Here is a 288,358-nt window from a genome sequence, read left to right as displayed (position 1 = left end):
CTGTTATAGAAACAATAAGTTAACTCTCTTGGAAATCCAGTTCACCAAATAAATTAGAAGGTAAGTAAGTACACAGAGGATTTGTATAACAACTGATCTAATGGCTGTATAGAAAACTTTAAAAATCAGACAGTCTAGACTAGAAAAGGAATGTCAGTTCATAAATATAGATGATAGTTGAGATTAGAATAATAAATGACCACAGGCAGGACTGCTTAACCTAACCAAAGTTAAAAAAAAATTTAAGAATAAAAAATAATGTTGTGAGGTTTCAAAATAGCACTAATTGGCCATTAGGAATTAACAAAGATTTTCAAGCAGAAATATATACAGCATAACACTGCTATCTTTTTAAATTTTTTAAAGATGTTTTTATTTATTTTTGAGACAGAGAGAGACAGAGCATGAGCAGGGGAGGGGCAGAGAGAGGGGGAGACACAGAATCTGAAGTGGGCTCCAGGCTCTGAGCTGTCAGCAAAGAGCCCGACGCGGGGCTCGAACTCACAGAGTGTGAGATCATGACCTGAGCTGAAGTTGGACGCTCAACCGACTGAGCCACCCAGGCGCCCCAACACTGCTGTCTTTTGACAAAAAGACTAAAAAAATTCGAAGTTGGGGTAGAAATGATATGATTCAAGATAGAGCATCTTATATTATTTTCAGTGCCTGTGTGAGGGCCATGGCCCATAGCGCTTCTTTTTGACTAAAGAAAAATGGTACAGAGGCACCTAGGTGGCTCAATTGGTTAAGCATCTGACTTTGGCTCAGGTCATGATCTTGCAGTTCCTGAGTTCAAGACCCATGTAGGGCTCTGTACTGACAGCTCAGAGCCTGGAGCCTGCTTCAGATTCTGTGTCTCCCTCTCTTTCTTTGCCCCTCCCTCACTCACACTCTGTCTCTCTCTTTCTCTCAAAAATAAGCAAACAGTAAAAAAAAAATAAATAAAATAAAATTATATATATTATTATGAATGTACAGTTGTTAGGCTACAAATAAGGAAGACCAGGAGGAAATAACAGGTTCAGGTAAATTGGAAACTACCACAGTCTGTAAAATATAATAATCTATATAAAATTAAATTAAAACAACCCCATGTGACGTTATACAAAAACTTAATACAGAATGGGAAGACCATGTAGTTACAATGTAAATAAAGTCAAAACAAAGCAAATACGGTATCAATAACCCGATTAAACTTATGTAATGTGGTTTCCAAAGTGTTGGGGTAAAATAGTATGCCTGCCATCCTTAAACACTCGACAGACTATATTTCATTAATTCACTCATCCAATATTGTTGCTGAGCCAGACAGAATCCATCTCTCGTCTATCATTTTATAATGTCTGACTGAAAGTATATAGTAGGATATTGCATCTGCCTTTCCACAATCAAAAAGGAAACAAATGAGAAGAGGAATGCTCTCGGAAACCTCGGAAAATGCTGCACATCTAGGCCAAGTACCATCTAAGCAAAAGCACTTTTGTGGCCTCTTGTCAATGTCAATGCTTCCTTTACCTGAAAAGGAATGGGCTTTAATGAATTGCTACTAGGTTTTCTGAAGGTCTAGCTGCTGACTTTATAACATCTGAAAAATTACACATGTAGAAATTCCAACAAAGGAAGAAAACTAAAGCATGAAGTTATATATTAAATACATATAGTTTATTGAAACTATACATTTTTATGTTCTAAAATTACATAATTGTTACGTGTAAATGCTGCATATAATAATATATAACTATATTTATACACACAAACACATATATACACACAAATGTATGTTAAATTTGCTTTCTCTCTGCCATGATAAGTGTTGCATGCTGTCTACCTTGCGGTATTTCTGTTACAGCCTAAAAGAAGTTTTTCTTTCATATTTTCTTAAATTTGAGAAAGTGATTAAAATGAGATATCATCAATTGATTACAAAAGGAACCAGGCCCCTAACCCTCTAGGAAGCAATAAACAGGTCCTAGCCATGAAGTTAATGATAGCAGAACCTCTTTTTGTTTACTCCCCCTAAGAAAAAGAGGGCTTTTAAGACAAAACAAAACTGGGGTGCCTGGGTGGCTCAGTTGGTTAAGCGTCTGACTTGGGCTCAGGTCATGATCTCATGGTTTGTGAGTTAGAGCCCCGCATTGGGCTCTGTGCTGACTAACCAAAAGTTGAGCTCCAGCTCAGAGCCTGGAGCCTGCTTCTGATTCTGTGTCTCCTTCTCTCTCTGCCCCTCCCCCACTTGTACTCTGTCTCTCTGTCTCTCAAAAATAAATAGAACATTTTAAAAAATTAAAAAAATTAATAAAAACAAAACAAAATCAAAATGGATAGAACTATAAAAACTAGTTGGATAATAACTGATTATTTCTTAGCATCTTCATAAAAATAAAATTATTTTAAAACTCCAGTACCAATATATGTCTCTTAAAGTTCTGGTTATTTCACTTACTACGTTAGAAAAAGAAGCATTTAATTAAGGCCTGAAAGAAAAGGAGATTTCCTCTGATATTTTTTTTTTTTGCCTCTTATCCTTCAATTGTGTACTAAGTCAGTGTGTTTATAATTGCAGACTTTTACCTAATGTAGGTGTTTTTTTGAGATTAAGTTAAATGAAAAGAGAAGGCATGTCTGAGTCTCTTTAGCAAAGACAATCTCTCAAGAAAAGGGCTTGGCCACTAGACATGGTTTTTCTGATGGCATCTTTGACCTCCTTGTTCCTCAGGCAATAGATAATAGGGTTGAGCATGGGAGTAAAGACTGCATAAATGGCTGAGATCAATTTGTTAGAATTGAATGAAGCAATGGCTCGAGGTCGGACATACATGAAGATCACAGCTGTATAGAAGATGACCACCACTGTAAGGTGAGAGGCACAGGTGGAGAAGGTCTTCCACTGCCCAGTGGCTGACGGAATGTGCAGGATGGTAGAGACAATGAAGCCATAGGAAAGGACAGTGGCTGAGAGGGGAAACACAAGAATGAGAATGGCTAGCACAAAGTCCACCATCTCAGCCATAGAAAAATCCATGCAGGCCAGTTTGAGGATAGGAGAAACATCACAGAAAAAATGGTTCAAGATATTATTGCCACAGAAGGCAACTCGGGAGATGAAGTATACCTTTGCCATGGAGATGGTGAAGCCACTCACCCAGGAACTGATGGTCAGCTGAACGCAAAATCCTGTGGTCATCATGGCTGGATAACGAAGAGGACAACATATAGCCACGTAACGGTCATAGGCCATGGCAGCCAAGAGCACACATTCAGTACAGGCAAGTGAGATGAAGAAATAGAGTTGGATCATGCATCCCAGGAAGGAGATGGTATTGGGATGAAGTAGGAATCCAGCCAACATCTTAGGGACTGTGACAGATACATACCAAGTCTCCAGAAAGGACATGGTGCCCAGAAAATAGTACATAGGCTTGTGCAGGGACCCAGTAACCCATACAGTGAGAATGATAACCAAATTCTCCAGCAGCACAAACAGGTAGGTGATGAGGAAGAGAAGGAAAAGCAGAACCTGTAGCCAAGGGGAAGTATGGAAGCCCACCAGGATGAATTCACTAACATAGGTGGTATTTTCCTTTGACATGACTAAGACACCAAAAGACAAAGGATTTAATGAAAATAGCACAAATCAAAGAATGAGATCCACATTAGTAGCAAGGGGCCCTCAGGCTGTAGGTACTTTATCATTAAACTTAACCCTAGTGCCACAATCTGGTCCCAGGGTGTGATTTGGCAGTCCTGAAAGGCCACAAGATCCTCCCCAGAAAATCAGATGTCAGAACAGAGCCTGAAAACAAATCCACCAAAGACACGACGTTAAGAATCCAAAGAAACCAATATTGCACTGTACTTTAACTAGAATTTAAATAAAAATTTTTTAAAAAATAGTGGCAAACATAAATGAGGCTGAAGAGATACCCTCTCTATTCCTCTAATATCATTGTATATTCAAAAACGCTTGAGCTGTCATATATATATAATTCTCTCCCAGCACCATAATTTCCCACTTACAAAATTATAGCATTAGAAACTGTGGTTAGGGGCGCCTGGGTGGCTCGGTCGGTTAAGTGTCCGCCTTCGGCTCAGGTCATGATCTCATGGTCCGTGAGTTCAAGCCCCACGTCAGGCTCTGTGCTGACTTCTCAGAGCCTGGAACCTGTTTCAGATTCTGTGTCTCCCTCTCTCTCTGCCCCTCCCCTGTTCATGTTCTGTCTCTCTCTGTCTCAAAAATAAATAAACGTTAAAAAAAATTTTAAAAAAGGAACTGTGGTTAAAGGAAAATTTTAATTCTCTTTGATAAACTAATAATAATTAATGTATTTTGCTAAAGTTAATGTTTATAAAGTCCCTATACCAAGTTTAAGAGTCATTAAAACAATAATACCCTTTATTAAGATAATTTTACTCATGAGAATTTAATTCAAACTAATACCAGAAACCATATATATGAAGAGGTTCATAACATTATGATACTTAAGAGTGAGGAAATCATTACATAAGTTATGATTGTCAACTGGATGAAATAAGTGATAATTATAAGAATCTTGTAAAAATAAAAAAGGATTTAATAGTTGGTAAAAGCACAAAACAGACAAACAATGAATCTTAAAGCAGAGTCATGAGGTCAGGTTCAGGATTTAGTCCCACAGATCTAGGTGAGAAATGTCGTCAGGTAGTACTAGGAGTAAATACTTTCCTTATCAGCATATTTCCAGGTTTCACAGGCTGTTATAAGGCAAAAGACCATCATGGTTGGAACAAGTGCCAAGGGCAGGACAGGGAAGCAGCGTAGTTAAAATTCTGGAGAAAATAAAATATCAACTGGAAAACACCCTCCTGACCAGGAGAATTGCTGCCTTTGGTGCACTCTTCAGGATGGTCTTTTCAGGATGCTGGCCAAAGTAGTTAACAATTACTTGCCTATTTTTAGGGCCATGGACTTAAAAATTGAATGAAGAATGTCTGCTCTCTTGAATAATTAAGCACATTTTTATTTTTTAGATGGCTCCTAATAATAGTATTTTATATATACATATATACTATATACTATACTATTTTATATATACATGTGTACATGTATATATGTATATATAAAATGCCTTTATATATACATATATAATGGTTTTATATATACATATAAAATGGTTCACATTTGATTCCAAATTAATTTGTACAGTTCATCTATATCTTCTTCAAAGACTGGTTCAAAATTTTGATACTGTCAGAAGTGTTACTTGATTAATTCTCTCTACTCCTTGACTCTGAAAACCCTCCTCAATATGGACATTGCTGAACACAAGTTGCATTTAAGAAGTTACCTTGAGAGTGGGGACTCAGGAGATTCAACAACTCAGAAGGTTTCCTAAAGCACAATAGGATCAAAGAGAGAACTGAAATTTAAAAACACTTTCTTCACAAGTGAGGATAGAAGAAAGAGAAAAATAGAGATAGAAGTTGGCTTGAGATTATAAACAAAATTAATCTGAAAAGAGAAACATCTTTTTCGAGGAGACCAATAGAGATGACCTGGAAAGGGAAAAGCAGAATTTAGGGAACTGAAAAGCACAAGATGTGAAATTTCCGAGGTGTTTAGTAGTGATTTCTGATTTATTATGTACTGTGTGGGCCAAAACCCCCAGATCTCCAATAAAGTAGTTGGTTATATGTGTGGGAAAAATCACCACAGTAAAATATAACTCAAATTTGACTTCTTCCTCCACTAAAAAGGAGTTATCCTTTAATGAATTTTAACAACTCTCTCAGGGAGGTCATTTTTACCCCAGTTGTGAGGCAGTATAGAAGCACCTAGCCTAAACTGGAACAATTACAGTACAATGTTGTGAAGGAATTTTTACATGTAAATGCACACTCATTCATTTCTGATATTTTAGGAATCATAGAAAACAAAAGAGTAACATAACAAGAGACTTGACATGGACAAAGGGGCCCCAGTACTCAGAGTGTACTAAAGCATGAAGAAAACTACAGACCACTGGGACATATAATTTTAAGACCTGAATTTTAGTCCATGATCTATCTCTGACTAACTTTATATAATCTGAAGCAAACCTCAGATTATCTAAATTTTAATTCCCTTAAGAGTCAAAAAAGGATATAATATTAAACAATTCAACAAATCATAAACAATTTATAGTATTGTTAATAGTTAAAAGAAAGATCTATTGAATACTTAATGGGTGCCTGGTCCCACACTGCATTTTGAAAATATAAAGAAGAAAAAGTCATATTTCCCTATTCAAAGTCTTGAGAAGAAGATAAAAACAAGTGAACAAGCCATTAGAGTTTAGTGTGTTACAGCCATAAGAAAGATACATACTTGGGGCGATTGGGTGGCTCAGTCAGTTAAGCATCCAACTCTTGATTTCTGCTCAGGTCATGATCTCATGATTTGTGTGATCGAGCCCCATATAGGGCTCTGGGCTAACAGCATGGAGCTTGCTTAAGATTCTCTCTCTCTCTCTGCCCCCCACCCAAATAAATAAATAAACATTAAAACAAAAAAGATATATACTCAGGTATATAGGAGAAGTTCCTAATATTGCCTTCAGAAGAAAACTAATGGGACTTTCTTATTTGCACCTGAGCAGCTGAGCCCTGTTGGAGAAAACTCACAAAAGAAGGCAGATGAGGAGCACCTGGGTGGCTCAGTTGGGCTCCGTTAGTTAAGTGTCCAACTCTTGATTTTGGCTTAGGCCCAGCATCAGGCTCTGTGTTGGTAGCACGGAGCCTGCATGGGACTCTCTCTCTCCCTCTCTCTTTGCCTCTCCCACTCACACTGTCTCTCTCAAATAAATAAAATAAAATAAACTTAATGAAAAGAAGACAAATGATTACTGCCATAAATTTATGGTCATGGAGCTCAACTCATTCACAAACAATGGCTATCCTACACAATGTTTTAAATCAATTCACTCTCCACGTTTCTCAAAGACTCTTGCCTCTGATCTCCAATCTGCCATCCTCACTCTTTTCTCTGACACTCAGCACAATTTTACCTTCTATTTTACAAATGAAGCTCTAGGATACATATTTATTCAACTTCCCACTATCAAGTCATTATGCTCACCTTCTGACATCTTTGCTCATTCCTTCTTTACTTCTTATCTAAGACCAGTCCCTCCATCTGCTCTACACATCCCATTTTTCAGGAAAACCATCTATCAGAGACCCCATCTCTTTTATGTTAAATTCATTATTTTCACAGATATTCATTGAGCACCTACTATGTGACAGGCACTATTCTAGATGCTTGAAATATCTCCCTGACCAAAACAGACAAAAACAAGCCCTAATCTTAAGAAGTTACATCCTAGTAGAAGGATACAGGTAGTAAATACGGTACTTCTCAGGACTTTGAATATACACGATAGAGATATAAATGTAAGAACTGATATGTTCTGTGGATAAAATAAATAGAGCAAGGTAAGGAAAATCACAACTGCAGAGAATTGAGCAGGTTCATATTTCAAATAGGGTGATCAGGATAGGCCTTATTGAGCAGAATCATGAAGAATGTGACAGCCATTTGGCTGTCTGATGGAAGAGCTTTCCAGACAAAGGGAACAAGCAGTTCAAAGATCCTAAGGTGAGATACAATGTAAGGAACAGCAAGTCCAGTATGGTTGGAGTAGAATGAGTGGAAGGGAGAGATGAAGTCAGAGAAGTAAGGGATAGGAGAAGTGATGATGAGCTGATCACCACAGGCCTTTGATGTTCTTTTAATTTATTTTTTAGAGAGAGAGAGTCACCACAGGCCTTTTAAGCAGGTGTAATCGTGTTGGCCTTTACTCTCAGTATACTGGGGACACTTGGGAAGGTTTTGAGCAGTTAAATGACCTGATCTTATTGATATTTTAAGAATGCTTCTGGCATATTCTTCTTATCTGAATCATTTCCTACAACTTTTATCTGGTTAATCAATGACGTGTCTTTCTAAAAATAATCCTTCTTTACTGGTAATATTTTTGCATCTGCTTGAAAACACTGTACCATTAATTAATCCCTCTTTCCTCTCCATTGCCTATTTTCTTTTTTTAAATTTTTTTTTTTCAACGTTTTTTATTTATTTTTGGGACAGAGAGAGACAGAGCATGAACGGGGGAGGGGCAGAGAGAGAGGGAGACACAGAATTGGAAACAGGCTCCAGGCTCCGAGCCATCAGCCCAGAGCCTGACGCGGGGCTCGAACTCACGGACCGCGAGATCGTGACCTGGCTGAAGTCGGACGCTTAACCGACTGCGCCACCCAGGCGCCCCTCCATTGCCTATTTTCTATTGCTGCTACCTTTCTGGTGATATTACCATTTTAAAAATGTCAGCTTTAGTTTTCCACTCCCTGACTCCTTGCCTAACCTTAGCTCCCACACCTTCAACCCTACCATGACAGTTCCAGGCACTGAGAACACTACGACAAACATAAATTTGGCACTGTTTAGTAAAGAAGAAAGAGAAGGGAACAGAGAATTAGAATATAATGTAATAAGCATTACAATAGAATATTGAGTTTTCTAATTCTCAACCAAATACTAAGTATTAGGAACCCAGGATAGAGAGTAACTCTTTGTCAGAGGAACTCAAAAAGCCTTTACTGAGGAGGTACCATTTGAACTGAAATGAAGCTTGTAGAGTTTTGGAGTGGAGGAGAAATATCAAGGAGAAACAATAGCAAATCCAAAGGCACAAAGTAGATATAAAAAGTTAATGATGGAATGATTTGTATTTTGATTAGAAAGAATTGGCGCATGGAGGAGAGAAATGGATCAAGATAAGGCTGGAGGATGTTATATATGATCAGTCCTTTTCACATTTTTTTAACTTTTTACTAATTCCCTCCCCATTTCCAGCACAGAATCCTACAACATCTGACAAAATAACTCTTATTACACTGACCAGATGTAGAAAACAAGATGAGTCCACTTTACATATTCTCTGTTAGCTTGAATTCCCTTGATTTTTAAAATTTGTAATTTATTCTTGAAATTTTGAGGAAGTTGATATTGCTGTGTTTCCTCAGGCATGACCTAGATCTTCACATACACCCACCATTCTGAGAACATGAATGAGGGCCACCTGGGACTACTGTCCTTCACTTTCTCCCAGTTTTCCTACTTGGCCTTCATCACCTTCCCTCCTCATCTCTGCCTTCTCCAATATAATCTGTCCAATAATAAAAATATTCATCATTAACTGGGTATCTATCACACAGCAGAATTTGTACTATGTCCTTTCCATATTTTAACTCATTTAATTCTCACAGCAACCTAATAAAGGTAGATATTATTGGTCCCACATTACAGATAATCGGGTAAATAATTTGGTTAAATTCATACAAGTAAAAACTTGTGGAAATGGAATTACAAGCTAAAACTGTTAGTGCCCCAGATCTATACTCTTTCAACTAAGCAATAATCCTCCCTCTTTAGGTATTGCTTCCCACCTCTCTGTCTTCTCACTGCCATGCTCCCAGTTCACACCCAAATTGTGTATCCACAGTCTGCTCTTTCTTTATTTCTTTACCATGTCACCCATTCTCCTGATCTTCAATCTTGACCCTCATACTAAAACCAATTTCTCTTTTTATTCAAGTCTTTTATGTCCAAGCTCCTCATAGCTTTTACATCCATGTAAGCCTTTGTGATCAACCTAAAGTTCCAAAACCTGATTTATCTAGTCATTTCCCATGAGTCACCTGCCTTGTAAGTATGTCTAACATTTAAGACCTCCTAGTACTATGATACTTTTCACCTCATCCCTCGTTAGACCCTCATGTTGGTCTAAACCTACATGGCCTTTCCCACTGCACATTGATCTCTGATCCAGCTACTGACGTGTTGTGCTCCATCTAGCCACCATTTCCTAACTCTGAAGGTCTTTGTTAGGAAATGAATCTTGGCTCGGTCAGAGGAGGGGCTCCCTACCTGAGTTAAAGGAGTAGATTGATGTGTATTACTTGGAAGATGGTAGGTGGGAAGTAGAAGGAAGGGAAAGTTAGGTGAGAACTAGGGGAATAGTGCAAATAAAGGGAGGTAGTTTGTGTCATTCGGGTAGAGGGTAGGCTGGAAAGGAAAACTGAAAGTTTAAGTCTCAGCAGAGGTAGAGTGGACATGCATTGCAAGGGGCTAGAACCCATACAGAGTCTGGCAAAAAGTATATTGTCCATTTAAAACAACACATATAGGCGCTAAACAGTATTCCTGTTCCAGACTGAGTGATTTTGCTAAAATAAATATGATCATGTAACTCTCCAATTCAAGTCCTATAGTGACAACTGTACATCTGAACTCCTTACATTGCATAGCAGGTCTCTCATGATCTGACCCTCACATTTATCATATCTTAATCTTCTTTTTTTGTTAGATACTCAACCAAAGCTCAAGAATTTGTATTTTTTCAGGGCAACATCCTTCTTCAAGACTGTGCAGTTGTGCATACTCTGTCCTCTACCTGAAATTCTTTTTAGCGCTTGCCACCTGTAAAGTGCCTACTCAGATCCATCCTCTTTATAAAACCAACCCTAACCCCACCCAACTCCCACTATCACCTACCTCCTGCCCATCATCCCTAGCTATCTGGTTTTGTAACATTTTGGAACTTAGAGCATCATAATCATGATAACATGTATCACTTTGCTTACATTTCACCACTACTATATTTGTGAACTTCTTGAAAATTCCAATTTTATCCATTTTCATCTTGTTTGTCCTTTTATCTCTAGTATCTAGCACAGGTCCTGATGCATGGTTGGCACTCAATAAGTAAATAATTTATCATATTTAATTAAGAATAGATGTCTTACTTGGGATGCCTCGGTGGCTCAGTTGGTTAAGCATCTGGCTTTGGCTCAGGTCATGAGCTCATAGTGGGTTTGAGCCCCACTTCGGGCTCTGTGCTCACAGCTCAGAGCCTGGAGCCCGCTTCAGATTCTGTGTCTCCCTCTCTCTCTCTCTGCCCCTCCTCTGCTCATACTCTGTCTCTCTCTCTGTCTCTCAAAAATAAGCAAAACATTAAAAAAAATCTACATAAAAAAGATTAGATGTCTCACCATAGTGCATTGTTTACTTCTCTTTAGGACGCTGGGTGAAGTAGGTCATCTTGGTTGAGTCTGGCTTGGAGACCTTGGTTCAGTTGCCCAGTGGCCAGATCTGTGGAGAGGTACTCAAAGAATATGGCCTGTGTTGCCTCTCCACCTGAAAGGATTTGCAGATAAGTTACAGAAAGGAAAAGGGAAAGAAAGGGGAAAGCAAATAAAAAAGAGGCTGATCTAAATCCTGGAAAATTGTTTCTCTATGAAACTCAAGAGTTCCATGACTTTGTAATTCTCCTTGCCTGGGAAAGACTTTGGGGTCCAGATGGATTATAAAGAAATGAAAAATTACTCTGCTATTGGTTGAAAAAAATGCAATATAACCAAAATGCAAAGGTTACTTCTGGGACTGTTGGATGCCCCTGTTGGATGATAGTCCAAAGGAGAGCAATTTTTCAGTTTTGTATGTTTTTTCTCCATAGCTGTTTGAGGTATATCCCTTCCCATTCCTCTCTCTCTTGCTTTCATTCTGTTTCCCTGCCACTCACCTTGGGCAGGCTTTGCATGTTGACTCTTCCCACAGACCTTATTCAGGCAGAACCTATAGCTGAACAGGTCAAGGATGCAATAAGACCACTGCTCAGTAGAGACAACCATTCTTTAAAAGACACATCCTTGGAGACCTGGTTCACAAGTGCTATAGGATTTTCAAGAGCAACAGTGACAAAGAAGTTAGAGACATTTCCCTAGTGATCTCTGAGGGTCAACAAACAAAGAAGATGCTATATGATTATCAGATGGGGAAACAGAGAACAACGTCTTCCTAGCAAATCAGCCTGGTGATTCATCCTAATCCTTTTGGCAAGCCTTGATTTTCCTTCTCTCTGGTTGTTCGGGAAATAACTATTACTCATGATGTAGGACTTTAAGGCATTAATGTTACTCAGAAAGTACTAGTGAGAGGCTCAAAATACACAAAAGATGATTGAACAGTGTTAACAGTACACTAAACTCTAGGGAGAACAACTTTCTTTCTATTCCTTTCACTCAAGAGAAGAGTACTCCCAAGCATGGAAGACAAACAACTACACATAGGGCTAGGTATCAAGCTTTGGTGGGTAAAGCAAATTTAGTAGTAGCCAATTCTCTTATCTTTTAAGGAAAATTCTCTTATCTTGACTCTTTTTGAAATGTCATATAATACTCTTCTCTTTTGTGTTTCATGTGAATAGTTATTGAGAATAATCTGAGGAAGATGTTTTAGAAGGAGGAATATGCATTTCTAGAGATCCAAGAAGAAAATAAACTGGGATCCCAAGCAAAGGAGGGCGGGAGACAAGGCAAAGGGCACATAGAACAGGCAGCTGATGGCTTCTTCGCGCTAAACCTTAGATTAAAACCTCTTTGCTTGTTTAATCTTTCCATGTCTCCTTTAACTATCAAAGTTTTAAGACCTTGAGGGCCATTGTGGGTCTGGGGGGAAGTACAAAGAGGCTGTTGAGACTTGTCAGCAGAACAAGAAATGACCTTGTGTCTCAGATCTGATCCAGGCCTGCTTATCAATTAAGAGACTGAGGACACATATCTGATGTGACAGCGTGTGTCTTTGCCTGTAATATTCCCTCTGCATATGTCTCGCTTTGAAAACAGCAAGTGTGTGGTAGCAGCAGATGAAGGCTTTGTCCAATATTTGGAACTTTTCTTAGTTCTCTGTTAAATACTTTTTTTTTATTAGAGTTAACACCACCAAACGTAAGTAGAATTTTGGTGTCATCTACATAGCATTCATGTGGATGTATTTTCTTGACTAAAATTCATGAGCAAGAATAACAATAATTTTTTAATGTGTGGATTTATTTTAACACACAGTTATATAATATATCAGTTTATCCATTCAATTAATCTTTATCAAAAATAAATTTAGGTGAAATAATTATGAAATTCAATCAGAAAATAGTTATTACTATATTTATGTGGTTATTTTCACCATTCATCTAATGTGGAGCTTACATGGTATTTTTCCATTTAGGCTTATAAGGAACCCTGCTCTGTCAATTCATAAAGTTTATTGGTTTGGTTAATTTGCTTATCAATAACTGAAACACTGGAACTCTGGGATAATTCCAGATATCTTAGAAAGTAGAAGCTTTCATGCCATTGAAGTTTCATGCCAGAAACCTTTGAAGTATTCTAAACTTTAATTCCTTTGCCCCCAAATACCCTAGTCAATCAAATGAGTAAGGTCATCTCTATTTTAAAAATTCAAGGATGCTGTCAGTAGGGTGATAAGGACATCTGTGAATACATAGGAGCAAGATCAACTCTTTGCAGAAAACAGAGACTAACAATAAGTTGTGTGCCTGTTATGTGCTAAAGACTTCACATATGTGTTGTCTAATTGAATGCTTCCAATAACTCTATTAAATGCTATCATATTTCCAATTGTCAAACAAAAAAGAATATAGAGCAGTTTTTCCAGGGTGATTATATCTGTCAGTGTTCTGTTATAGGTTACAGAATTCACCTTAGCTAGTTGAAGTAGAAAGAGAATTTGGTTCTTTAAAATCATTGTGAAAGTTGGCATAGGGGACATTAGGCGAGCCCCAGGAACAATGTTCAGCCTCCAGGATCCCCTTCTCTCAGTCACAACAGAGAAAGTTGCTGCTGTTGCTGCTGCTTCCTTTGCAGGGCTGATGAACCAGAATCTACTGGCTCCCAAACTTTGGCCATACTTTATATCAGATAAGTGAATGTCCCATACTCTGCCTCCCTCTGTACGTTACTAATGTGTGAATCAAAGTCTTATATGAACACAAGACAGGAACCTAAACATGAATGAAAACCTGAAAACTTTAGTTTTAAGTTCCAGCCTCAGCATGTTAGAAAGTATTGAAATGGATATGAAGAACTAATCTATGATATTTACCTAGTCTAAAAATCAAACAATTTGAAAGAATAGGGTATTTAAAAATTGGAACTATGGCAAAAGATTTAGAAGGTATGGGCACTGTGACTATCAACTGAGAGTATGACATACATTCAGAGAGGGATTTACTCATCAAATATCTATTGACTGTTGAATAGATAATAAATAAATATTTAGTAATTGTGAATATACAGAAATATCTATGGTGTAAGAAACTTACTATCTAGTATGAGAAATAATATGTATATTTGAATTATTATCAGTATAAGACAGAGGCTAGAAGAATGCTATACCAAGATATTGTCACACCAAATAGGAGTTAAGTACAGGAAGAGATCGTTTCTTTCTTTTTTTTTTATTTTATTTTATTTTTTTATTTTTTAAAAAAATTTTTTTTTCCAACGTTTTTTATTTATTTTTGGGACAGAGAGAGACAGAGCATGAACGGGGGAGGGGCAGAGAGAGAGAGGGAGACACAGAATCGGAAACAGGCTCCAGGCTCCGAGCCATCAGCCCAGCGCCTGACGCGGGGCTCAGAGCCTGACGCGGGGCTCGAACTCACGGACCGTGAGATCGTGACCTGGCTGAAGTCGGACGCTTAACCGACTGCGCCACCCAGGCGCCCCGAGATCGTTTCTTTCTAATAGTGTGGGGATAAATAAGCAAAAGCTTGATGTTAGAAAAAAATAAGGAAAGCTTCATGGAAGACTTGGGACTCCTTCCCAAGTCTTAAAGATATTATGAGCAATACTGTTTATCTTGTATTTTGTTAAGTGTATTTTGTTAATTTAAAACAGTATGTGTCAAACACTGTGCCAGATATGCTCACATATAACCATTACAATTTTTTTGAGCATAGATTACACACAATGTTACGTTAGTTTCAGGTATACAACATAGTGATTCCAGAAGTTCATAGGTTATGCTATGCTCACAAGAATAACTAACATCTGTCACTATACAACACTATTACGTTATCCTTGACTGTGTTCTGAATACTGTGCCTTTTATTCCCATGACTTACTCATTCCGTAACTGGAAGCCTATATCTACCACACTCCTTCATCTGTTTTGCCCCTACACCCCTCCCCTCTAGCAAGTGTCAGTTGGTTCTCTGTATTTACAGGTATGATTCTGCTTTTTGTTTGTTTCTTTCTTTATTTGTTTTGTTATTTAGATTCCACATATGAGTAAAATCATATGGTATTTGTCTTTCTTTGACTGACTTATATCACTTAGCATAATACCCATCCATGTTGTTATAATTTGTATGATCTCATTCTTTTTCATAAAGCTGAGTAATATTCCATTGTGTGTGTGTGTGTGTGTGTATATATATATATATATATATGTACATATACATATATATATACATATATATATATATATATATATATATGTATATATATACCACATCTTCTTTATTCATCTATTGATGGGCATTTTGGTTTCTTCCATATGGCTATAGTGAGTAATACTACAATAAACATAGGGGTGCATATATATTTTTGAATTAGCATTTTTGTTTCCTTTGGGAAATGCCCAGTAGTGGAATTATTGGATCATGTGGTGTTGTTTTTTTTTTATTTTTTAAGGAACTTCCATAGTATTTTCCACAGTGGCTATATCAATTTTACATGGTTCCTTTTTCTCCACAACCTCACCAAATATTTGTTCACTCACATTAATCAGTAGCTTGGCTAATTATTTAATCCTCACCTCCTAGCTATAGTCCTACTATTCTACGAAGGTGAGAATCACCTGGGTGCTTGTTAAAAAGTCAGATTCCCGGTTCTACCCTAAACCTAAGGAGTCCTGCTGTTCAGAGGAAGAGACCCCAAAACTGTATTACTAACAACTGCCTCAGGGAACCCTTATCACTAACACTTGTTATTTCTTGTCTTTTTCTCTCTCTCTCTTTTTTTAAGTTTGTTTGTTTGTTTACTTATTTATTTATAGAGAATGAGCAGGGAAGGGGCAAAGAGAGGAGCCTGATGTGGGGCTTGAACTTGCACACCGTGAGATCATGATCTGAGCTGAAACCAAGAGTCAGATGTTTAACCAACTGAGCCACCCAAGCACCCTTCTTTTTTATTTTAGCCATTTAGACAAGTGTAAGGTGATATCTCATTGTGGTTTTGATTTGCGTTTCCAAATGATGAGTGATGTTGAGCATCTCTTTATGTATTTGTTGGCCATCTGTAAGTCTTCTTTGGAAAAATATCTATTCATGTTCTCTGTCCTTTTTAAAAACAAATTATTTGTTGTATGGTGTTGTGTTGTATAAGTACATCTTGGAGTCTGGTTTTGTGATGCCTCCAGTTTTGGTTTTCTTTTTTAACATTATATTGACTATACAGGGTCTTTTATGGTTCCATACAAATTTTAGAATTGTTTGTTCTGTCTCTATGAAAAACACTGGTGTTATTATTTTTTAAGTTTATTTATTTATTTTGAGAGAGAGTGCAAGAGGGGGAGGGGAAGAGAAAGAGGAAGAATCTCAAGCAGCCTCCATCTCGATCTCATAAACTACGAGATCATGACATGAGCAGTAATCAAGAGACTGTCACTTAACCTACTGAGCCACCCAGGCACCCCAATGCTGGTGTTATTTTGATAGGGATTTCATTGAATTGTAGATCGCTTTGGGTAGTATAGACATTTTAACAATATTCATTCTTCCAATCCATGAGCATGAAATATTTTTCCATTTCTTTGTGTCTTCTTCAATTTCTTTCATAAGGGTTCTATAGTTTTTAGAGCACAGATCTTTTACCTCTTTGGTTGGGTTTATTCCTAAGTACCTTATGGTTTGTGGTGATTATAAATGGGATTGATTCTTTTGTTTCCCTTTCTTCTGCTTCATTATTGGTGTATTGAAATGCAACCAATTTCTGTACATTGGTTTTATGTCCTTCAACTTTGCTGAATTCATATATTAGTTCTAGCAATTTTTTGGTGGAGTCTTTCGGGTTTTCTATGTAGACTATCATTTTGTCTGCAAAGATGAAAGTGAAAGTTTGACTTCTTCCTTGACAATTTGGATGCCTTTATTTGTTTTTGTTATCTGACTGCTGAGGCTAAGATTTCCAATACTATGATGAACAACAGTAGAGTGGACATCTCTGTTGTGTTCCTGATCTCAGGGGAAATGCTCTCAGTTTTTCCCCATCGAGGATGATATTAGCTGTGGGTCTTTCATATATGGCTTTTATGATGTTGAGGTATGTTCCTTCTATCCTGACTTTCTTGAGGGTTTTTATTAAGAAAGGTTACTATATTTTGTCAAATGCTATTTCTGCATCTACTGAAAGGATCATATGGTTCTTATCCTTTTTTTAATTATTATTAATATGGTGTATCACATTACGGTTTGCAGATATTGAACCATGCCTACAGTCCAGGAATAAATCCCACTTGATCATGATGAAGCATTCTTTTAATGTTGTTGAATTGATTTGCTGGTAGTACCTTGTTGATAATTTTTACATTCAGGTTCATCAGGGATATTGGCTTGTAATTCTGTTCTTTAGTGGGGTCTTTGTCTGTTTTTGGAATTAAGGTAATTCTGGCTTCATAGAATGAGTCCAGAAGCTTTCCTTTCATTTCTGTGTTTGGGTATAGCTATTAACTCTGCTTTAAATGTCTGGTAGAATTCCCCTTGGAAGCCATCTGGCCCAGGACTCTTATTTGTTGGGAGATTTTCGATAACTGATTTAATTTCTTCACTGTTTATGGGTCTGTTCAAATTTTCTATTTCTCCCCATTTGAGTTTTGTAGTTTATATGTTTCTAGGAATCTATCTATTTCCTCCAGGTTGCCCAATTTGCTGGCATATAATTAGTCATAATATCCTCTTATATTAGTTTGTATTTCTGTGGTGTTGGTTGTGACCTCTCCTCTTTAGATTATGATTTTATTTATTTGAGTCCTTTGTCTTTTGTTTGTTTGTTTGTTTGATAACTCTGGCTAGGGGTTTATCGCTTTTGGTGATTCTTTCAGAGAACCAGCTCCTAGTTTCATTGATCTTTTCTACTGTTTGTTTGTTTGTTTTCTGTATCATTTATTTCTGCTCTGATCTTTATTATTTCCTTTCTTCTGCTGGTTTTAGACTCCATTTACTGTCCTTTCTTTAGCTTTCTTGGGTGTAAGGTTTGGTTGTACATTGGAGACTTTCTTGCTTTTTGAGGAAGGCCTGTATTGCTCTATATTTCCCTCTTATGACCATCTTTGCTGCATTCCAGTGGTTTTGGACTGTTGTGTTTTCGTTTTCATTTGCTTCCATGCATTTTGTAAATTTCTTCTTTAATTTGCTGGTTAACCCAATCATTCTTTAATAGGATGTTCTTTAACCTCCATGTATTTGTGGTCTATCCTAATGTTATCTTGTGGTTGAATTCAAGTTTCATAGCATTATGTTCTGAAAATATGCAGGGTATGATCTCAATCTTTTTGTATTTGTTGAGGCCTGAATTGTGACCCAGTATGTGATGTATTCTGAAGAATATTCCATTTGCACTTGAGAAGAATGTGTACTCCGCTGCTTTAGGATGAAATGCTCTGAATATATCTGTTAAGTCCATCTGGTCCAGTGTGTCATTTATCATTGATCTTCTGCTTAGATGATCTGTCCATTGTTGTAAGTGGAGTGTTAAAGTCCTCTGCTATTATTGTACTATTATCAATGAGTTTCTTTAAGTGTTATTAATTGATTTTTATATTTGGGTGCTTTCAATTTGAGGACATAAATGTTTATAATTATTAGATCTTGTTGGATAGACCCCTTTTTTATGATATTGTGTCCTTCTTCATCTTTTATTACACTCCTTGGTTTAAAATCTAGTTTGTCTAGGGGCACCTGGGTGGCTCTGTCATTTGAGTGTCTGATTCTTGATTTTGGCTCATATCATGATCCCAGGGTTGTGGGATTGAGTCCCACATCAGGCTCTGTGCTGAGCATGGAGCCTGCTTAAGATACTCTCTTTCTCTCCCTCTTTCTCTTTCTCTCTGTCTCTCCCTCCTCCACCTCTCTCCTCTGCTTGTTCTCTGTCTAAAATAAAATAAAATAAAATAAAATAAAATAAAATAAAATAAAGTAAAATAAAATAAAATAAAATCTAGTTTGTCTATTATGGCTTCTCTGGCTTTCTTTTGATGTCCATTAGGATGATAACTGCTTCTCCACCCCCTCACTTTCCATCTGGATGTGTCTTTGGGTCTAAAATGAGTCTTTTGTAAATAGCATATCTATGGCTCTTGTTTTTTTTAATCCTTTGTGATTCCCTGTGTCTTTTGATTGGAGCATTTAGCCCATTTACATTCAGAGTATTTATTGATAGGTATGCACTTGGTGCCATTGTAATCCCTATAAAATTGTTGTTCCTATAGATTGTCTGTGTTCCTTTCTAGTCTTTGTTGTTTTTGGTCTTTAATATTTCTTGCAGAGCTGGTTTAGTGTTAATGAACTCCTTTAGTTTTTGCTTATCTTGGAAACTCTTTATCTCTCCTTCTATACTGAATGATAGCCTTGCTGGATAGAGTATTCTTAGCTGCATGTTTTTCCCATTTAGCATGTTGAATACATCCTGCCACTCCCTTCTGGCCTGCCAAGTTTCACAGGACAGGTCTGCTGCTAACCTTATGTGTCTACCCTTATAGTTTAAGGACCTTTTGTCCCTACCTGCTTTCAGAATTCTCTCTTTATCTTTGTATTTTGCAAGTTTCGCTGTGATACATGAAAGGTCGCTTGGCATTGACCTGTTTTTGTTGATTTTGAGGGGAATTTTCTGTGCCTCTTCAACTTCAATGCCTATATTCTTCCCCAGATTAGGGAAGTTCTCAGCGATAATTTGTTCAAATAAACCTTATGCCCCTTTCCTCCACTCTTCTTCTGGGACTCCTATGATACAGATATTATTGTGCTTTATGGAGTCACTGAATTCCCTAGGTCTACCTTTGTGATCTAATAGTTTTATTTCCGTCTTCTTTTCAGCTTCATTATTTTCCATAATTTCATCTTCTATTTCACCTATTCTTTCCTCTGCTTCTTGTGTCTTTGTTGTGATTACATTCAGTCAGTTTTGCATCTAAGTTATAGACTTTTATTTCGGCCTAACTAGTTTTTGGGTGTTTTATCTCTGCAGCAAGGGTTTCTCTGGTGTGTTCTGTGCTTTTTTCAAGCCCAGCTAGTAGTCTTATAATTTGTGTTCTAAATTCTTGTTCAGATATATTGTTTTTATGTGTTTTGAGCAAATCCCTGATTGTGATTTCTTCTTGATCTTTCTTTTGGGGAGCATTCCTCCATTTTGTTGTCATTTTGTCTAGGTTTCTGTCTTTTGAGTGTTATGAAAGTTTATTATGTTTCCTGCTCCTGAAAGTAATCTATATTAAGAAGAGGTCATACACCACCCAGGACCTGGTGCTTTAGGAAATGTTTCTGATATATACTGTGTGCACTCTGCTCTTACATTTTGGCTATTCTTTCCATGGGTCAGTCCTCTGCAGAGTTCCTCCTTGCTTGCAGTGGAGAGTGTTTGGACCTTTAGCTAGGTGTGCTTTGATGTGTTTGTTAAAATATGCCAGATTTTTAAAAAAAACCCTGATGCCCCCCAAAAAAAAGCAAAAAGGAAAAGGAAAAGGAACAACAACAACATAAACAAGCAGGAAAACAAAAACCTGTAAGCCTGATTCAAAAGAAAAAGAAGCCTGATCCAAAAATTGAGAAAAGGAAATTAAAAAATCAACAAATGAACAAAAAAACTATAAGACTGATTAAAAAGAAGAAGGCTGGCCCTATTTCCAACAGAACTGAAGCTGACACATCAGAACATCTATGATCAGTAGACATGGTGCATGCGGGGGGCCTGTGTTGATCCTCTGAGGGAGAGGCCTGTTGTGCTGGTTCACAGTCAGACCTGCCTTAGTAAAGATGCACCTGCAAGGTGCAGGAGGCCAGGGTTTGGTGTAAACAGCTTCAGCTTCCACTGGGGGCACTGTGTTGCTCACTGACTCTGCTGGGGAGGGGAAGTGGAGATGGTGTCACCCTGCTCTCTTGTTCCCAGGGAGGGTTGCTAGTGCCTGCTGCTGTTCAGGAAGCCCTCACAGAAAAGCAAACAATCTCCCCTCCTGTGTCTCAGGCTTCCATCAAACCCCTGCACTCACTCTGTGCCTGGGCAGTTGGCACACCTGGCACCACAGCTCCTGTGTTTTATCTCTAGCATGCAGCTGGGATTAAAAGCTATAAATCTTAAAGGACCTGTCAAGGCACTGACCCATCCCTTCCTCTAGAGAAGAGTCATGCAGCACTGCACCTGGCTCCATTCTGTCCTAGAAAAGCAAGTGCATGGTCACACAGATGCCTGGAGTTTATGGTAAGGCAGAGTGAAAAGCTGCAGCCAGGTTATTTGCCCAGCTCTGTCCTCCATTGGTGACTTAATGGTGCCCACCAGGTCTTTGGTCCTTGGAAAGGCAGTATACCCTCTTCCAATGGTACTTCAAGAAGGGGAATATTCTTTACCAGTGCAACCCAGGGGATACCGACACCATTTTATCCACTGTCCACTCCTGGGCCTCCACCCTCCATTTTCTCCCCAGAAGCACCACCACCCACCTGGGTTGATTCTAGCGAATGGCACAGACCTCTAAAACCTCAGAATTTATCCTCCTCTGGTTACAAAAACTTGCGATAGTCAGCTTCTCTCGACTCACCCAGTCAATGGTTTTGGGGAAGGTGTGTGTTTCTTGCACAAACCTTATATGCTGCTCTCTTCCCACCTCTCTCCTTTTCTCTTCATCTTCTCCCCTTGAAAAGTGCTCCCTCCCCTCCATGCCACTGTGGCTTTTCTCTCCCTGATTCACTTCTCTTCATCGTGTATCTGGTATAGTCTCTCCTGCTAATTGTGAAGATTGTTCTCTAATTCTCAAATGGATTTCCTAGGAGTTCAAAATGATTTGATGTTGATCTACCTGTGTTTGAGGGGCAAGACAAGCCCAGGGTCTTCCTACTACTCCACCATCTTGACACTTCCCCTGGTAATTCTTTGTTTTTAATTTTTTGAGAAACTTCTGTACTGTTTTCCACAGTGGCTATACCAATTTACTTTCCCACCAAGGGTGCCTGAAGTTTCCTTTTTCTCCACATCCTCACCTACACTTGTTATTTCTTGCCTTTTTCATTTTAGCCATTCAGACAGGTATAAAGTAGAATATCATCATGGTTTTGATTTGCATTTATTATCAAATAAATTAGTGATGTTGAGCATCTTTTCAGGTGTCTGTGGCCATCTGTATGTCTTCTTTGGAAAAATGTCTATTCTGGTCTTCTGCCATTTTTTAATCAAATTATTTGGGGTTTTGCTTTGGTGTTGAGTTGTATAAGTTCTTTATATATTTTGGACATTAGCCTCTTATTGGATATATAATTTGCAAATATCTTTTCCCATTCAGCACGTTGCCTTTTTGTTTTATTGATGGTTTCCTGCATTGTGCAAATCTTTTTATTTTGGTATAGCCCCAATAGTTTAATTTTGCTTGTTTCCCTTGTCTGAAGAGACATATACAGAAAAATGTTTCTATGGCCGATGCCAAAGAAATTACCGCCTAATGTTTTCTTTTATGAGTGTTATGGTTTCAATCCTCACATTTAGGTATTTAATCCATTTTGAGTTTATTTCTGTGTATGTTGTAAGAAAGTGGTTCAGTTTCATTCTTTTGCATGTAGATGTCCAGTTTTACCAATACCATTTGTTGAAGAGACTGTCTTTTCCCAGTTATGTATTCCTGCCTCCTTTGTCATAGATTAATTGACTATGTAAGTGTGTGTTTATTTCTGGGCCCTCTATTCTGTTCTGTTGATCAATGTGTCTATTTTTGTGCCAGTACCATATTGTTTTTATTACTACAGCTTTGTAGTCTGTTTTGAAATCTGGTATGGTGGTAACTCCAGCTTTGTTTTTCTTTCTCAAGATTGCTCTGGCCATTTGGGGTCTTTGTGGTTCCATACAAATGTTAGAATTATTTGTTCTAGTTTTATGGAACATGCTGTTGGTATTTTGTTAAGGATTTCACTGAATCTGTAGATTGCTTTGGGTAGTATGGACATTTTAACAATATTAATTCTTCCAATTCATGAGCATGGAATATCTTTCCATTTGTTTGTGTCATCTTCAATTTCTTTGCTCAGTGTTTTATAGTTTTCAGAGTACAGGTCTTCCACCTCCGTGGTTAAGTTTATTGCTAGATATTTATTCTTTCTGGTGCAATTGTAAATGGAATTGTTTTCTTAATTTCTTTTTCTGCTACTTTATTATTCATGTACAAAAATTATACTAATATCTGGATTTTAATTTTGTGTCCTGAAACTTTATTGAATTTATTTATTATTATAGTAGGTTTTTGTGGAGTCTTTAGGATTTTCTATGCATAATATGTGATCTGCAAATAGTGATGGATTAACTTCTTATTTACGCATATAAATGCCTCTTACTTCTTTCTTGGCTGATTGCTGTGGCTATGACTTGCAGTATTATGTTCAATAAAAGTGGTGAGAGTGGATATCCTTGTCTTGTTTCTGATTTTAGAGGAAAAGCTCTCAGTTTTTCACCATTGGGTATGATGTTAGCTGTGGGTTTTTCATATATGGCTTTTAATATGTTGAGTTATGTTCTCACTAAACCTACTTTGTTGAGAGTTTTTGTCATAAATGGATGTTGAATTTTGTCAAATGCTTTTTCTGCATCTTTTGAGATTGTCATATGATTTTTATCCTTCATCGCATATATTCATTTTTATATAATCTTCATGCCAACTTTTAAAGGTAGATGTTATGACCCATATTTCACAGATGAGGAAACAGAAGCTCAAAGAAATCCAAATTCTAATAACTTAACTAAAACTAGAAGCCAACAACTGGAAATGTCAGAGGCTTAAGCTAAATATTTGCCTCTCAATTATTTTCCCAGGTACCCAATTGCCAGTGAGACTGTTTTAAAAGCCCGATTATGTTATTTATTAGTAAACCTGAGTGAATGAGTTAGAAGCACCTAGAAAAACATATTGGGGAAATTCTTTTACAGACCCTAAAATATGGTTTAACTTAGTCTGAGAAGAAAAGAAGTGCAACCTAAGAAGGAAAAAGTAAGGGATTAGTTCTGCGCAGTAAGTAAACCAACTTAAGCTACTTTTGACAGGAATTAAGTGCTTCCTAATGGAGTATACAGTCTTACAATAAATGGCAGAAGAACTGGGAACAATATACTCAACATCTGAGTTTAAATTTGCTGAATGTGTTAGCTCAGATGTCTCAATCAGTTCAGTTTGGCAGTGGTATCATGTGAATGGAAGAAAAGTAGAAGGTATTTATGGAGAAATATGTGAAAAATTAAGTGTGGTACAAATGGTTTTGTTCCACAAAACAGGGGCAGTGCATGAGGGAGCGAGAGAGTTCCAAGCAGGCTTCACACTGACAGTGTAGAGCTTGAGGTGGGGCTTGAACCCATGAACCATGAGATCATGACCTGAGCCGAAGCCAGGAGTCAGATGCCTAACCTACTGAGCCACCCAGGCACCCCAATGGTTTAATTCAAGTTCTGTCATATATCATACTTAAGTAGAAAACAATGTTTGCTTATGCGATACTATTGATTTAAAATCTAAACACATACGAGTTTTTAGACTGGTATGTTTATTCCAAGCATTCCCAATGAGATTTATTTCAACTTGATTAATATTTATCAAGTGCCATATCAGTCAGAATTCCAGCAAGAAACAGAAAGAGATATCTGCTGAAATTTTTGAGTAGAATTAAATGCCATGACTATTCACTGAGGTTGGGCAAGGTGATGACAACCAACAAAGAATGTTGAGTCACGTAAGGATTAGCAGTGCAGAAACCCAGTGGTGGCTGCAGCCTTGAAGAGGTGCCCTTGTTGCAGGACCTGTAGTTATTACCAGTCACCCACCCAGGGAATCATCTCTTGCCTGGCATCCTTCAGTTTCCTACTGGTGTCTCATATTGGCCCAACCAAATTGGAAATCGGAGGCCAACAGAGCCAGAATTGTACAGTTCATGGAATCAATTCCTCCCACCCCCTGAGAGTTGGGGGGTACACAGAGGGTTAAAGGGGTGCAAAGACTAGATGACTTGGGAGAGAGGATAGAGAATAACCAGCACAGTTGCCTACAGTGTCAGGGACTGTGGCTGGCATTGTAGACTCAAGGATGAAAAAGGTTGGTTTCTGCCCTAGAGGAATTCACAATCTAGTGAGGAATCAAATGCAAACAGACATTTATCAATAAGAATGAACAGGTGCTGCAGTTGAGGACTTGTCCCTGCTTCACTCTCTCAGTGACTACCATTGACCTGATGGAAGTGATTCGCGCTGAAGATCTAGTACTTGCAGAAACTGAAAATGCCTGTATAGAACTTATTATATGCCTATATCTAGATAGTAAGAAAATCCAACAATTGGTAAGATTTGGGTAGGTAAACATGAACCTATTTCCTCATGTGGCCTTTTTCTTCCTCATGTCACTTGGTGCTAATCATCTTTCAGGTCTTTGAGTGTGCTGTTACTTCTCTTGTCCCTTGGCCTTTCCTATCTCTGCAACACTTGACCTTCACTACTGCCCACCATTTTTCATTTGTCTAATTCCTTCAAGTGTTAGCCTAAATGTTACTTCTGTTGAAAAATTTTCTCTGTACTTGCATCACCACACTTATAACACTGAAGATAATCATGCCTTTATCTTACCCACTTGTCTCTGAGCTGTTTGAAAGAAGAATCTATGTCTATTTTTGTTGTTGTTGTTGTTGCTGTTGACCAGTATATCCTCATAGGTCGTCATAGTCCAAACAATAGGGGCACAAAAAATAATGAATGAATGAAGTTAAGCAATATAAGACTTATTATATTGTAAGTATTGAGTACTTTAAGGTGACTAATGTGATCAAAATGGATGTTTCATCTTGAGGATCAGTAAAAAACAAAATTGAGTTGGTGTAGGTGGGGAAAAGATCAGATATTATTGAGGTTCATGAGTGCTAGAATGATTCTAAAATAACAATAATAAATAGAAAGAGTAGGTCCTATTTAATTCATATTGAGAATTCTTAAGTAGTAAAGTAACATTATAAGAGCAATATACATATAAGAAAAACTAACATTCAACAATCAGAAGACCAATTTTGATCCCTACTTAAAATAGGTTAAGATACAGAGAGGCAAGGTAGACCTTTCTGATTTTTTTTTCATATTTTAGTTTCAGTTTTTTCTCAATTTCAGTCTCAATTCTGTTGAAGTCTCCCTGGTACATTTCTTTTTCTAATCAACAGATCCCTCAATGGTATCTAACAATCTCATGTGTCTTAGAAAAATTTGTATGCACTTTTAAGCTTATTTATGTGTAGGTCATATTTTATATTGATGTATTGAGGCTTTCAGCACTAACATACATTGATGTAATGATATTCCATTTGTTTGCTGATAATAGTCATATTACAGTATGGAAGGCCACAAGAATTCAAGAGCCAGAAGACAGTTTCTCAAGAGACACATATCAACTGCAAAAGTTGTAGTAATACAAATCATGTCATCTGTCATAAAACTATTGATCCCATCCCTATAATGAGAAATGAGCTGTTACAGTCCTAGAAGGAGGCTAAAATTGGAAAAAAATTGTGAAATGATAAAAATATTATTAATGTGCAATAACAAATAGCATGATCACCACCAATACCACCACCACCACTACCACACTATTATCACTTATCATCACATCTACCCATATCTTACTGATTGGAATTGTATTGCTTGTTCCTTCCAGGCATCAGTGTGTGTTAACTAATGTGCCCCTAGAGCTACTATCACAGACTCTTAGATATAGAGAGAATCTAATATAGTAGATTGTGGAACTAGACTCCATTATCAAATAATGGTTTCTATATTTATTAAATATGCAAGATTGGGGGCACGTGTCAGTTGAGTGTCTGTCATTGTCAGTCATTGGTGGCTCAGTCAGTTGAGTGTCTGACTCTTAATCTCAGTTCAGGTCATGATCTCATACTTTGAGAGATCAAGCCCTGCATCGGGCTCTGTGTTGACAGTGCAGAACCTGCTTGGGATTCTCTCTCTCTCTCTCTCTCTCTCTCAGCCTGTCCCCTGCTCATTTTCCCTCTCTCTCTCTCTCCCTCTCAAAATAAATAGACTTAAAAAAAAAGTATGCAATGTTGAACAACTTATTTAACCTCTCCGTGTGTGTTTCAGTGTCCTGATCCATAAGATCAGGCAAGTAATCATACTTAACTCATAGAGCTCTTTTAGGAATAAAATGGTTTATTATATGTAAAGTGATAATAACACCAACTTATATGTCAAATAGTTATTACTCTGTCATTTCAAAGTAATTATAAAATATGTATACAGTATGTATTAAAATGAATTCAAGATTAAAGCAATATATAATGTGTCCTGTTCCTAGTTTTAATTTTTTTCCTCTCATCCCATGCTGTGATTTCTTTCAGAATGTAGATCTATAGAATAACACTAATGAGCAGAATCATGAAAAGTGTCATAGGAATGATATCCTTGCTGAAACACTGTCTCCTCCTCAAGGCAGCAGGGCTTAGCTAAGCAGGAGGCACTGCCCAGCCCCCATGGTCTTTTTGACAGCATTTTTTACTTCCTGGTTTCTAAGGCAGTAGATGAAGGGATTTAGCATGGGTGTGAGGACTGCGTACACAGCTGAGATTAGTTTGTTGGAATTAAATGATGCAATAGCTCTGGGCCGAACATACATAAAAATCATGGCTGTATAATAAATTATGACCACAGTGAGGTGGGATGCACAGGTGGAGAAGGCTTTCTTCCTTCCCTGGGTGGAGGGTATCCGCAGAATGGTGGAGACAATGTATACATAGGAAAGGACAGTGGTGATGAGTGGGAAGACAAGAATGACAATAGCCAAAGCAAAGTCCACTAGCTCAGCTGTGGACATGTCTTTGCAAGCCAGCTTAAGGATTGGTGAGATATCACAGAAAAAGTGGTTCATGACATTAGAACCACAAAAGGCAACATGTGAAATGAAATAAACTTTGATGACAGAGACCATGAAACCACTTACATAGGAGAACGCCACCAGCTGTACACAATAACCAGTGGTCATAATGACTGGGTATTGGAGAGGGTGGCAAATGGCCACATAGCGGTCATAGGCCATGGTTGCCAGAAGCACACACTCTGTGCAGGCGAGCGAGATAAAGAAGTAGAGCTGGGTCATGCAACCTGTGAAGGAGATGCGCCGTTTCTGCAAAAGGAATCCATCCAGCATCTTGGGGACTGTGACAGAGACATACCAGACCTCCAGAAAGGACAAGCTACTCAGGAAATAGTACATGGGCTTATGGAGGGAGCCAGTGATCCAAACAGTGAGCATGATGATAAGATTCTCTATTATCACCAGCAAGTAGACCACAAGGAAGAGGAAGAAGAGCAGGACTTGTAGCCATGGGGCAGTGGGGAAGCCCACCAAGATGAATTCACTGACCAGAGTGATGTTTTTCCCCAGCATGACTAAAAGCACTGAGGAGTATTGGAGTCTTGTAACAATACTACAAATAATGGAGATGCTTATGCTATCAGACAAGAGACCAACATGTTAGTAAATCAGACTTTCCTCCAAATGACTCATAAAATAACTTCTTTTAAAACAAAGTCACTTTTAAATGTGCAAGCACACATTTCCATTAAGGCTTTTTGTTGTTTTTTTATGAAAGTCTCCCAGAATCAAAATGCACTCCCATCCCTCTCACCTGATTAAATATTTGAATGTCACTATTCATGTCATTCCCAGGTCCTTTGTCAATGAATATAGATGGTCTCTCCTTTGTTCATTCCAGATCTCTGTTTAATTAGGAAGTCATTTCACAAAGATTTCTTTCCTGCCTAAAGGAAATGTGAAGTATAAGATCATGTCAGAAAAAGTTTCAAAGTTTAGTATTTGGGTGAGCCATTGGTCTTTGATCAGCACACTTTCTTCAGAATTTATTTGTGGAAATAGAAAATAGTTCTTGGAAAGTTCTTTAATGACTCTCCAGTTGCTTTCAGATAAAAATGGAAATGTTTTCAATGTCATATATAGGAGACACTTCATATATTGATCCCTATATATTTCTCTAGCCTCATCTCTTGTGACCCTGTAAATCGTTTCCATGATCCAGACATATTCAAGTAGTTTTTGCTCCCGAAACACATTACAATCAGTCTCATACTTTGCTTACACTTTTCCCTCTTACTATTGTGCCCATCCCCTAATCTTTATCAGCTGATTCAAGATTTAAGATTCCATTTAGGAGACATCTCACCAAAACTCACTCAAGTGCCTCAAAAGCATTTGCCCCCAGTGCACAACCCCCTCACACATTGAGTTTTCTCTTCATTACACTGCAGTTTTCCAAAATCCAGGGAGATATTGGTAAAAGGGGGTAAATTTCCACTTATGAGATGAGTAAGTTCTGGGGATCTGATGTACAGCAAGGTAACTATAGTTAACAATACAGTTTCATATACTTAAAAGTTACTGAGAGTAAATCTTAAGTGTTTCATATCATTGAAAGTTACTGAGAGTAAATACCACAAAAATGTGTAATTATGTGATGCGATGAAGATTTTGCCTAACCTTATTGTGATAATCATTTTACAACATATATGAGTATCAAATCCTCACATTCTACACCCTAAACTTACATGGTATATGTCCATTACATCTCAATAAAATTTGGGAAAAAAGACTCTGGCCTTCATGACTGTGAGCCCAATGCCTAGGACAGTGACTGGAAAACACATGAATATTAAATGAATATAGATTAAGAAGTGAATTAATGAATCCCTTGGAGCTTTGGGATCCACAGGAAGTAGATCAGGGGCAGAGGAATGTGAATTCAGGGTATGTTGCTGGCAGAAGGCATCTATCTATCTATCAGGATACACATCTTTTGGACATACCCTCGGCTTATATACCCAGGGTACTGTCACAGCAAACATACCCATTCGGTCTGAAAACCAGGGATATGACCCTGGTCTCAGGTAACTTGGTAGATTGGGTCTGTAAATATCAGCCATTGTTTCAGGTTCTCCTAGAGGAGTAAGGAGAAGGGAGGCAAGAGGGCATGTGAATAAAATGTAAGGACAGGCAGATCTTACAAAGCTGGAAGGAAGAATATTGTCAGGTAGCCCAACTATTTTAATCTGTGGTCACAGGATATCTTTTGAAAACACATAAATGAATGTGTCTTTCTATTAAATACCGCACTCATCCATAAAGACTGAGGTCAGATCCTGCCTTTTGAACAATGTTTACTCCTTCTGACAAACAAATTTGTCCTCCATACCCTTCTCTTGACACATAGAGAGTGGGAAGCTGATCAGGGACTCATTGGCCTAGAGATCTTCTGGCCATGGCTCAGGGCAAGGGGCAAAGAACGAGGCACTGAAATACATATTATGGACACCACTGCCTCCTTTTCACAGCAGCACACATGAGCAGAGCTCAGTACTGCTTGCTGGGTGGAAAAGGATTGTACCTTACCTCCAGGCCTCCAACCAACACTATCACCCCAAAGTAGTTCATTAGAAAGTGGTTTCTAGCCGAGTTTTTTAATGCCTTTGACATAATTCTTTTCCTCAAGAAAAGCAACTAGTTCTGGGAACAGAAAATAGTGAGATTTCCCATGTTCTAGTCTCAGCAGAAAGAATATAGAGACTTTCCTTCAGGATATGTATAACATTCCACATTCCCGCCATCAGTCACAGAATTTCCCACACATTTACCTTTGCGTACTAGTTAAGAGCATTGACTTCAGAGTCAGAACAAGCTACTAGGCATGTCATCATGAGCAGAATATTCAACAATTATGGACTTAAAGATCCATTGCTATAAAGTAGAATAATGTTAATCATGCCTACTGTACTGGTTTGCTGTGAAAATAAATGTGATAATGCACAGAAAAAGCACTTAACATAGGACTTGGCCCGTGTTTTTTCTAAGTGTTAGCTGTTATTATATTATGTCACACTAGACGCATACATGCTACTCACAGGTGTTCATATAAACATATAGATTTCCATTCTCTCTCTTTTGCTCATCTTTTTTTCTGTTGTACTCTGGGGGAATGAGGGAAGCCAAATTTCCCGAACAGGACTATAGTATCTTAGAAGACCTCTGAGTTACAGATCACTCATGCTTTCTCCCTTATCCTCTCCCTAGCATATTACTCTCATATATTCAAGTATGCCCCTGTTACGTCATAATCTCCTCTACTTTGTCTGCCATGGATGTTCCTCTCAGTAGGTTCTATTTTGTATCATGGAGAAATGAAGAATTCTTTCTTACTATTTTCCTTGTTTTTTAGAACTGAAAGCACTAAATTCTGGGGTCTCTATGGTATCTAAGGAAAGAAGTCCTTTCATTGTACTACAGAACTTTTTTCCAGTATTTTATGTGCTTATTTTCAAGACACAAGACAGACACTGGCAGACTTCTTCTGGAATAAGAAATATATCTTTTGGGCCTGGTCCAGTACCCGAAAGATCCCACAGCTGCCCACATTTCCCCAACCTTGGGTAAAGAGGTATTCAATCTTCATTTTCCCATTCATTCTCCACAATACCCATTTCCCAATAATGGTGCTTGCAGCCACTCTTCCCAGGTTCCTCCTCATCTTCCTTGGAGCTTTCTTGGATCAAGATTCGATCAACCAATAACACTTTGAATTTTCAACCACTTACCATATTCCACCTGCCTTCCCTTCAAGAGTGGAAAGTTCTGCAGATGTATGCACTAATTATGGAAAAATATACTGGTTTGCATATTTTTGTACTTCCTAGAGGTCCACATCTGGTCTCTGCTTAAACTGCATGATAGGTATTGCAGCACTAAGACAAGACTGGAGCTGAGGCAGGTGAATATATTTAACACTCACCTGCCTCTTGCCCATGTCTTCTTCCCAGGAGGCTCACTGACAGTCTCTTCTGGCTCTAAGGAAACTCTGTATGTGCTGCTAAGACTACGTCCAGGGAACCTTGATAGAAAAGCCAAATCTCCAATTACCTACTAGTTCCTGTTTACCTGGACCAAGTTTATTTATACCTGTGGGTAGAATGTGGCTTTTTTTCTCTTACTACTATATGCAAGGTAATGCAACACTAAGTTATTCAAAAGCCAGGATAAGAAACTTAAGTAGGTTAATAAGGTTACCAATGCATTCATTTGCTCATTGGTTACAGAAATTGCAACTTGCGTTTATTGAGCTCTTATTATATGCAGGGTGCTGTGCTATACATACTTTGGAATAAAAATATGTAAGTCATGGTTTCTGCCCTTCAGGAACTTGTAGTATTCCAAGTAAAATAATAATATACACTATAATGAGCATAGGATGTGACATGTACCAAAAGAGAGGCAGAAAGCACCCTAGGAACTCCAATGAGGGAGTAATGCTTTCTTTTTTTAAAATATATTTTTATAATGTTTATTTATTTTTGAGAGAGAGAGAGAACACGAGCAGGAGAGGAACAAAGAGAGAAGGGGACAGAGGATCCAAAGTGGGCTCTGGCTGATAGCAGTGAGTTTGATATGGGGCTCGAACCCATGAACCACAAGATCATGATCTGAGTCAAAGTTTGACACTCAACCAGCTGAACCACCCAGGTGCCCCAGAGATTAATGCTTTCTAATTTAGGGATTTAAGAAAAGGTTCATCAAGAGGTGTCTTTCCAGACTCATACAGAAAGATAGTGTGGAAGTACTGTGATGGGAAATAATTTTGGCTCAGCAGTCAGAGAAGATCTGATTCCTAATCTAGGATTCTACTGGTTTTAAGAACTTTTACCTTTTAAAATTGCCTTATTCCTTAGTTTATTCACTCATATAATGGGATAACAATAATTCATTTGTTAACATCATATCATTAATGTTAGTTTCAAAAATAATATGTATGTGAAAGCAATTCTAAAACAGCTTTGTGATAACTATACAAATGTAAATATTGCCTGTGTTGGAATGTGAGCCACAGCCATGATTTGATCAGAAGAAATGAGGTGAGAGGGCTTTCAAGAGACCAGCACAGGAAAGAATATAGTGAGAAGCGAGATGGTGGAATAATGAGGTCTCTGCAGTGAGGAGAGGTCACAGCCACCACCTTGGTCTCTAGGAAGCACTCAGTCATTTGATGAACGTTTTGTGAAGCAGGCACTGTGTGCTAAGAGCAGTGTGAAATGACACCTGCTGTCTGTCAGGTTATTCACAGCCAAGTTAGCCCACAGTCTCTGCTATTAATTGTGTGTCAGTAGCCCTGAAATTAAGAATCAAGGGCTGAAAGTTTTGTTAGAATGAAGGCCCAGGAAATATACTTGTATCTCTTTGAGTAACCAAAGGTAGATGAAGGGAATGATGCAGGGGCCTAAAAATATGAAAAATCCTAGAGAAACTTTAGATCCTACAAAGGATCTAAAGGTCTATATGTGACTAATTAGAATCTGATGGAGAAGGATGGACCTAGCTCTTTTCCCACTCTCCCATATTCTTTGTCTAAAGGCATATGGTGAGTTGGCACTAATTCTGGGAAGGCTGGGACCACTGGGTCCTCATGAAATGAGACTATGGAATATCAAAATCAGGGAGGGTAATTATCCCCTGAGGAAAATGGAAACACCTATGCTATAAGCCTTCTCTTCTCTGCAGTGCATGAAACTGTCCGCTCATGCTTGCCTGCACGACATGATGCTATGTGAAAGAGCTGGCACGGTTTTGTTAGAGTTGTTAAATGTGAAGCAAAAAATATTTGTCAAAAATACTTTAGCTCTCTCTTATAAATTAGCAAAATAAAACAGCATCAAGGTATGAATTGTATGAGAATTAAAAATCCAGGAAAATTTGAAAAAGAGGTTTTCAACATAGCACATAAAAGCCAAATATTTGCTGTATGTATCACCATAAGCAAACAGGGTTGGCTTACTACTATTATTATGAAGTCACTGAAATCAGAATTATGAAATAATTTGGTATAAAAAATAATAATTTATTTTATTTTTTAAATAACTTAATTTTGGGTTTAATATTATTTTAGAGAAGAGTTTCAAAGATAGTAAAAAGAGTTCTCATATTTCCCTCCCCTACTTTGTTTCCCCTAATATCATCACCTTACATTTCACTGTACACTTTTAAAAGTAAGAAGCTAAAACTACTACATTGTTGTTAACTAAACTCCAGGTTTTATTCAGAATTTACCAGTTTTTCCTTATCCATTTAATGTCACAGGATCCAATCTAAAATATCACACTCCACTTAAGTATTCTGTTTCTTAAGTCCCCTCTATCTGATAGTTTCTCAGTCTTATACTTCCTAACTATAAGGGCTGTTTAAGCAAAATAGGGTTTCCAGTACTATAGAAGAACTGTTATTTCTCAAATGCTCTTTTCCAAAAGGTTTTTAGATATTTTCTGACTCTGTTCAATGTGAAATGTTAGCAAATTATAAAAGAATTGGATTATAAAGTTCAAGCAAAAAAAATACAATCTAACATTCATTTTCACAAGATTGTAATGGGTAAGATATTAAAATAAAAACCAAAAGAAAAAAAAGGAAAACAAAACATACTGTGAAGAAACTTGAAAGGGAGACTAAGTGGAGTTTATCAAAGTTGATGGGAACAAGTAGGTATTTTTGAGCATGGAACCCTCTATGTTGATCTTCTCTTGTTCTACAGATGTGAGTTACCTCTGGCCACTCTGAGTATCTCTCCTACCTGAAAGATCCAGTCTGGATCCAGTACTCCTAGAAAGAGACTGGAGACTCCCCCAGACACTGCCCTGCAAAAGGGAATTTAAAAAAGTCACAGTATCTATGCAATATTTTTAAAGAATGGCAGCCTATAAAGATGGTTTGAAACAAACAGGATCAAATGTAACAGGAATAAAATAAAATTCTCTATCTAGGTTGGGGGCAAAATTAATTAATCAATGGAGGATGAGGAATACTTCATCTGACAGTTAATAGTTCACTTGAAAAATCTTAGGTTTTGTGCCATCAAATTCAGTATGAGCCATGAGAATCACATGACTTTGAAAATGCAGTCCAAGTCAAAAGAGAAGTTTGGATCTTGCCATATTTCACATGGACTCAAGCATCTTTTCATTCATTGTTAGTGAAAGATGAATATATGCAGGAAATGTGCTAGACACTTTTCCTATACCTGAAGTATCTGGTTTTAAATTTTGAATTCAGAATTAGAGGAATTTTTTAAAACTTGAGAAAATAATGCATTTTACTGTAAAAAGCTTGGAAAATAAACAAAAGCACAATGAAGGAAATCAACATCATGTTTTTACTTCCTATTAACTGGAGTTAACCTATAAGGAGGTTCATATAATAGCTACAACAGTGATGTCCAGAGACTGACACTCCAGTCTCAGATTTGTAAACCCATTTCAGAAATTTATTCTTGGAGACAGTTAAGAGATAGGATTTTGATGAATTTTCATCTAGTCATTATAAATGTAAGTTATAATAGATTGTAATAACACAATAAAATATAAAAACAAATTATAATAATAAAATACTTATAAGGTTATGTAACTTTTGGCACAAAAAGATACATATACTAGAATTTTTAATAGGTAGCAACTAGCAAATAATGCTTGATTTCCTTGCTAGTAGCCTTTCAGACTTTATTAAACAGCAGAAAACTATGGAAAGACAGGCTGCAACACCAGAAGTTTCCCACATCTGGAGAGAAGCGTCATGTAGGCTGTTGTCTTCAGTGTTCTGATTCTTAGGTCATTGTGAGTTTCTAAACACCATGCTGAGATACCCTGTATCCATCTGTCTTCCCAGATGAATAAAGCTGTGTATTTTATTGGGTAAGAAATGCTTGTTTAAATCAATATGTTGGTAACAATACCTTTGGCACAGAAGGCAGTTTATAAGAGTAATGGCTAAATTGCATGGTTATAGCTAACATCTCAGTTAATTTCCTTCTAGCCTAATTTAAACAAACGATAAGACTGGTAACTTTTTTTGAGATGGGCAGATTTTAGATGCATTTTTGCAGGTAGAACCAGAGTCTGCTTCAGGGTATAACATCTGTGCTATCTCACAGTATTCTTGGCTCAGAAAAGCCTATACTTGGTTTCATGCTGAGCAGTCATGATGTTTTTTAAAATTAATTTTTAAAATTTGAGTACAGCAGGCACACAATGATACATTAGTTTCAGATGTACACAGTAATTCAACTTCTCTATATGTTATGCTACACTTACCACAAGTGTAGCTACCATTTGTCTCACTACATCACTATTACAATATCATTGACTATATTCCCTATCCTGTGCTTTTTATTCCTGTGACTTATTCAGTCCATAATGGAAAGCCTGTATCTTCCACTCCTCTTCACCCATTTTGCCCATCCCATACCTTCCTCCCTTCTGACAACCGTCAGTTTGTTCTGTGTGTTAATGGGTCTGATCTTGCTTTTTGTTTGTTTATTCATTTGTTTTTTTAGATTCCACATATGAGTGAAATCATATGGTATTAGCTTTACTTATTCTGACTTATTTCACTTAGAGTAATGAATGCCCTCGAGGTCCATCCGTATTGTTGCAAATGACACATCTCATCCTTTTTTAAGGCTGAGTAATATTTCAGTGTGTGTGTGTGTGTGTGTGTGTGTGTGTGTGTGTGTGTGTGTAAATCTATATCACATTTTTCTTTTCCATTTGTAAGCCTAATACTTTTGATGCTGTTACATAACCTAATATTTTGATTTATTATACTGAGAATGTTTCTCTGTCATTAGCTCTATGTAGATCATGGTATTTTAAGATCTACATAGTATTCCACTTAATGTATGAGTATAAGCTTATAGTAAATTAGTAAAACAGATTTATTAAATAAGTGCACTTAGTCACTAGCTTGGTGTGTGCACTGACCTAGGTAAATCAGGAAATGGATATAGAAATACCTGGAGTCCACTAGGTGACATGTTGCTAACACAAAACTTCTCAGTTTCCTATCTGCTTGCCTTGTAATTCATACTAAAATAATCACCTGGACCTCCTACCTCATAAGCTATCGTCAGTGGTTTGCAGCTAGAAGAGATTAACCAGAAGTCTCCTAATTCTATTCCATAATGAAGTCTGTGCTTCCTTGAATGGCTTCCTCCTTCTGCTTTCCTTTTCTAAATGACCTTCAGCCACAGAACTAAGACAAAGAGCAAACCCAGGAAAGGCCATTTAGAGAGATATTAGTTCTGCATTTGTTTGCTTATTTAAATATTGAAGTGCAGTCAGTCTTCTGCTCAGAGCCAATCCTTCTCATCCCATCAGGATGCATGATTCATGAACCTGTTCTATGTAAATTACAATAGAGTAGATAACATGGAACATTCTAACATGTATTTACAGTGCTGTCCTGCAGAAATCCAGCTGCCAGCTTGCAATCCATCCCTCTTCTTCCTTCTGGATTAGTTCCATGGTGGTGTTTTTGAGCCCTAGTCCCTAATTTAGAGCATAAGAACTCCTCTGGACTTCATAGAAGATATAGATGCCAAGTTTAAGAGCATTTTCTACCCATCTCTGCTTGCCTTCCTGCGCTTAGCATCCTGGCCCTGGTATAGGTGTAGCGTATGGCGTAGGGCTCTCTTGACCTCTTGATTGCGTAAGCAGTAAATGATGGGGTTGAGCAAAGGTACAATGACAGCATAGAGTACAGAAACCAGCTTGTTGGTGTCAAAAGCTGAGAGTGCCTTTGGCCGGGCATAGATGAAGATACTGGCTGCATAGAAGATGATCACAACAGTGAGGTGAGAGGCACAGGTGGAAAAGGCTTTATGGCGCCCAGCAGCCGAGGGAATTCGTACCACAGCACCAGTGATGGCCATATAGGAGGCCCCAGTGACAGAGAGTGGCCCCAGCAGGATAAAAATGGCCAGAACAAAGTCTGTAAGCTCTGCTGTTGACATATCAGTACATGAAAGATTGAGTAATGGGGAGACATCACAGAAAAAGTGGTTGATGATGTTGGGTCCACAGTAGGAGAGGCGAGAAATGAGAAAAACTTTGACCATGGAGATACCAAAACCTCCAGCCCAGGAGCCAGCTGCAAGCTGCACACACTGCTGACCACTGACAATGACAGCATAGTGGAGAGGATGGCAGATGGCCACATAGCGATCATAGGCCATAACAGCAAGAAGGACACATTCAGTGCAGCCCAGTCCCAGGAAAAAATAGAGCTGTGTCATGCAGCCCTCAAAGGAGATTAGCTGTCCCTGGCTCTGTTTGGACCCAGCAAATCCAGCTAACATCTTGGGAATAGTGACAGTAACATACCAGATCTCCAAGAAGGACATATTAGCCAGAAAGAAGTACATGGGTTTGTGAAGGGTGGGGTGGTTTCTAATTGCCATAATGATGAGTGTGTTTTCAGTCAGCACCAACACATAGGCCAGCAGAGAAAGGGCGAATAAAAGTGCCCGCAGTGGCGCAGGAGCCGGGAAGCCCAACAACACAAACTCACTTACCCTCCCACTCTGATTCCTCTGCTCCATAATGTCAGTCTTGCCCACTGATCTTTAGGAGAGAGAACAGAGGGCCTTCAGGATGCAGCAACAAGAACCCAGGCTTTCTTGTGGTGGGTTTATATTGACAGAATGTTTGTATGCGTGTCATTCATCACCAAACTGAGGACGTCACTTTCTGCTGTAATCTGGAAATGAGCTAAGACAAAAGTAAACAAAAATGAACTGCTTCATACTGGGAATAGGGTAAGAGTCTGTTCTGGCCCTTGGAGAAGAATATACTGATAAACACTTGTAAAAGTGACACTAGTTGGTTACTGAAGAATATAGATCAAAACCAAATATAGTAGTAAGAGAGTCTAGGCTGCCCTAAAGTGAGAGTTTGTGAGCTAGATTGTGACTCTGTTTTGAGGAAATAAGTTACACAATGGAGGAATAACAGTACTAAACATGTAACACAATTGAGTATTTGCTATGCATTAATTGTATGGACACTGTTTTAAAATATTTGCAGATATTAATTCACTTAATCTTCAGAAGAACGCTGTGAGTTAGTACGATTTTAACGCCACTTAACATCTAAGAAAACCGAGGCATAAAGAGATTAAGTAACATGTTCCAGGTCACACAGAGTGTAAGAGATGGAACCAGGAAGTCAGGACCTCAGAGCTTCGAAAATATTCAGGCAACACAAAGGAGGGACTATAAGATCCATCCTGGATTTATATCCAGGGGAGAGGATCTTTGGGGCTCAGCTACAAGCAACTCCATACTACAAGAAAGAAGGAACATTGTAGAACCCAAGAAGTCACAGCATCTCTGGATAGAAACTTCTACAAAACCTGCACTTAGAGGAGGACTTGGGATGCACCTTGAAATTATATTAGGAAGGTATTCTGGATGGTAGAAATACTGAGAATCCCATCAGTTCTGAAAGTTGTGCTCTCTTGGAATGAGAGTAGCCCCCTTCTCGAGTATTGTCAAAAACTAAACTGAGGCATATTGAAAGTTTCAAGGGTTTATTTGAGAAACATTGATTTAAATTGGGCAGCACCAAATGGAAAGCAGTAAACTGCTCTATTGACAGAAGCTAATGGAAAGACTTTTATAGAGCAGACTCAGAAGAAAGGCAAGGGCATTATTTGATTAGCTACATTTAAGTGGTTGCCTTGCTTGGGAAAGTTTCCTTGGCTGTTTGTGATTGGTTGGTCTTAAATTTTGTTTTCTTGGATATGAACACATTTACAATTGACTCTAGCTTAAGTTTTGGTTTGCTTAATAAGTAGGCAACCAAGGCGTGAGAGCCATCTCAGTCTAATGACCTCTTTGTTTAATTATTTTGCCAGTAACAAGACCAATAAAAAAGCATACATTTAGTGGAGTACTCTCTTTGTTTACTTTGGCATCAAAAATAAAATTTGCCCTTTCAAAATTTCAAGGCTCTTCTGGATTTGATGTGGAACAGAAGCAGACATAGTCACATGGGGTTATTGTCACCCTACTGTCTCGACATGGTCATACATTGGAAGGGAGTACAGAGATTAGAAAGGAGAATAGGAGAGAGTCAGCTAAACATCAGGGTGCTATTTCCCCTAAGGAGTTTCCTTACTTTTTAGTTTCAAGCTCGTTCCTCTGAGAACAATATCAAACTTCATATATCAAACTTCAACCTGCTAATGACTTTTTTCTAGCTTTGTTGAGAGATAATTGACATATAACATTGTGTAAGCTTAAGGTATACTATGTGACAATTTGATACAGGTATATATTGTGAAATATTTACCACAATAAAGTTAGCTAACACACCCTTTACCTCATACAGACTAAAAGTTTTAGTACATAAAAGGCAAACAAGAGACTTACTAAGTCTTTAAGTGGCTTACAGTCTAGTGGTGAGGACATATCTTCCTCTTCTCATTCTTGAAAATTTAAACTGCTATGCCTACCATTATACCATGTACCAGCTTCATAAAAGGGAACCTAAAAATTACAATTGTAATTGTACAATTACATTCATATCCTTACCCTTGATCCTTTCTCCTCAATACCTGCCTGATATACTATTTGTTGTGCATTTAACCCTCTTGGCCTCAGATCTTCCCGCTTATCCTTTAATCTTCTCTATCCTCATATTTGATGCTCTGCACGCTAAAAACAAAAAGTCAGCCTCTCACATGTGGGCTCCTAATTGGTCTCACTGCCTGTAATCTTTCCCTGAAGCTCAAATCTGACCATTTCATTTCCCTACTTAAAATTCTTTCATAGTATCCCGCTGCCTACACAATAACATTCAAGCTATTTAACGAGGCACATGAGTACCTCATGATATGCACTTCTATTACCAAAACCTTATCTCTTGTCACAGACTACATTGTATTTTATACCTTGCAGCTCTTGGTATACCATATGATTATCACATCTGGGGCGGGGGGTGGGCAGTGCCTGGGTAGTTCAGTAAATTAAGTGTCCGACTTTGGCTCAGGTCATGATCTCACAGCTTGTGAGTTCTGAGCCCTGGGTCAGGCTCTATGCTGACAGCTCAGAGCCTGGAGCCTGCTTCAGATTCTGTGTCTCCATCTCTTTCTGACCCTCCCTGACTCACACTCTGTCTCTCTCTCTCCAATATAAATAAACACTAAAAAAGTTTTACAGCATGCTTATCACCTCTGTACCTTTGCTTATGCTGCAATCTGCATAAGGGTGGCCAGCTCCGAATTAACCTTCAAATCTTGGCTTTTGTGGCATCTCCACATAGAGGCATTAATTGTCCTTCTTTCCTTCTTTCACCTAACACTTGTTTGGTGAGGTTCCTCTCATTACTGTTCCCATTAGAGCCTGTGAAAGCCTAGCAATTATTTCACTAGCTATATCACTGCTGCTATTATTCAGGTGGATGTACAGGAAGAACTTTATGCCAAAGTGCCTCAGATGTCCTTAATGGTATAGCAAGGAGTGGACATAATTCTCTTAGTGTCACATGGGTCCCTCAAATAGAAAATGTCTAGAAAAATATTTCCTAAGCCTGTTATTCCTTTATCACAGTCAATAACATTAGTTTCCATGCAGTCACCTATACCAGAGATCTGAAAGTCTCCTACATATTTATTCTCCCCATCCCAAACCCACATCTCACTCACAACTAATCTAAGTTATATCTTAACTTCTTCTTTAATTATCTCTCATGTCTGTCCTTCTCTCCTGTCCTATTTCTACTGCCTTCCCCCCAGTCGCTTATGCCCATCAGGTCCTTGTTATTTCTCAGTTTAGCTATTTCAGTATCTTATTACCTGATCTTTCTTCCCCTGGTCTCAACCCTCATAAATCTAAATGCCATTTGTTTCTAGAGTGAGATTTTATGTAGAAGTATGACCATATCACTGCCCCAAGTGCATCCAATTTGGGGAAAATACATACAAAATAAGCCCCAAATATATTTCTTTTAACTGTCCTACAATAATCCAGTCATTGCCCACTATTTCCCTTTTTCTAAGTGTGACATGATGTTCTCTAACTCTGGAATTTGCACATACTCTTTTTTCTATCAAAAATACCTATCCCTAATCCTAGAAATGATTGGTTATCCCTCATGTTTCAGTTTCTTAGTTACCATGTTCCAAAACTACCCATATTTCTAGACATAGATTATTTACTGATATATCTGCCTCTCCTTTTGACAGTAGCTCCTATTATAAGCTCAGCTTTAGTAAAGGTATTATGGCCATTAGTAAAGGTAAATGGTTGTATGGATGGATGGGAAAATGGAGAAAGGTATGATACAGGCAGAACTGATGAATTGCAGATCATAGGAATGGGCTGTAAAGAAGGCATGATGTAAAAAGGAGTTGTTTGGAAATGATCAGGAGTAGAGAATTTAAACGGATTACCAGAAAACTTGACAGAATTGGAATAATATGTAAGGAAAACAAACATCAAATGTAGAAGAATGAGTAGACCTACAGGAACCAGATAAAACATAAGAAAGATTATGTGCAAAGAGGTTAGAATTTCTGTAGATAATATAGAGCATATTTGGGTAGGATAAATGTGCTATATAGACAAAAGATCCAATGAAAGAAGATTAGGCAAAGATATCTATCACATAGAAAGAGTTGACTATGAATGGAAGATTATAAAAGCTTTAAGGAGGCCAGGCACATTACAAATAAATAAAGAAACCAGCTATGAGTGGAAAACATGTAGAAAGCAATATCAGTCTGATGATTAGGATGGACCAGATGTGGAAAATACTGATAGGAGTTTGGGTTTTATTAGGCGTAGACAGTAACAGGAAGAGAAATGTATTAGACAGAAAGAAAACATGGGGAAATTGACCACTTGAAGAGGAATGAAGCAGATGATAGAATACACTCACTTTATTTGGATGTCTTTCCCTCAGAGTCCTCCTAAGATGACCAGGCTGGTGAGGAAAGGACTTAGGGAATGTGTATAAAAGAAATTTGATGCATCAGGACAAAGAAAGATAGTGTAGAGACTCCATCTTCTCTTCCTCCGATGATCAGAGAACACTGCCAAATCAGGAAAGTGCTTTTATCTTGCACCTCCCTCCTATGGTCCCCTTTTGCCCTACTCCTTCTGATGCCTTGGGATGGCTTTGATGCAGGAGCCCAAGAGACCAAAACAAACAAACAAACAAACAAAAAAAGACTGGGACAGACAAAAATATATGTTTGGGAAAGTTAGGAAAAAGAAGTTTATCAGGAAAGTTCCATGAAGAAGTGGTCACAATACCCTACAACCTCATAGTTTCTCTCCTTGCCTCCCACTTGTCAGTCTCCACTCCTTTCTATAATGCCACATTCCTGTTTAAAGGAAACCCTTTAGCTTTGGGCCAAGTCAGTCTGGCTTTATATCCTAGCTCAGTCATGAAATCTTGGGCAGTTTATTTAACATCTTTGAGCCTTAGATTCTTAATCTGTAAAATGGGATTAATGTACCTCACAGAGTTGCTGAGAGAAGTAAATGTTATGAGATGTATCAAGTGCGTAGAACATGACAGGGACTCAACAATGCCAGATTGTTTCTTCCTTTATCTCCTGATACCATGTAGGTCACATTTCTTAATTCCCTGACATCATAGGAGCACCGAGTTGAGAGTTAGGGTTTTTGGCTTTTAGTTTCATGTCTGTAGCTGATATTCTGTTTAATCTAGGGTGTGTTAAAGATCAGTTTATTAGGGCCCAAACTTAGGGGAAAATGCTCAGTTTCCAAAGCTGTTTGGATTTTGTAATTGCAGATAAGGGCTTATAGAATCTATATCTATTTAAATAATGAAAGCCATAAGATTCTCTTAAAGGCAGAGAACAAACTGAGGGTTGCTGGAGGGGGCAGGGTGAGGGGATGGGTTAAATGGGTGATGGGCATTAAGGAAGGCACTTTTGGGGATGAGCACTGGGTGTCATGTTTAAGAGATGAATCACTGGGTTCTACTCCTGAATCCAAGACTACATGGTATATTAACTAACTTGAATTTAAATTTAAAAAATAAAAACAAATAAAAACATGCATATACCAAAAGGGGAAATACTAGATATGTTCTTATTAAAACAAGATGGCAAAAATATTCTTCATACCTGTTATTTCATTGTGCTTTGGCAGTTTCTGTCAATACAGTACAACATGACAGAAATGAACAATACATATTTAAAAGACAGATGCAAAAATATTTGCATATATGATTAAGCTCATGAAAACTAAAAGTACTAAACTAAAACTGTTAGAGAGTTGTAAGAAATACTACTTAAAATCCATGTACCCTTTGCCCAGTTTCTCAAATGTAACACGTTACAAACTATAGTACATTAACAGGTTATTGACATGGATGCAGGCAGGATACAGAATAACTTCATGACAAGGATTCTCATGTTGCCCTTTTATCAGCAAACCCATTTCTCTCTTGCCCTATCTTTTCCTTAAGCTCTGGCAGCCACTGTATTTTCTCCATTTCTGTAATTTGTCATTTCATAAATGCAACGTTACTGGAATCATTAGAAATTGGCTTTTTTTCACTGAGGCTCATCCAGGTTATTCTGTGTATCAGTTGCTCCGACTTCTGTTTTTTATTGCTGAGCAGTATTCCATGCCATGGATGTTCCTCTGTTTGTTTAAGCATGCACCAGTAGAAGGACATTTGTGCTGATTCCCGTTTATGAATAAAGCTGCTATAAACACGTGTACGTAAGTATTCATTTCCTAAGGATAAAAGCACAGAAGTGCAATTGCTGAGTCATATGTTAATTTCGTGTTTCGTTTTTTAAGAAGCTACAGACTGTTTTCTAGAGTGGATATATCATTTTACTTCACCACCAGAAATGTCTGAGTGGCAGTTTCTCTGCATCCTTGCCATTATTTGGCATTGCCACTATTTTTCATTTAGTGTTTTTGATAGGTGTATAGTGATATAATTGTGATAAGATTTGAATTTCTCTAATGGTTAAAGAAATTAACCATCTTTTCATATGTGTATTTGCTACCAGTATGTGCCTCAATGAAATGTCTCTTTGTGTCTTTTGCCCATTTTCTACTTGGATTGTTACAGCTTTTTTTTTCCGTATAGAATTTAATGATTCACCACCTACATATAACACCCAGTGCTCATTCAACAACTTCCCTCCTTAATATCCACCATCCATTGAGCCCATTCGCTGCCCACCCTCGATGTCTTCTCTGTGGTAAAGAGTCTCTTATGGTTTGCCTCTTATCTTTTTCCCCTTTCCCCTATGTTCATCTGTGTTGTTTCTTAAAGTCCACATATGAGTGAAATCATATGGAATTTGTCTTTCTCTGACTGACTTGTTTCCCTTAGCATAATACATTCTAGTCCATCCACATCATTGCAAGCGGCAATATTTTATTTTTTTGACAACTGAGTAATATTTCATTATATGTATATACCATATCTTCTTTATCCTGTCATCACTCGATGGGTATTTGGGCTCTTGCAATAATTTGGCTAATGTTGATAGTGCAGCTATAAACTGGGCCTCTTAACAGCATTTCACAGAGGAAACCTTTTAATTTTGATGAAGTCTGATTTTTTAAATTTAAATTAATGTTAGTTAGCATATAGTGTAGTGTTGGTTTCAAGAACAGAATTTAGTGATTCATCACTTACATATAACTCCCAGTGCTCATTCCAACAGGTGCTCACTTTAATGCCCATCACCCATTTAGCCCATCCTGCCACCTACTTCCCCTGCAGTCCTCAGTTTCTTCTCTATATTTAAGAGTCTCTTATGGTTTGCCTCCCTTTCTGTTTTTATCTTATTTTATTTTCATTCCTTTCCTCTATGTTCATCTGTTTTGTTTCTTAAATTCCACATATGAGTGAAATCATATGATATTTGTGTCTTTCTCTGATTTATTTCTCTTAGCATAATACACTCTAGTTCCATCCATGGTGCTGCAAATGGCATGATTTCATTCCTTTTAATCATGGAGTAGTATTTCATTGTGTATATATACCACCTCTTCTTTATCCATTCGTCAGTCCATGGACATGCGGGCTCTTTCCATAACTTGGCTATTGTTGATAGTGCTGCTATAAACATTGGGTTGCATGTGCCCCTTCAATCAGCATTTTATATCCTTTGGATAAATACCTAGTAGTGCAGTTGCTGGATCATAGGATAACTCTATTTTTAATTTTTTGAAAAACCTCCATACTGTTTTCTAGAGTGGCTGTACCGGTTTGCATTCCCACCAGCAGTGCAAAAGGGCTCCCCTTTCTCTGCATCCTTGACAACATCTGTTGTTCATTGTAGCCATTCTGACAGGTGTGAGTTGGTATCTCATCATGATTTTCATTTGTATTTCCCTGATGATGAGTAATGTTGAGCATCTTTTCATGTGTCTGTTGGCATCTGGATGTCTTTTTTGGAAAAGTGTCTATTCATGTCTTTTGCCCATTTCTTCACTGGGTCATTTGTTTTTTGGGTGTTGAGTTTGATAAGATCTTTATGTATTTTGGATACTAACCCTTATCCAAAATGTCATTTACAGATATCTTCTTCCATTACGGTTGCCGTTTAGTTTTGTTGACTGTGTCCTTTGTCGTGCATAAGGAATTTTTATCTTGATGAGGTCACTGTAGTTCATATTTGCTTTTGTTTCTCTTGCCTCTGGAGATGTGTCAAGTAAGAGGTTGATGCAACCAAGGTCAAAGAGGTTGCTGCCTGTTTTCTCTTCTATGATTTTGATGGTTTCCTGTCTTACATTTAAGTCTTTTATCCATTTTGAATTTAATTTTGTGTATGGTATAAGAAAGTGGCTCAGTTTCGTTCTTCTGCATGTCGCTGTCCAATTTTCTCAACACCATTTCTTGAGACTGTCTTTTCTCCATTGGATATTCCTTCTTGCTGTGTCAAAGATTAGTGGCCAAACATTTGTGGGTCCATTTGTGGGTTCTCTATTCTGTTCCATTGATCTATGTGTTTGTTTTTCTGCCAATACCATACTGTCTTGCTGATTACAGCTTTGTAATACAGCTTAAAGCCCAGAATTGTGATGCATCCAGCTTTGGTTTTCTTTTTCAACATGACTTTGGCTATTCCGGGTCTTTTCTGGTTCCATACAAATTTTGGAATTGTTTTTCTTGTTCTTTGAAGAATCCTGGTGTTACTTTGATAGAGATTGAATTAAATGTGCAGACTGCTTTGGGTAGTATGGACATTTTAACAATATTTGTTCTTACAATCCAGGAACATGGAATGTTTTTCCATTTCTTTGTGTCTTTTCAGTTTCTTTCATAAGTGTTCTATAGTTTTCAGCATACAGATCTTTTGGATAGCATACCAAAAGCATACCTCCTTGGTTAGACTTATTCCTTAGGTATCTTATGGTTTTTGACACAATTGTAAATGGGATCGATTCCTTGGTATCTCTTTCTGTTGCTCCATTATTGGTGTATATAAATGCAACCAATTTCTGTACATTGATTTTGTATCCTGCAACTTTACTAAATTTGTATATCAGTTATAGCAGTTTTTGGGTGGAATCTTCAGGTTTTCCCCATACGGGATCATGTTGTCTGCAAAGAGTGAGAGTTTGACTTCTTCCTTGACAATTTGTGTGCCTTTTATTTCTTTTTGTTGTCTTATTGCTGAGGCCTAGGACTTCCAGTACTGTGTTGAACAACAGTGGTGAGAGTGGACATTCCTGTCATATTCCTGACCTTAGGGAAAAAGCTCTCAGTTTTTCCCCATTAAGGATGATATTAGCTGTGGTTCTTTTGTATATGGCCTTTGTGATGTTGAGATATGTTTCTTCTGTCCATACTTTCTTGAGGGCTTTTATCAAGAAAGGATGCTATATTTTGTCAAATGCTTTTTCTGCATCTCTTGAGAGGATCATATGGTTCGTATCCTTTCTTTTATTGATGTGGTGTATCACATTCATTGATTTGTAAATATTGAACCACCCCTGCAGCCCAGGAATAAATCCCCCTTGATCATGGTGAATAATTCTTTTAATGTATGTGGAATTCAATTTGCTAGTATCTTGTTGAGAATTTTTGCATCCAGGTTAATAAGGATATTGGCTTGTAATTCTCCTTTTTTGTGGGGTCTTTTCTGGTTTTGGAATCAAGGTAATGCTGGATTGACAGAATGAGTTTGGAAGCTTTCCCTCCATTTCTATTTTTTGTAAGAGTTTGAGAAGAATAGGTATTAACTCTTCTTTAAACGTCTGATAGAATTCCCTTGGGAAGCCATCTGGCCCAGGAATCTTATTGGGAGATTTTTGATAACTGATTCAATTTGCTGGATATGGGCCTGTTCAAATTTTCTATTTCTTCCTGTTTGAATTTTGGTAGTATGAGTTTTCTAGGAGTTTGCCCATTTCTTCCAGATTGTCCAGTTTGTTGGCATATAATTTTTCATAGTGTTCTCTTGTAATTGTTTGTATTTCTGTGGTGTTGGTTGTTATCTCTCCTCTTTCAGTCATGATTTTATCAATTTGGGTCCTGTCTCTTTCTTTTTGAGAAGTCTGGCTAGGGGTTTATCAATTTTGTTTATTCTTTCAAAAACCAGCTTTTTATTTCATTGATCTGTTCTACTGAGTTATTTCTACATCATTTATTTCTTCTCTAATCTTTATTATTTCCTTTCTTCTGCTGGCTTTGGGCTTTATTTGCTATTCATTTTACAGCTTCTTTAGGTGTAAGGTGAGGTTGTGTATTTGGGACCTTTCTTGCTTCTTGAGATAGGCCTGAATTGCAATGTACAGTTCTCTCAGGACTGCCTTTTCTGCATCCCAAACATTTTGGACTGTTGTGTTTCATTTTCATTTCCTTCCATGTATTTTTAAATTTCTTCTTTAATTTCCTGGTTAACCCATTCATTCTTTAATAGAATGTTCTTTAACTTCCATGTATTTGAGGGATTTCCAAACTTTTTCTTGTGGTTGATTTCAAGTTTCATAGCATTGTGATCTGAAAATATGCATGGTATGATCTTGATCTTTTTTTACCTGTGGAGGGCTGATGTGTGACCGAGTATGTAATCTATTCTGGAGAATGTTTCATATGCACTTGAGAAGAATGTGTATTCTGCTGATTTAGGATGAAATGTTCTAAATATATCTGTTAAATCCATCCAGTACAGTGTGTCATTCAAAACCATTGTTTCCTTGCTGATTTTCTGCTTAGATGATCTGTCCATTGTTATAAATGGGGTATTAAAGAGTTCTACTATTATGGTATTATTATCAATGAATTTCTTTATGTTTGTGATTAATTGATTTATATACTTGGGTGTTTCATATTGGGGGCAGAAATATTTACAATTCTCAGATCTTGATAGTTAGATCCCTTAATATTGATATAATACCCTTTTTCATCTTTTATTACAGTGTCGGTTTTAGATCTTTCATTTGTCTGATATAAGTATGGCTACTCTGGCTTTCTTTTGACCTCCATTAGCATAATAGATGGTTCTCCATCCCCTCATTTTCTATCTGCAGTTGTCTTTAGGTCTAAAATGAGTCTCTTATAGGCAGCAGATAGATGGATCTTGTTTTTTTATCCATCTGATACTCTGTGTTTTGATTGGAGAATTTAATTCATTTATATTCAGTGTGATTATTGAAAAATATGAATTTAGTGCTATTGTGTTGCCTGTAGAGTTGGGGTTTCTCGTGATGCTCTCTGGTCCTTTCTAATCTTTGTTGCTTTTGGTCTTTTGTTTTGTTTTGTTTTTCTCCACTCAAAGAGTTCCCCATAAAATTCCCTTTAGAGCTGGTATAGTGGTCACAAACTCTAGTTTTTCTTTATCTGGGAAGCTCTTTGCCTCTCCTTCTATTCTGAATGACAGCCTTGCTGGATAAAGAATTCTTGGCTTCATATTTTCCCCTTTCAGCACATTGAATATTTCCTGCCACTCCTTCTGGCCGGCCGAATTTTAGTGGACAGGTCTGCTGCTAACTTGATTAATCTTCCCTTGTAGGTTAAGGACTTTTTTCCCCTTGCTGCTTTTAGGATTCTTTCCCTGTCTGAGTATTATGTCAAGTTGACTATGATATTCCTTGGTGATAGTCAGCTTGTGTTGAATTTAATGGGAATTCTTTGTGACTCTTGGATTTTGATATGTGTGTCCTTCTCCAGGTTAGAGATGTTTTTAGCTATAATTTACTCACATAAACCGCCTGTCCCTTTTTCTTTCTCTTCATCTTCTGGGATTCCTATGATGGGAATGTTATTCCTATGTAATAAGTCACTGAGTTCTGGAAGTCTTCCTTTGTGATCTTTTGTCTTCATGTTCCTCTTCTTTTAACCTTTATTATTTTCCGTAATTTTATCTTCGGTATCACTGATTCACTGCTCTGCTTTGTCCATCCTCACCGTCATGGCATCCATTTGAGATTGCATCTCAGTTATAGCATTTTAAATTTCAGCCTGACTGGATTTTAGTTCTTTTGTCTCTGCAGAGATTCTTTGGTGTCTTCTAAGCTTTTTTCAACCCCAGCTAGTATTTTTATAATTATGGTTTTAAATTCTAATTCAGATATCTTACTTATGTCTGTGTTGATTAAATCCCTAGCCGTGAGTTCTACTGCCTGTTCTTTTTTTGGCAGGTGAATTTCTCCTTCTCATCTTGTCCAGAAAAGAAAAGAAGAAACAAACAAACAAAAAAAAAACAAGAAAACAAAGATAAAAACCTAAAAAAAACATGAAAACTGTACCCTAGGTTTGTTTTTGTCTGCTTGTTAAAAGAATCTAGATTGAAAAATAAAATAAAATAATAAAATAAAATAAACAATAAAGTAAAAATAAAATAATATGTATATATAAAAACAAAAAATAGTAATAGTAAAAAATTTAAAAAGGAATTTAAAAATAAGAAAATAAATGAAAAAATAATAATTAAAAGATAAATAATAAAAGCAAAATGGAAGTTTGATCCTATATCCTATAGAGCTGAAGTCTATGATCAGTACACATGGTGCAAGTGAGTTGTTTGTGCTTGTCTTCTGTGGGAGGGCCTGCTGTGCTGATTCTCATGCTGACTTATTTCAGCAGAAATGTGCTTCCTTGGGCAAAAGAAGGCAGGGCTTGGTGTAAGTGGCTCTGGCCTCCACTAAGTGGCACTGTTTTTCTCCCTGAAAGCTGAAAGCTTTCAGCTCTGAAGGGCAGAATGAATATGTGGCGCCCTACTCTTTTGCCCAGAGCTGAAAGTTCACACCCCCTGCTCCTCAGAGAAACCTTACTGAAGAGCAATTAATCACCCCTCTGTGTCCCTGGTTTCAGTCAAAACTCTATGTTCACCCAGCCTGTGTCCAAGCTTTTTTACCTCAGGCATGGGACTGAGTTTCAAAACTCCAAATTTTAGGGATTCCTGTGAGAGCAGACCTTTTTCCTCTGGGGGAGGGCCTCACCATGGTTTTGTCAGCCTGTGCTAAGAAAACAGTGGTGGGACTGTGAAACTGTTCAGTTTATGTCTAAACAGATCAGAAAGACAACACCCCTGCTTTCTGCCCTCAGCTGGAGCAAGTCTCTTCTCTCATGCCTGGAAACAGCACAGCATGTTGGTGTGACCCATATTTCTTGTAACCCCAAGGGATCCTCACATCATGCTGTCACTCCTGGGATTCTGCCCTGCTTCACCACTTGAGCACCTTTAAGCCAGGCACTTCCCCCATGGTGGCAGCAAACTGCTAAAAGTTCAAATTTTGCGCTCTGCTGCCTATACTCTTTTGCGGTAGCTTTTGTAAACAGGCTCCCTCCCCATGGCCTCCCCCATGTAAACAGACCAATACACAGAGCAATACCTTCCCCAGTAAATTCTCTGCACCTCCTAGCTTTCAAAAGGTGGTCACAGTTGTAGTCTTGCAGATTTGTTCTTTCAGAACTCCACTTGATTTCTTCAGTTTTCAGAATGATTTGATAACTTTCTAGCTGTGTTCAAGGGACAAGATGAACTTTGGGTCTCCCTACTCTTTCACCAATTTAATTCCCCCTCTTGATGAAATCTGATTTATCAATTTTTTCTTTTGTGAATTTTTTGGTGTGTGAATTCTAAGAATTTTTTGTCTTACCTTAGTTCCAAAGTTTTTTCTCCTGTGTCTTTCTTCAAGGTTTTATAGTTTTACATTTCATATTTAAGTCCATGTTCCATCTTTAGTTAATTTTTGTATACGGTGTAAGACTTGGGTCAAGGTTAGTTTTCTTCATCCATGGATGCTCAAATATTCCAGCACCATTTGTTGAAAGGGCTTTCTTTTCTCCATTGAATTTCTTTTTCACATTTTTCAAAAGTCAATTAGCTTATGTTTATGGGTCTATTTATAGATTGTCCATTCTGTTTCATTGATCTATATGTCTATTCCTCCATAAATTACGCACAGTATTGATTACTGTAGCTTATGTTATATGATGCAGATGTTAGCTAATGCTATGGTGGTAATCACATTGCAATATTTAAATGCTATGAAATCAACACACTGTACACCTGAAACATACAGAATGTAGTATGTCACTTATATGTCAATTTTTTTTCTAAAAAAAGGAAAACTGAAGAGCAAAAAAGTGCCTTATATTTACCCATGCTTTTGTTTCTGTATTCTTTCTTATTCCAAACTTCTTTTATCATTTCCTTTTAGTTAGAGAACTTTTTACATCCATTATTTAAAGGTATGTCTGCTGATAACATATTCTTTTAGTTTCCCTTTATTTGAGAATGTCTAGATTTCTCCCTAATTCTTGAATGACTTTCACCAGATATTGGATTCAAAGTTGACTGCTTTTCTTCAGCATTTGAAAGCTAGTATGCTCTTTCCTTCTAGCCACCATGGGTTCTGAGGAGAAATTTGCTGTCATTCAAATTGTTTTCCCTTGTAGACAAAGTATTTCTCCCTTGCTGCTTTAAAGATTTTTTTTATCTTCAGTTTTCATAAATTTGTCTCGGGTATGGCTTGTGGATTTCATTGGGCTTATTCTATTTAGGGTTCACCCAGCTTCTTGAATCTGTAGATTTGTCTTTTGCCAAATTTGTGGATTTTCAGCTACTACTTGAGTATTTATTCAGCCCCAATCTCTTGCCACTCCCCTTTCTGGACTCTGATAATCTGAATGTCAAGAACTTTTGTTATAATATCACCAGTCCCCTCCATTCTTTCCCCTGCATTCTGATGTTGAGCCCATCCACTGAGCTTTTTTATTTCCTTATTTTGTTTTTTAATTCTAAAATTTCAATTGTATCTTCTTTACATGTTCTATTTTCTTTGCTGAGATTCTATTTTTCATTTGTTTTGTGTTCATAGTTCCTCTTTATAATGGCTACTTTAAAATCTTTTTCCATAATTCTAACATTTCTATAATCCCAGAATTAGCATCCCTTGATGGTTTTTGTCATTTAGTTTGAGATCTCCCTTGTTCTTGGTATGATGAGTAATTATGTATTGAAACCAGCATATATTTGGTATTCTCTTATGAGACTTTCATCTGATTTAAACCTTCTGCTGTAACTGGTTTTCTCTGACATTTCTCCTACATGAGAAAGAGATGACCTTGTTATTGCCAGGTTTGGGTAGAATTCTTGATTCATTTTTCACCCTCCATTAAAATCCAAATGTGGAGCTTCTCACTATAGCTGGGCAAGGATGGGAGTTTTAGCTACCCATTATTCCAATGACACCTTCCCAGGAGGAGTAAGACCACTTACTTATTGCTTCCTATATGTCTTCCACTGATACCACAATGGGTGGCCTCATTACTGTCGGGTGGTGGCCAAAGTTCTGACTCACTACTAGGCATCTTCTGACATACACAAAAATAAAAAGGATTGTATGAGACTACTATGAACAATTACATGATAACAAACCTAAAAGAAATAGATAAATTCCTATAAACATACAATCTATCAAGGCTGAATCATAGAAGAAATAGAAAAACTGAAAAAATTGACTACTGGTAAGAATATTGAATCAACTATCAAAATCCTCTTAAAAATCAAAAGTTCAGGACAAGATGGTTTCACCTGTGAATTCTACCAAACATTTAAAGAAGAATTAATACCAGTCCTTTTCAAACTCTTCCATAAAAAAGAAGAGAAGAGAAGATTTCCAAATTCATTTTATGAGGCCAGCATCATCCTGATACCAAAACAAGACAAGGACACCACCAGAAAGGAAATTAGAGGCCAATATTCCTGATGAACATGGATGTTAAAATTCTCAACAAAATATTAGCAGGCTGAATTCAACAATACAGTAAAGGGATCATGGCATTATCAAGCGGGATTTATTCCAGGGAAGCAAATATGATTGACATCCACAAATCAATCAACATGATTAGCCACATTAGCAAAATAGAGAATAAAAATTACATGAATATCTTATTAGATGCTGAAGCATCTAACAGTATTCAAAACTGACAATATTCATATCCATTCTTAACAAAGTAGGCATAGAGAGAATGCATTTAACGTTAGGTCCATATATGAGAAGCCTACAGCTAATTTCATTCTCAAAGGTAAAAACTGAAAGCTCTTAAGATCAGGCAAAAGATAATGATGCCCACCCTCAGCACTTTTATTCAAGACAGTATTGGAAGCCCTAGCCAGAGCAATTAGGCAAGAAAAAGAAACAAAAGGCATCTAAGTTGGAATGGAAGAAGAAAAACTGTCACACCATATCTTATGAAAACCTACAGATGTCACCAAAAAACTATTAGAACTAATAAATGAATTCAGTGAAACTGCAGGATACAAGTCACATAAAAAATTGGTTGTGTTTCCATACACTAAAAACAAACTATTACAAAGAGAAATTAAGGAGAAAAATCCCATTTACAATTGCATTAAAAAGAATAAAATATTTAGGAATAAACTTAAACAAGAAATTTTAAGACCTGTCTACTGAAAATTATAAGACATAGATGAAATAAACTGAAGACACAAATAAACGGAAAGATATTCCATGCTCATGAATTGGAAGAATTAACATTGTTAAAATATCCATACTGCTCAAAGTGATCTACAGATTCAATGTTATCCCCATCAAAATTCCAATGGAATTTTTTCACAGAAACAGAACAAATAATCCTAAAGTTTGTATGGGACCACAAAAGAGGCCCAGCAGCCAAAGCAATCTTAAGAAAGAAGAACAGGGACACCTGAGTCACTCAGTCAGTTAAGAGTCTGGCTCTTGATATTGGCTCAGGTCATGATCTTGCTGTTGTGGGATCAAGCCCCACGTTGGGGTCCATGTGCTAAGCCTGCTTGGAATTCTCTCTCCCCCACCCCACACCCCCTCCCCTGCTTATGCTCTGTCTTTTAAAACAAACAAACAAACAAACAAACAAACAAACATTTAAAAAAGGGAAAAAAAAACTGGAGGCATCATGCTTCCTGATTTCAAACTATATTACAAAGCTACAGTAATGAAACAATATGGTATTTCCATAAAATCATACACATAGATCAATGGAAGAGAATAGAGATCCCAGGAATAAATCTATGCATATATGGTCAATTAATTTATGACAAAGTAGCCAAAATTATACAACAAGGAAAGAATAGTCTCTTCAATAAATTGTGTTGGGAAAACTGGACAACCACATGCAAAAGAATGAAACTAGACTACTATCTTACAACATATACAAAAATTAACTCAATCATGGATTAAAGACTTGAATGTAAATTCATCAGCTATAAAACTCTTAGATGAAAACTTAGGTGGTAGGTTCCTTGACATTGATCTTGGTGATGATTTTTAGGATTTTTCACCAAAAACAGAGGCAACAAAAGCAAAAATAAACAAGTGGAACAATGTCAAACTAAAAAGCTTTTGGCACAGCAAATAAAACCATCAACCAAACAAAAAGGCAACTTACAGAATGGGAGAAAATATTTTGCATAAGGGATCATTACCCAAATATAAGAAAATATTTTGCATAAGGGATCAATACCCAAAATATATAAAGAACTTATACAATTCAGTAATAAAATGAACAATGTGATTAAAAAATGGATAGAGACTTGAGTAGACCTTTTTCCAAAGAAGACATACTGATAGCCAACAGGTACATGAAAAGGTGCTTAGCATCACTAATTATCACAGAAATACAAATCAAAATCACAATGAGATACCACCTCATACCTGGTAGGGTGGCTATTATCAAAAAGACAATAAATAACAAGTGTTGGTGAGGATGTGGAGAAAAGGGAACCCATCTCCACTGTTGGTGGGAATGTAAATTGGTGCAGCCACGATGGAAGACAGTATGGAGGTTCCTGAAAATTTAAAAATAGAACTACCATATAATCCAGCAAGTCCACCTCTGGGTATTAATCCAAAAAAAAAAAAAGGAAGAAAACAATAAATTGAAGAGATATATGCACCCTTGTTTTTACTGGAACATTATTTGCAATAGCCAAGACATGGAAACAATCTAGGTGTCCATCAATGGATGAATGGATAAAAAAGATGAGATATCTATACAGAGTAGAATATTATTCAGCCTTAAAAAGAAGAAAACCTTGTCATCTGTGACAACATGAATGATCCTTGAGGGCATTATGCTAAGTTAAATAAGTCAGACAGGGAAAGGCAAATGCTGTATGACTTAACTTATATGTGGAATCTAAAAGAAAAACAAAGCCAAAACAAAAAACTGAACTCATGGATACAGGGAATAGATTGATGGTTGCCAGAGAAGGGTGAAGAGATGGGTAAAATAGGTAAAGGGGGTCAGAAGGTACAAACTTCCAGTTATAAAGTAAATAAGTCATGGGATATAATATGCAGCATAGAGACAGTAGTTAATAACATTGCATTGCATATTTGAAAGTTGCTAAGAGAGTAAATCTTAGAAATTCTCATAATAAAGAAAACATGTGCAACTATGTATGGTGATGATGTTAACTACGTTGATTTTGGTGATCATTTCAGAATATACACAAATATTGAGCCTTTATGTTGCATACCTTAAACTAATAAAATGTTCTATGTCAATTACACTGCAATAAAAAAGAAAGATCTCAAACAAATATCCTAATATTCCATCTTAAGAAACTAGAAATAGAAGAGCAAAATAAACACAAAGTGAGCAAAAGGAAGGACATAATAAAGATTTTTATAAGATACTAAAAATTTTACAGCAGAAATGAAGTATAGAATAAAAATACAGAAAACCAACATACCCAGAAGTCAGTTCTTGGAAAATACCTCTAAAATTGACCAACATTTAAGTAGACTGTTCTAGAAAAAAATAGAAGGCTGAAATTACTAAAAACAGGAATGAAAAAGAAGTCATTACCACCAACCTTCCTAGAATAAAAAGGGTTACAATGGACTCTATGAATAACTGCATGGAAACAATTTAGATGACCCAGATGAAATGGGAAAATTTCTAGAAACACACAAACCAAACCTGACTAAAATAAAACAGAAAATCTCAACAGACCAATAATAAGAACTGGAATTAATAATAAAAAAAAAACTTCCCACAAACAAAAGCCCACAGTCAGATGGCTTCATTGCTCATTTCTACCATGCTTTTAAAGATGAATTAAAACCAATCGTTCACACACTCTTCCAAAAAAATTAAAAAGGAGGGAATACTTCCCAATTTACCTGTGAGGTTAGTATTAACCATGAAATCAAAATCAGGAAAAATCCATTTGGTTGAAATGTATGAATAAGGACAGGAGAAGTAAAATTGATTATACAGGTAAAAAGAGGTCAACTATACAGAGCTTTTTGGACTATATTATAGATGTTGGATTTTTTAACGGTTTTTTTTATTCTTTTTTTTTTTATTTTTGAGAGAGAGAGCATGAGCGTAGGAGAGGCAGAGAGAGAGGGAGACACAGAATCCTTAGCAGGCTCCAGGCTCTGAGCTGTAAGCACAGAGCCTGACATGGGGCTTGAACTCACGAACTGCAAGATCATGACCTGAGCCGAAGTTGGATGCTTAATGGCCTGAGCCACTTAGGCGTCCCTATAGATGTTGGATTTAATATAAATGCAATGGGACTAGTTGGAGGGAAGATGGCAGCTTAGGAGGACGCTGGGCTCACCGCGCGTCCTGCTGATCACTTAGATTCCACCTACACCTGCCTAAAGAACCCAGAAAACCGCCAGAGGATTAGCAGAACGGAGTCTCCGGAGCCAAGCGCAGATGAGAGGCCCACGGAAGAGGGTAGGAAGGGCGGCGAGGCGGTGCGCGCTCCACGGACTGGCGGGAGGGAGCCGGGGCGGAGGGGCGGCTCCCTGGCCAAGCAGAGCCCCCGAGTCTGGCTGGCAAAAGCGGAGGGGCCAGACGGACTGTGTTCTGACAGCAAGCGCGACTTAGCGTCTGGGAGGTCATAAGTTAACAGCTCTGCTCAGAAAGCGGGAAGGTTGGAGGACAAAGGGAGGGAGAGCTGCTGAGCCCCCAGACGGCAGAGCTCAGCTTGGTGGGGAACAAAGGCGCTCGCCAGCGCCATCTCCCCCGCCCATCCCCCAGCCAAAATCCCAAAGGGAACCAGTTCCTGCCAGGGAACTTGCTTGCTCCGCGCAAACACCCAACTCTGTGCTTCTGCGGAGCCAAACCTCCGGCAGCGGATCTGACTCCCTCCCGCTGCCACAGGGCCCCTCCTGAAGTGGATCACCTAAGGAGAAGCGAGCTAAGCCTGCCCCTCCTGCCCCGTGCACCTTGCCTACCCACCCCAGCTAATACGCCAGATCCCCAGCACCACAAGCCTGGCAGTGTGCAAGTAGCCCAGACAGGCCATGCCACCCCACAGGGAATCCCACCCCTAGGAGAGGGGAAGAGAAGGCACACACCAGTCTGACTTGGCCCCAGTGGTGGGCTGGGGGCAGACATCAGGTCGGACTGCGGCCCCGCCCACCAACTCCAGTTATACACCACAGCACAGGGGAAGTGCCCTGCAGGTCCTCACCACTCCAGGGACTATCCAAAATGACCAAACGGAAGAATTCCCCTCAGAAGAATCTCCAGGAAATAACAACAGCTAATGAACTGATCAAAAAGGATTTAAATAATATAACAGAAAGTGAATTTAGAATAATAGTCATAAAATTAATCGCTGGGCTTGAAAACAGTATACAGGACAGCAGAGAATCTCTTGCCAGAGAGATCAAGGGACTAAGGAACAATCACGAGGAGCTGAAAAGCGCTTTAAACGAAATGCAAAACAAAATGGAAACGACGACAGCTCGGATTGAAGAGGCAGAGGAGAGAATAGGTGAACTAGAAGATAAAGTTAGAGGAAGCTGAGAGAAAGAGAGATAAAAAAATCGAGGAGTATGAGGGAAAAATTAGAGAACTAAGTGATACACTAAAAAGAAATAATATATGCATAATTGGTATCCCAGAGGAGGAAGAGAGAGGGAAAGGTGCTGAAGGGGTACTTGAAGAAATTATAGCTGAGAACTTCCCTGAACTGGGGAAGGAAAAAGGCATTGAAATCCAAGAGGCACAGAGAACTCCCTTCAGACACAACTTGAATCAATCTTCTGCACGACATATCATAGTGAAACTGGCAAAATACAAGGATAAAGAGACAATTCTGAAAGCAGCAAGGGATAAACGTGCCCTCACATATAAAGGGAGACCTATAAGACTCGTGACTGATCTCTCCTTTGAAACTTGGCAGGCCAGAAAGGCTTGGCACGATATCTTCAGTGTGTAAACAGAAAAAATATGCAGCCGAGAATCCTGTATCCAGCAAGTCTGTCATTTAGAATAGAAGGAGAGATAAAGGTCTTCCCAAACAAACAAAAACTGAAGGAATTTGTCACCACGAAACCAGCCCTACAAGAGATCCTAAGGGGGATCCTGTGAGACAAAGTACCAGAGACATCACTACAAGCATAAAACATACAGACATCACAATGACTCTAAACCCGTATCTTTCTATAATAACACTGACTGTAAATGGATTAAATGTGCCAACCAAAAGACATAGGGTATCAGAATGGATAAAAAAAACAAGACCCATCTATTTGCTGTCTACAAGAGACTCATTTTAGATCTGAGGACACCTTTAGATTGAGAGTGAGGGGATGAAGAACTATTTATCATGCTACTGGAAGCCAAAAGAAAGCTGGAGTAGCCATACTTATATCAGACAAACTAGACTTTAAATTAAAGGCTGTAACAAGAGATGAAGAAGGGCATTATATAATAATTACAGGGTCTATCCATCAGGAAGAGCTAACAGTTATAAATGTCTATGCGCCGAATACCGGAACCCAAAAATATATAAAACAATTACTCATAAACATAAGCAACCTTATTGATAAGAATGTGGTCATTGCAGGGGACTTTAACACTCCACTTACAGAAATGGATAGATCATCTAGACACACGGTCAATAAAGAAACAAGGGCCCTGAATGATACAGTGGATCAGATGGACTTGACAGATATATTTAGAACTCTGCATCCCAAAGCAACAGAATGTACTTTCTTCTCGAGTGCACATGGAACATTCTCCAAGATAGATCATATACTGGGTCACAAAACAGCCCTTCATAAGTTTACAAGAATTGAAATTATACCATGCATACTTTCAGACCACAATGCTATGAAGCTTGAAATCAACCACAGGAAAAAGTCTGGAAAACCTCCAAAAGCATGGAGGTTAAAGAACACCCTACTAACGAATGAGTGGGTCAACCAGGCAATTAGAGAAGAAATTAAAAAATATATGGAAACAAACAAAAATGAAAATACAACAATCCAGACGCTTTGGGATGCAGCGAAGGCAGTCCTGAGAGGAAAATACATCGCAATCCAGGCCTATCTCAAGAAACAAGAAAAATCCCAAATACAAAATCTAACAGCACACCTAAAGGAAATAGAAGCAGAACAGCAAAGGCAGCCTAAACCCAGCAGAAGAAGAGAAATAATAAAGATCAGAGCAGAAATAAACAATATAGAATCTAAAAAAACGGTAGAGCAGATCAACGAAACCAAGAGTTGGTTTTTTGAAAAAATAAACAAAATTGACAAACCTCTAGCCAGGCTTCTCAAAAAGAAAAGGGAGATGACCCAAATAGATAAAATCATGAATGAAAATGGAATGATTACAACCAATCCCTCAGAGATACAAACAATTATCAGGGAATACTATGAAAAATTATATGCCAACAAATTGGACAACCTGGAAGAAATGGACAAATTTCTGAACACCCACACGCTTCCAAAACTCAATCAGGAGGAAATAGAAAGCTTGAACAGACCCATAACCAGCGAAGAAATTGAATCGGTTATCAAAAATCTCCCAACAAATAAGAGTCCAGGGCCAGATGGCTTCCCAGGGGAGTTCTACCAGACATTTAAAGCAGAGATAATACCTATCCTTCTCAAGCTATTCCAAGAAATAGAAAGGGAAGGAAAACTTCCAGACTCATTCTATGAAGCCAGTATTACTTTGATTCCTAAACCAGACAGAGACCCAGTAAAAAAAGAGAACTACAGGCCAATATCCCTGATGAATATGGATGCAAAAATTCTCAATAAGATACTAGCAAATCGAATTCAACAGCATATAAAAAGAATTATTCACCATGATCAAGTGGGATTCATTCCTGGGATGCAGGGCTGGTTCACCATTCGCAAATCGATCAACGTGATACATCACATTAACAAAAAAAAAAAGAGAAGAACCATATGATCCTATCAATCGATGCAGAAAAGGCCTTTGACAAAAACCAGCACCCTTTCTTAATAAAAACCCTTGAGAAAGTCGGGATAGAAGGAACATACTTAAAGATCATAAAAGCTATTTATGAAAAGCCCACAGCTAACATCATCCTCAACGGGGAAAAACTGAGAGCTTTTTCCCTGAGATCAGGAACACGACAGGGATGCCCACTCTCACCACTGTTGTTTAACATAGTGCTGGAAGTTCTAGCATCAGCAATCAGACAACAAAAGGAAATCAAAGGCATCAAAATTGGCAAAGATGAAGTCAAGCTTTCGCTTTTTGCAGATGACATGATATTATACATGGAAAATCCGATAGACTCCACCAAAAGTCTGCTAGAACTGATACATGAATTCAGCAAAGTTGCAGGATACAAAATCAATGTACAGAAATCAGTTGCATTCTTATACACTAACAATGAAGCAACAGAAAGACAAATGAAGAAACTGATCCCATTCACAATTGCACCAAGAAGCATAAAATACCTAGGAATAAATCTAACCAAAGATGTAACAGATCTGTATGCCGAAAACTATAGAAAGCTTATGCAGGTAATTGAAAAAGATATAAAGAAATGGAAAGACATTCCCTGCTCATGGATTGGAAGAATACATATTGGTAAAATGTCAATACTACCCAAAGCTATCTACACATTCAATGCAATCCCAATCAAAATTGCACCAGCATTCTTCTCTAAACTAGAACAAGCAATCCTAAAATTCATATGGAACCACAAAAGGCCCCAAATAGCCAAAGTAATTTTGAAGAAGAAGACCAAAGCAGGAGGCATCACAATCCCAGACTTTAGCCTCTACTACAAAGTTGTCATCATCAAGACAGCATGGTATTGGCATAAAAACAGACACATAGACCAATGGAATAGAATAGAAACCCCAGAACTAGACCCACAAACGTATGGCCAACTCATCTTTGACAAAGCAGGAAAGAACATCCAATGGAAAAAAGACAGTCTCTTTAACAAATGGTGCTGGGAGAACTGGACAGCAACATGCAGAAGGTTGAAACTAGACCACTTTCTCACACCATTCACAAAAAGAAACTCAAAATGGATAAAGGACCTGAATGTGAGACAGGAAACCATCAAAACCTTAGAGGAGAAAGCAGGAAAAGACCTCTCTGACCTCAGCCGTAGCAATCTCTTACTCGACACATCCCCAAAGGCAAGGGAATTAGAAGCAAAAGTGAATTACTGGGACCTTATGAAGATAAAAAGCTTCTGCACAGCAAAGGAAACAACCAACAAAACTAAAAGGCAACCAACGGAATGGGAAAAGATATTTGCAAATGACATATCGGACAAAGGGCTAGTATCCAAAATCTATAAAGAGCTCATCAAACTCCACACCCGAAAAACAAATAACCCAGTGAAGAAATGGGCAGAAAACATGAATAGACACTTCTCTAAAGAAGACGTCCGGATGGCCAACAGGCACGTGAAAAGATGTTCAACGTCGCTCCTTATCAGGGAAATACAAATCAAAACCACACTCAGATATCACCTCACGACAGTCAGAGTGGCCAAAATGAAGAAATCAGGAGACTATAGATGCTGGAGAGGATGTGGAGAAACGGGAACCCTCTTGCACTGTTGGTGGGAATGCAAATTGGTGCAGCCGCTCTGGAAAGCAGTGTGGAGGTTCCTCAGAAAATTAAAAATAGACCTACCCTATGACCCAGCAATAGCACTGCTAGGAATTTGTCCAAGGGATACAGGAGTACTGATGCATAGGGGCACGTGTACCCCAATGTTTATGGCAGCACTCTCCACAATAGCCAAATTATGGAAAGAGCCTAAATGTCCATCAACTGATGAATGGATAAAGAAATTGTGGTTTATATACATAATGGAATACTATGTGGCAATGAGAAAAAATGAAATATGGCCTTTTGTAGCAACGTGGATGGAACTGGAGAGTGTGATGCTAAGTGAAATAAGCCATACAGAGAAAGACAGATACCATATGATTTCACTCTTATGTGGATCCTGAGAAACGTAACAGAAACCCATGGGGGAGGGGAAGGAAAAAAAAAAAAGAGGTTAGAGTGGGAGAGAGCCAAAGCATAAGAGACTGTTAAAAACTGAGAACAAACTGAGGGTTGATGGGGGGTGGGAGGGAGGGCAGGGTGGGTGATGGGTATTGAGGAGGGCACCTTTTGGGATGAGCACTGGGTGTTGTATGGAAACCAATTTGACAGTAAATTTCATATATTAAAAAATAAAAAATATATATATATATAAATGCAATGGAAAACAATGGAAGCATTTTCAGCAAGGGGCATTTTAAAAAAAAGATAAGTATGTCTACTGGTAGATAATTTATTGTAGGTGGCAAGAGTATAGAGAGAGACTAGCAGGAATGGCAGTAGACCAGGGGAGAGCTGATGATAGTTTACTTTTGTATAGGTACCAAAGCTACATATATATTTCTGGGATAAATAACATGTTGTTAGATGTTCCTTTTATTGAGATTGAAAAGGAGGTAGGAAGAGCACATATGGCAGTAGAGGCAGGGCAGCAAGAGAAAGGTCAAGAATTCATGTTGCAGTTTCTCAAAATGAATATAGCATTCTGTATGTTAAAACTAATATAATAAATAGTAAAAGATTCAGTAAAACCATAATAACAGTTACTGAACCCAACTCAATCTTTGGTCCACAAGAAGTTTCAGTCCAGTGGGGAGACAGACATACAAACATCAGAATTCTGCATAATAATATATGCATAATGATTGGAAGTAGTAGCAAACCAAGAAGTGTAAGAGAAGGAATGACAGCCAAGGTTTAAGATTATATGTAAAATAAGAAATTGCAAGACAAATAGGTAGTAAGCGCAAAAGGTGCAGAAGCCTAAATCTTCAAATGGGTAAGAGTGTAAACTCTGAAGCCAAAATGCCTGAGCTTGTAAGTCTGGCTCCATCTTTCTTTCTTGCTTGCTTTCTTGCTTTCTTTCTATTTTTGCAACAGAGAGAGAGAGAGACAGAGTGTGAGTGGGGGAGAAGCAGAGAGAGAGGCAGACACAGAATCCAAAGTAGGCTCCAGGCTCTGAGCTGTCAGCGCAGAGCCCAATGCAGGGCCTGAACCCACAAACCACAAGATCATGACCTGAGCCAAAGTCAGATGCTTAACCAACTGAGCCACCCAGGCCCCCCTCTTTCTTTCTTTTTAATGTTTATTTATTTTGAGAGAGAGGAAGAGAGGGAGTGGGGGAGGGAGGGAGGGATAGAGAGAGAGAGAGAGAGAGAGAGAGAGAGAATCCCAAGCAGGCTCCACCCTGTTAGTGCAGAGCCTGACATGGGGCTCAATCCCACGAACCGTGAGATCATGAACTGAGCTGAAATCAAGAGTTGGGCGCTTAACCAACTGAACCACCCAAGTGCTGCTGGCGTCATCTTTCTGAGTAAGCTGTAAGACATTGGACAAGTTATACAGTATCCCTTGACTTAGGGTCATCTATATAAAATGGAGATGATTAATAGCCTAACCTACTTTATTGAGTTGCTGTGAAGTTTAAATGATTAATATATGTAAAATGCTGCAACATATATAAGAACTATAGAAATATTAATTATAATGGTAACCATTATAATGGTGATGATGATAGTAGTGAAATGAAATGAAGTGGTGATGAAAATGAGAACATGGAAGAGAAGTCTGGAAGAGATTGGGATAGGGAGATAGACAGGAATCAAATATTCAAAGCACTTCTATGCTGAAGACTTAATTTATTTTGTGAATCATTTTTTAAATTTACTTATTTAAATTCAAATTAGTTCACATACAGTCTAGTACTTGTTTCAGGAGTAAAACCCAGTGATTTAACACTTACATATAACATCCAGTGTTCATTCCAACAAGTGCCCTCCTTAATGCCCATCACCCATTTAGCCCATCCCTGCACCCACTTCCCCTCCAGCAACTCTCAGGTTGTTCTCTGTATTTAAGAGTCTCTTATGGTTTGCCTCACTCTCTGCCTTTTACCTATTTTTACTTTTTTACTTTTACTTATTTACTTATTTACTTATTTTTCCTTCTCTTCCTCTATGTTCATCTATTCTGTTTCTTAAATTCCACATATGACTGAAGTCATATGATATTTATCTTTCTCTGACTGACTTATTTTGCTTAGCATAAACATTCAAGTTCCATCCATGTTTTTGCAAATGGCAAGATTTCATTCTTTTTCGTCACTATTTCTATTAAAAGATTTTAAGCGTGAATTAACAAAGCTATGTGTTTGGAAAGCCTGTCCTGGCAGTAGTATGGAGAATGAGTGGCCTGGGACAAAGCCTTTGGCTAGAGAATGGTCAAAAGGCTTATCTACCTGTTCATGAGCCACAAACTCAGTACAACACAAAACCATCTCTTAATCTCAGAATTTGAAGTCCTCCATCAAAATGGGTCAGCAGAGCAGGCATTCAGCAGAGCTGACAGATCAGAGTAAATTCATTCCTGGTCTGGACTGCATCTACTCCTGTAAGCATGCAGGCCAGCAGGGATTTGAGCTTCAAAGCTGGCCTGCTTTCCAAGATGAGTTCGTTAGGAGGTGTGGCTGTGCAGCCTGAGTTCATTAGCCCTCTCCCCAGATCTGATCCTACCTATTCACATAAGCTTTCCCTCTGGCCCCTGGGACAGACCAGTGGGTGCCTCAGTCAACTGCTCCCTAAACAGCAGTGTGCCTCATTAACAACTTTTTAATGAGGTCACAGGCTATGACTGCTCATTAATAGGCTGGTTAGCCTACAACCCCAGGGTGGAGGAGTCTGAGGATAGAAGCCAGTGAGAACACAGCTCAGCCTGCATTAGAGCTGCCTCAGAGCAGAGACTCCTAGGCTTTCACTCTCAGGCCTCCAGGGTCTCTTGGAGCTCTCCAAGACTGATTCTGCAGCTAGAAGTCAGGAGGGGCCAAGGCCTGAGAGGGGAGGAATTACAACAGAGTCCAGTGATCGCAGACTTGGGCCAGAGATTCTTGAGGAAATCAAATGCTTTTCAGGTTCTCTTTGATGCTTGCGTAAATGGAATATTGCCCTAGGAATTTTTGTTGTCTTGCTTTCCATAACCACGAATTTCCATGCTATTCTCCACACACACGTCCAAGTGCAGATCCTTTTGTATTATTTCTCAAGTCCTTTTGAACTCTACTTGTCCTGGGAGTTCAGAGGTTGGCCCTCTTCTTCCGTCTTCCTTGTGTACTATCTCAGAGATCCCATCCATTGCCAGGGTTTCAACAAATCCTGTGGAGATGAAGCCTCCTTGTGGAGATTAAATTTGGGTATTGGCTTCTATCTCCCACCAGGATTATTCCTAGAGCCTCCTAGCTGATCTCCCAGCCTCCAGTGATACTGCAGACTTACATATGCACCTCATTCTAATCCCTCCTCCTTACCGTCTCGTCTCTAGAGTTCTTTCTAAGTGTGCTTGTGAAAATCTGTCATTTTCGTGCTTAAAATCCTTACAATCCACCCTCATCTTCAGAATGAAATTAATGTTCTTCTATAATATGAGCCCCTTTATACATCAGCTCTGGCTTTATTTTTCCAATTTCAGTTATTACCATACTTCAACCATATCGTTGAATGAATAGTCAACTCTTGCCCTCCTGAACTATCTTTCCCTCCACACCGTGCCCTTCTACTTTCTCTAAATATAGTCCTTTTTATTCCCCTCAACAATTTACAGTCTGAAAGACAGGGGTTTAAGTCCCATATCTGGTACTTAACAGTTATGCAAATTCATAGAAATTACTCTAAATTTTTATCCTTATATTTCCCAATCTATGAGATATAATAATGTAATTCTACAACATAGTCATAACAATATTTAACCTATAATAATATAAAATGATAAAATCAAATAAGTTAACACATAATAATATAATAATGATAAAATCAAAATTACATAAGCCAACTCTTTTCACTTGAGCTTTGTGAGCCTTTCTATACATTAGTATCTCTTTCAGTTCAATGTGGGAGATCAGTTATGCAGAATTCTCATGGATGTTTGCTGCAATTATAACATGAGAAATCCATATAAAGTCTACCTCCTCCCAGGGAACAGGATAAGTAGGTAGCTAACATTTATTGACAGGCAAATATGCGTTTAAATATTTTTAAATGAATTACCAATTGTTCCTCACAGGCTTTATCACAATTGGTAAAATAGGGTATTTGCTTCAAAAGAGCAAGTAGCTTGTTGAACAGTCACAACTATTAAAGTGTCAAAGCTAGAATTACAATCTGAATCTAAAATATCATGTACCTTAAAATTTTTGCGTAATGCCTTCTCTAAAATATAGAAGTAGAAACTAGAAAGAAGGGGAAATAAAATAATTTTAACATGAAAAAAATTTAACACAGATTAAAAGAGCTCTTAGGAGAGTGAAAGGAGCAAATGGAACAAAACAGAAGAAAACACAATGTTGACATCAACTTAAATAAGAATGATATGATCTACTGTGTGAGGAGCTATTTGTTTGGGATCATTAGAAGTATTCATAAAGTAATTTAATCTCTGAATGAAAAATATACTTGGCACAGAGTAAGTGGTCAATAAATAGTAGAAATTATTATCAAGACATATCTTTTTTTCTTTTAAAGTTTTTATTTTAATTCCTCTTAGTTAACATACAGTATTATATTAGTTTCAGAGATACAATATAGTGATTCAGCAACTTCATACATCACCTGGTGCTCATCATAGATGCACTCCTATTTAACCCATTTCCCCACCCACCTCCCTTCTTGTAACCATCAGTTTGTTCTCTATAATTGTCTGTTTCTTGGGTTATCTCTCTCTCTTTCCCCTTTGGTCTTTTGTTTTGTTTCTTAAATTCCACATATTAGACATAATAGACATACGGTATTTGTCTTTCTGACTGACTTATTTCACTTAGCATTATCCTATCTAGATCCATCCATGTCATTGCAAATGGCAAGATTTCATTCTTTTTTATGACTAATATTCCATTATATGTGTGTATATTTATATATTTTAACATATGTGTGTGTATATATATATACATATATATATATATGTATATATATAATCTTTATCCATTCATCAATTGATGGACACTTGTGCTGCTTTTAGAATTTGGCTACTGTAAATAATGCTGCTATAAACACTGGGGTGCATGTATTCTTTTGAATTAGTGTTCTTGTATCTTTGGGTAAATACCCAGTAGTGTGATTTCTGGATATATGGTAGTTCTATTTTTAACTTCTTGAAGAACCTCCATACTGGTTTCCACAGTGGCTGCACCAGTTTGCATTCCCACCAACAGTGCATGAGTGTTCCTTTTTCTCTAATCCTCACCAACACTGTGGTTTTTTGGGTTGTTAATTTTAACCATTCTGACAGGTATGAGGTGATATCTCATTGTAGTTTTGATTTGCATTTCCCTGATGGTAAGTGATGATGAACATATTTTCATGTGTCTGTTGGCCATCTGGATGTCTTTGGAGAAGACATATGAATGTGTCTATTCATATATACTGTCCATTTTTTAATTGGATTATTTGTGTGTGTATGTGTGTGTGTTGAATTTGATAAGGTCTTTATATGTTTTGGATACTAACCCTTTATCAAATATGTCATTTGCAAATATCTTCTTCATTTCCAAAGTTTGCTTTTAGTTGTGTTGATGGTTTCCTTCACTGTGCATAAGATTTTTATTTTGATGTAGTCCCAATAGTTTATATTTGCTTTTGTTTCCTTACCTTGTGAGACATATTTAGAAAACAGTTGCCGTGGCTAATGTCAAACAGGTTACTCCCTGTGTTCTCTTCTATGATTTGTTTAATTTCAGGTCTTATATTTAGGTCTTTAATCCATTTTGAATTTATTTTTGTGTATGGTGTAAGAAAGTGGTCCAGTTTCATTCTTTTGCATGTTGCAGTCTAGTTTTTCCAACACCATTTGTGGAAGAGTCTGTCCTTTTCCCATTGGTTATTCTTTCTTGCTTTGTCAAAGATTAATGGACCACGTAGTTGTGGGTTTATTTCTGAGTTCTTGACTGTGTTGTATTGACCTATGTGTCTATTTTGTGCCAGTACCATATTGCTTTAATTACTACAGCTTTGTAATATAACTTGAAGTCTGGAATTCTCCAGCTTTGCTTTTCTTTTTCAAGATTTCTTTGGCTATTCTTCCTCTTTTGTGGTTCCATACAAATTTTAGGATTGTTTGTTCTAATTCTGAAAACTGCTGGTGGTATTTTGATAGGTATTGCATTAAATATGTAGATTGCTTTGGGTAGTGTAAACATTTTAACAATATTTGTTCTTCCAATCCATGAGCATGAAATGTCTTTCCATTTCTTTGTGTCAGCTTCAATTTTTTTTTTTTCACCAGTGTTTACAGTTTTCAGAGTACAGATCTTTTACCTCTTGGTTAGGTTTATTCCTAGGTATTTTATTTTGCTGAGGGTAACTGTATAAGGGATTTTTCCTTTAACTTCCTTTTCCCTGCTTCATTATTGGTGTATAGAATTGCAACAGATTTCTAGAGTGCATTGATTTTGTATCCTTTGACTTTACTGAATTCATTTATCAGTTCTAGCAATTTTTTGGTGTAGTCTTTTGGATTTTCCATATACAGTATCATGTCATCTGAAAATAGTGAAAGCTTTACTTTTTCCTTGCTGGTTTGGATGCTATTTATTTCTTCTTCTTGTCTGATTTCTGTGGCTATGAACTTCCAGTACTATGTTGAATAGAAGTGGTTAGAGTGGACATTTTTGTCTTGTTCTTGACCGTAGAGGAAAAGCTCTCAGTTTTCCCCATTGAGTACGATGTTAGCTATGGGTTTTTTATATGTAGCCTTTATTATGTTGAGGTATGCTCCCTATAAACCTACTTTGTTGAGGATTTTTATCCTGAGTGGATGTTGTATTTTGTGAAATGCTTTTTCTGCATTTATTAAAATGATCATATGGTTCTTATCCTTTCTCTTATTGATGTGATGTATCATGCTAATTTATTTGTGAATATTGAAACATTCTTGCATCCCAGGAATAAATCCCATTTGATTATGGTGAATAATTTTTTAAATGTATTGTTGCATTCGGTTTGCTAATATTTTATTGAGGAATTTTGCCTCTATGTTCATCAGGAATATTGGCCTTATCTCTTTTTTAGTGGTGTTTTTATCTGGTTTGGTATCAGAGTAATACTGACCTCATAGAATGAATTGGAAGTTTTCCTTCCTTTTCTATTTTTTGGAATAGTTTGAGAGGACTAGATATGACTGTTCTTTAAGTCTTTGGTAGCATTCACCTATGAAACCGTCTGGTCCTGGGCTTTTCTTTTTAGGGAGTTTTTTGATTACTGGTTAAATTTCTTTGCTGGTTATAAGTCTGATCAAATTTTCTATTTCTTCCTGTTTAAGTTTTCATAAGTTATATGTTCCTAGGAATTTATCCATTTCTTCCATATTCCAATTTGTTGGCATATGGTTTTTCACAACATTGTCTTATAATTGTTTGTCTTTCTGTGGTGTTGGCTGTTATTTCTCCTCTCTCATTTGTGATTTTATTTATTTGAGTCCTTTCTCTTTTTTTCTTGATATGTCTGGCTAGAGGTTTATCAATTTCATTGATTTTTTTCAAAGAACCAGATCTTGGTTTCATTGATCTGTCCTACTGGGTTTTTTGTTTGTTTGTTTGTTTGTTTATAAATCATTTATTTCTGCTCTAATCTTTATTATTTCTTTCCTTCTGGTGGTTTTAGGCTTTGTTTGTTGTTTTTCTTCTAGCTCCTGTAGGTGTAAGGCTAGGTTGTTTGAGAGTTTTCTTACTTCTTGGGGTAAGCCTTTATTGGTATAAACTTCCCTCTAAGAACTACTTTTGCTGCATCCTAATGGTTTTGGTCCATTGTGTTTTCATCTTCATTTTTTTTCATGTTTTTTAAGTTTCTTCTTTGATTTCCTGGTTAACCCATTCATTGTTTAGTAACATGTTATGTAACCTCCATGTATTTGTGATCTTTCCTGATTTTTTCTTATGGTTGACTTTTAGCATTTCATAGCACTGTCGTCAGAAAAGATGCATGGTATGACTTCAGTCTCCTTGAATTTGTTGAGGCTAGTTTTGTGGCCTAAGATGTGATCTGTTCTGAAGAATGTCCCATGTGCACTAGAAAAGAATGTGTATTCTGCTGTTTTAGGCTGGAATGTTCTGAATACATCTGTTAAGCCTATCTGGTCCAGTGCGTCATTCAAAGCCGTTGTTTCCTTGTTGATTTTCTGCCTAAATGATGTGTCTATTGATGTAAATGGGTGTTAAAGTCCCCTACTATTGTTGTATTATTATTGATTTCTTCCTTTATGTTTGTTATTAACTGTTTTATGTATTTGGGTGTCCTATGTTGGGTGCATAAATATTTACAGTTGTTCTATCTTCTTGTTGGATTGTCCCCTTTATTATTATAGTGTCCATCTCTGTCTCTCGTTACAGTCTTTGTTTTAAAGTCTATTTGTCTGAAATATGTAATGATACTCTGGCTTTCTTTTGACACCCATTTGCATGATAGCTACTTCTCCATCCCCTCACTTTCAATCTGCAGGTGTCTTCAGGTCTAAAATGAGTCTCTTGTAGGAAATATATAGCTGGGTCTTGGATTTTTGTTTTAAATAATTTTTTAATGTTTATTTATTTTTGAGGGAGAGAGCACAAGTGGGGGAGTGGCAGAGAGAGAGGGAGACAGTGCTGCACTGTCAGGACAAAGCCTGACCTGGAGCTCGAACCCATGAACCATATGATCACAACCTGAGCTAAAGTTGGACACTCAACCAACTGAGCTACCCGGGAGTCCTGATGAGTCTTGTTTTTTTGTCCATTCTGTCACCCTATGTCTTTTGATTGGAGCATTTAATCCATTTACGTTCAAAGTAATTATTAATAGATAAGTATTTATTGCCATTTTATTACTTGTTTTCTGGTTGTTTCTGAAGATTTTCTCTAATCCTTTCTTATCTTCCTTTCATGTTTTTCTGACTTTCTTTAGTGATATATTTGGATATCTTTCTCTTTATTCTTTGCATGTTTACTAGTGGTTTTTGATATATGGTTACCATTAGGTTTGTATATAACCTCTTCTGGGCATAGCAGTCTATATTAAGTTAATGGTCCTTTAAATTTGAACCCATTCTTTTCTCCTCACCTCCCCAATGTTCAGGTATATGTTGTTATATTTTATATACTTTTTTGTGAGTTCCTTAACTGATTTTTTTACAGAAAGATTCATTTTTACTGCTTTTGTGTTTCCTACCTTTATACGATCACTTTTGGTCTCTCCTTTCCACTCAAAGAGTCCCCTTTACTATGTCTTACAGTAGGCTTTATGTCTTTACACAATTTTTCTAAAATTCCTCCCTCTCACCACTTCATCCCCATACTAAGTCAACGTATACTTATCTTTCAACAGCTCTAATTCTATTCTTTGGAATACAATTATAATGGTTTCTTCTAGAAACCCTCTCTGATTCCACTAGACAAAGGTGAGTTCAGGTACCTTTGTCACACATCATAACTTAGACAAATTGCTGCCAATCACTTAAGACAATGTAATTAATTGTATTTTTCATGCATATCTATCAGCTGAGTATAAGGACAACCTCTTATTTATGTTCACATTCCTTTGTCTGGAGCTCACTAATACTCAATAAATATTGAAATGAATGATCAAATCCCAAATCTTTATTTCTAGCAGTGACCTCTCACCCAAATGTGAGTTTCAAGTTTCTAGCTGCCTCTAAGCCATTTCTGCTTAGGCAGTAAAGTATCTATCTACTACAGTGCTCCCTAACTATAATGTGTGAAATACACTTTTATGGAGAATGTTTCATTCTCCCCAATAAGAATACAATAAACACAGGAAATATGTTTTCCACTAAGTAATTTCCTACCATACATTCTGTTTTGATTATTAATGTGCTTTTCTCAAAAGATCCTGTCAATTTTTTTAACAGTTAAAATTTTTTTAATTTCAATTCCAGTGTAGTTAATATATAGTGTTATATTAGTTTCAGGTGTACAATATAGTGGCTCAACAATTCCATATATTACTCAGTGTTTATCAAGATAAGTGTACTTTTAATCCCCTTCACCTATGTCACTCCCCACCCACCTCTCCTCTGGTAATCATCTATTCGTTCTCTATATTTAAGAGTCTAGTTTTTAGTTTGTCTTTCTTTTTCCTTTGTTCATTTGTTTTGTTTCTTAAATTCCATGTATGAGTGAAATCACATGGTATTTGTCTTTCTCTAGGTGGCTTGTTTCATTTATAGCCCCCAAATTTTAACCCAAAATGCCTACCAGAATTGTCCAAAATGTCCGCCAAAAGATGTAAACATGGCTACCCCTTTACTGATAAGTGTATGTTGTTTGTGAAGATTTATTTGCATATGCTGATATAAACAACTCACCCCGAAGTGATAACCATCTGCTATAGTCCAAACTAGTAAACAACTCAATTACCCATAATGTAATTGTGTGGAGACTTTGAATATCACCAATCAAAATGTGAATGATGCAACCATGAGTCCATAGGATGGGAGAAAGGTGCACTTGAACACCTAGGCACCCTACTTAGCATAAAAGTTCAAACCTTGAAACATTGGGATCAAGAATCAGAGCTCATCAGGAGTGTGCTGAGCTAGTTAGCTGAGGATCCCATACAGACCATAAAGCAGCTCTAATCCCTTGTGTGGTATGCTTACATGATGACATCCTGAATTCAAGGTTTACTTAGAATAAAACACAAATACATTCTTCCAATCACCAAAACTGGACAATATTTTCTTATTATTTACCCCTCTTTTAAAAAAAAAGTTTATTTATTTGAGAGAGGGCACATGTATATGCATACATGTGAGTGGGGGACAGGCAGAGACAGAGGGAGAGAGAATTCCAAGCAGGCTCCATTCTGTCAATGTGGAGCCCAGTTTAGGGCTCCAACTCACAAACAAAATGGTGAGATCATAACCGAGTCTAAATCAAGAGTTGGGTGCTTAGCCAACTGAGCTACCCAGGTGGCCCTATTTACTCCTTTCTCTCTTTTTTTTAATGGTTATTTCTTTTTGAGAAAGAGACAGAGAGAGGCAGAGTGTGAGTGTGAGACGAACAGAGAGAGAGGGAGGCACAGAATCCGAAACAACCTCCAGGCTCTGAGCTATCAGCACAGAGCCCCATGAAGGGCTCGAACTCACCAACCATGAGATCATGACCTGAGCTAAAGTCAGACGCTTAACCCATTGAGCCACCCAGGCACCCCAGTTTACTCCTCTTTTTGATTCAATTCTTCATTTATTTATTTTTATATTCCACCAAGGAAAGGTTATATACTGAATTCTGAGAGTACTATGGTGAACGAGATGTTGCTATTTAGTTGGTGCTCTTTCAGTAAGAGAAATAAGTATAAAACTAAAATGTTATTTAATGTACTGCAACTTAATAATTGCTGTCATGGAAGTATTTAACCAGCCTTCAACTCCTTACATTCTTTCTTGGCAATGCACTTTTTATTCATCCCGTAGTGTTAATTTCCATTTCCATTGCCCTTGGCCTTATGACTCATTCCTCTTTTTGACTCCACTTTCATTGACATATTCTTTCACTTAACCAGTGAACATTTATATACCGAATTCTGATCATACAACAATGAACAAGATACTGCCTTTCTAGGAGCGCTTAGCTCCTTAAGGAGACAGACAAGTAATTAAACAGCTACAGAACAAAAAGTGCCAAAGTGCTTTACTCTGTTATAATTCTACATTTAATCCTGCTATCACAGAAGTATTCAACCCGTCTCTAAGTGCTAAGTCTTATTTGGCAAAATTCTTCCTCATTCTTTGTTTCAATTCCCATTTTGCCATTTGCCACTGCCGTTGGCCTGGCCAGACCCTTATCCCTGAATTATGTAAGTCTTCTCACTGTTCTCACAGCTTCCACGCTTACTTACCAATAGTCCCTTTTATACTCACTACTAAGTACTGGATTTATAGAGCCCATACCTTCAAGGACACTACAGTCCATTTACATGGGATTTAACAAAGAATTCATAGATAAATATATAAATATATAATTATATAATGCTACTATTACTGTGAAGTAAAAGAACAAAATTCTTTGAGGCATAATACAAGAGAGTCAGGGAACTCCTTTTAGAGGAAGTAACAACAGGATATCAGAAAAGTGGTATCAGAAAATTGAGTAGGAATTAACTAGGTGAAGATTAGGAGGAAAACATTAGAAACAAATGGATTAATCCATGCAAAGATCCTAATGCAGGAAGGAATTTGGTGTATTTGGTGCATGAAAAAAGAAAGTAGTCAATTTGCAAAAATTAGGTTTTATTGCAGAGATAGTGTGGATAGCAGTAACAGCAGTGATGTTGGTCATCATAAAGTCAGCTGGAATGCCTCTTCCCCTCTTTGCTGGAAACCTTCAAGTCTTGCATTAAATAGTATTTTGATAAAAGCTTGCCTTATATGACATTCACCAGGGTTTGGCATGTTTTCTATATTTCATTTCCTTCTCACAACAGGTAGTGGGACATAGAGTAATTTTAATATCTTCCTCTAGGTCATAATGCTAGAAATTCATAGGGAAGGAACCAGAATGAAAGTGTTATTTTGTTTCAATTTTATAAAAAATTTTCTTTTTTATTAAAAATTTAAGAAATATACATGACAAAATTAGTTAAGTATAAAATAACATACGATCAAAAGATTTCCCTTTCAATACTGACCAGTGTGCTTCCCCACATTTCTGCCTCAAAGGCAATGAAATGATCAACCTCTGTGTATCTTATCAGAAATTTACTATTTACATGTTTTGTATGCCTGTGTGTGTATCTATTTCTATAAAATATATGTATAAAATTTGTATAATGTGTGTATAATATTTTTCACCTTTCTTTTTCAAATAAAATCTTATCTGGGAGTTTACTCCATGTTAGTATAATATTTTCACTGTTACATAGTATTCCAATGGAAAATCTGTAATTTTTAATCAGTCCCCTATTGATGGAATTAAGATAATTTTCCATTATTTTACTGTTGAAAATTGTGCTACAATAAAATAGTTATAATCTTTCTTGTGCCTGAAATTGTAGACTGTCTCTATCTTATACTGCTCACCAGCCTTTTCAAAAGCAGATAGCCTCAATTTACTTGATCAACCTTTGGGCAAGGGATTACATCTTCCATTTATGCATCTTCCTTGACAAGTCTAGTATTAACAACAACAACAAAAAAGATCCTATATTATATAGGAAGTCTAAAAAGAGAAATAGGGGTGCCTTGATGGCTCAGTCTGTTAAGCATCCAACTTTTGGTTTCAGTTCAGGTCATGATCTCATGGTTCATGGATATGAGCCCCACATCAAGAGCTCCGCATTGTCAGTATGGAGCCTACTTGGGATTCTCTCTCTGTCCCTCTCTTCTCCCTTTCCACTCACTGTCACTCTCTTTCACTCTCTCTCTCTCTCTCTCTCTCTCTCTCTCAAAATAAGGAAAATAAACTTAAAAAATTTAATTAAAAGAAATAAAGGAAGTCTACTTGACTGAATCCTTTCAGCAGTTTCCTATTTCTTCTCTCCTGGTCTTACAAGCTTAATTGTTTATTTGTTTGATGCCCGGCTTCCCCCATTCAAATGTAAGCTTCATGAGCACAGGGACTATGTTTTGTTCATTTCTCTTTCTCAGGGTATAGAGCAATGCCTGGCATGTAGTAATCACTCAATACATACTTGCTGATGAGCAATTATTGGCTATATGACAGGTCATTGTAACATTATATTCATATGATACATTAAGACATATGTTGTAATATAATATATGAACATCAAAGCTAATAATATATCCCATCTAACCATATCAACCCTATATAATAAACATTTTATCTTTGTCTCAGCAATATGGGAACAGAAATACAGAGAGTTTAACAAAATTGCTAAGCATCACAAATCAGAGTTCCAGTGCTGCAATTAAACTGAGGTCACTCAGAATCCAAAACTTTTGTGCTTTCCTCTACATAATGATACATTCCTAGAGTATGGGTTTTGTTTCTTGAGCTTTATCCTATTGACATCCATATATTTTAGGGCCTCAAAGGACAGTGAATGCAAGAAAGTTCAGGTACCCTTGAGAAAGAGCAGGAAGCGGAGCTAAGATGAGCCCAATAACACCTGAGGGAAAATACAGATGCCAGCCCTTAGACTGGCCCTGAGGACAAAAGAGACACAGCTGTGAATAACTCTCTAAGTCAGGACTGGGAACATGGCCGATCCATGTAGTGTGCTCGCTTGTGCCTGACAAAGAAGGCAGCAAGGACCTGGCTTCAAGTCCAGCCATTAATGTTTCATCCAGCATAGAGAATAAGCCTTCCCTGGTTCCTCTTCTGGTTTTTCTGACAACAAAGGCAGAGCTCTTCAAATACTCAAGGGCAAGCATGAAGCTCGGGTGTCAGGCAGACCTGAACAAGGCCAATCTCCCTACTGGGCATAGGTAAGGCTCCTACCAAGGGCCGGATCAGCCAAGGGCCCCTGTCCAAGTTCAGATGCTCAACTGGACCAGGTTTGGCAGGGTTTGGAGAACCACCTAATTCTACTTCTGTATCTACACTGGGAAGATCTCATCAGTTTCTCTCTTCCCTGGACCTCAGTTTCCTCTTTCTATGTCATAAGGTGAGTGATACATGAGACCATAAAAAGATTGAGATTAACCAGTTTTACAAATCTGTCCTCTATAGGTTTCTGTGTCAGAAAACTTCCAAGCTCTGAAGCCTCCACAGAACATATACTTCCTCCAAGTTTGACTTTCCTCTGATTAATTCAGGGAACACTTATGTCAGTGGAAATTCATGAGATAGAGCATATCAGAGCACTCCACTTCTTTAGGACAATTTTATGGATACAAAGGCCTAGAAGAGTGGGCTCCTACTCCTGGGGTGGTCTAATGATTACAGAAGGATGATCCTGCAGAAGTTCTGGAGGAACTGGGAAGGAGCCTGTGTGATAGCTGTGAGCCACTGGATTATGTAATGTATCTGTCTTGGGCCAGGGTGCCATCTCTTCTTCCCCAGTAGTTTCCAGAAGTTCTGTGGGAACCCTTCAGGCCTTTCATATCTCCTCCCTCTTCCTTTCCAATCTTCCTCACTGGTATCAAACACTACACTTTGTCCTGAAATAGAGCTTCTAATTAAAGTGGTTTAGTAGGATATGAGTAGATATGGAATCCAATGGAAACTCTAAGAATAATAAACCTCCTGAAATTCTTGTATTCATTTTTCCACTCATTTATCCCAAAATACATATAAATGGCTTAATCTGGGCATGTATTGGGTTTATGCCTATAAATAATAAACAGCTACTGGCCTGAAGGAACTTGCAGATTAAACTGGGAAATTCTGATATCAATAGATTATTAAAACATAACTGAGGGGTGCTTCGGTGGCTCAGTCAGTTAAGCATCTGACTTCAGCTCAGATCATGATCTCACAGTTCGTGGGTTCGAGCCCCATGTCGGGCTCTGTGCTGACAGCTCAGAGCCTGGAGCCTGCTTCAGACTTTGTGTATCCCTCTCTCTCTGCCCCTCCCCAACTAGTGCTCTGTCTCTGTCTCTCAAAATATAAAAAATAAAAACGTTAAAAAAAACCCCACATAACTGAATAACTACATCTTTTAAAAAGTACCCAGAAATAACCCTATTTAGAAGCATCACAGAGGAAACATCTGAGTTTTGAAAATGAGAAGGAAGAAGTCAACCAGGTAGAGGGCACATGTGCAAACACAGATGATGTTATATGCAAAGATATTAGAGCAGAGATTGGCCAACCATAACCCATGGACGAAATCCACTTTTATATGGCCCAGAGCTAAAATAGACTTTGACATTTTTTAAATGGTTAAAAAAATCTAATGAATAATGTTGCATAGCATCTGAGAATTACATGAAATTCAAATTTCGATGTCTATAAATAAGATTTTATTGGAACTCAGCCATACTCATTTGCTTACATATTGCATATATTTGTATACCTAATGTTTATTTGCTTACCTGTAGATTAGGTATTTTAAATGTGTGTGTGTAGATTTGTTTAGATATTGAGCAGTTGCCACAGAAATCACATGATCCACAAAGCCTAAAATATTTTATATCTTGCCTTTTACAGAAAAACTTTGTTGACCTCTGGTATAGAATCATGAAACAAAGTAATTATCAATAAATGGTAAGAGACTCAGCATTGGTGGAGATTATGGTGCTTGGATGAGGAGGAGGCAAAAGATAAGAATGAAGAACTATTCTGTATTCATATTATGTGTCTTGCTGAAAACCCAAGTGTTGCTTCTATTATATTTTTTCTGATTATGGTTCTGAGTGCAGTCTCTGCCTTGTACTGCCCATGCAGACAATTTACCAGATTCCTTAAGTACCAAATTACTTAATCTCTCTAAACTTCAGTTCATCCATTGGCAATTTGGGGAGGATAATAATAGCATCTAAACCAGACTGTTGTGAGAAGAACATGAAAAAAGTAAAAGTAAAAATAAAAATACGCAGTGTAATTCTATTATGTTCTCAGTAAACACTACCAACATATGGTCATCATTTTCATTTCTATTGCAACTTCTTTTATTGCTGCTATATAACAAATGTAACCCACTGTAAAATGTTTAGAAAGCCAGAAAATGAAGTTATAAATGGGCTAATCCCATCCCTTTTTCTACCACTTAAAGGTGATTATTGCTAAAATTTTTCACATTCTCTTAGTCTATTTTTTTCTGCGCACATATTTATGAAATTGGAATCTTACATATGTACATGTGTATTCTTGGGGTTTTTTCTCATTTAGTATTATATGAAAGGTACTATCATATATACTATCATATGAATAGCAGTTAATGTCCTTCAAAAATAATCACATGTTATTTTAAGCGTTTGAGTCGTAGTTGACCCAGACATTATGGATTACTGTTTTTTTTCCAATTTTGATACTATAATGATACAAAACAGAATACATTTATATGTGAACTCATTATCTATGGCTCTGATTATTGGCCTACATTAGAAACCCTGAGGAAATTCTTGAAGCAAAATGTATGAAACTTTAAGGGACTTCATACACATTTTGTAAACTGCTTTTCAGAAAAATTTTGTAAACTGCTTTTCAAAAAATTTGACTTATAGCCAAAATCTGTACCATCCCTCTCACTAGCACTGAGCATTATGACTATTTTCACTTTTCTAAGTGTGATGAGAAAAATTGAATTTCTGTGTTATTTACTGATATGTTTAATTTTTGTTTATTTTTACTACCAGGAAAATTGAATAATTTTATATGCTTATTCCTTATTGGCATTTTTGGCAAATCAAAACTTTGTGGCCTCTAGTTTTTGTGGGCAGAAATAACGGTTTTCCTTAATGATGTGTATGACCTCTTTATGAGTCATTTGATGCTTTTAATTATTTGTTGAATAACTACAAATACTATTCCATTTGTATTTAATTTTTTTAAGAGTTGTTTTGAGTTACCAGGGCACCCAGCTGGCTCAGTTGGGAAAGCATGCAACTTTTGATCTTGGGGTCGTGAGTTTGAGCCCCATGTTGGGCATAGAGTTTACTTAAAAAAAAAAAAACAAAAGAAACCTAAAGAGAGAGTTGTTTTTAGTTACAAAAGTATTGTATTCTTAATAATATGTGTTTATCTCAATATAAATAATTATTCATCATTAAGATGAATAATGTAGAATATACGAAACATAAAGAAGAAATTTAAGACACTTATATTAACAACACGAAGATTTTGACATTTAAGTGAATACAACTACAATTTTTCTATGTATGGATATTTACATTAGTTACATTAGTTTCAGGTGTACAACTTGGTGATTTCACAAGTTTATAAATTATGCTATGTTCATCACAAATGTAGCTACCATCTGTCCCATTACATCACTGTTACAGTATCATTAGCTGCATTCCTCATGCTCTGCTCTTTATTCCCATGACTTACTCACTCCATAACTGGAGGCGTCTATCTCTCTCTCCCCTTCACCCATTTTGCCCAACTCCTCTTCCCCACTTCCTCTGAAACCATCAGTTTTTTCCCTATATTTATAGTTCTGATTCTGCTTCATATTTATTCATTTTTTAAGATTCCATTTATGAGTGGAATCATATGGCATTTGTCTTTCTCAGTCTGACTAAAAATTTTGTTTTAAATGTTTATTTTTGAGGAGAGAGAGAGTGCAAGAAGGGTAGGGGGCAGAAAGAAGGAGAGAGAGAATCCCAAGCAGGCTCCATGTAGGACTCAATCTCATGGACTGTGAGATCATGACCTGAGCCAAAATTAAGAGTTGGACACCTAACCAACTGAGCCACCTAGGTGCTCCTAAAAATCTTGTTTTTAATTTCCATCTACTTGCCAGTAACTTCTTATATTTTATCTATGTTTTATAGCCATTCTGATTTCAAATGTATGATTATATCCTTTGCCTACATTTTTTTCCTCAATATTTAAAAAAAAATTTTATTGTCATAAGAACACTTAAGATGAGATATATTTCTTTAATTTTTTATTATGCAATACAGTATTGTTGGCTATAAGCACAACATTGAACAGCAGATGTCTAGAACTATCTAATATTATAGTCTGAAGCTCAGAATTGGCTATTGTTTATATAAATATTCAGATTGCATTGAGAAAGTATTCTTCTATTTATGAGTTAGTAAAATTTGCTAGATTGCACTTTTTTTCCCTTAAGAGGTAAATGTTGAATTCATCAAGCATTTTTGGGATCTACTGAGATTAACATATTTTTCTCAATTGAATTTTTGATGGGATTAATTATGTTTGATTATTTTAAAATTGCAAACCATATTTGCATTTTGCATTTCTAGAATAAATCCTACTGGCATTACAGATAATTTTAGATTAACAAAGGTCTCAGTTTACTTGATATTTTTGCACTGGTATTACCAAATAAGATTGATCTTCGGACTTTTTGGTGTATTATATTTTCAACTTCTGAAAACAGGTATATGTAATTGTCATAATGTTAATTGGGAAACACTGCATCTTTTTCTTTGTTCTGAATCACAAGATTTATCTCTTCTTGAAGGACTGAATTACATCCATTAAACTATCCCAGCTCATGGCCTTTTTGGTAAATTTTGATAAAATTACTCTAACCCACTCATATTTTATCATTAAAAGTTTTTAATCTTTATTTACTTTTTTTGAGAGAGAGACAGAGTGCGTGTTGGGGAAGGGCAGAGAGAGAGGGAGAGAGAGAGAATCCTAAGCAGGTTTCATGCTGTTAGTGCACAGCCTGACACAGGGCTTGATCTCACAAAATTGCAAGACCATGACCTGAGCCAAAATTGAGATGCTCAATTAACTGAGCCACCCAGGAATCCCTTGTCATTTTTTAAATCAAAGTGAACCTTACCTATTAGTAGAAAACCATCAATTTCATTTTAAAATCATACATTAATATAATTTTATTCTCATAATTTAAAATTTTTTATTCTACTTCTAAGGTTATTTTCCATTTCTTATTCCTACTATTGCATATTTTTGTTTTCTCTATTTCTTTATTAGATTTTCCAGCAATTTATCTCCATTTTTAACTTTTCAAAGGATAAACTTAGATATAATTTACCAATTTTACAATGTTTAAATTAATTTCTGCTTTTAATTTTATTTCCTCCTTTCTGTGTCTATTTTGCTTTCTAGATGATTTGAAAACCAAGTTGATTTATTTTAATTATTTTTATGGTATAATAATAAGTCTTAATTCTCCCCTACAAAATTTTTTTAACCTGAATGTACTGTGTCTTGTCATGTTTCTTGTCAGCAGAAATACGTTGTTCTTCCAAATTCCTTTATTTCTGGCTTTATTGAGATATAATTGATATTTAACATTGTGTAAGGTATACAGTATGATGATTTGATGCATGAATGTATTGTGAAATGGTTACCACATTATGGTTAGTTCACATATCCAAAACCTCACATAATTACCTTGTGTGTATGTATGCATTTAAAAACATTTAAAATCTGGGTCACTTGGGTGGCTCAGTCAGTTAAGCGTCCAACTTTGCCTCAGGTCATGATCTCATGGCTTGTGGGTTCCAGCCCCGTGTCAGGCTCTGCGCTGTCAGCTCAGAGCTTGGAGCCTGCTTCGGATTCTTTGTCTCCCTCTTTCTCTGCTCCTCTCCTGCTCGCACTTTGTCTGTCTGACTGTCTCTCAATAATAAATAAACATTAAAAATTTTTAAAAATCTGCTCTTGCAAGTATTGTATATAGTACAATATTGTTAACTATAGTCACCACCACCACTGTACATTATATCCCCTTATTTATCCTATAACTGGAAATTTGTACCCTTTAACCAATATCCCTCCATCTGTTTCTACGAGTTTGGTTCTTTTAGATTCCACACATAAGTGAGATCATACGTTATTTGTCTTTCCCTGTCTGACTTATTTTATTTAGCATAATGCCCTCAAGTTTCATCCATGCTGTTTGTTGCAAATGGCAGGTTGTTTTTTTAATGACTGAATAATATTCCTCTGTGTGTGTGTGCATGTGTGTGTGTATGCATGTGTGTGTGACATTTTCTTTATCCTTTCATCCACTGACGGACATTTAGATTGTTTCCATGTCTTAGGTATGGTAACTAATGTCACAATAAACATGGGAGAGCAAATATCTCTTAACACCATCTCAAAGGTATTAAGTGTGTAACAGTAAATGGGTATGGGTAAATACGATATGATTTGTTTTAGAAAATATGGTAAAAAAGCAGAAAATACATCATAAAAGAGTAACAATAGGAAATGATGAACTCTTTCCAGAGCTCAGGCTCCATTCTTCCTTGTGTTTTATTCTTAGACAGCTCAAGGCCCTTTCTTTTCCAACTGAGATACCGACCCAGCCTCTTTTCCTGACACTAGAAAGGAGTCTGATAAACAAACCGAGATTCTGATTCCTCCAATCAAGAATCTCTCTCCATGACTGAAGCTGGAGATTCATTTCTGTATTGATGGCTGAAGGAAACTGGACAAGGGTTGGGGAGTTTATCCTCATGAGCTTCTCTTCCCTGCCTACTGAAATACAGTCACTACTCTTCCTGATATTTCTAATCATCTACCTGGTCACACTATTGGGAAACAGCCTCATCATTCTTGTTACCTTGACTGACCCCATGCTGCACAGCCCCATGTACTTCTTTCTCAGGAACTTGTCCCTCTTGGAAATTGGCTTCAACCTAGTCATCGTGCCCAAGATGCTGGGGACCCTGCTTGCCTGGGACACAACCGTCTCCTTCCTTGGCTGTGCCATGCAGATGTATTTCTTGTTCTTCTTTGGAGCTGCTGAATGCGTCCTCCTGGCCACCATGGCATATGACCGCTATGTAGCCATCTGCAATCCCTTGCACTACCCAGTCATCATGAACCAGAGGACACGTGCCAAATTGGCTGTTGCCTCCTGGTTTCCAGGCTTTCCCGTAGCTACTGTGCAGACCACTTGGCTCTTCAGCTTTCCATTCTGTGGCACCAACAAGGTGAACCACTTCTTCTGTGACAGCCCACCTGTGCTGAGACTGGTGTGTGCAGACACAGCAATGTTTGAGATCTATGCGATTGTTGGAACTGTGCTGGTCGTCATGATACCCTGCTTGCTGATCCTGTGTTCCTACATTCGCATTGCTGCTGCCATCCTTAAGATTCCATCAGCTAAAGGGAAGCATAAAGCCTTCTCTACCTGCTCCTCCCACCTCCTTGTTGTCTCCCTTTTCTATGTGTCATTAAGCCTCACCTACTTCCGGCCTAAATCCAATAATTCGCCTGAGAGCAAAAAGCTGCTGTCATTGTCCTACACTGTTGTGACTCCCATGTTGAACCCCATCATCTATAGCCTAAGAAATAATGAGGTGAAGAATGCCCTTGGCCGGACTTTCCGCAAGGCTTTCGGCCTTAGAATTTGCATCCCATAGACATTAAGAAATGAGAGTAAAGTGTACTCAATGTGGAGCAATCAGTTTCATATTTGGGATTCCTCTGCCTCCCTTGCCATCTCTGTTGGGATGAAACCCAGCTGCTGGAATGACTATTGGGAAGCTCAGAAGAGGGAAAAGAGCAGAGAAGTAGGTTGGCCCTGTTTCTACCTCCTGGAAAACTCCTCTGTTCATTGTAGGTTTATGTTATTTTTCTTATTGGTACAGCGGCACTTTGACACTTCTATGACTAACCTATTCCTGGTATTGACTTTGTTAATGTGTGCCAATGTGACAAACATGGGAGACAATATGAAACTGCTTGTAGTATGAACTTGGGAGACACAAAGTCATCTTGGCACTTTATCTTGTTTTGGACAAGTCTAACTTCATTCCATTGGAAAAAAGCCTATAATCCAGGTTTATATAATTTATTCATTTCATTTTGTATGCTTCTGAGGCAGTACTGGCTCTTAAGTTAGTTGGTGTTTCATGTGGATAGAGGAAGTGGAACAGTACTCTCCATGCATATTCCTTTATAATCCCACGGGCCTTACTCAATTCATTCCTCAGGCTATTTTTCCCAGGTAATATTACATTACAAAAAAATGATACTCAATATTACCAACTCATCATCAGCAAACGTTTTCCTTGTTTGGCTAACAAATAAGCCTTTGGAAACTTAAATTACTTTCAGCCTCATTGTCATTTTATATTTTTATGAAGAAATTCTACTTTAGATACTCCATTTACAGTTTTCAGATCTGTCTGTTACTTTCTGTGAGTTGTATAATTTCAATAAATATTTAATCTAGAGATTCTTTCTGTCAGTGGGTAATAATTTCAATAAGTATTTAATCTAGAGATGTCTATGTATACTGTATTCTTTAACATAGAGTATCATTACATAATAAACACAATGATTTATCATCCAATTTGATAACAGAATAATCTGATCCCACCATGCTTTTTTAAAGTTTTTGTTTTAATTCCAGTTAGTTAACATATAGTATTATATTAGTTTCAGGTGTACAATATTCAACAATTCCATACATCACCCAGTGCTCATCATAAAAAGTGCACTTCCTAATCCCCATCACCTATTTTACCCATCCTCCTGACTCCCTCCCTCTGTTAATCATCAATGTGTTCTCTATAACTAAAAGTCTGTTTCTTAGTTTGTCTCTCTCTCTCTCCCATTTCCTCTTTGCTATTTTTTATTTGCTTGTTTCTTAAACTCCACATATGAGTGAAATCATATGGTATTTGTCTTTCTGACTGACTTATTTCACTTACCATTATTCTCTCTAGCTCTATCATGTCATTGCAAATGGCAAGATTTCATTATTTTTTATGGCTGAGTAATATCCCATTGTATATATGTACCACATCTTCTTTATCCATTCATCTATGAGTCAACACTCAGGCTGCTTCCATAGTTTGGCTATTGTAAATAATGCAGGTATACACAGGGAGGGTGCATGTATCCCTTTGAATTAGCATTTTTGTATTCTTTAAGTGCCAGTAACACTCTACTGTACTTTAAAATGTGGCATTTGAAGTTTAGTTCCTTTTCTCATTTTGACATCGTGGGCTTGCACTGATAATAATATAAGTAAATAAAGTATTGAAGTATAGAGACACCTGTGGCACTCAAAATGCTGTCAAGTAATAACTGCATCACTGTATAATTTTTAACTTATTAATACTTACTTTTTGCAAGAGTCGTTTACTCTTAGCAGCAGACCAGGCCATGTTCACACTCTTATAATTTGACAAGAGCTACAACAAGACTGACTAATTAAATTGTAACCATTTCTCTCCTATGTTCACCTGCCCTGATTCCTGGAAAATTTTTTTTCATTTTCATTGAGATATAATTGGCACATAGTATTATGGAAGTTTCAGATGTACAACATAATGACTTTACATATGTATCTTTGCAAAATAATTACCAAAGTTCAGTTACCATCCATCACCTCACGTAGTTAAATATTTTTTTCTTGTGCATCACTGTGGTTTTTAACACCCTAAATAGGGGGCATCTGGATGGTTCAGTTGGTTAAGTGTCTGACTCTTGATTTTGGCAAAGGTCATGATGTCATGGTTCATGAGATTGAGTCCCACACCTGGCTCCATGTTGTAATGGAGACTGCTTGGGATTCTTTCTCTCCCTCTCTCTCTGCCTCTCCGTTGCTCACTCATGCTCTCTGCCTTTCTCAAAATAAATAAATAAACTTAAAAAAATTTAATACCCCTAGCTGCAGATGAAGGCACCACTAATGTATGAGTTCTACATAGCTGCTCAGCTATACTGTTGTAGGATGAAAACAGCCATAATATATAAATGAACAAGCATGGCTGCGTTTCAATAAAACATTTCTGGATACTAGAATTTGATTTTCATATACTGTTCGTACATCAAGGAATATTCTTCTTCTGATTTTTTCTAGCCATTTAAAAATGTAAAAACCATTCTTAACTCATGAACTATATATAATAAAGACCAGTGGACGGTGGGATTTGCCTGTAGGCTATAGTTTGCTAACATCTGGGTAAAAGCATGAACTCTGAAGTTAAAATGCCTAGGTTTTATCCTGGTTCTGCCACTTGACAGCTTGGTGATATAGGACAAGTTATTTTGCACCCCTCTTCTTCAGTTTCCTCTTCTGTAAAGTGAAGATAATAATAACACCTATTTCTTCCCCTTTTTCATCATGGTTGAGAGGATTAAATGAGTTAATATATGTGAATCATTAAGGAACAATGTTGGACACATAGGAGTTTGTATAGAAATGTTAGCCATTATAAAGATCTGATTATTGGGTGGGGGAAGTGATGATGATAGTGAGAATAATAGAAATTATGACATGGGAGGGAAAACTGGAGGGAGATGAAGGGGAGGAGTTGGTAGGAGTCAAATCTTGAAAGGCCTTCCATGCCAAAGAGCTTGAACACTATTTTGTGCACAAGAGAGGTCAGTTGAATGGTTTTCAGGATAAGGACAAAATCAAGTCTGTATTTTAGAAATATTACTTGGCAGTGATGAGAAAAGTGGGTGGTAAAGGGACACAATCTGTAAGATAGACACCAGTCAAAAGACCTTTGTAATTGGGCAGTTAAAAGATTATAAGACCAAAATTCAGTGCAAGGAAAACCACTTCTTAATCTCAGAATTTGAAGTCCTCCATCAAAATGGGTCAGCAGAGCAGGCATTCAGCAGAGCTGACAGATCAGAGTAAATTCATTCCTGGTCTGGACTGCATCTACTCCTGTAAGCATGCAGGCCAGCAGGGATTTGAGCTTCAAAGCTGGCCTGCTTTCCAAGATGAGTTCGTTAGGAGGTGTGGCTGTGCAGCCTGAGTTCATTAGCCCTCTCCCCAGATCTGATCCTACCTATTCACATAAGCTTTCCCTCTGGCCCCTGGGACAGACCAGTGGGTGCCTCAGTCAACTGCTCCCTAAACAGCAGTGTGCCTCATTAACAACTTTTTAATGAGGTCACAGGCTATGACTGCTCATTAATAGGCTGGTTAGCCTACAACCCCAGGGTGGAGGAGTCTGAGGATAGAAGCCAGTGAGAACACAGCTCAGCCTGCATTAGAGCTGCCTCAGAGCAGAGACTCCTAGGCTTTCACTCTCAGGCCTCCAGGGTCTCTTGGAGCTCTCCAAGACTGATTCTGCAGCTAGAAGTCAGGAGGGGCCAAGGCCTGAGAGGGGAGGAATTACAACAGAGTCCAGTGATCGCAGACTTGGGCCAGAGATTCTTGAGGAAATCAAATGCTTTTCAGGTTCTCTTTGATGCTTGCGTAAATGGAATATTGCCCTAGGAATTTTTGTTGTCTTGCTTTCCATAACCACGAATTTCCATGCTATTCTCCACACACACGTCCAAGTGCAGATCCTTTTGTATTATTTCTCAAGTCCTTTTGAACTCTACTTGTCCTGGGAGTTCAGAGGTTGGCCCTCTTCTTCCGTCTTCCTTGTGTACTATCTCAGAGATCCCATCCATTGCCAGGGTTTCAACAAATCCTGTGGAGATGAAGCCTCCTTGTGGAGATTAAATTTGGGTATTGGCTTCTATCTCCCACCAGGATTATTCCTAGAGCCTCCTAGCTGATCTCCCAGCCTCCAGTGATACTGCAGACTTACATATGCACCTCATTCTAATCCCTCCTCCTTACCGTCTCGTCTCTAGAGTTCTTTCTAAGTGTGCTTGTGAAAATCTGTCATTTTCGTGCTTAAAATCCTTATAATCCACCCTCATCTTCAAAATAAAATGAATGTTCTTCTATAATATGAGCCCCTTTATACATCAGCTCTGGCTTTATTTTTCCAATTTCAGTTATTACCATACTTCAACCATATCGTTGAATGAATAGTCAACTCTTGCCCTCCTGAACTATTTTCTTTCCCCGTACACCATGCATTTCCACTTTCTCTAAAGTTAGTCTTTTTTATTCCCCTCAACAATTAGCATTTTGAAAAACCTGGGTTCAAATTTTGTGTCTGCTGTTTACCAGCTATGTATGTTTATGCAAATTATTCTCTATCTCTAGCCCTCAGTTTCCTTGTCTTTGAATGAGGTGATAATACCCACCTCATGGAATTGATAAGATGAAAATTTGAACAATGAAACCTGCCATGAAAGTGTTAAAACTAATCATGCTCTGGCAGCAGAGGCACCAAGCAAATAGCCACTTCCACTTGTAAAACTTTGTGAGTCTATTCTTTATTATTTCTTGCAGTTTGAAGTAAGATTGTCAGTTATGCAGCATTCTCAATTAGTTTGCTACTAATTGTAACACAGGGAAATCATTAGGTTCTCTCCATTTCCCAGAGAGTGGGGTAAAGAAAGGAATTAGCATGTAATAACTGTCAAATATGAGTTACCTATTTATAAATTAAGTATCATTTACTCTTCACAGGTATTATCAGGAAGTACAGACTAGAACAACAACAACAAAAAACCAATAAGTGTCAGAGCTTATGTTTGAATCCAGGTCTACCTGAACCCAAAATGTCATGTTCTTGTCAGTATAGCATGTGCCTTCTCCAAAATATAAAGGCAGAAACTATAAAAAAGTTAGGAGAAAAAGCTGTCTCTCAAAAATAAATAAATACTAAAAAAAATTTTTTTTTAAGTAGACAAGTACACAAAAAGTTGTAGAACAAAAAGTGCCGTACAAAGTGCTGCACTATGTCATAATTCTGCACTTTGATAAACACTGTCATGGAAATATTCAACCCGTCTCCTAATCCTGCTCATTCTTTCTTGGCAAAATTCTTACTTAAACCTTGGCTCAACTGCTATGTTCATTGTCCCTGTCATTACATACCACAAGCCAGGCTCTTATTTCTAAACTATTATTATAAGAGCCTCCTCACTGATCTCATTTCTTCCATGCTCCCTTCCCAATCCTCCTTAACCTCACTGCTAAGTACAGGATTTACAGGGATGAGCAAAAGACAGTCTTTGCCCTTGGGGTCATTATAGTCCAATGGACAGGAGAGATATATTTTTTAATGTTTTTACTTATTTTTGAGACAGAGACAGAGCATGAGCAGGGGAGGGGCAGAGAGAGAGGGAGACACAGAATCTTAAACAGGCTCCAGGCTTTGAGCTGTCAGCACAGAGCCCGACGCGGGCCTCGAACTCACGGACTGTGAGATCATGACCTGAGATGAAGTCGGATGCCCAACTGACTGAGCCACCCAGGCACCCCTGGACAGGAGAGATATTAAACAAAGAACTGCACAAATAAATATGTAATTACAAGTTGATATCATTGCTATGAAGGAAAAGAACCTAGTGCTCTGAGAAAGAATAAAAGGAAGGAGTCTTAATTTGCATTTGGACTAGAGAAGACCTCATCAAGGAAGTGACATGTTTTCTAAAGTTTTTATTTTAATTCCAGACAGTTAACATATAGTGTAAAATTACATTCTGGTGTACAATATAGTAATTTGACACTTCCATACAACACCCAGTGCTCATCACAAGTGCACTCCTTAATCCTCATCACCTATTTAACCCATCCCCCCTCCACCTCCCCCTGGTAGCCGTCAATATGTTCTCTATAGTTAGGAGTCTGTTTCTTGGTTGGCCTCTCCCTTTTTTTCCCCTTTGCTCATTTATCTCTTAAATTCCACATATGAATGAAATCGTGCTCTTTGGCTTTCTCTGACAGACCTATTCTGCTTAGAATCATACTCTCTAGCTCAATCCATGTCATTGCAAATGGCAAGATTTCATTCTTTTTTATAGCTGAGTATTTTTCCATTGTATGTATATAAATGTACATATGTATATATGTATATATGTATATTTTATATATATATTTTTCCCTCATATCTAGGATAAGGGTTTGCTTTAGGGCGAGGATAAGGATTGGGGTTAAGATTAGTGCCAGTATGAGGGTATGGACCTATTATCCTGCAGCTTAGAGACATCTCCAGAGGGATAAATTTAAGGCGAGGTTATGGTTAGGATGAAGGATTAGGGTTAAGGGTTAGTCGTTAGCTGTTAGTGGTTAGTGGTTAGTGGATTAGGTTTTTGATTAGAAGAATACTCTCTACCTCCATCCATGTTGTTGCACATGGCAATTTCCTTCTTCTCGAGGAAGTGATATTTAAAGTGGTATCAGAAGAGTGTGTAGGAGTTAGTTATAAAGAGGAATAATATACAAATCAAAAGGATTTGTATATACAAAGATCTAAGTCAGTAACTGCAGAAATGGTGTTGGTAGCAGTATTAGTAGTAATGTTAGTCATCATGTAGTCAACTGGCATACTCCTTCCCTTCTTTGATGGCAACCTTCAAGGCCCAGGTCAAATAGCATCTTTTTTTTTTTTTTTTTTTTTTTTTTTTAATATATGAAATTTACTGTCAAATTGGTTTCCATACAACACCCAGTGCTCATCCCAAAAAGTGCCCTCCTCAATACCCATCACCCACCCTGCCCTCCCTCCCACCCCCCATCAACCCTCAGTTTGTTCTCAGTTTTTAACAGTCTCTTATGCTTTGGCTCTCTCCCACTCTAACCTCTTTTTTTTTTTTCCTTCCCCTCCCCCATGGGTTTCTGTTACGTTTCTCAGGATCCACATAAGAGTGAAACCATATGGTATCTGTCTTTCTCTGTATGGCTTATTTCACTTAGCATCACACTCTCCAGTTCCATCCACGTTGCTACAAAAGGCCATATTTCATTTTTTCTCATTGCCACATAGTATTCCATTATGTATATAAACCACAATTTCTTTATCCATTCATCAGTTGATGGACATTTAGGCTCTTTCCATAATTTGGCTATTGTGGAGAGTGCTGCCATAAACATTGGGGTACACGTGCCCCTATGCATCAGTACTCCTGTATCCCTTGGACAAATTCCTAGCAGTGCTATTGCTGGGTCATAGGGTAGGTCTATTTTTAATTTTCTGAGGAACCTCCACACTGCTTTCCAGAGCGGCTGCACCAATTTGCATTCCCACCAACAGTGCAAGAGGGTTCCTGTTTCTCCACATCCTCTCCAGCATCTATAGTCTCCTGATTTCTTCATTTTGGCCACTCTGACTGGCGTGAGGTGATATCTGAGTGTGGTTTTGATTTGTATTTCCCTGATAAGGAGCGACGTTGAACATCTTTTCATGTGCCTGTTGGCCATCCGGACGTCTTCTTTAGAGAAGTGTCTATTCATGTTTTCTGCCCATTTCTTCACTGGGTTATTTGTTTTTCGGGTGTGGAGTTTGATGAGCTCTTTATAGATTTTGGATACTAGCCCTTTGTCCGATATGTCATTTGCAAATATCTTTTCCCATTCCGTTGGTTGCCTTTTAGTTTTGTTGGTTGTTTCCTTTGCTGTGCAGAAGCTTTTTATCTTCATAAGGTCCCAGTAATTCACTTTTGCTTCTAATTCCCTTGCCTTTGGGGATGTGTCGAGTAAGAGATTGCTACGGCTGAGGTCAGAGAGGTCTTTTCCTGCTTTCTCCTCTAAGGTTTTGATGGTTTCCTGTCTCACATTCAGGTCCTTTATCCATTTTGAGTTTCTTTTTGTGAATGGTGTGAGAAAGTGGTCTAGTTTCAACCTTCTGCATGTTGCTGTCCAGTTCTCCCAGCACCATTTGTTAAAGAGACTGTCTTTTTTCCATTGGATGTTCTTTCCTGCTTTGTCAAAGATGAGTTGGCCATACGTTTGTGGGTCTAGTTCTGGGGTTTCTATTCTATTCCATTGGTCTATGTGTCTGTTTTTATGCCAATACCATGCTGTCTTGATGATGACAGCTTTGTAGTAGAGGCTAAAGTCTGGGAATGTGATGCCTCCTGCTTTGGTCTTCTTCTTCAAAATTACTTTGGCTATTCGGGGCCTTTTGTGGTTCCATATGAATTTTAGGATTGCTTGTTCTAGTTTCGAGAAGAATGCTGGTGCAATTTTGATTGGGATTGCATTGAATGTGTAGATAGCTTTGGGTAGTATTGACATTTTGACAATATTTATTCTTCCAATCCATGAGCAGGGAATGTCTTTCCATCTCTTTATATCTTCTTCAATTACCTGCATAAGCTTTCTATAGTTTTCAGCATACAGATCTTTTACATCTTTGGTTAGATTTATTCCTAGGTATTTTATGCTTCTTGGTGCAATTGTGAATGGGATCAGTTTCTTCATTTGTCTTTCTGTTGCTTCATTGTTAGTGTATAAGAATGCAACTGATTTCTGCACATTGATTTTGTATCCTGCAACTTTGCTGAATTCATGTATCAGTTCTAGCAGACTTTTGGTGGAGTCTATCGGATTTTCCATGTATAATATCATGTCATCTGCAAAAAGCGAAAGCTTGACTTCATCTTTGCCAATTTTGATGCCTTTGATTTCCTTTTGTTGTCTGATTGCTGATGCTAGAACTTCCAGCACTATATTAAACAGCAGCGGTGACAGTGGGCATCTCTGTCGTGTTCCTGATCTCAGGGAAAAAGCTCTCAGTTTTTCCCCGTTGAGGATGATGTTAGCTGTGGGCTTTTCATAAATGGCCTTTATGATCTTTAAGTATGTTCCTTCTATCCCGACTTTCTCAAGGGTTTTTATTAAGAAAGGGTGCTGGATTTTGTCAAAGGCCTTTTCTGCATCGATTGACAGGATCATATGGTTCTTCTCTTTTTTTTTGTTAATGTGATGTATCACGTTGATCGATTTGCGAATGTTGAACCAGCCCTGCATCCCAGGAATGAATCCCACTTGATCATGGTGAATAATTCTTTTTATATGCTGTTGAATTCGATTTGCTAGTATCTTATTAAGAATTTTTGCATCCATATTCATCAGGGATATTGGCCTGTAGTTCTCTTTTTTTACTGGGTCTCTGTCTGGTTTAGGAATCAAAGTAATACTGGCTTCATAGAATGAGTCTGGAAGTTTTCCTTCCCTTTCTATTTCTTGGAATAGCTTGAGAAGGATAGGTATTATCTCTGCTTTAAATGTCTGGTAGAACTCCCCTGGGAAGCCATCTGGTCCTGGACTCTTATTTGTTGGGAGATTTTTGATAACCGATTCAATTTCTTCGCTGGTTATGGGTCTGTTCAAGCTTTCTATTTCCTCCTGATTGAGTTTTGGAAGAGTGTGGGTGTTTAGAAATTTGTCCATTTCTTCCAGGTTGTCCAATTTGCTGGCATATAATTTTTCATAGTATTCCCTGATAATTGTTTGTATCTCTGAGGGATTGGTTGTAATCATTCCATTTTCATTCATGATTTTATCTATTTGGGTCATCTCCCTTTTCTTTTTGAGAAGCCTGGCTAGAGGTTTGTCAATTTTGTTTATTTTTTCAAAAAACCAACTCTTGGTTTCGTTGATCTGCTCTACCGTTTTTTTAGATTCTATATTGTTTATTTCTGCTCTGATCTTTATTATTTCTCTTCTTCTGCTGGGTTTAGGCTGCCTTTGCTGTTCTGCTTCTATTTCCTTTAGGTGTGCTGTTAGATTTTGTATTTGGGATTTTTCTTGTTTCTTGAGATAGGCCTGGATTGCAATGTATTTTCCTCTCAGGACTGCCTTCGCTGCATCCCAGAGCGTTTGGATTGTTGTATTTTCATTTTCGTTTGTTTCCATATATGTTTTAATTTCTTCTCTAATTGCCTGGTTGACCCACTCATTCTTTAGTAGGGTGTTCTTTAACCTCCATGCTTTTGGAGGTTTTCCAGACTTTTTCCTGTGGTTGATTTCAAGCTTCATAGCATTGTGGTCTGAAAGTATGCATGGTATAATTTCAATTCTTGTAAACTTATGAAGGGCTGTTTTGTGACCCACTATATGATCTATCTTGGAGAATGTTCCATGTGCACTCGAGAAGAAAGTATATTCTGTTGCTTTGGGATGCAGAGTTCTAAATATATCTGTCAAGTCCATCTGATCCAATGTATCATTCAGGGCCCTTGTTTCTTTATTGACTGTGTGTCTAGATGATCTATCCATTTCTGTAAGTGGGGTGTTAAAGTCCCCTGCAATGACCACATTCTTATCAATAAGGTTGCTTATGTTTATGAGTAATTGTTTTATATATCTGGGGGCTCGGGTATTTGGCGCATAGACATTTATAATAGTTAGCTCTTCCTGGTGGATAGACCCTGTGATTATTATATAATGCCCTTCTTCATCTCTTGTTACAGCCTTTAATTTAAAGTCTAGTTTGTCTGATATAAGTATGGCTACTCCAGCTTTCTTTTGGCTTCCAGGAGCATGATAAATAGTTCTCCATCCCCTCACTCTCAATCTAAAGGTGTCCTCAGATCTAAAATGAGTCTCTTGTAGACAGCAAATAGATGGGTCTTGTTTTTTTATCCATTCTGATACCCTATGTCTTTTAGTTGGTGCATTTAATCCATTTACATTCAGTGTTATTATAGAAAGATACGGGTTTAGAGTCATTGTGATGTCTGTATGTTTTATGCTTGTAGTGATGTCTCTGGTACTTTGTCTCACAGGATCCCCCTTAGGATCTCTTGTAGGGCTGGTTTCGTGGTGACAAATTCCTTCAGTTTTTGTTTGTTTGGGAAGACCTTTATCTCTCCTTCTATTCTAAATGACAGACTTGCTGGATACAGGATTCTCGGCTGCATATTTTTTCTGTTTAGCACACTGTAGATATCGTGCCAAGCCTTTCTGGCCTGCCAAGTTTCAAAGGAGAGATCAGTCACGAGTCTTATAGGTCTCCCTTTATATGTGAGGGCACGTTTATCCCTTGCTGCTTTCAGAATTTTCTCTTTATCCTTGTATTTTGCCAGTTTCACTATGATATGTCATGCAGAAGATCGATTCAAGTTGTGTCTGAAGGGAGTTCTCTGTGCCTCTTGGATTTCAATGCCTTTTTCCTTCCCCAGTTCAGGGAAGTTCTCAGCTATAATTTCTTCAAGTACCCCTTCAGCACCCTTCCCTCTCTCTTCCTCCTCTGGGATACCAATTATGCGTATATTATTTTTTTTTAGTGTATCACTTAGTTCTCTAATTTTCCCCTCATACTCCTGGATTTTTTTATCTCTCTTTCTTTCAGCTTCCTCTTTCTCCATAACTTTATCTTCTAGTTCACCTATTCTCTCCTCTGCCTCTTCAAGCCGAGCCATCGTGGATTCCATTTTGTTTTGCAATTCGTTTAAAGCGTTTTTCAACTCCTCGTGACTGTTCCTTAGTCCCTCGATCTTTGTGGCAAGAGATTCTCTGCTGTCCTGTATACTGTTTTCAAGCCCAGCGATTAATTTTATGACTATTATTCTAAATTCACTTTCTGTTATATTATTTAAATCCTTTTTGATCAGTTCATTAGCTGTTGTTATTTCCTGGAGATTCTTCTGAGGGGAATTCTTCCGTTTGGTCATTTTGGAGAGTCCCTGGCGTGGTGAGGACCTGCAGGGCACTTCCCCTGTGCTGTGGTGTATAACTGGAGTTAGTGGGCGGGCCGCAGTCCAACCCGATGTCTGCCCCCAGCCCACTGCTGGGGCCACAGTCAGACTGGTGTGTGCCTTCTCTTCCCCTCTCCTAGGGGCGGGATTCACTGTGGGGTGGCGTGTCCCGTCTGGGCTACTTGCACACTGCCAGGCTTGTGTTGCTGGGGATCTGGAGTATTAGCTGGGGTGGGTAGGCAAGGTGCACGGGGGCTGGAGGGGCAGGCTTAGCTCGCTTCTCCTTAGGTGATCCACTTCAGGAGGATCCCTGTGGCAGCGGGAGGGAGTCAGATCCGCTGCCGGAGGTTTGGCTCCGCAGAAGCACAGAGTTGGGTGTTTGCGCGGAGCGAGAAAGTTCCCTGGCAGGAACTGGTTCCCTTTGGGAATTTTGGCTGGGGGATGGGCGGGGGAGATGGCGCTGGCGCCTTTGTTCCCCGCCAAGCTGAGCTCTGCCGTCCGGGGGCTCAGCAGCTCTCCCTCCCTTTGTCCTCCAGCCTTCCCGCTTTCCGAGCAGAGCTGTTAACTTATGACCTCCCAGACGCTAAGTCGCGCTTGCTGTCGGAACACAGTCCGTCCGGCCCCTCCGCTTTTGCCAGCCAGACTCGGGGGCTCCGCTTGGCCGGCGAGCCGCCCCTCCGCGCCGGCTCCCTCCCGCCAGTCCGTGGAGCGCGCACCGCCTCGCCGCCCTTCCTACCCTCTTCCGTGGGCCTCTCGTCTGCGCTTGACTCCGGAGACTCCCTTCTGCTAATCCTCTGGCGGTTTTCTGGGTTCTTTAGGCAGGTGTAGGTGGAATCTAAGTGATCGGCAGGACGCGCTGTGAGCCCCGCGTCCTCCTACGCCGCCATCTTCCGGCACTCCCCTCAAATAGCATCTTAATGGAACATTGCCATATACGACATTTGTCATGGCTTAGCATGTTTTCTACACTTTATCTCATTTTCTTCTCACAACAGGTACTGGGCATCTCATGCATATGAAAATGACACGCAGAATAATTTTTTCCAGGTCACAAGGTTAGGAAGCAGTGAAAGAAACCAGAATGTTAGTTTTGTTTAGATATTTGTTTCAAATATCTCTTTTCTATTAAAAAAAAAAAACAACCCAAATACTTTCACGTGATAAAAATTCAAGCAGATTCCTTCCTTTTGGAGGTGGAGATAAATTTCTCTTCCTTGTATGTGGGTTGGACTTAGCAACCCACATTGAAGGAATAGAATGTGGAAAGGGGATAGTGAAAAGTCATGTTTATATCCTGTACATCCTGATATGATGTGATGAGAAAGGCACTTCACTCTCTGGTATTATTTCCGCCTCTCCAAACCAAACGAAACGAAACCAAAAAACCCATGTAATCATGAAAACACAAGATCTAAGAACATCACAGATTAGAGAAAAGTGAGGATATATAACAACTAAATGCAATTCAGTTGCATGGAATGAATCCTGGTAAAGAAGAGAAACATTTGTGGGAAAACTGATCAAATTCAAATAAGGCCTGTAGTCTACTTAATAGTAATGTAGCAATGTTAATTTTTTAAGTTCTGAGCAATGAACCAGGGTCATGTAAGATATTAAAACTAGGGAAACCTGCATGGAGTGTAAAAAGGAATTCTTACTATCTTGGCAACTCTTTTATAAATCTAAAATTATTTCAAAATTAAAAATGTTTTAAGTCAAAAATTCAACCAATATAAAATTATATACAATCAAAAGTAGATATCTGTCTCAATACTGACCTCTGGTACCCTATTTCCCTGCCCAGAGGTAACTCATCAATTTTCTATATATCTTTACAGAAAATTTCTAATAATAAATTTTATTTACATATTTGAGATTTTCTTTTTTTATTCTTTTAGTGTTTATTTTTGAGAGAGAGAGAGAGAGAGAGAGAGAGAGACAGAGCGTGAGTGGGAGAGGGGCAGAGAGAGAGAGAGAGAGAGGGAGACACAATCTGAAACAGGCTGCAGGCTCTGAGTTATCAGCACAGAGCCTGATGCGGGACTCAAACTTGGGAACTTGGGAATGGTGAGATTATGACCTGAGCCGAAATAGGACGCTTAACCGACTGAGCCATCCAGGTGCCCGTTGAGATTTTCTTTTATAAAATATATGCAGTTGTACGATATGTATATGATGTTTTTTACATTGATACTTTAAAAAATTGCAAAACATCGGCAGTCTGGCTGGTTCAGTTGGTGGAGCCTCAACTCTTGATCTTGGAGTTGTGGGTTTGAGCCTCACAATTGGGTGTAAAGATTGGATAAAAATAAAATCTTTAAAAATAAAAATTGCTGAGTATAACAAACTGGAGAGATCTAGTGCTAGGATTAAATTTAAGTTACTCTGACTTCAAATTTAGTGCTTTATTCTACAAAATCCTACGTCCCCTAGCCAGGATGCTTTTGTGTGTTTGTTTTGTTTTGTTTTGTTTTCTTGAAAGTTTTCCTGTAGGCATCTGAAATTCATCATGGTCTCAAAGGACAATAGATTTAAGAAAGGTCAGGCACCATTGTGGGAGGGTAGAAAGAGCAGCTAAGGTGAGCCCAATAATTCCTGGGGGGAATATGCAAGTGCCAGCCCTTCACCTGGTCCTGAGTATAAAAGAGACATAGCTGGGAATAACTCTCCTGTCAGGACTGAATGCATGGCCAACCCATGTTTGCTCACAGATATGCTCACTCATGCCTGAAGGCAGCAGGGACCTGACTTTGAGTCCAGACAGTAATGGCTCATCCAGAATAGAAAGTAAGACTTCCCTGGTGCCTCTTTTGGCTCTTCTGACAACGGAGCCAGAGTTTTTCCAATACTCTAAGGCAGGCATGAAGCAAGCATGGGTGTCAGGCAGAGCTGAACAAGGCAGATATCCCTATTAGGCACAGGTAAGGCTTCTACCAATGGTCAGATTAGCCCGGGACTCTTCTCCAAGTTCAGGTGGTCAACTGGACCAGATTTGGCAGGATTTGGGGGGACACCTCATTTTATTCTTGTGTCCACACTGGGAAGATCTCATAAGTTCCTCTCTTTCTATGTCATAAGTGAGATCTGAGACCACAAAAAGATTGAGATTACTAGTTTTTTTCCCAGTTCTATCCTCTAAAGCTTTCTGACCCAGCCTTGCAGCCTCCACAGGACATAAACTTCCTCCAAGTTTGACTTTCCTCTGATTACCTGGGGAAGACTTGCCTCAGTGGGACATTCATGAGGCAGAGCACATCAGAGCATGCTACTTCTTTAGGGCAATTTTATGGGTGCAAAAGGCCTTGAAGAGTGGGCTCCTACTCCTGGGATAGTCAGGCTAATGATTAGCAGAAGGATGATCCTGCAGAAGTTCTGGAGGGACTTGGAAGGAGCCTGTAGGCCAGCCGTGACCACCAGATTGTGTGATGTCTCTCAGTCTTAGGCCAGGGTGTCATCTCTTCTTCCCTGGTACTTTCCAGAAGTTCTGTGGGAACCCAGTGGGCCCTTTCATCTCTCCTCCCTCTTCCTTTCCAATCCTCCTCACCAGCACCAAACATTATACTTTGTCCTGAAATGGAGCTTCTAATGAAAGTGGAGTTCTGACTAAAGGGAGGGCAGTCACTGAGAAAAGTAGGAATTTCAATGATGAATGGAAACTCCAGAGAGAATAAACTTTGTCAAATTCGTATTTTCATTCATCCAGTCATCTCAAATCACATATTTGGCTAAACCCTGGGCTTCCTCCTGTAATGATGACCGAGGCAGTTAATTTTTTGAAGGAGTTTACAGATCAAGATGCAAAGAGGTAATTATAATATCTGAACAATTGAAATATTTTTAAAGATATAGGAAAGAGAGAAGATGACTAGTATCATGTTTTCACTCATATGTGGATCTTGAGAAATTTAACAGAAGATCATGGGGGGAAGGGAAGGGGAAAAAATAGTTACAGAGAGGGAGCGAGGCAAACCATAAGAGACTCTTAAATACAGAGAACAAACTGAGGGTGGCTGGGGTGTGGGGGAGAGGGGACAATGGGTGATGGGCATTGAAAAGGGCATTTGTAAGGATGAGCACTGGGTGTTGTGTGTAAGCGGTGAACCACGGGAATCTACCCCCAAAACCAAGAGCACATTTTACACACTGTATGTTAGCCAAATTGACAATAAGTAATAGATAAATAAATAAATAAATAAATAGGAATGATAATGATGGCCTTTAAATCATAGCTGTAAGAAGAAAATGAGAGAATGAATATAAAGCACAAAGCATAAATCTCTTATATATTCAGTCGGTATTTCCAGTTTCATCATGAGTATGATTATCAACACTTTCACTTGTAATATTTTTATTGCTATTATATAGCAAATGTAGCTAGCTCACTGTAGAAGGTTTAGAAATCCAGGAAAATAAAAATAAAATAAATCCCCACTTTTACCACTTGAAGTAGACCAGTTTTTAATTTTGCATGTACCCTTTCAGCCTTTCTACAAGAATATATTTCCAAAATTAGAAATTTATCATATGTGTGCAGTGTTAGCATCTTATTTTTTCATGATGGTTGGCCCTGCACAAACTTACATGTAAAATCGTTGCCTCCATCTCTTCTACCAGAGGAGTTCTTGCATCAAAGTGTATGAGCAGTAAAGGATCCTCACACAAGTATGCCAAATTGATTTTTAAAGAGATTATACTAATTATAAAGCCCTAAACAAAATAAGATATGGCTTACTACACCACCCCTGACTAACACTGAATATCATGTTTTTAAATATTTCAAAGATGATGAAGAAATTGAATTTATATGTTAATTTTCAATTTTATTGCTAGCAAAATAGAGCAATTTTTATATGCTTACTGGCCATTGGCACTTTTTGGTGAAATAAATTTTTGTGTCTTCTATTTCTCTTTTGGGGAGATCATGTCTTTTAAAATTTACTTATATGGCTAATTATTTATCAATTAGACAAATGCTTTTTATTATTTGTTGCTGTTATTGCAAATATTTTCCCATTTTTCATCTTTCCCTTTTTTATGGGTTGTTTTGTGTTATATGTATTTTATTCTTTATTATATTCAAATGTTCTTAAATAAAAACCAATATATTTCACTGTAGATAGGATAAAAAATATAAAATACAAAGAAGAAATTTAAAGCGCTTGTAATTGCACCACTAACATATTAACAAAGGAATAGAACTGAAGGTTTCTATATGGATATATATGCATGTATATTTGTATGTATGTATGTGTGTGTATATATATATTTTCATTTTGAAATAAATGTCTTACATTGAGTATGCTATTTTTTAGCCTAATTTATCAACTTAGCAAAACATATTGAATATTTTCACATGCCATTTGATATTCTTATAACATACTTTTAAATTACTTCATAGCATTCTGTAGTATAGATGTAATACAATTTATTTCACTGATCTATTTTTATATATCTAGAATACTCTTTACTGTTTCTTTGTTTTAAGTACTCTATTGTAAATAAAACTGAGAGGAGCATTCTGATAGATAAAATTTGCACATAATCTTAATCTAAAATTGTAGACATGGAATTGCCAGTTCAAAGAGACTATAAACATACAGTGAAATCCGCTTATCATCTGGACCTACAGTGTTCAAATGTTTATATCCTTTCACTTTTACCCAAAATAAATATATAATATTTTAAATATTTAAGAAAAATTATCTCTTCTTTTTTAATTGTATTTGATTTCTGATGACTTTGAACCTTCTTTACGGGTTTTTTGGCATTTGATTTCTGGTGATGTGAATTGAATGATTATAACTTTACTTAATTTTCTCTTAGATAATCTGCAACAATCTCTTGAAATTTATCTTCTAGATATTGTCTTCATTTGGTATTTGTCTTTAATTTCTCAGTTAGGCTTTTAATGTTCAAACATTTAATTTTATATTTTCAAATCAGTGGATCTTACCTTTTTTAGATTCTGTTTAAGAGTTTATGCTGAGAAAGACCTTCAGAAAGCTAAAGTAAATATTAACATACATTTTTTTTCAAATTCAACTATGACTTTGTATTTACATTTAAATCATCCATACTGGATGTATTTTGTTGTATTGTTTAAGGTGAGAATGTAACATTTATTTTCCCCTCAAGTTGCCCCAGAGCTGTTTACTGAATTCCTTTTATATATGCACTGCTCCTAGGATTAATTTTGTTTCAATTATTTGCCTAACATACAATTCTTCGAAGCATGCACAAGTAAACATATTAAAGTATTTTAAAATTATGAGAGAATACAACAAAATATTGTGAGATAGTATTAACATGTGTTTTAATATCTAATGGTATATATATTCTTGCTCTACTTAATGTTTTTGGAACCACATTAAATTTACTATTAATTTGTTGGTGATTGACATCTTTATAATACTACTTGTTTCTTCATAAAGACAATATGGCATTCAATTTGTCCAAGACATTTTTCCAATTATATCAGTTCATTACATTCCATAAGAGCATGTCTATTTTTAAAATGCTTATTCTAATGTACTTTGAATTTTAATGATACACTGAAACTTTTTTTTAGTTAGCATTTGTTTTCATGAATACTGGAAAACCACTTATTTGATATATTAGTACTATGACTAGTCAACCAACTGAATTTTTAATATTGATAGTTTTTCATCTTCCTCTATAATAATGTTATCTTTTTCTTTCCAATATTTATTTCTTATTTATTTTCCTAGTCTTATTGCATTGGCCCAAATTCCAAAACTTATTGTGAAACCAAGCTGGGAATCTTCAGAAGGACTTCGGGAGATCTGAGGCTTCCTCCAAAATACATTCAATATTATATATTTTTTGAAGGACAGAGATTCCATAGTTTTTGTCAGAATCTCAAAAGGTTGCATCATCCTCCAAATTTAAGAATCTCTGCTCTAATGTTTTACTTGTAAGTGTAGTGTTGTCTATTATTTCTACATAGATATCCAGATTGTATTGAGAAAGTAGTTTGGGTTATAGAGGAAAAATGAAACCCTGGGGAACTTAACTACCATGACCTTCCTTGGGTTCTGAGATATCTAAATGGTCCAACTTCTCTCCATCTTTCAGAATCTTCTTTTGTTTCTTTCACATATAACGTCTAGGGGTTTTAGTGACACTTAGTGGAAAGAATAAGGAAAACTATATCTCCCCTCTCTTCCTAGAAAGAGTTCTCTGATTTATTTTTTTCCTTTGCAGTTGTGCTAACGTTTTTGTTTGGCTGTGATTTATAGGGGTCTTTAAAATTCATTTTGCTTTATTTTTATCATTTTCTAGTCAGTTACTTAACAGAATTTTCCCCTATCTTCAAATTAAAAAAAAAACAACTTTCACTAATATAAAGAAATGTTTGTGTAAATCTTTTAAAATTTATTTTGTTTTGTGCTTAGGGATTCTTTCAGTTCAAAGTCATGCCTTCCTTTAGCTCAGAGATATTTATTCTTCCCCTGGTACTTCTCTGAGTATTGTCTCTCTTTCCTTTTTGTCATGCCATTCTGAAATGCCTGGCAAGTTGATTGTATTTCCTGTATTTTCCTTTATTATTACTCTCATTATTTTCATATTTTCAAAATTTTTCTCAGTGATGTGGGCATGATTTCTCAAACTTATATTCTAATTCATCACTTCAGTTTTCTTAAGTTTCTAGCACTACACTCCACAACCTTTTAATTTGATAATCATGGTTTGCCATTCTCATCCCCACTCTGCCCCAACCACCATGGTCTTTTCTGACCTAAGGCTGTTATTTTTAATGACTGCTTATTCAATATTCAATATTTTATGGGGCTTTGTTGAGAGTACATATTGAAAACAATCAACATGTCTTTAGTTTCGTTCAGACTCTTTCTTGAGAAAGGGAACAACTGTTCTCATGTCTCGGATTTATTCCACTAATTTGAATTGTGTCTTCATACCTCTCATGACTTTTTCTACTTATTCTGAAAAGCACAGGGCTGGGTTGTACTGAATGACAGTAGGAGTCTCTAATTAAGATTCTTTGTTTGTGGCATCAATGATCTTTTTATTATTATTAATTTTTGAAACTTGTATTTGGTTTTTCTGAAGTTGATCTCAAAACTGTAGACATTGCTTCATTTAATTTTTAGTGCTTCAGAGAAATCTTAGATCAGTCTGATCATTATTCTTTGGCAAGAATGACTTTCTCTTCCTTCATGGATGTTTTGGAGTTTTAAATACAACCTTCAAATTCAAATTACTCACTATTACCTGACTAATATTGAGCTTCAGTAGTTTGTCTATTGCTTAAAAATGGATTGTATATGAAATCGGAGGATGAGTATACCACCTGATTTTCTTGATCCCAGGTATACAGATTTCATCCCTCCCCTAATTCACCTTATATCATTCATTTTCAATGTCAGAGTGATGTTTCTATGTGTTCTATGTGGCATATATAACAATGTCACTCCCATGCTTCATATATTCAGGCGGCTCTCTTTATCTATAGAATAAGGTCCAAATTCCTTAGCATACAATAAAAGTCTATTGATGTAACATATTCAAAACAAGGACCACAAGCTTGTTTCTCTTTTACTTTGTTTCAATTCTGGTTTCTAGTGCTCTTAATAATGTTTTTATTTCTGTTTTTAAGCTTGTATTTTTTGTATAATAGTTTCCTAACCACATCCAATTCCTTTATTACTTATTTTCCAACTTCATCTCATAATTCCTCCATTAGAATTCAATGTTCTAGATTACCAAAATAATGAGAAAAGAAGGGAATATGATAATAAGTTGAAAATTAGAAAGAAATCATACAAAATGTGATTTTGCAGAAATTCCCATTTTATTTTCTTAAGCATTAATGAGTTAGTCTTCAGATCAAGGTAGAATAGTGCAATGAATCACAGTCCAGTGGAAGTCTGAGAACTCTGGAATTCAACAGATGTGGTTTGGATTCGAGACCTACCACTTTCACTGCTATTCCTTAACTTCTCTGGGATAAGTTGCCTCCCCTATAAAATGCATATATAAAAGGACAAAACACAGGCATGTGTTAATTGTCCTCAATACATGCTCCTCACTCACCTCCCAAATTACAGCCAGCAAGAAAGATTCATGAAGAGTAGAAAACTTATTAGATGCAGTATTCTGCATTGAAAATATAAATTCTGCATTTTAAATATATTTCTAAAGTTTTTATAAATTCACATGTATGTGTTTTTAATGAAATCATGAACTTTGGGCTTGTATCTCAAAAGTTGAGGTGTTTTCAGGAATATAATTTCTTCCAAAATGTGCCCCTTGATGGCTCCTTCAGGGACTTATGGTTCTGATTTGGTATGACCATTCTGTACATGTTAATGTACAAATAAGGAAATATCAACTCTTCCAGAAGCTGGCCCAGGCCCATCTCAGAACTTAAGCTCTGGCCATTCTTCCTTGTGTCTTATTCTTAGACAGCTCAAGGCCCTTCCTTTTCCAACTGAGATCCCGACCCAGCCTCTTTTCCTGACACTAAAAAGGAGTCTGATAAACAAACCAAGATTCTGATTCCTCCAATCAAGAATCTCTCTTCATGACTGAAGCTGGAGATTCATTTCTGTATTGATGGCTGAAGGAAACCGGACAAGAGTTGGGGAGTTTATCCTCATGAGCTTCTCTTCCCTACCTACTGAAATACAGTCACTACTCTTCCTGATATTTCTAATCATCTACCTGGTCACACTATTGGGAAACAGCCTCATCATTCTTGTTACCTTGGCTGACCCCATGCTGCACAGCCCCATGTACTTCTTTCTCAGGAACTTGTCCCTCTTGGAAATTGGCTTCAACCTAGTCATCGTGCCCAAGATGCTGGGGACCCTGCTTGCCTGGGACACAACCATCTCCTTCCTTGGCTGTGCCATGCAGATGTATTTCTTGTTCTTCTTTGGAGCTGCTGAATGCGTCCTCCTGGCCACCATGGCATATGACCGCTATGTAGCCATCTGCAATCCCTTGCACTACCCAGTCATCATGAACCAGAGGACACGTGCCAAATTGGCTGTTGCCTCCTGGTTTCCAGGCTTTCCCGTAGCTACTGTGCAGACCACTTGGCTCTTCAGCTTTCCATTCTGTGGCACCAACAAGGTGAACCACTTCTTCTGTGACAGCCCACCTGTGCTGAGACTGGTGTGTGCAGACACAGCAATGTTTGAGATCTATGCGATTGTTGGAACTGTGCTGGTCGTCATGATACCCTGCTTGCTGATCCTGTGTTCCTACATTCGCATTGCTGCTGCCATCCTTAAGATTCCATCAGCTAAAGGGAAGCATAAAGCCTTCTCTACCTGCTCCTCCCACCTCCTTGTTGTCTCCCTATTCTATGTATCTTCAAGCCTCACCTACTTCCGGCCTAAATCCAATAATTCGCCTGAGAGCAAAAAGCTGCTGTCATTGTCCTACACTGTTGTGACTCCCATGTTGAACCCCATCATCTATAGCCTAAGAAATAATGAGGTGAAGAATGCCCTTGGCCGGACTTTCCGCAAGGCTTTCGGCCTTAGAATTTGCATCCCATAGACATTAAGAAATGAGAGTAAAGTGTACTCAATGTGGAGCAATCAGTTTCATATTTGGGATTCCTCTGCCTCCCTTGCCATCTCTGTTGGGATGAAACCCAGCTGCTGAAATGACTATTGGGAAGCTCAGAAGAGGGAAAAGAGCAGAGAAGTAGGTTGGCCCTGTTTCTACCTCCTGGAAAACTCCTCTGTTCATTGTAGGCTTACGTTATTTTTTCTTATTGGTGTTTCAATAATTCTGTGCCATATAATTCCAGATATTCACATTACTATGTCCACATTGTGAACAGCATGAAACTGCTTATAATCCTATTGTGGGGATACATAATAACAGAGGACAAGACCAGTGAAAAATCATCATGTCACTTTCTTTTCCATCGGGCAGATCTGACTGCATTCATCAGAGAGAAAACCCTGTAATCCTTACCAATGCATAACTGTCATCACTGTCTTATTTCAGTTTGCATGCCCTTGAAGCATGTTAGTTCTTCTAATCTCACTGGTATGTGATATAAATATAGAAACATGGATTGATAATGCCCATACTTACACCTTTATAACCCCACAATCATTTTAGTCCTTACTGTTTTCCCAGGAAGAATGAGCTGAGCTTTCACAGGCTTTCTATCCCATACTCAGGTTCTTAAGCCTTGTTGAAGTAGTAGTATAAATTTCTATTGTGATACTGTTTTCATCAAAGTTTAAAATGGATCTAGCTAACTGCAACATAGCTCTTCCTTAACCACAAAAATATTTCTCATTCTTCTTATGATTTCATAGTACTCTATTTTTTAGATATACCATAGTTTATTTAATGAGTCTTTTACAATTATAAATCATGCTGTAAAAAATAGCTTTATACACAAGCATTTTCATATTTTTACCAGTGTATCTGACAGATGGAAATCTAGAAATTGGGCAAAGGGTGAATACATGTACCATGTTGTTATATATTGGCAAATTTCCCTCCAAATTGATTATACCATTTTACCTTCCCACCAGAAATTTACAAGGGTTCTTCTTTCCCTATTGTCCCATCAATAACATTTGTCATCAAACGTTTGAAATTTTGCTTACATAATAGGTAAAAAATAACTAAAATTTTAATTTGAAGGAAATAAATTTTGAAGATTATGGAAGAAATGATTGAGTAAATTAGAGAATATAGTGAATTTCATTCATACTTCTGTGTTAGTAGTTTAGATGATTAGCAGCTGGTGATGTCCGGTACTCCATTTTCTCTGTTTGAAAAGTTCTTTCCATCTGTACGTTAGCCGGATCCATCTCATCTTTCAAGGCCCTAGTGTGATCCCTCAAGCAGCATAAATTATTCTCTGCTATATGCATCTATTCCAATTTTATCAACAGATAAGTTAAATTTTGCATATACTATGCTGTACTGGTTTTTACATGTTTGTCTTTTCCCAGTGTACCTGTAAGTCTTTAAAAATTAAAGCTGCACAATTATTTTTGTTTTAACATGACATGAGAATTCCTGAAAACCATATGTTCTGGAAAACTCTGCTTTTAAAATACTATGGAAAAATAGGGCTAGGGAATACCACTCAAAATATATGCAAGTTTGAAGCCAGAGCATTAACAGAAACAACAGCTGGTACCTGGAGAGACAACATAGACTGCTCAGATAATGCAGTTCAGTGATGTTGAAGGTTGCCACAGTAGATATTTAACAAGCATTATAACAATAGAATGAAAATGTCAATGATGGTTTATTTAGTAAAAGAGTATTTGGTACTGAGATAATGCAGTTGATATGATGCTCTGAACCAGTGGGGCAGCTTCTTATATGGTCATGGGAATCGGTGCCACTTTCCAGAAGTCAGAAGCTGCACAAAACAAGAGATGCTTCTCTTTGTGAAAGGAGCTTCAATTATAGTCATACTTCTAAAATTTTCTTTAAAACAGGTAAGAGAGCTCCTGATGGCAAGGCCTTGTGACATTCAGTGTTGAAGGTTATATTTTGGTTTGCTTTGCCCAATGCAAACTTTACATTACAATGAAATTATTCTATAGTTTTTCAATAGTGTATGAAGATGAACAAACGAATGGATAATCCAGTTGAGAAGTGGTGGTGACTTGGAATAGAATAGTATCAATACAAATTAATTCTAAATAATTTTTGGAGGAAGAATTGATAGGATTTGATGGTGGATTGCATGTGAAGAAATACAGTGCTCAAGTTCCTGCAATAAAGTATAGATATTCTGAAAGTCTGGAGAAGATCCATTAAAGAGGCATGAAAGAGGTTTTATTCCCAGAAAGGTTAAACCTTTTCCTTCATATCCCTGCTATGAATCTCTTCTCACCTTTTAGAAACATCTTCTCCAAACTTACAGTAATTGATCTTGCCTCAGGATCAGTTGATTTCATTGGGTTATCCCAGAACCAGATATGGAGCCAAGGACTCAAGTGCAAGTGAATTATTAAGGAGAAACCATTAAATGTAGTAGAGTAGGAATGGAGAAGAAGCTGAGCAAAAATATAATTTTGGGTGCAATTCCAGACTCAGCAGTTCCCGCAGGGAACTCCAGGGAATAAATAAAGCTTAGTTTGTTCTGCTTCATGCCAAAGAAGTAGGCTTTTGTACTCCCATTTCAGTCATCCACTGGCTACTGGCAGACTGTAGAGTAGGAAATAGGGAGAATTAAAACTCCCAGGGACCACTGAAGGGGAAGAATAAATAGCTATTCTTTTTTATCCAGTGAGTCACCTTTATTATTTATTCCAACTTTTGTTGGAAATGTGGTATACTTCCCTACAACAAACTGCAAGATGAATGTGCCATCCTAATTAATTAAAATGGAAATCTCAGGTCATATAGGTGAAGTATGATGCAGAAGGTCAGTATTTTAAATATGGCTTGTAGAAAAATGCAAGCACATATTTGCAGGCACTTCGCTAAATATTAAGCAAACAATAATGAAGAAGTCAGGTATGGTTACTGCCTTTAGTAGGAAACATGTGGTCAAATGTCTGTTTCAGAAACACTATAAAAAATGTTCAGACATGCATTAGAGTCTTCGGATGAAGCCCTAATCACCTTGGGAAAATTTTGTCACAAAGCATGGACATCATCTTACTCCCTCAACTTCATTTCTTATTCAAGAAGTGTTAGGATTTTCAGACTGTTATTCAGACTTTCTTGTTTTCATCTTATCCAGGAGTTACTAGCCTCCCCAGCCAACAGTATCCCCTGCCAACTGCTTCTCCACTTGGCTTAGACAGTGATTAATGAGTTATCCTCTCCATGCATGAAAACTTCCGAATCCAGATCGGAAACACTCCCAAAGAATTAGCCCAATGAGAGTCAAAAGTGAAGGAAGATGTAAAAGAATACTGGAATGATACAAATAAAATCACTGTCTTAAAGAGATACCTGCACTACCATGTTCATTGTAGCATTGTTCACCATAGCCAAGACATGGGAAAAATCTAAGTGTCCATTTACAGATGAGTGGATAAAGAAAATATGGCATATGTATACATATATACAATGGGATATTAATCAGCCATAACCAAGAAGGAAATCTGGCTATTTCAACAACATGGATGAGACTCAAGGGCATTATGCTAAGTAAAATAAGTCAGACAGAGAAAGACAAATACTGTATGATCTCATCTATATGTGGAATCTAAAAAAACCAAACTCAGAGAGAAGGAAAGTAGAATAGTGGTTATCAGAGACGGGGGTATGGTGACATTGGTCAAAGGGTACAAACTTAAGATGAATAAGTTCTGGGGATCAAAACATACAACATAGTGACTATCATTAACAATACTGTATTCTGTACTTAAAACTTGCTAAGAGAGTATATCTTAAATATTTTCACCACACACATAAACAAAAAGATAATTATGTGAAGTAATGGACATGTTAACTAACTCTATTGTGGTAATCATTTCAATATATATATCCATGTATCAAATCATCACATTATATATCTTAAACTTACACAACATTATATGTAAATTTTATCTCAATAAAGCTGAGGGAAAAAGGAATACTGGCATGCTCTTCTGATCTCTCTCTCTGGTGCAAACCTTGGAGAATAGACAGACCACTGTTTTTTCCCTTGCTCTTGTAGCCTCATGAGTGCAGGAAAAGTTAGAGCTGCAGCAAAGCACTTCCTCCAATTATGGGATTGCAGAATCTTCATGAATTTTTGCATGTCTGGGAATTCCTCAAAACTCATACCTGTCAGAAACTGAACCTATGACTTTACCTGAGGACGAGGAAGCATTGGGGGAATCACTCCCTTCCAGTAAACACCAGGGACTAAAATAGTCCTGAGACCCAGCCTGGAATCCTCTAGAGTGATTGACACAGGCCCAGCCCAGAGCTTCTCTGAAGTGACTAATGCTGCACAACTCAGAACTTCTTTATAGGGACTGACAGGATTTACTTGGGGTGTCTGGCACACCCCTGGACAAAGCTTCTTTGAGAATGTGACAAGGCAGAACCCCAGAGTTCACCAGCAATGAGGACTGAGACACACCCAGAGTACCTTTGGGATGATTGGCACAGACACAGCCCAGGGCTTTTCTGAAGTGACTTGCACAGATATAGCTATATTTTAGGACTCCCCTGGAGTCACTTGTTCAAACATAGTCTAGTCTAAGCCTAGGGTAGCTGACACAGACCGGGGGTTCTCTGGAATGTGATGCAAATTTCATTCGCAGGAGGTAAGTAAAGAGCAAAGTGGACAGAGCACAGACTTGAACTCTTTTGTGAAGAGGATGATGGCTTATTACAAAGAAAATGTGTCTCCTTTGACACATTTCTAGGAAACAAGAAAGGAGATCAGAGGTCTCAAGTAAATAACCAGAAGTTTTTGACAAATTAGGTAATCTGGGAAAGGATGGAAAACAATGATTATGTATTAGGCTTTAGAATGTTCAAAGCACTTGAGTATATATTATCTCATTTCACACTCATAGCCACCCTTCAGATGGATAGGGCATCTGTAATAATAGTCATTTTACAGTTGAGAAAACCCTAACTCAGAAAATGTCATGTCAGTAGCTCTGTGACTCACAGATAAAAATAATAACTAGAACTTTAACTCTGAATTTCTTACTCTAAAGTCCTTGCTATTGTAACTATGTGGCCTCAAACTATCATTTAGGTGGGATTTTCACAAGTTTTCTTAAGTATGCTATCTTGTTCTTTCTTGTTGAAACAGTGCATGGAATCTTCAATACATTACCACAGAAAGGAGACACTCTGGATAGAGGTGTAGCTGGCCAGTCCACCTCAGCTAGGTTTCTGCATACTTTCCCCTTCCCTAGAGTTCTTTCCCCTTCTGATGGCTGCAAACACAACTACATTTATCCAAGGCTCTGTGCTTGCAAGACCATTAGTAAAACAGTAGCTGAATTATACCTCATCAATAACATCCTGACAACCTCAACTGCATTAATGGAGCTACAGGAAGATCCGTTCTTTAGAATATCATCCCAGCAAACTCCCTTCCACCATCTCTCCCCTGCTTAGTAGGGGAAAACAGAAATTTAAAAAATGAAGGGAAAGGTGAAAGAGATGGAAGAGAAAGAGAGGAAAGGCTACATCAAAAGAAGGCAATGTAAAGGGAAGGTTAGAGAAGGATCAAAACAAATGAAGGAAAATATGGAGTTACAACTGTGGGAGGGAGGCAGATGCAAGGTTTTGAATCACATTTTCATATTGTTTTGTGCACCCCTAGGGCCCTAAGAAGCAGCATTAGGGGGCTCTTTCAGGGGAAGAGAAAAGTGAAAGTCAAGCAAGTGGGGCTCTGAGCCCCTGCCTCTGCCCTTACTCATCCTCATTGGACTTAAGTGTTGAGATTCTCTGTAGGATGTGGTTTGAAAGAAAAGGGAAGGTCATCTCTGCTTTAAAAGTCATAAAAACTAGTGCTATGAATATGCATTTCTCTCAGCTTCCTTAACTGAGATTTTCTTTTTTTTAAGTTTTTTTTAATGTTTATTTATTTTGGAGAGACAGAGATAGAGCACGAGCAGGGGAGGGCCAGAGAGAGAGGGAGACACAGACTCCGAAGGGGGCTCCAGTTTCTGAGTTGTCAGCACAGAGCCTGCCTTGGAGCTCGAATTCACTAACTGTGAGATTATGACCCAGGAAGTCAGATAACCATCTGAGCCACCCAGGCGCCCCAGTTAACTGAGATTTTCTTTGATAACATCTGAACTTCTGACCTGAGACCATTTTCCGTCCTTGCCTTTTGTTACACATTGGCCAGTGTCTAAGTAGCATCATCTGGTTGTATCCTTAGGAAATTCTCAAACTATGTTATGTTGCCGTTTTTCTCCAGTTTCAACTATCAAAGCTACACTTTATTGGATTCTTTTCTATCTAACTGCTTTACCAAAAGATTTGGTTTAGTCTTTTTGAAACTATAAAGACTATAATAATATCGATAATAACAATGATGGTGGTGGTGGTGATGGCGAGAATGCAAATTTGTGTAGTGTTTTATAATTGTACATTTATTTCCGCATCTCTTACCAAACAATAATTTAAAACATTGTTTAAAATATTTTTACAGGGGCGCCTGGGTGGCTCAGTCGGTTAAGCGTCCGATTTCAGCTCAGGTCACGTTCTCACCGTCCGTGAGTTCGAGCCCCGGGTCGGGCTCTGGGCTGATGGCTCAGAGCCTGGAGCCTGCTTCCGATTCTGTGTCTGCCTCTCTCTCTGCCCCTCCCCCATTCATGCTCTGTCTCTGTCTCAAAAATAAATAAACGTTAAAAAAAATTTAAAAAAAAGAAAAATATTTTTACAAATACTTATAATAGTGATTACTTTGCTCCATCATGGATTCACTAAGAATTTCATGACTAAAAACGTAGTTAACTTTTAAAGATAAATATCAGCATGTTAAACCTATTAACTAATGCCATTAAGATAAATGTTACTTAGTGATTCAATAAATGTTGATCATTACTTTGTAGGTACCAGGCATTGTAATGTGTATACAATGATGCATATCATTTGGTTTATGTCAAGGAGTACACAATTAGCTGGAGAGGACAAATATAAAAATAATTATAATATAACACCATTGATATAATAAGGGTATTTTAAAATGCTCTGAGGAACACAACAGAGATAGTAATTTATCCATTTGGGGAAGGAGATTGTCAGAAAAAGCTTCACAAAGAAGCTGACATTAGATCTTAGATTAAAGAATGAGTATTTGATATGGTTTATCTGAATTTCACTAAGGCATTTGATGAACTTTTTCATGAGATCTTTGTTACTACATTAAACAGATATAGTCCAGGTAACAGTACATATAACTGTTTATTTATACCCAACTCATGTCTGAAATTATTTGAAGTTACTTATAGAAAAAAAAATAGTTTTGCTGAATAGCCCAAAAAGCAGAGATTAAAAAATTGGTGCCAACTCATTTTAGGATATGGCTTAAGTGGTGTGCCCCAGAGTCATGGCTCTGTCCTAGGAAACATTTTGATTAAATATTTCAGGGGAGTGGACATCTGTGGCACAGTGAGTGATGTAAAGCTGTTATAATAATGCTTTTAAAATATCTTCTCAGAACATAGCAATACATTTTTAAATAAATGTATATTGGAAAACAAAACCAAATGTACAACCTATAAAACACACACACACATTCAGAAGTCTTAACTGTAGACTCAACTAGAGACCCAATATCATCATCAAACTGCTATAAAAATGATTAAACCTTAGACTACATTATTTATCAAGCACTTGGAGTTAAGCACTCTGCCAGGTGCAAAAGATACAATGATGAATAGATTTCCCTCCTGGCATTAACTATTAGATGATATAAATATATGTACACATACACAATTGTATAGTGCTCTAGTAGAGTTTTACACAAAGTGTTATAAGAGACTTAAAGAATAATCCCTTAATTAGGCCAAGGGAGTGAAGGGAAACTTCACAAACAAAATGATGTTTCAGCTGAGACTTGCAAGACCAGAAGAAATTATACATAATTGCAGGAAGAGGTTTCCAAAAGCAGAGAGTAACATGCACAAGTACAAGAAGGGGTAAGAGAATATGAGGTATGCACAGAACAGAGAGTATTTTTGTGTAACCAGAGCATCAACTGTGTAGGGGATTTGGACCTGGACAAATAAGCAGATACCAGAGAAAAAGACCTTGTTAAAGGTATTGTACTTTTTCCCAGGGATAATAGGTAGTGACTGAAAGACATTAAACAGATGAGTAACTTAATTGGGGTTGCTATCAGATCACACACAAGTCAAGGATGGTTTGTAGAGAATGAACTAGAATCAAGTTTCTGCAATATTCCAGGCCAGAGAAGATAAGAGTAGTGATGTAGAAGGTGACACTGAATCAGTGTTTTTGGAAAAATAATAAATTTGGGGGTTAAATGAAAGGATTTTTGTCCCAACTCCTGCATCATGAAGCCTGGGTGGTGTCATTTTCTGAAATGAGTTAGATAAAAGGAAGAGGCTTGGGGTAGTGGAAGATGATGGGTGTAATTTATAACCCTTATCACTCTTTAAATCTGTGTAAATTATATGAGGCTGTATCATTGATGTGTGTAGTCTTTGCATCTAAATTCCTTCTGAGTGGGGATCACTGTGCCTACACTCTGTCTATACAGATATTTCCATGATTATTTTTTGTATTTTGTTCATTCTTCATTCACTTATTGAGTAACAATTTAATGGGCATCTACCTTGCTAGGAATTGAGATAAAAAATTAAATTTTCTACACAGTTTCTACTTTCAAGTAGTATACCATCTAAAATATGAGATGGAGACATAAGTTAACAATTATTCTAATATTAGGTCCATGAAAGTGGGTGTTGCTAATACCTTGAAACTTTCTGATCTTCTTTATAATTTGTTTTGCTTTTTGCTCTATTACTACCATCTTATGCCAAAAACTCCTGTTTGCTCTCACCTATTAGCCTAGACTCATTTCCATTCTCAGAGTGGGTGAGTCACCTAATGGGTAAAGCCATGACTCAGAGACAAACTGCCCAGGAGGCATATCCTGATGCCAACATTTGCTGGCTGTGTAACTTGGAAAAATTATTCAACCTCTCTGTGCCTCCTCAGCTGTAAAGTGGACCTACTAATAACCCGTATATCTTTAGTTTGTTGCAAGATTTAACATAATGCATGGAAACCACTTAGAATAGTGTCTGGCACTTACCTGGTGCTCATTAAGTGTTAACTCTTACTTGGAAATTGACAAAGTATCAAAATTTTCAAAGAAAACATGTGGGGACCTGGGTGGCTCATTTGGTTAAGTGCCTGACTCTTGGTTTTGGCTCAGGTCATGATCTCACTAACTATAGGATCGAGACCCACATGGGGCTCCACACTGACAACACCCACATCAGGCTCCATGCTGACAGCACAAAACCTGCTTAGGATTCTCTCTCTCCCTCTCTATGCCCCTCCCTTACTCTTGCTCTCACTCTCACTCTCACTCTTTCTATCTCTCTCTCTTTTTCTCTGTCTCTCAAAATAAATGAACTTAAAAAAAACATGAATATGAATCAGCAAAAAATTTTAAATAGCACTTTCTCACTGTTATTTTTTTCTGAATGTTTATTTTTGAGAGAGAGCGAATAAGGAGAAGGGCAGAGAGAGGCGGAGACAGAGAATCCCAAGTAGGATCCAGGCTGTGAGCATAGAGCCTGACATGAGGCTTGAACTCATGAACCGTGAAATCATGACGTGAGCTGAATGACCTCAGTTGAAAACAAGAGTGGGACACTTAAGTGATTGAACCACCCAGATGCCCCTCTTGCTGCTTTGGCTGTTTACTTCCCTCCTTCCTTCACCACCCTGACCATGTCTTGCACCTGCTCAGTACTTTACTCAAACATTATCTGTTCAGGGAAGCCTTCTCTGACACTCCCCACACCCCAAATGCCTATGTCCTTCTCCACTGTTTTATTCTTCTCCATTGTTCTTACAGCCACCTAACATACTATACATCCTATTTACATGACTTGTTTACAGTCTGTCTTTTCTACTAGAAAGTGAGTTATATGAGGGCAGAGATTTTTTTTTGTTATGTTTACTGATGTATTATCTTTAGTATCTAAAACAGTGTCTGGCACAGAGAAGATAATCAGTATTCATTGAATAGACTATTCTTTTCTCTTAAGGATTAAAAAGTAGGGACTTCAGTGAGTTTGGGCAGTAGATAAGGAGATAAGAAGTAGATTTGGGAAGACAAATCTAGCATTATCTCATCATGACTACAATGGTTAGCATGTGTTATGTACCAGTTACGTGCAAGTGCTTTAGATTTATTCCTTCATTTAAGTTTATATTTATCACAATTTCAGGTCTCAGTTTTGAAGTTTAGTTCTTGATGCCATGATGAAACATTCTACTTATTTCTTACAGGATTTGATATTAGTCTACATATTTGAGTTGGTCTTTATTTATTAACATGTAAAACTTGAAGTGATATTTCTTGAAAATCAAGATGCAAGTCAACCAACAGAAACTGATGAAAGGGTTTATGTGCGATACATCTAGATTCTTTCTATGGTCTGACCCTGTCTTGAGTTTGTGTTCCCTTTTCTGATCACATATAGCTATACAGAGAATATTTATCCCAGGGATCAAAATAAACCACAGTCTCTATATTTCATTTCTCCTTGTATAAATTGCAATATTCTGAGTTTAGAAATGAATATATTTACATTGAATGTAGAATATATTGAGTATTCCTCCAATATACTGAAATCATCCTGAGGGTTGGCTGCTTGAGATTAGGATGCATTCAGTTCTCTTCCTCAGGATCATTGGTAACTTTCCTTGATTTTCTCTTTCCTACCCTTCAATTTTGCAGAAAACATACCCTGGCTCACCTCATCAGCTTTCATTGTGCATTAAAGGAGTTTCATTGTGCATTGAGGAGAAATGCTTGGCCTGGCTGCTTTTTTAGTACCACTGAATGTTGAAGAAAGATAAGGTAGGAGCCCCAACATGAAGCTGTGATTTTGATCTCTATAGAGCAAAGTCAGGAGATATATAGGTATATGGTGTGCCTCAGTTCAATCTGAAAAAAGGTTAGTATTCTTCCAAAAATTATGAATCCCATAGACAGGCTTATTTTTTTACATTTTGGAAAGTACACCTTTTGATTTGCAACAACTATAACAAGAAAGGTAGAGAATGGGGCCATGGGAGGCTTTCTAAGGGTATAATAGAAGTCTAAATAACATATGGAGACTTCTACCTTCCTGGAGCATGAATGTCAATGAAATCCTGGACAGAAGAATGATGTGGGGAAACTGGACAATTGTCAGTGAGTTTGTCCTTGTGAGTTTTTCAACCTTATCCTCTGAGCTACAAGCTCTCCTATTTCTCCTTTTTTTGACTGTTTACCTGGTTACTCTAATGGGCAATATTCTCATCATCCTGGTCACTACAGCTGACTCTGCTCTACAAAATCCTATGTACTTCTTCCTCAGGAACTTGTCCTTCCTGGAGATAGGCTTCAACTTGGTCATTGTGCCCAAGATGCTGGGGACTCTGATCATCCAAGACACAACCATATCTTTCCTTGGCTGTGCCTCTCAGATGTATTTCTTTTTCTTCTTTGGGGCTGCTGAGTGTTGCCTCCTGGCCACAATGGCATATGACCGCTATGTGGCCATCTGTGACCCTTTGCGCTACCCAATCATTATGAGCCGCAAGGCCTGTGCCCAGCTAGCAGCTGCCTCTTGGTTCTCAGGGTTTCCAGTGGCCACCGTGCAAACCACATGGATTTTCAGCTTCCCTTTTTGTGGCCCCAACAGAGTGAACCACTTCTTTTGTGACAGCCCCCCTGTCATTGCACTGGTCTGTGCTGATACCTCTCTGTTTGAACTGGAGGCTCTGACAGCCACTGTCTTATTCATCCTCTTTCCTTTCTTGCTGATCCTGGGATCCTATGTCCGCATTCTTTCCACTATCTTCAGGATGCCCTCAGCTGAGGGGAAACGCAAGGCCTTCTCCACCTGTTCCTCCCACCTTCTGGTTGTGTCCCTCTTCTACAGCACTGCCATCCTCACATACTTCCGACCCCGGTCCAGCACCTCTCCTGAGAGCAAGAAGCTGTTGTCGCTCTCCTACACAGTAGTGACTCCCCTGTTGAACCCCATCATCTACAGCCTAAGGAACAGTGAAGTGAAGTCTGCACTGAGGCGAGTCATCCTCAGGACCCTGGGCCCTCAGAAACTATGATTGACTGACATGGAAACTGAAGGGGTGGAAGGCAAGGACAAAGGAGAGAGAAAATAATTCCTTAAATGGGTTCTGGTCTCTCCTCAGTCTAAGAGCAATGCTCTACCCACTAGAATTTTGGACTCTACTAGGATCCGTTTCTCAATGAAAGATCATGATTCTTTGGATTCTGTGGGATTGTGGTACCAATGCATCTGAGGATGCCGCCAGTTTACACAGATTAGGAGCCTATCCGGAGGTTGATAACATCGCTACAATTTGCCATTCATTATTTGTTTTAACTTTCCTTGAACTTCTTCACCCATGTCTTTTTATAATCTTCAGCTTTACATTTTTCTATTTGTCCAAAAACTCTACCTGCAACTCTCAAGGATCTTTTTTGCTTATAAGGTAAATTTATGATAGTGATGATAATAAATAATAGAGTTTTGTTTCATTCTTTCACTTACTTTTTTCAGCAAACTTTGAGTTTGAACTCAAAATTTCAATGCATTTTTACTCATCATTCAGCATGTGTCAGACTCTGTTTAGGCTCTGAATACAGATTGCTGAATAAAATAGACAAATTTCTTATCTTATGGAATTTATGTTCTAGTGGGAAAGAGAAATAACAAAGCAATACTTAAAAAATTCTACTGGCTTAGAAAGTACCCGTGTTCAGAGGAATAGCAAATTAGGACTTCTTCCTCTACTACAATAATTGGTCTGTACAGTATCTGGAGAAAGACTGCTCCACATGGACACTGCCTCAATCTCAAATTATTCAACTTGGATATGAGAATTGCTTGACAAAAAGTGTGTAAAGGAATCCCAAGTTGAGTATAAATGGACATAATTCTATGAAACTTCTGAGAATAACCCAAAGATTCTTTGTTTACTAAATTTTGTATGTAATCTTGTGATTGGGTGAAATCAACTGTGCTTTTTAAGCTTGCATATCACTCAACCAGTATAGCAGCCTGTCTTTATGGTTTTGTCCAGTGAACATAGTCCAACTCTGGATTCCAGGAAAATAGCAGACTTGGGATGTGTGTACCACAGCTTTGTGTTAATTAGTGAAATTAACAGAGTAAAATAGTATTCAGTGCATAGACATATCCTCTCCACAAACTCTATAAATAACTCTAACTCTGTGTGCTGTGGAGGTAACAGGTATCAAGGGGTCTCTTGTAGCAAGGGATCTAGAAAGGCAGCACATTCTAAATTATTACTACAAGAATTTACAAGTGAAAATATAGATCATGGGGTTCTGTTTGGATAATAGCAATCACACAGCTAAGTAGATTGACACCACTATACATTTATAATCTCCAATTTTAGCCAAACTTTAACTGCTCCTTTACATTTATTTTATTTGTCCTTGTATAGTAGGCAGAACAATGGTCCCCCAAAGATGTCCATGTCCTAATCCCTAGGACTTATAAATATGTTACCTCACATAGGAAAAAGGACTTTGTAGACAGAATTAAAATAAGTATCTTCAGATGGAGGGGTTATCCTGGATTTTTTTAATACAGTAACAGGAAATCGGAAGATAGGTAGAGAATGAACTCAAAATATTTATTCTTGTGGCTTTCTCACTTCCATACATCTAAGCCCACAGCTCCTGTCTGGTGGCTTTCAGACAGCTACCCTTTCCAAGTTCTAATTGTCCTTCAGGCCCAGGGTTGGTACCAGCTCCTTTCTTACTCTTTCTAGCCCTGGGATGTCACTATCTCCTGTTAGCTTCCAAAACTCTGTCTTTACCTTTATCTTATAGATAAAATATTCATGTCCCTTATTAAGTGTGTGAGCAGAGTGTGAGAAGGACAGCAGAACTCATATATTCTGCTTCATTGTACCCATGCTCTTCACTACCCACTTCAAACACACATACAGACTCATGTGCAGGCACATATATACTTAGCACCTAGCTCATAGTAAGTGATTAAGTACTTAATTAAACACTTAATGTTTGTTAATTTATTGATTATTTGATGATGCAGAGAGATTCAAAAGATAAAAGAGATGGAGTAGGATCTGGGATAGATTGCTGCTAATATAAAACATGATTTAAAAAAAGACAGATTTTTACAGGTTCCAGAGTTTATAAAATGTGACTGTTTCTTGCAGGGTTTCCTAACTCTTAGATGCCAAAAAAACAAAAAAACAAAAACAAAAACAAAAACAAAAACAAAAAAAAAGAAGGGAGCAGACCCTCATTGTATTGCTCCATGAATTATTGTCCTTCCTCTTCTATAAAGGAAGTGCTAGATGAAGGATGGAGGGTGGGTCCACAACAAGCCCCCAGGATCTTACAATATTCCAGTTTTGCTAAGGGAACTACTCAGCAAGTCTTATAAGTAGGGAGCCAAGAGGGTCTCACTGTCAGTGGAAGATTTCAAGCCTGCATGAGAAATTCCTTGTGGCTACTTTTCTCAGAGCTCCCTTCACGTCCTTGTTTCTCAAGCTATAGATGAGGGGATTAAGCATAGGTGTCACCACTGCATAAAACACAGACACCAGTTTTTCCTGTTCTTTGGAAGACTTTGGAGCCATGTAAGTGACAATTCCTGACCCATAAAAAAGGATGACCACCATGAGGTGGGAGCCACAGGTAGAGAATGCCTTGAGCCTCCCCACAGCTGACTTCATCCTGACCACAGTCACTATGATGTGACTATAGGATACCAGAATTAGGGAAACAGGTATGAGGAGAATCACAACACCCATGAGGAAAATGACCATCTCTGAAGTATGAGTGTCTGTGGATGCCAGGATCAACAGTGCAGGGGCCTCACAAAAGAAATGAGCAATACTATTGCTGCCTTGGTAGGGTAAACTTAGTGTAAAAGCGGTATCTACCACAGACACCAGAATGCCGCTGGTCCATGATCCTGCAGCCAGCTGGACACACACCCTCCAAGTCATGATGCTAGGGTAATGCAAAGGGTTGCAGATGGCCACGTACCGATCATAGGACATCACTGCCAGAAAGGCACACTGGGTGCACCCAAAAATGAGGAAGAATAGAAGCTGAGCTGCACAACGTGTGAATGAAATGATCTTCTTCTGGGATAGCAGGTGGGCTAGGGCCTGGGGAACGATGTTGGTAGAAAAACAGAAGTCAGCCAGAGATAAGTTGCAGAGGAAAAAATACATGGGTGTGTGAAGCTGGGAGTCAACCTGAACAAGGTACATGAGAAGTAGATTTACAAGCACAGTGATGAGGTAGACACCCAGGAATAAAATGAATAGCAACTTCTGGGTGTGTGGGTCATCAGAAAGTCCCAGAAGGAGGAATTCTGTCACCTGTGTCTGATTTGTTTCTCTCATGGTTTGTCTCTTTTTTCAGTAAGAAGTCTCTTTTTTCAGCATGTAGTTTTATAACTATTATAAAACTATATAATTCAGATTTGAAGGGCTACAGAATTGCCCTCAATCACTACCAGCCATTCCAAGCATCCCCTTTATATAGATAATCACGCTGTTTTAGTTGGAACATTTTCAGTGTTGCAAAACTTAATGCTTCCAAGATGGTGCATTCATTTTTAGTGTCATCTGCAAATGTAGAGTAGATCAAAATAATCATCTTCTTTATTCTGAATATCAAAATTCTAATAATAAAAAAGATTCAATTAATGTATAAAGTGACGGCATTTAATTTCACTTCATTATCAACTAAAGCCCTTGAGTCTTATGTGGCTATTGACACACCTCTCCCGTCTTATGATGGTATAGATTGTTGTTGTTTTTTTTAATTCTTTGGGTGTACAACTTTTCCTGTTGTCTCTTCCCTGACAAGACAGTCACTAAGGTATAAGAAATCAAAAAGAGCCAAAGTGCCTTGCAGAAATGACATTTTTCTTGGAGAAAATAAGCTGTTTTTGAAACTCAGGAAACCAGGGAGTAACTGGGTGGTGTGCCATAATCTCTTTGGCAATCCCATCCCAAGCTTTGGCTGGAACTCCCAAATATCGATCTTAAACATCAGTAAACTTCCAAAATAGCAGACAAACCATCACAACATTTCCATTTGAAGCCACCAGGTTGGCTAGTTTTCTGTGTTCAGACTAAATAGCACTAATCCACCTTCTCTCATTGCCTTGCATTATCTGTGTATTCCTCCCAGAGATTAAAAAGTCCTTTGAAAACTATATCTTTTTCATTTTTGTGCCCTTTTTAAGACATAGCATAGGGATTTATTTGATCAATTATTATTAATTAAAGTACATAAAAATAATCTGATCATATGGTTTGGTAGAGTTGTTTAAAAAGCCTACCAGATTCTCATGTCATTAAGACGACAACATAGATTGTTCCTGACTTTGTTCCCCTCACAATAAGAACAACCAACAACTATTCAAGAATAAGACACCACTGAGAGAAACCTAGAACACAGTGGTGAGGCTGAAGCAACCCTTGCACCACAGAGACCAAGAAAGATGGCATTAGAAAGGTAAGAGAAGCAGCTTCCTGTTGACTGCATTGTCCTTCCCCCAGGCCAGCACAGCACCATGTGAAGAGGTCTCCCCTGAGCCTCCTATTCCTCTAGTAGGAAACCCAGGGGAGACTGTCTGCACCACCCCAACATTGTGGGTTGCTTTATAAGGGAGACCCTACTCTGATCTCACACCACAGGGACTACAGAGGAATCGGTGGGGCTCAACTATTGGGAATCTGATTGTGATAGAGAAGGAAGGAGGGACTCACAACAATCAGCACACAGATCTTGGCAGATCAAATTCATACCTACACTCCCCAAAGACTAATCCCAACCAGCAGTTTTGCTCATCTGTAGAACCACATAAGGGGAACACTCTGACCAGAGAACAAGGTGGGGTGCAGATCTGCTTGTTTCAGATCCTCAAAGGAGTTTTGATGGCCCTAGAGCCTAGTTTGCTCATGCCCAGAAAGGGAGCTCAATCACAACCCTACCTGCTGTGAAGAGAGACTCTGGCTCCACCTGACCAGAAGGGCTGATGACAACTCCTGAAAGTGGCACAGTCCAGCAGCACTCAAGCTGAGAAGAGGGCAGGCACAACTGATTGCATCCAGAGCAAAGCCAATACCAGTGGAACATTCTTGTGCTACATATAGGCAGCGGCATTAATTCATAGCTTGGGCTGAAGGTAAATTCCAGCCCTTCCCAACTAAAGAGACTGTCTGAGAAATTAAGAGTAGCCTGAGTGGGCCATTCCCCTCCCACCCAGACTGGAGAGCTAGAACATAGCCCACCCACTGTCAAGAGTCTCTTCTGGCACCATCTGACTGAAAGGGCTGGTGACAACTCCTAGAAGCAGTCCAGTCCAGGGGCACTCAAGCTAAGACGCAGGTGGGCAGAACTGGGAGTTTGTAGAGCAGAGGCTGGTGGCTCTGTTCCATCCGGAAACTTAGGGTATGTAAAGACAACAAACAAAAGACTTAATCATCTTTAGAGCTGCTCTCTCACTGTGCTCAGGCAAGAAATCTAATCTGTGGCCCCATTTATCACTGAATATAGCTTTCAGCTTGTCCAACCAAAGAAGCTAACCAGAGCACACTGAAAGCTGCATAGCCCATACAACAGCCCTACATGCAGTGGCACTTCAGCAGAGCACAGCTATGCCTTCTTTCATCTGCAGGGCAAAACTGATGACCTCACTTGACCAGGGGATTCAGTGCACACTCTGGATTGATTGGGGTCCTTAAACAATGAGTTTTACAGTGGGTTCTGTCCTACTGCCCTGCCAGTGCAGGGAAGTTATTTCATATACTATTACTGAATATAATACCCAGACCTGATCATCTAGTAAGCCTGACCAGAGAATCCAGGCAACCACAGAGCCCAGCCTACACCCTCACTTGGGTAGGGAACTGAGAAAGCAGTCATACCCAACTATTCTCAGACAGTGGAACATTTCCCATTATGTTAATAGAATGAAAGAAAAGAATCATATGATCATCTCAATATATACAGAAAAAAGCATTTGACAAAATTCAACATCCATTTGTGATTAAAAAAAACTTTTTTTTTATTTCTTAGATCACCATTTTATTATGAAAGGATATAACTCAGGACCAACCATATGGAAGAGACACTGTTATAAAAATTCTTAACGTGTTATGCATGGAAGGAACATATCTCGATATAATAAAGGCCATGTATGACCAAGTTCACAGTTAACATCATACTCAGATGATCATACTCAGGTGAAAGATTGAAAACTTTTCTTGTAGGAACAAAACAAAGGTGCCCACTCCTATTCAACATAGTACTAGAAATCCTAGCCAGAGAAATCAGGCAAAAAAAATAAAAGGTATCACAATTGGAAAGGAAGAAGTAAAACTGTCTATATTTGCAGATGATATGATTTTGCATATAGAAAATCTTAAAGACTCGATTAAAAATAAAGTTAGATCTAATCAGTGAATTTAGGTAAAGTTGCAGGATACAAAATTAATATACAAGATCAGTAGCATTTCTATACACAATTAACAAATTTTCCAGAAAACAAATAAATCAATCCCACTTACAATAGCATCAGGAACAATAAGATACTTAGGAATAAATTGAACTAAGTAGGTGAAAATTCTCTATTATGAAAACTACAAGACATTGATGAAAGACATCAAAAACACAAATAAATGGAAAGCTATCCCATGTTCATGATTGGAAGCATTAATACTATTAAAATGTCAATACTACAAAAAGCTATCTATAGATTCAATCCTTATGGAGAGCCCCAATGGCATTTTTTACAGAAGTATATAAAACACTCCTAAAATTTATATGGAACCACAAAAGACCCAAAATAGCCAAAGTAATCCTGAGAAAGAAGAACAAAGCAAAAGGCATCACACTTCCTGATTTCAAGCTAAAAAGCTATATGATAAAGCTATAGTCATCAAAAGCTATAGTCATCAATTCCAGTATGGTACTGGTATAAATACAGACAAATAAACCAATGGGACAGAATTGAGAACCCAGAATTAAACCCAAATGTATATGGACAACTAATATTTGACAAGGGAATAAAGAATGCTCATTGAAGGAAAGACAGTGCAGTAAATGGCAGTGAGATAATTGATATTCATATGTAATAGACTCATATCTTATACCACTCATAAAAATTAACTCCAAATGGATCAGACTTAAATGTAAGTCCTGAAATCATGAAACCCCTAGAAGAAAACACAAGAATAAAGCTCTTTGACATAGGTCTTAGTAATGAATTTTTGGATATGACACCTAAAGCATAATCAACAAAAAAAGAATGAACAAGTGGGACTACATCTAACTAAAAAGCTTCTGCACAGCAAAAGAAACCACCTACAAAGTGAAAACCAACCTATGAAATGGGAACAAATATTTGCAAACTGTATATCTGACAAGGGATTTATATACAGAATATATAAAGAACTCATACAACCATTAGTCATTAGGTAAATGCAAATTAAAACCACAGGGACACATATCACCACATGCCTGTTAAAAAGGCCATCAAAAGCAGACAAGAGATAACAAATGGTGGCATGGATGTGGAGAAAAGGGTACCCTTATCCACTGTTGGTAAGATTGTAAATTGGTACAGCCACTGTGGAAAACAGTATAAAGGACCCTCAAAAAATAAAATAGAACTACCATATGATCCAGCAATTCCCTTCTGGGAATATATCTAAAGGAAATAAAAACACTAACTTGAAAAGATATCTGTACCCCCATGTTCATAGTAGCATTATTTACAATAGCCAAGACATGGGGATGCCTGAGTGGCTCAGTCTGTTAAGTGTCCGACTCAGTCTCAGCTCAGGTCTTGATCTCAGGGTCATGAGTTCAAGCCCCTGACTGGGCCCAGTCTTGGGCTCTGTGCTGGGCATGGAGCCTACTTGAAAACAAACAAAACAAACAAAAAAACAAAAACAATAGCCAAGACATGGAAACAACCTAAGTGTCCAGTAATGTATAAATAGCTAAAGAAGTTGTGATATATATACAATGGAATATTATTCAGTCATAAAAAACAAGGAAATGATACCATATGCAACAACATGGATGGACCTTGATTATGCTGACATTAAAGTACACTAAAGTACAGTTATTAAAATCGTTTTAGAAAGCAAATATACAATAACACATGTGCTTCCCTATTAACACATTAAAATTCAAAATGTTGTGACAGGTCTAATAACCACCTTAATTTCAAAATAATGAACTTAAAGGATATTTTGAGGTATCTTTAACAACTCTAATTTCTTTTGGTGATAAAGTCATAGATATTGCTAATGATAGTTTGGCTTAATTACCAACCTTCAAACAAGAAAGAAAATTTGAATTTCTGTTAGAGTAAAATAGAAATAAAGAAGTAGCATTCACATCTAAATTGAAGAACACTCTGAAGTTTAAGTTAAGAACTCCTAGGCTAAAGAAATTCCCAGTTTTCTCAAAAAGATAGTATTACATTCTATGTAATTTGATAATGGAGTCTTAGGTATCTGGATAGGTCTGTGAGTCAGTGATGAAAGGTTCCAATTCATCACTGAAAGAATAAATGAATAAATAAATCCTTAATATAAACAATCACATTTATGGTTCCCTTATCTGACCATAGGCCACATTTCCAGCCACTTTTCTCACCACATAAGTAGGACACACTGTGTTTTTATACCCCACTGATTTTTGTAGGGCATCATCCCCTTATTCAAATGTGTGCCCACTACCCAAGTTAGCATCACTTTCCTTGAACATTCATCACACTTTGAATGTTCAGTCAGCTTATTTGTTGATCAAATGTTATTGGCCAAACACATGTTTGATACTGGGGAAAACAAACAAACAAACCAAGCTCCTAAGGCCGAAGAATCTCAGATAGGAGGAATCAAACTATAGTCATGTTTTATCCTCAGTGACAATATGGTCTCAGGGACATCGTAGATTCACAGAAAATAATAGTTTACTGAATGAATGTACTGGGCCAAGTGAGTCTGTATTATCTAACAATTACTTAAATCAAACTAATATAGAATTGTTTCTAAAGAAAAATGTAGTCCATTGCCAAAATAGCTGACATAAAAATACATTTTGAGGGGCACCTGGGTGACCCAGTCAGTTAAGCATCTTATTCTTGATTTCCGCTCAGGTCATGATTTCATGGTTTGTGAGTTCGAGCCCCATGTTGGGCTCTGCGCTGACAATGTGGAACCCGCTTGGGCTTCTCTCTCTCTCCCTCTCTCTCTGCCTCTCAAAAATGAGTAAATAAACTTAAAAAAAAATACATTTTGAGACCACACACTATTTTAAGATACGTAACTTCAGAATTACCTCCATCTAGTGGAAGGTATTAACCTGATTAGTTCTTAGAGTCTCCCCCAGGACCTTTGGACTTTGCTTCTCTCTCTACCACAGTTCACACACTTCCCAGGGAAGAAATTAATGCATGTCTCTAAATCTCAGGGAAAATTAAATGGTAAGCAAATATTCTCAGTTTTGATGAAAATAGCATAAAACTAAACATCTGTCACAAAGCTTTAAGTGATGCCTGTAATCAGTGGTTGACTTAATGAAAGGGCAGCTACAGAATATTGCTGATTTCTATAGCTTCATCTGGCTTATACCTACATGTTTTTACAGATTACATTCAAGAAAAATATTATCCGGGAATACTTTCCTTTCTGATCCACACATTTTTCCCATTCCCCACTCCCACTCACTCTGAACACATATAGGTATAAGCATATACAACTAAACACATTCACAAACTAAATATATAAGTGTACCTTCACCATCATATATTTACTTCCATCATAGCTAATAACGTTACATTGAAATTACTTTCTTTCTCTGTGGTGGTAAGATATTCAAGGGCAGGGACCACATCTGACTCATCTTTATTCACAGAAAATAGGATAAATGCTGGTACAGAGTAAGTGTACAATACATGTCTTTTGAGCTAATTTGACCTGAGCCAAAATACCAGGAGACAGAGAGGTCAGTATGAGTCAGAGATGAGTGTGACTTGTGATCTGTCAGATAGGAGCTTTCACTGATCCTGGCACCATAGTAGAAGCCTACACCCCTGACCTCTCTTGATTTGTTTTTAAAAGCATATTATGCTCTAATGCAAATGTGGAGGAGAAAATGTTCCCCCAGGTGACTGTGAATCTGCCCCCAGGGTCAGAAAGCTTCTGAAAGAAAATCATATTTATATTGTCAAACTTCCTCTCCTTTATTCTGCCTTTTCCCTAGATTTGACATCAACTTTTAAGTTCATTTCTCTAAAAGTGACATATATTATGAATCAAACAATATGGTAGGATCACAGAGCCATGTGTTGTCTAATCTGAAATTATTTTTAGGAAGAAGATTCTGAGCGAATCCATAGGAACCAAGAAAAAATACTAAGTTTCAGTTTTGTTTCCAAGATCTTTTGTGCTCAAAATCACTTATTCCCTACCCTCCATATCCATTTATAGTCTTCCAAGCCCAGCTCAACAGAGGCATAAGAATTCCCACTCAAAGGATCAATACTGACTCCATGGAAGTTCGGGTTATGTCTCCCCTGGATGAGGACCATGATTCTTCTTCACAGGGAATTTGACATTGTGGTTGTGGTTTGATAAGGTAGATCCACTGTGGGAAAAACCTTGGCTAGATTTATTACAGAAGACTTAGCCCTAAGAATCTGATTGGACAAAATTAGTTGAATTTTAAAAATCAAATTTATGAAGAGATTGAAACCAACCCACTCCCAAAATATACTAGGTTATTACTTTTTTCAACTTGCACCTTCTCTTTCCATCCCTTCAATAATCTTACCAACATTTTCTCATCAGGTGGAGGAAAAAAGATCAAATTAGCATGTCAAAGTCAGTAAAAACATCTCACTGTTGAGGGGGAAACTGCTGCAGGTGTGTTGGCTGCAGGAGGGGCAGAGTGGAGACTACAAGACAGTGGGCATCTTGTCATAAGTCATCTGAGTCAAAGAGCTCAGTAAAATCTCCAAGTCAAGATCAAGGACAAGGCAGAAAGGGAAATCCCTACATGGAAAATGTGTTCTGTCTACCAGGCATACTGTGCATAGTTCCATTTAAAGGAGGTCAACAGAAGGATACTATGAGCAGTCTCTGGAGTGACTGAAGGGCTCGGGAGAATTCTGGATCATTACAGTGGATCTTGAGTTATGTTTCCTCTCAGAGGTTCCCAAATGGTTATAAGGAGAACAGAAAATAACATGCAGTTAGCACTCACATCTCTGTTTATGAGCCCCATTACCAACCAGTTCTTCTTACTTGTATTCTCTTTTGGGAAGTGTTTTATTGTTGCAATTAAGTATTTGGTTTCTAGGCTGTAGGTTGCAACACTGTTCTATTACATAATGTATGTATGATTTTGAGGAACTTCATTTGTAGAATGTGAATATGATGTGTCCCAGATAATAATGAATTCTTCAATGATTAACATTTTAACTATTTTATTTTAATAACCTGATGCTAAATTTTAGACTTAATGTCCAGAATATATAAGGAACTCCCACAAATAAGAAAAGTCAGAAAACTCCAGTAGCTAATAAGCATATGAAAAGGCACACAACATAATTAGCCACCAGAATATATAAATTAAAACCACAGTGAAATACCACTAAGCTTCATAAAAATGGATTAAAAAAGGGGCGCCTGGGTGGCTCAGTCGGTTAAGCATCTGACTTCGGCTCAGGTCATGATCTCACAGTCCGTGAGTTCGAGCCCCACGTCAGGCTCTGTGCTGACAGCTCAGAGCCTGGAGCCTGCTTCAGATTCTGTGTCTCCCTCTCTCTCTGACCCTCCCCCATTCATGCTCTGTCTCTCTCTGTCTCAAAAATAAATAAACATTAAAAAAAAAATTTAAAAAAAGGAAGAAAAAAAATGGATTAAAATGTTTGAGGATGTGGAGCAATTTACATTGTTGATGGGATCATAAATTGGTACAATCAATTCAAAAAGTCCATTTGGAAATATCCTTGAAAACTATCCTTGAAAATATGTCTTCCTTCTATAATCCAGTAGTTTCACTCCTCTGTGGTATATATACCTTATAGGGATGAGTATTTATATCCACCCCAAGTATGTACAAGGATTTTTATAACAGCCCTATTCATAACACTTAGAAGTGGAAATAGGGGCGCCTGGGTGGCTCAATCGGTTGAGCGTCCGACTTCGGCTCAGGTCATGATCTCGTGGTCCGTGAGTTCGAGCCCCACGTCAGGCTCTGTGCTGACAGCTCGGAGCCTGGAGCCTGTTTCAGATTCTGTGTCTCCTTCTCTCTCTGACCCTCCCCCATTCATGCTCTGTCTCTCTCTGTCCCAAAAATAAATAAACTTAAAAAAAAAATTTTAAAAAAAGAAGTGGAAATAATATATATTTCCACGGACAATAGAAAGGATAAATTGTGATACAGTCATGCACTGGGATACTATTGAATATTTTTTCAAAAATGAACTACTACTATATGCAACCACATAGACAGAAAGATGTTTAGTAAAAGAAGTCAGACACATAAGAAATATATTCTATAGGATTCCATCTCTTTGAAGCTCAAGAACAAGCAAAACTAATTTATATTTTTAGATCTCTAAATAACAGCTACCTTTAAGAGAGTATTGATTTGGAGTTGACTGGGAGCCTTTTGATGGCTGTGAGTGTTCTACATTCTGATCTATATAATAGTTACACAGATATATACATACATAAAATTTTCTTGAGTGTACTGAAGATTGGTGCATATTTTGTATGTAAGTAATACCTCATTTAGAGAGAGGGGAAGAGAGAAGAGAAAAAATGAAATTAAGTATTTAATTCAAACTTCTGAGGACAGAGGTGTGAAATAACAGGGCAAATCCAAAGGCACAAACAGGTAAATAATAAAAGAAGAAATCAATGAAATAGAAAACAAAATCTGAATATGAGAAGATTAATAAAATCCCTAATTTTTCTTTATAAAGATTATTAAGATAGCCAAAACTTTATCAAAAATTATTTTAAAGAGGGAAAATAGTAAAGCAGGGAATCCAAGGGGCCCTCCCTCCAAAGTTATACAAGAAAATATGACAAATGCCATCAGAACAAACTTTATCTGGATTCTGGAAAACAGAAGTTTACAGCAACTGATTGAGTGCTTAACCAAGAAAAAGACAACTGAAACCATGTTTGTGTTGTTTAACTTACTCCCACCATGAAAGTGAAATGATGTGTCACAGAATGAGAGAAAACATTTGCAAATCATATATCTGAGGAGGGTCTAGTATCCAGAAAATGTAAAGAACTCATGCAACTCAATAACAAGAAAGATAAATAACCAATTTAAAAATGGACAGAGACTTGAAAGGTATATCTCCAAAGAAGATATACAAATAAATGGCTGACAAGAACATGAAAAGATGTTGCACATCACAAGGCATTTGAGAATTGCAAATTAAAACCACAGTTAGAAATAGAATCTCTTCCTTTTCTATTGGCAACATTGCAAAGCCACAAAAATAAAAGCCAGGTCACACTGGTGAAAAAAAATAGCGGTGGGAGGATAATAAGTGGAAAAGAATTGAGAGCTCATAGATAGACCTATGTGAAAATTTAATGTACAAAGCAAAGTTAATTCCAAAAATCATTAGGAAGAGGACAAATAGTTTAGTAAAGAGTATTGGTAAATACTAGTTTACCACTAAATACTACATAGTATTAGTAAATACTAGTTTACTACCTAGAGAAAAATAAAACTGGATTTCTACCTAACATGACAGAACAATGTAGATTCTTAATGGATTAAATACGGGGGCACCTGGGTGGCTTAGCCAGTTAGGCATTTGACTCTTCTGCTCATGTCATGACCTCAAGGTCATGGGATTGAGCTTCTTGTTAAGGGCTCTGTGCAGGGTCTAGAACTTGCTTAGTGTTCTCTCTACCTCTCCCTCTCCCTCTGACCCTTGACAACTCTCACATGCTCTCTCTCTCTCAAAGATAAATAAATAAATAGATAGATAGATACATAGATAGATAATAAGTTATTATCTTCCCCTTTAAAAAATAAAAGAAAATAAATGGACTAAATATCTAAAAGTTAAAATAGAGCAATGACATTGTAGAAGAAAATATAAAAGAACGTCTTTATGACCTAGAGTGAGGAACCTCCAAAGCACAGACCATAATGAGAAATTTCATGAATTTGATTTCCTCAAAATCTGGGATTTGTCTTCAACGAAGAACATTATGAACAAAGTTAAAAGATAAATGAGAAAATGGGTGAGATATTTGCATTATGTAAAACAAATAAGACATAAGAACTTAATATCAGGAATTCATAATAAATTCTAAAAATCAAGAAGAAAAGGAAGAAACCCCCAATGGAAAAAAAATAGATATAAAAAGGGAATTCACAAAAATTAACTTCAAAGGGCTACAAGAATATAAAGCAATATTCAACTTCATTAGTATTGAAAAGTATACAAATTAAAGCAACAAAGGGGTATCTATTTCCCCCTTTTAGGCATGCAGAAATTAGAAAGTCAGATACTTTAAAGTGTTGGCAAAAAGTAGAAGATAAAGGAATACTCATTTACATTTGGGAAATGTAGAAAGGTTCAGCCATTCTGGGAAGGAATCTAGTATTACTTGGTCACCTATGCCTGTACGTATTCTATGATGTAACAATTGTTGCTAAATATGGAGCCAAAAACTCTTAGAGAATGATATAGTCATATGGTATACTCCTGTAATATTTGTGGTTCTGTTATTTGTGTTGATAAGGTGTTGTGTAATTTGGGCATCTTTCACTAGGAAAGGAAATGAATGAAAATGCAAGAGATGTGCACCAAGGATATTGCACAGCAGTAGGGAGCAAGTCTAGATGAACATATGGCATTGCGAATGATCTTAAAGACTCAGAGCCAAGTGAAAAAGGTAAACAAAGAAGCATGTAACAATATCATTTACATAAATTAAAAATATATGCACAAGTAAAAAATGATTTTTGAGGACATAATAAAAGCACTGCTTACGTTAGAGTACTTCCGAGGTCAATGGGAGTGAGGTATGGGTGTATATTAAGCAAACAATAAAGTGAATGCATAAATAAATGAGAGAGGGCCTTTGAAATCACTAACCATACAACATGTCATATACTGAAAAATAGAATTAACTCAGTTCTCCACACTGGAGAATAAGCAAACAAAAAACAGGAGAAATTAAGATTGCATGGTACTTTTACAGAAATACAAAGTCAGTAAAGGAACAGACTACCAAGTGTAAAAAAAAAAAAAAATTAGCAAGAGTTTAGTATCTCATATAAAAGACACTTAGAATGGATGAGAATTTTCCCATAAATGGTGCTAGGTGACCATTGTGAGGAAAAAAGCAGGATCTCTACACCATTCTTCATGTCAAAATAAATTCTAGATATATAAATATTTAATGAAGCCGTGTATGTAAGCAAAATTATGAAAATCTTAGAAGAAAAAAGGGACGATTTTTAAAAAACATAACCTTTTAACAACAGAGACCTTTCAAATATCAACACAAAAATCAAGTCATAAGAGAGAAGACTGATTGATTTGCCTAGATTAGATTATAAACATGTGATACAAAAATCTACAAAACAGAAAAGGCAAAGTAGAAAAAGACTTATTTTTAAGACAAAATCAAATAGCCAATTTTTCATAATATTCAAGGGTTTTACGCAGCGGTAAAAGTTGAATAGCCCAATAAAAGAAAACTAGCAAAGGAAATAGTCACTTCACAGAAAAAAGGGAATGAAAATGATCAATAAACATAGTAAATTATGTTCATTTTCAAGTATAAAGTATCATATAATAAATTAGCAATGAAACACCATTTTTTAACCTAATGGATTAACAAAATTGAAGAGTTTCACAATACCAAATTAATTAGTAAAGGTATAACTAGGAACTTTCATATAAGTTTGATGAGTGTAAATTAATACAACTTTTTATAGGGCAATTGATAATATCTATTGACATTTTAAAGATCCTGCAGATAAACCTCAGGAAATTATCCTTCAAATATATTTGACAAGGACACAAAGATATATGTTCACAGAGGTTCACTGTGGTGCTATTTTAATGTCTAAAGATTGTAAATAATCCATATGTCCATTAATATGGATATGATTAAATAAATTATGGCATATTTATACCATGGAACATAATGCATTTGTTTTCAATGAGTTAGATTTCTATGTGCTGTGAAATCAAAACTAAACTATAAATAATGTGTAAGTCAAGCCACAAAGCCAATAAAACAACAAAATTCAAATTACTAGCATTTCCTTAATGTCATAAATGATGTTTTGCTGAAACTAAATTGCCACTTGAAATATGATTGGGAGAATTAACAGCTTCAGGGCATTTCCTTTAATCCTACATGGCCGTACTACCATTTGATTCTTCTACCTTCTTCTCTTACATCTTTTGACCCTCAGATAATATGAATGCATCATTTGGATCTAAAGTTTACCTTTTAACAAAGGTTTTCATTGGCTTGAGAGAATTATAGGAATAGTTCAATTTTTATGTGGCCAAACCAAAGTCTGAATTTAATAGTTTAAAAGTCTCATTCTATAAGATTGTCCTTTGTGAATTATTCCAACAAAAGAAAAGCTTTGACTTGATGTCCAGTAAATTTAACAACTTCGATATAACAGCTGACTCAGAACTCCTATTATCACATTGATATGAAGACCATGCTAACCAAATTCAACTCCACCACTTACGGTGATCATATGGCATCAAAACAACCATAACCAAAATCAAAGTGCAATCCCCACAATCAAGTTGTAGTACTCAGAAAGTTGGCATCCAGACAATCCAGTATCTGCTCGTTTTCATTTCTATTTAATGACCATATAAATGAAAACACAAGGTTGATAACTTGTGAGCCCCTGAGGATGTATCTGCTGATGGCATTTGGAATGATAGTGGTGTAAGGTTTGAAAGAGGGGTGTTAGTATGAGTTGGAGACTTTAGTCTGTGACTTCAAATAAAACACCAAGTGCCCTACAATGTCTCAGAGGATGGAAAGGTAATAAATTTGAGGGCTTTTAAAGCTCCAGGGAATGCCTTGTTTACATACTCTCAGGACCTCACCTTTAAATATTTCCTTGAAGAAAAAATGCTCTGTTCAGAACTAGGACCTAGGAGAATTGGAGTTTGTGGCTTGAATTAAGTAAGGCAGAAAGGCTTGGGGTGGAGTCACACTCTTAGGATGATTCTAGTGCAGGTCTTGGGAGGCACTGCTAAGGAGCGAACCCACAACTGGTGCTGTCCTTCAAGACTGGACCTTCAGGCTACAGAAATCATTCCCTCCCACATTTGACCCGTGATTCCTTCACCCATGACCCTGCAGCCCAGTTGCTGCCTCCTTTCTGCCCTAAGGTGAGAGTGGGAAAGCTGCTGATGGGCCTCAGTCTGTAGGAAGATTCAGTACCAACTGGGGATTGGGAGGTCGGCATGGTGATGAGAAAGGTAAATTTTGTCATTTACTGTCTTACACATCAATGTTCTTCCTTGCTAGACTCCCAGAGACAACAATTCTATTCTCACTGTTCTCCAGAATCCCAGCTTCCAAATCTTTTTCCAGACTTTCTTCTTCAGGGATGGGGCTCTTTCCAAAGATATCACAGAGGCTGTGCCTCTTGCTGTTGAAAAGTAACTGCCTGATTCTCTCTTTCCCTCCTTTGTCAGCCTTCATTGTTCATTTGTTGGTCTTCATTTGTCAGTCTTCATTGTTTCTCTCAGCTTGCTTTTGTTCCACCATCCCCCACTGAATAGGCAAGGGTCTGGAAGGAAAACAAGAATCTTGCTTTGAGGTATCTCATCAAGAGCTCCTTGCTCTAAAGTGTTCTGTGGGTCTAGGAGATGTGAAGGAATCAGGACCATATGGCACACTGTTCTAGGAATGCCAGCAAGTGCTGCCTCCAACCTGCTGGTGAGTTAGGGCAAGAAGGTGGAGAGTGGGGCCAATTACAATCAGTGTTGTGCTTCTTCTAGTCCTGAAGAGGATACTAGCTCCCACTGCTGGTGCCATCACACATACACTCCATACTGCGGTATCCTTCACATACAAGTCATGCATGGTGGGTTCCCAAAAGATCCAGCCTTGGTCAGTATCCAGTTGGCTCAGTACCTACTCTGTGACATCTTTTGTTACTGTCAAAGATTTGGTGGCCATGAGAGTACATAAATAAGAATATTAAATACTTCAGTGACTATATCTGCAGTGTGTGGATGTCTGTGTGTTTATGTAAGATATTGTGAAGCTGAGAGTGAGCAAGTACATGTAGCATGTGGTGTGTATATATGACAAGGAGTAATGCCATGTACACAACTGTGTATGTGTGAGATACAGTCACTAAGAGAAGGTATCTGGAAAGGCCGTATTAGTTACAATGTTATTAGGGTCTCAGAGCATAAAAGATGCATTGCCTGTCCCTTTGACTTGGGGACACAGCCAGAATTAGAGATCTCTTCTTGTATTTCTTCCTTCTTTTGCTTTTCCTCCGCATCTCTAGATTCCTGTCCTCTATGTTCAGCTTTCATTCCCTGATTTCTTCTAACTTCTATTCTCGTTATTGTATTTTCGTACTCTGAGCTTTTCTTCCTCATTTTTTCTCCAAATTAGATAATGAGACATTATTGTTTAATTAATTAGTAAAGTTTACAAAGTTATTTGAAATATTTAGAATGTAAAAGAATATTTATCCCTGGCCTTCTTTGGAATATAAACAACACTACATTTCATCTTATTTACCTCTTTTTTTTTTATTCATTTATTACTCTCCTATTTGGAGGTAGAACTATACCTTCTCCAATACACATATACACATATGTACATAAATGTACAAATCCTGCCTTTAAGGGATAGAGATCATCATTCTTTAAATATACTCTACAGTCTCTACCTGGATGCTAAGTTTTTGTTGTGTGTTAAGAGTTTATCAATGAGGTAAGGGTATTATTTAATAGAATTATCTCTAGAGAGATAGAAAGATACACAACACACACACACACACACACACACACACACACACACACACTCCATATGTATGAATCATACCCATCTATGTTATTTCACAGCCCACTTTTTTAACTCAACAGTGTGAGCAACATCTTTCTATGGAAAATAAAGATCTACTTACCTTTTAATGGCTTAAGGTTAAGGCATCATCATCATAGAAGTCATTTTTTAAAATGTAGTTGTCAGACATTGTGTAAACTACTTTCCATTAAGCTCTCAAGTTAATCTTTACATCCATACTATGAATTTGTGGTGTTATATCCATTTCACATTAGGAAACTGAGGCATAAAGGAACTAAATCAATTGGTCAAGGCCACAGAGCTAAAAATTGGGGAACAAGTATTTAACCTGTCTGTATGATTCACACATCTTTACTGTTACCCATTTCTCTCTACAGTATTGTATTATATAGGAAAACAATACTTTTTAAAGTTTATTTATTTATTTTGAGAGAGATAGAGAGAACAAGTTGGGGGAAGGACAGGAGAGAGGGAGAATCCCAAGCAGGCTCCATGTGGTCAGCACAGAGTCTGATGCGAGGCTCGAACTCACAAAACCATGGGATCATGACCTGAGTGGAAATCATGAGTTGGATGTTTAACTGACTGAGACACCCAGGTGCCCCAGAAAACAATGATTTATTTAACACACCACCTATTGTTCGACTGCAAGTTGTTTTATTCTGGAAGCAATCCTATATGTGAATATTCTTTGAAACAAAGTTTTATGCATACCTGTAATTATTTCCAAAATATAAAGTCCTAAAAATAACATTGTTCAGAAAAAAAATCAAGTCCATTTTGTAAATTTTTAATATTTTCATATTGCTTTCCAGAGAGATTTTATAAATGTACATGCCTACATTTTTCATATCTGTTTGCCCCAATCTCAAAAATACAGTTTATTTATTTTATTCAATCTATTCCACCTTTGCTAATCTAATGTGAGAGAAACAATAACTATTATTTTTTTTTATATTTCTCTAAGTCAGTTTTTGGGCATTTGCATTTTTTCTGTGAATTGCCTATTTAACATCCCATTTGCATTATTTTCATTGGAATTCATCTTATTCTTGATTCTTTAAAGCTCTCGGATGTCATAGTTTCCTATTTGTTGCTTATATTTTAAACATATATGTTCTTTAGTTAACCAATTATTTTAAAATTGTTTTATAATAAAATATAACAATGGCTGTGGTTTTCACGGCACTCTTAGAGGGTCCTTTCTCAAAGAAAGATGACAGAAAGTATTCACCTACATTTGGTACTAGTAATGTTATGGTGTCTTTTTGTTTTGTTCTGTTTTACGTTGAGAATTTTAATCCATCTGGATTTGAGGGAGAATAAGAATTGATGTGAGAATGTTTTGTCCAAACAGATAGCCAGATAGCTTAACACTATTTTTAAATAATATGCCTTTCTGTATTAATTTATCTTTTATCATTCATTCTCTTATATTCCTTTTTTTGTATTTTTTTTTTTTTTTGAGGGGGAAGAGGGGCAGAGAGACAAGGGAGACAGAGAATCCCAAGCAGGCTCTGCAGTGACAGCACAGATGTGGGGCTCAATCTCATGACCCTTGAGATCATGACCTGAGCCAAAATCAAGAGTTGGATGCTTAACCGACTGAACCACCTAGGCACACCTTTTCCCTTATATTCTTGAATTTGATTGTTAATTGTCCCCTTTATTCATTGAGATGTTGATTTCTGAACTAATACAATATATATAATAAAATTTAATAGTATGTCTTAATATCAGATTAAATCTCCTACTCTCCCCAACACCACAGCTCTTTTCATTTTCATCTTTTCAGATGTTTTCCCCAAATATTTTCACATGCATTCTTCTGGATAAACTTCAGAATTATCTTGTGAAATATTCCATCAGAAATTGCTTATGGATTTTGATTATAATTGCATGTGATTTTTAGACTATTTCTAGGCAGGGTTTCTCAAAATATGGTCCATAGAATAATCATATCAAAAGCACCAAAAATACTTGTTAAAAAGGCAGATTTCTTTGTTCCACCACAAACTTACTGAAAATCTCCAAAGCTCAGAAATATTTATTTTTGACAAACTCTCACAGAAAGATTTATTAGGAATATCAATATATGCGGATCAATGATTTAGGAAGAAATGATACCCTTATAATATTTAAATTTCCCACCTAGGAATTAGGTGTATTTTTCCATTTATTCATGTTGATGTCTGTGTTCCTCACTAGAGTATAAAGAATTTTCCCCTTGTATTGGTTTTGATCATCTTCTGTTAAATTTACAGTTGAATGTTTGGGAGACATTGCTGTTATGAATTGTATCTACATTTAATTAATTTTCTAATTCTCACTAATATATAAGAAAAGCATATATACACACACATATATATTAATATATAAGAAAAGCATATATATACACACACACATGTATATATATATATACACACATATATATATGTATATATGTGTGTATATATATATATGTATATGTATATGTATATGTATATGTATATATATATATATATATATATATATAACTAGTTTGCAGATTTCTTATGTTTCTAATCAGTTTTCAGTAGATTTTATTAAGATTTTAGACAGAAAATAAAATTCATTTACAAATGATGATAGATTTACTATTTCCTTTCAAATAATTATACATCTTAAAAATTTTTTTTAAATGTTTATTTATTTTTGAAGGAGAGAGAGACAGAGCATGAGCGGGGGGAGGGGCAGAGACACAGAATCTGAAACAGGCTCCAGCACAGAGCCAATGTGGGCCTTGAACTCACAAACTGTGAGATCATGACCTGAGCTGAAGTCGGAGGCTTAACCGACTGAGCCACCCAGGTGCCCCCAATAATTATACATCTTAATTCTAGTTTCTATTTCTAATTTCTATTGCAGTAACTAATAGTTATACAATAACTATTGCATAATAGTTATTTGCAATAACTATTGCAAACAGACACCTTTTCCAAACCCAGAAATTAATGTGAAAGTTTCTAATATTTCCTTGTTGAGCATGGTGCTAGCTTTTGATTTCAAATAATATGTATTATCATTAAAAGAAGTATACTTGAATTCCTTCTAAAATGAAGTATACCTAAGTTCCTATTTTACTAAAAATACTCATTTGAAATGAAAGATGAACTTTATCAAACGTCTTTTGTACCATGTACTGAGATTTTTTTATTCTCATTTTTATCTGTTAACATGAAGAAATATTTTTGGTCTATCTGAGCATTCATGGAAAAAAGTCACTTGTTCATGATGCTTTATTCTTTTGGAATACTGTGGTACCTTATACGCATTTATTTATTTTTAATTTTAATTCCAGTATAGTTAACATACAATGTGATTTGGCTTCAGGTATACAATATAGTGATCCAGTAAGTGTACTGTTAATCCCTTCACCTATGTCACCCATCCCCCTACACACCTACCCTCTGGTAACCATCAGTTTGTTCTCTGTAGTTACGAGTCTATTTTTCGGTTTCTTTTTTTCTTTGTCCCTTTATTTTGTTTCTTAAATTCCACTGATGAGTAACATTACATGGTATTTGTCTTTCTCTGATTTATTTCACTTAGTATTATACTCTTTAGGCCCATCTGGGTTGTTGCAAATGGCAAGTGTTCATTCTTTTTCATGGATGATTAATGTTTGAGTATATATATTCCACTTCTTATTTATCCATTCATCTATTGATGGGCATTTAGGATGCTTCCAAGATTTGGCTATTGTAAATAATGTTGCGCAATAAACTTAGTGGTGCATATATCTTTCCAAGTTAGTCTTTTTGTATTCTTTGGGTAAATACCTGGTAGTGGAATTACTGGATCATATGGTAATTCTTTCTTTTTAATTTTTAAAATATTTTTCCTTATTTTTGAGACAGAGAGAAAGTATGAGCGGGAGAGGGGCAGAGACAGAGGGAGACAGTAATCAAAGTGGGCTCCACACTGACAGCAGAGAGTCCAATGTAGGGCTCAAACTCAGGAGCTGTGAGATCATGACCTGAGCCAAATTGGACACTTAGCTGACTGAGCCACCCAGGTGCCCCTGGTAGTTCTATTTTTAATTTTTTGAAAAACTTACATACTATTTTCCACAATGGTTACACCAGTTTGCATTCCCACCAACGGTGTGCAAGGGTTTCTTTTTCCCCACATCCTTGCCAACATTTGTTTCTTGTGTTTTTTATTTTAGCTATTCCGGCAGGTGTGAAGTGGTATCTCATCATGGTTTTGATTTGTATTTTCCTAATGATGAGTGATGTTGAGAATCTTTTATTGTGTCTGTTCGCCATCTGGATGTCTTCTTTGGAAAAATGACTGTTTATGTTTTCTGTTCATTTTTATTGTATTATTTGGTTTTACAGTGTTGAGTTGCATAAATTCTTTATATGTTTGGATACTAATCCTTTATTGGATATGTCATTTGTAAATATCTTCTCCCATTCAGTAGGTTGCCCTTTAGTTTTGTTGATTGTTTCCTTTGCTGTGCAGAAGATTTTTATTTTGAAGTAGTCCCAACAGTTTATTTTTGCTTTTGTTTCCCTTGCCTCAAAAGACATATCTAGAAAGATGTTGCTATGACCACTGTCAGAAAACTTACTGCCTGTGCTCTTTTCTAAGATTTTTATGGTTTTCAGGTATCACATTTAGGTCCTTAACCCATTTTGAGTTTAGTTTTGTGTATGGCATGAGAAAGTGTTCTGGTTTCATTCTTTTGGATATAGTTGTTCAATTTTCCCAACACCATTTGAGAAAGGAATGTGTGTTTCTCATTCATATTTTGCCTCCTTTGTTGAGGATTAATCTACCATATAATCATGGGTTTGTTTCTGGGCTTTCTGTTCTTTTCCATACATTTATGTGTCTATTGTTGTGCCAGTACCGTATTGTTTTGATTACTACAGCTTTGCGATATATCTAGAAATCTAGGATTGTGGTATCTACAGTTTTCTCAGGATTGCTTTGGCTATTTGGGTTATTTTGTGGTTCCAGTGAATTTCAGGATTATTTATTCTACTTCTGTGAAAAATGCTGTTGGTATTTTGATAGGGATTGCATTAAACCTGTAGATTGCTTTGGGTAATATGGATATTTCAACAATATTTGTTCTTCCAATCCATAAGGATAGAATATCTTTCCATTTGTGTAGTCTTCAATTTCTTACATCAGTATTTTATAGTTTTCAGAGTACATGTCTTTTACCTGCATAGTTAAGTTTATTCCTAGATATGTTATTCTTTTTGTTCCGATTGTAAATGGGATTGTTTTCTTAATTTCTCTTTGTGCTGCTTCAATTATTAGTGTATAGAAATGCAAAAGATTTCTGTATATTGATTTTGTATCCTTTGACATCACTGAATTCATTCATCAGTTCTAATATTTTTTTGGTGGAGTGTTTAAGGTTTTCTATACTTAGTATTATGTCATCTGCAATTAGTGAAAGTTTTATTTCCTTACCAATTCGGATGCCTTTTATTTCTTTAACTTGTCTGATTACTGTGTCTAAGACTTTCAATACTATGTTGAATAAAAGTGGTGAGAGTGGACATCCTTGTCAAGAGATCTTGGGGGGAAAGTCAGTTTTTCTCCATTGAGTACGATCTTAGCTATGAGTTTTTCTTTTTTATTTATTTATTTATTTACTTATTTATTTATTTATTTATTTTTTCAATATATGAAGTTTATTGTCAAACTGGTTTCCATACAACACCCAGTGCTCATCCCAAAAGGTGCCCTCCTCAATACCCATCACCCACCCTCCCCTCCTTCCCACCCCCCATCAACCCTCAGTTTGTTCTCAGTTTTTAATAGTCTCTTATGCTTTGGCTCTCTCCCACTCTAACCTCTTTTTTTTTTTTTTCCTTCCCCTCCCCCATGGGTTTCTGTTAAGTTTCTCAGGATCCACATAAGAGTGAAACCATATGGTATCTGTCTTTCTCTGTATGGCTCATTTCACTTAGCATCACACTCTCCAGTTCCATCCACGTTGCTACAAAAGGCCATATTTCATTCTTTCTCATTGCCACGTAGTATTCCATTGTGTATATAAACCACAATTTCTTTATCCATTCATCAGTTGATGGACATTTAGGCTCTTTCCATAATTTGGCTATTGTTGAGAGTGCTGCTATAAACATTGGGGTACACGTGCCCCTATGCATCAGTACTCCTGTATCCCTTGGGTAAATTCCTAGCAGTGCTATTGCTGGGTCATAGGGTAGGTCTATTTTTAATTTTTTGAGGAACCTGCATACTGTTTTCCAGAGCGGCTGCACCAATTTGCATTCCCACCAACAGTGCAAGAGGGTTCCCGTTTCTCCACATCCTCTCCAGCACCTATAGTCTCCTGATTTGTTCATTTTGGCCACTCTGACTGGCATGAGGTGATATCTGAGTGTGGTTTTGATTTGTATTTCCCTGATAAGGAGCGACGTTGAGCAACTTTTCATGTGCCTGTTGGCCATCCGGATGTCTTCTTTAGAGAAGTGTCTATTCATGTTTTCTGCCCATTTCTTCACTGGGATATTTGTTTTTCGGGTGTGGAGTTTGGTGAGCTCTTTATAGATTTTGGATACTAGCCCTTTGTCCGATATGTCATTTGCAAATATCTTTTCCCATTCCGTTGGTTGCCTTTTAGTTTTGTTGGTTGTTTCCTTTGCTGTGCAGGAGCTTTTTATCTTCATAAGGTCCCAGTAATTCACTTTTGCTTTTAATTCCCTTGCCTTTGGGGATGTGTCGAGTAAGAGATTGCTACAGCTGAGGTCAGAGAGGTCTTTTCCTGCTTTCTCCTCTAGGGTTTTGATGGTTTCCTGTCTCACATTCAGGTCCTTTATCCATTTTGAGTTTATTTTTGTGAATGGTGTGAGAAAGTGGTCTAGTTTCAACCTTCTGCATGTTGCTGCCCAGTTCTCCCAGCACCATTTGTTAAAGAGACTGTCTTTTTTCCATTGGATGTTCTTTCCTGCTTTGTCAAAGATGAGTTGGCCATACGTTTGTGGGTCTAGTTCTGAGGTTTCTATTCTATTCCATTGGTCTATGTGTCTGTTTTTGTGCCAATACCATGCTGTCTTGATGATTACAGCTTTGTAGTAGAGGCTAAAGTCTGGGATTGTGATGCCTCCTGCTTTGGTCTTCTTCTTCAAAGTTACTTTGGCTATTCGGGGCCTTTTGTGGTTCCATATGAATTTTAGGATTGCTTGTTCTAGTTTCAAGAAGAATGCTGGTGCAATTTTGATTGGGATTGCATTGAATGTGTAGATAGCTTTGGGTAGTATTGACATTTTGACAATATTTATTCTTCCAATCTATGAGCAGGGAATGTCTTTCCATTTCTTTATATCTTCTTCAATTACCTGCATAAGCTTTCTATAGTTTTCAGCATACAGATCTTTTACATCTTTGGTTAGATTTATTCCTAGGTATTTTATGCTTCTTGGTGCAATTGTGAATGGGATCAGTTTCTTTATTTGTCTTTCTGTTGCTTCATTGTTAGTGTATAAGAATGCAACTGATTTCTGTACATTGATTTTGTATCCTGCAACTTTGCTGAATTCATGTATCAGTTCTAGCAGACTTTTGGTGGAGTCTATCGGATTTTCCATGTATAATATCATGTCATCTGCAAAAAGCGAAAGCTTGACTTCATCTTTGCCAATTTTGATGCCTTTGATTTCCTTTTGTTGTCTGATTGCTGATGCTAGAACTTCCAGCACTATGTTAAACAACAGCGGTGAGAGTGGGCATCCCTGTCGTGTTCCTGATCTCAGGGAAAAAGCTCTCAGTTTTTCCCCATTGAGGATGATGTTAGCTGTGGGCTTTTCATAAATGGCTTTTATGATCTTTAAGTATGTTCCTTCTATCCCGACTTTCTCAAGGGTTTTTATTAAGAAAGGGTGCTGGATTTTGTCAAAGGCCTTTTCTGCATCGATTGACAGGATCATATGGTTCTTATCTTTTCTTTTATTAATGTGATGTATCATGTTGATTGATTTGTGAATGTTGAACCAGCCCTGCATCCCAGGAAGGAATCCCACTTGATCATGGTGAATAATTCTTTTTATATGCTGTTGAATTCGATTTGCTAGTATCTTATTGAGAATTTTTGCATCCATATTCATCAGGGATATTGGCCTGTAGTTCTCTTTTTTTACTGGGTCTCTGTCTGGTTTAGGAATCAAACTAATACTGGCTTCATAGAATGAGTCTGGAAGTTTTCCTTCCCTTTCTATTTCTTGGAATAGCTTGAGAAGGATAGGTATTATCTCTGCTTTAAACATCTGGTAGAACTCCCCTGGGAAGCCATCTGGCCCTGGACTCTTATTTGTTGGGAGATTTTTGATAACCGATTCAATTTCTTCACTGGTTATGGGTCTGTTCAAGCTTTCTATTTCCTCCTGATTGAGTTTTGGAAGAGTGTGGGTGTTTAGAAATTTGTCCATTTCTTCCAGGTTGTCCAATTTGTTGGCATATAGTTTTTCACAGTATTCCCTGATAATTGTTTGTATCTCTGAGGGATTGGTTGTAATAATTCCATTTTCATTCATGATTTTATCTATTTGGGTCATCTCCCTTTTCTTTTTGAGAAGCCTGGCTAGAGGTTTGTCAATTTTGTTTATTTTTTCAAAAAACCAACTCTTGGTTTCGTTGATCTGCTCTACCGTTTTTTTAGGTTCTATATTGTTTATTTCTGCTCTGATCTTTATTATTTCTCTTCTGCTGCTGGGTTTAGGCTGCCTTTGCTGTTCTGCTTCTATTTCCTTTAGGTGTGCTGTTAGATTTTGTATTTGGGATTTTTCTTGTTTCTTGAGATAGGCCTGGATTGCGATGTATTTTCCTCTCAGGACTGCCTTCGCTGCATCCCAAAGCGTCTGGATTGTTGTATTTTCATTTTCGTTTGTTTCCATATATTTTTTAATTTCTTCTCTAATTGCCTGGTTGACCCACTCATTCGTTAGTAGGGTGTTCTTTAACCTCCATGCTTTTGGAGGTTTTCCAGACTTTTTCCTGTGGTTGATTTCAAGCTTCATAGCATTGTGGTCTGAAAGTATGCATGGTATAATTTCAATTCTTGTAAACTTATGAAGGGCTGTTTTGTGACCCAGTATATGATCTATCTTGGAGAATGTTCCATGTGCACTCGAGAAGAAAGTACATTCTGTTGCTTTGGGATGCAGAGTTCTAAATATATCTGTCAAGTCCATCTGATCCAATGTATCATTCAGGGCCCTTGTTTCTTTATTGACCGTGTGTCTAGATGATCTATCCATTTCTGTAAGTGGAGTGTTAAAGTCCCCTGCAATGACCACATTCTTATCAATAAGGTTGCTTATGTTTATGAGTAATTGTTTTATATATTTTTGGGGCTCCGGTATTCGGCGCATAGACATTTATAACTGTTAGCTCTTCCTGATGGATAGACCCTGTAATTATTATATGATGCCCTTCTTCATCTCTTGTTACAGCCTTTAATTTAAAGTCTAGTTTGTCTGATCTAAGTATGGCTACTCCAGCTTTCTTTTGGCTTCCAGTAGCATGATAAATAGTTCTCCATCCCCTCACTCTCAATCTAAAGGTGTCCTCAGATCTAAAATGAGTCTCTTGTAGACAACAAATACAGGGGTCTTGTTTTTTTATCCATTCTGATACCCTATGTCTTTTGGTTGGCGCATTTAATCCATTTACAGTCAGTGTTATTATAGAAAGATACGGGTTTAGAGTCATTGTGATGTCTGTATGTTTTATGCTTGTAGTGATGTCTCTGGTACTTTGTCTCACAGGATCCCCCTTAGGATCTCTTGTAGGGCTGGTTTCGTGGTGACAAATTCCTTCAGTTTTTGTTTGTTTGGGAAGACCTTTATCTCTCCTTCTATTCTAAATGACAGACTTGCTGGATAAAGGATCCTCGGCTGCATATTTTTTCTGTTTAGCACACTGAAGATCTCGTGCCAATCCTTCTGGCCTGCCAAGTTTCAAAAGAGAGATCAGTCACAAGTCTTATAGATCTCCCTTTATATGTGAGGGCACGTTTATCCCTTGCTGCTTTCAGAATTTTCTCTTTATCCTTGTATTTTGCCAGTTTCACTATGATATGTCGTGCAGAAGATCGATTCAAGTTGTGTCTGAAGGGAGTTCTCTGTGCCTCTTGAATTTCAATGCCTTTTTCCTTCCCCAGTTCAGGGAAGTTCTCAGCTATTATTTCTTCAAGTAGCCCTTCAGCACCTTTCCCTCTCTCTTCCTCCTCTGGGACACCAATTATGCGTATATTATTTCTTTTTAGTGTATCACTTAGTTCTCTAATTCTCCCCTCATACTCCTGGATTTTTTTTATCTCTCTTTTTCTCAGCTTCCTCTTTTTCCATAACTTTATCTTCTGGTTCACCTATTCTCTCCTCTGCCTCTTCAATCCGAGCCGTCATCGTTTCCATTTTGTTTTGCATTTCGTTTAAAGCGTTTTTCAACTCCTCGTGACTGTTCCTTAGTCCCTTGATCTCTGTAGCAAGAGATTCTCTGATGTCCTCTATATTGTTTTCAAGCCCAGCGATTAATTTTATGACTATTATTCTAAATTCACTTTCTGTTATATTATTCAAATCCTTTTTGATCAGTTCATTAGCTGTTGTTATTTCCTGGAGATTCTTCTGAGGGGAATTCTTCCGTTTGGTCATTTTGGATAGTCCCTGGAGTGGTGGGGACCTGCAGGGCACTTCCCCTGTGCTGTGGTGTATAACTGGAGTTGGTGGGCGGGGCCGCAGTCAGACCTGATGTCTGCCCCCAGCCCACCGCTGGGGCCACAGTCAGACTGGTGTGTGCCTTCTCTTCCCCTCTCCTAGGGGCGGGATTCACTGTGGGGTGGTGTGGCCCGTCTGGGCTACTTGCACACTGCCAGGCTTGTGGTGCTGGGGATCTGGCGTATTAGCTGGGGTGGGTAGGCAAGGTGCATGTGGGCAGGAGGGGCAGGCTTAGCTCGCTTCTCCTTAGGTGATCCACTTCAGGAGGGGCCCTGTGGCAGCGGGAGGGAGTCAGATCCGCTGTGGGAGGTTTGGCTCCGCAGAAGCACAGAGTTGGGTGTTTGCGCGGAGGAGCGAGCAGGCTCCCTGGCAGGAACTGGTTCCCTTTGGGATTTTGGCTGGGGGATGGGCGAGGGAGATGGCGCTGGTGAGCGCCTTTGTTCCCCACCAAACTGAGCTCTGTCGTCCGGGGGCTCAACAGCTCTCCCTCCCTTTGTCCTCCAGCCTTCCCGCTTTCCGAGCAGAGCTGTTAACTTATGACCTCCCAGACGCTAAGTCTTGCTTGCTGTCGGAACACAGTCCGTCCGGCCCCTCCGCTTTTGCCAGCCAGACTCGGGGCCTCTGCTTGGCTGGCAGGCTGCCCCTCCGCCCCGGCTCCCTCCCACCAGTCCATGGAGCGTGCACTGCCTCGCCCTTCCTACCCTCTTCTGTGGGCCTCTCGTCTGCGCTTGGCTCTGGAGACTCCGTTCTGCTAATCCTCTGGTGGTTTTCTGGGTTATTTAGGCAGGTGTAGGTGGAATCTAAGTGATCAGCAGGACGCGCGGTGAGCCCAGCATCCTCCTATGTCGCCATCTTTGCTATGAGTTTTTCATACATGGCCCTTATTATTTTGAGGTAGAGTCCCTCTAAACCTACTTTGTTGAGGGATTTTATCATGAATGGATGTTGTACTTTGTCGAATACTTTTTCTGCATCTACTGAAATGGTCATATGGTTTTTATTCTTTCTCTTGTTGATGTGATGTGTCACGTTGGTTGAGTTGTGAATACTGAACCATCCTTGCATCCCAGGAATAAATGCCATTTGATTGTAGTGAAAGATTTTTTAAATGTATTGTTGGATACAATTTCTAGTATTTTGAGGATTTGTGCATCTATGTGCATCAGATGTATTGGCCCTATATAGTTTGCTTTCTTTGTAGTGTCTTTATCTGGTTTTGGTATCAGGGTAATGTTGCCTTCATAGAATGAATTTGGAAGCTTTCCTTCCTCCTTTAGTTTTCAGAATAGTTTGAGAAGAATGGGCATTAACTCTTCTTTAAATATTTGTGTAGAATTCATCTGTGAAAGCGTCTGGTCCTGGACTTTTGTTTGTTGGGAGTATTTTTTTTTTTTTTTTTTGCTGTTTTTATTTTTTTATTTATTTTTTATTTTTTTATTTTTTATTATATGAAATTTATTGTCAAATTAGTTTCCATACAACACCCAGTGCTCATCCCAAAAGATGCCCTCTTCAATGCCCATTACCCACCCTCCCCTCCCTCCCACCCCCCCATCAACCCTCAGTTTGTTCTTAGTTTTTAACAGTCTCTTATGCTTTGGCTCTCTCTCCCACTCTGACCTCTTTTTTTTCTTTTTTTTCCTTCCTCTCCCCCATGGGTTTCTGTTAAGTTTCTCAGGATCCATATGAGAGTGAAAACATATGGTATCTGTCTTTCTCTGTATGGCTTATTTCACTTAGCATAACACTCTCCAATTCCATCCATGTTGCTACAGAGGGCCATATTTCATTCTTTCTCATTGCCACATAGTACTCCATTGTGTATATAAACCACAATTTCTTTATCCATTCATCAGTTGATGGGGTTGGGAGTATTCTGATTATTGATTCAATTTCATTGCTGATAATCTTTTCAAATTTTCTATTTCTTCCTGATTTAGTTTTGGGAGGTTATATGTTTCTAGGAATTTTTCTGTTTCTTCTAGGTTGTCTAACTTGTTGGCATATAATTTTTCATAACATTCTCTTATAATTGTTTGTATTTCTGTGGTGTCATTTGTTATTTCTCCTCTCTCATTTGTTATTTTATTTATTTGAGTCCTTTGTTTTTTTCTTTTTGATAAGTCTTTCTAGATACTTGTCAATTTTATTAATTTTTTCAAAGAACCAGCTCCTGGTTTCATTGATCTGTTCTATTGGTGTTTTTTTGTTGTTGTTGTTGTTGTTTCTATGTCATTTATTTCTGCTCTAATCTTTATTATTTCACCTCTTCTGCTGGCTTTAAGCTCATTTATTGTTCATTTGCTAGCTCCTTTAGGTGTAAGATTATGTTGTTTATTTGATATTTTTCTTGCTTTTTGAGGTAGACCTGTATTGCTATAAACTTCCCTCTTAGAAAAGCTTTTACTGCATCTCAAAGATTTCCGACATTTGTGTTTTCATTTTCTTTTGTCTCCATGTATTTTTTATATTTCCTCTTTGATTTCTTGGTTGACCCATTCATTGTTTAGTAATGTGCTGTTTATCCTCCATGTATTTGTGCTCTTTCTAAATATTTTATTTTATTTCTAGTTTCAAAGTATTGTGGTTGGAAAGATGTATAGTATGACTTCAGTGTTTTTGAATTTATTGACTTATTTTGTAGCCTAATAGGTGAGTGACCTATCCTGGAGAATGTTTCATATGCACTTTAAAATGATGTGTATTCTTCTGTTTTAGGATAGAATGTTCTGAATATATCTTTTAGATCCATCTGGTCCACTGTGACATTGAAAGCCACTGTTACCTTGTTGATTTTAGGTTTGGATCATCTATCCAATGATCTATCTTTCTTGGTCTGTAGTTAAAGTCTTTGTTTTCAAGTCTATTTTGTCTGATACAAGTACTGCTACTCTGTCTTTCTTTGTACTTTAATTTGCATGATAAATGATTTTCCATCTATTCACTTTCTTTTTTATTTTTAATTTTTTTTTAAATGTTTTATTTATTTTTGGGGCACCTTGGTGGCTCATTCAGTTAAGTGTCTGACTCTTGATTTTGTCTCCAGTCATGATCCCAGGGTCTTGGAATCGAGCCCCATGTCAGGCCTATGCTGACAGTCAGAGCCTTCTTGAGATTCTCTCTCTCTCTCTCTCTCTCTCTCTCTCTCTGCCCCTCCACTACTTGCTCTCTTTCTCTCTCTCTCTCTCAAAATAAAGAAATAAACTTAAAAAACAATATGTTTTAAATAAAACATTTTGAAAGAGAGAGAAACAGAGCATGAGCAGGGGAGGGGCAGAGAGAGAGGGAGACACAAAATTCTTAGCAGGCTCCAGGCTCCAGGCTCTGAGCTGTCAGCACAGAGCCCAACACGGGGCTTGAAATCACCAACTGTGAGATCATGACCTGAGCTGAAAGTTAAGCTGATGCTTAACCAACTGAGCCACCCAGGCACCCTGTATCTATTCACTTTCAATCTGCCTGTGTCTTTAGGTCTGAAATGAGTCTTTTGTAGGCAACATAGAGATGGGTCTTGGTTTTTTATCTACTCTGTCATCCTATGTCTTTTGATTGGAGCATTTAGTCCATTTACATTAAAAGTAATTATTAATAGATATGTATTTATTGTCACTTTGTTACTTGTTTTGTGGTTGTTTTTGTAGTTTTTCTCTGATATTTCTTCTCTTGTTCTCTTTCATGGTTTGTTTGCTCTCTTTAGTGATGTACTCAGATTCCTTTCTCTCTATTTTTTGCTTTGTGGTTACAATTTGGTTTGTATATAACATCTTCTGCATAGAGCGGTTTATATTAACTTGATGTTTGCTTAAGTTTGAATTCATTCTTTAGTCCTCTCTCCACCACGTTTTGGGTATATGATGTCATAGTTTACAACCTTTTATTTTGTGAATCCCTTGACTGATTTTTACAGACATACTTATTTTTACTGCTTTTGTGCTTCCTGCTTTTTATATTCTCACTTATGGCCTTTCCTTTCCACTCAAGGAGTACCTTTTAATGATTCTTGCAGGGGTAGTTTAGTGGTTATGAACTCTTTTAATTTTTGTTTGTCTGAGAAACTCTATCTCCCCTTCTATTTTGAATGATAATCTTGCTGGATAGAATATTCTTGGCTGCAGATTTTTTCTTTTCAGCACTTTGAATATATTAGCCACTCCCTTCTCACCTGTAAAGTTTCTGCTGAAAAATCTGCTGATAGCTTAATGGGGTTTCCCTGGTATGTAACTGTCTTCTTTTCTTTTGCTGCTTTAAAATTTTTCTCTTTACTACACTTTTTGTCATTTTAATTACTATGTGTCTTATTGCAGACCTCTTTTGGTTGATTTTGTTGGGGGAAACTCTGTGCCTCCTGGATCTGGATTTCTGTTTCCTTCCCCAGAAATGGGAAGTTTTCAGCTATTACTTTTTCAATTAATGCTCTGCCCCCTTTTCTCTCTTTCCTCCTTCTGTAATCCCTATAATGTAAATGTTATTAGGCTTCATGGAGTCACTGATTCCCTATGTCTGTTCTCTTTTTTTCTCATTTTCTCTGTTTGATTACTTTCCATTACTCTGTCTTATGGGTCATTAATTTGTTTCTCTTCTCCTCTAGACTGCTATTTATTCCATTAAGTATATTTTAAATCTCATTTATTGTGTTCTTCATATCTGATTGGTTCTTTTTTATCTGTTTCTTAAGGGTCTCACTGATGTCCTCCACTCCTTTCTCAAGTCCAGTGAGTATCTTTATAATCATTACTTTAAATTCTTTCTCTGGCCTATTACTTATATCTATTTTGCTGAAGTCTTTTGCTGTGATTTTGTCTTGTTTGTTTGTTTGTTTATTTGTTTCTTTGGGACGTATTCTGATGTCTCTTCATTTTGTCTAACTCTCTGTGTCTGTTTCTGTGTGTTAGGAAAGTCAACTAGATCCTATAGTGTCCTGCAATGCAGTGTCTCCTGTTCTTCCAGACAGACCTGTTCTTGCTGGTGCTTCAGGAAGTGTCTCCTATGTGTGTTGCATATGACCTGCTATTGAGTCCTGACCACTTTTTTCTTCAGTCCAGTTGTCTGCAGAGGCTATCTTTGTCTGTTGTATGCAGTATTTTGTCCCTAGACAAGTGGGGCACATTTTTAACAAGGTGTGCACTGGTCTACTTGCAAAATGAGATCTGCTGCTGCTGCTGCCAGAAATGAAATCCTGCAAAATACGTAGGTCCAGAGATGTGGCATTGGTGGGGTTTGTGCTGGTCTTTTGGGGGAGGGAACCCATAGAGCCAGGACTAAGGCAAGCGTGACTGGGAAGAATGGATCTGCCAAAGTGGGAGTGGGGGTGAGGCTTGGTATAACCAAGTTAGTAAGTGTCAGCACTGTGCTGGTTCTTGCAGGTGGCCCTTTGTTTATGCTGGGGAGGGCAAAGGAGGGAAATGGTGCCTGCCAGCTCCTTTGTTCCTGGAGGGGTCTCCCTGTGATCCCTGCCTATCTGTGCCATCTGAGACAGAGTAAATTACTCTCCCTCCCATCTGCCCCCAGCATTTTTCAAACTACTGCTTCCATGCTGTATCTTCCCTGGCTGTTTGTTGTGCTATCTCTTTAAGGGCAGGACTCCACTTCCTAACACACTCTGGGCTCTCCCAGAGCTGAGTCTTCTGATTTTTTTTAAATATAAGACTTTAAGTCTTGCTGGTTATAAGAACTCACAAGGTTTGGTCCCTCTCACTTTCAGAGCCAAATGTTATAGGGATTCATCTTCCTCGGTGCAGGCTCCCAGATGTGACATCTGTTTTTTGCCCTTCTCCATGCCATTGGCTACCTACCCACTGCAGACTGCCATGGTCTATTTCATTCTCAAAGTATGTCTTCACCCTTCCTACCTCCTTCAATTTGGCCCTTTTTCTGTCTTCAGTTGTGGAGTTTGTTCTGGTCTTCAGGTCATTGTCTGGGTTATTTACATTGATGTGAATGTTATCTAGTTGTATCCATGGGATAAGGTGAGCTTAGGGTCCTCTTACTTTGCCATCTTCCCAAGCTCTCAATCTCTCCCTTTTAATAAGAATGTTTTATCCATTTACTTTTCATGTATTATGAATACAATTAGGTTTAAGTCTATTATCTTGTATTTGCTTTTCTATTTTTCCCGTGTATTCCTTGTTCTTTTCATCTTTTTTTGCCTTCTGTTTAATTGAGTATGTTTACAATTCCATTTTATATATTCTGTTTGATTTTTTTGCTATAACTATTGTTTTATATGTTGGGGTTTATAAAATGCATTTTTAACTTATCATAGCTTATTCCTAAGACCTGTCCTCTGAGAGGTCTCATTGCCAGAAGCAACTCACTGAGCAACTCATTGCCAAGAGTTTTCCATGAAGCCCCTCAATTTTGGATGGCTGGAATTCCAAAATCTTGCTGCTTTACCTGGCCCCTAATAGTTGTTTTTTCAGGCGTTTTCCCTGTCTTATCCTATGCTTGCTTTGCTTATTATGCAGCCAAGACTTGTTCAGATTCCTAAAGTGCCTTTACTGTACAACTACTTCCTTTCTGATGCTCTTTCACAATTTCCAAATGCTTTGGCACTATCATTTATGGGTCTCTGTCTCCTCAGCTCAGTAAGGCCATCATGTTCTGCTTAGGCTCCAGCTGCATGGACTGTGGTTCTGAAAGTGCCTCTAAGCATAAAGTTAATGTGACCATGAAACTCACCTTATTTGCTTCCTTGCTATACAGGATTACATTCTGAACTGGCTATTATCCAATGTCTGAATATAGTTGTTCCATATTTTGTTTTATATTTGCTTCTAGCAAGAGAGCTAGTCCTATAGCAGTTACTTTATCAAGACTGAAAGCAGATGCAATAAAGTGACTTTAGTTTAGAGCATCCTCAATTAAGTGCTATATAGATTTACCCATTTTTATATTTTTCCTATATTGGTAATAGATAGCCTATTAAAGAACAAAAACATTAAAAAAGAAAAAAAATGGGGCGCCTTGGTGGCTCAGTTGGTTAAGTGTCTGACTCTTGATTTTGGCTCAGGTCATGATCTCACATTTGTGAGATTGAGCCCCATGTTGGGCTCTGCGCTGGGCATAGAGCTTTCTTAAGATTCTCTTTTTCCCTCTCTCTCTCCCTTTTCCCCTCAAGAAAATAAAAAATAAATAAACTTTTAAAAATAAATTTTTGAAAGTTCTTTCTTTCTGTGCATTTTGAAAACATATATTAACATTGGTCCCTAAGGCATTAGCAAAACCACTTTTTGTAAGTACCAGTGGAAGATGACTGACATTATTATTATTAATGAAATCAATCATCCTCTGTTGGGAAGAGAAGAAATAGTAGTATTCAATAACAGCTAGACAATAAAGTCAAGGAAAAAAGAAAATAACAAACACTACATTATTGATAGTGATGAGAAAAGTTATTATATTACCTTTGGAATTTCAGAAATAATTGAGGGAGAGGAATAGTTATTCTTTGAATAACTATAGGCACTCTGCTGTACAGTACATTTCTAGGACTTACTCATTTTACATAACTGAAACTTAGTATCCTTTGACTAATACCTAATTTGACTAATAATTACCTCCTTCCTCAAGCCCCTGGCAATGATCACACCACTCTGCTTCTATGAGTTTGACTATTTTACACAAGTGATATCATGTAGCATTTGTCCTTTTTTCGTTTGTTTTTTAACTCTTTATCCTTATGTATCTGGCTTACTTCACTTAGGATAATGTCCTCCAGGTTCATCCATGTTGTCACAAATGGCATGATTTCCTTCTTTTTTAAGGCTGAATAATATTCTATTGTATGTATATTCAACATTTACTTTATCCATTTGTCAGTGGACGCTTAAATTGCTTCTGTCTTGACTATTATGAATAATGCTGTAATGAACATGGGAGTTCAGATATTTCTTGATTTCAATTTCTTCTGACATAAACCCAGAAGTGAAATTGCTGGATCATATGATAGTTCTATTTTTAATTTTTTGAGAAACCTCCAAACTGTTTTTCATAGTGGTTGTACAAATTTACACTCCCACTAACAACGTACAAGGATTTTCTTTTCTCCACATCCTTGTCAACACTAGTTAACTTCTGGGGTCTTTTTTCCAACCCTTTTATAATAACCATCCTAATAGGGGTAATGTAATATTTCATTGTGGTTTTGATTTACACTTTCATGATGATTAGTGATGATGTACAACTTTTCCTGTACCGGTTGGCCATTTGTATATCTTCTCTGGAGAAATGTTTATTCAGTTTTCTTGTCCATTTTAAAAATTGGATTATTTGCTTTTTTGTCATTGAGTTGTATGAGTTCCTTGTATATTCAGGTATTAACCCTTTATCAGATATATGGTTTGCAAATATTTTCTCCCATTTGATAGGTTGCCTTTTCACTTTGTTGATTTTTTCCTTTGCTGTGCAGAAGGTTTTAGTTAGTCTACTTTTCTTTTGTTTTTAATCTCACTTGTCTATCTTTTGCTTTTATTGCTTGTGCTTTTGGTGTCAAATCCAAGATCATTGCCAAGTCTAATGCCTAGAAAATTTTCCCTATATTGTCTTTGTAGAGTTTTTTAGTGTCAGGTCATAAGTATTTTCAGTTGATTTTTGTATATGATATGAAATAAGTTCCAATTTCATTCTTTTGCATGTGGATATCAAGTTTTCCCAACGCCATTTATTGGAAAGACTGTCATTTGCTCATTGTGTATTCTTGGCACCCTTGTCAAAGATCAGTTGACTGTACATGTGTAGGTTTATTTCTACATTCTTTATTCCATTTGTCTATGTGTCTGTTTTTAACCATTATTATCTAACATAATAAACATATTTTCTTGTGAACATTTTTCTGAAATTTAGAATATTTATTTAGAATGGATTCCTAGAAATGTATTTAGAAATTGGGATAATATTTGGGGGTATTAGATGATATTAGGCCTAGGGAACTCAGGAACTCCTAATATTAATATACTACTAATACTAATACTAATATTCTAGTCCTGGTCATTCTTCCTTAGAGTTCTTTTTTTTTTTTTTTAAGAGAGAGAGTGCTAGCGGGGGAGAGAGGCTGAGGGGGAGAGAGAGAGAGAAAGAGAGAAAGAATCTTAAGCAGGCTCCATGCTCAGCACAAACTCCACCCAGGACTTGATCCCATAACCCCAGGATCATGACCTGAACCAAAATCAAGAGTCAGACATTCAACTGACTGAGCCACCCAGGTCCCCCCTCTCCTTAGAGTTCTAGAAAAGAAACAAGAAACATGAAAAATAAGACACTGCTTTTTGTTAATTGCACTAGTCCCTAATGTCACTCAAATTCAGAACTCTGATTAGCCTGGGTTGGGGTACTCAGTCTCCTCTAAAGTCTTTCAAAATCTTCAACCTCCCTTACAACTTGAGGGGGACTTTGTCCATTTTATCAGTTCAGTACCATGAAGAAGTGAGAAAATAGAACATGCATGACCTTTTAAAGCACAATAACCCTAACCAAGAGTAAATATGGACAAAGCAACACACTAGAGTATCACAAGTCAGATTATTCCTCACAAGGAAGAAAAGACTAGTAAAAAAAGAATATCTTCCTCCCCCATACTATTGAGAACTGGGTCAAAGTATATGAATATTTAAATTTTAAAATATATTTGACAAAATTTTTTTCTAGAAAGATTGGACTAATTTTCCTACCCACTTGCATTGTACAAAAATGTCTTTTTTTTTCCTGCACCCTCATTATATGGTTAATGAATTCTGCCATTTATTAATTGTTTAATTTGGGGAATGTAGCTGAACTTTTCTGTGCCTCAGTTTTCTCATCTGCAAAGTAAGATTAATAGTGTCTGTCATGTGTTAAATGCCTGTCATGTGTTAAATTTTCAATAAACTACTAGTTACTATTTTGTGATGTGATTGTTTTGTTGAAATCTTAGCTAATTTCCCAAGTGAAAAATATATCCCTCATTGTTGTAGTTGTACTTATTTAGTTATAATAATATAGAGTATTTTTCTTAAATTTCACAGCTTTGCATTTCTTCTTTGTAAGTAGTCTCTTCATGTCTTTGGCCCATTATTTCTTGGACTGAACAATTTTCATAGTGTTTTATATGTAATGTTAATGTAATAAGGTATTTTTTAATGTTTATTTATTTTGAGAGACAGAGAGCACCTGAACAGGGGAGAGGAAGAGAGAGTGAATTCCAGGCAGGCTCCACACTGCCTGATGCAGCTAGATCCCACGAACCATGAGATCATGACCTGAGCCAAAATCAAGAGTCTGACGTTTAACTGACTGAACCACCCGGATGTCCCTGTGATAAAGTATTTTAACTTTTGTCTGACATAATGTCTCCTTCAAATATTTTCCTCAGTTTATAGTTTATCTTTTAATCTTATTCATGATATTATTTTCTCACAGAAGTCTTTCAGTTTATGTTGTAAACTTCACGTTTTCCTAGACAGCTCTTGTGTCAGTCTGATCCTATCTAGATATCACAAGAATTTTAATTTATTTTTCCTGTTTTTTTTAATTGTTTTACTTTTCGTATTTTACTCTTTAATTAAAATAGAACAATCCTTAGTGTATGAAATGCTAAGGCTTTATTTTTAAACCAAGAAAAATTTGTTGTTTTTTAAGAGGTCAAATTGAGTTTGATGCCTGAAAGCTGTTTCTCATCTTTCAAGCATATGTTATAATTAAAGATGGAGTATTTTGAACAGTTAGTGGTGCAATTTTATACATGATAACAGTGCTAACAGTATACACAGTCATTTTGTAACAATATGTGTAGAGCCATTTAGTAAAGTCCACATGAAGTCTAATATCTTCATATCAGAATTAGCCAAGAAAGCTTTAAAACACTGTCATAGTTATCTATAAATAAGTGGCACTGTGAAGAAGAGTTTTGGAAGAAAATGAAGCGGATTTAAATTACAACCACCTAATAAGAATTACAATATTCTATTTAATATTAACTAGAACAACTTGGATAGCAAAAGGCTAGAAATATCCAATTTGGCTTTATTTATTTATTTATTTATTTATTTAAAAATATTTATTTATTTTTGAGAGAGAGAGAGAGAGAGAGAGAGAGAGAGAGAGAGAGAGACAGTGTGAGCGGGGGAGGGGCAGAGAGAGGGAGACAGAATCTGAAGCAGGCTCAAGGCTCTGAGCTGTCAGCATAGAGCCCAAGGACGCCAGAGCTCCAATTTGTGAACCGCAAGATCATGGCCTGAGCCGAAGTTGGAGGGTTAATTAACCCACTGAGGCACCCAGGCGCCCCTCCAATTTGGTTTTAAACTAAGCCTTAAATGATACTCTTCTATAGGACTTGATGTCACAAACCCAAAGTTTGTTCTTTTTATTTGTACCAACAGGTAAACAGACATAAATCTCATGGGAGAGGAAAACCAAACCTCTGTGGCTGAGTTTATTTTCTTTGGCCTTTCACAGGACTTGCAGACCCAAATCCTGCTATTTACTCTTTTTCTCATCATTTATCTTTTGACTGTATTTGGAAACCTGCTCATCATCGTTCTCATCTTCATGGATTCTCGACTTCACACTCCCATGTACTTTTTTCTTAGGAACCTCTCTTTCGCAGATCTCTGTTTCTCTACTAGCATTGTCCCCCAAGTGTTGGTCCACTTCCTTGTAAAGAGGAAAACTATTTCTTTTTTTGGATGTATGACACAGATAATTGTCTTCCTTCTGGTTGGGTGTACAGAGTGCGCACTGCTGGCAGTGATGTCTTATGACCGGTATGTGGCTGTCTGTAAGCCCCTGCACTACTCTACTATCATGACCCACCAGGTGTGTCTCCAGTTGGCCATAGGATCCTGGGCCAGTGGGGCACTAGTGTCTCTGGTGGATACCACCTTTACTTTCCAAATACCCTATCAAGGACAGAACATTATTAATCACTACTTTTGTGAACCTCCTGCCCTCCTGAAGCTGGCTTCAGCAGATACTTATAGCACAGAAATGGCCATCTTTGCAATGGGCGTGGTCATCCTCTTAGCTCCTGTCTGCCTGATCCTTGTCTCCTACTGGAATATTATCTCCACTGTGATCCAGATGCAGTCTGGGGAGGGGAGGCTCAAGGCTTTCTCTACCTGTGGCTCCCATCTCATTGTTGTCGTCCTCTTCTATGGGTCAGGAATATTCACCTACATGCGGCCAAACTCCAAGACCACAAAAGAGCGGGATAAAATGATATCTGTGTTCTATACAGTGGTGACGCCAATGTTGAACCCCATAATTTATAGCCTGAGAAACAAGGATGTCAAAGGGGCTCTCAGGAAACTAGCTGGAAGAAAGTCCTTTTTTCAGAGGCAGTGATCTCTGGGTTTGACTTTTAGAACTATGGTAACATCCTTAAAAAAGGTGCAGGCTTTTGGTAGGCAGTTATGAATTAGATCATTTCAAGAAGTATAAAAGTGAAGGACATGTTCTAAAATCCATGAATACTCCATGCTAAACTAGAACACAGAGGAGAAATAAAATGATAAAAAGTTAGGTTTTCTTGATTATGAAACACATCAAGTACTATTTTGGAGTTTGTGTTTGTGGTTAATTCAGCTAATATGGATATGTTTTAAGCATGGTCACAATTGAATCTAAGAGGTTTAAACTGGATTATTTGAAGTAACATCTAATATGAGTTGCATACATGACCCTAACATCGAAGACATTTCAGATTTAGATGTCCCAGTCATATAAATCTCCAGGAATAGGCTCTGATAGAAACAACCAATATATTTGGAAGAGTCTTTAATACTGGGATCATTCATGGCTTGGCATTTCACCTTGTAAAATGGTACCAAAAGCAAAATACTTCCTAGTTCATGATGTTTTCTCTTGAAAGCTCAAAAAAAATGAGTTTTTTAATCTCATCATCCCAAATTTTATATTAACATAGACTATCAGAGTAAAAAGGGAATTTCACAGTCATTTATTCCAAACATAGGCCTGAGACTTAAACCAGTTTATAATATTTCTATTGAGTAATTGTCCAGCATTTGCCAAAACAAGAATATATAGCTCCCTACTCTCTTGGATTATTCTCTTTCATTTATACAGCTACCCTTGAACTAGATTGTGCCAATCCTCACATATTTGAAAATCTGCATGTAACTTTTTGACTCCCCCAAAACTTAACTTCTAATAGCCCACTATTGACTGGAAGTCTTACTAATAACATAAACAGTCAATCAACACATATTTTCTATGTTATATTTATTACATACTCTATTCTTACAATAAAGTAAGCTAGAGAAAAGAAAATATTAAGAAGAGCATAAGAGAAAATACCTTTACATCACTGTACTGTATTGAAAAAACTCCATATATAAGTGGACCCATGCAATTCAAACCTGTGTTGTTCAAGGGTCAGTTATAGATAGTTCTTAGCTATTACCAAGATCTTCCTTATGGTAAGTCAAAATCAATTTTCCTTTATGTTGAACCCACTTTCCTTAGTTTTAGTCCTAGAACAACTTTCATTATACTATACCACAATTCACTGAAGTCAGTTTCTATACTTGCCCAAATTCAATCCTCACAGCCAAACACCCAGTTGTTTCTTTAAATTTCCTTCATGTAATGTGCTTTGGCACCCTCTAACCATTCTGGTCAGCCTCTTTTGAAAGGGCCCTATTTACCCAATGAATATCTCTTCCAAAAGCAAAAGAGAAATTAGAATTTGAGGAATTGGAGTTTACTAATCCTAGGCTGACCCCTTCATAGGCTTAGATGCCTATAACCACATCTGACTGTGTCTCAACTTCTCTACAATGGTCAATTCTGGGGTCTACTTCAGGTTTCATAAACCCTTAGTCCAAACAATCTGGCTGACAGCCCTTTGCATATTTTTCCCCAACTTTTAGCCAATCACATGTCTAGAGGAGATTCCATGATAACCATTCTACAGTTACCATGGATATGAGTCAAGAACTACTGACTCTTCAGTAGAAGACCTCCCCAGTGAAGTAATAAAATCTAGTAGCTATATTTCTTATTTCTTTCATTCATGCATCCATGCATTCATTTTAAAATAACTTATTGAGCTCTTATTTTATCATGTCCAACTCTGATTGTATCCAATACATCCAGAACAATGACTGACACATAATGTGTTTTAATACACATTTTTGCATTTGTTACTATTCTTTTAAAATTACTGGAGGTGCACTACAATAGACAAACACCAATCTGGGCATGAGGATCAGAGGAAACTCATTCAAACAGAATGTGCTAGTTGAAGTGATATAGACAAGGACAAAACACTAATATGTGAAGTTGGTGACTTGGCTGCCTGTGATGATCTAAATGAAATCTATTTCAGTAACAGGAGGAAAAGTAAGACAATGTGAACAGAATATATGAACACTAATTTGGAGAAGTCTCACCATGGGGAAGAAGGAAGAAATAGGGGTGGCTGAGAAAGTGGGATTGTGAGATTTTTACTTTATTTTAGATTCCTAAGTCACTTCCCCCTTTTCCTTGAAGACTTTAAGCTCTGGATCACTGTCACTTTCCCAAGACACTACTCCTGTTATATATCTTAGTTATCTAATTTTCACATAAAATCAAATATTCAAATATCTGTATTCTCAGAATTCCCTGATCTTCATTCCTCCAATGATCTCAGCCATTCGCTCCATGGTCATGTCTTTAATATTGCCATTACCAATACTTTCCATTCCCACTCCAAATTCTGAAACCACAGACTCCTGAGCAAAATAAAATGGTTACTGTTTTAAGGCACTAAGTTTTGAGATGGTTTGTTACACAGGAATGGATAACTCAAATGCTGAGAGAATTATGCTCCCATTCATTCCATCAAAATAGATGCCAGTGGGAATTTTTCACATTACTAATAGAAGTTTATCTCTCTCTCTCTCTCTCTCAAAATGAACAAACCAACAAAAAATTTGATATATCTCCTGCTATAGTGAGAGGGAATAAATTGTCAGAATGCTTCTAAAGAAAAAAATTTAGTGCATACACCCCAAAATAATAATAAAGATAATATATGATTAGGGTTCTTAGTTGTAAGTAATAGAGACTGACTATGTGTGATTTAAGCTAAAAGGAAAAATACTGAAACAATGGTAATTCTGGTCCTGCAGCCAGAACTACAGGCCAAAATCCTGTCACAGAATGGGTGTCATGAGAACATCACTGCCGTTTAGCACTAGATGGCGCACTTTAATCTGCCAACACCATCAGCCCAGGCCCTGCAGAGGAAGCTGCTGATTCGCTGAGGCTGGAAATTGGGAGTTGGTGCTTCCTCTGCCACTGACAGAAAAAGAAAAAAGAAGTTATCTGCTGACAAGCACTACATCAGTCAGGTGATCAAGGTTAACAGCAATGGTGATAAGTCACGTTGATATATATATATATACCCTTGAGATGATGTGATGGAAATAGCACTTTATCTTTGTGATTGTCCTTCCCTAAACCCATAACTTCAGTCTAATCATGAGAAAAACATCAGACAAATTCTAATACATGAGCTTCCTATAAAATATATGACCAGTAGTCCTCAAAAATGTGAAGGTCATCAAAAACAAGTCTGAGAAACTGTCACAGCCAAGGAAGCCTTAAGGAGACATGACAACTAAATGTAATGTGGCATCCTGGATGAGATCCTGAATCAGAAAAAGGATATGAGGGGAAAGAAAAGAACAACAAAGAAAATCCAAATGAAGTATGAATTTTTGTTAATAAGATATCAATGTTGATTTTCTTAATTGTAACAAAGATACCACAATAATAATGGAAGATAAGTGGGTATATAGGAACTAAGGGCACTTCTCAGTTTTTCTGCAAGTCTAAAACTGATCTGAAAAGTAAAGTCTATTTCTAAAAAAAGAAAAGAAATGGTTTGCTGTCCTTGCTTTTTCATGTCACTAGCTCTTAATTCAGTCTAGACTGAGTGTATCTAATTGATTGAGTCCAAGTTACATGCTATTCAATAGCTGCAATTAAGGCAAAGAAAGTGAATTTCAGGTGTATTCAGCTTCTGTGGAGGCAGATAGGTTGTTACTAGCCCATGATTCACAGAAGGCCATAAACATGGAAAAGGTACTCAAATGATCAGAAGCCAAAAATTGACAAATATCCATTACCCATGGCCTATGAAACCAAATCACCCCCACTAATGTCTTGACAACCTATACATTCCAAACTGACCAGTATAACTCATAATGTACATAACACAACATTATGAGAATATGTAGAATACAGAATGTTGAGTGAAGAACAAAGAAGAGTTGAGTGAGCTTAGAATAGGGAATGCTTCTGTTGGGCATTAAGACAGTCCTCATCTGATTGTGTTTAAATTTTTTTTTAATGTGTATTCATTTTTGAGAGACAGGGCATGAGTGGGGGAGGGACAGAGAGAGAGGGAGACACAGAATCTGAAGCAGGATCCAGGCTTCGAGCTGTCAGCACAGAGCCTGACGAGGGGCCTGAACCCACGAACTGTGAGATCATGACCTGAGCTGAAGTCAGGTGCTTAACCGACTGAGGCACCCAGGCACCCCTGATTGTGTTTACTAATGTGTTCCCTACTGCTAGTACAATGTCTGTACTAGTCACATATTCTCAATAAAAATTTGCTGAATGAATGTGTGGCCTAGGAAAAGTGTTGATTTAAGTTTTCTCTGTATGCTGAATTAGGTTCTAATTCAGAAGACCTAGATTTCATGATGCTAGAAGGAAATGGAGTCTGTAGCAGACAACTGTATGAATCTTAAGGATCAAGTCCCAGTTAGTTTTACCTTCACAATAAAAGTCATATATTGCAAGAACAATCATAAGATTGTTCCATTAAAAAATATCTGGACCTGGGGCACCTGGGTGGCTCAGTCAGTTAAGCAACCAACTCTTGATTTTGGCTCAGGTCATGATCTCACTGTTGGTGGGCTTGAGCCGTGTCAGACTCTGTACTGGCAATGCAGAGCCTGCTTGGGATTCTCTCTCCCTCTCCATCTCTACCCCTCCCCCTTCCCCCCCCCTCTCTGTCTCTCTCTCTCTCTCAAAATAAATAAACTTTAAAAAATAAACTAAAAAAACCTTTAGTGAGGTGACTGCAACCTGAAAATTACCCTATTCAATTAGAGAGCAATGTCAGTGTTTCCGTGGACCTCTGAAGGTAAGTGGCCAGAAACCTCATATCTATGAAAGGTATGAGAGGAGAAAGGCTGGTCCTTCTCCTTCCTACTTTGTGCTTTTTCCATTTCTCTGCTCTTTAATCAGCTATAGATTATATTCGAGCCTATTTACTGGCAACACTTACAAGTTAAAATTTTGGTTTTGCCTAGCTAATTTAATGTGACTTTCATAAAGGTCAGCCTCATTGCAAACAATTCATAGCACACACCATACCCCCAATCTTGGAAAATGTCATTCCACAATTCTGTCAAAACTTACTAATGGCTCTCTAAGTATTGAAACATTGAGTGAATAGCAGTGATGCAAATATGAAGTGATCTGAGCTTGGAGCTTAGCTTTGCCAGATTTTAGTTTCAGCAGATTGGGGAATGATAATATCTACCTTATAGTGTCGTGGTGATGAGTGAGATGATATTTATAATTTGCTTATGATAGTAGTGAGCACAGAGGAGGTTGGCAAAAAAAATATCTAATTCCCCTTTTGTTTTATTTTGGTCAATTCGTGCTCTAGATGTAAAGCTCCTTTTCTGGGAGGCTCTCCCTGATTTACTATTTTGAGTTCTTCCTTTGGGGCTCAATCCTGGGCCCTTTCATTTTAGTATTTTCTCCTTTTTGTTCTTTCTACAATGTCATCCTCACTCATAGTATCAACTATCATCTACCCAGAATTGACACAAATTTTACACCACTGGCCCCAGACACCTCTAAGGTCTCCAGACTCCTCGATCCGTATGCCTATCTGACATTGCTTCTTGGATGTCACAAAGTATCTCAAACTCAACTCAGCCAAAACTGAACTCATGATCTTCCACGACACTTTTTACTTGGTTGCAAAACAGAATGAATGAATGAGTGAATCAATAAAATCAGTGACAATCATGTTATATACAAATTGGTATCCTTTCGAAATTCTGTCACATTTTTTGGTTCCACTCAAGTGGGGTGGGGGGGGCACGGAAAAGGTGAGGAAGATTTTGGACACTTTTCCGGGATGGGATGGGATGGGATGGGATGGGATGGGGGAAGCAAAGAATGTTTGAGATGCCGTTCTCCCTGCGCCTTACCCTCGCCTCCACCCTACCGGAAGCCCGCATCCATTCGTTCGTGGCCCTGGGGTTGGACGAAAGTCTACGGAGGGGGCGGGGCTGAGGAAGGGGGAGGGACTGGGAGAAGCCCCCAGTCTACTCTGCAGACTGAGGCCGCAGAGGCCGCTGGGGGCTCCTCCCAGGGCCTGTGCGCGTGCGTGCGCCCGAGGCTCGCCTTGGCGTTTAGGAGACCCAGAGGGGCGGCGGCGTTGGCGTTTAATAGGCGGGTGTGGTCACGGCTTCTTAGTTCCGGCGTGATTACCCACGCCGCCTCTTTCCGCCCGCGAGGCCAGAGACCTCCGTGGCTCCTGTCGGAACTGGCGCTTGGGTGTGAGTGAACAGAGTGCCGGCTGGGAGCTGTGCCCGCAGGTATCGCCGGGGTCAGCGGGCGACGAGGACGCGAGTGCGCGGAATTGGGAATCCCGCTGGAGGGCGTCGGCTTGTGCGCAGTTAAGAGGATTCCGGCGCCGCGCCCCGCAGTCTCTGCGGGACCACCTGGAGGGGTCACCAGTGGCGGGGAAGGCGCGGGCTGCGGAAGGAAATCGGTGCGTGGGAGAGCAGTCCTGAGCAGCGTTTAGTGCAACCCTCACTTCCACTCTGTAACGGGGGCAATCTGCAGGCACTTGACCTGGGGAAAGTATCTTCATTAGTGGGTTCGGGAATGACTGGTATTGATTCCTCGTGGAAATACCAAGTGTGACTGGATCCATCAGCTGGAAAAGAAAATAGGGAAACCTTCATTGCCACTTGCCTTCTTTCCCAGTCATTCCTTGTTACTCCTCCAAACAGTTAAACTTCAAGGCGTCTTTCAAATTTCAGACGCTTCATTTGCAAACTGCTTTCTGCTCCTCTACCTGCGCTAATCTCCAAGGCTGTTTTCAACTCAAGCTTCTCCTCTACCTATTAGGTTTAAAACAACCCTCTTCACCGACAGATGCTACCTTGCCCACATAATTGGCCCCTGTTCCATTTTTCCTCAATGCTATAAAATCCTTTGAACCTGTGTCACCTGCTTGTTTAACGCCCCAGATTCCTGTCACCTGCGCCTTATTGAACCCTCCCTTCCAGTGGTAGTGGCTCACAGTTAACGCTTCATTCTGACTGCCACCATCATCCTGAAAGACGTCTGTTAGTACTAGAGCTTAAACTTCAGTTCTTGACTTTGTTTATTCCCGTGTTCATCGCTTACAGACCACTTAAGCTTCTCGCAGTCACAGTCGTACCTTGGACGTTCTGTCACCCAAACTGTTCCCTTTTTGAAATCTTAAATGCAAGCATGTCGTCCTGAACATCTCTGTCCTTCCAGCTCTATAATTATTGGTACCGAGTAATTTATTAATTTATATACTTAACCTATAAATTCCCAGTATATTTTGTTGCTTTTTCTCACTTTGAGTTGAATGTTTATCTCATTATTATTTAATTACAATATGTAAGTCTTTGACATTGCCTAACAGTGGAGCTTGAACCGTGCTCTATAGATTTTGATGTCCATTGTTTTTGTCTTTTGAGGTGTATTTTAGAAACAAAGTTTAAATTTCGAATTAGTTGAGAATGTTTTTTGTGTCAAATTGTAGTTTTCATTCTGATGATAAATGTAGTCTGTTCACTGGTAGATACTTTTTATTGAGTTTTTTTGTAGCCTCATACATAGTAGCTTTTGTAAACATTTTCATAAGTGCTTGAATAGAAACTACATTACATCACACTAAGCACATTTTTCATATCTACTATATTATTACTTAATTTTAGTTTGTTAAGGATTAAGGATTTAGTTTACCTGTTAAGGATATAGCTTATTTGCTAAGGATTTATTTGTTGTGTCCTTGTTGATTTCATCTTTTGTTTTCTGAGGATTTTGCCATAAACATATTCCAGTTACATTATTTGGTACATTTAATAAGTCGTATTTCATTATAAGTTATACCTTCATTTAAAGTTTCCTTTTTGTCTACTTTAATATACTTGTGCTTTTTTTTTTTAAGTTTTTAATTATTTATTTTGAGAGAGAGTGAGAGGACACACACGGGAGTGCTCCATGGAGGGGCAGAGAGGGAGAGAGACAGAAAATCCCAAGCAGGCCCCACACCATGGGTGTGGTCCCCGATGCAGGGCTTAAACTCACGAACTGTGAGATCATGATCTGAGCTGGAACCGAGTCAGAGGCTTAACCAACTGAGCCATCCAGGTGCCCTGTGGGCTTTTTAATTCATTTTATCCCTGTGTATTGTTTACATTTGCTTGTTAGGTTTTTAATCCCTTTATTTGTAACTTTGCAGTTCTTTTGTTTTCCATGTCTCTTGAGTGTTTATATAGTGAAAATTTTTACCCAGTACATTTACCATTATAGTGGATATCCTTGTTATTCTTTCCACCTTTAATTTTTTAATTTTTGTGCTTCCTTGGTGTTTCGTTTTATTTTTTAACATTTTGCCTGTGAACTGCTCACCTCCCTCACCTCCAACCCTCACCCCTGCTTTCTCCCTTTATGTTAATTAAAAAAGTATCTGGGCATATAGTTTAGTCTTTAGCTGGGACTCCGTGATACCTCTTAAGCACTTTGAAACTTTCTTTTGTTTTTTAATGAACCTGTGCTTTCCTTAAGCTTTAGAGAAGGTTTGTGTTGGGTCTCAAATATTCTTCCTTCAGTTGATCCACTTTGCCCTGTGTCTGGCAGACATGTAAAGGGGTACTAAGGAGCATATAAATGGTGTCAGTACATCTCTACCAGATGGAGAGTGGAGGGGGTTCTGGGTGGCTCAGTCAGTTAAGCGTTCGACTTCGGCTCAGGTCACGATCTCAGTTTGTGAGTTCAAGCCCCACATCGGGCTCTGCTGACAGCTCAGAGCCTGGAGCCTGCTTTGTATTCTGTGTCTCATTCTCTCTCTGCCCCTCCCCCACTTGTGCTCTGTCTCTCAAAAATAAATAAAAATGTAAAAAAAAAATTTTTACAAGATGGGGAGTGGAGAGAAACATAGTTTTAAGAAACAATGTAGAAAAGGCCACAACTTAGAATGTACTATGAGGTAACCACAGTGGAGGTGGAAACTGCCTATTTGTTTCATAAGCAGTTCCAACAGAGTGTGGGAGTGAGAATCAAATAGAACATAGGAATCAAGTGTAACATCTATTTCAGTCATCTCCCTAACTTCCCATTTCCCTTCCCACTTATATAAAGAGGCAGTTCAGCTTCAGTGCCTTCCTCCCACAAAAAGTTCTTTCCTAAATAAATTGAATAAACCATCTGAGGAGAACCAAGGCTTTTAATGTGGGTGTTGACTTTTCAAAGTAAAACCTTACTTAACTGAATTTGAGAATATAGTACAGAGAGTTCCCATACACCCCATACCCATTTACCCTATTAGTAACAAATTAATATGGTACATTTGTTACAGTCAGTGAAATATGTATATTAACTGAAGTCCATACTTTATTCATACTTCTTTAATTTTTACCTAATGTCCTTCTTCTGATCAGGATCCCATCTGGGATGCCACAGTACATTTAGTTATCATATCTCCTGAGGCTCCTCTTGGCTGGGATAGTTTCTGAGACTTGTTTTTAATGACCTTTACAGATTTGAGGAGTACTGGTCAGGTATTTTATAGGAAGACCATCTATTAGAATTTGTCTGTTAGAATCCTTCTCATGATTAGACTGGTGTTATGGGTTTAGAGAAGGAAAATCAGAGACAAAGTGCTATTTCTACCACACCATCTCAAAGGTACATACTGTCAACATGACCTGTCATTATTGGTGTTAACTTTGATCACTTGTTGAGGTATATATTTTAGGTTTCTCCATTATAAATTTACTCTTTTTCCTTTTTCCTGTATATACTTTTTTGTGAGAAATTCACTATGCAGAGTCCAAACTCCAGGGATAGAGAGTTCTGTACCTCCTAGAGGGCTGAATAGCTACACAAATTATTTGGACTCTTCTGTATGGGAGATTTGTCTATTCTACCCCATTTATTTATTGAGTCAGTCATCTGTATTAATATAGCCTATGGGCATTAATTTTATAGTTAGATTGTTTATTACTAATATTGTTCCAGCTTTGGCCATGGGGAGCTCTTTCGCTTGGCTCCGGTGTGCTTTTGATGTGCCCCAGTAAATGTGTTTTTGTTTTTGAGCTTTTGTTTAGTTTTTAGTACTTCAAGATGCTCCACCTCTTCTTGTATATTTTTTTCTCCAGTTTTAAAATCAGCCATTTTTCTGTGGAGCCCTGGTTCCTTTTATTGAAGTATGGTATTAGAAACTGAGACCTGGGAGCTAAGTGTTATTGTTGGTCCTGGGATGTCCTTGCTTCTAGGCCAACTCAGCTGACAGAGCTAGGAAATATATGCATGCATACTAATCCCTGTATATACAAATATCTATAAATATTTCTGTATGTAACCACCTTTATAGTAAGCTACACAGAAGTTCATACTGATATCTCCAACTCTAATTCATTACCACTTGAGCCATTCTAGCTTCTTTCCTTTGATTATCTGAAAACTCCTACTCAAACATTAAGAAAGCTGCTTCTCACAATCTGCAGTGCATGTACTTATTGTTCAATTCCGATATACATGCATAATGTATCAGAATTGTTAATGTATATCTCCATAGGAAAGAACTTTATCAACTAGAGTACAGTGCTATTGTATATTTTCTTTTGCCTTCAGTCTTACAGATTCCACTCATTTCCATACTTGTTTTTTTTTTCTTCAGAAAGTCAGTACGTGTTCTAAAATGTTTTCTTGCCTTGACTTTTTTGAGCATTGTGCATTTTTCCTTCTGCACTCTCTTTTCATAGGCCTCTCTATATTGTTCTTTTGCTCCATATACTAATCTTTATTTGAATGTTGAATAATCTTTCAGGTAGACATTGCCAATAGATGAGGTCAGGAAATACTTTTGTGAACTAACTTTTGGCCAGTCTGTAAGATCTGCTAACAAGCAGACGTACACACGTATATATGAAAATCTGAGTGTTGTGTTTTGTTTTGTTTTTTAAGTGGTTATTATATGGTTGCAATAAGACACATGGAGGGGCGCCTGCGTGGCTCAGTCGGTTGAGTGTGCAACTTCAGCTCAGGTCATGATCTTGTGGTTCATGAGTTCAAGCCCCACATTGGGCGGGCAGCTGGCTGCTGTCAGCATGGAGTCCGCTTTGGATCCTCTGTCCTCTGTCTGCTCCTCCTGGGGTTGCGTGTGTGCGCGCACTCTCTTTCTCTAAATATTTTTTTAAAAAACACAATGGAAAGTATTGAAAATTGATATTTTGCCCATTGCTTCAGGCTTTTTTAAATTTAACCTTTGGCCCCTTATACCCATTTCTCCCACCTACCACCCTTCTCTCTGGCAACTACCAATTTTGTTTTTTGTTGTTTTTAAGGTTACACACATAAGAGAGATCATACGGTATTTTGTCTGACTTTATTTCACTTAGCATATTGCCCTCAAGGTACATCCATTTGTTTCAAATGGTAAGATTTTAATTCTTTTTATGGCTGAATAATATTCCTATATGTATATACACACACATGCACATGCATGCACACAATTTCATTATCCATTGATCTGTTGATGGACACTTAGGTTATTTTCATGTCTTGGCTATTGTAAACAGTACTGCAATGAATATGAGGGTGCATATATCTTTCCCAGTTAGTGTTTTCATTTTTATTGGATAAATATCCAGAAATGGAATTGCTGGATCATACAATAGTTCTATTTTAATTTTTTAAGGAATGTCCATACTGTTTTCCACAGTGGATTCACCGATTGACACTGCCACCAACAATGTACAAGGGTTTCCTTTTCTTCACATCCTCACTAACACTTGGTATGTCTTCTCTTTTTGGAAATAATCCTTCAAAATGTGTGGGGTGATACTTCAGTGTGCTTTTGATTTGCATTTACCTGATGATTAATGCTGCTGAGCATTTTTCATGTATCTGCTGGCCATCTGTATGTCTTCTTTGGAAAAATGTTCAAATGTCTTCTCTGGAAAAATATTCAAATCTTCTGCCTATTTTCAAGTCTAATTTTCTTTTGTTATAAAGTTGTATGAATTCCTGATATACTTTGAATATTAATCTCTTAGCAGATAAATGATTTGCAATGTCTGCAAATCAGTCGATGTGATACATCACATTGAGAAAATGAATGATAAAAATCATATGATCATTTCAGTGGATGCAGAAAAAGCATTTGACAAAATTCAACATCCATTTATGATAAAAACTCTCAACAAAATGGGTATCGAGTGTTTATTATCTTCCAAGAAGTGGATGAGAGTTCTTTTAATCACTGTAATTCAGTCAGATAGATATTATTATATCCATGTTACAATTGAGAAAATTCAGGTTTTGGTTAACTAATTTGCTTAATTTCATACATGTAGTTACTAGTACAGCTGCTATTTAACCTCCTGTCAGTATGACTCCAAAGTATGTACTCTTTGTCACTATATATTTTCTATAGCAGGGATTTCTTTACCTTGGAATTAGTGACCTTTTAGGCTGGATAGTTCTTTGTTATTGAGCACCATCTTACGCATTGTAGGATGTTTAGCAGGATCCCTGGGCTTCTCTGACCCGATGCCAGTAAGAGCCCCCAGTTGTGATAACCAAAACTGTCTCCAGAATTGTCAGGTTTCCCCTGGTACCAAATTGCCCCTGAAAACCACTGGCTTAGAGGTATATAGTAAAAAATGAACCCTGACATGGAGGAGGGCACTTGTTGGGATGAGCACTGGGTGTTGTATGGAAACCAATTTGACAATAAATTATATTAAAAAAAAAAAAAATGAACCCTGAAAGTTCAATTGCTTTCAGACTGGGAGAATTGTAAATCAGGTAGAAAGCTGTATCTGAACTTCCCTGAATGTGATGATTCTCCTAATGGGGGAAGTTCTTTGGGGAACCCTGAGTGCTGTGCTCAGAGTTGTTAAAAAAGACTCTGGCTCTTGTGGGAAGGCTTTAAGTCAATGTGCTTTCTGCACAACCTATGTAGATCTCTTGACTTGAGCTATACTCTGTGAGGACTCCCACTGAAGAACAATGCCAGTTACTCAGCTAGCAAGCTGTGTTTTCTGTCCAGAGACCTTCTGAACAACTAGTGCCAAATATGGCCCATGGTAGTCATGTGAGTCTAAATGCTTAGCTGAGCCTATTACTTCCCTGGTGGGCATTGCAGACTGGCCGATAACGAGTCCTAACAAATGAAAACTTCTAATCATTTTAGTCTGGGAATGCACTCTTTTTTTAATTGAAGTAAAATTGGCCTACAATGTTGTATTAGTTTCAGGTAGATAACCTATTGATTCCACAGTTCCATATAGTACTTAAAATGCTCACTACAATAAGTGTAGACACTGTTTGTCACCATACGTTATTACAATATTATTGCCTATATTCCCTGTGCTGTACTTTCCATCTCCGTGACTTATTTATTTCAAAATGGAAGTTTGTACTTCCTAATCCCCTTTATTTTGCTGATCCCCACCACCCCCCCACCACCCACCTCCACTCTGGCAACCACCAGTTCTCTATATTGAAGAGTCTGTTTGATTTGTTTATTTGTTCATTTGTTTTGGTTTTTAGATTCCACATATAAGTGAAGTCATGAGGAATTCATTTTTGTTTGACTTATTTCACTTAGCATAATACCCTCTAGATCCATCCATGTTGTTGCAAATAGCAAAATCACCTCCTTTTATGGCTAAGTAATATTCCATTTATATATATGTGTATGTGTATATACATATATATACACATACACACGTATGTACACACACACACTACATCTTCTTTATCCATTCATCTGTGGATGGACACTTGGGTTGCTTCCATATCTTGGGTATTGTAAATAATTCGGTAAACATACGGGTGCATATATCTTTTCAAATTAGTGTTTTCATTTTCTTTGGCTAAATACCCAGTAGTGAAATTACTGGATCATATGGTATTTCTATTTTTAATTTTTTGAGGAAACTTCTTACTGTTTTCCACAGTGATTGCACCAATTGACATTCCCACCAACAATGCGTAAGGTTCCCTTTTCTCTACATTCATACCAACACTTGTTATTTCTTGTTTTTTTGATATTAGCCATTTTCTGACAGGTGTGAAATGATACCCCCTTGTGGTTTTAATTTGCATTTCCTGATGAGCATCTTTTCATGTACCTGTTGGCCATCTGTGTATCTTTTCTGGGAAAATGTCTGTTTAGGTTCTCTGCCTATTTTTTAATTGAATTATTTGTGTGTTTGTGTGTATATGTGTATGTTGAATTGTATAATTTCTTTATATATTTTGGATATTAACCCTTTATCAGTGATGTCATTTTAAAATATGTTCTCTCATTCAGTAGGTTGCTTTTTTATTTTGTTGATGGTTTCCTTTACTGTACAAAAGCTTTTTTATTTTGTTATAGTCCCAGTAGCTTATTTTTGTTTTTGTTTCTCTTGCCTAAGGAGACATATTCATAAACACATTGCTAAGGCTGATGTCCAAAAGATTAACTACCTATGTTTCTTTTGGGAGTTTTATGGCTTCAGGTCTCATATTTAGATCTTTAATCCATGTTGAGTTTATTTTTTTATATGATGTAAGAAAGTTGTCCAGTTTCATTCTTTTGCATGTAGCTGTCCAGTTTTCCAACACCATTTATTGAAAAGACTATCCTTTCCCCATTGTGTATTCTTGCCTTTCTCATAGGTGAATTGAACATAGAGGTGTAGATTTGTTCCTTGGCTCTCTCTCCATTGATCTGTGTGTCTGTTTTTTGTATCATTGGAATGTACTTTTTGATTTACCCCCAACAATGAATGACTCCTATTTATTCTCCTTTTTTTTAAATTAATTAATTTTTTTTTGAAAGATTGAGAGAGAGCAGGAGTGGGGGAGGGGCAGAGAGAAGGAGACACAGAATCTGAAGTAGGCTCCAGGGTTTGAGCTGTCAGCACGGAGCCTGATGTGGGGCTCGAACCCACAAACCATGAGATCATGACCTGAGCCGAAGTCGGACTCTTAACCAACTGAGCCACCCAGGCACCGCTATTCTCTTATTTTTTAAAATAATTATTTCTTAAGTTCTAGTGGTGTGTTCTGTTCTACTCATTGTATATAACCTTACTGATATTTATTGAGAATTTAGAAAGAGATTTTTTAGGCTTTTCTAGTATAAAGCCTTAATAACCTAAATATCCTTCTGAATATTTGTTTTGCTTAATTTTAAAGCAAAAATGTGTTGTCACCTGATACAGGAGAAACCTAATTGCAATTAAATTGTGAGGTTTTTTTTTTTTTTAAAGGACTATTTCATTTATCACTTTTTGTGTGATGTCTGTGTTTATTTTCTTTTTGGTGGGTGATTGGGAAGGGACAGCATATTTTCTCGTTATAAGAAAGAAACAAGAATGGAAGTATAATCCATAATATTTATCTTATTGGACAATTTTAAGAATATTACTTGTATTTTATCTTTTGGCAATATGCTAAAACATGTTCGTTAAATATAGGTCATATTGGTATCTTTTTTTCATTTCCTCAGGTACCAGAATGTTGGCTTTGTATCTGAAGCTCCTGGAACTTTTCTCTTATTGAGATAGAACTTGGTTCAAATCACATTACATATATATAGTACACATGTGCTTCACCCAAGAATTATTAGAATCCTCCAGTAAAACAAATTGGAACTATAGTGGGAGTTCTGTCTGGGAAGATGCAGCCTCTGAACAAGTTGATGGCTATCTCAAAACCTCAAAGCCTGACTCTACATGAACAAAGTGAGGCCCTGAAAGCACATGTGTCTTGGCAGCAGGAATCCATCCCAGTCATGGAAACATGTGACTCTGAGGCCTCTCGTCAAAAGTTCAGACATTTCCAGTATTTGGATGTGTCTGGGCCTCATGAAGCCCTGTGCCAACTCTGGAAGCTCTGTCTTCAGTGGCTGAAACCAGAAGTTCATACAAAGCAACAGATCCTAGAGCTGTTGGTGCTGGAACAATTTCTGACAATTCTCCCTGAAGACATTAGGACTTGGGTGAATTTACAACATCCAAAGAACAGCAAGGAAGTGGTGACCCTCATAGAGGATGTGATTGGAATGCTTAAAGATGAAGGTAAGAATGTAAAGAGTTGGTGGTAGAATAGTTGACCCTTATTTGGAATCTAAAAAAAAAAAAAGGAAAATTAGCTCATAGATAAAGAGAACAGATTGGTGGTTGCCAGAGGTGGGGTATGGGCCAAGTGGGTGGAGGGTCACAAGGTATAAAATATAACTCCCAAGTACAAAATAAATAAGTCATGGGGATATAATGTACAGCATAGTGACTATAGTTGATGATACTGTATTGCATATTTGGAAGTTGTTAAGAGATTAGATCTTAAGAGTTCTCATTATAAGAAAAAAAATTTATATATGGTGACTGATGTTAACCTGACTTCTTATGATCATTTTGCAATATATATAATTGAATCATGATGTTGTATACCTGAAGCTAATACAGTTGACCCTTGAACAACATGGGTTTGAACTGTGTGGGTCCAATTATACATGAATTATTTTTTAATAAATACAGACAGGATTGTAAATGTATTTTTTCTTATGATTTTTTGAACATTTTTTTCTCTAGCTTACTTTATTATAGGAATACAGAATGTAATACATTCATAAAATATGCGTTACAGTGCTGATTGTTATGGCTCTGTCAGTGGTAAGCTGTTAGTAGTTAAAATTTGGGAGAATTGAAAGTTATACACAGATTTCCAACTGCTCAGGAGGTTGGTGCCCTGTGTTGTTCAAGGGTCAACTGTATGACATTATGTGTCAATTATACCTCAATTAAAAAGAAAAAAAAAAAATGAACCTTAAAAAGAAAAGTAATGGAGTCTTTCCATTTGAAAAGAAATTCCTTTTTTCTGAAGCTAGAGGTGCAAGGGCCAGATCATGAAGGACTTTATCAGGAGGCATGGATTTTATTCTGTGGGAAATAGAAAGCTTTCTAGCCTGCTTACCTGGCTTTTAGAGAATGAGATCTCACAGATTGGGTAGGGAAATCGATTTGATTTGCCTTTTAAAATATTTTGATATCCAGGCGCCTGGGTGGCTCGGTTGTTTAAGCATCCAGCTCTTGATTTCGGCTCAGGTTATGATCTCACTGTTTGTGGGATCAAGCTCGGCGTCAGGCTTCACATTGAGAATATGGAGCCTGCTTGGAATTTCCTCTCTCTCTCTCTCTCAAAATAAATAAACTTAAAAATTTTGATATCAGTATTGAGGGAGTGGTTGGCAGACTATGGCCCAAAGGCCAATATTTTTGGAGGTAGTTTTTTTGGAACACAGCCACGCCCACTTATTTACATTTTGGCCACAGTTGTTTTCATACTATGACCAGGGTTGATTAGGTATAGCAGAGAAACTATTGCCTGCAAAACCCAAAATATTTGCTATCTGGCTCTTTAAACAAGATGTTGATAAACTTTTTCTGTAAAGGACAGGAGGGCTCTGAAAACTGGAAAATCTGTTAAGATAGATGAAGTGTTAAAGAATGAGGGAGCATTGAGGGGCACATGGGTGGCTCAGTTGGTTAAGCGTCCGACTCCGGCTCAGGTCATGACCTCATGGTTCGTGAGTTCGAGCCCCTTATCAGGCTCTGTGCTGACAGCTCGGGGCCTGGATCCTGCTTCAGATTCTGTGTCTCCCTCACTCTCTGCCCCTCCCTCACTCACGCTCTTTCTCTCTCAAAAATAAATAAACATTAAAAAAAAAAAAAAAGAAAAGAATGAGGGAGCATTGGGAAAACAGGAGTTTGAACCTAAAGGAATTATGGGCTGAATATAAGGGGTGAATGAGATAAGATTTGATGTAAATGTCTGTGCTCAGCCTTACATGAATGGAGCATAAGTAGCAGATTTTATGGGAGGGGATTTATACAGTAATTATGTGGCATGTTGAATTTGAGGTCTCTATGGGCCATACACAATGAATAAACTAACACATAGTTAACAGTGTGGCTTTGGTGTTCAGAAAGAGAAGATTTGGAAACTTACAGGTATGAATTGAAGTAGGAGAAATACATTTCCTTGGGGAACATCAATATTTAAGAGTTACCATAGATCTAACTACCCATTACAGGAAATACAAAGGAGAGGGGAACATTTTAAATTATAGCATGGGAATGCCATTAGTAAAATCTAAACTCTGAGAAACTACAAGGCAATCTAGTTTCTAGAACAAAATAATTTTAAGGGAGAAGTAGGGGTATGGAAGAGGGATTTAGAAATTAAAAGAAATGTAAAAGATGTATAACCAGTCATATGAATGTGTGGACCTTATAAGTCATGAGGTAATTGATTAGATATTTGATAAAGAATTATTGAGTGGGGACAGTGATGATGTCATTATTGTTGGTATCCAGTAGTCCTTATTTGAAAAAGAAATAATGGATTAAACAGAAGAAGAAAAGCCAGGTAAGCAGGCTAGAAAACAGTAATCTAGGACATCAGAGAACCAGGAAATATTAGTATCTTGAGCTAAGAAAGGAGAAATCTTCAGGAAGTGAGTGTTAATAATGGTGCAGCAAAAAAGTCCTATTAAGATGAGTTTTGAGGGGCACCTGGGTGGCTCAGTCAGTTGAGCGTCTGACTTCGGCTCAGATCATGATCTCACAGCTCGTGAGTTTGAGCCCCCCGTCAGGCTCTGTGCTGACAGCTCAGAGCCTGGAGCCTACTTTATATTCTGGGTCTCTCTCCTTCTCTGCCCCTCTGCCACTCATGCTGTCTCTCTCTGTCCCTCAAAAATAAAAATAAACATTAAAAAAAATTTTTTAAGTGAGTGTTGAAAGTAATTTACTGAAATTGTTGATTATGAAGTTATTGTTAAGCTTTAGAACAGTTTCAGAGAAGGAGTTGAGGTGGTACTTATTTGTAGTTAGTTTTATTAGTTTTCTACTACTGCCATAACAAACGACTACCAACTTAGTGACTTAAAACAATGCGAATGTATTATCCTACAGGTCTATAGATGAGTCGTCTAATAACATGGGTCTCCCTGGGCTAAAATCAAGGCATTGGTAGGACTGCATTCCTTTCTGGGCCTCATGATTTTCTACCCCCATCTTGAAAGCTGTCAGTGGAGAGTCATGTCCCTTTTTTTATTTTTATTTTTTTTAAATATTTATTTTTGAGACAGAGTGTGCATAAGCAAAGGAGGGTCAGAGAGAAAGGGAGGCAGAGAATCCAAAGCAGGCTTCACGCTGTCAGCACAAAGCCCAACACAGGGCTCGAATGCACGAACCGCAAAACCATGACCCGGGCTGAAGTCAGACGCTCAACGGACAGAGCCACTCAGGCTCCCCTGAGCCATGTCCTTTCCAACTGCCTTCTCTTACCCTCCATTCTGTTGTCACAGTACATTCTCTGGCATCTGTTATTCTCCCTATCACATGCCCCCCCCCCCCACCAAAAAAAAAAAAAAAAAAAAAAAAGAATGGATGGATGAGGTATGAATGTCAAAATGACTATAGGCAATTCTTTCTTTTTAAATCTTTTTTAATGTTCATTTATTTTTTTTTTATTTATTTTATTTTTTTCAACGTTTTTTATTTATTTTTGGGACAGAGAGAGACAGAGCATGAACGGGGGAGGGGCAGAGAGAGAGGGAGACACAGAATCGGAAACAGGCTCCAGGCTCCGAGCCATCAGCCCAGAGCCTGACGCGGGGCTCGAACTCACAGACCGCGAGATCGTGACCTGGCTGAAGTCGGACGCTTAACCGACTGCGCCACCCAGGCGCCCCATAATGTTCATTTATTTTTAAGAGAGAGAGAGAGACAGAGCATGAGTGTGGAAGGGGCAGAGAGAGACAGAGACACAGAATCCAAAGCAGGCTCAAGGATTTCAGCACAGAGTCCAACTTAGAGCTTGAACTCACAAACCACAAGATCGTGACCTGAGCTGGTCAATTGCTCAACCAACTGAGCCACCCAGGTGCCCCTAGAAAATTCTTGAAGTTTAATTGAGAAGGAAAGGAGAGGTTGCTGGGTAATAGAGGACTGAGAAAGGTTTTTAGTTTCTGTCTTGGCTCTCTGAAGAACCCACCCAATTGCCCTTATTTTATTGCCCTTATTTTATCTGACTCAGAACTGTTCCGGGGCTGAGGTGGCCACCTAGGGGTCATTTGTCAAAGCATTTAATGGGAAAGCTGGGGTATGAGATGCTTTGGGGAATAAAGGATTTGAAAAGTTTCTGTGTATCCCTAGAGATTTAGAAGGCTGGGCACATGTTCAGAAACACCTGATATGGCCTTAACTCTCACCTCTGACTGGCCTTCAGGCTTTGCATAAGCAGGAACTAAAGGTGAAGGTAAAGTTGAAAAAAATTATCTGGCTAAGTGGTGAAGGCATGCCTCAACACATGCAGCACATCTGCAAAGACTAGGAAATGGGTTTTTGTTTGGTTTGGTTTGGTTCCAGGTATTTAAGGAAATCTTTGTGGAATCACTAGCTGACCACTAAGCTAAGGGAACAGACTTAAGTGGGCACACACAACAAAGAATATAGACTTTACAAATCAGTTCAAAAAAAGTAATTAAGTGAGCAAGAACTGCAACAATCAGGCCCCCAAATATATGAAGCAAAAACTGACAGAAAGGAAGGGAGAAAGAGATCAAGAATACTAGTTGGAGACTTTAGCACCCCACTTTCGTTAGTGGATAGAACAACTAGAAAAAAGATAAAAAAGGAAATAGAAGACTTGAACAATGCTATAAACTAAAGTAGCACTCTACCCAATAGTGGCAGTATGTACATTCTTCTCAAGTCCACATGGAACATTCTCCAAGATAGAACACATGTTAGGCCAAAACAAGTCACAATTAATAGAAACATTTAAATCCTACAAAGTATCTTTTCTGACCACAGTAGGATGGAATTAGAAATCAGTAACAGAAGGATATCTGGAAAATTCACAAGTATGTAGAAATTAAAATAAGAAAGATTAAAAAGAGATAAATGAACTAGAGAACAGAAAAACAATAGAACCAATGAAACCATAAGTGGGTCATTTGAAAAGAATAGCAAAATTGACAAAGGCTTAGCTACACAAGAAAAGTATGAAGAATGAGATAACTAAAATCAGGAATAAAAGTAGGCACATCTCTACTGACCTTGCATAAATCAAAAGGATTATAAGAGAATACTATGAACAATTATATACCAAAAAATTAATTTAGATTAAGTAGAAAAATTCCAAAAACACACAAACTGCTAAAACTGATTCAAGAAGAAATAGAAAATCTGAACTCCTCTTTAACAACAGAAAAGATAGAATCAGTAATCAAAAAAATTTCAACAAAGAAAACGCAAGGACTAGATGGCTTCACTGGTGAATTCTATCAAAAATTTAAGGAATTAACACCAATCTTTCTCACACTTAAAAAAAAATTTTTTTTTAATGTTTGTTTATTTTTGAGACAGAGACTGAGTGCAAGTGGGGGCGGGGCAGAGAGAGGGAGGGAGGGAGGGAGAGAGAGAGAGAGAGAGAGAGAGAGAGAATCTGAAGCAGGCTCCAGGCTCTGACCTGTCAGCACAGAACCCGTTTCTCACACTTTTTAAAAAAATAGGGGAGGAAGGAATACTTCCTACCTTATTCTATGATGAGTTTAACTTGATGCCAAAGACAGACAAAGCTATCACAAAACTAGCAAAGCAAACCCAGCATCATATTAAGAAGACTATACACCATGACCAAGTGTTATTTATCCCAGGAATATAGGATAGTTCAACATGTGAAAATCAACACTATACACCATACAGAATTAAGGGGAAGCAATTGCACTATTAAGTATTTATCCAAAGGATATAAAAATGCTGATTCGAAGGTGCACATGCAGCCCAATGTTTATAGCAGCACAATCAGCAATAGACAAATGGAAAGAGCCCAAATGTCCATGGTCTGATGAATGGCTAAAGAAGAGGTGGTATATGTATTGTGTGTATATATTTATATACATATATACTTATACATTACTTCTATAAATACATACATACACACACACACCTATATACACAATACAGTATTACTCGGCTATCAAAAAGAATGAAATCTTGCCATTTGCAACGATGTGAATGGAAATAGAGTGTATTGTGCTAAGTGAAATAAGAGAAAGACAAATACCATATAATGTCACTCATGTGGAATTTAAGAAACAAAACAGATGAACATAAGGGAAGGGGAGGAAAACAAGGTAAAAACAGAAGGAGGCAAACCATAAGAGATCTTAACTATAGAGAACAAACTGAGAGCTGCTGGAGGGGCAGTGGGTGGAGGGATGGGCTAAATGGGTGATGGGCATTAAGGAGGGCACTTGTGATGAGCACTGGGTGTTATATGTAACTGATGAATCTTTAAATTCTGAAACAAAAAAACCACAATAGAATTAAGAGGAAAACTCACTAGATCATCTCGACACAGAAAAAGCATTTGACAAAATCCAATGCCTTTTCATGATAAAAGTATTCAACAGACTCGGAATAGAAGGGAATTCTTCTACCTGATAAAGGACATCTGTGGAAAACTACAGCAAACATCACACTTAATGGTTAAAGACTTAAAGCTTTGCCCTGGGATAAGGAACAAGACAAGGATGCCCACCCTTGCCAGTTCTTTTCAACATTATACTGGAGGTACTAGCCAGTGCAACTAAACCAGAAAAAGGAATAAAAGGCATCCTAATTGGAAAAGAAGTAAAACTATCTTTACTGTCAGTTGATCTGTTCTTATGCAGTTGACCCTTGAACAGCACAGGTTTGAACTGCACGAGTCTACTTATATGTGACTTTTTTTTTTTTAAGATTTTATAGCTAACGCCATAAGGCATTTATTTACAACTGTCCACACTAGTCTCCACAGGTCAAATGGAAGACAAATAGTTCAGAGTTCACACCTACTATCCTCCAAGTACCCAGAGATATCTTCAGAGCCTGTCAGCAGCCCTTGGGATCCCCAGGACTGGATTATCTGTCAAATTTTTTCATTAATAATTTTAGGGGTGCCTGGGTGGCTCAGTCAGTTAAGCATCTGGTTTTTGATTTTGGCTCAGGTCATGATCTCACAGTTTGTGAAATTAAGCCCTGCATTAGGCTCCATGCTGACAGTACAGATCCTGCTTGGGATTCTCTTTCTCCCTTGCTTTCTGCCCCTCCCTGCTCATTTTCTATCTCTCTTAAAAAAGTAAATAAACTTTAAAAAATAAACTACATTTAAAAAATAAAAAATAGGGGCACCTGGGTGGCTCAGTTGGTTGAGCATCTGACTTTGGCTCAGGTCAGGATCTTGCGGTTCATGGGTTCGTGCCCCATGTCAGGCTTTGCGCTGACAGCATAGAGCCTGCTTTGAATTCTACAGTCTTCCTCTCTCTCTGCCCCTCCCCAACTAGCACTCAATCTCAAAACAAACATTAAAAAATTTTTTTTAAATAAAAAAATAAAAAATATAACATCTGAGCTCTTACCTTTAGAGATTCTGATTGCTTATAGTGCCTGATGTCATTATTTTTCCAAAGTTTTAAAGATGATTTTTATGAATAGCATGTTAAAACTACTACTGTAAATCAATAAATGTTTCTCCGGGGGAAATCTGTCTCCATAATGTTTTCCTTCATCTTCCTCAGAGACACCCTGCAAGGATTCTGTCCCGCTCCAGAAGGGGAGCATCAAGGAGAAAATGGAAGCTGACTCACTGACTAGCAATTCCCAGGTGAATTAAAATTCTGCTCTCTACTGAAATGACCTGCATTTTCTTTTTGGTTTTTGAACTTTTGCCAAACATAGGTCCATCTAAGGATATAAGACTATTACTTCTTCCATAGGACATTGGATCTATTTTATTTCCGTTGGTGATACACTCTTCGGAAAATATTGAATCTTTGTATTTTTCTGTGCATGTGTTCCCTCAGGATTGTAGATGATAATTTAAACCAGAGAAATAGAGCCTACCCAGAGAATGTTTAGAATTGAAAGTGAAGGGAGCCAAGGGCAGAATGCTGAGTAATGTCATTTAATAGGCAGGAGCAGAAGAAACCTCAGACGATGCTGAAATGAAAGAACCAGAGTGGTAGAGAAAAACCAAGAAGATATGATGTCAGTGAAAGCCAAGGATGAGAAAATTTCAAGGATAAATCCTTTAAAATTTCAGGAAAATTCAGCTTGAGTAGTGCCCGTTCACTTACCATCACGGAGGTACCAGGCATGGGAATAGAAACCAGGTTGCGGAGGGTTGAGGAAAAAACGTGAGGAAGTAGGCAAAACTAACCTAGATAATTTACTCACAAGGTCCTCTGATATCTTAGAGACATCTGGCTTTGAGGTAGAGGAAAGGAAAAGATTTGTGTATCTCATTGTGATTAAATGTGCCCGTCATGACAAGGTTGAGAATGCTGAAGAGGGAAATGCAGCAGTTGATGGTGTGAAGGCCCTTGTAACAAATATTGATACAGTGTCTAACATGCCACTTGTCCAAGGGCTGGTTATGTGATAGTAAACGAAAGGAGATCCCTGCCTTTGCAGAAATGACAGTAGAGGTAGACAGGCAAACACAAGCAAATAAGATAATTGCAGATAGTAGTAATTACAAAGAAAAGAAAGAAGCATAATGCAGTAGACACTGACTAGGAGGGTGGCTACTTTGGGTAATCAGGAAAGGGCTGGGCTGGGTGACCTGAATGGTAAGGAGTTAGCAGGCTATATTTCTCGAGAGGAAATGCCCTAACTTTTCTGCTAGCAGAGCCTCCGTCTTCATTACAATTCCTGTCAATCTATCTGAAACTCTTTCTTTCTCTTCTGAATTCCTTTTATGTCAAGTATTTTTACTCTTTAGTAATTTTTTGTTCCATAGTTATTCCAACTGTCTTTTTCTCCTCAACCAAAATGAAAGTTAATTTCAGGTTAAAACTTCTCTTGATTTTCCTTTTGCAAGTACCAAGTTGATAGGCCTCTAATATAACCTGTTTGTCAAAACTTAGAACCCCAAACATTTTCATCAATTTCTTACATATTCTAGGCACCTACGCTATTCTTTCCAAATTCATTTCTTCTCTAGTAATATTTTTGGGGCTGACCTTTGATTAAAAAGAAACTTAATATTTTAGGAACCAATATCATTCAAAGATGTGATTGTGGAATTCAGCAAGGAAGAGTGGGGACAACTGGACCCTGCTGTAAAGAACCTGTACAGGGACGTGATGCTGGAGAACTATAGGAACCTGAATTCATTGCATCAAGGTGACTTCTATGTGTTTACCTATGCTGCCCGTCAGTAGTTTCTTTATCTGCTGCTAAAAAGCTATAGGACTACTACAGTAGGTAGGGACACTTGGGTTTGGGTTCAGGTTTCCTAATGTCCTCTGGGCACAATAGCAGATTTTCCTGCTGTATCTGAGGGAGAGTCTTTTCTAATATAGAGCTAGAAATACACAAGTCTGTGGTGACCCCTGGCCTTGTCTTTCAGCAGCTCTTAGACTACTACATAGGGATGGAATTCTTTTCCCTATAAAAATGTCGGAAGTGTCATGTTTGTTTGTTTGTTTGTTTGTTTGTTTGTTGTTTTTTCATGTTCCCCATGAAAAGAACATGTATTTTCCAAACCAGTTGAGCTCTCTGAGTTGGAAAGTAAGGACAGAAGATGGATAATAGAGCAAGAAATCCCAAGCACATCTTTTTTTGGTGAGAACCAGGCAGATATGAGGCATTTGTAAGAATCTTCTGTTTGTTAAACACACGGTGAGGTTAACAGCCTTTGAGTTAAGAGTTGGGGAGGTGATGATAAAACCGCAGAAGCTTTGAAGGAAAAAAGTCATCATTGCTTTTCATTCACAGATTCGATTTCATAAGTGGGTAATTGGAGGAATGTTGCAGGTGAGGAATGCAGACACTTAACTTAAAGCTCTGTGGCCTGGAGCAACCCATCTGCCAGTTTCCTCATCTGTAACACTGAGTTAATAACAGTATTTATCTCCACGTTCCTGTGAGGACTACATGAGTTGATATGTGTGGCACACTTAGAGCAGTTCCTGGAGCATGGGAAGTGCTAACAAACATTAGACAACCTAACATTAAGTAGTATTCTTTCAAAGAAAACAAAGCTCTGCTTTATGCAAGAGTGACTTTAGTAATCTTCCAGTTTTCCTTCTTTTACTATAGAACTTCTTGTGCCCTAACTTTCTACCTTCATCATAATCTCTTTATTCTTATTAACATTGTATTTGTGGGAGATTATCAATTATTGTGTGCTTATGATAAATTTTAGTATATATAGAAAAGTATGAAGAATAGAACTCACCCATGACCTCATTACCCCGAGCTATGCAATATTAACATTTTTTTTTTATTTATTAGGCTTTTTTCTTTGCAATGATGTGTCTCTGTGGCTTATGAAGATTTCTTTTTTTCCAAAATGGGATCATCAGGAATATGTTGTTTTCTATTCTGTTCTTCTCACCTAATATGATACCAAGGGCAATTACGTGTTATCACTAGTCTGTGGAAATGGGGCTTCACATGTAATGGTCCATCACATACAAGTATCATAATATATTTAACCATTCCCCCCAGCCATTGGACATTCAGGTTGTTGCCCAGTTTTCAGGCATGTCTGATAAGTTCCATAGGATATGCCTTATTAGAAGAGAAACTTCAGCATCAAAGGACATGAATATATTTAAAGGTCTTGTTACTTTGTGATACCAATCTAGAGAAAGGTTATACCAATCATACTCACTAATTATCTATTAGCACCCTAGCACGCTATTGTTTACCTGAAATCTTTATTAATTTGATACGCAGATTACTCAATTTCATCCTTTCTAAGGTAAATTCCCTTGCCCATCCCCCCTGCCATTTTCCTTTGGACTCCATTTCTCCCTGTCTTCTTTCACTTATATTTTCACCATTTCTGCCTCTCATTAGCTAGTCCTCCTATTAGCTTTTTTTTAAATTTATTTTTATGTTTGTTTTTTTTAATTTAAAAAATTTTTATTTTAGAGAGCACACAGGAGTTGGGGAGAGAAAGAATCTCAGGCAGGCTCCATGCTCAGCACAGGGGCAACGTGGATATCTTGGGATATCTCAAGACCTTGGGATTATGACCTGAGGTGAAATCAAGAGTCACATGCTCACCGACTGAGCCACCCAGGCACTCCTCTCCATTTAGCTTTTTAACATTTTTAGGTCATTACTGATTTAAAAAAATTGTTCTTTCAACCTCTCTATCACTCACCTCTTTATAGCCAAACTTCTCAAGATATTTTATACTTTTCTCATTCCCTCACCTTTTAGTCCTCGGTCCATTTCACTTGTCTCTTATTCCAAATATCCATCTGAAACAGTTCTTACTGAGGTCATAGATGACTTTCTTGTAGCTAAATCCAGTGGATATGTTTTCGTTCCTTGTTTCACTGACTTCTCCAAAGCAAGTGACAGTATTATCTGCTCTTCTTTCTTAAAACACTCGTAGGTTCTTGGAATACTTCTGATATTCCTCCTCTCTTTCTGATTATTCTCTCTATGCCTATTGCAGACTAATCTTTCTCTAGCTCTCTAATAAATTCCAGCGTTTCTCAAGATTTGGTCTCATTTTGTCTTGTTTTCTTACTCTGTATTTTCTTCCTGAGGTTATCACATCCACAACTGCACCTTCACTTACCACACATGTATAGGTGACTTACAAATTTGTATCCCCAGCCCAGGCTTCTTTTCTGAAGGACATGACATTTCTCTTGGCTGTCGTAAAGATAACTTCAGTTCCATAAAACCAAAGTCATAACTTTTCCTTTCCAGTCTTTTTCTATTCCCTGAGTAAACAGCACTGCCATTCATCCTGTTACACAAGTATAGAGTATTATCCTTGACACAACTTCTCCTTCCTTCACCTGTCTAGTACTTGGGGGTGTGTGTGTGTGTGTGTGTGTGTGTGTGTGTGTGTGTGTATATCTTTCTAAATGTCCCTTGAATGTATCCACTTCTCTCCATACGTAGTGCCACTACTGTAGTCCATGTAGTCCATCATCATCTCTCATCTCATTCTCCTGTTCTTTGCCTAGTTGACTCCTAGTCTTCTCTCAGATCTCAGATAGTTTCACATTTTCTACTAGTTTTTTCTGTTATATACTCCCATAGCACCATAATCTTCTCTTTTTATCATTTGTCACAATTATATTTTACTTGTATCTGTATAGGTCATTGTCTCCCACATTAGGCTTTATGTTCCTCGAGGGTAGGGACCATGTCCCTTTTTGCCCTACCTTTATATCTCAAGCTTTTGCACATATATAGGACCAAAGGGGAAAAAAATGGATAGATAGATGTGTATTGGATTATGAAAAAGCTAAAAATTATTTTATTTGTTTTGGTCACTTGTGATTCAGCAAATGGTTTTATGTCCATTATCTATTAAGAATTTAGAGGTTTTTAATAATATATAATAAAATTTATGTAAATTCTCACTATTGATCATAGTTAGGACAAATGAGATCTTGCAGGTTTTTTATTATTTTATTTATGGTGTCTGCCATACATATTTTTAAAATTTATGTTATCACATATCTTTCCCCCAGTGCTTTATATCTGTTAGTTTTATGCATAAGAATTTTTCCATCCCCAAATTAGAAACACATTTCCTGATTTTATTCTGACTTCATCTGTTTCATCATTTAAATATAATACTTCAGTCAATCTGGAATTTGCCTCTGTAAATGTCATTTATTTTCCAAAACCGTTAATGGATTATAGTGATTTAAAGGTGGCTACGGAATCTTTGTCGCTCTCTTCATCAAGACGTAGACTTTGGACACATGAAACTAATGTAACATTGTGTGTCACCTATACTTCAATTAAACCAAAAAAAAAAAAAAAAATGCCGACTGTTTCTCTTCCCTTTGAATCTCAGCTGGCACTGAGCTATTTAATCAATCAAATGCTGCAGAAGTGACATTGCCAGTTATGGGTCTAGCCTGTAATAGGACTCCACTTCTTTCTCTTGGAAGTTAGCAGCCACTGCTTCAACCTGTTGAATGTTGACCTGAAATATGTAACTAATGAACAAAAAGACCAAAAAACGAGAAATTTAACTAGTAGAAAAGAGGGAAAAAAGGCTATTATTTGTAAATGGTAACTTTCTACCTAGAAATCCAAGAAACTCATTGTCAAAACTACTATATCTGTTAAGAGTTTTATAAGGTGGCTAGATGTAAAATAAAAATATTGGTAATTTTCCTATGTGCTAGAACTAAATGATTTGAAAATAACAAAATACATGAAAGTTATTTTAAAAATGGGAATAATAGAGTTATATGAAAAATGAGTTATAGAAATATGAGGCGAACATCACAAACTTGCTTAGAGAAATACATTTAGGAATTTTGCCATTCAGTAAATGCTACTGGAACAGTTAACTGTTTCAGTTACTTATTGTTTCTAAAAACTTACCTCCAAACTTACTGACTTTAAACAGCAATCATTTTATTAATTCTCACAGTTTTGTGAGTTGACTTAGGAGTTCTCAGGATCTATACGATATTGGCTGAAGATACAGTGTTCTGCTGGGATGGAATGATCAAAATGGCTCATCACATGGCTGGAAGTTGAGGCTGGTTGTCACAGAGAACTTAGCTGGCCCCATGGACCAGAGTACCTCCATGTGGCCTCTTCTTGAGGCATGGGCTTCTTTCTCATAGCATGCCAGCCAGGTTCTGAGAGGGAGTATCCTGAGAGGAATTGGAAATTGTCAGTCTCCTAAAGGCCAGGCCCAGAAGTGGCATAGTATCACTTTTACCACATTCTGTAGGCTAAGCAGTCACAGAAGGAGCCCATTTTCAAGGGGAAGAAAAATTAACTCCATTGCTCTATAGGAGAGTGTAAAAGAATGTGCATCCATTTTTTTTTTTTTTTGAGGTATAGTTAAAATATGGTGTTATGTTAGTTGTAGGTGCATAACATAATGATTCATTCATTCTTTCCATTACTCATCGCTCATCATGATAATACACTCTTAATCCCCTTAACTGTTTCACCCATTCCCTCACACACCTCCCTTCTGGTAACCATCAGTTCATTATATTTAAGACTCTTTTTTGTTGTTGTTTGTTTGTTTTTCTTTTTTCCTTTGTTTCTTAAATCCCACATATGAGTGAAATCATAAAGGTATTTGCCTTTCTTTGACTTATTTCACTTACCATGATACCTGTTAGATCCATTCATGTTGTTGCAAATGGCAAGATTTCATTCTTTTTTATAACTGAGTGGTATTCAATTGTATATACATACCAATCTTTTTTATCCATTCCTCTATGAATGGACATTTTGGTTGCCTCTATATCTTGGCTATTATCAATAATCCTGTAGTAAACATAGGGTGCATACATCTTTCTGAATTAGTGCTTTCATTTTCTTAAGCTAAATAACCAGTAGTGGAGTTACTGGATCATATGGTATTTCTATTTTTAATTTTTTGAGGAACCTCCATCCTGTTTTCCACAGTGGCTACACCAGCTTGTATTCCCCCAAAATGTGTTCCTTTTTCTCCACTTCCTTTCCAACGCTGTTATTTTCTGTGTTTCTGATTTTAACCATTCTGCCTGGTGCAAGCTGATGTCTCATTGTGGTTTTGATTTACATTTCTCTGATGATGAGTGACATTGAACATCATTTCATAAGTCTGTTGGCCATCTAATGACTGCTTTGGAAAAATGTCTATTCAGGTTCTCTGCGCATTTTTTTTATTGGATTATTTGTTTTTTTAGTGTTGAGTTGTACAAGTTCTTCCATATATATTTGGATACTAACCCTTTATTGAATATATTATTTGAAAATATCTTCTCCCATTCAGTAGGCTATCCTTTAGTTTTGTTGATGGTTTCCCTTACTGTGCAAAAGATCCTTTGGTATAGTCTCAAGAGTTTAATTTTGCTTTTGTTTTCCTTGCCAAAGGAGACCTACCTAGAAAAATGTTGCTACGGCCAATGTAAGAGAAATTACTGCCTATATTTTGTTCTAGGAATTTTATGGTTTCAGGATTCACATTTAGGTCTTTAATCCCTTTTTAAATTTATTTTTGAGAGAGAGGGAGAAAGAGACAGAGACAGAGCACAAGTGGGGGAGGGGCAGAGAGAGAGGGAGACACAGAATCTGAAGCAGGCTCCAGGCTCCAAGCTGTCAGCACAGAGCCTGATGCAGGGCTCGAACTCATGAACTGTGAGATCATGACCTGAAGTCTGACGCTTAACTGATTGAGCCACCCAGGCGCCCCTTTAATCCGTTTTTTAGTTTATTTTTGTGTAGAGTAAGAAAATGGTCCAGTTTCATTCTTTTGCATGTAGCTGTCCAGTTTTCCCAGCACCATTTGTTGAAGAGACTGTCTTTTTCCCGTTGGATATCCTTGCCTTCTTTGTCGTAGATTAATCGATCATAAAATCATGGATTTATTTCTGGCTCTCTATTCTGTTCCATTGATCTATATGTCTATTTTTTATGCCAGTACCATTCTGTTTTTATTACTACAGCTTTGTGTAGTATATCTTGAAATCTGAGATTATGATACTCCAGTTTTGTTCTTCTGTTTCAAGATTGATTTGACTATTCAGGGTCTTTCATGGTTCCATACAAATTTTAGGATTCTCTTTTTTTTTTTTTATGAAATTTATTGTCAAATTAGTTTCCATACAACACCCAGTGCTCATCCCAAAAGATGCCCTCTTTAATGCCCATCACCTACCCTCCCCTCCCTCCCACCCCAAATCAACCCTCAGTTTGTTCTCAGTTTTTAAGAGTCTCTTATGCTTTGGCTCTCTCTCCCACTCTAAGCTCTTTTTTTTTCTTTTTTTTCCTTCCCCTCCCCCATGGGTTTCTGTTAAGTATCTCAGGATCCACATAAGAGTGAAAACATATGGTATCTGTTCTAGTGTTGTGAAAAATGCTATTGATATTTTGATAGGGATTGCATTACATCTATAAATTGTTTTGTATAATATGGGCATTTTTAACAATATTGGTTCTCCCAGTTCATGAGCATGGAATTTCTTTGTGTCAACTTCAATTTCTTTCATCAGTGTTTAATAGGTTTCAGAGTACAGGTTTTTCACCCTTTTGGTTAAATTTATTCCTACATATTTTTAGTGCAGTTGTAAATGGGATTGTTTCCTTAATTTCTCTACTACTTTGTTTTAAGGTATAGAAATGCAGCAGATTTCTGTATATTAATTTTGCATCCAGCAACTGCACTAAATTTATCAGTTCTGGTAGTTTTTTGATAGAGTCTTTAGGGTTTTTTATGTACAGTATCATGTCATCTGCAAATAGGGTTTTACTTCTTATTTACTAGTATGAATGCCTCTTATTTCTCTTTCTTGTCTGATTGCTGCAGCTAGGACTTCCAGTACTATTTTGAATGAAAGTGGTGAGAGTGGACATCCTTGTCTTGTTCCTGACCTTAGGGGAAAGCTTCTAAGTTTTCGCCCTTTGAGTATGATGTTAGCTGTGAGTTTTTTATGAATGTGCAGCCATTTTGATCTATAATCTGTCCTCTGGCCACAAATTATTTTTTTCCCCATTATTAAATATATTTATTCTCTCCTAAGACCTCATTATGGCATCAAGCTTGAAGTCCAGGATCTCACCATCTAAATTAGGTCCAGGTTTGGAAGAGATTCCTCTCTCACTGAAGACCTATAGGTTATCTGCCCACACACCCAGTTTACGCTGGTGAGGCAGAAACAGCGAAACTACAATTGATACCCTCGTTATATTCCTAGGCTCCACCCCAGGAGATTCTGACTTAATGGTCTAGTTTCCACTGTATTACACAGACAGATAATTTCTGCTAGAAATTAGACTAAACCAGGCAGAATTAATAGGTATTTGACAAAGTTGGATATATCAGTGGAGCTCCTTTGAGGTAAACATCATTTCATAAAAAAATAGTACCTCAGGGCAGATTAGATATGAGAGCTAAAGAGCAATGGTTATTCAAGATCTCTTTGTGGACTCTAGTGTAAATATTAGAAGGACAGTGACTCACTAAACAAGTGAGGACATTGAGGGAAGTTCTTTCCACATGAAAGATGAAATTCTCAGGCTCATTTGTTAAGTTGGAAGAGAGTAGTAGGATAGTTGAGTGGCATTGTCTTGGAGATGGATAAAAACAGGGGTCGATAATATATGTGAGACTACCAAGTGGAAGATGTGTTTTGGCTACCAATGAAGTATGGAAGTAAACGCATTAGATAAACCTGAAGTTATATGTGAGAGGATAAAGGGAAGTCAGTGAAATTTAGTTTTTAAAAAGTTGTTAGAATGTAAGTATTTATACAGAAGCTAAGTGAGAAAGCAATTCTGAGAAGGGAAGTGGGACATTATTAAATGAAACAAACTGAAGACAGGTGAAAACAAGAGAATTAAATCATAACTAGAACAGGTGAAGTTTTGCATTCTAGGAAATACCTAGAGAAGTATCATAGGGCTATTAGAATCAGGAATGATTTTGAGCCCACAAAAAGGGTGGTTTCTCTGCTACCTTTGATTATAGTTTTTTTTTTTCCTGCCTTTGTTAAATATGAGGAATAACTGCAGCTTGTATGGAAATAGAGACACTGATTGCAAGTTTGTTTTAGCTGGTTAAGGTGTGGAGCCTGTAAATGTAGATTGTTTTTAAAGATATGATTAAATTGGTGTTTCAGAAGGGTGTATTTATTATTGATGAACAGCATGGATTAAAAGAGACAAAGACAAGATGCTAGGGAAAGGAAAACTATGTGTAATCCACACAGACTAGTTATGAACCAGTAACAATGTGAACTATGAAATGCTACCCTATCCCAGTTCATATGCTGATATTTGACCCAAGCTCTATGTATTCTCATTAATATATACATTATATATATATATATGAGAAGAGCTTGAATAGCTCTTCTCATATTTTATGATCTTCTAACCTCCTTTTTAATACTTTTGTCCCTTTTATTTCTTCTGTATTTCTCCTTTTCTAATCTCACCTCACATTTCCATTCTGTATTTAAGACCCATAAAATCTGCATATTTCCTTATGTGGTTTAGCATCCCTTTCCTAATTAAACAATTTCCCTTCTGCTAGCTCATAGAATTTTTAATTTCTTTTTAGACAGAGAGGTAATTTCAGAAAACCAAGATTCAGTTACAAAGGAGAGAATTTCTGGAGAATCATCATCTCATGGAGAAATTATGAGAAGACTGACCAAAAGTGGACCCCCTTCTTCAGATGCTTGGATGAGTGATGATTGGCTATACAGGAGCCAGGAACACTGGGACATAAATTTGCCAGAAGAAGCTTTTGTTCACAAGACAGTCTACACTGAGGAGGGAAACTTTGAAGGTAGTGAGAATAAGAAAAGCTTAGATGTTGAGTCAGTTAATTCAATTTTTGATATACAACAGGGAATTCCTATGAAAAAGGGGTTCTCAAAATGTGATAAGTTTAAAACTAACTTCAAATTTAATTTAGATTCAGTAGGTAACCAACATTTAGAATATAATAGATGTGGAAATGCCTTGAGCATGAGTATAGACATTCAGCACCCAGAAAGTCATACCTTAGTGAATTCCTATGAATGCTATCAATGTGGGAAAGCCTTCAGCCGGAGTTCATCCGTCATTCGACATCAGATCATTCACACAGGAGAGAAACCCTATAAATGTAGTGAGTGTGGGAGATTCTTCAACAGACGTACAAATCTTACTAAGCATCAAAAAATTCATACTGAAGCAAAGGTCTGTGAAGGCAATAAATGTGGAAAAGCTTTCAGTGAGAGTAAAAATAGTAATAAAAATTCAAAACTTTATTCTGGAGATAATCCCTACGAATGTGTTAACTGTGGAAAATCCTTCAGCCGGAGCTCCTCCCTTATTCGACATCAAATGATTCATACAGGAGAGAAACCATTCAAATGTAAGGAATGTGAGAAGACCTTCAATAGGAGTTCAAACCTTAAAAAACACCAAAAACTTCATACTCAAGAGAAGGAAGAAACCCAGGATTACCTACATCAATGAATTTATACTGGAGGGAATCCTGTGAATGTAGTAAATGCAATAAAACATTTGTCAGGGATTATTCTTTAATTGATATGACAGAACTATATTAGAGGGAAATATTTTATTGGGCATATATCTGTCTGAGCTTTTCCAGTCTCCCAAAGGAAGCCACAAGGGTATGGAGTTTAAATATATCACCATAAAGTCTTTGCCTATCATGATTTTGATATCATGGCCATCATCATTTCTACTTCATAAATGGGACCTATGGCTTCCATATATTCACCTAATTTATTGAAGTAGGGAGGAGCCAAGCAATACCCTTAGAGTTGATATTTAATAAAACTCAAACTTTCAGTCTTTATGAGAAGGTCATGAGAAACCACGAGCTCACAAGAATATTGGAAGACTACTAACGAGGAACTGAACTCTGAATGACAGAGACCACAGTGACAGCAAATTACTCCATTGTTGATAATATCCTTGGCTGTCCTGGTGCTGAGTGGGACCTAGAATTGGTGGAGGGTTATCAACTGCAATGGGAAGTAGAGTAACAAATCTACATGTAGTCTTCAAGTCTGCATTTTTAAAAGTACTCTTTGGGATATAGGCTAGAGAGACATCCATAACCTTGGGTCTCTCATTTATTCCAAACATTAAGAGGTCAGTAAAGTGTGTTAATGCTCTGTATTAAATAATACTCTGTATACTAGAACTTCCTCTGTCTTCTGTAAGCTACTTCAGGATCCCAAACAGTGTTCAGCCAAGAGGCTTATCTTAATCTGCCTCAAAATGTTCATATTGGAGACATTCCCAATGAATGAATGGTGGCTTGTTAAAACTCATATCTTATTCAAAAACAGAAAAGGTATACTGGAGTGTGAACACTTATGATGAGTTAATGTGGAAATTATTCTGTGTTCACTTGTTTTATGATTTCAGGTCTTCAATCCATTTTTTATTTGTGTATGTGTATGGTTTAAGATAGTGGTCCATTTTCTTTTTTGCATGTGGCTGTCCAGTTTTCCTAATACTGGTTATTGAAGAGACTGTCCTTTCCCCATTGTATATTCTTGGTTCCTTTGTGGTAAATTAATTGACCATATTTATGTATGGGTTTATTTCTAGGCACGCTGTTCTCTTCCATTGATCTGTGTGTCTGTGTTTATGCCAGTACCATACTGCTTTGGTTACTATAGCTTCATAATATAGTTTGAAATTAGGAAGTGTGATGCCTCCAGCTTTGTTCTTTCTCAAGTTTGCCTTGAGTATTCAGGATCTTTTGTAGTTCCATACAAATTTTAGGATTTTTTTCTTTTTCTGTGAAAAATGCCATTGGAATTTTGAGAGGGGTTGCATTGAATCTTTATATTCTTTGGGTAATTTTAATAATATTAATTTTAACAATAATTCAGTCAATGAGCATGGAAGATCTTTGTGTTTGTGCCTTCTTCAGTTTCTTTAATCAATGAATGATAGTTTTCAGCGTATAGATCTTTCATCTCCTTGGTTAAACTTATCCACAGGTATTTTATCCTTTTCATGAAGTTGTAAATGGGATTTTGTTTTATTTATTTGTTTATTTTGAGAGAGAGTATGTATACGGAGAGGGGCAGAGAGAGAGGGAGAGTGAGAGAATCCCAAGCAGGTTTCATGTTTATCGGGGAACCTGACATGGGACTTGAACCCAAGAACCATGAGATCATGACCTGACCTGAAATCAGGAGTCAGATGCTTAACCCACTGAACCACCCAGTGCCCTTTAAATGAGGTTTTTGTCTTAATTTCTTTTTCTGATAGTTTATTATTAGTGTATAGAAGGCAACTGATTTTTTTTTAAGTGTAAATAAGATGTGTAAACTGTCCTCAGGGAAAAATACTGAGCTATATTAGATTGTAAGGATAGGACTAACAGCTCATGTTGTGCCATAGACTTGTATCACTGCTGTGAGAGAAATCTGTGCCGTGTGCCCAGGGAGTTCGTAGAAGACAAACATAGGACTCTTCTTTCAGCTTTTACAGTGAACACATTTCTGGCACCATGTACCTCACCATGTGTGGTCTGAAGTAGTCATCCAGCTCTTTACAGGGCATTGATGCTTACCAGAAATCGTTCTGCTTCCCCCAACTGCAGTCCTTTCCATTTCCCACCCTATTTTAGACCCTTCCTGCTCTCCTCACCTTCTTAAATCAGCACACCCAGCTCCCGTACGATCAGCTTGCTTCCATTGAAGAAGTTGGGTACCATCAGACAAAACCATCTCCACATCCTGCCATCAAGCCTTCAGAATGCAGTTCTCCGTAACCATGGAAGAACTATCCTTCCATACCATGTCCTCTAAATCCTGCCTTTTTCACTTTCTTAGAATAATCACTCCCACAATCACCTTTCCTTTTAGGTCTTTAAATTCAGCTTCTATATTTGGCATCTTCTCATCAGTAGTTAAAAATGCTTAAATCGGCGTGCCTGGGTGGCTCAGTCAGTTGAGTGTGCAGCTTTGGCTCATGTCATGATCTCTCAGCCCATGAGTTCGAGCCCCACATCGAGCTGACAGCTCAGAGCCTGGAGCCTGCTTCAGATTCTATGTCTCCCTCTCTCTCTGCCCCTCCCCCACTCACATTATGTCTCTCAAAAATAAACATTAAAAAAAAAAGATATACAAATGCTTAAATCACCTCTACCTTAAAAAACTAGAAAAGGAACATAGCAAAACAAAAACCTCTCTGCTCCACTACCCATAGCAATTACAGTTCTCTTTCATCTCCATGCCAGCCACACTTCTAGGAAGTTTTGTCCATACTGGTTCACTGCCCACTGACTCCTCAACAACCTGCAATCTGGTCATAGTCCTCTTACCTTTAATGAAAGAGTGCTAACAAAGTAATCAACTGCTTCTTTTTTGGAACCGAGCATACTTTTCAGCCTTTATCTTCCCTCACTTTCATCTCCGTATGGTGTTTAACTCTATTAATGGCTCCCTTTTTCTTGAGGTACTTACTTCCCTTGGTTTTTATGTCATTACAGTATCCTGATTTTCCTCCTTGGTATCTGACAATCTGTCCATGTGGTGTTGCTCTTCAGGGTTCTTGTCTTCAATTATTATCTCTTCATGGGGGATCTCAAGCCAAAATATCTTCCCCAGGTTCTAGACCTATAAGACATCTCCATATGGATGGCCCATAGGCCATTCAGCCTCAGGGCAGAGAATGGACCAGTTGTCCAGACTCAAAAACCTGCCCTGTCTCCCTGGGCCCATACTCCATAACCCATGAATTACTAAGGCATTCTGCTAGTTGTTATCCAATATATTTATTCACTCCACTTTCACTGCTACAGAATTTTAGCTGGACACACAGCCACCTAACTTTTTATATATTTATTTATGAACAGAAGTGATGTGTGTCACTTCCAGGTCTTGCGTTCAAACAGCTAGGCATCATTCTATTCTGAATCCTTTCCCTCTCCCTGCTGGCTGGAAACAAGGAAACCCGTAGTAACTGCACTGGACTACAAGTGGAAACCAGTGTTGACAATGGAATCCTGGGCCACCCATCTCCGTCCAGATTGTTAGAAATAAACTTCAGTCATATATAAGCTACTGGTTTTGTTTTGTTAGTTTCTTTTGCACCACAGGTTGCCCTGTACCTTAGTGAATATACTCACTAAATCTTTTAGACTCTTCCTTGTACCTATCTGCACACACACACACACACACACACACACACACACACTCTGGTACTATATTTCTATTTCTGGTTATTGTCCTCTCCCTTACATTACTTCAACTGTGCTTCTGCCTTGAAAATTTGTAAAATGCAGGCAGAGGAGCTTTCTGAAAAACAAATTTTGATTATTGCACATAAATGCTTAAACCTTTCAAAGACTCCCCATGAACTTTTAGGTGAAATCTAAACTCTGAAATGACTTATCTTGCCTTTCACGTTCTAATGTTCTTCTCGCACTGCACACTTTGCACTCCATGTGTCAGTCATGCAATAGCTTTCAGCTTCCCATCTACAGCATATGTTTAGCTCTAGTATTTTCCATATGATATTTCCTATTCATGGAGACCTCTTTATCCAGCTATTTTTCACTCCTTCAGGTTCAACTAAAGAGGTTTCTTCCTCTAGAAAGCCACCTCTGACAAGACTGAGAAGACTTGAAAATCTATGTGCTAAATTCAACATACTTACACGTTTATAGCATTACAGTAATCCTCTCACAATTGTTTTAGACTGTACCCCTTACTACTTAGTGTGGTTTGGAGGGAGGCAAGTATTCCATAAAAAGTATTATACTTGCCAGCAACAAATAGTAGTACTGAGTAAGTAGGAAATAGACCTGACCACTTATTTTTTACATCTCATTGTAAAACGATGAAGACGCTTTTAAATGAATACTAAGGATCCCACTATAACATCAGTACTTTTTTCAAGTTTCTGTATTTCTTTTAATAAAAAAATACTTCTATTGTTCACCCTGAACTATGATTGAATTTGATTAGAGGCCTTTACTGGGCTCTATTTGCTATCATCTTCATAGATGTGAGCTTTGAATTTAGTAATTTACCAGTACTAGTTCTGCTCTATCAATATTCACCAAGTACTTGATATCCAAGTTGTTTTCTCTTGCTCTCATTACTTCATTTTGATGTTGTAATGGCTGAAATTTAAAAGAAAGATCCACAATTGCCATAGACATTATGTGCCACCCTAGCAAGTGAGGAAAATCATAAGAGATTACAGAATTTTCCTTTATATCTTCATTGAGGCAAAATGGTAACAGCGGGTTTGACTTCTGAATGAAAATGTGTAAGAGGGGGAGCAGAGGGAGGAGAATGTAGGGACAGCCCCATTTGTAGTCTTGAGAGATCACTTCTCTAGGAGAGACACTATAAAGTGGTCTGAACTCCCACCCCTTTGAGGGGATAGATGGATTCCAAACCCGTCCATCATTCCCAGAATTTGTTCTGAGCTCACGTTGGAAGTTCTGACTGAGACCTAATGTGTAGTAAGTGCGTCTACAATTCATAGCTTCAGCCTATCAACAAAAACAAGAAATCAAGCCTAAACCTCTGAGGCTTGCCCTGGAAGCACCTCCAGTGTGAGAGGGCAAGGCAGGCTGGGAGGCTCCAAGGGCCAGCCCACTATAGAAACAGTACTGGACTCTATTCCTAAGGCACTCTTAAACGAAAATAGCCTTGAGGTTTTATCCCAGCCAGAAGTCACTGCCCCCGTGGGGCTTTGGCGGGGCAGGGAGACCAGAAGTGTAGACTCATCCGTCCTCTTGCTCGAGCGCGGTGGGATTCTGCCCGCTAGGTCGTTTTTCCTTTGCATCCAAGTCGGCTTTGTGGTCCTGGAAACCACAAGCTTTCCTGGAAAATTGGATAACCCTTCTGACTTCTGGGCTTCTCTTCTCTTACACTTGTAATTAGAAGTGTACCATGACCTCTAGTCCGCAGTGCCGTGAAAACCGTTGCCATTTGATGTCTGAAGACTTTGTGAGGTTTCCAGCTGGACCTCTCCACTTGGGGTGGACATTTTAGAGCCAGGAATTCCCCTGACTATAGTGTGCACTTAATAGGACCTTTCTTGAAGTGATTGTGAAATTAAAATGATATCAAACTGTTAAGATTTCACAGAATGAGTGTGCTGTGAAAGTTATACTTTATTATATGGTATGCACTATTCTAGAGATAAAAGTTCATTAGGCGGCTTTAAGACTCTTACTTCGATCTCTGTAATTTACAGCTAAGGATACTTAAACTCAGAGAAAACAAATGATTATCTGAATGCCATGCCATCAATAAAAGACCATAGGTTAAACACAGAGTCCTTCAGATCTTTCAGCCACTGTGCTTTTTTCAAAAAAAATGTTAAAGTTCTAATTCATTTGGAATTTAATGTTTAGTGGAAGACACCTGTACACTTGACTCATAGTGGTCTGTATTCTAAGTTCTAGAACCTGCGAAGATGAACAAAAACACATTACCATTTGGAGTGGATTGCATATTTTTTCAGCCATGTGCATAGCCTAGTACAATATTCAGTAGGTATTAAGATTTAATTAATTTGGTAGGCATTTCTAGCAGATCTGCCTGACTCTGATAGTTGGCCTGATGATAGTCTGCATGACTCCTAGTTCACACTGATCCAATGATTATAAATTTGGCATTAGGTAGAAATATATCTTGTTTTCATAGTAACTGATGTGAGCTCAGGCAACCTAGCTCTTAACCACCAGGCTGTACTAATTCCTAAGAGTCCATATTTTGCTCACTCCGCTTGAAACACTTACCCAACTCCCTTCCCCTAACTCCTCCTCCCCAGGTTATTTCAATTTATTCAATCTCAGATTAGAATCACACCCTAACTCCTCCCTAAGGTTAGGCTTGACTAGGCCCATGGCACAATTTGAGCTTTATATTATCCAGATGAAAAAAACCCTACATCTTGAGGAGTAGCTCAAACTCCAACATGAAATCATTTATCTAGACAGAATAATTTCACTCTTCTAAAACACTGTGCTCAACTACAAGTTTTTACAACCAATTCCTCCTGTCTGTAAACTACTTTGGCCTGCTTTTTACGTATTAAAATGCTATCTAAAGCCCAATTTTGAAACTACTTTCTGACATATTCATCATATTCAAATTATATCCAAAATTTATTTCTCTCACTTCTGTTAACACTGGGTTAACACTTCTCTCTTGTAGACATTACTGCAATACCTCCTTGGAATCCTTGCTTTGGCTCCAGCCCCTCCCTTCAGTCAATTCTTAGAACCTTCAGAGTGACCCGGTTAAAATGTAAAGTTAAATCATGTCCTGTAAAACCCTCCAGTGGCTTTTCACACTATCTTTAGCCTTATTTTTTTTAATGAGTATGTTTTCCAGATTTACTCTGGTGAGCACACTAAGGGAAAAATGAAAACAATTAAAAAAGGAAATTGGCTTGGGGCGCCTGGGTGGCTCAGTTAGTTAAGCATCAGACTCGGTTTCAGCTCAGGTCATGATCTCATTGTGATTTAGAGCCACACATCTGGGCTCTGCGCTGCCAGTGTGAAGCCTGTTTGGGATTCTCTCTCTCTCCTTCTCCCTCTCCCTCTGCCCTCCCCCTCTCATGTGCTCGCGCGTGCTCTCTCTCTGAAAATAAATTAAAGAAACATAAAAGGGGGCGCCTGGGTGGCTCAGTCAGTGAAGTGTTGGACTCAGTTTTGGCTTGAGTCGTGATCTCAAAGTTTTGTGGGTTTGAGCCCTGCCTCGGGCTCTGTGTGAGTGACACAGAGCCTGCCTGGGATTCTCTCTGCCCCTTCCCCGCTCGTGGGGTTTCTCTTTCTCAAAATAAATAAAACTTATATAAAATAAAAAACTGCTTCCTCCTGTCAAAACTCATTGACTAAATGGTCTTGTGACCTCTGTTCTTACTCATTCTCTTCTTACTCTAACAACATAGCCAATCTCCACACTGTTGTTAAAGTCATCTTTTCAAAATGATAGTGTTGCACCTTTGTTTAAGATTCTGTAATGTTTCTGGGGTGCCTAGGTTGCTCAGTTGAGCATTGGTTTTGGCTTAGGTCATGATCTCATGGTCATGGGATCAAGCCCTGCATTTGGCTCCATGCTGAGTGTGAAGCCTGCTTGGGATTTTCTCTCTCCCTCTCTCTCTGCCCCTCCTCTGTTCACTTTCTCTTGAAATAAATAAATAAACATTTTTTTTAAAAAAAGATTCTTTAGTATCTCTTCATGACCAACAGAAATTTTTTTAGCTTGACACAGGAAGTCCTTCATGATCTGGCCATTCTCTAACCTCTCCTTTCACTTTTACACTTTATACACCAACAGTGTTAGGCTACTTGTAGCTGACTGTCTACATCATGTAATTTAATTATTTCATTTCTTTGCACAAATTATACTTCTGTGACCTATAGTTTAATACAATAATTGAATATAGAAAATTATTATAAAAATTGACAAAAATAATCAGAAACTTCATACATGATGACATTTATGGCAGTTAAATTCATGATATAAAAATGAAAAGTCCAGGGGCACCTAGCTGGTTCAGTTGGTGGAGCACGTGGCTCTTGATCTTGGGGTTGTGGGTTTGAGCCCCACACTGGGTGTAGAAATTACTTAAAAATGGAATCTTTAAAAAAAAATTCCAAATCCCTGATAATATAATTGAGCATTATGATACAGTAATACAATGGAATATCATGCAACCATTGACATTTTAAATGTTATATGTAAAAATGCCATTTTTATTTACGAAGACATCAATAAAAATATTTGAAAAATACAGAAAAGTATGAAGAACATAAAGATAGCCACAATCCATCCTATCCACTATAACATTTTGGTATATATCCAGTTTTTCCCCATGGGAATATGTGTATAAACGTAGATAGATAGATAGATAGATAGATCGATCAAAAGAATCTTACCCCATATATAGTTCTATATCTTATACTTTCAATTAACACCATAAGTATATCATCATTACAAGATTCTTGGAAAATATAAGTTTTACTGGCTGCATAACATTACACATATAGATGCATCATAATTTATTCAACTTTTCCCCTATTTTGGGGGGGGAGGGCAATAAAAAATACTGCAATAAATATCTTGAACAATAAATATCTTTGTGTTCTAATGTAATTCAGAATGCTTGGCTCAGACCCACCACTTTCTGGGGAAAACTTTTGGAACATCAGCCCTTCAAGGCCATGTTTTATGCCTTATTATCCATCCCTGGGCATGTCTGAAGGGACCAGAGTGAACATCTGACAACAAAGCTGGCCAATCCAAAGCCTTTCCAGTAGCCTATGGTTTAGCCTGCCTCAAAGGCTTGTGTAGAGGTAGTAATGAAAAGTCAGCCAATCATCTTCTCCCACTCAGAAATCTGAATGGGGAGACCCAGAAGGAAGTTTACAAGTTAGTGGTTGGCAATGGAATTAAAAAATACATATTCATGGATGTGGTGGCAATTATAGACCTGCAAAGAGTAGGTCAGTGCGTAGACAGTAGAGAGGCTACCCAAAGAGAAACACGGTTTTGAAACAGTGGCTTTGTCTAATGGCCACTAATTCTAGAGCAAATTCCCATATGAAAGCTTCTGTCCTTGGATTTTTTTCTGTGAGATTTTAAAACATGTTTGTTCTATAGCTCTATTTTTTGAATTAGATAAATGAAGTGGGTCTCTTCTTTGGAAATAGAAATGCTTTAATAATGTGTAATCTATTTCCAAAAAATATATGCCTAGACATGAAATCACTGAAGGAAAGGATATCAACAATTTTAAGGCTTATGATTAGCCAAATAGCTTTTCCAAAGTCTGTCAATTTACCTTCGTCGTAAGTAGTAAGTATCCATCACTCTGTACTCTCACTGAAAATAGCTATTATAATTGTTAATAAAAGTGGCATTTCATTGCTTTAATCTGATGTCCTTTGCCAATCTTTAGTAGGTAGGTATCTACCTTATTTTATAAAAGTTCTTAACTGTCTTAATCATGAAAAATATTTTTCCTACTTTTGATTTCAGTGTTTTTCACCTACAGTTTAAAAAACTTTTGTGGCCAAATTCCTAGGTATATTTTCTAATTCTCAGAAAATACATATGTGTTGTGCATGTTTTCAACCATAAAAAAAACCCACTTTGGTGCATTTTAAAACATTTTATTTTAAAGCAGTACAATCCTCTTTAAAAAGAAACGCTAATCTTGAATATGAATCAGATAAAGATGGGGTTGAATTTGTAGTTCGTTTCTGATAAACCAGCTTTCATGAAACCACATGGAGGTTCGTGGAATCCAGCCTGAAAATTTGTGCTTTAATATATATTAGATTAATATATATACGATGTAGGTCATGAGATGAAAACCTAATTTTATTTTTCACCAAAAAGTTAAATAATTTTCTCAGCGCCCTTTACTGAATAATCCTTCTCCTATTCATAGATCTTTATAATATATATGTAAAGTATATATGCATATATACTAAATATGTTACATATACATATGTAACCCATATACTTCTCTGTTTCTAAGTGATTTACTGACAGCACTCTGAACATTTTTTTTCAAGTGTACAATAAAATTCTCCATTATTTTAACTTCAGTATATTTTAGGGCAATCTCATTAATCTTAAATTATCTTTGCTTTTCTCCAATGTCTGTTTTTCTTAAAAGACTAGATTTTTTTAAATTTCAAATCTCATTGGGATTTTGGTGAAATTTGCAATAAAGCTATAGATTAATTTAAGAACATTTCCTCTTAAAAAAATCATAAGACTTCTCTATTCTTTTATTTTCTTCATTGTTTTCATTTAATTATTCTTTTTTAGAAAGAAATTTTAGTGTTACTACAAGCCATATTTTTTCCACCCATTATATTTTCTGATTATAGCAAGAGCTCAGGAAACTATTGGTTTTTGTATTTTTACTCACTTTATGGATTTAGTTATTTTTATTAATTTAAAAAAACATATTGTAGGCACTCCCTTATATTTACCTAATAAACCTTTGCCTATTTCATATCAATAATGGGTACTTACTGATCAATATAATTTTGCTTTAATTTTTTTCTGTCTTTTGCCAATGGGGACTGAATACTGTTTTTATTTTCTCCTCTGTTTTGAAAGGTATATGTGCTTTAGTTCTGTTAGTTGCAATTCCTAACTTTGTAAAAAACATATATATTTTACACTCATTTCTCCAGTTGTTAAGAAGATGTAGGGTCCCTGCTATTTAAGATCAGAAATGTAGCACACTTTCTTTTGCTATTCTTACCCCCACAGGGTTGCGGATTTCCAAATAAAAACACAGGATGCCTCATTAAATTTGAATTTCATAAGCAAATAATTTCTTAGTGCAAGTCCTGTGCAATATTTGGGATATATTATATTAAAAAATTCATTGTATATCTGAAATCTAAACTGGGTGTTCTGTATTTTATCTGACAACTCAACTCTCCCAATGAGGCATTTATATATAAACTGTTAAAGATTTCCTTGCACAGCTATTTAAAATCTTGACATTTTGTAAACAAATTAACAATTCTGACTTAACTGCATACTTAACTGATTTTAGTACTCATTACCAGTTTTATGTCATAATCTCCACATTCTTGACCTCTCTTTAAGAAATGAACATGTATGATGTTTTCTGTTTTCTTATTTAATTTGTTACCTGCACAATTTGGACAATAAAGACAATTTGGTTGATTTAAAAAATAGGTGATAAGTTTTTTTTTTAATATCACAATTCTGAAGATGTCATTCCAGTCTTTTGACATTTACTGGTAAAGAGTTCTTTATCCATTCTCTCTTTTCACTGGCTTTGTAGATGACCAGAATTTTTCTTTCTGCATGATTGCAATTCTTTTTTCCCTAAGCTGTTTCTAAGCATGCTTTTTATATTGGTTTTGCCTAAAATCTAGTGAGTATATATACTTTTAGCTCAGGTAAAATGTCTTCATTTCTGTGATCAATGATTATGTTCCATGTTCTTTTCTTTCTTAGAAACACCTTTATTGTGATTGGGATCAGTTTCTTTGTCTTTCAACATCACTCCTCATCAGGGAAATACAAATCAAAACCTCACTGAGATATCACCTCACTCCAGTCAGAGTGGCTAAAATGAGCAAATCAGGAGAGTATAAATGCTGGAGAGGATGTGGAGAAACAGGAACCCTCTTGCACTGTTGGTGGGAATGCAAACTGGTGCAGCTGCTCTGGAAAACAGTGTGCAGGTTCCTCAAAAAATTAAAACTAGATCTGCCCTATGACCCAGCAATAGCACTGCTAGGAATTTACCCAAGGGATACAGGAGTGCTGATGCATAGGGGGCACTTGTACCCCAATGTTTATAGCAGCACTTTCAACAATAGCCAAATTATGGAAAGAGCCTAAATGTCCATCAACTGATGAAATGGATAAAGAAGTTGTGGTTTATATATACAATGGAATGCTACTTGGCAATGAGAAAGAATGAAATATAGCCTTTTGTAGCAATGTGGATGGAACTGGAGAGTGTTATGCCAAGTGAATTAAGTCATACAAGAAAGACAGATACCATATGTTTTCACTCTTATGTGGATCCTGAGAAACTTAACAGAAGACCATGGGGGAGGGGAAGGGAAAAAAAAAAAAAGTTAGGGAGGGAGCCAAACCATAAGGAATCTTAAAAACAGAATTAACTGAGGGTTGATGAGGGGTGGGTTGGAGGGGAAAGTGGGTGATGGGCATTGAGGAGGGCACCTGTTGGGATGAGCACCGGGTGTTGTATGGAAACCAGTTTGACAATAAATTTCATATTAAAAACACCTTTAATTCCTACATTGAATCTCCAGTCTTTGCACTTCATATCTGTCTTTTCTCATTATTCCCATCTCACTATCCTTTTTGTATACATTGAAAATCATCTCAAATTTATTCATTATTTAGGGGCATCTGGGTGGCTCAGTCGGTTAAGCGCCAACTTCTGCTCAGGTCTGATCTCATGGTCCGTGAGTCTAAAACCCATGTCGGGCTCTGTACTGATAGCTCAGAGCCTGCTTTGGATTCTGTGTCTCCCTCTCTCTCTCTGCCCCTCCCCCACTTGCACTCTGTCAAAAATAAAAATATTAAGAACAAACTTTAATTTATTCATTATTTGATATTCTGCAGTGCTAATTCAAATTGCTCCTTACTGCCTTTCACTTTGATCCATTTTAAATTTCCCTGTAGTCCTTCGTTTTCTTTTTATTTTAGAGGCTCTTCTCTACTTAGGGATTTCTGGTCTAGTTTTACTGATTACAGGTTTTCTCTCATGCTACTCAGGACACCAATTGTTTTGACAATTTCTCCAGGAGACTGCAATAGCTGATTTTCAGGGCTATCGATTTTCAACTCTTCACAATGGTTTTATTTCTTTGGTACTGCAATTCCTGTTATTTCCCTGAATAGGTCCCCTTAATTTAGTTTCTCTTGGGCAGTGATATCTAAACATGTTTATATTATGAGTAGTTAGGACTTGTGTATTCCTACTGACTACTCCATTTTATAATGGCCAAATTCTCTCGTCTTACATCATTAGCTTATTCAGTTTTGCACATAGCTCTGAGTTCAGTTCTGCTTCCAGCAGCGATTTCTCTATTACCACTTTGTTCTACTGAGATTAAATCAGAGTCTACTGCTTAAATCTCTAATTCTGAACAGATCTGAACAGATCTAGCATTCTGTCCAGCATAGCTGAACAGATCTAGCTAGCATTTTTTATCTAGCATAAAAAAAATTTAAAAAATTTTTTAATGTTTATTTCTGAGAGACAGAGCATGAGTGGGGGAGGGGCAGAGAGAGAGGGAGACACAGAATCAGAAGCAGGCTCCAGGCTCCAAGCTGTCAGCACAGAGCCAGATGTGGGGCTCGAACTCACAGACCACCAGATCATAACCTGAGCCGAAGCTGGATGCTCAACCGACTGAGCCACCCAGGTGCCCCATCTAGCATTCACTTCTATCAGCTTCTATCAACATCTTTCACCCCTTATTTAGACACATTAAATTTTGCATTTCTTGTTACGTGGTGTCTGAACCTATGAATAAATGTGGAAACCTGGGGAGAGGGATACCTGGGAAGGGGGACGTGTGAGAGTGCACCTCAAATGCAGCACAGCACCCCTATAACAAAAGAATGGTTCCTGGCTTTTCTGAGTGACAGAGATAACATCTCTAAGACATCCTATCTCAGATAAAGGGTCATGCAATGTTTTCTTACCTTATGTCATAAGCAACTGAATTGTACTGGCCCTGTAGTTAATACTTCCACATTTGAGCAATAGGTTATCTACCAGTTAAGTTTCAAGTTTTGTGTTTTTTTCCTGTGGTTTCCTAGGGACTTTACAGGGAGTCAAGATGCTGTTTCATAGCTAGCTAGCCAATTTCCATTCAAACCAAAGTGTAAGTAAATGTTTTGAAGTCAGTGAAAATACAAAGTTAAATATACAGTATGATTTCATGCACATAAAAATGTACAAAAAAAGACTAGAAAGGATGAAGAGTTTTCTTGAATCTTTCATATATTTTATAATGGCTATGTATAATATTAATAGAAAAAGTAAATACACTTTAATTTTAAATACATAGGCATCCTCCTAAGGATTTCTTCTTGAAGCAAATGCTTCTTAGTGGGAGTTAGGGAAAACTATAAACGTTTCTTGGGATTACTTGGGTTATTTATAGAATTTTCTTCCCAGCAGCATTTATTGGGCTTAAAGTTAAGCTTTGATTAAAGCGGTTAACTAAATGAACATAATTATAAGCTTTCCTGTCCGTGATTATTGTGAAGATGTGAATTTGGATCAAATCCCTTATAATACTCATGGCATTTATGAGGTTTCTCTCCTGTGTGGACTCTTTGATGAATTCGAAGAGCTGAGCTATGACCAAAACCCTTGCCGCACTTAGCACATTGATAAGGCTTCTCTCCCGTGTGGACCCTCTGATGGATGTGAAGATTAGAGCTGTGACTAAAGCCCTTTCCACAATCATCACATTTATAGGGCTTTTCTCCTGTGTGGACTCTCTGATGAATGAGAAGATGTGAACGCTGACTGAATCCCTTACCACACTGTTCGCATTTATAGGGTTTCTCTCCAGTGTGTACTCTTTGATGAGTGTGAAGCTTTGAACTCTTGCTGAAGCCCTTCCCACATTCATGACAAGTATAGGGTTTCTCCCCTGTATGGACCCTCTGATGAATGCGAAGATCAGAGCTGTGACTAAAGTCCTTCCCACAGTCATCACATTTGTAAGGCTTCTCTCCTGTGTGTACTCTCTGATGAATCTGGAGATTTGAGCGCTGGGTAAAGCCCTTACCACAGTCATCACATTTATAGGACTTCTCTCCTGTGTGGACTAACTGATGAATTCGAAGATTTGAGCTCTGACTGAAGCCCTTACCACACTCATCACACTTATATGGTTTCTCTCCTGTGTGGACTCTCTGATGAACGTGAAGCACTGAACTCCGACTAAAACTCTTACCACACTGATCGCACTTAAAAGGCTTCTCTCCTATGTGAAGTCTCTGGTGAATGTGAAGTAATGAATTTCTACTGAGGTCCTTACCACACTCAAATTTATAGAGTTTCTCTTCTGTATGGACTCTTTGATGATTGTGAAGGCTAGAGATCTGACTGAAGCTCTTACCACACATGTGGCATATATAAGAAACCTCCCCTGTGCAGACTCTCTGATGAAAGTGAACACCTAAGCTCTGACTGAAGTTACCATCAACTTCATCACATCCATACAGCTTCTTACCTATGTGAATTCTTGGATGTCTATATAGGTCTGATCTCTGAGAGAAGCATGCTGTGCTGATGGAGCACTGATAGAACTTTTCTCCAAGTTGATTTCTCTTGTGGAGAACACACTGCGAGTTCCAATAATAAATTTCTTTGCATTTATTACATCCACAGTATTTCTCTTCCATAGAGTCTTTCAGTAAGTCATGTTGATATATCTCCCCAATGTACTCTGGACGGGCTTCCCCTGTTGAGACACAAGAATGCTGAACTATGAGCTTCTGTTCTTTTTCCATAGAGAGATTTTTCTTAGATATGCCAAGATGGCATCTGCTTCCTTGAAAACCATGTGACTCATTCATGTAGATTTCTCTAGCATAGTCTTGAGGGGTGTGTTTTGTTTCTAAGGACTGCCAGGGTATAAACTTTGTATATTTTAAGTTCCTGGGACTTCTGCCTTCAAAAGTCAGCTCATAGTTCCCATACCCTGGAACTTGCGTGGAGAGTATCAACCATTCCTGATGGTGGGAAAGGTCTTGTTGCTTGAGGTCTTTGGAATCTATTCCTTGGATGGTTTCCACATAGCTTCTATTCTTATATATCTGAGTGCTGGCACTCCTCCAGCCTTGCCAGCAGGGATGATTTTCATGTTCTAAATATCTGAATCTTTCTTCTTGGGGTTTGTAACTCTCTTTCCAGTTTCCTAGAAGAATAAGCAGATTATCCAGTGGTGAGATGAAGGTGGTGTTAAAAAATTTCCAAGTATCTCACTCACCTCCAGAAATATATGTGTATCCAGAAAGAAGGATTAGGACTTAGGATTTAGGTCTGAAATTCATGTGTTTGTTTATTCATATGTGAATCCCTTCATTCACTTATTCATTCAATCCATAGATGTATCCTAAGCATCTACTACTACCACGTACTGTTAGAAATCAAAAAATAAGGCTGACTGCTTCATGGAAATCATCTTAAAAACAGATTTAATTAGATTACTCTATTTGGGCATTGTTATGAGAAATAAAATATTTCTATTTTTCTATTCTAGCAGAGTGTGATAGATTGTGTGAAAAAATGGCTGTATTAATTCTGTACCTCTGCGTGTTCCCCTTCCATGCTGACTTTAGCTGGGCTATACAATTTGCTTTCTTTACTGGGACAATAGCAAAAGTGATACAAGCAGACTTGAAAGTGCTTGTACACTGGGGCTTGTCCTCTCTCTTGCTGGTTTTGAAAATTCTGTGACCACCAATATGTAAACAAGCCTGGGCTAGCCTGCTTGAAGAAAGATGTATGGTCAACACATCTCCATTATCCCTACTGATATCGACCTACTGCCAGACATGTGAGTCAGACTGTCCAGCCTCATTTTAGACCATCCAGCCCCAGTCAAATCACTCTATGATAGAAGTTCCATCTAACCAATGAGAATCATGGAAAATAATAAGGTTTGTTTTAAGTCACTAGTTTGAAGTAGTTTGTTATATAGCAAAAGCTAACTTGTACAAATAGTATGAAGAGAGAACAAATTTAGAACCACACAGAATGAATTATGTGTGGAGATCTGTATTTTAAGTGAATTCCAGAAAATAAATAAGAATAATCACAAATACCTATCAATACATAGCCTGGGTGTCTTAGAAGATGTCTTGCTCTATCTTCTATCTGTCATCTGATTTAAGACCCATTTCTGAGGATACTTCTCCTATCTCAATACAATACCTAGACAAAGAACCAAAATACTCAACAAAACTGGTCCCAGAAGAAACTAACTCTATTACCTAACAGCTGGGATAACTTTACCTACTGACATGACATTTGTGTAGTTCTCCCACATGACCTCTCTGTAGAGCTTTTTTTGAGAAGAATCCAGGAATTTCCACTCCTCCCAAGTGAAAATAACAGTCACATCTTCAAATGTTACTGCCATCTGGTCAAAGATCAGATTTTCCAGGAAGAAGAGATCTAAATGAGAAGATGGACAAAGCAATAGCCATTCAGCACGTAATGTAAGTAACAAAGCAAATAAAAAAATAAAGAACTTTAATAATGAAGAAAAACAAGAACGGTAAGAGGAGACATAACAATAGCGGATGGCTAAATAATGTATCCAGTCACTGAAGCCGGATACCCGGCTTTCCATCTTAAGAAACATTTATATAGCATCTGTCTGCTAACCACTGGGCTAAGTACTTCACATATTATTTTAAGTAGTCCTCACAGTGACCCTCTCGTAGATACGATTATCATCCCTATTTTAAAAATTAGTAAATAATAGTTGAAAAACCTTAAGTCAATTCCCCCTAACCCTTTTTATTCTGGAAATGTTCATCTTCCTGCTCCAATCTGGGCTGGCTATTCTTTTTAGTGCTCCATTTTCAAGATTATATGATTCTTCCTCATTTGTGAATTACTCCATTAATTGGGAGGCACAGGCCCAAATTAGTTCAATCAAGTTTATGAATGGTAAGTCCACGGCCACTGAAAAAAGCAAAGGTGAGACACAGACAAGGTTTTCAAGATACACTTTTGGTTTAAAGGAGAATCTCCAAGCATGGTTACACTGCATGTTTGAAGTCCTTGTCATCATTCACGTGGCTGGGTATTAATTCTAGAGCAAAAAGAATTTTTCTCAGAATCGTTTCACCGTTCATAAGCCTTCATTGTTGTTTCTAAGACTTTTTGTTTGTTTAATTCCTTTGCAACCAACTTTTTCTTTCTTTTCTGGAAATACTTTAGGATCCTCTTTTTTGACTGACCCTCTGCTTCCAATGTTAAAGATGTATCCTCAGCTTCCCTGAAGTTCACAGGGCTCATCAAATCCTTCTTATGCTTATTCCCCTGTGGAGCATTCCAGGATGGAATGTCTTTAGCCCTATGCAGCTCTTCCCACTGTTGCTCCTGTTGCCTTCCAAGTTACTGTTGAAATTTCTCATTTGCTAATGGCTCTTTACTTCATCATTTTTTTTTTAGTTTTTTATCATCATGCAGTTTTAGAAAGAAGAGATAAATGTATGTATTCAGACTGCCTAAAAATACTTCTCTTAGTGGAAAGAACAGCTCATAAGTTGGTTATGTGACACATTTCTTTGATGACATATTCTCAATTCTAAAATTCAATTAAAAATGTTTAGTAAATACTACAATAAAGAAAATACATACTTTTAATGGAGGAAAACTAGAATATCATGACCATCAAGTCATTATAATCATAGCAGTTAAATACCAAAGGTTATGTGAAAAGGGCTGTTATCTCATTTACTATGACAACAATCCTAGAAGGTATAATTATCAACACTAAAGGAATAAGGAAACCAACATTTAAATTTCTTTTTTCTGATGTTTATTTATTTTTGAGGGAGGGGGGGAGGGCAGAGAGAGAGGGAGACTGAGGATTCAAAGCAGGCTCTGTCCTGAGATTGGAGGGCCCTAACACTGGGCTCGAACTCATGGATCATCATGACCTAAACCAAAGTCAGATGCTTAGCCAGCCAACTGAGCCACCCAGGTGCCCCAGAAACCAACATTTAGCAAGATTAAGTAACTTGTATAAGGTCATTCAGTTGCAAAATAGTGGTTTTTAAACCCAGGCCTACTGTAAAAGAAGTAAAACACAACTTGGTGAAGGGTTGTAAATCAAGATTTCCATGTACATCCTTATTGTGTTAACAAAAGGACAGAAGGAAGATGTATTGAAATATTCAAGGATTTAAAGTATACCACCCAGGTACTGTTTTCCAAAAAACCTACATGAAAATCCATGCGTCAACAATGAAATATTAACCACAAATAAGAACTCAAGAATGAGAAAATTCAATACTGTTCATTTTTAAATGTTTATAACATAAATGTTAAAAATGTAAAATATAATAAGTCTATGGGACGCCTGGGTGGGTCAGTCAGTTGAGCGTCCAACTTTTGATTTCAGCACAGGTCACAATCTCGCAGTTTGTGAGTTTGAGCCCCTCATCGGACTACATGGTGCACAGCCTGCTTGGGATTCTCTCTCTATCCCTCTCTTTCTGAGCCTCCCTGCTCTCTCTCTCTCTCAAAGTGAATAAAATAGACTTAAAAAAAATATAGTAAGTCTATTTTAACATAAACAAATGAATATACATAGATATCTGGCTAGCTAGCTAGACGAAATAAGTAAATTGGGATGCTCAGAAGCCCAGACTACAGGAGTGAAAACTGGAATTAGAACAGAAAATAAATGAACCCACTGGTTCCTTATTTTGTAAAAAGTACAGAAAAGTAAAACTCGGTCTGTTGGCCTGTTGTTATTGGCTTTGATTATTTTTAAAAATGTTTAAGAATTGCTTTAAAAAATACACTAGAGATTCAGAGTTTAGTCACTCTTACTGAAAACAAATTCATAAAATTTTCATTAATTCTGAATAATAATAAAAAATAAAAACTGAAAGTCTACCCTCCCTAAATAAGTTGAGAAGTAACCAGGATAGTTTTTACTGTGTCCTTTCTGACCTTTATTCATTCATACACACAAACATACATACACACCCCACTGAAATTTTCTCTTAACAAAGACATGACAATTCTGGTTTGCATTTCTCATGTAATATATAATGTACAACTTCACACTTCAGTACATATATACGTCCATCTTATTTGTGGTAGTTTTAAAATATGTCCACAAATTATATGATTCCCTTCCCTCCAAGAAGTGTTCCCGACCCCTTGAAAGTGGACTGGACTTAGGGACTCACTTCTGAGGAATATTACATAAAAAAACAGAAGGGGAAGAAGACATGGTATGCAACTTTCAAGACTAGCTCTTAAGGGCACTGCAGCTTCCTCCTTGCCCTTTTTCTTAGATCACTCTCTCTTGAAGAAGCTACCTTCTATGTGGTGAAAATACTTAGGAGCCTTGAACAGAACATGTGGCAAGAAATTGAGGCTTCTGTCCTCAGTGTGAAATGAGGCATTCTGCCAACAGCCACATGAGTGAAACATCTTAGCAGAAGATCCTCCGGCCCCAGTGAAGCCTCCCAATAACTGCAGTCCTGCTGACAGCTTGACTGCAGCCCCGTGCGAGACCCTGGGTTGGGACCACACAGCTATGCTGCTCCCAGATTCCTGACCCTTAGAAACTGAGTGACATGAAAAAATGTGTGTTATTTTAAACTGCAATAAATAAATAACATACTATTGTTCTACCAAGCATTCTGTTAGCGGTTAATTACTATTACAGTCAAATTGTTTTAGAAAAGAGAAAGTGAAAATTGCTAGCTCATTATGTGGCTAGTGTAATCTTGACTCCAGGAGCAGATAAAGACAGTATCAAAAAGTAATTGTAAAATTACAATCCCATTTGTAAATTTTATAAATCTATAAAAATCCTAAATAAAGTATTAACTAATTGAATTCAGGAATATATTAAAAATATGAATCATGATTACGCATGGTTTATTACAGGAAGGAAGGACAGTTCAACATGATAGAGAAAATCTATCAACATAATTCACTATATTAATAGACTATAGAAGAAAACCATAATTAGCTGATGCAGAAAAATCATGTGATAAAGTTCATAATGTTCAACACCTATATATGATCTTTAAAAACTTTCAACGGGGGCAAGGGGGGCGCGCCTGGGTGGCTCAGTCGGTTGGTTGAGCTTTCGACTTTGGCTCAGGTCATGATCTCACGGTCCGTGAGTTTAAGCCCCGCATCGGGCTCTGTGGGACAGCTCAGAGCCTGGAGCCTGCTTCAGATTCTGAGTCTCTCTCTCTGCCCCTCCCAACTCACGCTCTCTCTATCTCAAACATAAACATTAAAAAAAAAAATTTAAAACTTTCAGCAAGGGCGCCAGGGTGGCTCAGTTGGTTAAGCCTCCAACTCTTGATTTCAGCTCAGGTCATGATCTCGTGGTTTGTGAGTTCAAGCCCCATATTGGGCTCTGCACTGTCAGAGCTTGGGATTCTCTCTCTGTCTCTTGTTCTGCCCCCCTCCCCTGCTCATGCTATCTCTGTCTCTGTCTCTCAAAATAGGCAAATAAACTTTTAAAAAAATTTAATAAAAATAAAAAACAAAGTAAAATAAACACTTTTAGCAAAGTAGAAATAAACTCCCTAAATTGGTAAAGGTTACATATTAGGAACCTTCATCAAAATCAGAACTTGAATGTAGAATCTTTGTATGTGTTCCTTTTATTATGGTAAACAAGAATGACTACCATTACTGTTGCTTTCAACATAGTACCAAAGGTCTGACAAATACTATAAGAAAATGAAACAAGAGGCATAAGAATTAGAAGTAAAAACAAAAAAAAGTAATTATTTGCATATGTTATTGAAATCTATGTAGAAAAATGAACAGTATTCAAATAAACCACAAACTAAATAGAGACCTCAGCAAAATTACCAGATACAATAAAATGACAGCATAATTGTATCAGCAATCAACTACTAGAAAATAGAGGGTATAGGGGTACCTGGGTGGCTCAGTAGGTTAAGCATCCAACTTCAGCTCAGGTCATGATCTAGAAGTTTGTGAGTTCGAGCCCGCATTGGGCTCTGTGTTGACAGCTTGGAGCCTAGAGCCTGCTTCAGATTCTGTGTCTCCCTCTCTCACTGCCCCTCCCCCGCTCGTGCTCGCTGGTTCTCTCAAAAATAAATAAACATTAAAAAAAAATAGTATCATTCACAAAAAAGCAAAACAAAAACAAAAAACCACTATCTTAACCAAGAACATAAAGAAATCTTTGAAGAAAATTTTTAAATTCCAATAAACAGAAAGAAGATGATCTAAATAAAGAAGAAGCATACTTCCATGTTCTTGGATGGGTTGAATTAAATTCAATATACCCCCAAATTTCCAGCTGGATTTTTTAAGGAACACAATATACTTTTTCCCCTAAAATTTACAGGGAAGGAAAAGAAGTCTATAAAGACTTAAGTAAACCAAGCAGGAAGACTTGCCCTACCAGATAGTGACATACCACAAAACTACAACATTAAATCAAAACTGAAAAAAGACCAGTAGAACAGCATGGAAGACTCAGAGACTGTGTTTGTTTATATGTGAAAACACATTAACAATAAAGATGGCATTAAACATAAAAGAGGAGAGAATGGATTATTTACTATATGGTGTTGTGAAAACTGATTAACTATATGAGAAAACATAAACATGGATTCCAACTTAGTATCATATACAATGTAAACACTAGATAGATTTAAAAAGGGAAATCAATAAAATGGTGGAACTGAAAAACATTTACTATTATGAAATGAATCCAAGAGCCAGTTCTTTGGAAGAAAAATATTAACAATAAAATAGATAAATTACCAGATAGCTAGCCAAAGGGGGAAAAAAGGAGTGAGCATAAATAGAAAAAAGTTAGAATTGACATTGGGGAAGTAGGAACAGATACAAATTTAACTGAATGTGGGGCGCCTGGGTGGCTCAGTCGGTTAAGTGTCCGACTCTCAGTTTCAGCTCAGGTCATGATCTCACAGTTTCGTGGGTTCGAGCCTTGCATCAGACTCTGTGCTGGCAGTGCACAGCCTGCTTGGGATTCTCTCTCTCTCTCTTTCTCTCTCTGCCCCTCCCCCACTCATGCTGTCTCTGTCTCTCTCAAAACAAATAAACTTGAAAACTTAAAATTAACTGAATGTTAGGTGGGCACTTTCTACAGCTCTTTTAAAAATTAATCTTAATAGAAATAGGAAATATATTTTTTTCCTAGAAAACCATTCAACAAGTCCTAAAGAAAAAACACCTGAACAGATCAGCTATATGAAAGAAATTGCTCAAGTTACCAAAGAACTATAGCCTTCAAAAATAACTGGCCCAAATGTTTTCTAACATAAATTCTCTCAAATTTTCAAGGAACAGAATATTCAAAGTTATTAAATTATTCCAAATCATATAGAAAAACTATCAAAACTTTTAAGACATTGAGGAAAACACTGAGACAGTAAAAGTCATAAAACTATAGATCTACACTGTGTTACTAATGAATATTGATATAAACTTCAAGGATAAAGTAACATATAAGGCTAATAAAATCCAGCAACACCTATATTTATAACATACTGCCATACTGCCAGTATTATCTTATTTTTTTACAGTTTCCCTGGAATTCAGGAATGGCTTGGCTGGGCAGTTCTAGTTCAGATCCCTCAGGAGATTGTTGAGTTGTCGACAGGAGCAGCAATTACTTTTTTTTAGAGGCTTGCTTGATTCGGCTGGAGGATTCATTTTCAGGGTGGATCACTCACAAGGCTGGCAGGCTGGTTGTGACTGTTGATGGAAGATCTTAGTTTCTTTGCATTTGTTCACATGGCCTAGGCTACCTCTCAATGTAGAGGCAAGCAAAAGCTGTGTCCTTTCTATGACTTAGCTTTGGAAGTCACAAGCATCACTTCTGCAGTACTCCACTGATTGAGGTAATCATAAACCCCAGCCAGATTTGAGAAGAGGGGACACAGATCCTACTTTTTGGTGGTAAGAGTGTTAAGTCACATCGTAAGATGAGCATGAAGAGTCCAATATGTTACCGGTGTGGTCATCTTTAGAAAATGCAGACGTAATCTGCTACAATATCAAAGCAAATTGTAGCATGACAGAATGGTGCTTTATTCCAAAAGGTAAACAAAGGAAGGCCCAAATGAAGAAAATGTTAACTATAAACTGTCATAACAATGTTAAATAAGAAAATCCATATATTTTAATCAGTGCCAAAAAGGTACTTCTTAAAATTCGGTATGGATCCTTCATTTAAAACTACAAACAAATCAAGTTAGCAAAATAAAAATAAAGACATGCAAATATATCTCAAATCCAAAAGTAAAACATTAAAGGTATACCCAATAAGACTGGAAACTTGACAGAGATACTGCAAATTCACTATATTTAAACCACTGATGAAACCACTTCCCAAAGCAAGTAGAGGGTATGGTATATGGGAAACCAAAGAAAATCAACTGAAAATTATTAGTAATTATAAGGGAAGTCAATTCTAATACTAGGTTTGTACCCTAGAAAACAAACACATGTATGCCAGAAGATACATACAACAAGTTTTTCAGTATATCAAAAAGACTGGAAGCAAAACAAAAGGCCCAACAACAGTAGGATGGATAAATAAGTTGTTGGTCATACTGTGAAAGCATACACAACAGTTAAAAAAAACTTTAGGTACATGAATCAACATGGATACACTGTAAAAATCTAACATTATACTAAAGAAGCTATTCACAGAATAGTTATATAGAGTCCATTTATATAAAACTAAAAAAAAATAGGTAAGGAATAATAAACATAACATTTAAGATAGCAGTTGCCTCTCTAGGAAAAGGAGGGAATGAAATTGTGGGGTTAGCAGGGTGGCTTTTAAAAGTATTTGCTGGTCTAGGGGCCCCTGGGTGGCTCAGTCAGTTAAGCGCGTCTAACTTCGGCTCAGGTCATGATCTCGAGGTTTGTGTGTTCAAGCCCCGCATCGGGTTCTGTGCTGACAGCTCAGAGACTGGAGACTGTTTCAGATTCTGTGTCTCCCTCTCTCTGCCCCTTCCCCACTTGCAATCTGTTTCTCTGACTCAAAAACAAACAAACATTAAAAAAAATTAAAAGTATTTTCTGGTCTAGATGGTAGGCATTCATGTTATTATATTTTAATTTATACATACATGTTTTAGTATGTTCTTTTGCATGTATGAATGCATCACAATAAAAGTTCAAATTAAGTAACCATGTGAAGTTCAGACATATAGTCATTAAAAGTTATTTGTAAAATGACATTTACAATACCAATTAAAAAATAAAATTCCTGGGATGCCTGGCTGACTTAGCTGGTTAAGTGTCTGACTCTTGATTTTAGCTCAGGTCATGATCTCGTGGTTTGTAAGTTTAAGCCCAGCACCAGGCTCTGTGCTGACAGTATAGAGCCTGCTTGGGATTCTGTCTCCCTTTCTCTGCCCCTCCCCTGCTCACAATCTCTCTCTCTCTCAAAAATAAATAAACAAAAACATTAAAAAAATATAAATTCCTAAAAGCTTAACAAAAATACTTAGTACCTAGATAAATGTAGCTTTTAAATTTAGAAAGCACTCCTCAATCTTAGGTAGGAGAAATAAACATAATTTTGTTCTCATTAAACGTATCTACATTTTCAATGATACTTACAGGTTTGGGGGTGGGTCTGAGAAACTGATTTTCAAATACTTTTGTGGGAGAAAGAAAAACCATTATTAAAAAGAAATGACACCCAAAAAACAAATAATCCAGTGAAGAAATGGGCAAAAGACATGAATAGACACTTTTCTAAAGAAGACATCCAGATGGCTAAAAGACACATGAAAACATGCTCAACATCACTCACCATCAGGGAAATACAAATCAAAAACCATAATCAGTTACCACCTCACACCTGTCACAGAGGCTAAAACTAACAACTCAGGCAACAACAGATGTTGGCGAGGATGCGGAAAAAGAGGATCCCTTTTGCACTGCTGGTGGGAATGCAAACTGGAACAGCCACTCTGGAGACGAGTGTGGAGGTTCCTCAAAAAATTAAAAACAGAACTACCCTACAACCCAGCAATTGCACTACTAGATATTTATCCAAAGGATACAGTAGTGCTGTTTCAAACCGGCACCTGCACCCAAATGTTTATAGCAGCACTATCAACAATAGCCAAAGTATGGAAAGAGTCCAAATGACCATCAATAGATAAATGGATAAAGAAGATGTGGTGTGTGTGTGTGTATGTGTGTGTGCACATGCATGTGTGTGTGTGTGTGTATGTGTATAATGGAATATTACCTGACAATCAAAAAGAATGAAATCTTGCCATTTGCAACTACATGAATGGAACTAGAGTTTATTGTGCTAAGCAAAATTAGAGAAAGACAAATATCATATGACTTCACTCATATATGGAATTTAAGATACAAAACATATGAACATAAAGGAAAAGAAGCAAAAGTAATATAAAATCAGGGAGAGGGACAAAACATAAGAGACTCTTAAATATAGAGAACAAACTGAGGGTTGCTGGAGGAAGTGTGGGTGGAGGGATGGGCTAAATGGGCAAGGAGCATTAGGGAGTACACTTGTTGGGATGAGCATTGCATATTATACGTAGGGGATGAATCACTGGATTCTACTCCTGAAATCATTATTGCACTATATCATAACTGACTTGGATGTAAAGTTAAAAAAAAAAAAAAAGAAGAATTAAAACAAAAAAATGAGAGGAGACTAACCCAGTGGCATATTAAAACTCTGTAACTCTGTAATTATAACACCATGAGGTTGACACAGGAATAGACAAGATCAATACAAAAGAATAGAAATCTGGAAATGGACCCAAATATAGCAGAGAATTCAAACATGATAAAGGTAATATCAAATTTGTGGGGATAAGATGGCTTATATATGGTGCTGGGATATCTGACTAGCCATTGGCCAAAAAAATATATTAAACTAGATTCCCTGCTCAATTCTTATGTTTTAGCGACTAGAAATAGTTGTACATTATATTGTAAATAATAACTAACATAATAGCAACCAATTCTTATTGATTCTATTTGTCCACCACTGTGCTGGGTTTTACATATTTGACCTTATTTAACCTTCTTAACCCTACTAAGTTCTATTTCCCCACTTCAGAGATGAGAAACTGGTTAGGTAATGCAATCTAATTCACATAACTCAGAAGTGGCAGAAGCATGAAACAAGCTTAGATAGTGGACCCAGAGCCTGTATTTTGACCAATATGCTATATTAAAAAAAACATACTGAAAGGTTAATATATTCAATATCTAAAACTTATAAGTAACTTTTACTTCCTTTTTTCCCAAAATGGGCTATCTTCCTTCCTTTTATCCTTAAATGAGGAAAAAGAAAGGCTAAATTCCTCTTCATTGCCCATTAAACGCACTATATATATACAGGAACAAAATTAAATACACGTCGATAGCAGAATTGAGAGATGGGTCCATGAAACAGGACAGCCCCAAAAGTGATCTGTGTGTACAACTGTGTATGTGTGTGTATATGTAATGAAGTTGGTAATTTGGTATATAAACAAGTAGCACTACAACCAATGGAGAAAGTAAACGTTGTAAGAAAAATAAGAAAGTGGGAGGTGGGAAAGAATGTTTAAGTTCTATCATTTCTCACACCAAAATAAATACCTGAAAGGCTTCAGAGTTAAACTTTTAAAATATTTGAAACTATAAAAAAATAATTGAGGAAAATGAAAGTAATTATGTATTAGATTTGAGGGTGAAGAAGAGCTCTCAGAGCATAAAACTGTATTAATGAAAAGAAATAAGATTTCACTCTATACAGATTTGAAACTTTCATGAATAAGTCCCAAAAGGCAAATGACAAAAGGGAGAAATATAGCAATTAGCAAATGGTTTGTATCTTTTACATACAAAGAATACTTTTCATCAAATAGAAACAAAAAATTCAGTAGGAAAAAAAAGTAATGCATGTCAAGAGGCATACATTATTTATGTCAAAGAAAGAATGCAAATGACCAGTAAATGCATGTAAAAAATGGTCAACCTTTCTAAAGATTAAAGGGATGCAATTAAAGGCAAAATCTTAAATACTCAAAGCTGGTAAAGGTTCAGAGAGAGAGGATCTTTCATCAAATGGTTACAGAAGTTAATTCATGTAGTATTTCTAAAAAAGAACTTAAGTTTTTCAAAAGCCTAAAATATAGACATTATATTCTTTGGCTCTGTTATCCTATTTCTCCAAGCGTATTTTGAAAGACATAAAGAGAGATACACTTAATAAATTATGTATAAAAATATTTAATAGAAAATGTTTATAAACAGCAAAATATTGAGAATTACTTTAACTTTTCCCCAAAAAAGAAAATTTAAATAAAGTACATATAGCTGGAAGGGAACATATATACCTAGAGTACAGTACACATACCTGGAATGGAATAATAGATAGTCTTAAAAACTCATGTTACCAAAAGACATTTGAAAAAAGTTCAATTATATGTTAAATGAAAAAAATTATACAAAAACTGGCCATCCATAATTCAACAAATATTCAATGAGTGCTTACTACATGCCACGCACAGTTCTATGTACTGAAAATGTTCTCTGCCTTCATGGAGCCCATTTCTCATGTTCAAATTTTTTTTATATATACTAATCTACATATATGCATGTTAGATTACCTATGTGTCTACTTTTGTACGTATGTGTACATATTAGTGTTTTTACAGATTAGTATGTATTTGTATCAAATATTATATAAAAGACTATAAGTAAATAGATCCAAATGTCAGTAATGGCTGCCTCTGGTTGATGTGCAGGGGACTGAGTGGTGCACAAGAATAAGTAACCAATTAAACAAAAATAGCATAGCTTTCCACAATGTGACCTCACCTTATACATGCATACTTAGGTTCTACTGTAACTAGCTCTGTTTTCTTAGTTTTCCCCTCAGTTTCTGCCTGAGACTCAATGATGATCTTCCCATCTAGAATACTACCTTCCTGTTCATGATGATTTTTTCAAATCTGAGTTTCTATTCCTGTCTTTTAAGTGCCACTCATTCTAACACGTTAATGTTTGCTAACTTGAGAAATTATTATTGACCTCATATGGTTTATCTCCTCAGTGTTCAGAAAAAAATTCTTATATTTCTTGATCTCAGAGCATCAAGAACGGTACAAATTTTACAGTAGACCTGAATGACTGGCTGAATAAATGAGTAAATGTTGGGAAAAGACACTGGGTGGGAATAGGAGGTTTGGAAGTTTCTCAGCCAAGTGAGGAACATTTTCTACTCTGGTTCATCCATCCCCACTGCCACTTCCACTATTCCCACCACCTATGGATAATTCCAGGGGTATTTTATAAATAAGAAAAGACATTCCTACTCACCTGGGATCAGACTATGAAGAAAATAGTGAACATTGCTTCCTCCTTTATGCTCCTCTTTTAGGGAAGGGTGGAGTTTTGAGGAGTCTGAGCTGAGGGAGAAGAAAGGAGGAATGAAAGACTGGGCATGCCTTGCAATCATCCCCACATACTAACTGGGTGTGACCCCCAAACCTCCTAGAAAGAGGCCAGAAAGAACATAAGAACGTTTCTGTTCCTTTTCAAGGGCCAGATAGGAGAGTTATGAGAATTGGAACCAGGACTTAATTTCTGAACCTTTAAAAACTTCAAAGGTACAATTCTTGTTTGGGCATGAAAACAGAATTTGATCTCACAGTCCCTCCAGGGATGCAGATGCTCTCTAATGTAATTTAACCTCTCTGAGCCCCAAGGCTTTCCTTATTAATTATTAACAAAAATAGTAAAATAATAGAAATAGGGCACTTATTTTCTATTCTTAAAGTATTTTTCTTATTTTGTTCAGTAAAGTAGAAAGATAATTCCATTGCTCTTCTCTACTTGATACACAGAAATACTGGATTTACTATCAGAGTTCCTAGAATCTTACAGAACGGTCCCAGATCTAGCGTTCCCTGGACCTCATCAGTCTCTGTCACTAACCACTTGTAGAACTTTGAAAATGACCAAACTTCTAGACCTCCCAGGGCCTCACTTTCCTCACCTGTAAAATGGGGGCATGAGCCTTTGCTACCCGGGTCCTGCCTTGGTGATCACAGGTCCCTGGGGAAAATGATAAACAGTTAAGAGCCCTCTTTCTCTAGAAAGAAAAAAAAAAAACGATTCGTGGACGGCCCGAGAGCAGCATAGCTTTGGGCTCTCCCAACGCGCCACGGGCTGCCCGAGTGTTTTTGGATTCAGACACACAAATGGTTCTCAAGGAGCGGGATCTGCTCGCATCAGGGCCACCGATCTGCGTGGCCTCTGCTTCTGCAGCGCAGATGCGCGCGGCCTCCGTTCCACGTCCAGACCCCCGACCCCAGCTCCGCCCCAACACCTTCCAGTCCCAAGCACCCCGGTCCCGGGGTCAAAGCTGCCTCTGTCCTCCTCTCTTCTTCCCCTCAGTCGGTTTTAATTTGGGGAGGGCGACTGTGAAGGACCCACCTACACTGGTGTCTTCGGGATTTCTAAGCCGGGAGCCGCTTCTCGGCCCCACACCCTCCCTTTTCTGCCACTTTTTCTTCAGCCACAGCTCTCCCCGCTTCTGGCTCGGTGCTCCCGACAATCCGCGTCACTAGTGGAACCTCTGAGGGGGAACAGGACCGGCCAAAACAGTCCGTCTACACAAACAATGGCCGCAGCCCCGCTAGACCGAAAAGGAAGCCCCGGGCCTCCAAATAGACACTCGGAGTGTTTCCATGGAGACGGGAGGGGCGGGGCGGGAAAGGAAAGGAAAACGCCGGAGAACGTGGCTCCTGATTGGACAGAAGGCCCGGGACTCAGTTCGGCGGTCTGTCGCAGGCGTTCGGGCACCGGAGACCTGAGTTCTCCGAACTCTGAGTGGAGAATAGGACCGAATCACCGCCCGCCCCCCCGTCCCGATGCTAACGAAATAGGGCTACTCTAGGTGCTTTTAGGGACTCTGGAAAGGGGGGGGGGGGGCTGGGGATTCATGGAATGGAGAGGCCAGCCTCGAAGAATTCTGGGACCCTCACAACCCGCCAGTGCGGAACTTCCCAACAGGAACCTGGGGAAACCCTTGCTGTCACTTCGCCTTTGGGGGAGAGAGGTGGTTGCTCCCGCTGTCCTGAGCCCTCGGCAGAATAGGCACCCCACTAGCTCTGGCCCGAGCATTGTCCTTAAACTCCAGGTTGGAGTCGCGTAGCCACAAAGAGGACCTTTTAAATTCCAGGTTACGGTTGCCCAGGATCCGCTTGGCTTCTGCTGACTCGGTAGAGGGGTCGCGCTTTCCTCCTTCCTCCCTCTTCTCTTTCTGCCAAGTCCCGGGCTCTCTGGAGACTCCTGGCAGAGAGGAGAAAGACAAGGTGGGGACCCAGGCGGAGCCGTGGGAAGGAGCTCTAGAAAGAGATCCAATCACCTGCTCTTCTATTATCTTGTTCAATGTTCTCTTAGGAAAATATTTTCATTTCCTTAGGCGCTTCTCCTCAAACTTGGGCTGGATCAGTAGTATTCAAATATTGGTCAAGGAACGTTTTTTAGGGTAGTCTTTAAAAGCAAGGGACTCGTTGGATTCTATTCTGACCACACCACCCACTCAGGATGTGATCTTGGCTGAATAACAACCTTTTTGTGTCATCATTAAAATAGGCAGCATAATAATTTTTTTTACCGGCTTGTTGTTAGAATTAACTGAGTTAGTGTCGTCAAAATGCTTAAACTGGTCCCTGGCACATAGGAAGTACTCTATAAATGTTAACTATGTATTTACAGTTCAACGTTTAGCAGAAGTGGGTGGTCCAGGGCCTACCCGTCTGGCCTCCACTAGGAAATGAACACCTGAATTTCTTATGACTCCCAAGATCACCTTTTGAAAATCACTGTGTGGACCCCCTCTGGCTTACCCATTCAGGGGTTATATGGCACAGAGCTTAAGAGCTTGGGTTTTGCTGTCTAAAAGAACTGACTTTAAACTCCATGGTTTTACCCATTAAGTGATGTTGGGCAAGTTATTTAATCTTTCACCCCCAGTTTTCTCCTGTGTAAGATGAAAACTTTAATAAGATTTTAGTTAAGATCCTGAATGCATAGACACTGACCAGTAAGAGCGAGCACTGAGGTGGGCTGCTCTCCCACACTGCTTCCAACTGGTAGAGTATTAGTCCTGATTGTTAAGGAATAGTGGGATAATCCATGCAATTTGCTTTTCAGCATTCCTGGCACATAAAAACATCAAATGTTAGCTGGCAATGTCACTCTTTATAGTCTCATTTTTAAAATGCACTTTTAGGGGCCCCTGGGTGGCTCAGTTGGTTAAGGGTTTGACTTTGGCTCAGGTCATGATTTCACAATTCGTGGGTTCAAGCCCTGCGTTGGGCTCTGTACTGACAGCTCAGAGTCTGGAGCCTGCTTCAGATTCTGTATCTCCCTCTCTCCGCCCTTCCCCTGCTCACACTCTGTGTGTGTGTGTCTCTCTCTCAAAAATAAACATTAAACAATTGAAAAAACAAAAGGATTCAGAGTCTGTATCACTCAGGTCCCCTCCATCTGAAGAAACAGTTCAAGAAAGCACTCTAAACAAATAGCAAATAAAGATGGAAATAAATCGGAAAAATTATGGGAAAGGAAACAGAGGAATTCATGATGTAAAATAAATATGAACCTAAAGTAACATATAATGCAATATATTATCAACCCATGTGCTTAAGGTGAATGGACTGAATTTTCTTATATAAAGGGAGAGACAGACTGGGTCAAGCAACAAAATCCAGGCATATGCTGTTTACAATAAACACCTGTGAGGTTGGTCAAAAAGCTACCAGGCAAACAAAAAGCACAAATTTCAGTATTACAGAAAACTAATTGAAAGTTCAGAATCAAAGAGATGGTTCTTATACATTGATAAAAGGCACAATTTATGAGGAAGCATAATAGTATCAAACCTGCTAAATACATAAGGCAAAAATTTATAAATTCTGAGGACTTGATAAATACAATTCTGTGGGAAAATTCAGTACATTTGTGTCAGAATTAGATCTAGGAGAGAAAAGATAAGGTCCTACAGAAATTGAGTAGTATAATTAAAAATCTTGATTTAAGAGGCATATAGAAACTTCTTTCCCTAGTGTCCATAGAAAATTAACAAAAATGAATTATGAGCTTTGTCGTCCTCATCATAGATGATGCATGTGCTTTTAATTGCCTTTATTATTTTCCCACCTTATTAGTGCAGTTTTACTAAGAATAGTGTCTCTCCTTCCAGCTGCAGGGGCATGAGGAGACATGTTAACATTTTTTCTAAGATGCTTTTTTGCTAGTAGTTATTAAGAAGTTTTGCATTTTCCATTTTATTATTGTGCACTTTAAGACAAAGAAGCCCCCAAAAATTAAACTGTAGCAAAATAGAGAAACAACAAAGCCGAATTATCTTTAATGATAATGCAATAAAGGCAAGTGATGCTCTTCCTCACAAAGGTGGCTTTTCATGACAAGGCTAAACCAAAAGGGAAAAGAAACAAAAAGGGTTGCACTGAAATGTATGACACTGGGGTGCCTGTGTGGCTCAGTCGGTTAAGCATGGGACTCCTGATTTCACCTCAGGTCATGATCTCATGGTTTGTGAGTTCAAGCCCCAAATGGGTCTCTGCACTGACAGTGCAGAGCCTGCTTGGGATTCTTTCTTTCCCTCTCTCCATGCTCCACCCACCTCTCAAAATAAATAAATTAACTTTAAAAAAATCTTTAAAATGTATGTATATTATACTTAAGTGCTTATGTAAAATTAAATACATCAGGTATATGTAAATTAAATGAAAATGGGGGGAAAAAAGTCGAATTCACTTTTACTAAGGCACAGTTTGGGACCCTCAGCTTCTGAAACTTATTTTAACCATCTCAGTTTATTTTCCATGTATAAATGTGTTCTATTTAATGGTTTTATAAGCATGTTGGAAATGGTTTTGGAACCTAAACCTGTAACACTCCTAGCTTCTCCTAAGATGTATGTACTTGCGAACTTTGGATGTTTTATTCCCAGCTAGAAAAGGTCCAGAAAACTGCGAGGCACGAAGTAGGTGCTCAGTAATTATATGGTTTACTGGATGGGTGAGTAAAGTGATGCTGCGTATTGGGGGTCATCCTGTCTGGGAAAGGTCGTCTGCAGCCAGGGTCCAACTCTCAGACCCACCTGGCGCACGTGTTCTTGGTTAACCGGAAAGGGAAGGAGTCACGCGCCCGCACGGCTGCTGCGCTCAGAGGACCCTAATCGCACACTATCCTCTGGGAGGAGCTGTGCCTGCCAGGCGAGTCTGAGGCTCCTGTGGGGCGTGGGCGCGTGGGCGCAGTGCCCCCTCCGCCAGCCAATGGGAAAAGGGGCTCACCGGCCCGGCGAAGAAGTGTGCGCGCCTGGCGCAGCCCTCCACGTGTTTGCTCCAGCACGCAGCTGCGTAGGGACCTCGCGCATAAAAAGTCCGAGTGAGCTCCCATTTCGCATCAAGCAGCAGGTACGTGTTGAGGCGTTTTTTTCACTTTTTGCCTTCCCTCTTTGGCTCGTGGCTTTCAGCACTGGGATTTAACCTGCTCTTGACCCCCTCTGTGACCCAAGGTATGGAATGACCCTCCTCTTCCCCGACGGTGTATTGCCCGTTCTAAACTAGCATGTTAGGTCTTGTGAGGGCCTTTTCAGCGCCCATATTCTTAGGGAAGACAGGGAAGGGAATGGAGACCCCGACCCGTGGTCCAGAAGGAGGAACCATCAGACCCCTCGGGTAGAGAACGCGGTGGGCCTATGGACGCGGGCCGGACCACCGAGAGAGACCACTTGCCCCTTGCGAGGCCGCGGTCACCCCAACCCCAGTGGGTACGTGGGTAAGGAGTCCGCTTCGGGTGGGGACCTTGTGTGGTCCTTAACTCGCGTGCAGCACCTGTTTCTTAACAGGTCAGGTGGTAGGATTATGCTCACTTTCGTCATACCTGGTAAATAAAGGCACTCCTCTCACATCCCATCCCGGGAGCAGGTGTTTGGCCTTCAATCTGGAAATAATCTCTCCACCTGAGCTCTGCCGTTTTTCCTCTACTTTGTGCTCACTCTCAGCCCTTCATCCTACTGAAGGTGAAACAGCCAAAAACTTTACAGACCCTGTGCTCCACGCTACCGGTTTCTCTCTCTCCTCCTTACTAGCAAAATTCTAGAAAGAATAGTGCATGCTTGCTCCCTGTACCAGTCACATCTACCCATAGTAGTGAGATTTTAAATAACTCCCAACCCTTGTCCCCTAGCAGTGACTTAAAATTGCCCTCTCTACAGTGGTTACCAGTGAGCTCCCACCTGCCAAGTTCAAGTGCAGTCGATGGGCATTCATTTCTTCATCTCTTTGGGATTTGACAAATTGATGTTGCCTTCCTTTTACCTTTCGGTTTATTTAAGGAATGTATTCTGATAAAAATTGTCACAAATTGTCTTAAACCCAAAACGCAACCATGGTTAATATTTTGGCATATTTTCTTTGTTTTTATGCAGAGGTTTTGTTTGAATTACTTAGATCTAATACTGATTGCCTTACCATATGCTTTTAACCCAGCACGTGTTGCTTGTTGCTGCACAAAGAGGTCATTTTAAGGACTGAAAAATCAAGTGTGTGCCATATTTTTAACGCATTTGTTTCATTAATCATAATTTTAATTTGACAATTATTTACTTTTTTAAAAAATACCTTTATGCATAAAACTTTATTTCTATAATTGGGATTCTTTCCATTGGATAATTTCCCAGAGAGAGGTTACTGATTGAAAACTCATGCAGTGTTTTTAAAGTTCTTCCTAGTTGCGGACATGCAGCTTTCCAAGGGTATAGCTATTAACATACTGACAGATACAGCTGCAGTTGATTCTCATCATCATGTTGTTTTGGTTTTTTAAAGTTAAATATTTTTGCCATTTTGATAATTGTGAAATGTCATTGGTATGTATTAGTTTTGATATCTGCTTAAGTTTGAACATTTTCTGAAATACTTGTTAGCTATTTACCTCTTTCCCCCCTGTATGAATAGCCCATTAGCAATAATTTGTTTTTAGTGCTTTTCCTATTTGTATTTGTATTATGTTTTAGTGCATAACCTATTTGTATTATGTCTTTCTGGTAATATTAACCTTTTTATGTAAAGTATTTCTTTTTTAAGTTTGTTTATTTATTTAGAGAAAGTGCACATGTACCTATGAAAGCAGGGTAGGGGCAGAGAGCGAGAATCCCACGCTGTCAGTGCGGAGCCCTATCTGGGGCTCAGACTCACAAACCTGGAGATCATGACCCGAGCGGAAATCAAGAGTCAGATGCTTAACCACCTGAGCTACCCAGGAACCCCTGAACCTTTTAAAAATAACCATATTCTAGTGTGAACTATAGTTCACATGGGAGACAGCATTAAACGTATGTGTGCAGCTTAGTGAGTCATCCATGTAGACCCATAGGAAGCCAAGGAAAAGAACTTACCAGAATCCAAACACCTCGAGGGCATGTCCCTGATCACCAACACCTCCCTAACTGAAGAGGTAGTGTTAGATCTACTTTTATAGATAGTTACCTCCTTACCCCAGCCCATGTAAAAAGTATGGTTTTAACACCTATACGTGCAACCATAAACAGTACAGTTTTTTTTTTAAGCTTTGATTTTCTATAAATGGAATTACATGGTACTTAATCTTTCTGGGACTGGCTTCATTCACTGATGATATTTGTGAGATTCATCCTAGTGACAGGGAGCTGCATATCATATGTGTTCATTGCTGTATAGGATTTCATGGTATGAATTTACCACAGTTTATTTATTGGTTCTATAGATGGGCTCCTGGATCTTTCTAGTACTTGGGAATTACAATCAATGCTGCTGTGGCTATTCTTAAATATCTCTTAGTGTTTGTGCACCCATGTTTCTGTTGGGTGTATTCTGAGGACAGTAATTATAGGCCATAGGGGATGCAGATCTCCAATTAAAAAAATATAACCATTTTATTTAGAAATAGTTTCAGATTTACAGAAAGAGTTCTTACATACTCCTCACCCAATTTCCCCTATTTTAATGTCTTGTGTTACTATTGTGTATTTGAAACCACTAAGGCAATCAATGAAGACTATCAACTAAGTCACACTGAATTCAGATTTCACTACTGTTTCACAGTACTTTTTCTGTTCTTGGGTCTTTTCCAGGATATTGTATTACATATGGTCATCTTGTCTCCTTTGGTCTGTGACAGTTTCTAAGTCTCCCCCCCCCCCCCCCCCCCCGTGCCCTTTTTTTTTTTTTTTTTTTTTTGATAACCTTGACAGTTTTGAGAACTACCGATCAGGTATTTTGTAACATGTCATTTTGGGTTTGTCCGATGTTTGCCTCATGTGTAGACTGGGATTTGGGGTTTAGGGGAGGAATATGACAGTGGTGATGTACCATTTTCCTCACATCATTATCAGTGGTACATACTATTAACAATGACCTATGACTGATTATATTAACCTTGATCACCAGGCTGAGACAGTGTTGATCAGGTTTCCCCACTTAGCAAATCACTACGCATAGTCCACACTCCTGGGTAGGAGGGGAACGGGGTTAAGATCTACTTCCTGGAGGAGGGAATATCTACATAAAATATTAAATTTTGAATTCTTTAAGAGATTTGTCTCTTTCCCTTCATTCATTCATTCATTCATTCATTCATTCATGGATAGCCATATGGACTCCTGGATATTTGCTTTCTGCTTTGGGTTATAATAATATAGTATGTTATTTTGGCCAGTGGGAGCTCTTTCCAGTTGGCTTCTATGTCCTTTTGATCTACTCCATCCTTTTTTCCTTTCTGGCACTATGAGCTCTAGGCTTCTTTTATATATTCCCAGCCCCAACCCTAGAACCTGCAGTTCCTTCAAGGAGCCCTGGTTCCTTTTATTGGAGAACAGTATTAGAACCAAGATCTGAGTCTGGGTGCATAGCTACAATTTTAATAGTTCATGTCAACAGTTCTGAAGTGGTTTTACTGATTTACACTCCAACTCTATTTGCTGAATTTCCTATAAAGTTTTTGCTGTTGGGGTGCCTGGGTGGTTCAATTGGTTAAGCACGGGACTCGATTTTGGCTCAGGTCATGATCTCACAATCATGAGACTGAGCCCCGTGTCTGGCTCTGCACTTGGCGTGAGGCCTGCTTGAGATTCTCTCTCTCCCTCTCTCTCTGCCCCTCTCCTGCTTGCACTCTCACTCTCTTTTTTGTTTTTTCATTTGCCATTTGTATTTGAATTCTTATGGACAAGAGGTTTTAACTTCAACATAGCTAACTATATCTCCTAATATTCATGCTGGTTCGCAATCATTTCCCTTATTGTGCCCAAGCTGGTAAGTCCCCCTTCTCCTAAGCTATAATGAATATTCTCTATTTTTCCTCCTCTGGTCTGAAGTATTAATGGCTTACTGATTTACTCTAGATTAGTTCTGTGAGGATGCTAATTAATCGTTTCTGAATGGTTTACCAGTTGTCCTAATCTGCACTGGAATGCTTCCCTTTTCAATTATAGTATTCCTTCTATTATACATTAAAATCTTTTGAGATGGTCTTTTCCTGAGTTATCTACTCTGCTTCTGATTTGTTTATTATGGTAGCATCCTAGAGAAGGACTGATTGAGTTACATACTCAGCAGTAGAGGGTAAGGCTTTGGAAATGGTTTCAGTTGGGGGCAGTTTGCTGCCCTGAGGACCTTTGGCAATGTCTGAAGACACTTTGTCACAACTATGGGAGATTGAAGGTTCTAATAACATCTAGAGTCCTGCAGTGCTGCTAAACATTATATAGTGCACCTAAGTGTCACTCAATGAAGAATTTTCTAGCCAACAATGTTAGTAGTGGTGAGATTGAGAAACTCCATTCCTTATGGCGATTCCATAAGGGCAACCAAGAAAGAAAATCAGGCCAGAGTATATGAAAAGGGTGGGAATATCCTATTTTCTAGATGAAGTGTCACTTCCCCCAGACCTTCTCATCTCTACCCTTTCTAGAAAAGAATCCCTCCTTCCTTTGTGTTCTAGAGTCCTATTAGAGCTCAGAAGATTGCCATTGCATATTTAGAGGTTCCTCTTCCTGTAGCCCAGTGTTCAGCACAGAATCCAGTATCACAGAATATGGCCACACAGATTGCATTTAACCCTGAATCCCCCATGCCTAGAAAAATAGAGTGAAATTAAAAGGAAGGGGTACCTAGTAGAAGGAGAATGACCTTTGTAGTTTGATTGGCTACTTGTCAACTCTTTAACCTGGGAAAGTTTCTTAATTTCTGAATCCTTGATTCTATAAAATGTGGATAAAAACCAAACCTTCAGGACTATTTTTAAGACTAAAGAACATTTTCATAACCTATACACAATAGATCCTCAATAAATGTCATTGTTAACATGTGAGGAATGAATATTTTGAACAAACAGGCTTTAATTATAAAGAGCAAAAATTTATATCAATAAATTTGCAAATTGAAATCCTCTTAGACCATGGATTCCCATTTTAGTTCAGAACATGTTGGAATTTATGAATGCCTTCACACAAGAGGAGCAACACCAGACAGCATCTGTTTTCCAAACAAAGGAAGACCACAAAACAAGGAAAAAGAACAATTCCTTCAAGAACAGCATAAAACCTTTGGGAAGGAGGCCAAAGTGTATGGTACTTTCTGTCAGAATTGCACATATCTTGTAGGAGTATAAATCCAATAAGATTCAGAACCATCTAGATCTTGGCTCACAGAGACACCTGGAAAGGCAAGAGGAAAAAAAAGTATCAGATTGTGAAAGTTAAGGGGAAAGAGAATACCAAGAAGGTTCTTATTATATGTATGGCACCCTGTAAGTTAGGTGCACGCAGTAACTTCTAATCTTTGCAGAGGTAGGTACTGTCATTTTTCTTCTAGATATGAAAGTTGAATCCAAAAATACCTGTTGGGTTTTGTAGCAAGATGGTAATTGGTAGGAGTTATCTCAGTGGAATTCTGGTGGCAAAAGTGAGATCACAGTGGATGGAGGAGGAATGATAGGTAAAGTATAGAAGACTCTGAAGAAGCTTGAGCGTGAAGATGAAGGGGATGTGGAGTAAAGGGAACATTTGTGTAAGGCTAGACTTGGGCATGTTTAAATGTTAGTGAGAAGAGCTGAGAGGTCAGGGAGACGTTAAGACAGGAGATCACTAATGAATTAAGTCCTTTAACAATTAGAAGCTGATGAGGTTCAGATCACCGGTGGAGCCAAGAGCTTTACAAAAGGAGAAAGAGCCCCTTTGTTACAAAAAGAAAAAGATTGGCCCAGGCACAGTGAAATCTGGAAATTTCTAGGCAGGACCCTAGGGTGTGTTCTGTGCCTCATTTCCCCTCCCCTACCATAGCTTTTCTGTCTTGGAGAAATCTCATTTATCCTTTGAAGTTTCCTCAGATTTACTCCTTTTTTTTTTTTTTGCTTCTTTAAAAAAAATTATTGTTGGAAACTGTTTTGGTACCATCCTAATCTGTAAACTAGAATATTCTCTGCAGTGCAGACACACACACACACACAAAAGGTGAGATCCTAAAACAACTGATGGCTCCCTCATTACTGTAGGATAAAGTCCTGATTTACTATGTAATTTTGAGGTAATTCAATTTTTGCTTAAGAAGTAAAATCCCCTTCTCCATTTTCCCCTATCCTTCTTTTCCAGGCCCATTAGCAAGAATAGGGGTAGGTATTATGGAAGACGGGAAAGATCTAGGTTTTCTGAATTTCTAGGCAATTCTGTCTGTACCACTTACTAGTTCTGACTCTCTAGCCAACTGCTGAAAAGGAGATAAGGCACTTGGAGACCTGGGTTAAGCGATTACCTGCAGGTGCCTGTGCTGAATAAAAAACTGAATAAGGCTCTTAAGTGGCTGATAAATAAGAGGAAAACCGGGCTCAGAAGAGGAGGATTTGATAGTTTTTGAAGAGCTGTCCTAGTGGGAGTGAAAGCATCAAATTGCTCAGTTACCTGGAAGGTATTAGGAGAGAGACTGGGTTATAGGAGCCTGCGGTTTAAGTGTGAGTAGTCTTTGCTGATAAATGCCAGAGTGGAATATGGTCATGGGAGTTGAGGTATGGGAAATGAGAGAGCACTGTTTTGGGTGGGCTTTAACTTGGAACACACCCAGAGTATGTGTGGTGTTGGGGAGTGGGTGGGAACAGACCCTCATTGGCTGTGTATGGATGTGTGACCAGAGATAACATGACCAGAAGAGGGAGGTGGTGGCATATCTCAACTGTATGAGCTTCAGGAATAATGATGCATTGCTGGGGTGCAATAACAGTGTTTCAGGGGCTGAGATCTATGTCGGGTGTTGGTGGGGGAGAGAAGGGATGAGGAGAGTTGCCAGTACTTAGTAGGAGCCTATTCTGTGCCAGGTGATATATGAACTCTACCTCATTTAATCCATACCATGCTTCTCTGAGGGTGATTCTGATCTTCTCACTTTGCAGGAGAGTAAACTGAGGCTCAGAGAGATGAATTGCCTTTATTTATTTTTTTAACATTTATTCATTTTTGAGAGACAGAGCACATAAGCAGGGGAGGGGCAGAGGGGGAGGGAGACACAGAATCGGAAGCAGGCTCCAGGCTCTGAGCTGTCAGCACAGAGCCCGACATGGGGCTCGAACTCATGAACTGAGTGAGAGATCATGACCTGAGCTGAAATCAGACGCTTAACTGACTGAGCCACCCAGGTGCCCCTATTTCTTAACAGCTCATAGGTGGTGGGACTGGGAGTAACTCTGGGAAGGTGGAAGAAACATACAGTTGTCTGTGTTAAAGGCATGTTTTTATGACAGCAAATGTGTTCCAAGAGGCACTATGTCAGTACTGAGCCTAATACACCGGGCTTCAACACATTTGTTGAATTTGTATTTTTATAGGCATTTTGTTTTTCTAATCTTTTCCATCAGTCCTGTTTATTCACATTCTTTTGTTTCCCCCACTGAAGCCTGAGTATTGATCTGTGGACAAGATGACAGATGGGTCATCGTCTTCCTTCTTTCCTGATTTTGGGCTGCTCTTGTATTTGGAGGAGCTAAACAAAGAGGAATTGAATAAATTCAAGTTACTTCTAAAGAATGAGACCATGGAATCCGGGTGCTGCCAGATACCCTGGGCTGAGGTGAAGAAGGCCAAGCGAGAGGACTTGGCTAATTTGATGAACAAATATTATCCGGGGGAACAAGCCTGGGATGTGGCTCTCAAAATCTTTGGCAAGATGAACCTGAAGGATCTGTATGAGAGAGCAAGAGCAGAGATCAACTGTGAGTGATGCTGGGGACCTATCTGGGGGTGGGAGAAGGATGTGCTTCCTGAGGCCCATTGGGATGATTCTATGAAAGGGACTTGGGGATTGAACCATTGTTGGGTCATTTGAGAAACACTGAAGAGGCAGGAGCATTTTTAGTATTGTTACTCAGCCTGGCTCCTTAATTGGGGGTAATTCATCCATCTTGTACCAATTATGATGATTAAAGGAACTGAGTGATAATAATTGTCCCATCTGGTGTTCCTGTGCCTGAACTGCTGCAGATAGTCAGTCCTAGTTTGCACTAAATTTTAAGTAATTTCAAATATGATTTAAGATCTTTGCTAACATAGGAGGAACGGGCAAAATTTTGTTAAGGGACATAAGCCAAGCCAATATTTCTGGTCATTCCTAAGTATGAAATATTATAGACGTCAAAACTTCCTTACTCGTATGCTTTACAAGGCTTTACAGCTGCAAAGTGTGTATTCATTATTTTCTAGGAACCTCACCATATCCCTGCGAGGTCAGTGTAGACCAGGCTTAGGCTAGACCACTTGCCCTAACTACAGGATGGAGGGCCTCGCAAGAGGTCTCTGCTACAGTGGTGCTGACACATCACTTCTCCCCTGGCTAAGCTGATGGAGTCGAGGCTCTGTTGGCTCTGCTTTTCTTAAGCCCAGATGTCCTAGAATTGGACCACTGAGGGCCATTCTGGCCCCTGTTATGGCTGTCAGTAAAGCTTTCCTTGTTTTTGGTGAATCTCACAATCCTGTTGGAACCTGTTGCAGGGACAGCCCATTCCCTGGGACCAGAGGATGCCAGGACACAAGAGGAACAAGATGAGCAGGAGGCAGTGCAGGGTGAGCAGATGTTTGGGTTTTTGTTTTGTTGTCAGATTTGGGAGGAGGTTGAGTGTTTGAAATGTGATGGGGGGTTATGCCCCAGGAGACAGTTGTTCACCTCTTCTTAACTTCTAATATACTACCTGTTGATGGTTATTCAAAAAGAGTCAACAAAACTGGCTCTCTGGCTGAGGTCAGAATCTGGGCCATGTTAATTCAGGTCCTCAGTGAGCATAGTATTTGGAAACGCCCAGTCAGAAGTTCACAGTCTGATGAAGAAAGGTATATTCGCGTCTCATTTACAAGTTAGAGAGTCCCTGAGTTTGGCAGGGACTATTCGGCTTATCACATCTACTTCCTTCCTTTAGAAACGATGCTGTAATTGAGTTCCAAGAGTGGTGACCAGCTAGTCCGTATAGCATGTAGTTTCTAGAACCAGGTCTTCTTAGTCTTCGTTCAATACCATTTCCATCCCCCCTGCTTAGCTTTAAATTCCATTTAGTTGAATTCTAGTTTGTGTAAATGGAATTACAGTAGAAAGAAACTTGATCAAGTAAGAAATCATTCTTAACCCAGCTATGCTGCTTTCTGATGGGCCACGTTATTATTCTTTTTTTTTTTTTTAATGTTTATTTGAGAGAGAGCAAGCAGGGGGACTGCAGAGAGAGGCAAAGAGAGAATCCCAAGCAGTCTCGATGCTGCCCAATGTGGGGCGCAAACCCATGAACCATGAGATCATGACCTGAGCCGAAACCAAGAATTGGACGTTTAACCAACTGAGCCACCCAGGTGCTCCTGGGCCACATTACTTCACTCAAGAAGTAATTGATACCTGCTTTATTCCAAGCACTAATAAATAAAAATTGCTTCCTGTGTTAAGTGATCTTGAAGATAACTTTTTGCTTTGAGCTTAATTTCTGATTCAGTGTAAGGAAGTTTATTCTTATGGTATTTATTACTGGCCATAAATTTAGGAAATTAGGATTCCTTCTCGTAGAAATTAACTGTTAGAAAATTTGGAAGATAGATAAAAGTACCATGAAGAAAGTAAGTCATCCTCATAGGTGCACCTGGATGGCTCAGTCAGTTCAGTGTCCAACTTTGGCTCAGGTCATGATCTCGTGGTTTGTGGGTTTGAGCCCCACATTGGGCTCGCTGCTATCAGCATAGAGCCCTCTTTGGATCCTCTGTCCCCCTCTCTCTCTGCCCATCCCCCACTCACACTTTGTCTCTCAAAAATAAATAAACATTAAAAATTAAGAACCAATCATCCTCATAATCCCAATTTTCTTTTAAGTGTTACTCTTTTTATGGTATAATATTTAGTAGAGTGTATCTGCCTTGCAATACCTACCTTCTTCTGGAGGAGATCTAAGCATAATCTCGTAGGACATGAATTGTGTTAGATGTTTGTACTGAATGCCCTGGTAGAATAAAGAAAAGAATTATTTACGTTTAAAAGTAATTGTAGCTTGTGAGATGTACTGTGAATGAAAATATAGCATGTTTTGAGAAAAATGAAAGAGAACTATTCTAGCATTGGGGTTCAGAGACAGGTTCTCTGAACAGTGACATTTAAGATCTAAAGAAGGAATTGGACTTAACTAGGTAAGGGTGAAACTATGTTTTCACTTTGCTTGGACACTTGGGAATATATTTTTAATTTTAATTCCAGTATAGTTAACGCACAGTGTTATAGTAGTTTCAGGCATGCAATGTAGTAATTCAACAATTCTGTACATTACTCAAGTGCTCATCATGATAAGTGTACTCTTAATCCCCATCACTTATTTCACCCATCCCCCCACCCACCTCTCCTCTGGTAACCATCGGTTCTCTGTAGTTGAGAATCTAGTTTTTGGTTTGTCTCTTTGTTTTTTTTTTCCTTTGTCCATTTATTTTGTTTCTTAAATTTCACATATGAGTGAGATCATGTGATGTTTGTCTTTCTCTGACTTACTCTGCTTAGCATTATACTCTCTAGCTCCATCCATGTTGTTGCAGATGGCAAGATTTCATTCTTTTTTATGGCTGAGTAATATTCCATCATATGTATATACCACTTTTTATTTATCCATTCATCTATCAGTAAACACTTAGGCTGCTTCCATTTCTTAGCTCTTTTAAGTAATACTGCAATAAACATAGGGGTGCATATATCTTTTTGAATTGGTGTTTTCATATTCTTTGAGTAAATACCCAGTAGTGGGATTACTGGATTGTATAGTAGTTCTATTTTTAACTTTGTGAGGAATCTCCATACTGTTTTCCGTAATGGCTGTACCAGTTTGCATTCCCACCAACAGTGCACAAGGGTTTCTTTTTCTCCACATATTCTCCAACACTTGTTGTTTCTATTGTTGTTGATTTTAGCCATTCTGACAGGTGTGAGGTGATATCTCATTATGGTTTTGATTTGTATTTCCCTGATGATGAGTGATGATGAAAATCTTGTGTCTGTTGGCCATCTGGGTGTTTTCTTTAGAGAAATGTCTATTCATGTCTTTTGCCCATTTTTAATTGGATTACTTGGGTTTTTTGGCATTGAGTTGTAGAAGTTCTTTAAAAAAATATTTATTGGGGTGCCTGGATGGCTCAGTCGGTTAAGCATCTAACTCTTGATCTTGGCTTAGGTCATGATCTCACAGTTTGTGAGTTTAAGCATCATGTCAGGCTCTGTGCTGATAGTTGGAGCCTGCTGAGGATTGTCTCACCTTCTCTCTGCCTATCCCCTGCTTGTGCACACACACACACTCTCTCTCTCTCTCTCTCTCTCTCTCTCTCTCTCTCAAAATAAATAAATAAACTTAAAAAATTTTTAAAAAGGAATCTCTGCACCCAACATGGGGGTTGAGCTTACAACCCCAAGACCAAGAGTCGCATGTTCTACCAACTGAGCCAGCCAAGCACCCCGGGTTGTAGAAGTTGTTTATATATTTTGAGTACTAACCCTTTATCAGATATATCATTTGCAAATATCTTCTCTCATTCAGTAGGTTGTCTTTTAGTTTTGTTGATTGTTTCCTTTGCTGTGCAGAATATTTTTATTTTGCTGTGCAGCAAACCAATGGTTTGCTTTTGTTTCCTTTACCTAAGGAGACACATCTAGAAAAGGGAATATTTTTCTTTTCTTTAAATATTCTTCAGGCTATGTTTCAATGTTCATTATTCTTCATAGTTTACTAAAAGGCAGATTATTTCGATCTATAGGTTCAGATATGTCTTCAGGTCTTCCCTGGCTATCACTGTTAATTGACCTGTGTTCTTTTTTCATCTGGATGATGACTGTGCTCTCCGCATAAGGCATCTTTTTTTTCCTCTATAGAGGAAGAGTACAAAGAGAACATATTTCTCTTTTTTTGTTTTAAGTAGGCTCCATGCCCAATGTGTGGCTTGAATTCACAACCCCAGGATCAAGAGCTGGAAGCTCTACTGACTGAGGCAGCCAGATGCCCCAAAGAGAACACATTTTTAGAGCAAATCTAATTTTTACTTTCCACCATAAATTCATTCTTGTTTTGTCAGTTTCTTATGCATGTTTTAAATCTATAGGAACATGTTTTAGTTTTACTTATATTCTTACCTAAACCAGCTGCACTTTGATTTGAGTGCACATTATTGCTTGTTCTTGACTTCAAGTCCAGTGTCTTGACACTGCAGTTGACAGAATTCGCTTTGATCATGTGTATCTGTGTTTTTTTTTTCCCTGCTCCATTCTCACTAACTTAGGTGATGGAACAGAATACAGAACCCAAATAACAGAAAAATATTGTATCACGTGGGATAAGAAGTGTTTATTTGGAGAACCTGAAGATTTACATCCTGGAGTTGCTCAGAAAGATCAAGAACTGTTGGAACATTTGTTTGACGTGGATGTGAAAACCGGTGAGCAGCCACAGACGGTGGTGCTCCAGGGGCCTGCTGGAGTTGGGAAAACAACCTTGGTGAGAAAAGCAGTGGTAGATTGGGCCCAGGGAAATCTCTACCAGCAGAGGTTTAGCTATGTTTTTTATCTCAATGCAAGAGAAATCAACCAGTTGAGAGAACGAAGTTTTGTTCAAATGATATCAAAGGACTGGCCCAGCACAGAAGGCCCCATTGAAAGGATCATGTCCCAGCCCAGCAGTCTCCTTTTTATTATTGATAGTTTTGATGAGCTGAACTTCGCCTTTGAGGAACCTGAGTCTGTGCTGTGTGAGGACTGGACCCAGGTACACCCAGTGTCCTTCCTTCTCAGTAGTCTGCTGAGGAAAGTGATGCTCCCTGAGTCATCCTTATTGGTGACAACAAGACTCACAGCTTGTAAGAAACTGAAGCCTCTGTTGAAGAATCTGCATTCTGTAGAGCTGCTGGGTATGTCTAAGGGTGCAAGAGAGGAGTATATTTACCAATGTTTTGAAGACCGGAAGAGAGCTTTGCAAGTATTCAATTCACTAAGAAGCAATGAGATGGCTTTTAGCATGTGTAAAGTGCCCCTAGTGTGCTGGCTTCTTTGTACCTGTCTGGAGCAGCAAATGGAGAAGGGTGGTGACATCACGTTAACCTGCAAAACAACAACAGCGCTGTTTATCTGCTATATCTCTAGCTTGTTCCCACCAGTAGATGGAAACAGTCCTAGTCTACCCAGCCAAACCCAACTGAGCAGCCTGTGCCACTTGGCTGCCAAAGGAGTGTGGACCATGACATCTGTATTTTACAGGGAGAATCTCAGAAAGCATGGCTTATCTAAATCGGATGTGTCAATTTTCCTGGACCTCAATATTCTTCAAAAGGACATGGAGTATGAAAATTGCTACATGTTCACCCACCTGCACGTTCAGGAGTTTCTTGCAGCTATGTTCTATATGTTGCAAGACAGCTGGGGAACCAAGAACAGTTCCTTTCAGTCTTTCGAAGACTTGAAGCTGTTGCTTGAAAGCAACAGTTATAAAGACCCCCATCTGACACAGATGAAATGCTTTTTGTTTGGCCTTTTGAATGAAGATCGAGTAAAACAACTGGAGAAAACTTTTAACTGTAAAATGTCACTAGAGATAAAATGGAAGATACTTCAGTGGCTGGAGATGATGGGGAACAGTGAAGATTTTCCAGCACAGGTGGAATTTCTGGAGTTGTTTTTCTATCTGTATGAGACTCAAGATGAAGCTTATATAAGCCAGGCAATGAGCTGTTTCCAAAAGATTGTCATTAATATTTGTGGGAAAATCCATTTGCTTGTATCTTCATTCTGCCTTAAGCACTGCCAGTGTTTACGGACCATGAAACTGTCGATAACCATGGTATTTGAGAAGATGTTAAACTCCAGCCCCCTAGCTGAAATTTGGTAAGCATGGAAGTTCCCTGTCAGGGAGTGAGGGAAATAGATTTCATTGGTGAGAGGGAGGGAATTGTTGAGCTGAGGTGCCAGAGCCAGGATAACCCTTCAGGCTTGTCCTACCTTGAGGCAAGGAGGGGAAGCACTGAAACCCCTTATTGACCAGTAGTGGCTACTGGTGAGGAAAGGACAAAAATATGCCTGAAGTGGCTCTCTTGGCCTGAGGGCAGTATCAAGAAAGGGGCTTGGCTGAGAGCTATCACCTGTCAACACCCTCAACTAGAAATAATCTTCAGGTCACATCTTAGCACAAAGTTGCATCCAGTATGGTACACGTTTAACTTTTAAAAAGAATGCCCTCCAGAAGAACAAGGGAATGGGAATTTCTTGCTGAAGCTCGTTTATATAGGGCATCTATCTGTTCCTCTATAAGCTGCTGACCTAGCTCACCTTCCCTGTAGCCTAGACATAGGTCAGTCTTTGCTTTGTAGTTCATGAAAGGTCTCAGCCCTTTAACACCTAACTGGAGAGAGTACGATGTGGGTAAGAAATAGTAGGGGCTGAATGAGTATTTTGAAATAATGAGTCTTTAGAGTTTTATGCCTATTATTTTATCCTCTTCCTTGAATTGCCTTTTCTGACTCCATCTATGCCTGGGGGAAGAATTCAACTATGGGATTAGCTCCAGATTTAACTGAACTTGAGGGCAATGTATGTGGTACATAGTTGTCTAGTGCATGGGAAATTTAATCTCTTACCCAGTTCAATGCTGGTCAAAAGCATATCTCAGTTTATTTTTCAGATTACAAAACTTTGATTCAGAGAAGTTTGCCTGGATAGTAAGTGCACAATTGTCAGTTCAACACACATCAGATAATAGCTAGCATCTGCTTGACCATATGCTGACAGTCTTCTAAGTCCCAGCTCATTTAGGCTCTCAACAATCCTAGTAAAAGCCTACTAGTAAAAACCCTGAGGTATCAAAAGATATTAATTTGACTGAGGTCCTACATAGGATTGTGAGTCCTTGGTTTTCCAGCTTAACCCACACTGCCTTGTTGCCATTAGGTACAATCACAGAACCATCTCCCTTGTAAGGACATACATTTCATTTCTCCTTAGCTGTGAGAAAATTCTAGGCTCGGATGCCATGACCTTTACTGTTCTCGGGGGTGTTCTAAGTAATCTCATTCAGTCTGTCTTCTCAATTCTGACTTAGTGGTTCTGTTTAAAGATGTGATTGAACCCAGGGTGTTAGAATGTATTTTATGCCCAAGAGTAAACATTAAGAAGACATTCTGGCCATTATATTGCTAGTCCTCAGGCTACCTTCCCTTCATCTGTGTTCTAGTGTTATATAATACTAGAGTTGGCCTTGTTGCTAAAATAAGAGTCTGAGAAACCCAGTGTTCTAAGAGGCACATTATAGGTGGGTCAGTGTCTTCCACAACAAAACAATGTTGTAAATTTAATAGCATCGCTATCTGTCTTGTTCACTGTTATATCCCATAACATTTCTTTTTTTTTAAATATATATATATATATATATATATATATTTTTTTTTTTTTTTTTTTGGACACAGAGCATGCACATGAGTGGGGGAGGGGCAGAAAGAGAGAGGGAGAGAGAGAATCCCAAGCAGGCTCTGCACTGTCAGCACAGAACCTGAATCGGGGCCCAAACTCACAAACTGTGAGATTATGAACTGATCTGAAATCAAGTGTCATACACTTAACCTACTAAGCCACCCACACACCCCTTCCACAGCATTTCTACGTAGTAGGCACTTAAATGTTTGAATGAATGATGTATTGCCTAGTTTTCTCAAATTTAAGACCTCAGGTGGTAACAGAGGCCAGCACTCTGCAATGTTATTCAATCCAATTTTTAAGTAAGGTATGGGGAAACCAGTATTTATTGGGTAGTGAAGGAGATCAGGATATGCCACCCCAAAATATGCCACTTTTCCATTAGAAGTATTCTGAGCTGAAAGCATTTGAGTTCCTGAAGCTCCTTACCTGCCTACAGGCAGAGCCTCTAAAAAGAACTCAACTGTCATGAATCCCCTCCCTGCAAGCAATTTCTCTAATTTCTTCTTGGAGGCAAGTTGGCACCACACCCAGGTGGATGTTGTCACAAACTATCCTGTCTCTTCTCTGTTCTCTTAAGGGTCCATTTATCTTTCCAACAAGTCCTTTGTTTTTCCACAAGTGCCTTTTCTCCCTCTGCCTTTCCCCCACTAAATTAGCTATATAAACCCAAATAATGCCTACATCTCTGAGTTACTCATCACTGAATTCCTCCCATGTAGGTCTACAATGCATATGCTAATACAATTTGTATGCTTTTCTCTTGTTAATCTGTCTTTTGCCCGTCCAATTTAGAGGGCCCCGGGGAGAACCTAGGAGGCCACAGGGAAAAAGATGCTTTTTTTTTTCCCTCTCCTATAGCAACTATTTGTATAAGGCAACATGCTAGACTTTTATGTATTTTAATATAAATAAACAGCTATCGATTGTTAGCATTTACAATGGGAAACCTTTGTTAAGCATTTTGTATAGATTCTTACTGAATCTTCACAGTAATCCTAAGAAATAGATACTATTATCTTCATTGTTTAAGATGAAGAAACTGAGGCTCGCCTAGGCTAGTGATGTTGCCAGATCAGCCAGTTTAGTGAAAGGCAGAGTTGGGACTCAGGACTGTTTTGTTGTAGAGCTTTTGCTTATAATTATAAGGATGTCCTCTGCTTTATTCCTTACTAACCTTTGTTTATAATGAGTTTGTCAATAGTATGCCTATTAGTTAAATTATACAACAGTTACAAATTTACAGAGTGCCTTTGTGTATGTACTAAATTTGACTATTAAATCCTCACAGTCCTGTGAAGGGAGATAGAATTTCCATTTCATACATGAAGAGAGCTCAGAGCTCCTAGAACTGATGTGACTTACCTAAAGAGATGTAGCTAGTCAACGGGAGAACTGGAGCTCAAAACCCGTGCTTCTTAGTCTCCACCCTGTCCCCAGATGTCTCCCTATTACTCCTATTCTTACTCTTTGTAGTCTTATTTTTCTTCTTGATACTGGCTCTTTGGGTATTTGAAGACCTCCGGATTGTCCTTCCTAAGTCTCTTCCTCCAAAGTGAAGTCTCTAGTGTAGTTTTGTGTGTTGAAGAAATATGTTGAGGGGGTGAGAGAGTTACTTGGCAAACAAAGCCTTTGGGGTGCCAAGAGGAAGATTTTCGGGTGGACTGCGCCCACAACAGACCTGCACTGATGTACTCACCATTTTCGGGGTATACTTCCTTTCACCCAACACCATCTTCTGACAGGTGCCCTGGTTGAAACAGATAAATCCATCTTTTCTTTTTCTCAATTATCTAGGCGAAGGGATGGTGGTCATATTACTCATTGCTGGCAAGATCTCTGTTCAGTGCTTCATACAAATGAACACTTGAGAGAATTGGACCTGTGTCATAGCAACCTCAATGAATTAGCCATGAAGACTTTTTATCAGGAACTGAGGCATCCAAGCTGTAAACTACAAAAGCTATTGTAAGTTTGGCATCAGAAAATCTAATGGAGTTATTCCACCTTCTTTCTTTGTCCCATTGGCTACTACTTATTAGGGGATCCAATAGTAAACAAATATTTAAAATCCACGGTGTAAACTACTTTAAGAACACCACCAGTGGAAACCTCTGGGGATGTGGAAGCATACCTAACTTGTTCTGGGAGTGTAGCAGCTATTGACATGTGTTTTTTGAGGCCCGATAAGGAATTTTGTACGTGAGGAAGGACACAGAGCTAAGGCTTTCTAGGCAGCTCAACAGCATTTTCAAAGATAGGTTCTGGAGTACACTATTTTTCTTTTTAATTTCTTTCTATTGAGGAATAATTTACATTTAATAAAAGGCACAGATAGTAAGTGTCTAGTCAAGCTTGATGATTGCATATACCTATGTAACCAATACCCAAAACAAGCTAGAGAATAATTCCATCACCGCTGGAAGTTTCCTTCTACCCCCTTCTATTAGTTTTCTTACCCTATCCAGTCTCAAAGGCAACCACTTTCTAAATTTATAACTATAGATTAGCTTTGTCTGTTCTTGTAAATAGTTTTGATTGCTTCATGTAGTATGTACGTGTTGTGTCTGTATTCTTTTGCTCAACGAAATGTTTTAAAAATTTACCTATGTAGTTGTATGTTTTAGTAGCCTGTTTCTTTTTATTGCTGATGGGAGTATTCCATTGTTTGACCTACTGCAGCTCATTCATTCTCTTTTGAATAGACTCCTGTGTTGTTTCCAGTTTTTGGCTATAATGAGTAAGGCTGCTATGACTATTTTTGTACGAATTTTGCATGTGTGTGATATATGTTCTCATCTCTTGGGCTAATATTTAGGAATGGAACTGCCAGTTTACAGATGGATGTTTAACCTGTTAATAAATTGCCAGCCAGCTCTTTAGAGTGATTGTGCCATTTTGTAGTCCTACTGACAATGTATGAAAGTTCCGCCTGCTCCTCATCCTGGCCAACATTTGCTACTTGTCTTTATTATATCCTAATTTGATTCTACAGACCCTATCATTTTTTTACATTTGCTGGTTTACATGGCTTTCTCCCTTTTGTCTACTGGCTCTACTAAGAGCTGGAACTGATGCTATTTAGTACTGTATTCAATGCCCATCCATGTGCTCAAGGCCTAATTAGTGCTCAGTAATATGTATTGAATACTGAACAAACGATTAGCACTGGAGATTGATGTTCTTTTTTTAGGGGAGGGGGACAGGCTTCTCCCTAAATATTTCCCTTGGAATCTCCATGTTTTCAGTGAGATCTGACCTTAGATTTAAAGTACCATATTTGGTCTGGTTTTGCACCATAGATGGTGTAGTCAACTGCATAGATGTCATGATCAAGGGGTTCCTGGAAATCCTTTTCATTCACCCCCAGGCATCTCCCCTACATTTTCCTTTTACTGAAAGTCACCAATCTAAAGCCCTGAAATTGCTACTGCCTTCTCTGGGGTTAAATGGCTCCCTCTTTTACAGTGCAAGGGTCCCTTAGGGGGTGACACCATGAAAGTAGCTGTTAGTCTTTCTCACCTCAATGTGGTCTTACTTCAAGTCCTTTTTCCTTAACACATGAAATTGTACTTCCAATTTATATTTAGTGAGTGCATTAGGCACTTTTACTGGATGATGATGGTTAATGCTGTAAACAGGTAAAAGTTTTATTTTCCTGTGCTTGGCTAGAAGGGGAGTGAGGGTGAAGGTTAGGTGGTGGATGAAAGGGAGGAGAGGTGATGTTACACAGGGATGTTTTGAACAGTTAGTAGCAGTGTAAGCATATTAGGCATTTGGGACTACCAGAGGCACTTACAGAAGAATCAGATATAGCTAACAGTGACTGAATAGCAGATAATAGCTAGGAAGAAAAAGGGGCATACTTAACTTCCTCCCATATTTAGCTTTGGGCTGTCTCTGTACACTTAAAGTCCACAAGATGACAGCGTCTTTTGCAGTGATATGTTTTGTTAATGTTGCACATCAAACAGTTGATATTAATTATGAACTCACCTGGGGTTATTTAAAGGATTCAATGTGAATTAATGCTGTAATGAAGTATTTGGAATATCCCCCATTATTTCTGGTAGTCATTCCTAGGATTAAGAGTTCAAAACCTCCTCTTCTGCTTTTCCTGATGTTATTACCTTCTTTTCCTTCAAGGTCAAAAAAAAGTTGAGGATATCAGTTGTCAGGATGTAATGGCTATCTAAGTAGTAACCCAATTATTTTTCTAAGCAACATCCTGAAACTCAGATTTCTGAGAAATTGTGAAATCTGAGAAATCCACAGTAAAATAAGAAACGGCAGGAATATTTAGTTATCTAAGAGTTGGTTTTGAAAAGAAAGTGAGTGCTATAACCAGGATATGAATAATTTTGTAATCCCCCCCCTGCCTATTTTTATTCTGAAGGATGAGATTTCTTTCTTTCCCTGATGGTTGTCGGGATATTGCTAGTTCCTTGACTCACAACCAGAATCTGATGCATCTTGACCTGAAAGGGAGTGATGTAGGGGACAATGGAGTAAAGTCCTTGTGTGAAGCCTTGAAAAACCCAGAGTGTAAACTACAGAATCTGAGGTAAGTTGTGAGGTTTTTTTGTTATAACTGAGACTTTTGTCTGTCCAAACAGACTTTACAGCCTGGATTTACTATTCATAGGGCCAGCTTAAATCCATTTTCATGATATAGAATGGCAGGAATCCCCAGATTCAGGGTAATTTTCTCCTGACAGGACTTTTAATTGCTTCCATCCCCCCACTAAAGACCCCTCGTTGTATGGTTCCATGTCAACATTTCCTAAATTAAAAAAAAAAACCAGACCCAGAATTTAAAATTATTTATATTTAAGTGCAGCCATATGTGTATTTATTGTATCTTTGAACGCTTACAGAAAAGAATGTACTAATGCTAACTGGGGCCAGTGTTAAGCAAGCTCAGTTTTACTTAAGTTTTGATAACAAATCACCCTCCCCTTATAATTGCAACTCGGTGACCAGTACAGAAAGCCGAGGAGGAAGAGCACAGTGACTGTCAACTGTCAAGGTGTTTGTTCATTCTCACACACTGTGGATCCTAGTGCTGGGTCTGATTTTCTCTGAAAGTGAGAGGGTTGGCAATCCTACTAGGTCCCCACATTTGTGTGACTGGTTACAAGGGAGATATTATTTTCCAGTGAAGGGTTTTTAATTCAGTTTTTGACAAAATAAAACCAAACCAAAGCAAAATAAAAAATCATTGCAATAAATTTTACCTTAGAAGTTTTTATCCCTGGACTCATTTGAGGGGTGGGGTGGGGTGGGGGAGTAAGGCAGAACCTTGATGCATGAAAGGCCAGGATAGGTCTGTATTTGTTAGAAGCAAATTATAATGTATATGTAGAAATCACAAGTAAAATGTGGAACAAGACCTTCTTTTTGACCATAGGCAGGTGAACTGTATTAACATTGGGAATTCTTAAGTCTCCCCAGTTTTTGTAGGATGAAATTTACTTACAGCATATCCAGAAAGTTGTTGGATGCTTCTTGAACATGGGTTGAGTTCAATTGTCGGCAGGCCAGGTTGGGGGGTATTAGTATTACCATCTGTGAAGTAGTTTTAGGACATGGTGAGGAATTTTCAGTAACCTGCAGCTTCTAGTATGGAACCCAAGTGAGAAGTAGGTCATTGGTTCTTCTGTCTACAAGTGAAACATGTTAGTAGCAAAAAACTGTTAAATGGAAGGAAAGATGTTTTCTTACAGTGGGAGCCATGGGTCCAAGACAAAAATGCCTTGGCACTTGACAGAGCAGCAGGACTGGGGTAAGATCTTTTTCATCAGCTGAGATTTGAACAATGTTTTCCACTGATAGGCCTTAAGGTAGACCCAGTTACTAGGCTTTCAAATAGGAAACCATCTGTCTGTGTCAACCAGTGGGGCTCCTTATATCAGTAAATAAAATTTTTTGGTGGCAGAAGTCACCAGAGCTTTGTAATAATTGAGCACTGCCTTACGTAGGATTGGATGCTCTCCCATTGTGAGTAACTCCTGGAAGTAATCGATAGTCTTATAGACTTCGTATTAACGCTCTGGAGAAAGTTTCAATTTTACGTTTACTTTAGACCTCATGTCCTAACAGCTGTGGACAGTTGACTGGCCACGGTAGTCTGGTTTAAGCATAGTTCATGCTGAGCTTAACATTGTCAAATTGCATTTTGCTGTTTTACTATTCCCACTGATTCTAGTTGATGTGAGCAGCGAAAGCATTGATAAATCAGTAGACCTCTGCCAGGCTGCCTCACAGAAGATCCCCAATTACTGTAGGAACTTTGCAAATATAAAGTATTTAAGAAAACTTTAAATTGCTGAGAGACTCCTATCAGCCCTTATACGTGAGTGTACTGGAAAGGTACATACAATCACTAATTTCATGTGAAGATTTCACTCTACTGTGTACTAAAGGTTCCCCTCCAGAAGGGGGAGAAGTATCTACTCTCCTTGTCCTGATAATTTTTTCCACCTTGTGAGCCTGATGATAGGGTAGTTCGTAAAGTATGTTAAGCAAATAAGGGGAAAAACAAAAACCTTGGGCAAACTAATAATGTCTCATTGTGCCCAGAATCCTTTCTTATTTTGCCTGTGCTCTGCAATTGGGGGTTAATAGCAAGGTGAGGGAGCAGTTGATTCCACCAAACAGCCACGTGAAGAGTACCGAAACAGTATTAATGTAAAACGCTCCCTACATCTTCAAAGATTTTGAATTAGAGAATATTCCAGAAGGGTACTGTCTAAAATAGTTGCAAGAACAAACTGATTAGTTGATCAAGATAAGAGGAAGATGGGGCACCCAGGTGGCTCAGTCAGTTAAGCGTGTGACTCTTGACTTCAGCTCAGGTCAAGTTTGTGAGTATGAGCCCCACATCGGGATTGGGATTCTGTCTCCCGCTCTCTGTCCCTCCCCTGCTTGTTCTCTCTCTCTCTCTCAAATTAAAAAACAACAACAACAACAAAAAACTTTAAAACAAAACAGATAAGAGGAAGGTGCCTGGGAATAACAACCACAGCCTTGACTGTATTATTAACTAGAATAAAATAGTTTATAAGATGTAGATAGCATATGGACCAGTGGAAAATTTTTGCTTTTCCAGGAGTTTAGAATCGTTCTAGTGTGTTATAATTGTTGACAACCATAAAGAGTTCAAAAGTATAATGGGTCCTCGTAAATATGAAAAGACTTTGGAAAAGTGAGAGTGTATATACTTTGAAATCAGAATTTCTGCCACCTGCACAGATGACCCAGCAGGCAGAGACTTGAGTTGGAACCTGAACTACTATTCCTGTTTTCTCTATTACAAAAACGTCTGTTTTAGTCATTAACTTTCATAAACCCTGATATATATCCACAGCTTCATAATCATACCAAACAAGTGTTTTTTTTTTTTTTTAAGTTTATTTTTGAGAGAGAGAGAGAGCATGCTGAAGGGGCAGAGAGAGAATCACAAGCAGGCTCTGTACCATCAGCACAGAGCCTGATGCAGGGCTCAAAGTCATGAACCATGAGATCATGACCTGGCCAAAATGGAGAGTTGAATGTTTAACTGAATGAGCTACCCGGGCACCCCCCAAACAGGGTTTTAAATGAAATGTAATTTAAAGATTTAAGCCCTAAGTTCAAACATAAATAGGAATATAAGACAACAATTGATTTTGCCATCTTAATTTGAATAATATGAAGAATAAACTGTAACAAATTGGTAAGAAAGTAATTTATGTTCTTGTTTTGAAGTTTAGCATTTTTAGAAATTTTTAGATTAATAGAATATTTTAAAAATTAGTTATTTATCTAAGTTTCCAAAATCAATAAATTTGGAAACTGTATTTAAGTCAACATTAAAGATAGTATAACCACTGCTAAGAATATTGCAACACAGTACACCTCAAAAGTTGATTCAAAAAGCATAATATTTGCAATATTGTCTGATTCCAAGATTTGTAAGATTCCAGTTTATAAATATGTTGGTCATTTATGCAACTCATTTTAATTATGTACTGAGATTTATATTTATATGCTTTTAAATGTTAATATAAATAATACTTAACCTACAGGGGAAATGTGAGAGATTTAGAAAGTTCTTTAAGATTTTTTTGTTGTTGTTAGGGGCGCCTGGGTGGCTTATTTGCTTAAGTGTCCAACTCTTGATTTCAGCTCAGGTCATGTACTCATGGTCCATGGGTTCGAGCCCCATATCCGGGCTCTGTACTGACATATCCGGGCTCTGTACTGAAGCGGAGCCTGCTTCGGATTCTGTCTATCCTCTCCCACTCCTGTTTGTGCTATCTCAAAATAAATAAATTAACTTAAAAAAATTAGTAAATAATAAAGATTTTTTTGTTAAAGAAATACAAAGCCATATGTGATCTTAAAATCTATGTTTGCATTTTTATTTCTCACTGTGGTAAATTCAGGAATGAGTCCCAAAACCATCTTTTAAGTTTCAAGTTACAGAACAAATTAACTTAATCTAATGATTTAGCTTTATTTGTAATAGGTCCATGAAGCCTATCTTATTCATCCAAAGACCTTCTCCTGCAGTGAACAATTTCTGCAACCATATCCCTTTAGAAACAACTCTTCTGCTGTTTCTCAATTTCTCATGCCTGTCAGAAAAATAGGGGTGCTTGGGTGGCTCAGTTGGTTAAGCATCCAAATCTTGATTTTTGGCTCAGGTCAGGTTTTTGGTTAGTGAGATGAAGCCCCGTCTGGGGCTCCATGCTTTCAGCGCAGAGATTGGGATATTGGCTTCTCCCTCTCTCTCTGCCCCTCCCCCGCTCAGACAGGGAGCTTGTGCACATGCCTGCCTGCTCTTAAATACAGTAAAAAATAAAAAAAAAAAAAAGAAAAATAATCTCGCATTCAAATAAAAAGTTACAAAATTCTCAGGCAACCTAGAGACCACATAGCAGACATTTTCACAAAAGAACATTCACACAGCTGTTCTGAGGTCCTGGAGTGTTCATCCTCCAGGGCAGCAGACCCTTCTAACTGAGGAAGGGCCACTTTCTCTTGAGCAATGCCTCTTGAGTGGCAATTTTCTAATCCTGTGCTGCCAGAAGCATAAAAGAGCTTATTCCACTGAGCCTCAGCTCCTAGAGAAAACTGGCATCATGCATCAGATAAAGTCCTACCCTGACTGTGTCTCACACCAGGAGATGCTTATTCTTGACACATGGATTCCTTCTGAGTGAGCTGCATCAAGGACCACCTAATGGACCTGTACCCAGTCACAGCTGGTCAGAGCCACAGACTGCAATCAATGAGAACAAAAACAATGAGAACAAATTTATAATTTGCTTGCTTTTTAAAATTTATATCCAAACTGGTTAACATATATTGTAATAATGATTTTAGGAGTAGAATTTAGTGATTCATCACTTACATGTAACATCCAGTGCTCATTACAAGTGCCCTCCTTAATGCCATCACCCATTTAGCCCATCCCCCACCCAGCACCTCTCCAGCAACCCTCATTTTCTTTGTGCTTAAGAGTCTCTGCTTCCCTTCCCCTGTGTTCATCTGTTTCTTAAATCCTACATATAAGTGAAATCATATAATATTTGTCTTTCTCTGACTTATTTTGCTTAGCATAATGCACTCTAGTTCCATCCACGTTGTTGCATATGGCAAGATTTCATTCTTTTTGATCACCAAGTAATACTCCATTGTATATACATACCACATCTTATTCATTCAGTCAGTGGATATTTGGGCTCTTTCCATATTTTGGCTATTGTTGGTAGTACTTCTATAAACATTGGGGTGCGGGTGCCCCTGTGAGTCAACATTTTTGTATCCTTTGGATAAATACCTAGTAGTGCTATTACTGGGTCATAGGGTAGTTCTATTTTTAATTTTTTGAGGAACCTCCATGCTGTTTTCCAGAGTGGCTGCACCAGTTTACATTCCCACCAGCAGTGCAAAAGAGTTTCTCCGCATCCTCACCAACATCTATTGTTGCCTGAGTTGTTAATGTTAGCCATTCTGACTGGTATGAGGTAGTATCTCATTGTGGTTTTGATTTGTATTTCCCTGATGATGAGTGATGTTAAGCATGTTTTCATGTGTCTGTTAGCTATCTAGATGTCTTCTTTGGAAAAGTGTCTATTCATGTCTTTTGCCCATTTCTTCACTGGATTATTTGTTTTTTGGGTGTGGAGTTTGATAAGTTCTTTATAGATTTTGGATACTAACGCTTTATCTGATATGGCATTTGCAAATATCTTCTCCCATTCTGTTGGTTGCCTTTTAGTTTTGCTGATGGTTTCCTTTGCTGTGCAGAAACTTTTTATCTTGATGAGGTCCCAATAGTTCGTTTTTGCTTTTGTTTACCTTGCTTCCAGAGACACATCAAGTAATAAGTTGCTGCAGCTGAAATCAAAGAGGTTATTGCCTGTTTTCTCCTCTAGGATTTTGATGGCTTCCTATCTTATGTTTAGGTCTTTCATCCATTTTGAGTTTATTTTTGTGTATGGTGTAAGAAAGCGGCTCAGGTTCATTCTTCTGCATGTTGCTGTCCAGTTTTCCCGGTACCAATGTCTGAAGAGACTTTTTTTTCCATTGGATATTCTTTCCTGCTTTGTCAAAAATTAGCTGGCCATACATTTGTGGGTCCATTTCTGGATTCTCTGTTCTGTTCCTTTGATATAAGTATCTGTTTTTGTGCCAGTACCATACTGCCTTGATGATTACAGATTTGTAACAAATATTAAAAATTATAATTTGCTTGGAAATTTTCAGTCAAGGGCCTCCTTGTAGGGGCACTATAGAGAGAGAGAGAGTTGGGGTCAGTTCCCCACCAGAACCCAAATGCAAGTTAATGTGTCTCCTCTGTTTCACTGGCCCATATGTAGGGGTTAGCTTAGAGCCACCGTCATCAACTCAACTTTTGATTGAATTACTGGTGATTGATGTTTTGTATTAACATAACTGAGACAAGACCTTCAAACTCTCAGAAAACAAGAGACCAGAGTTACATTTTTTTATTTCCTTATGCACGTGAGAGGAGAGGAGAGCCTTGATGATCTTTCTGATTTGACACAATCTGTTCCATATTTGTAACATTTAGAAATTCAGAAGTAGCAATTTGAGTATTACAGGAGTGACACATTATTAAATAAGACACTTGGTCAAAATTATAGACTTACTAGAACTTAAGGGTTGTTTTCACAAGACACAGTAGCAATTTCTAAAGTCCACATGTCTTCTTATAAGACTTCTTTTTTACAATAAAATATTTTCAGACTTGTAATACCATCTGCTTTTCTTTGTAGCTATAAGGGAAAGAGGGAACATTTTCTTATGAGGCTGAGATTTCATTTGTCAGGAATTAGGAAGTCCATAGCTGAAATTCTGTTAGCACTAAGGGAAAAGAAGAAAGCTTGAGAAGCTCAAACTTGTAATATGGAAAGGATAAGAGCGAAACAGATCATGAACAAAAGAACGTGAGCCATGTAATATTTACATCCCCAGCTGAAAACCTTTTTTTAGTGTTTACCGTTTCTGTTCTTTGCTTCCTGGATGCATTACATTGTGTTTCATTTTTGATCTATGTGTATGTGTGTCTGGAAATTTGCAAGTAGGATATTGCCTGTTTTTATTGGATTATTATCACCCTTCAGGGTTTTTCCCTCCAAATGTGTGTTTGAATTACCAAATTTAAAAGGATTAAAGCATTTAAAATACCCTTATGTAAGGCATTGCATTTAATGTACCTCTGTCATACAATTTCCAGCATGTTAATTTAATCAGGATTATGGGGGCTACACATTTTACATTTTGAACTCTTTCAGAACTTTTCTGACTTTTTGTCATGGCAATGCACATGAATACAACAATTATTCAAATTTAATTTTATATACTTTTTATCAATGTATATGTGTATTTTTTGTTAAACTTTCATTTCTTACTGTATAAAATCTTACATTTCATTCATTGCATTATTGGCCGTATAATTTTAAATTACCATTTTCATGAAATGTATATGAATGATATATTTTAGGACTTCATTTATATCCCTCAATTGCCCTCACAGATGATTAACTTCTTGTTTATTTATAAAGTTTATTTATTTTGAGAGAGAGAGAGAGAGCAGGATAGGGGCAGAGAGAGAAAGAGAATCCCAAGCATGTTCCACACTGTCAGTGCACAGCCCGATGTGGGGTGGAACTCACAAACCATGAGATCATGATCTGAGCTGAAATCAGACACTTAACCAACTGAGCCACCCTGCAATCCTGATGATTGACCTCTTACCTGGGTCTGAGGGCTCTATTTTCCTTCTTAGCACTTTGACTTTGGTACATTGCTCTGCAGCATTTGGTGTTCTAAAGTCCGAGGATAACCTGACCCTTGAATCCCTCACCTTCCTGCCCACCTTCCTGGTTCATACGTGTTAGTTTTCTCTCATTGGTGTTGTCCAGGTAGTTTTCCTTACTTTGGCATGAAAGTACCTTTTGATCTGCTAGCAACCTTTTTTTCTGCCCAGAAATTCTTTCTTTCAATTGGATTTTTAAAAATGGGTTTGTTTCTCTTGCTCTCTTTCTTCAAGAGCATCTCATAGTCATTGGTTGTAGCTCCTTTCCTATATAACTCTTACTTACTTTATGTCACTTTAATCTTTTTTCATCCTTCCTCCTTGAGGAGTTTCTCACATATTTTCACTGCTTTTGTTCTTTATTGCTTCAAATATGGATTCCAGTTTTCTCCTGTTTTTAAACTCATTGGACTCTTTATCTTAAACCCGCTCCCTTTCTCAGTGTTACCTCTTCTTAGGATGTGCTCTTGTTCAGAGAATGTGCACCTTATACATTTAAGATGTAAAGCAAGCTTTTCTAAACATTTTCTTCTGTTTCCCCATTTTCTGTTTTTCATACATGTACATATTTTCTGTCCTTTAGTTAAACTTTAACATTTTATCCACAGGCCCCATAATATTGGAATCTTCCTCTGCTAGAAGAGCTGGAACCCAGTGTATGACGCTTCCCTTGTTTCTCTAACTGCCTGCTTGGCTGTTGCTGTAATACCCTTTTGTATCACCCTGTTCAGCCGTAACAAATACCACAGACTGGGTGGTTTAAACAAAGGAAATTTATTTGTCACAGTTTTGGAGCCTGGAAGTTGAAGATCAGGGTGCTGGCAGGGTATGTTTCTGATGAGGCTTCGCTCCTAGGCTTGTAGACAGCCACCTTCTCCTGGTGCCTTCATGTGCCTCTTTCATGTGTGTGCAGTCCTGGTACCTCTTCCCTTCTTACAAGGGCACTGGTCCTTTCGGATTCAGGGTCCCCTCTTAAGACCTCATATAACCTTAATTACTTCCTTAAAGGCCTTGTCCCCAAATATAGTCACATTGCAGACATGAGCTTCAACATCTGAATTTTGGGGAACACAGTTCAGTCCATAACACCTTTTCAGGGCAAGTTGAGGTTTCCAGCCTTAGGTGATCCACTGAGGTCTAATTCTGGATTGAGGAGGGAGCTTCTCTTGTTCTTACCTATATACACCCTTATTCTGATGAAGACAAACAATTCCTGAGGGACTGGGTTAAGTGCTTGATTCAAAGGAGTAACTAGAGTGACTCCCAAGTTCCCAGAACACTGGTGTCACCTTCCTCGTCTTACGAAGAGCTGGTACCAGGCCCAGCCTTCTCTAAGCACAAGCTGTCTCTAAATAGGAGTCTCTACAAATATGGTCTCTTCATGTACTTCTTCCTTTCTTCTTTGGGTTCCCTTCTTCTTTTGCTTTATTTTTAGAGACTTTTATTTCTGATTTACTTTTTATTTAAAAAACATTTTTTTTTAATCTTCATTTATTTTTGAGAGACAGAGTGAGAGTGGGGCGGGACAGAGAGAGACACTGAATCTGAAGCAGGCTCCAGGCTCCAAGCTGTCAGCACGGAACCTGACTCAGGACTTGAACTCATGAACTGTGAGATCATGACCTGAGCCGAAGTCAGACTCTTAACCAACTGAGCCACCCAGGCGCCCCTATTTCTGATTTACTCCTAGTTTTTACTCTTAAGGACTGGGTTCCTCAGAAAACATGGATTGACTCCCATGAATAGGTGAGTTCTTGGTAGACAGCTGTGGGAATCACAGCTTTTCATCCTGACTTCCTGCCCCATGTTTTTCAGAAGTCAGAGTGCAAGGACTCCACACCCTTCAGTCCACCTTCTTCCATGTTGTAGTTGGAGGAAATTCCTCCTAGAGAAAAAAAAAAGTATCATATAAAAATACTTCTTTAGGACTTCCATACATATTTTCATAGGGAATTGGGGAGATAGGGATGGAAAAGACAAGCTTTCTGCTCTCCCCTAGCTCCCTATCAGATCCTTGTGCTTTAGCTAAATAACTCATTGCAAGTAGGGAAGCTGGTTTTCAGAAGGGGTCACAAAGTCTGGGAGCCCACACCATCTGGCTGGGTGAGTGAGTGGTGGTCATAACTCTTCTCTGAGGAGGGTCATCTCTGGTTTCCTGTGTTGTTTTTCAGCTTGGAATCCTGCGATCTAACTACAGTTTGTTGTCTAAATATCTCTAAGGCTCTCCTTAGAAGCCGGAGCCTGGTATTTCTGAATCTGTCGACCAATCACCTATTAGATGACGGAGTCAAGCTGTTGTGTGAGGCCTTAGGACATCCCAAGTGTCACCTAGAGAGACTGTCGTGAGTCTTGCTGGTTTGTTTTCCCTGCAGTCCTTTTGGGCAGTCTTGTGTGACTTAGTTAAGAGCTGTATGGGCAAACTGTTTGGGTCTGGACACCACTTGGCTCATTTGTCAATCCTGGATGAGCTCTACATGAAGTCCTCTTTTGCTTTCTCTCTCATTAGACTTTTAAATGCTGCTTTTCTTCATGAATGCTTATTTTTATTACTATTTTCCTCCTCCTCTCCCTTGTATGTAGCTGCAAGGGCATTTGTAATTTTAGTAGGTTTGAAAGGTTGATTCTATAGTAGAGATATAAGGACTGTAAGTATCAGCTAGTGTCCCTGAGAAGAGGATGAGAAACATGAACTTTGGGATTTGACTGATCCCTTCCCAACTGTGTTTCTCCTTCAGCTTAGAAAGCTGTGGCCTCACAGTAGCTGGTTGTGAGGATCTTTCTTTGGCTCTCATCAGCAACAAAAGGTTGACACATTTGTGCTTGGCAGACAACATCTTGGGAGATGATGGAGTAAAGCTTGTGAGCGATGCCTTGAAACATCCACAGTGCAATCTCCAGAGCCTTGTGTAAGTGAGCACTAGTTTTCATCCTGCTGATGTATACATTTTGAAATATATTTTAAAAGGGACAGTGTTATAAATATAATCTGTCCCTTGCATTTTCCCTACTGTTATCAATAATGATAATGCAGATGATGAGGATGATGGTATTAATGATTGCCATTTGTTGTGTCCTTACTCTGTGCTGGGCCCTGTGCTAAATTTGTTTAATCTGCACAAATGTACCTGTTGGTGTCAAATTGGCCACTGAGTTCTCAGCCCCAGGTGAGAAATGTGAGGCTTAGAAAGATTATATAGCTTGCCTCATGCTCATGAGAACATGGTGGATTCAGGACTAAAGTCTGCCTGTCCAACTCCATATTCTGGGTCTAGAACAGGTAAATGTATATGAACACCACTAAACAGGAATGTAGCATCCCATGGTAGGGCTGGATCACAGTGTGATTATTCTGTTCATTGCCCTTAGATGAATTCCCAGATGTGGAATTGATGAGCCAAAATTTTTACTTTGTCAGACGTGGTTACATTTTCTCCAATAGATTGTTCATAATTCCTTGGCAGTCTAGAAGTCTGCATTTTAACATCCTCATCGAGTATCTACTGGTTGTTTTTTTTATCAGTATTGATTAGATAATTGAAAGTAACTTTAAAAATGATTTGATGTTGAGGGGCGCCTGGCTGCATCAGCTGGTAGAGCATGTGACTCTTGATCTTGGGGTCATGAGTTCAAGCCCGACCTTGGGCATGGAGCCTTCTTAAAAAAATAATAAAATAAATAAATAAAAATAATTTAACGTTGAGCATCTTTTCAAATGTTTTTGGCCTTTAATATTCTAGGAATTGCCTCTTCATAGGCTCCATTTTCCTCTGTATGTTTTCTGTTGTATATGTTATGGTTATTAATATCACATACATTATAGCCGTTATTTTTTCTGTTTTGCAAATAATTTACCTAGCATGTTTCTGTGTGTTTTCTCATGGCCATTTTTAGAATACGGAAGTTTAAAATTCTTGTGAAGTCACATTATCTTCCTCCTCATGACTTTTAGAAGTTTTGTCATAATTGGAAATACCTTTATTTAAAAAACCCTACTTATGTCTATTCTTTATGGTTTAATTTTTAACATGTAAGTGTTAAATTATTCCTACTTTGTTATAAGGCTTAAAACTTATTTTCTCCCATATGTCAGGTCTGCTTTCCCAAATGACTTATAGTATAATAGATCTTTTCCCTACTGATTGGAAATGCCACTTTTATTATATAAAAAAGTACTTTTTTATGATTACTCCCATTCTATTCCATATGCCTACTCCTCTCCATATAGCTACTTTTGCAATTAGGTACTGTATTTATGCACAGTGTGAAGAGGTTAACATTTCATTTATAGTAAAGAAGAATTATGGGGGCATCTGGGTGGCTCAGTCAGTTGGGCATCTGAGTTGGTTTCAGCTCAGGTCATGATCTCACAGTTCATGAGGTTGAGCCCTGTATCGGGCTCTGCACTGACAGCACGGAGCCTGCTTAAGATTCTCTCTCTCTCTTTCAAAATAAATTTTAAAATCTAGCATTTGAAAAGAAAAATTCTGAAGAACATGGATATCTCAAGTGAATATTCTGAAGGATATTCTGAAGAATATCCCAAGTGAGACAGGCAAAGAGGTAATGAGGGAGAGGGTATTTGTTCTGAGATGAGTGTTGGCAAGTAGGTGAGGGAGCACAGGATGAAACCTTTGCAAAATCTCTGGGCAGTAAAGCAGTGATTCCATGTGTCCTCACACTGTCCTTCCTATAGGCTGAGGCGTTGCCACTTCACCTCACTGAGCGGTCAACATCTCTCCTCTTCTCTCCTACTCAACAAGAGCCTGACACATCTGGATCTGGGGTCCAACTGGCTACAAGATGATGGAGTAAAGCTTCTGTGCGATGTCTTTCGGCATCCCAGCTGTAACCTTCAGGACCTGGGGTAGGTTTTCTGTGACCTGACCTTCCATGTTTTAACAGATGAGTGAAGAAGGGCTGAGCTGAATATCTGTCAGAGAAAAGAATACACAGCTGATTCTCTCTCTCTCCTCCTGCTGGAGACAAGCTGAGGAAGTATGTTCATCAGATTTTTCTTAAATAGTTACTACAGTAATTGTAATCAACCTGTTTGTACCTCACTGAATCTACTGTGTGTCCTCTGCTCTACATCCCTGAAGCAGAAACTGTGCTCTACTAGTTTTTCTTTCTTCAATTCATGTTTATAATTAGGTCAACTTTTAAACTGGGAAGGGAATTTTAAAAAATATCCAATAATCCAGTCATTCTGTTGTTGTTTATTTAAATGTTTTTATTTATTTTGAAAGCAAGACAGTGAGAGCAGGGGAGGGGCGGGGGGGTGGGGAGGGTGAATCTCAAGCAGGCTCCACACTGTCCGCACAGAGCGCGACACGAGGCTCAATCCCATGACCCTAGGATCGTGACCTGAGCTGAAATCAAGAGTCAGACACTCAACTGACTGAGCCACCCTGGTGCCCCATATCTCTACCTTCTTTAGGAAAATATATATGATCTAATTCTCTGAAGTTTCCTTGACTATTATTCAACTAGAAGGCAAAATTTTACTTCATGGAAATTATGTTTAAACCCAATACCTTTTATTTCAGCCACAATTTCTATAATTTCTAAGTGACCTACATACACAAGATGTTTGGTTAGTCCACTTGCTCTCCTTAGCTTTGCTATAAACAGACAAATTTGTGCTTTCGTAGCTACCTTCATAGCTTCTATGCAGGCCATGCCAGTTCTCTCCACCAAAATTTACAACAAATATAAAATACATTCTGAGGGCATTAAAGATTATTACTAAGGTGATGCTCTTGCCTCTGGTAACTTACAAAATGCTGATGGCAGGGAAATGAATATACAGCCAATCATAATATATCCCATTTGTCATAAAGATATGACAGGGATGCCTGGGTGGCTCAGTCAGTTAAGCATCTTGACTCTTGATCTTGGCTCAGGTCATGATCTCCTGGTTCGTGAGTTCAAGCCCTGTGTCAGGCTACACACGGTCAGTGCAGAGCCTGCTTGGGATTCTCTCTCTCTCCCTCTCTCTGTCCTTCCTCTGCTAGCTTGCTCTCTCTCTCAAAATAAATACATTGGAAAAAAAAAAAAAGATATGACAAAAGTCCCAAGGAGCAAGGAGTGGGACAGAGGAGATTGAGTTACCTTAGCCTTGAAAGACGAAGAGGATTTTGTTGTGTGCAGATATCCTTGGCAGAAGGTAGGAAGAGCGAAAAGAAGGGGAATGAAGATAGGTGTGGTAAATTTGGAAAAAAACAAAATAAAAAACAGAAACACAGAGGTGTATGGTTGGCAAATAGGTTAGGGACAAAGTATGGAAAGAGAATGTTTGAGGCCAGGTTGTGAATGCTCTTGAATGCCCTACAAAAGACTGAAAGACATATCTTTTTATATGTAGGCTGCTTCCTCTTAGAATGTAACACCTTAACATTTTTTTAAAGTATTTTTATTTCAAAATTCTATTGGAAACTGAAAGCACAGAAATCTTTGGGTTCCTTGGGTAAACTTATATCCATTTTTTAGTATTGATAGAAATGTGTTTATACCCTTGATTTGGGAAGCTTGGTGGATAACAGCCTGTTTGTGGGAGAAAGCAGTTTTACCCAATGGGGTTTTTTTTCTCATTAAGAAACCCCATTGGTTTCTACTGATAATGTTAGATGTTCCTATGTGCATCTTGGATTGTGGATAGAAAAGAGTCAGGAAAAGGGTTTAGATACCTGGGCTTCTCTCCTAGGAATAAACTAATTAAGCCTCACAACTGAAGGTCTCACTTGTCTCTTATATTTCTTGCAGATTGATGGGCTGTGCACTCACTAGTATGTGTTGTCTGGATTTGGCTTCTGCTATTCTGAACAACCCACACCTGCAGAGCCTGGACCTTGGGAACAATGACCTGCAGGATGATGGAGTCAAAATTCTGTACGAAGCTTTGAGACATCCAAACTGCAATATTCAGAGGCTTGGGTGAGTTCAGTTTTCCATCAGGAAAGTGATTCCTATTTGGTAGCTAATGTGGCCAGAAGAAATTTAGTACATGAGAGAGGATGAAAAATAAATGGGGCTCGAAGGTAAGTTACTCTCAGAAATGAGAATCTGAATTTTAAATATATGCATCAGTGTGTATTATGTGTTGTTAGTATTAAAGCTATAGTTCACATTTCTTTCTGTTCCCTTTAGTGCCTTAGATGGGGTATGTATGAAGTAAAAGGTCCTTGCTTTAAGGTCTTTCATGTTCTGTCATCCTTCAGATATTCTGTCTTTGAATTAATTTTTCTTATTAAATTGAAGATTTTGCTAATTGTCTTCTCTCAAAAAATGCTATCTAGGCTCTTAAGGAGCCTGCAATCTAATAAGGTCTTATCCTATGTTCTGAGTACTTTTTATGTTTAATCATGTATTGTTTAGGTGTTTATTTTCTTTTTGAATCTTGAACTGATATTGGCTAGTACATTCTTACATAGCATGAATTATTGACCTTTGGGTCAAGAATTTTGCTCTATGTGTGGGAAACCCAAATACTATGATATGTTTCCCTGACTCTTCCAGGAAATTGCTATTTTACCTATGTTTCCATTAACTATTCATATATTTTTATGACAACAATGATGATATTGTAATGATTGGATCTGAAATTTAATTTTATCCTGCTTATAACCTAATAAGTTAGCCTATCACTGTTTCGTGGATGCTGGCAGGAAACCCAGAGTCCCATTGGAGACAGAGGACTTTATTACTCCTAGCATAGCAGCATATGCACTAGTGTATGTGTGTCAGTTTTCTTTGTCCCCCAAGTCCCACAGGGTGGATATGGATAGCCCAGATGGACACCTGCACATGGAGTGGGTTGCATCCCATGGAGCTTGGGGGACTCACCACTTTATAGCAAGCACTAAGCAAGCCTGCTCTTTGCCCCAGAGGAAGACATCCCTCAAGACTGCTCACTGCACACACCCCCTAGGAAGTGGCCATGTAGGGTTGTCAGGGTCTTAAATTTTTGTCAATAAATAGGAGAGCAAAAGACTCACAGAAGAATGTCTCCCAGAAATATCTGCCCCCTTTTTCTGCACAATAAAGTCTTGGTTAATTTTCACATGGATATGCCACGCTCACTAATCTCACCAACAGAGGCTGAGGCCAAATCTGCTCAATTTGTCTCCTACGCCATTTAATTAAGGCCACCATAATTAGGACTCCAAGCATGGGAGGAGGTCAGATTGCAGTATTGATTTCAACTATGTCCTCAGCATCCTGGACCGGCCAACTGAATGAGACCAAGGGAGGACCAAGAAGTCTTGTTATTCATTATAACTCGTGAAAGGGAGTTTAGGTTGACCTGCTGATCTTGGTATCATTGGCAATAAATATAGGGAACAAAATCTGGCCAAAAGTAGTCCCATCCCCAATAAAGAGATATTCAGTGGTCCACACCTTCACACACAAAAAACATATAACCTGAAGGAACACGATTCACTTCAATGTGGGATGTTTTCTATTGATCTGGGTCACCATTACAGTGGTTTGGTTATGTGTCACTGAGTAGTTACAGTGTTAGACATAAATCTCATAACTCAAGGCTGCACTGGCATCAAGAGAAGCTAATGAATTTGTAACAGACTGAAACAAGGTTTGTACCGGTTGTGTTTGTACACCCGTGACAGAGGTCCAGATCTGGGGGGCTGCCGCTGATGACATCAGGTGCAGCAGAACAGTTAGGACCTGCCGTATCCACGTGGAATTTTCTGTTTCCGCGGCATGTGGACAGACTGGGCAGTGGGTCACTTTGCCAGCCATAGCTGCTACTTCAGCAGACCACATAATTTTTCCAGGCAGCTGTGTTGGGTCTAGGGAAGGAAAAGAAATAATGAATTGTTCTTCCCACTCCCAGCATCTCACAGGTTCTGAGATGTTACTTCCCCAGGTATTGGTGTGGCTGTTCTTCCCCACAGTCCTGAAATCATTGTGTCCCATCTTAGTGCCTGTAACTTTGCTTTTTCTCCAATCATCCCCTGCTCGTACCCAGGCTTTCAGTCCAGAGGGATCTGGCAGGAGAAAAATAAAGCATTTTTTATAATATTTCTATAAACCCATTCTATTCTACATCTTTGCTTGTAGGGGGACTTCTCAAGCAGTATACTCAACCAAATGGTCATTATCCTCATGATCCAAAGGTGACTCCAGGTGTCTGAAGCCAAATTAAGTTTGAACCCCACAGGTCCTTTGTGGCTGGCCTGTCACCTGGAGGGTACACCAGTTAGGCTGGCCTGGAGTTGCTGTTATGGAAAGAAAAGTATCATGAAATTTCAAAGGTTTTATATGACTTTCTGTCCCTTTCATCGTAATCATTACTCAGGAAGTGGCCAGAGAGAGATGAACCATTTCAGCGGATAGCCATATTTAGTGACCAAATGCCCCACTATACTATGTTGACCAGGAGGTGGTGAGGGAGGTAGGGTCACAGATCTTTGTAATTTCGAAAGATCATTCCAGAGCTCAGTAATACCAGATGCCTGTGGATTGTAGGGACCATGGAATGTTCATTGAATACCTTGACTATTGGCTCATTGTTTCTTCAAAATGAGAGATCTAAGTACTATTATCCTTGACTTTTTGTATATCTGGAAATGTCTCAGTTTTCTATGACATTGAGTGGCAGCTTGGTTGTGTTCATATTTTGGTCATCCTTCCTCTGAGAGTTTTACAGAAAGTCCACTGCCTGCTAGCATTGAATCTAGTTAGAGAAAAGTCTGAAGCCAACTGATTCTTCCCTTTTAGTGTCCTTACTGGTTAAACATACTTTTTTTTTTTTTTTTTTTTTTTGGCTTGAATGTCCGTAGAATTGCTCTTTAGGAACAATAATTTGTCCTGTGTAGAATTTTCCTCATTAATATTTTCCTGAGGAAATGGTCTGCCATTTCAACATGTAGATTGTATTTTTTATAGGGTTTCCTGTGTTTTAATTTCTGCTTATCTAATTTGTTTTCAGGGTCACTAATTACACTTAGGTTGGATCTCTTTTGTCTGTCTTTATAATTTTTTTCTAATCTTTTAAAACTCATTTTCCTTTCACTTTTCTCTAACCCATAATTTTAAGTTCATTTTCAGCAGTGATGACCCCCTTTCTGCTTCTTCCAATGTCATCTACAGTCCATAATTTTTATTTTTCTCTTCTGATATTTTAAAGATCTGCCTGTATTCATATGTTTTGTTTCTTAAATTTCACATATGAGTGAAAATATATGGTATCTGTCTTTCTCTGACTGACTTATTTTGCTTGGCATATTCTGTAGCTCCATCCACGTTGTTGCAAATGGCAAGATTTCATTCTTTTTTATGGCTGAGTAATATTCCATTGTGTGTTTACACCACATCTTCTTTATCCATTCATCAGTCAGTGGACATCTGGGCTCTTTCCATACTTTAGCTATTGTAGATAATGCTGCTATAAACATCAGGGTGCATATATTTCTTTGAATCCATATATTTGTGTCCTTTGAGTAAATACCTAGTACGTAGTAAAATTGCTGGATCATTGGAAAAAAAAGAAAACCATAAAACAGATTCTTAACTATAGAAAACAAACTGGGGGTTGCTGGAGGGGAGGTAGGTGGGGGGGTAGATTAAATGGGTAATGGTATTAAGGAGGACACTTGTAATGAACACTGGGTGTTGTATGTAAGTGATGAATCGCTAAATTCTACACCTGAAACAAATATTACACTTTATGTTAACTGGAATTTGAACAAAAACTTGGGGGAAGAAAAGGAATGTTTATACACAGAAAAAAAAAGATCTACCAAGTCATATTTTAAACATTTTCACTATGAAATATAAAATACATAGAAATAAGTGAATAAAACTATTTAAAAGTTAGGGATTGCCTGGGTGGCTCAGTTGGTTAAGCATCAACTTGATACCAACTTTCATGGTTTGATGAATTCAAGCCCCTCATCAGGCTTTGTGCTGACAGCACTGAGCATGCTTGAGATTCTTCCTCTCTCTCTGCCCCTCCCCTGCATTTATTTATTTTTTACTTAATTTGTTATTTATTTTTGAGAAAATAAGTTAAAAAATAAATGCATGAATGAATGAATAAATAAATAAATAAATGTCAGATGTGTGTAATCTCACCTGGGTCAGAAATTGAATTTTCCCAGGAAATTAAATTCCCCTACTCCTCCTTTATAAATCTCTTCCCTCCTCCCTAAGAAGTAAAACTATTATCCTGAATTTTGTGGTCCTCATTTATTTATCTGTAGAGTGTGAGTGTATATAGTCCTAAGCAATGTATTGTTAAATTTTGCTAGGTTTTGAACCTTATATATAATCATACTCAGTATATTCTTTTGTATTATGATTTTTTTTGCTCATTGTTAGGAATTTGTCATCCAGTCATTTCATGTAGTTGTAGTTAGTTCATTTTTACCACAGTAAAGTATTCTAGTGAATGACGATATCACAAACTATGTAACCATTCTATTGTAGATGGACGTTTTTCATTTATTTTATGACTAATGCTGCTGATGAATATTTTACTACATGAATTGAGGCACACATGTATATATTTAGGAAAAATAGCGATTTATTACATCATTGGGAATGGGTCTTCAAATTTATTAGATACTGTCAAAAAGATTGTGCTGGGGTGCCTGGGTGGCTCAGTCGGTTAAGCGTCTGACTCTGAGTTTCGGTTCAGATCATGATCTCACATTTCATGAGTTTGAGCTCTGCATTGGGCTCTGCACTGCCAATGCAGAGCCTGCCTGGGATTCTCTTCCTCTCCCTTTGCCCTTCCCCAGCTCTCTATCTCTCTCTCAAAGTAAATAAATAAACTTAAAAAAAAAAAAAAAAAAAAAAGATTGTACTAATTGATTCTGCCCCTAGTAGTGTGTGATAGTTCCTGTTCTCTATTCTTGCCAATTTTGTCTGACTTAATTTTTAAAGTTTTAGTGAATCAGGTGTGTGTTTTGGCATCTCTTTGTGGTTTTAACTTAGAATTGTCTGGTTAAAGAGAGGTTCAACACCTTTTGAGATGATTAATAGCCATTCGGATTTCCTATTTTGTAAAGTTGCTTTTTCACTTATTTTGTTCATTTTTCCATTGGGTGAGCCATTTTCCCCTTTTTGATTTGTGGGTTTTTTTTTTTCCTCCAATATATTCTGGTTATTAGCCATTGTGACTTAGATATGTGACAATAACTTGGGCTTTTCTTTTCACTCTTTATGATGTCTTTTATAGAACCAAAGAACTTAATTGTAACATCAGATTATTCCTTTATTAGTCCTTTTTGTAATTGGTTAGGAAAATTTTTCCCAACTCTGGGATTATGAAGACATTCTACTATTATTTTCTAAATGTAAAAGGCAGCTTATGAAGCATTTGAGACTTTAATATAAAAATATGGTTAGTAGGGTGCCTGGGTGGCTCAGTTGAGCATCTGATGCTTGATTTTGGCTCAGGTCATAATCTCATGGTGGTGAGACTGAGCTCTGTGCTGGGAGTGGAATCTGCTTGAGATATTCTCTCTCTCTCTCTCTCTCTCTCTCTCTCTCTCTCTCTCTCCCTCCCTCCCTCCCTCCCTCCCTCCCTCCCTCCCATTGGACCCTCCCCAAATTGTGTGCATGCACGTTCTCTCCACCCTCCCCCCCAAATATATGATTTGAGGTCAATCCAATTTAATATATTTCCTATGTGGATACTCCTCCTTTCCAGCAAAACTTATTGACTGTTTTTCTTTCCCCACTGTCTGGCAGGGCCATCTTTGTTATAAATCAAGTCTTCATTGGTGCATGGGTCTATTACTGGGTTCTTCCTTGGTGTTTCCAAACAAAATTTTAAATATCAGCTTATCAAGTTAACACACACATGCATGTGCATCTCCCTATATTCCCATGCCTACCCATATGTTGGCATTTTGATTAGAATTGCATTGAATCTATCAATTATGATAGATCTCCTTAGCTTAGCTCTATCAATAAAGCTTAGTAATTTTTCCTGTGGTAGCCCTTTATTTTGCTGTTTGACTTTATTCCTAAGTACTTGCTATATTGCAATACTATTGTAAATGGGTATTCTTGTTATTTTTCATTTTGTTTATTCCTTATACATAGAAACACAGTTGGGTTTTGTGTGTTAACTTCACACCCAGTAGCTTGGCACATCGTCTGGTTGATTAGAATTGCTTTATCACTTGGATTTTCTAGGTACACAGTCCTCTCTCTTGGGAATGATAGTTGTCTTTTCCTTTTCTGTTTCTTTCTTTTTTTTTTTTTATTGCCTTAGTAACTTATAAGATATGCGATAGAATGTTAATATGTCTTGAGATAGTGGGCTTCCCTATGTTATTTTCATTGTCAAAAGCAAAATTTCACTGTTTGTCTCATTTATTAATTTAAAAGGTTCCTATCTTTAGTTTGCTAAGAATTTTTCTTTTTAGATTATGAATATATGTTGAACTTCTATGAAATGTGCTGAATGTGGTCAATAACATGGATTTTATTATATATATTATATCTATTACTATATCAACCTTACTTTTTTGGGCTCAAAACCAACTTGGTCATGATATGTCTTATATACATTGTGCACTTTATTTTGTTGATATGTAAATATTTTAACATCTTTGTTTATAATGGAGATTAGGTTATAATCTTCTTGTATAATCCCTATTAAGTTTTGGCATCCACATTACAGTATTTTAATAAAATGAGTTCAGGAGTGATCCTTCTTTGTTTCCTGGGGAGATTTGTGTAAGATTAGAATTATTTCTTCCTTGAACTTTGTAGAAATTTCTGGTGAAGCTGTATGATCTGGAATTTGCTTTGTGTGAAGATTTGACTTCTGATTCATTTTTAAGATAATTATACATTTATGTATGTTTTATTGAGTAATTTTTGGTAAGATTACTCCTATGATTTTATCCATTTCATCTAAATTTTAAAATTTATTGGCAAGTGTCTAATTTATTATCTGCTCAGCTTCTAATCATCTCCAGTGATTTAGACATCTGTTAATGTCTGCTTTCTTTTCCTGATATTGGCAATTTGAGCTTTTTCTCATTTTACTTTTTAAAGAACACAACAATGATCTAATTTTTTATCTTCTACTTTTGTTGAGTTTATTTGATTGTTCTTAAATTTTTTTCTTTTTTTAAGTTTATTCATTTATTTTTGTGAGAGCATGCAAGCAGGGGAGGTGCAGATAGAGAATCTCAGGCAGGCTCCGTGCTGCTAGCACAAAGCCCAGTGCTGGGCTTGGACTCATGAAACCATGAGGTCATGACCTGAGCTGAAACCAAGAGTTAGACACTTAACCAACTGAGCCACCCAAGTGCCCCCTTGTCTTCTTTTTACTACCGTTCTTAAATACTTGAGTTGAATGTGTAGCTCATAAATATTTCCTCCTTTTCCAACACTTGATTTTTCCTTAAAATCATTTCATTAACTTCATTCTATAATATTATATGCAGCATTTGTTATTTTTGAGTCTAAAATAAATTTAAGTTCTGTATGCTTTTTTCTTCATGGATTATTTTAAACTGTATTCCTTAATTTTCTTTTTTCTTTTTTTTTTTTTTTTTATTTATTTTGAGAGAGATAGAGTGAGTGGGGAAGGGGCAGAGAGAGAGGGAGAGAGAAAATCCCAAGCAGGTTCTGCACTGCCAGCACAAAGCCCAACATGGGGCTAGAACTCATGAAACATGAGCTCATGACCTGAGCCAAAACCAAGAGTTGGATGCTTAACCAACTTAGCCACCCAGGCACCCCAGTATTTCTTAATTTTGAAACATATAAGAGGAGTTTCTTATCTTTTTATATTTAATCTCTAGCATTGTGGTCTGAGAACATACTGTGTGTGATTGCATTTCTTTGAAATTTGTTGACATTTGCCCTAGTATATAGTCAGTTTTTATATGTCTACCATGGTGTGCTTAAAAAGATGAAGAATTGTTGGCTGCAGTATTGTATATGACTTTCATTAAGGTCATTAATTCTGTTATTCAAATCATCTATATTTTTAGTGATTTTTTTCCAGATACTTCAATCATTTGCTGTGAAAAGTATGTTAAAATCTCCATTATAATTGTAGATTTGTGTCTTTCACTTTGTAGTTCTGTTAGTTTTAGTTTTCTCTGTATATATTTTTAAGATTAAAAAATTTTTTTCTTTAGAGAGAGTGTGTGAGTGGGGGAGAGAGGCGGAGGGAGGGAGGGAGGGAGAGAGAGAGAGAGAGAGAAAGAGAGAAAGAGAGAGAGAATCTTAAGGAGGTTCCATGCTCAGCACGGAGCCTGATGCAGGGCTCAGTCCCATGACCCTGAGATCATGACCTGAGCCGAAATCAAGAGTCAGATGCTCAACCAACTGAGCCACCCAGGCACCCCTCTAGATTATGAGACTATTATTAAGGACTAAAAACAGGATGATTGTTTCCTGATTAATTCTTGATAACCTTTGTCTCCTAGTGTTTTTACCCTACAGTGTATTTTGTATTAGGTTTATTTACTTTGTGTCATAAATAATGGGACTGTTGCTCCATCACATTAATGCCAGTTTCATGTGGGCAGTAACTTAAAATTTTTTTAAGTTTGTTTATTTTGAGAGATAGAGTACAAGTTGGGGAGGGAAAAAGGGAGGGGAAGAGAGAGAATCCCAAGCAGGCTCTGTACCCAGTGCTGAGCGCGACCCAGGGCTCAGTCTCCTGACCGTGAGATCATGACTTGAACTGAAATCAAGAGTTGGACACTTAACCAACTGAGCCACCTAGGCGCCCCTAAATGTTTCTATATGCTCAGCACCTATGTAGGCACTCAATTGTGGAATGGCTAGGTAAACATAGGTGAAAATTACAATTGGTTGGGAGCATCATCAGGTGTAGAAAGTTAAGTTTAACATACTACTTCAGTTCATGGTATTATCATTGGTTTATGCAAGGGCCCTCTACTGACTTTGGTTGGTTAGTTGGTTAATTTATCTTTTAATCATTCTTCCCCTATATAGGCAGCTGGCCTAGTGTGTTTGAAATATGCCATGGAGTTGTGAGTATCCTTGTAAAAGATGTAATGTTGACTTTTGGTGTATGCACTTTTATTTGCATAAAGGCATGGTGTTAGAGACCTTATTGTATACCTTGCTTTTAAAATAGTCAATACCATATTTCAAAAGTTCACTTATGTGTCTATATTTTTAATGATGATCAAAGATTCAACTGCTTTGACTTTCCTTGGTGTGCTTACCTGTTTTGTTTATTCCCTGGACTATAATTTTGAACTTGTAATTTATGATTTAGGAAGAGATAAATTCAGTCAATAAATATCTAGTAATGATGATTATTATAAGTACTTAGATTCTTTGAATCTTCCCTAATTGTGCTTGCCTTTTTGTTTGTTTGTTTTTTGTTTCTTGTTTTTTTTTTTTTTTTTTTTTAAGCTCCTAGAGCCCTCCTGCACTCTCAGCTCACAGATCTCTTACATGCTTGCTCTCTGTCCCAGGGTTAAATGAATTTTATCATTAGTCTCTCTTCCCTGCAGGTTGGAATATTGTGGTTTGACCTCCCTGTGTTGTCAGGATCTCTCCTGTACTCTTAGAAGCAACCAAAACCTGATAAAAATAAACCTGACACAGAACACTTTAGGGTATGAAGGAATTATGAAATTATGTGAAGTCCTGAGATCTCCTGAATGTAAACTGAAAGTTCTGGGGTAAGTCTTCGTTGGCTTCTCAGGGCAGAAGTTTACTGGAACAAGGGATTTGGGAAGCTACTTGTTCACTGCAGGCCTAAGAATCAACCTGATTGTGGATCTGTGCGTATTCTTGAGGCCCTTCTTTTCCTCCCGTAGGACACTGAATTTTAAGAGACATACTGTAGCATACTGGTTAACAGCTGAGAACTCTAAAGCCAGACTACCCGAGTATGAAATGTAGCCCTGGAACTTACTAGATATTTGAACTTGCACTAGTCTCCAGTCTCTGTGTTTTGATTTCTTTGTCTATAAATGGGTGAAATGATATGTACTCATGGTTTATTATGAGGACTGATCAACTGAGTCAGTATAGGCAGTACAGGTGTCCCTCTGCTATCTGAAGGTAGAGTGTTCCCGTGAAAGCTTTCATAAGCCAAAATGGTGTAAAGCAAAGAAGCAATTACCATTATTTATATGGAAGAAATTTTGAGCATTCCTGGGCCCCCAAAAACATTCTCTCTTTTAGGCTTTTCTGATACCTTAGGACACATCTTGTTAACACATGCACAAAATAAATGGATATGAGGCCCAGATGCTCATAGACACAGTTCAGAGCTGTAGCAGCTGGGTGCTGAGGTGCAGCGCAGGCCCTGGGGAAGGAGCTGGGCAGGGCTGCTCTTGCTGCCTGGGTTCATGCTGCCTCCATAATGGCTCACTGCATCCCAAATGCTGAACACTATTTTCGCTTTTTAACTTTTTTGTGTGGTAAAAGCAAAATCTTTGGACTTCTTTCAGTTATCAAAAACACATACTAATGTCGGTCTCTCAAAAAGGTGAAGTGGTACAGCCATGACCTTTGGAAAAGCAAAGGATACCTGTACTTAGAACTGCCTAGTATGTAACACCTAACTGTTTTCTATGTTAGCGGTTGTCATCATTAGAAGTAGTATTTTGCTTGAGTAGAAAAAGGCTCTCGGAGGATCCTCTTCAATTTTAATCTTTTTTTATTTCTACTCTGTGTTCCATTTTCCTTCCTCTGCCACACACCCTGAGTCTATACCTCACATTCCCCTTGCCCCACTCCCCAGCCATGTTCACTTCTGTCTCTAACAGTTTTTCTCTGAGAAATGAATTCTTCAGTGGGAAAACTGAGTGTGAGAAGAGGTCTTCCCTTATTTTCTCAGGGTGTGCAAAGAGGCGTTTGATGAGGAAGCCCAGAAACTGCTGGAAGCTGTGCGAGTTAGCAATCCACAGCTCATCATTGAGCGGGATTGTAATGATCACAGTGATGAAGATGTTTCCTGGTGGCAGTGTCCCTGATTTGAAGAACCTGATGTACTTTTCAAAAGTAAAATGCCTCAGTGTGATGAGGGAATCTTAGCTTTAGATGCTTTATGCCCAGACGTACTGTGTTTGATGTCTGTTAGATGTAGGTGAGTCACTTCTCTGTGAAAGCTCTGTTCTACTTCACATGGGGGTTGAGAAGCTAAAATAAAACGAAAAACCTAAACCTCGGTGAAAGGTATGACATGTTTTTAATTGAATGCAGAGCTCAAGAATTCTGATGTGAGAAGCCTAGAAATGAAAGTGGAGGACGAGCCTAGGAAAGATTATGTTAGAGCACCTGTTTCCCTTTCTCTCCCTCCCACAAATGGCTTACTTCACAGCCTCACCATCTCCGGCTTGCTTTACTGAATGCTTCTCCATGCATGTTCTTGGGACAACTGGCGTCTAAATCACTTGGGTGTTTCTTAAAATGCGGTTTCCTAGAGCCCATATCGGACTTACTGAATCAGAATTATCTAAAGGTCCTAGGAACTGGTATTTTAAATAATTTCCCAGGCAACTTTTGGGTATGTTACTATGTGAGAATTGATGGTCTCAGTCAAAATGGGAGTCCACTTCCTCCATGAACATTTTCTGCAGCCTGTTGTAAAGATGTAAATAGATCTAAGATTATTGGGATTAGAGCTAAAAACATCTTCCTCCGTTTGACAGAAATCCGACACAGTAACATTTTCTGTGAAAGACTTTTAATTATCTATTGCTATGTGAAAAAACATCCCCAAATTTATTGGCTTAAAGGAGTGACTACTATGTTCTGTCTCATGACTTGGTAGATTAGAATTCAGAAAGGGCTCAGCTAAGCATTTCTTATGCTCCACACATCACTTGGAATCCCTTGGTGGTATTCAGCTGGTAGCCAGGTTGTACTGGGGGCTCCAAGGTGACTTCACTCACATGCCTGGTGCCTGGGCAAGGATGGCTGGAAGGTTAGGTTTGACTGGGCACCTCTTCTCTCTAGTCTTAAGGACTTTCCACATGATCTTTCCAGCAGGGAAGATGGAGTTCTCTCATGGGGCTTGAAGGGCCAAGTGGAAGCTGCCTGTTTTCTTGAAAGTTAGGCCCAGCACTGACATGAAGTCACTTCTGTCATACTCCATTGGTTGGAACAGTCCAGTTCAGCCCAGATGCAAGGGTAGTCACTTCTTGATGGGCATAGTGTCAGAGAATTTGTAGCCTTCCTTAGTCTACCACAGACTATCAATTTTTTTCCCTGTCTGTAGGAGATAAGAAAGCCTTTTAGGTGGTACAATAGCCCCTTGAGTCAATGTGGCAGAGCTGGAGATAAGAGTGAACCATGGCAGTTAGAAGGGGGCAAGTGGCAGTCATGGGAAGATTCGCAGGTAGTGTTACTGGGGCTGGTATGTACACCTATGATGCCTAGAGGGAGGTCACTGCTGAGGCTGATTCTCAGTGTTGACAGTCATGCTGGCTAGAGAGAGCTCGCCTGGGGCCATCATAACAAACAAAAGAAAGTCTGCATGGAACAAGTGGCACTCCCATCACAAGGCAGTCTTGGGCTGCAGTGAGCGTCTTATCCTTCGTAGAAAATAAGATTTGAAAGATTCCCAAGTAAAACTCTAACAAAGGAGTTAATAAATGCTTCTTATCAAGGTGATTTCTAGCAAACTTTCAGGCAAAGGAAAATTCCTGTGTTTTTAAAACCATTTCAGAGCATCATTGAGGAGGGTAACTTTACCATTTTCTTTCTTAAGCTATAAAACTTTGATAGGAGAGCCTCAAAAAAGATAACACCAGAAGGAAATTCAGTTGGATGTTACGAATACATATGCAAAGACTAAATATAAATATTTGAAAATTCCAAAAATCACCTTAAAGATAAAATGAATGGGGCTCCTGGCAGGCTCATTTGGTAGAGCATGTGACCCGTGATCTCCAGCTCATGAGTTTGAGCCCCACATTGGGTGTAGAGATTATTTAAAAGTAAAAGCTTTAAAAATATATATATATATATATATATATACCACGAATATTATGATTTACAACAGAAGTGCAAGAGAGGACAAATATTAGGAGGAATGTTGTAATTTATGATATCAGTTGGTTGATGGAGAAAGACCAAATAATCACTTTAGTATATGTTGATAAGGCATTTAATAACATTCAGTCTTGTGTTGTCAGGTACTTTCATAATATGATAAAGAAATTTTACCCTGAATATAACTGTATATATTTTTTTGGCATTTTATTTACTTATTTATTTTTTTTCAATATATGAAATTTATTGTCAAATTGGTTTCTTTTTTTTTTATATATATATATATATATATATATATGAAGTTTATTGTCAAATTGGTTTCCATACAACACCCAGTGCTCATCCCAAAAGGTGCCCTCCTCAATACCCATCACCCACCCTGCCCTCCCTCCCACCCCCCATCAACCCTCAGTTTGTTCTCAGTTTTTAACAGTCTCTTATGCTTTGGCTCTCTCCCACTCTAACCTCTTTTTTTTTTTTTCCTTCCCCTCCCCCATGGGTTTCTGTTAAGTTTCTCAGGATACACATGAGAGTGAAAACATATGGTATCTGTCTTTCTCTGTATGGCTTATTTCACTTAGCATCACACTCTCTACTTCCATCCACGTTGCTACAAAGGGCCATATTTCATTCTTTCTCATTGCCCTGTAGTACTCCATTGTGTATATGAACCACAATTTCTTTATGCATTCATCAGTTGATGGACATTTAGGCTCTTTCCATAATTTGGCTATTGTTGAGAGTGCTGCTATAAACATTGGGGTACAAGTGCCCCTATGCATCAGTACTCCTGTATCCCTTGGGTAAATTCCTAGCAGTGCTATTGCTGGGTCATAGGGTAGGTCTATTTTTAATTTTCTGAGGAACCTCCACACTGTTTTCCAGAATAGCTGCACCAATTTGCATTCCCACCAACAGTGCAAGAGGGTTCCCGTTTCTCCACATCCTCTCCAGCATCTATAGTCCCCTGATTTGTTCATTTTGGCCACTCTGACTGGCGTGAGGTGATATCTGAGTGTGGTTTTGATTTGTATTTCCCTGATGAGGAGCGACGTTGAGCATCTTTTCATGTGCCTGTTGGCCATCTGGATGTCTTCTTTAGAGAAGTGTCTATTCATGTTTTCTGCCCATTTCTTCACTGGGTTATTTGTTTTTCGGGTGTGGAGTTTGGTGAGCTCTTTATAGATTTTGGATACTAGCCCATTGTCCGATATGTCATTTGCAAATATCTTTTCCCATTCCATTGGTTACCTTTTAGTTTTGTTGGTTGTTTCCTTTGCTGTGCAGAAGCTTTTTATCTTCATAAGATCCCAGTAATTCATTTTTGCTTTTAATTCCCTTGCCTTTGGGGATGTGTCGAGTAAGAGATTGCTACGGCTGAGGTCAGAGAGGTCTTTTCCTGCTTTCTCCTCTAGGGTTTTGATGGTTTCCTGTCTCACATTCAGGTCCTTTATCCATTTTGAGTTTATTTTTGTGAATGGTGTGAGAAAGTGGTCTAGTTTCAACCTTCTGCATGTTGCTGTCCAGTTCTCCCAGCACCATTTGTTAAAGAGACTGTCTTTTTTCCATTGGATGTTCTTTCCTGCTTTGTCAAAGATGAGTTGGCCATACGTTTGTGGGTCTAGTTCTGGGGTTTCTATTCTATTCCATTGGTCTATGTGTCTGTTTTTGTGCCAATACCATGCTGTCTTGATGATGACAGCTTTGTAGTAGAGGCTAAAGTCTGGGATTGTGATGCCTCCTGCTTTGGTCTTCTTCAAAATTAATTTGGCTACTCGGGGCCTTTTGTGGTTCCATATGAATTTCAGAATTGCTTGTTCTAGTTTCGAGAAGAATGCTGATGCAATTTTGATTGGGATTGCATTGAATGTGTAGATAGCTTTGGGTAGTATTGACATTTTACCAATATGTATTCTTCCAATCCATGTGCACGGAATGTCTTTCCATTTCTTTATATCTTCTTCAATTACCTTCATAAGCTTTCTATAGTTTTCAGCATACAGATCTTTTACATCTTTGGTTAGATTTATTCCTAGGTATTTTATGCTTCTTGGTGCAATTGTGAATGGGATCAGTTTCTTTATTTGTCTTTCTGTTGCTTCATTGTTAGTGTATAAGAATGCAACTGATTTCTGTACATTGATTTTGTATCCTGCAACTTTGCTGAATTCATGTATCAGTTCTAGCAGACTCTTGGTGGAGTCTATCGGATTTTCCATGTATAATATCATGTCATCTGCAAAAAGCGAAAGCTTGACTTCATCTTTGCCAATTTTGATGCCTTTGATTTCCTTTTGTTGTCTGATTGCTGATGCTAGAACTTCCAGCACTATGTTAAACAACAGCGGTGAGAGTGGGCATCCCTGTCGTGTTCCTGATCTCAGGGAAAAAGCTCTCAGTTTTTCCCCATTGAGGATGATGTTAGCTGTGGGCTTTTCATAAATAGCTTTTATGATCTTTAAGTATGTTCCTTCTATCCCGACTTTCTCAAGGGTTTTTATTAAGAAAGGGTGCTGGTTTTTGTCAAAGGCCTTTTCTGCATCGATTGATAGGATCATATGGTTCTTCTCTTTTTTTTTTGTTAATGTGATGTATCACGTTGATCGATTTGCGAATGGTGAACCAGCCCTGCATCCCAGGAATGAATCCCACTTGATCATGGTGAATAATTCTTTTTATATGCTGTTGAATTCGATTTGCTAGTATCTTATTGAGAATTTTTGCATCCATATTCATCAGGGATATTGGCCTGTAGTTCTCTTTTTTTACTGGGTCTCTGTCTGGTTTAGGAATCAAAGTAATACTGGCTTCATAGAATGAGTCTGGAAGTTTTCCTTCCCTTTCTATTTCTTGGAATAGCTTGAGAAGGATAGGTATTATCTCTGCTTTAAACGTCTGTTAGAACTCCCCTGGGAAGCCATCTGGCCCTGGACTCTTATTTGTTGGGAGATTTTTGATAACCGATTCAATTTCTTCACTGGTTATGGGTCTGTTCAAGCTTTCTATTTCCTCCTGATTGAGTTTTGGAAGAGTGTGGGTGTTTAGGAATTTGTCCATTTCTTCCAGGTTGTCCAATTTGTTGGCATATAATTTTTCATAGTATTCCCTGATAATTGTATCTCTGAGGGATTGGTTGTAATAAGTCCATTTTCATTCATGATTTTATCTATTTGGGTCATCTCCCTTTTCTTTTTGAGAAGCCTGGCTAGAGGTTTGTCAATTTTGTTTATTTTTTCAAAAAACCAACTCTTGGTTTCGTTGATCTGCTCTACAGTTTTTTTAGATTCTATATTGTTTATTTCTGCTCTGATCTTTATTATTTCTCTTCTTCTGCTGGGTTTAGGCTGCCTTTGCTGTTCTGCTTCTATTTCCTTTAGGTGTGCTGTTAGATTTTGTATTTGGGATTTTTCTTGTTTCTTGAGATAGGCCTGAATTGCGATGTATTTTCCTCTCAGGACTGCCTTCGCTGCATCCCAAAGCGTTTGGATTGTTGTATTTTCATTTTCGTTTGTTTCCATATATTTTTTAATTTCTTCTCTAATTGCCTGGTTGACCCACTCATTCATTAGTAGGGTGTTCTTTAACCTCCATGCTTTTGGAGGTTTTCCAGACTTTTTTCCTGTGGTTGATTTCAAGCTTCATAGCATTGTGGTCTGAAAGTATGCATGGTATAATTTCAATTCTTGTAAACTTATGAAGAGCTATTTTGTGACCCAGTATATGATCTATCTTGGAGAATGTTCCATGTGCACTCGAGAAGAAAGTATATTCTGTTGCTTTGGGATGCAGAGTTCTAAATATATCTGTCAAGTCCATCTGATCCAATGTTATCATTCAGGGCCCTTGTTTCTTTTTTGACCGTGTGTCTAGATGATCTATCCATTTCTGTAAGTGGGGTGTTAAAGTCCCCTGCAATTACCACATTCTTATCAATAAGGTTGCTTATGTTTATGAGTAATTGTTTTATATATTTGGGGGCTCCCGTATTCGGCACATAGACATTTATAACTGTTAGCTCTTCCTGATGGATAGACCCTGTAATTATTATATAATGCCCTTCTTCATCTCTTGTTACAGCCTTTAATTTAAAGTCTAGTTTGTCTGATATAAGTATGGCTACTCCAGCTTTCTTTTGGCTTCCAGGAGCATGATAAATAGTTCTCCATCCCCTCACTCTCAATCTAAAGGTGTCCTCAGATCTAAAATGAGTCTCTTGTAGACAGCAAATAGATGGGTCTTGTTTTTTTATCCATTCTGATACCCTATGTCTTTTGGTTGGCGCATTTAGTCCATTTACATTCAGTGTTATTATAGAAAGATACGGGTTTAGAGTCACTGTGATGTCTGTATGTTTTATGCTTGTAGTGATGTCTCTGGTACTTTGTCTCACAGGATCCCCCTTAGGATCTCTTGTAGGGCTGGTTTCGTGGTGACAAATTCCTTCAGTTTTTGTTTGTTTGGGAAGACCTTTATCTCTCCTTCTATTCTAAATGACAGACTTGCTGGATAAAGGATTCTCGGCTGCATATTTTTTCTGTTCATCACACTGAAGATCTCCTGCCATGCCTTTGTGGCCTGCCAAGTTTCAAAAGAGAGATCAGTCACGAGTCTTATAGGTCTCCCTTTATATGTGAGGGCACGTTTATCCCTTGCTGCTTTCAGAATTTTCTCTTTATCCTTGTATTTTGCCAGTTTCACTATGATATGTCGTGCAGAAGATCGATTCAAGTTACGTCTGAAGGGAGTTCTCTGTGCCTCTTGGATTTCAATGCCTTTTTCCTTCCCCAGTTCAGGGAAGTTCTCAGCTATTAATTCTTCAAGTACACCTTCAGCACCTTTCCCTCTCTCTTCCTCCTCTGGAATACCAATTATGCGTATATTATTTCTTTTTAGTGTATCACTTAGTTCTCTAATTTTCCCCTCATACTCCTGGATTTTTTTATCTCTTTTTCTCAGCTTCCTCTTTTTCCATAATTTTATCTTCTAGTTCACCTATTCTCTCCTCTGCCTCTTCAGTCCGAGCCGTGGACGTTTCCATTTTATTTTGCATCTCATTTAAAGCGCTTTTCAGCTCCTCCTGACTGTTCCTTAGTGCCTTGATCTCTGCAGTAAGAGATTCTCTGCTGTCCTCTATACTGTTTTCAAGCCCAGCAATTAATTTTATGACTATTATTCTAAATTCACTTTCTGTTATATTATTTAAATCCTTTTTGATCAGTTCATTAGCTGTTATTTCCTGGAGATTCTTTTGAGGGGAATTCTTCCGTTTGGTCATTTTGGATAGTCCCTGGAGTGGTGGGGACCTGCAAGGCACTTCCCCTGTGCTGTGGTGTATAACTGGAGTTGGTGGGCGGGGCTGCAGTCCGACCTGATGTCTGCCCCCAGCCCACTGCTGGGGCCACAGTCAGACTGGTGTGTGCCTTCTCTTTCCCTCTCCTAGGGGCGGGATTCACTGTGGGGTGGCATGGCCCGTGTGGGCTACTTGCACACTGCCAGGCTTGTGGTGCTGGGGATCTGGCGTATTAGCTGGGGTGGTTAGGCAAGGTGCATGTGGGCAGGAGGGGCAGGCTTAGCTCACTTCTCCTTAGGTGATCCACTTCAGGAGGGGCCCTGTGGCAGCGGGAGGGAGTCAGACCCGCTGCCGGAGGGGTGGCACCGCAGAAGCACAGCGTTGGGTGTTTGCATGGAGCAAGCAAGTTCCCTGGCAGGAACTGGTTCCCTTTGGGATTCTGGCTGGGGGATGGGCGAGGGAGATGGCGCTGGCTAGCGCCTTTGTTCCCCGCCAAACTGAGCTCTGTCGTCCCGGGGCTCAGCAACTCTCCCTCCCTTTGTCCTCCAGCCTTCCCGCTTTCTGAGCAGAGCTGTTAACTTATGACCTCCCAGATGCTAAATCCCGCTTGCTGTCGGAACACACTCCATCCGGCCCCTCCGCTTTTGCAAGCCAGACTCAGGGCTCTGCTCGGCCGGCGGGCCGCCCCTCTGCCCCGGCTCTCTCCCACCAGTCCGTGGAGCGCACACCGCCTCGCCGCCCTTCCTACCCTCTTCCGTGGGCCTCTCGTCTACGCTTGGCTCCGGAGACTCCGTTCTGCTAATCCTCTGGTGGTTTTCTGGGTTATTTAGGCAGATGTAGGTGGAATCTAAGTGATCAGCAGGACGTGCGGTGAGCCCAGCGTCCTCCTATGCCGCCATCTTCCCTGTTCCGCGCCAGCAGTTTGGCATTTTAAAAAGATCACTCTTCATTCCATTCTCACACTGTAGGAGGGAAGCAGGGAGACCACTCAGGAATCTCTTTTAGGTGAGAAAGTGTAACCGTATATTAGAAGCACTGTCATAACTAAATTTTGGAAACACAGATTGTGTGTCACTGCTATCAGATAACCCGTCAGTCAGGATTAGGGTGATGGGAGTGAGGCACTTACTGGAGGGTGGAGGGGACTAGGATGGGTGTAGTACAAGTGCAGGGTCAGACAGTCTCTAAATTTTTGGTATTTGGTTATCATGGGTATTTTGTGTTAATTTTGATTTACAGAATATTCCACTAAATTTTTTTTTTTTTTTTTGAGAGAGGGCTCGAGTGAGTGAGGGGCAGAGAGAGAGAGAAGTGGGGCTCACTTGGGGCTTGTGTTTTTACCCGAAGTGGGTTTGAGCTGACCTAAGACAGGGATGTGGGACTTGAACTCACGAACTGTGAGACCATGACCTGAGCGAAAGTCAGATACTTAACAACTGAGTCACCCAGGCGCCTTTCCACTAAAATGTTTACATTGATTGAATTTTTCCGTATCTCCTTAAATTTTGTGTATCACCCAAGTCACTGCCCTCATCCTAAATCGAGCCCTGGAGAAGGAAGGGCTTGAAATTTCAAATAATATAGTTAAGGAGTCAAAAAGGATAGTCCAAGAATCAAATAGGGTGACCAAAACAAACTTTAGCTTTGTTGGTTCTTTATTTTTTATACTTTAACATTTTTGTATTTTTTTTTTTTAAGTTTATTTACTATGAGAAAACACATGCACACAAGCAGGGGAGGGGCAGAGAGGAGTTGGGATCCCAAGCAGGCTGCAAGCTGTTAGCACAGAGACTGACACAGGGCTCCACCTCATGAACTGTGAGATCATGGCCTGAGCCCAAATCAGGAGTCAGATGCTTAACCCACTGAGCTGCCTGGCATAGTCACCTCTAGGCTGAGCATCTGGCTCGGGTTTTACTGATCTTTTATACATAATGTGCTTCCGGGTTGGGCGGGACTAGCATAGTCAAACTACTGGCTGCTGGCTGATACAAGAGGCAAGCAAGATTGCAGAAGCTAAAAGCGTGCCAAGGGAGTATCCAACCTTGGACATCTGGCTGGCCCTTTTTATCTGCATTTACCAGCTTTCCTTCTCAATAGAAGTGTGATTATAATTTCTAGACTTAAGGGTTTTTAAAGTTATCTTTTTGTTATTTTTAACCTAATTGAGTTATGATTAGTGTGTTCTGTTTGAAAATATTTTTTTGAAATTAGTTAAAATAGATTTTATAGCGTATTCTATAATCAGTTTTCTATGTGTGCTTGAAAAGAATGTACACCTTCCCATAACTGAGTGCCTGTACACACACACACACACACACACACACACACACATATATATGTATATATACACACACACACATACATCCATTAATCTTTTCATTTTGCAGTTCAAATCTTCCTATACTAATCTTTGCTGTTTAATCTATCAATTATTAAGAATATTTTCTTCTAGAGGCCTCTGGGTAGTTCTGTCGGTTGAGCGTCTGACTCTTGATTTCGGCTCGGGTCATGATCCCAGGGTCATGGGATCAAGCCCTGCGTTGGGCACCATGCTGAGGATGGAGCCTGCTTACCCTCTGCCCCTCTCCCCTGCTGGTGTGCTCGCTTGTTCTCTCAAATAAAAAAATTTAAAAAATATATTTTTTCCTAATATTAGAAGAATAAGTATTCTAATATGATGGAATTTTCTCCCCTCCCCCCCCCCCCACCATAGCTTAAACTTTTTGCTTTAGATATTTTGCAGCCGTGGTTATGGGGTAAATGTGATAGAACTATGTCACAGGGAGATTTGAACTCCCCTATTGTCAGCTTAGCAACCAATGAAAAAAGAGTTCTTGTATTCCACTGCTTTGGTTTAAAAAGTCTTCCAAAGACTAATTGGTCCGGCATGTATCCAGTGATGCAGTAAAATATCATTTTCAAGAATTTAAAATCATGGTTCTTACCTAAATGCAGAATGAGTACTTGTCCAAAGATTCATCAATGCGGTAGTAAGAGAACCAGTGAGGTGTTGATTTAAAAAGCATTTAAGGGGGGCGCCTGGGTGGCTCAGTCGGTTAAGCGGCCGACTTCGGCTCAGGTCATGATCTCACAGTCCGTGAGTTCAAGCCCCGCGTCAGGCTCTGTCCTGACAGCTCAGAGCCTGGAGCCTGTTTCAGATTCTGTGTCTCCCTCTCTCTGACCCTCCCCTGTTCATGCTCTGTCTCTGTCTCAAAAATAAGTAAACGTAAAAAAAAAAAAAAAAAAAAAAAATTAAAAAAAATAAATAAATAAAAAGCATTTAAGGAACAAAGGTTTATATATCCACCAGAAATAGCATTTTTAAAAAAAGTTAGAATAACATTTCAAGGGAAATATAAAACTGGTTAATGTCCAACAAGGTAATAAATAACCTTTGGGGTTATCTTTT

The 288,358-nt window shown here is 38.0% G+C and overlaps 11 protein-coding genes across 16 annotated transcripts; 6 read left to right on the top strand and 5 right to left on the bottom strand.

Moving 5' to 3' along the window:
- Window positions 1–2,632: 2,632 nt before the first annotated feature.
- On the bottom strand, window positions 2,633–3,589 carry LOC132662442 (olfactory receptor 6B9). Its single transcript, XM_060607912.2, has one exon. The coding sequence runs from the start codon at window positions 3,587–3,589 to the stop codon at window positions 2,633–2,635; it is 957 nt and encodes a 318-aa protein (XP_060463895.2).
- Window positions 3,590–27,595: 24,006 nt separating this feature from the next.
- On the bottom strand, window positions 27,596–28,540 carry LOC132662443 (olfactory receptor 6B9-like). Its single transcript, XM_060607913.2, has one exon. The coding sequence runs from the start codon at window positions 28,538–28,540 to the stop codon at window positions 27,596–27,598; it is 945 nt and encodes a 314-aa protein (XP_060463896.2).
- Window positions 28,541–37,589: 9,049 nt separating this feature from the next.
- Window positions 37,590–38,573, bottom strand: OR6A2 (olfactory receptor family 6 subfamily A member 2). Its single transcript, XM_060607914.3, has one exon. The coding sequence runs from the start codon at window positions 38,571–38,573 to the stop codon at window positions 37,590–37,592; it is 984 nt and encodes a 327-aa protein (XP_060463897.3).
- Window positions 38,574–84,742: 46,169 nt separating this feature from the next.
- Window positions 84,743–85,737, top strand: LOC132660620 (olfactory receptor 10A2). The gene has a single exon (XM_078433997.2). The coding sequence runs from the start codon at window positions 84,784–84,786 to the stop codon at window positions 85,735–85,737; it is 954 nt and encodes a 317-aa protein (XP_078290123.2). The 5' UTR covers window positions 84,743–84,783.
- Window positions 85,738–91,310: 5,573 nt separating this feature from the next.
- On the bottom strand, window positions 91,311–228,003 carry ZNF214 (zinc finger protein 214). Of its 3 annotated transcripts, XR_014135301.1 has the most exons (6): window positions 227,766–228,003; window positions 227,326–227,384; window positions 226,647–226,735; window positions 214,560–214,721; window positions 210,892–213,459; window positions 91,311–91,416 (listed from the first exon to the last, which is right to left on the bottom strand). XR_014135301.1 is itself a non-coding variant. In XM_060605880.3 (5 exons), exons 2-5 carry the CDS (start codon window positions 227,340–227,342, stop codon window positions 211,763–211,765), a joined length of 1,965 nt encoding a protein of 654 aa, XP_060461863.3. In that variant the 5' UTR covers window positions 227,343–227,384; window positions 227,766–228,003; the 3' UTR covers window positions 210,787–211,762. The 3 variants fall into 3 exon arrangements, 1 of the variants encoding a protein (XP_060461863.3); XR_014135302.1 differs by lacking the exon at window positions 227,326–227,384; XM_060605880.3 differs by lacking the exon at window positions 91,311–91,416 and having other exon boundaries at window positions 210,787–213,459.
- LOC145712446 (olfactory receptor 10A2-like) lies at window positions 107,222–108,175 on the top strand. Its single transcript, XM_081790179.1, has one exon. It carries the CDS (start codon window positions 107,222–107,224, stop codon window positions 108,173–108,175), a length of 954 nt encoding a protein of 317 aa, XP_081646305.1.
- Window positions 119,462–120,409, top strand: OR10A4 (olfactory receptor family 10 subfamily A member 4). The gene has a single exon (XM_060607915.1). It carries the CDS (start codon window positions 119,462–119,464, stop codon window positions 120,407–120,409), a length of 948 nt encoding a protein of 315 aa, XP_060463898.1.
- OR2D2 (olfactory receptor family 2 subfamily D member 2) lies at window positions 122,777–123,724 on the bottom strand. The gene has a single exon (XM_060607917.1). The coding sequence runs from the start codon at window positions 123,722–123,724 to the stop codon at window positions 122,777–122,779; it is 948 nt and encodes a 315-aa protein (XP_060463900.1).
- OR2D3 (olfactory receptor family 2 subfamily D member 3) lies at window positions 161,527–162,536 on the top strand. Its single transcript, XM_060607918.3, has one exon. The coding sequence runs from the start codon at window positions 161,542–161,544 to the stop codon at window positions 162,484–162,486; it is 945 nt and encodes a 314-aa protein (XP_060463901.3). The 5' UTR covers window positions 161,527–161,541; the 3' UTR covers window positions 162,487–162,536.
- ZNF215 (zinc finger protein 215) lies at window positions 165,246–197,552 on the top strand. Of its 3 annotated transcripts, XM_078433176.2 has the most exons (6): window positions 165,246–165,500; window positions 177,962–178,532; window positions 186,083–186,168; window positions 187,559–187,691; window positions 188,037–188,132; window positions 196,576–197,552. In XM_078433176.2, exons 2-6 carry the CDS (start codon window positions 178,133–178,135, stop codon window positions 197,481–197,483), a joined length of 1,623 nt encoding a protein of 540 aa, XP_078289302.2. In that variant the 5' UTR covers window positions 165,246–165,500; window positions 177,962–178,132; the 3' UTR covers window positions 197,484–197,552. The 3 variants fall into 3 exon arrangements, with proteins under 3 accessions (XP_078289302.2, XP_060461861.3, XP_060461859.3); XM_060605878.3 differs by lacking the exon at window positions 188,037–188,132; XM_060605876.3 differs by lacking the exons at window positions 165,246–165,500; window positions 188,037–188,132 and adding an exon at window positions 168,677–168,782.
- An 11,287-nt stretch (window positions 228,004–239,290) lies between the features above and the next one.
- NLRP14 (NLR family pyrin domain containing 14) lies at window positions 239,291–277,859 on the top strand. Of its 2 annotated transcripts, XM_060605884.3 has the most exons (11): window positions 239,291–239,600; window positions 240,376–240,447; window positions 244,159–245,752; window positions 249,131–249,301; window positions 251,730–251,897; window positions 261,839–262,009; window positions 262,403–262,573; window positions 264,361–264,531; window positions 266,430–266,600; window positions 276,161–276,331; window positions 277,498–277,859. In XM_060605884.3, the coding sequence occupies exons 1-11, from the start codon at window positions 239,309–239,311 to the stop codon at window positions 277,631–277,633; spliced, it is 3,288 nt and encodes a 1,095-aa protein (XP_060461867.3). In that variant the 5' UTR covers window positions 239,291–239,308; the 3' UTR covers window positions 277,634–277,859. The 2 variants fall into 2 exon arrangements, with proteins under 2 accessions (XP_060461867.3, XP_081646303.1); XM_081790177.1 differs by lacking the exons at window positions 261,839–262,009; window positions 262,403–262,573.
- Window positions 277,860–288,358: the final 10,499 nt, after the last annotated feature.

The sequence above is a fragment of the Panthera onca genome, chromosome D1 (genome assembly GCF_046562875.1).
Source record: "Panthera onca isolate mPanOnc1 chromosome D1, mPanOnc1 haplotype 2, whole genome shotgun sequence".
NCBI classification, from domain to species: domain Eukaryota; kingdom Metazoa; phylum Chordata; class Mammalia; order Carnivora; family Felidae; genus Panthera; species Panthera onca.
Note: the sequence above shows the minus strand (reverse complement) of the source record. Positions and strands in the feature narration are given on the sequence as shown.

Excerpts from the sequence above, each read along its gene's own strand:
- LOC132662442 (XM_060607912.2), bottom strand. The coding sequence starts at position 3,589 with ATGTCAAAGGAAAATACCACCTATGTTAGTGAATTCATCCTGGTGGGC.
- LOC132662443 (XM_060607913.2), bottom strand. The coding sequence starts at position 28,540 with ATGCTGGGGAAAAACATCACTCTGGTCAGTGAATTCATCTTGGTGGGC.
- OR6A2 (XM_060607914.3), bottom strand. The coding sequence starts at position 38,573 with ATGGAGCAGAGGAATCAGAGTGGGAGGGTAAGTGAGTTTGTGTTGTTG.
- LOC132660620 (XM_078433997.2), top strand. The coding sequence starts at position 84,784 with ATGGCTGAAGGAAACTGGACAAGGGTTGGGGAGTTTATCCTCATGAGC.
- LOC145712446 (XM_081790179.1), top strand. The coding sequence starts at position 107,222 with ATGGCTGAAGGAAACCGGACAAGAGTTGGGGAGTTTATCCTCATGAGC.
- OR10A4 (XM_060607915.1), top strand. The coding sequence starts at position 119,462 with ATGATGTGGGGAAACTGGACAATTGTCAGTGAGTTTGTCCTTGTGAGT.
- OR2D2 (XM_060607917.1), bottom strand. The coding sequence starts at position 123,724 with ATGAGAGAAACAAATCAGACACAGGTGACAGAATTCCTCCTTCTGGGA.
- OR2D3 (XM_060607918.3), top strand. The coding sequence starts at position 161,542 with ATGGGAGAGGAAAACCAAACCTCTGTGGCTGAGTTTATTTTCTTTGGC.
- ZNF215 (XM_078433176.2), top strand. The coding sequence starts at position 178,133 with ATGCAGCCTCTGAACAAGTTGATGGCTATCTCAAAACCTCAAAGCCTG. Across the intron at positions 186,169-187,558 it reads CACTGACTAGCAATTCCCAG|GAACCAATATCATTCAAAGA; the intron begins GTGAATTAAAAT and ends TTAATATTTTAG. Across the intron at positions 188,133-196,575 it reads CCCAAGCACATCTTTTTTTG|ACAGAGAGGTAATTTCAGAA; the intron begins GTGAGAACCAGG and ends ATTTCTTTTTAG.
- ZNF214 (XM_060605880.3), bottom strand. Across the intron at positions 214,722-226,646 it reads TCTTCATAGTCTGATCCCAG|ATCTCTTCTTCCTGGAAAAT; the intron begins GTGAGTAGGAAT and ends CTTCTCATTTAG. Across the intron at positions 213,460-214,559 it reads CACAAATGTCATGTCAGTAG|GAAACTGGAAAGAGAGTTAC; the intron begins GTAAAGTTATCC and ends TTATTCTTCTAG.
- NLRP14 (XM_060605884.3), top strand. The coding sequence starts at position 239,309 with ATGACAGATGGGTCATCGTCTTCCTTCTTTCCTGATTTTGGGCTGCTC. Across the intron at positions 240,448-244,158 it reads TGAGCAGGAGGCAGTGCAGG|GTGATGGAACAGAATACAGA; the intron begins GTGAGCAGATGT and ends TCACTAACTTAG. Across the intron at positions 266,601-276,160 it reads TGCAATATTCAGAGGCTTGG|GTTGGAATATTGTGGTTTGA; the intron begins GTGAGTTCAGTT and ends TCTTCCCTGCAG.